Genomic DNA, 233,348 nt, shown 5'->3' with positions numbered 1-233,348 from the left:
CTCACATCTTACCAGCCTGGCCAACATGGCAAAACCCTGTCTCCACTAAAATTACAAAAATTAGCTGGGCATGGTGGTGTGTGCCTGTAATCCCAGCTACCCAAGAGGCGGCTGGGGCAGGAGAATTGCTGGAACCCAGGAGGCAGAGGCTGCAGTGAGCCGAGATCACTCCAGCCTGGGCGACAGAGTAAGACTCTGCCTCAAAAAAAAAAAATGTTTTTTTTAAATTTTTCAGGCATGGTGGCACATGTCTGTAGTCCCAGGTACTCAGGAGGCTAAGGTGGGCAGATCACTTGAGCTTGGGAGGTCGAGGCTGCAGCGAGCTGTGATCATGCCACTGCACTCCAGCCTGGGTGACAGAGCAAGACCCTGTCTCAAAAAAATAAATAAATAAAATAAATAAGGTAGACACAATGGAATGAACACTGGGGACGGAGTCAGGAGACCCCGGCTCAAATCACTTTTAGGTTTTTTGGCCTTGGGTAGGTCCTTCACCCGCTCTGAACCTCAGTATCCCCACCTGTAAAACAAAAGAACTGGACATGTCACTGTAGTTTTCAAACTATGCTTGATAGCAGTTCCTTAGCGAAGAGCTTCCCAGCTGGTGTGCCTTGGCATGCTGACCTCATTAGCCCTCCCAGACAAGGCCTGTGGTGGGTGAGCCCCCAGGAGCGGTTCCATTCACATTTCCTCTCCTTACCTTTGCCTTAAAAATGGCATCATTCATCTGGGTGTGGTGGCTCATGCCTGTAATCCCAGAACTTTGGGAGGCCGAAGCTGGTGGATCACAAGGTCAGGAGTTCGAGACCAGCCTGGCCAACATGGTGAAACCCCCATCTCTACTAAAAATACAAAAATTAGCCGGGCATGGTGGAGCACATCTGTAATCCCAGCTACTCCGGAGGCTGAGGCAGGAGAATTCGCTTGAACCCAGGAGGCAGAGGTTGCGGTGCGCCGAGATCGCGCCACTGCACTCCAGCCTAGGCAACAGAGGAAGACTCTATCTGAAAAAGAAAAGAGAAAAAAAAAGGCATCATTTTCTAGGTACCGTGACAGGGAATAGGTTGGGAAGCAATGACTTCAGGACGGGGGGATGTTGAGTGAATGGGGCTCAGCCCTGTAGCCAGTCAACATACAGAGGCCTAAAGCAAATTTCCAAAAGGCATCCCTTTTCCTTCAAGATACTACCATCCTCTATTGGACAACTGCCCTGTTAATAACTGTACAAATCTATGAGTGTTACAGCTCTTTTAGAGTTTGTCTAGCAGGTTTTCCAATCTTCACTGGAAAGCTTTAAAAAATAAAGTAAAATTATGATGGAGGTCATGGTACCTCCCAGAGTTGTGCAGCTCATGTTTTGCACAACCATTTAGGGGTTCTAATGGAGCTCTGGGATCCTCTCTGCCACAGCCTTTTTGTTTTATGTGCTGTATGATATATTATGGTTCCATGTAAGATTATGTATGGAAAAGTTCATCTGTCAAAAACAAAATGAAAAATCACTGGATGAGATGATCTATAATTTCTCTTCCACTTTGGATTTGTATGACTTCATAGAAAATACCTCTTAGGCTGGGCATGATGGCTCACGCCTGTAACCCTAGCACTTTGGGAGGCCAAGGCGGAAGGATTGCTTGAGCTCAGGAGTTCAAGAGCAGCCTGGGCAACATACTGAGACCCCCATCTCTATTATAAATTTTTAAAATTTTAAATAAATAAATTAAAAAGAAAATTTATGAAATACCTCTTACGATTTTTGAATTATTTGAATATTCTTCCTCTAGTGGTTAGTGGTCTTGCATATGTCATTTGATGCTGGTATTCCTAATGGATTTCAATGGTAAACCAAGAAAGGAGAGCACTGGGAGTCCAGGTTTTTGATACTGACGGATAGAGATAATGATTACTAGATGAGAGATGCAGCTCCTGATGGAAAGTAGCATCAGACTCCTTACAGCAGAATACTAAGGACTGCCTTCGGCTTTAATTCAAATACTCACTTGTCTCCTTTCTTGCTTTCAAACTTGACCTCATTTATCAGGCTGAGGATCCATGTTTTTGTCACATTATTGTCCTGCTAAAGCAAATTCGATGATAAATTAAAAATTCCAAGAGGACAGAAACTCTACACCTCCCTTACATAGAAGAATAGATTTCTGAGGATTTCCCACCCATGTGCTAGGAGCTTTCCCCCTACTTCTCCAGCTTTCTATGATGATAGCAGTGACAAAATTAGGCTTGGACATCTTCTATCTCAGTGTCAGGAAAACCAAAAGCTCCACTAAGAGCCACAGAGCTTCTTACAAGTGCCTGTGTCACACCTGGTAATCCCCTTCACTTTTCTTCATCCTGCCTAATGAATTCCTGACATTAGATTTCCTGTGGACCTACAGAGAGTAGATTAAGCCAGGTGCAGTGGTTCACACCTGCAGTCCCAGCGACTTGGGAGGCCAAGGCAGGAAGATTACTTGAGCCCAGGAGTTTGAGACCAGCCTGGGCAATACAGTGAGACCCCATCTCTTAAAAAAAAAAAAAAAAACAGCCGGCCGGGTGCGGTGGCTCACGCCTGTAATCCCAGCACTTTGGGAGGCCGAGGCGGGTGGATCACGAGGTCAGGAGATCCAGACCATCCTGGCTAACACGGTGAAACTCCATGTCTACTAAAAATACAAAAAAATTAGCCGGGCGTGGCAGCGTGCGCCTGTAGTTCCAGCTGCTGGGGAGGCTGAGGCAGGAGAATGGCGTGAACCTGGGAGGCGGAGCTTGCAGTGAGCCGAGATCACGCCACTGCACTCCAGCCTGGGTGACAGAGCCAGACTCTGTCTCAAAAAACAAAAAACAAACAAACAAACAAAAAACAAGTCACACGCCTGTAGTCCCAGCCACTTGAAAGGCTGAGGCAGGAGGATTGCTTGAGCCCAGGAGGTTAAGTCTGCAATGAGCCATCATTGTACCACTGTACTTCAGCCTGGGCAACAGAGTGAGACGCTATCTCTAGGGGGAAAAAAAGCAGATTAGAACTATAGTCTTCCTGGCTATGTGATGCATTTACAAAAACACCCATTATAAAGGGATTTATCCTTTCATTTAAAGCCAGCCTCCATTTAAGAAAGTATCAGTTTTTTCCAGATGGATGTATTCAAGAACTTTTTTTTTCTTTTAGTTCTTTCAGGATATTTATACTCAGTGCAGCATGTGATCCTAGATTGGAACCTGCACCAAAAATAAAGATATTTCTGTGGGTGTGTTTTTTGCTATAAAGGACATTGGAACAATTGGTAAAACTTGAATAAGGCCTGTATATTAGATAACAGTACTGTGTCAACATGCATCTCTTGACTTTGATCATTGTACTGTGGTTATGAAAATGAATGTTCTTATTCTTGGAAAATATACATTGAGGTAAGTGGGCATGATGTCTGCAACTTATTTTATTTATTTTTTTGAAACAGAGTCTAGCTCTGTCGCCCAGGCTAGAGTGCAGTAGTGCGATCTCGCTCCGTGCAACCCCTGCCTCCCGGGTTCAAGCGATTCTCCTGCCTCAGCCTCCTGAGTAGCTGGGATTACAGGCACCCACCACCACACCTAGCTAATTTTTGTATTTTTAGTAGAGATGGGGTTCCGCCATGTTGGCCAGGCTGGTCTTGAACTCCTGACTTCAGGTGATCTGCCCACCTCGGCCTCCCAGAGTGCTGGGATTACAGGCATGAGCCACCACACCCGGCCTGCAACTTATTTTCAAATGATTGGGGGGAGGGGATATATATGTGTATACATATATATGTATACACGTGTGTATGTCAATGTATATGTATACAGCTGTTATGTGTGCCTATATATGTAAACATAGAATAATAAAGCAAATGTGGTCAAAGGTTAACAAATGGGGGAATCTGGGTGAAGGGTATATGGGATTTCTTCCCCGTATTCTTGTAACTTTCCTGTAAATTGGAAACTATTTCAAAATTAACAGATACCTCTCTTTTCACCCTGCAAAAAAACATGCTTACAATTCTGATGAGGTGACAAAATCAACCTCTGGAACCTACAACCCTGAAAACAGGACCCTGGTGACTAAGGTTACCTTGAAGCCATCAACCTGTAGCAAGGATGGAATGTTGACTCTAAACATGTTTTCAAGATAGGTGACTTGAAGGTAGAATTTTAATTCAATCGAGAATGCGATTTAAGCACCTGGAGCACTTGATGGGTTGAGCTAAAAGTTACAGGAGCACAGAGGATAGACTTATTTCATCTAGTCTAAGTCCAAAGGCCTGACAGCCAGTCAGCTGATGGTTTAAATCCCAGAGTGCTTTTCTGCAGGGTTCAAAAAAAGGGCTTGGCAGTCAAATAAATTTGGCAAATAATTTTTTTTTTTTTTTTTGAGACGGAGTCTCGCTCTGTCGCCAGGCTGTAGCGCAGTGGCGCGATCTCGGCTCACTGCAACCTCCACCTCCCAGGTTCAAGCGATCCTCCTGCCTCAGCCTCCCAAGTAGCTGGGACTACAGATGCACGCCACCACACCCAGCTAATTTTTGTATTTTTAGTAGAGACGGGGTTTCACCATGTTGGCCAGGATGGTCTACATCTCTTGACCTCGTGATCTGCCCACCTCGGCCTCCCAAAGTACTGGGATTACAGGTGTGAGCCACTGCGCCCGGCCTGAAAATACTATGTTAAAGGTGAAGTAATCAATGATTACTTACCTACTTGGCAGAATGGGCCAGGTGTGGTGGCTCATGCCTGTAATCCCAGCACTTTGGGAGGCCGAGGCGGGCAGATCACCTGCAGTCAGGAGCTCAAGACCAGCCTGGCCAACATGGTGAAACCCTGTCTCTACTAAAAATACACAAAAATTAGCTGGGTGTGGTGGCAGATGCTTGTAATCCCAGCTATTCGGGAGGCTGAGGCAGGAGAATCACTTGAACCCAGGAGGCGGAGTTTGCAGTGAGCTGAGATCATGCCATTGCACTCCAGCTTGGGCAACAAGAGCGAGACTCAGTCTCAAAAAAACAAACAAGAACGGCAGAATGTTGATAACTGTTGGAGCTGGGTGACAGGCCTATGGAAGTTCACTGTATTAGGGTCCCCAGAGAAACAGACCAATAGGAGACGGATGGATGGACAGGGATATGATGAGATTTAATTACGAGGAATTTATTCATGAGATTATGGAGACTGAGAAGTCCCACAATCTGCCATCTGCAAGCTGGAAACCCAGGAAAGCTGGGGTTGAAATTCTAGTCTAGAGACGAGGTTTCACCATGTTGGTCAGGCTGGTCTCGAACTCCTGACCTCAGGTGATCCACCCTCCTTGGCATCCCAAAGTGCTGGGATTACAGGCGTGAGCCACTGCGCCCAGCCTATAAATCTTACTTAAATGGACTGAGTACCATTCATGTAACCTAAAATTCAGTAACACTTCAAATATTTTCTCAAGTCAATAAGTATTATATCATGAATATAGTCTTGAATTTATGAATCGTAATTAATCATTTTTCACTTGGTGACTAGGTTATGCCTAATATTTTTTTAAAATTATTAACATTCTTTTTTTTTTTTTTTTTTTGAGACAGGGTCTCACTCTATTGCCTGAGCTGGAATGCAGTGGCACAGTCATGGCTCACTGCAGCCTTGACCTCCCGTGCTTAGGTGATCCTCCCACAGCCTCCTGAGTAGCTGGAACTACAGGCGCAAGCCACCACATCTGGCTAATTTTTGCATTTTTTTGTAGAGATGGGGTTTTGCCATGGTGCCCAGGCTGGTCGTAAACTCCTGGGCTCAAGTGATCTGCCTGCCTCAGCCTCCTAAAGTGCTGGGATTGCAGGTGTGAGCCACCACGCCCGTCCTGAATGAAAATGCATCTTGTCCTGCTTAAGGCAGATTTCTAGATGTAACTAACATTGCTGGGTCAAATGGCATGCAAATTTTATATTTTGATCCACATTGCCAACTGCTCTTCCAGAAAGGTTCTACTTACATATACTCAAAATGGGTAAGATTTTCAGGCAGAAAGGAGGCATGAGTGTTGGGAAAGGATGTTCTAATTGGAGGAAAAAATTGTTCACAAAAGCATGGAGTTGGAGAAATAACATGTTTTGGAAAGAGGCTAACCTCAGACCAGTAGAGCAGAACTGTAGGGAATGATGCTGTGAAAAGGTAAATTGGAACAAGATTGTGGAGGCTGCAAAGTTCGGCCTATTCCGTAGGCAATGGGAAACAACTGAAACTTGTTGAGAAGGTTTGACGTGATTTGTGAAACTAACTGTAGTAGTGGGTTCAAGGTAAGCAGGAGGGACACGGACTGACCAGGCCTAGCAGGCAGCCCTGCAAGGGAACAGATGTGAAATGATGGGAGCCAGATTACGAGGTCGGATTAGGGGAGGGGAGGGAGGAGTTTACATCTCTGCTGTCACCTGGAGTCTTAAAACCTTGGTAAGGCCACACTCCCAGAGCCTATCAGGCTGCTTCTCTAATGTGGTGCTTGATTTTAGAAGCAGTGGCTTGTATTTTGCTTTATCTTTTGATTGTAGTACAATAGATAGAACATAAAAAGTTTAACCTTTTTTTTTTTTTTTTTTGAGACAGAGTCTCAATCTGTTGCCCAGTCTGGAGTGCAATGGCGCCATCTTGGCTCACTGCAACCTCCGCCTCCCGGGTTCAAGCGATTCTCCTGCCTCAGCCTCCCGAGTAGCTGGGATTACAGGTGTGCACCACCACACCCGATTAATTTTTGTATTTTTAGTAGAGGCAGGGTTTCACCATGTTGGCCAGGATGGTCTCAAGCTCCTGACCTCAACTGATCCACCCGCCTCAGCCTCCCAAAGTGCTGGGATTACAGGCATGAGCCACCAAGCCCTGCCTAACCATTTTTAAGTGTACAGTTCTGTGGCATTATGTACAGTCACAGTGTTGTGCAACCATCACCACCATCCTCTCCAGAACTCTCTTTCACCATCCCAGATGGAAACTTTCCCACTAAACAATAATAACCCATTCCTCCCTCCCCTCAGACCCTGGTAACAACAGTTTTTTCTGTCTCTATGAATCTGACAATTTTAGGGATCTCATATAAGTGGAATTGTCATACAGTATTCGTCCTTATGTGTCTGGCATATTTCACTTAGCATAAAGCCTTCAAGGTTCATCCAGGCACTGTGATTTGAAGAGCTGTGTTATTTCTTGCCAGCTCTGACACTGCAAAATGTCATATGGGAAGTGCAGTCCACTTGCCAGCATGACTCTTCCCAATCAGCTCCCTTCTAGGGAAGAAAAATAGTGGAAGTGCTTGCCTGTTATCTTTGCAGGGGGTGAGACAGGGTGTGGAGGGGAGGGGAGGGGAAGGGCTCTCTCCCAGGGAGAGTGGGCAAGTGACTTTCCCTGGCTGGAACATATGGACACATCACTACAATTAGTGTGTTTTCCAACAGTTGACCTTTTCAACAACCTGAAAAAGTATTGGGACTATCTAGACGCTTAAGCTTAGGGTGCCTATCAAACCTTCTGAGGATTGCTGAAACTAGAAAAAGGAGTTGAGAATTCAGTCCAACCCTCTGCTTTTTAGGAGGCCAGGAGAGGTGTGACTGAGAACATGGAGTTGATTGGTTACAAAGTCGTTAGACTGTCCTGTGCTTTTCTGTTGTTGTTGTTTTTTCCCCCAACTTTCCACACCTACTAGGGTGTTAGGCATGTGGTGAAACTGGTGGGAGGTGAGGTAGGCAGACAACAGAACAGTGAAGAATGGCTTTTTAAAATGGCTGGTTTCAAGTGCCAAGTGCAGAGAAGGCAGGGTGAGTGGGTGGGAGGTGGAGAGCGCTGGGGATACTGTTTCTTGGCCATGTCTCAGATCACACAAAGAATCAAGTAAGATTTTAGTTTATCAATACAGAGCTCTCTCTTAGGTCTCCATTTTGCATCCAGCAAAAGCAGCAAAACCCCCAGTTCACTATGGGGCCAGGGTGATTTCATAGAAAAACCCTCCCTTTTGAACAGCTCCTGCCCCTCAGTCCCAAGGTGCTTTCTTTGCTGGAGCAGAAGGTCTTGGAAATTTTAGGGAGCTACAATTGTGTTAGCCATTTTGTACCCAGAGCTGAATATCTGATCAAACATTTTACTGCAACCTGCTGGAGAAGAGGCCACGGATACCATCAGCTGTTCTCAGAAATGCACACTCCAGGGAGGAGTTGCTCAGCGCTGTTTTCTCTACATAGAAGATTGCAGGAAATGCCTCTCAGCTCCTACGTTTCTCCTACACAGATTCTCTGAAGCAGCTTCTGGGGTGTGGTCACTCCTTTTCTCTCCACTCCAATGGAGTGAGTGGGTAGGGAAATTTTTCCTCAGTATCATGGCTACAGCCAGGACAGCTTAGAAACCGTATTGCGGGTCCCAGGCACGGGGAAAGAAGCCAAACTGCAGAGGGCCAGGAAGCTCAGGGCCAGGTCTGGGCCCAGATTCTGGTGCAGTGCCCAATGACTTTATATTTATTTAAAGAGGAGAGCTGCTTGGTAACCAGGAGGCTGAAGCCTTCCTAAGCTGCAGAGCTCCCTGTCTGCCTGACTGCACAGGAATGATCTGGGTGTTACTCCCAATGGCTGCGGCCCAGCTGTCACTGGAATGGGGATAGGAAAGGGCTTCCTAATCCAGGGCTTCTGGCTACGGAGTTTAGAGCCAGGCCCTTAAACTGCTAGGACTTTAAGTATCAGAAATTCTGAGAATCTTATTTTTCTCTTTCTGCACCCCAGCAGCCACCCGCATCAAAATGCCTCCCTTTCCTATTTGAAGGCAATACACATACGGTTGCAAAGGGAAGGTTCTGACTGCTGAGATGTAAATCCTAGCTCTTCCAATTGGTAGCTGCCTGACCTGGGCCAAGAGACTTAGCCTACATGAGCATTATGTAAGAGTGCCCATTTGTAAAATGGGAAAACATCTCATAAAATTATTGCAAAGATTAAGAAATGAAAAGGTAACACGAAATACTTAGCATAGTGCCTAGTACACAAGGAAAGTTCGATTAATTGTGCCAGAAAGAACCTTAATGTCTTGTTTATGAAATAGGATGAATGTAGCCTATTCCACTGGCGACCTGTGAGAAAGCTTTTGTTGCAGGAATATAAGAAATTATTATTTTGCCGCTGCCGTTTCCCTCCCCCATAATCTCCAAGAACATAAGAAATTAACTCTCCAAATCCCAGAATGACAGCTTTATGCCCCAAATTAGTCGACTTAATTTTTTTTCTGATTCGGATTTGGCCTTTTCCTCTCACCACCTCCTCAAACCCGGGGCCCCAAATCATCCGCGTCTTCTTGACCCCAGCCCCCACCGAATTAGGCTGACTTGGGACCCCAGCGCCAGCCTCCTCCTCGGGAAAGTGAGCAGGAAGAGACGCACTCGGGTGATCTCACCCTTTGGGACTGGGCGTTTTTCCGGCCGGGGCGCGCAGCATCCCCAGCCAGACTGCAGCGATACCCCCGCCCCGCCCTTCTCCGCAGTCCTGGAAGAGCTCCCAGGGCGGAGTGGTGCGATGCAGACGACTGTCCGCAGGGCGGGCGGTGGCGGGGCGCAAGCTGCGGGGAGGGAGGTGAGGCGGGAGCGTCTCTACCGCCAGGGCGTAGGCAGTGACCTCACTGCACCATCACCCCTCACCCCTTGCGCGCGCCCCATTTCCCCATCCTCCCGCGGCCCGCCCCTCGCTCACCTCTTCCCCCGCATCGTCGCTTCGGCTCCTTCCGGGATCGCTCGGCCCTTTCCGCCGGGCGGTCGGGCGGCGAGCCGGCGGGAGCACCGCCCCCTTTGCTCCGCCGGCGCGCTCCCCTGCCCCTCGCGCAGCGCCGGGGCGCTTCCCCCGGCGCTCGCGCCCGCCCGCCGCGGGAGCGCGCGTAGCCGCTTATAAAAGAGGCGGGGCGCGCGCGTCGCCGCCACTACCCGCTGCGGAGTGAAAGGCGCGGAGCGGAGGCCGCGGAGGCTCCTCGGTCCTTCAGCACCCCTCGGCCCGACGCACCCACGCCCCTCACCCCCCGAGAGCCGGTGAGAGGGGCAGCCGGGGAGCTCCGGGAGGGAGCGGGGCCCCGGGCAGCCGACCCCCGGGTGGGAGCTGGGCAGCTCTTCAGGCGGGGCGGGGCCGGCGCGCGGACAGGTGAGCCGGGCGGGCCGCGGGGCTGCCTCCATTCGGCTGAGTGGGGGAAGCCGCTGCCGCTGCTTTTGTGGCGCGTGGGCTGCGGAGGAGCAGCCGGGCAGAGGCTCGGCGCCGCCGCTGGAATGTCACTGACGGGGGGAGGGGGCGCGAGGCCGCCGGGTCCCTCCCAACCACCCCCAAGCCTGGCTGCGGCGCGGCCCTGCCCTGCCCCATCCGGCTGCGGCAGGTGGGTGGGGGCTCCCTCGTCGGGATCTTCGCCAGCCGCCTCCCTGCAGAACGCTCCCCGCACCGCCCCCGGTCCCTTCCCTCGGCCGGGAGCGACTTCTGCAGCTCGTTCTTCCGAATCGCACCAGCAATGCCGGCCAGCCGTAGAGGGAGGAAGAGCCCGGGGAGCCCGAGCATAGCGTAAACGGCTCTCTGACCTTAATTTCATCCTGCATGGCGAATCTCTGCCGTCTCTCTGAACGCAGAAGGGTCTGAGACTGGCCGTCTCCTTTTCTTTCCTTGTAATAAACATTTTTCTTTCTTCCCAGTTATGATTTGCTTGTAAATAATAGGTAAATGCAGTGCTTGCATGGTATGTGGCTCAAATCAAATAACTTAATAGCTTAGCGTTCTTGTTTGTGTATGTGTTTCCTGGGACTGGGTCTTTCGAGTCGAGATACAGTGTCAAAAATTCTACCATACCACTGTTGAATGATAGAACAGTCTTTTGTTTGAAAGCTGTCCCTGAGAATTTGATTAGACGCTTCCCCTAGAACATCGCTTTCAAAAGTCTCTTTGATGTACTGGAGTAAAATATATTTTAAATAAGCGCCTTGTTAAGAGTTGAATATGTTTTAAATGAAAAGCCTGAATAGCTCAGAAAGCTGGGTTGAGATGATGCTTGAACTGTTCCAACATCTAATCAGATCTCTTTTATATAATAGATCCTAAAATATTTAAGCCCTTTGTTCTGTCTTCATCATGTTATTTTAGAAAAACTTACCATCATGGCTGTTCGGGAAGAACAGGAGAGAGGCCATATGAAGTATTTTCATAATGTGTTGAGAAATTGCGTCGTCATAGCAATTGGCCTTAAGTAAAACAGAATGTATCAAAGATGGAAGGGTGGGGGTGTCTTGGAGCCAGGAAACAGAAAATCTTGGAAATAGCAGCAGGAACACTCAGCTATATGAAGCCATTGAGTCAAGGTTCCGACTCCTTAACTAGTCGTTTATTTTCCCTTTCATTGCAGCTAACTAATGTCTTAGATTTTGAAAGGTCAAATTGAATGTGCTGCGGAGGAAAAAAAAGTGCTGCAGTAAAGGCCTCTGTGCAGGAAATTAACAATAAGCCTTTTTTAGTAACTGGGCCAATAATTACTCAAAGGGACCCTCAAAGTGTGTTAACTGTTATCCAGGGACCTTGATGGAGAGACTGGAAAGGAGGATTTTTGCTTCATCCTGGACAAGTGTGAAGCAGTTCTTATGGCAAACCATCAGCCTAGTAACTGATTCTCTGATATGCTTTGGTCTTGGCAGTGTGTTTTGTAGTCATCTAATAATTGGAGAAATCTGATATGTCACAGGCTGCAGTGTAAGCCTGTCAAGCAATGTGATGAAGAGGTGCACATGGGGAGAGCTGTTTTAAGTATGTCTTTTGGTTCCCTGGGTTAGAATTTTTTCTGCTTTTTCTTACCTGCCTTCATCCAAAGTGGGGGGTCAACTGCAGATCCTGAAAAGTGGATCTCAGGAATAGTCCCCCATGTCCTGTCACTGCTGAATCTACACTAAGAATGGACAAGTGTGTTCAAGGCTGGCCTGCCTTTGTAATCAGTCCTCCGTGGGCTATGCAGGGGTCCCACTAGTTACGCACTCAGGTCTGTTGCGGCATATCAGCTGCGGCTGTACTGTAGAAGAATGCAACGCCCTAGTGGCAAATGCTGACTCCAGGAATGCGGAGGAGGAGGAGGACTGCATAGCTCATCACTGGGGGCCACTTGACTGGAGCAGCTGTGCTGCGAACCATCACCTGTCTTCCACCTTTTTTGCATATTCCTCTTGTACCAATTTTGAACAGGAAATAGTATTTTGTAAAGTAAGTGTACTGGCAAACTAGGCCCAAGTCAGATCTTTGTGGCTTGAGTTCTACTTTGTGGCAGTTTCATGAAGTCATGCTCTTTTATTGCTGACTGGAAGGGGATTTAGGAATCATCTTGTCCTGGGATCCTCAGGAGGAAGGCATGTTTAGTTTGAAAAAGTATATTCAGTATTATTACTTTAACAAGTGGGGAAACTGAGGCCCAAAGGAGAATGAGACTTGACCAGGGCAGCATATCTAGAAAGTAACTGCCAAGACCTGGGAACCTTGGTTCTCCTTCCACATTTTAAATCCCTTGTGGGATTTAGACACTATACAGAATGTCAGAGAGAAGACACTGAAAAAATATCTGAAATTGGATTTTTAATCTGTATTCATATTTTTTAAATAATCTGTTTTCTTCATGATTTTGTTCCGTTTGCCCTTAGAAGCTTGTTATCTTGCTCTTCCCCCTCCCTCTTTAGACTCCACATTCCTCCATCATGTTGTCATCGTTTCGTAAACGCAGAGTCCAGGTATTTGACGAGCATGCAGAAAACGGGTTGCCTTTTTGGTTTTGCCTGGCTTGCAGTGAAGGCATATTCGTGTCAAAGAGGTTGAATGATCCAAAGAAAGGGGGAAAAAAACCCTGCCTGCATGATGTTTCTGTTAAACAAATTGGTTAGGATTTGTTTGGGGTTTTTTGGTGTTAAATTATCAGAAGTATTAGTAAATTTACTTGAAAATTTGCAAAGCCTTCCTTTTTTTTTTTTTTTTTTTTTTAACCTCCCTCTCTTTCTCTTTAAGGCATGAATATATTAATTTCTTACCACCATTCTGGTGTTTGCATGTAGTGTTTGCTGACTTTTTATTGGTGGCTACTTGGTTTTTAAGAACCAAGGGACTAAACATATTATCCTAGATATTTGGAAAAAATAATCTGAAAATACATAGTAAAAATTGTGTTTTTAAAATTTGACAAATATTGTAAACTTGGGTTTGTTTCCTGTTGCATTGACTTCTTCCACCACAATTTCTATAATAGAGCTTACCTTTTCATGTTTAAAAAATAGCTCTCGGGCTGGGTGCGGTGGCTCATGCCTGTAATCCCAGCGCTTTGGGAGGCTAAGGTGGGTGGATCACTTGGTCAGGAGTTCAAGACCAGCCTGGCCAACATAGTGAAACCCCATCTCTACTAAAAATACAAAAAATTAGCCGGGTGTTGTGGTGGGCCCCTGTAATCCCAGCTACTTGGGAAGCTGAGGCGGGAGAATCGCTTTAACCCAGGAGTTGGAGGTTGCAATGAGCCGAGATTGCACCATTGCACTCCAGCCCAGGTGACAGTGCGAGACTCTGTCTCAAAAAAAAAAAATTAAAAAACAGCTCTCTTTATATGTTTTCTTTGTGTACAGTCTTTGTTTTCTAAGTCGGACCTTTTTCAAAAAAAAAAAATTAGTATCTTGATATCCCAAAATAAGAAATATAAACATTGGAAATTTCTAGTGTTTATAGGTGATAAATCCAAGGCAGGCCTTTTTATAAATCAGATGAGTTATTTACTTAAATGAGGTTTATAAAAATGGGCCACATTATAACCATTTCCTGTTTTGAGTCATAGTAACAATAAGGAACTTAAATACCTCTCATCTGAATTTTGCAGGTTAAAAGGTAAGTAGCAGCAAGATAGTATTTGGGAAGCAATCAGAAGTAAGTTTTCTCAATATTGCTCTGCATTTCTGGATTTTGATGCAATGCAGTATGAATCTTTTGCTTTCTTAAAGCTAAGTCCCTGCTCACCTCTGCAAAATTGCGCTAACAAGTTGAAATGAATTAATCAGTTTGAAGGCTGACATGCTGATCCACAATCCTGATTGGAATGTGGTTTAAGCAAAAATACTTGTTTTTATTTATGGTGTTCAGTCATCCTTTATGTATTATTGACCTCTCTGCTTACCATCAAATCTGCCACTAAAATCTGCAGCTAAGCTGGTTTTGAGTTAATTTTGTTTGATCTGAGAATCAACTGGTATACAATTTTATGAGTGCTAATCAATTCTTTGGTGGTTTGTTCTTAGGGAAGCCCTTCCACATCCATGGATATAGTTCTCTTGCTTTGCAAATCTGAAATTTGGTAATAGGCTGGCATCCTAAGCCACGGAAAAAAGACATTGTTGGTTCTGCACATTTGGGTTCTGACTAAGCAACAAAAGCAACTGATGAATGGTTTCTATGATCTTTTGCTTTGGGTGATGTTTATGAATTTTTCCATAACCAAATGACCAAACGACCGTTCATCCTGTTAGTCCCTAAAAATCCCTTTCTTGCAAAATTGTATGTCTAGTGGTGTCCTGCCTGAGAATCAGAATTCATTTTGTAGTATTCCAAATGTCTCTTACATCCAGTACATTCAACTTGCTGAAAGAATGGCAATCCCAATGCTTTGTTTTTAATAGAGACTCCTTTCAGCTTCACTATAATTTTTTTCTCTCTTTTGGGATTCCATAGAGAAACTGACTGCACTCACTGCAGGTGCCAGGTTTACAGAGTCCAGAGCATTTGACCTTTGGTTCGAAAATGTTTGTATCTGCAGTCTTTTGTGTTGCTTAACGCAGTGGGATTCCCACCCACTGCCTCTGCCTGTACAAGAAGATAGAGCTATATATCCCATAAATACCCCCCAATTTTTTTTATTTTTATACTCCCAAATTTTATGCCCCCAAATACCCCCAAATTTTTATCTGGGGAATGAAAATTCCCCAAATACCAAGAACTGCCTCAAACAGCTGTCTGTTGGCATTCATCAATAAGACAAAGATATTCATGTCTAATCTATTTTGTAGGAATCCATTTTCAGTTGATACTGTGTATAAGTTTGTGTTTGATATCATGGATCATTCTGAAGCATGCTGTATCTTTGGATTAAATTAGAAATTTCTTTTTTTTTTTTTTTTTTTGAGACAGAGTCTCGCTCTGTCGCCCAGGCTGGAGTGCAGTGGCGCGATCTTGGCTCACTGCAAGCTCCGCCTCCCAGGTTCACGCCATTCTCCTGCCTCAGCCTCCCGAATAGCTGGGACTACAGGTGCCCACCACCACGCCCGGCTAATTTTTTTGTATTTTTAGTAGAGACGGGGTTTCACCGTGTTAGCCAGGATGGTCTCAATCTCCTGACCTCGTGATCCATCTGCCTCAGCCTCCCAAAGTGCTGGGATTACAGGCGTGAGCCACCGCGCCCAGCTGTATATTAGAAATTTCTAGCCAAGATTCATATCTTCAGACCCCACTCTTCTTCCGAGATCTGGTAGTATTGTAAGAATGCTGACAAGTTCATTTTATTCATTTTATTTATTACAATAGAGGACATAGTTGTAATTCCTGCTTTATCCCCATGAGATTCGCATTACTTGCTGAATGATGCAGCTAACGTTTGACTGCTGCATTGCAGCATTTATAAACAGCCTACGTCTTCAGTCTCCTCTAATAATATTTTGCAAATATATACCTTTTAAGTTACCTTAAATGGGAAGTTGTCCTTAAACATATAGAGAATATACTTAGCACTTCATTTCCCCTCCTTCAGTCTCTATGTGAACAGACTTGATTGGCAAAATCAGAGACAGTTGGCTCCTTTGAGATAAGCAGTCAGTTGATTGCATTCCTAGGAAGTCGTCTCTGTTGTGGTTTTTAGGCAGTTAGTGGAACTGATAGATAGGCTGGTAAGATTGGAGTTTGTTTTTTAATGGCATGTTTCCCAGATTTTTCCTTTCTGGTGCTCTCAAAAGGCGTTAATCCCATATGGCTGGGAACAGCCTGGAACGTTCTCTGTGAAGTCGGCCTTATCAGTCTGCTGCATATGCCAGGGAAGGGGTGGGGTGCTTGCAGCATGCAGCCTCGGTTGTGGAAGGAATGTGGCACGCCCAGGCCGAGCTGACATTTCAGTAACTGACAGTTTCGGGTGAGAGGCTGTAGCACCTTTGGATGGCAGGAATTCTTAATGATATTTATGAGAATTTTCCTGTGTTTAATGTAGTCTGCAGAAATGACCCTTTTAGGAGCAAAAAGAAACTGGAACTCGTGTAGATAAACAAGAGACAGCTCCCTATCAGGTTAAGAGGGGGGAAACTCTCACTAACCCATAATGTTTTTTGGTGTCTCCTGTAATTGCACAAATGAAAATTCTGAATGCTGACTGCAGTGGGAGCACATTGGTGACTTTCAGATACCCAGCTCCCCAGAGACAGCCTGTTGTGGCTTGGCAGACCTCCCACCTACTGACGTCAGCTGATCTACTGCAGGAAAGAAAAGTCCATTATTGCCTGACCAAAGCACTTGGTATAGAATTGACTCGTTCTACTTCACTGGGGTGACAAAGAGGGCCTTTTAGGTTGGTTAATTTCAGCAGGGCCTTGCTGAACTGTCTCTCTGGATTGGCAGGATCAAATCAGCAAGCTGGGCCCAAGCAGGGGGACTTGCTCAGATGGAACCTTTGCGATATTATGATGGAGATTTTCTTATCATAAAGGGCTGCTCCCAAATGTGATTTAATTTCCGTAGCAGGTAAAGGATTTTAGAAATGCAGTGACTCCTGTGATAGGAGGCAGAACAGCACCATACGCTCGAATCCTGGAGACTGCCATCTCTTTCAGGAGCTCGTGTGCAGTGTCGTTATTGTTCCATGTGTAACTATACCTTCCTTGGAAAATTTCTTTACAAGAAAATTTTGGAAGCAAACAAATTAGATGCATAATTTCTCAATGTTTTTCCATCTTAACTGTTTCCTGAGGGTTGAGAACAAAGGAAATATATAAATAAATAAGTCTAACCCTAATTGTTTACCAAGACTCAATCTTAAATAATTTTGATTTTTTTTTTTTTTTTTTTTTTTTTGAGACGGACTCTTGCTTTTTCGTCGCCCAGGCTAGAGTGCAGTGGTGCGATCTTGGCTCACTGCAACCTCCGCCTCCCGGGTTCAAGCGATTCTCCTGTCTCAGCCTCCCAGGTAGCTGGGACTACAGGCATGCGCCACTATGCTTGGCTACTTTTTGTATTGTTAGTAGAGATGGGGTTTCACCATGTTGGCCAGGCTGGTTTCAAACTCCTGACCTCAGGTGATCCACCCGCCTTGGCCTCCCAAAGTGCTGGGATTACAGGTGTGAGCCACTGTGCCTGGCCGATAATTTTGATTTTTAAGAAATGATTAATACATCCACATCCACCTCACCTTTTTTTTTTTTTTTTTAAAGAGACAGAGTCTCGCTCTGTCGCCCGGGCTGGAGTGCAAAGGCGTGATCTTGGCTCACTGCAACCTCGGCCTCCCGGGTTCTAGCAATTCTCCTGCCTCAGCCTCCCAAGTAGCTGGGATTACAGGCGCACGCCACCACACCTGGCTAATTTTTTGTATTTTAATAGAGACGGGGTTCCACCATGTTGCCCAGGCTGGTCTCGAACTCCTGAGCTAAGGCAATCCACCCCCTTCAGCCTTCCAAAATGCTAGGATTACAGGTGTAAGCCACCGTGCCTGCCTTTTTTTTTTTTTTTTTTGACACAGAGTCTAGCTCTGTCACCCAGGCTGGAGTGCAGGGGCTTGATCTCGGCTCACTGCAAACTCCGCCTCCCAGGCTCAAGGGATTCTCCAGCCCCAGCCTCCTGAGTAGATGGGACTACAGGCATGTGCCACCACACCCAGCTAATTTTGGTATTTTTAGTAGAGACAGAATTTTACCACGTTGGCCAGGCTGGTCTCAAACTCCTGACCTCAGGTGATCTGCCCACCTCGGCCTCCCAAAGTATTGGGATTACAGATGTGAGCCACTGTGTCTGCCTCACTGTTTTTTCACTCCAAAATGCAGATGTGAAAAGGAACTAATAAAGAGGGAGTGAAGGCCGGGCGCTGTGGCTCACGTCTGTAATCCCAGCACTTTGGGAGGCTGAGGTGGGTGGATCACCTGAGGTCAGTTCGAGACCAGTCTGGCCAATATGGTGAAACCCAATCTCTACAAAAGTACAAAAATTAGTCGCATGTGGTGGTGAGTGCCTGTAATCCCAGCTACTGGGGAGGCTGAGGCAGGAGAGTCACTTGAACCTGGGAGGCGGATGTTGCTGTGAACCCAGATAGCATCACTGCACTCCAGCCTGGGCAACAGAGCAAGACCCCATCTCAAAAAAAAAAAAAAAAGAGAGAGTGAAAGGAACTAATAAATAACCAAACAGCCATCAATAAATAATATGTCGGCCGGGCACTGTAGTTCACGCCTGTAATCCCAGCACTTTGGGAGGCCAAGGCGGGCGGACCACAAGGTCGAGATCAAGATCATCATGGCCAACATAGTGAAAGCCTGTCTCTTAAAAAGAAGAGAAATACAAAAATTAGCTGGGCGTGGTGGTTTGTGATTGTAGTCCCAGCTACTCGGGAGGCTGAGGCAGGAGAATTGCTTGACGCTGGAGGCGGAGGTTGCAGTGAGTCAAGATCGCACCACTGCAATCCAGCCTGGCGACAGAGCAAGACTCCATCTCAAAAAAAAAAAAAAAGGCCAGGCGCGGTGGCTCACGCCTGTAATCCCAGCTCTTTTGGAGGCCGAGGCAGGCAGATCACAAGGTCAAGAGATCGAGACCATCCTGGCTAATACAGTGAAACCCCATCTCTGCTAAAAATACAAAAAATTAGCCGGGCGAGGTGGTGGATGCTTGTAGTCCCAGCTAGTCGGGAGGCTGAGGCAGGAGAATGGCATGAACCTGGGAGGCGGAGCTTGCAGTGAGCCGAAATTGCGCCACTGCACTCCAGCCTGGGCAACAGAGCGAGACTCCGTCTCAAAAAAAAAAAAAAAGAATATGTCAATATGTCAACTCTAATCATGTTAAGAATCACTGGGTCTAGTGTGCCATATTCTGGGAACCGGAGGATCCCAGGTCATCCTGGCCTTTGCAACTTGCTTACTAAATTACCTGTCTCCCAACTACTTAATTATAAAACGATGGCAGTTTCTTTATTTCCAAGCTCTGAATATAATTGGAACTATAATATGTGCCAAGTCCTGAGTTCTGTGCCCAGAGAGTAAGAGTAAAATATGGTCTTCTTTATAGTTCCTTAAAGGACTTATGAATGTGGTAGGGAGAACACAATAATTTCATGGCAGAATGTGGCAGTGTTATAAGATGAATGATAGGGGTGGGTGGTCAGGGAGTGGAGACTTCTGATTCAGAAAGACTTCATAGAGGACGAGGCATTTGCTTTGGACTCAGAGATCTGTATGATTTGTTTTTTATATTTTTTATTTTTTTGACAGGCTGGAGTGCAGTGATGCGATCTGGGCTCATCACAACCTCCGCCTCTCAGGTTCAAGCGATTCTTCTGCCTCAGCCTCCCGAGTAGCTGGGGCTACAGGCGCGTGCCACCACACCTGGCTAATTTTTGTATTTTTAGTAGAGATGTGGTTTCACCATGTTGGCCAGGCTGGTCTGGAGCTCCTAACCTTGTGATCCACCTGCCTTGGCTTCCCAAAGTGCTGGGATTACAGGCGTGAGCCACCACGCCCAGCCGAGATCTGTATGATATTAGATGGTAGGGTTGGGAGTGGGAGAGGAGAGTGCACTCCTGGGAAAGGGAACTTTTTGAACTTTCAAATGGACCCTGTCCAGGACCTGTAATTGGTGTTGGTGAGGGAGCTTGACATGAGATAATGGCTGGAGGAGACAACTGGAAGGTGACTGAGTGAAGTCTTGTTTACCTTCTAGTAAGTGTGATGATAGTGATCCTTGTCAGGGTCCTCATCAGAAATCAGCCTTCTCCAAAATAGGCTGACAGACTTAGGGCAGTAGTGTAAACTATGACTGCCTGTTATCATTAAATATTATTACAAAACTTTGGGAGGCCAAGGTGGGCGGATCACGAGGTCAGGAGATCGAGACCATCCTGGCTAGCACGGTGAAACCCCGTCTCTACTAAAAAATAGAAAAAATTAGCCGGGCGTGATGGCAGGCGCCTGTGGTCCCAGCTACTCAGGAGGCTGAGGCAGGAGAATGGCGTGAACCCAGGATGTGGAGCTTGCAGTGAGCCGAGATCACGCCACTGCACTCCAGCCTGGGCGACAGAGCGAGACTCCGTCTAAAAAAAAAAAATATATATATATATATATATATATATTTTATTACAAAAACTGTTCTGAGCAGACATTAAGCTTTTCAAGGTCACTCCCAGTTTTTGGTTTTAAGGACTTGACGTCTGTTTTAAGAATAGAAAATAGGCCAGTGCAGTGGCTTATGCCTGTAATCCCAGCACTTTGGGAGACTGAGGCATGTGTATCACTTGAGTCCAGGAGTTCGAGACTAGCCTGGGCAACATGGTGAAACCACACCTGTACAAAAAATATAAAAATTATCCAGGTGTGCTGGCACCTGCCTGTACTCCTAGCTACTCAGGAGGCTGAGGTGGGAGGATCGCTGGAGCCCAGGAGGCAAGGTTGCAGTGAGTTGAGATCGTATCACTGCACTCTAGCCTGGGCAACAGAGTGAGACCCTGCCAAAAAAAAACAAAAAACAAAAAAACGCCACTTTCTCAGAGTATACTGCCATGTGGTCAATCCAAGATTGGTAATTCAGATTTAGTCATTAGGTTGATACCTAGTTGTGTAGCTTTAGTCAGCACATTCTTTATTTGCCATTCTTGTCATCAATCTAGCACTTAACTGGATAGAATTCCAATTTTACAATATGCAAACTGAAAGATTCGTTATGGAGCTCTCTCCCTACCCCTTACAAATGAATTCAGGTCTGCTGCACAGCAGCTGCAACACTCAGCGTGGACTTGATCATTTATTCAACCAACATTTCTTTTTTTTTTTTTTTTTTGAGACAGGGTCTCATTGTGTCACCCAGGCTGGAGTACAGTAGTGTGACTACGGGCGCATGCCACCATGCCTGGATAATTTTTTTTTTAGAGCCAGGGTTTAGCCATATTACCTAGGCTGTTCTCGAACTTCTGGGCTCAAGCAATCCGCCCACCTCAGCCTCCCAAAGTGCTGGGATTGCAGATGTGAGCCATGGCGCCCGGCCTATTCAACCAACATTTCTTAATGACCTCTGTATGCTAGAAATCAGGGATACAGGACCGGACATGGTGGCTTACACCTGTAATCTTAGCACTTTGGAAGACCCGAGGTGGGAGGATCATTTGAGCCCAGGAGTTCAAGACCAGCCTAGGCAACCTAGCAAAACCCTGTCTCTACAAAAAAAATTTAAAAATTAGCCAGTCATGGCTGTGCGTGGTGACTCATGCCTGTAATCTTAGCACTTTGGGAGGCCAAGGCGGGTGGATCACGAGGTCAGGAGTTCAAGACCAGCCTGGCCAACATGGTGAAACCCCGTCTCTACTAAAAATACAAAAATTAGCTAGGCACCATGATGGGCGCCTGTAATCCCAGCTACTTGGGAGGCTGAGGCAGGAGAATTGCTTGAACCCGGGATGCGGAGGTTTCAGTGAGCCAAGATCATGCCACTGCACTCTAGCCTGGGTGACAGAGCGAGAGTCCATCTCAAAAAAAAAAAAAAATTAGCCAGTCATGGTGGTGTGCACCCATAGTCACAGCAAGTGGGAGGCTGAGGTGGAAGGATCACTTGAACCAGGGAGGTCGAGGTTGCAGTGAGCCGTGACTGCACTCCAGCCTGGGCAGCAAAATAAGGTCCTGTCTCAAAAACAAATAAATAAATAAATAAAAATCTGGTATACAAAGATTAGGTTGCTCGGTGTAATCATACCTTAGGATGTATGTACAAGTGCTTTGCAAATCTAAAGAGAAGTGTGATTACGTCTGAGAAGGAGGGAAGGAAGGAACATTGGGTACAGTTTAGTAAAGAGTCAGGATCCTGCAGTTTACCCATTTCAGCTGGGTGTTGAGATATAAATAAATAAGCGCTATCTAGGCAAAGAAGAGTCATAGGACATTCTAAACAAAGGAAGCATGTGCACATGGCTTGGAGTTTTAAAGGGAATTACACATTTTAGAGCAGAAAGAATACTTTTATCCGCCACAAGGGTAGGGGTCACGGGTGAGAGATAATACCAGGCAGGCATGTTGGGCCAGATTGTGAAGGTCCTGCTCAAGAGGTGGGTTCTTTCTTCTGTCTGAAGGAAGCCATAGGTCGGGGGCAGTGGCTCACGCCTGTAATTCCAGCCCTTTGGGAGGCTGAGGCAGGCAGATCACGAGGTCAAGAGATCGAGACCATCCTGGCCAACATGGTGAAACCCCATCTCTACTAAAAATACAAAAATTAGCTGGGCATGGTGGTGCAGGCCTGTAGTCCCCGCTACTCGGGAGGCTGAGGCAGGAGAATCACTTGAACCCTGAAGGCAGAGGGCAGTGAGCCGAGATCATGCCATTGCACTCCAGCCTGGTGACTGAGCGAGACTCCGTTTCAAACAAAAAACAAAAAAAAGCCATAAAAGATTTGGGAGTGGCATGGCGAAGGATGTTTCCTTTTATAGTATAAAACATTTTGGACTGTGGAAAAACAATAATACAACAAAAATACATGGTTGATATGTGGAGAATAAAGGAATGGTGATATGACTAAAATCAGCTCATCTACACTTCTCCAGGAAGATGGTCTCTTAGAAAGGCAATCTTCAGATCTGATCAGGCACAGACAGTGCCTTCCTACCACCAATGAGAACTGCTTGAATCCCTACAGAGCTGGGGCACTAGCTAGAAACTCTGACATCAGTCATCTCCTTCTGTTTACCTGCTAGGTGGATGTGGGGCAGCACTCTTGACAGGTTTCATTCCTAACTCTTAGCCTACTCACCCTTTTCTTTCTGTCTTGGGATAGGCGACAGGATAAAGGAAAGAACTCCCAGATGTTTCCAGGGTAACACAATTTTATACCTTTTATTATACATTGTAGAACAATAGCTGGAAGGGACCAGCAGGCTTATCTGTTCTGCTTCCTTAGTGAACTCAAAAACCTCTCTATAGGCTGTAATTTTGAAGTTCGAAGAGACTTGAGAGCACGTCGTTTTTCCTGACATTTTTAGTCACTTTAGGAAATTGAGGCATGGAGAGGGAAGGTGGCTAGTGTGAGGTCACGTGTTGCTGACAAATTCAGAAGCTTTTTGGCATTAATCCGTATCTGTTTCCTTCTGTGTTCCTTAATTAGTTAGAGGATAAAATGGCATATTCTTTGTTTTTGGTTTTTGTTTTGTTTTGTCACCCAGGGCGGAGTGCAGTGGTGCAATGATGGCTCACTGCAGTCTTGAACTCCTGGGCTCAGGTGATCCTCCTGCCTTAGCCTCCTGAGTAGCTGGTACCATAGGCACACACCACCATGCCCAGCTATTTTTTTGTATTTTTAGTAGAGACAGTGTTTCACCTTGCTGCCCAGCTATTTTTTTGTATTTTTAGTAGAGACGGTGTTTCACCTTGTTGCCCAGCTGCTCTCAAACTCCTGGAGTCAAGCAGTCTGCCACTTTGGCCTCCCAAAGTGTTGGGATTACAAGCGTGCGCCACCGCACCCCCTGCTTGAAAGGACTTCTGAATGGACTTAGCAATGATTATTTGAATACCACAGTTGCTGTTTCCTCTGAATCCTTGAAGCCTTTGTAGAATTGACAGTACAAACCATAGTTCTCCCATTCACAGTTTTCATTTGGTTTCCTTGCCGTGTGTGGGTTAGGCATCTTCTGAGGGCCCTATGTAGGTAGGTGTTGCAGGGGAATGGATGGCCGTTTTTAATAGAGAAATAGGATCTGGGCTCCATTGTTCGTAAGAAGGGGTTGTCTTCTCAATTCATTTGTCTGCTGGGTTTATCTGATAATTATTTCTTTCCTTCAGAGAGGCTAATTACTTTTCATCTATTTTGGTGCCTATTGGTACTTATCTCAGCGCATTTTGTCATTTCAGAAAATGGACCCAAGTGGGGTCAAAGTGCTGGAAACAGCAGAGGACATCCAGGAGAGGCGGCAGCAGGTCCTAGACCGATACCACCGCTTCAAGGAACTCTCAACCCTTAGGCGTCAGAAGCTGGAAGATTCCTATCGATTCCAGTTCTTTCAAAGAGATGCTGAAGAGCTGGAGAAATGGATACAGGAAAAACTTCAGATTGCATCTGATGAGAATTATAAAGACCCAACCAACTTGCAGGTACGTCTGATCTCCTGGGATTCCTGCCAAAATTCAAGAGCCCAAATGTTCTTACCCAAAAATCAGACGAGGAAAGTTACTTAATTATGACCTTGAGAGATTGGACAAGAAGAATATAATAAGGAAGGACAAACTCATTGTTTTCCCATATTAGTGAGGGTGAATGTGGAATCTTAGAGGTATTAATTGTCTTTTCTGGATGCTTTAAACTGATGGTTCTCAAACCTCTGCCTTGATACTACTGGTGAGCTTTAAACATTTTTCAGGGAAGTTCTGGGTTAATCTCTTGGAATGAGGTTTTTTGTTTTGTTTTGTTTTGTTTTTGTTTTTTGAGACAGAGTTTCGCTCATGTCGCCCAGGCTGGAGTGCAATGGTGTGATCTTGGCTCACTGCAACCTCCACCTCCCAGGTTCGAGTGATTCTCCAGCCTCAGCCTCCCAGGTTGCTGGGATTACAGGCGCCTGCCACTGTGCCCAGCTAATTTTTGTATTTTTAGTAGAGATAGGGTTTTGCCATGTTAGCCAGGCTGGTCTTGAACTGACCTCAGGTGATCCACCCACCTTGGCCTCCCAAAGTGCTCAGATTACAGGCGTGAGCCACCACACCTGGCCTGGAATGAGTTTTTGAGGAAGGCATAATAGTGTTGTTGCTGGCAAAAATTTATAGTTATTCTGGAGTCAGATATCAAAGAATAAGTACTTAAAGTTATTGAGTCCCTTTCAGAGACTTGGTAAATCTTATCAAAAGCAAAGCCTGAATCTTATGGTACGTAAATTATATATTTAAAACTTTTTTTTTTTTTTTGAGACGGAGTTTTGCTCTTATTGCCCAAGTTGGAGTGCAATGGTGCAATCTCAGCTCACTGCAACCTCTGCCTCCCAGATTCAAGTGATTCTCCTGCCTCAGCCTCCCGAGTAGCTGGGATTGTAGGCACGCGACACCACGCCCAGCTAATTTTTTGTATCTTTAGTAGAAACAGGATTTCATCATGTTTACCAGGCTGGTCTCGAACTCCTGACCTCAGGTGATCTGCCTGCCTCAGCCTCCCAAAGTGCTGGCATTACAGGCGTGAGCCACTGCACCCGGCCAAAACTTTTTTATAAAAAGGGAAAGCCTTTCTTCTCACTTTCAGTGAAAGATTTTTAAAGAAAATTGTTTCGGTAGCAAGTGGAACAGTAGTTGGGCCCATGGATTTTTTAACTATAAAAAATTGACTACAGTAACCTAAGAAGAGAATGAAGAACACTGCTTTAGGTACAATCCCTGCCTGGCAGGCCCCTTCCCATCTTAGTTTTTGATGAAAAAGAGGTATTGAGAAATGGAGTGTAGGCAGGGTCAAAGAGTCTGGCCTCTAAAGCAAGTGAAAGAAAGTCTCATGTGTCAGTGAATATGGATGGATTTTTCAAGAGTAAGCACTGAATGTTGAGAAAACTGTTGGTATGGTTCTGTATTTCTAGAAGGGACTGGATGTTCACATAAAGGCTAATTTTCTGATAGCAAAAAAAAAATTATTAATAGGATATTTTGTAGCATCTTCCATTGACAATGTTAGTTCTCAGTGGTGAGTGAGGACCATTGATGGCCCTCGCTGGCCAGGCTTTCAGAGGACCAGGAGAAATGCAGTCAGAGTATTTGAGGAACTGAGCAGGTAAGAGAATGGGCAAGGTGCCAAATGATGTATCCCTAACTAGAGGGAGCAGGATTGAGGAGGAGAGGAACACGGGGAACAGGGGGGACAAAATGCTGATGCTGTGTGGTTGCATCTGAGGCTCACTTCAAGGTCCGCCAACAGGGAAAGCTTCAGAAGCATCAAGCATTTGAAGCTGAAGTGCAGGCCAACTCAGGAGCCATTGTTAAGCTGGATGAAACTGGAAACCTGATGATCTCAGAAGGGCATTTTGCATCTGAAACCATACGGGTGAGTATGAGTAGCTCGTGGCGTGGATGGCTTCATCTGGGTGGAGCATTGTAGATTCATGCATACATGTCAGTTTGGGTTCCCAAAAAGATAGACTTTTCCAGCTTTTAAAAGAATTTATGAAGTCTCCTTAAGAAGTTACCCGAATCCTGCCTTTGTAATATGACAGCATGAATGTAAGCAAGTGTTTGTATACTCAGTGAGGAAATTAATGTTCCTTTTGCAGAGCAAATTAGAATGTGATTATACTTTAAAGAAAACTGTGAATTTAACATTTATAAATGGCAGTGAGATGGCAGAGCATATTAGTGAAATTGGCAAATTTAAGGACTCAGATGCAAAGATAAATAGAAACAAGCACAGACACTATAAAGAAGGTTATCTGTGGGAAAGCTTGCTGTCTTGAATCTTGGCTTGCCCTGGGAGGGGTTTACTGAGGTCTAGGCAGCAAGCCTGTTAAAGCTCCAGCTCTAAGGAATGATGTGTGGCACCTATTGGTCAATGACCATGGTGATGGGACTGACTTTGAGGCAGGAGTCCTGGAACTCTTTGGTCTGGCTGATTTTAGTGCGAGTTTATTGGAGCTGAGGTAGTAATTGATCTTTCTCTGCTTCATTTCACATATCTAGTATGAAGATATTAAGGGAAAACAAACCTCTTGACAGTGAGGTGTGCACATTGAGTTTCTTATAACTGGATGTACTTATCTATCTTTGATACACATCATGTCTAGCTGTGTGTTCTCTTTGGTTCTTTGTCATCCAAAGCCACATTGCATTGAGGCCCAGCCTTTTCTAGTCTTTTACCTGTCAAAGCAGTCCTGAAGATTTAAATGAAAGCTGCACCCTTAAGCCCCAGCTAGAACTGTTTTGTCCCCTACTCTTCCTTGATAACTGTGTGGAGGTTTCGTTCACTGAGGATCCAGTCTAGTCATTTTCAACAATAAATGTTTGTTTCCTCACGTTTGCTTGGCAATACTCTGCAGTCTCATATTAAGGACTTACAATCAGCCCTAAGATGTATGATGAATAATTATTAACTATTACTAATAATGATGATTGTAAATAGGAAATAAAAGTGAATTCCAAATGTCATATGACTAATAACATTTAACCCATTTGGGCAATGTAATATGTGTTTGCAATTAAATACAGATATTTATCTTCCCATCTTCACACTATTTTATATACAGTCTTAGAGTAAATGAAATCAGTCTGCGTTATTATTTCCTTGATAGAAGTTGTTTTCCCAGAGTGAATGAGGCACCTCTGTAGTAGAATATGTAACCAGCTTACAGATGGGGAACATTAGACAGAGATCAAGTGTTTGGCTTCAGTAATTAAGGCGGAAGGGAGGAGGACCTAAAGCTGACTTTATTCATGTCTATTAGTACCCTCTGCCCTGTTTAGACAGCTTATTTATTTATTTTTATATATGTGTATATATATATATATATATATATATATTTTTTTTTTTTTTTTTTTTTTAGATGAAGTTTTGCTCTTGTTGCCCAAGCTGGAGCAGAATGGCAAGATCTCGGCTCACTGCAACCTCCACCTCCTGGGTTCAAGCGATTCTCCTGCTTCAGCCTTCTAACTAGCTGGGATTACAGGTGCCCACCACCATGCCCGGCTAATTTTTGTATATTTAGTAGAGATGGGGTTTCATCATGTTGACCAGGCTGGTCTTGAACTTCTGACCTCAGGTGATCCACCTGCCTCAGCCTCCCGAAGTGCTGGGATTACAGGCTTGAGCCACCGTGCCCAGCCCAGATGGCTTATTTATTTATTTATTTATTTATTTTTGAGATGGAGTTTTGCTCTTGTTGCCCCGGCTGGAGTGGAATGGCACGATCCCGGCTCACTGCAACCTCCACCTCCCAATTTCAAGTGATTCTCCTGCCTCAGCCTCCCGAGTAGCTAGGATTACAGGCATGCGCTGTGCCACCACAGCCAGCTAATTTTGTATTTTTAGTAGAGACAGGGTTTCTCCATGTTAGTCAAGCTGGTCTCAAAACTCCCAACCTCAGGTGATCTGCCCGCCTTGGCCTCCCAAAGTGCTGGGATTACAGGCATGAGCCGCCGCTCCTGGCCTAGATAGCTTATTAAAGCAACATTAACAATACTGTTAACTGGCCAGGCATGGTGGCTCACACTTGTAATCCCAGAACTTTGGGAGGCCAAGGCTGAGGCAAGAGGATCACTTGAGCTCAGGAGTTCAAAACCAGCCTGGGCAACATAGTGAGACCTCGTCTCTACAAAAAAATTTAAAAATTAGTGGGGCGTGGTGGTGCACACCTGTAGCCCCAGCTACTGGGGAGGCTGAGGTGGGAGGATTGCTTGATCCTGGGAGGTCAAGGCTGCAGTGAGCCATGATTGCACCCCTGGAGTCCAGCCTAGGCAACAGAGCAAGACTGTCTGGGAAAAATAAAAAAAAAAAAAAAAAGGCCAGGCACAGTGGCTCATGCCTGTAATCCTAGCACTTTGGGAGGCTGAGATGGGCGGATCATCTGAGGTCAGGAGTTCAAGACCAGTCTGGCTAACATGGTAAAACCCCGTTTCTACCAAAAAATTAGCCAAGCATGGTGTTGCGTGCCTGTAATCCCAGCTAGTTGGGAGGCTGAAGCAGGAGAATCGCTTGAACTCAGGAGGCGGAGGTTGAAGTGAGCCGAGATCCTGCCATTGCACTCTGGCTTGGGCAACAAGAGCGAAACTCTGTCTGAAAATAAAATTTAAAAAACCTATTAAATATAGTTTGTTGAGTAGGTATTAGGAGCTATTTATGTACAGTTACTTTGCTAACCTCTGATCTTCACAGTAAGTGTGCAAGGTGGCCATTATTTCCCTATTATGTGAGAGTAGAAACTGAGTCTCAGAGAATTTGAGTAACTTGCCCAAAGTCACACAGTTGATAGATGACTGAACTGGAATTTCCTCTATCCCCTTCTTTGTCTAGTCACCACTATTTGTTTTATTTTAATTTATTATTATTTTTGAGACAGGGTCTTGCTCTGTCACCCATGCTGGAGTGCAGTGGCACAATCTCAGCTAGCTGCAACCTCCTTCCACCAGGCTCAAGTGGTTCACCCACCTCAGCCTCCCGAGTAGCCGGCACCACAGGAACGCACAAGCACACTGAGCTATTTTTTTGTATTTTTAGTAGAGATAGGGATCTTGCCATGTTGCCCAGGCTGGTCTTGAACTCCGGAGCTCAAGCAATCCGCCTGCCTCGGCCTCCCAAAGTGCTGGGATTACAGGCGTGAGCCACTGCACCCAGCCTGTGTGCTTTGTTTTTCCAACCTGTACTTCATTCCTGTCTTCTTTGCTTAATGTTTCCACCATCTGCTTCTATGAAGGCTCCTGTTGCTTGCTTATGTCCCTATTGAGAAATCCACCTGAGTAAGAACCAGGCTTGCTTGTCCACCCCGTCAGCTTTCCACATGTTTATGAAGCGCACCTGCCTCCCTGCCCACTCGCGCTCTCAAATAATAGTAAGCCTGTGAAGCCAGACTCTCTCTAACCTGCAGTATTTACAAGATCAGACACATCAGCAATGGGAAAATGGTTCCAGTACTGGGACAGGCCTTGCCCTAGTTCTTTCCTTGAGGGTGTAAAAATGAAATATGTGAGATGGACAATTGACTTGAATGTGAGAGGATTTTCTCTAGTCTTCTGTGGCCTCATTTTTAATTTGAGCAGGAGCTCTCATTTAATCTTTTACTTTCATGCTCACAGTTACTATGGTGATCTTGGCTTGGTCATTTATTTGGTCCCCTAACTCAGTACCTTAGTTTGGCAGAAAGTGGTAGCAGAGGAAGGTGGGTGGCATGTGAGGGCATGTCTGTGTCCTGGATAACCTGTCTGTCACTGGTTTAGACTTTCACACCATACCGGACAGCGTGGCGCCCCATAGTCACCGCCACCCACATCGGGTCCTACATCCGAGTAGGTGGAGTATTGACTTGCTGTCGGTTGCCTTTTCCCGCTTGCTTTGGAGTGCCTTTCACTTCTTTCTCAGTGGTGGGGTCACAGTTTTGCCAACAGTGGTGGAAGTGAATTATGTGAGCATGTATTCCTCTGCTGCTTTCTCCTTTCAAGTAAAACATCCACACTTGTTTCTAAGAGAATCCACCCATGTTGACTGTCACGTGGTTTTCAGGTTTTCATTTTGCTAGGAGTGACATCTCAATCATGGGTGGATCCCAGACTTCTTTTCTGTTAGTGTTTAAACCTCTTTGTTTGTTTTACTTATGTCTGTCAGTGTTGTACAGAAACTCCCAGTATCTTGGGTAGGCATAATCAAGGCATTGAGGTTGGATTGGAATACCAGAATGCATCATTTAAGCTTGAATTGATTACCAATTTCCTCCAATTCTTGATAAGTCCTTACTGGGCTTGTGTTATGAGAACCCAAAGATGCTGGGAAGTGAATACGTTTGACCCTGCCACTTGGGTGAAGTTTGAAATAAACCTCACTTGAGATGTACCACAAACTGTCTTTTCACTGAAGGTCCAAAGTTTTTTCTGTCAGGGATCCTTTTTGATAGCTGATGACTTTTCAGGACCCCATCTTTTCTACTTTTTTATTTTTCCCGAGATGGATTCTTGTTCTTTTGCCCAAAGCTGGAGTTCAATGGCACAATCTTGGCTCACTGCAACCTCCACCTCCCAGGTTCAAGCAATTCTCCTGCCTCAGCCTCCCGAGTAGCTGGGATTACAGGTGTGTGCCACCACGCCCGGCTAATTTGTGTATTTTTAGTAGAGACGGGTTTCACCATGTTGGCCAGGCTGGTCTCGAACTCCTGACCTCATGATCTGCCCACCTCAGCCTTCCAAAGTGCTGGGATTACAGGAGTGAGCCACTGCGCCCAGCCCTTTTCTACTTTTTTTTTGAGACGGAGTCTCGCTCTGTCGCCCAGACTGAAGCACAGTGGCACAATCATGGCTCACTGCAAGCTCCACCTCCCTGGGGTCAAGTGATTCTCCTGCCTCAGCCTTCCGAGTAGCTGGGATTACAGGTGTGCGCCACCATACCCGGCTCATTTTTGTACTTTTAGTAGAGATGGGGTTTCACCATGCTGGCCAGGCTGGTCTTGAACTCCTGACCTCGTGATCCGCCTGCCTCGGCCTCCCAAAGTGCTGGGATTACAGGCGTGAGCCACTGCACCCAGCCTCCCCTTTTCTACTTTTATACCAAGATTTTCCTGTTGTGCCTCATGATTTTTACATTGATGATGCCTATAAGACCTCTTCTTTTGTTTTGTTTTTTTCCCTTTATCTCCATGAATTTGGAATACATCCTTCAGTAATTTCAGCTCAGTTTACACATTAATTCCTCATTTTTCCTTTCCCAGTAGTCTTCTGGATTAGGAATTCCACTCTAATAATTTAATAATAATTAATAGTATTGACTGTGTACCTATTATTATATAATACTAAAATATATAACTATACAATATATCATAAATATAATTATAAATGAAATATAAAGATATTATTAATAATATAAATGATAATGATTTTCCTGATGTAAACTAGAGTAAATCTACCTGTGAAAGAACTAGAGTAGATCTACCTACTTGTAACTTGAAGACCACCAAGAAACCACTGTGAACTGTGGACTTTTCCCTACTCCCAGTTAAATTTACTATTTCCTCTCAGTTTAGGGATTATCTTTTAAAAATATTTTTATTCAGAGCTCCATAAGGTCTCTAACTTGTCTAAACTCTATGGAAGAGCCAGATCCCACAGAGCCAGTTGTGATCTGATTAAAACTCTGATTTGAAACTTTCAGACCCGTTTGATGGAGCTGCACCGCCAGTGGGAATTACTTTTGGAGAAGATGCGAGAAAAAGGAATCAAACTGCTGCAGGCCCAGAAGTTGGTGCAGTACTTACGAGAATGTGAGGACGTGATGGACTGGATCAATGACAAGGCACGTTTTGGGAAGAAGGGTTTGCTAAGCTTTACTCAAAGAAAAGGGAAGAGACTCCTCTGTGATCTGTAGTGAGACCCAGTGTTAGCACAGATACGGCCATTTTAAGTGAAAGGGTGGAAGTGGGGTTGCTGTCTTTCCAGCTGCTCTCTAGGTGTATGTGCTATTCTGTAACTCTGAAGCCTGGAGTCGCTGAGACAGAAATGCTGTGAACTCAACCTCTTAACTTTCTGTGGGAGGAACTAAAATCACAAACCACAGACAAAACTGTATCCATGAAAGCTAACATGGCTCCATCCCTAATGTGTCTGTTTGATGTTTCTGGAAGCCATTGTTAACAAATGTTGGTTGGTGACTCTGGCTCTCTTATGGTCCCTGAATAGGAAGCAATTGTTACTTCTGAAGAGCTGGGCCAGGATCTGGAGCATGTAGAGGTTTTACAGAAGAAATTTGAAGAGTTTCAAACAGATATGGCTGCTCATGAAGAAAGAGTTAATGAAGTGAACCAATTTGCTGCCAAACTCATACAGGTAAATAGCAAAGTGCTGTATGCTTCTCACAACATTATTATGTTAACTTTTTAGTATATTCAGGATAAAATTTTGATGATTGGTCCCCTAATTTCTGAGTGAGCAAGTTTTTGTAAGCATGTCTGAGAGTTTTGTTTAGATGTGAGGCACAATACTGATTACTCCTAAATTGGAAAATGCTTTTCAATGTGTTGCCTTGGGCAGGAAGGGCAGAGTTCATTTGATCTGTTTCCTCTACCCACTTTTGGGTAGGGCTGGGTGAAGCTTTTATTGGACTGCTGAAGCTAGGTCTCAGGGTTTCTCAGACGAGGGTGTGGTGGTGAATGCTAAGTTAGTATTGGCAGATGTCCACCAATGCATTAGGGCTCTTGCCTTCCTTTTTTATTTGAAGCTTCCCTGGGCTGTCTTGGGAGCCTGGGAGAACCTTGTCGTGAATAGGCTCTCCACTCTGGCGCTGGAGCCCATTAAGAGGGAATGACAACCCTTCCCCAGTGCCCACGTGTACAATCTTGTAAGCTGCTTCCACTACGAGTCCAAAGGGTTCCAAAGACATCAAGTACTCGGAACCAGAGAGTTTTTACTTTTAGGGAAATTTGATTTGGGGGGTACAAATTTTAAGTGTATAAATCTGCTTATAGGCTGGTACTTGTTTCCTTTTTCTGGTCAGTGATTAAGAGAAAGATACCCGGCATTCCTCAGAAATATCTCACCCTTCCACAGTGACAGATGTGTTGCTTTTCCAAACCCTAAGCTTTCCTGCGGTTGAGCTTGAGAAAAGTAGTCAGGCCAAACCCATGGTATCCCAAATGGATTCAAGAACCCTGAAATGCTTCATTTTATTACTTTATATCATATTTTTTAAAACACCAAAATGTGGTTGGTAGGGAAGGATACTTTTAAAGAAATGTCTCTAAGCTTGATGCAGTGGCACCTGCCTATAGACCCAGCTACTCTACTCAGACTCAGGCTGACAAGGCAGGATCACTTGAGACCAGCCTGGGTAACATAGCAAGACCCTGTCTCAAAAAAGAAAAAAAGAAATGTCATCAGTCTAAAGCCAGGGACAAACTCTTGAGCCCCGAAAATTATGTTTATGTGCAAGAATGCTTAACAGCCTCAAGAACATCTGAAATACCAAATTTTCAAGCAGTTAGGGTAGATGAGTACATTGATAAAGTTACCACAAAGTTGCTGCCAAACTATTTATTAACATAAAGGTTTTTGGCACTTTTGCACATAACCACCTTATAGACTAACCACACTACTCCAAAAGATAGAGAATGGCTCTCCCCTTTTTACATAAGAAATAGAAACTCTTTGGAGTTGTAGTTCACTTATCATGTTGACCATTATTTCTTGTGATTCTCTTCAGAGTGGTGATTTGCTGAGATGCTTCAAGGAACCAACCCCAGGGTAACTAGTTGGAGGAGCCAGAAGTTGTGTACAAATCCAGTCTCTTCTCTTCCTTGTTTAGGAGCAGCACCCTGAGGAGGAACTGATCAAGACTAAGCAGGATGAAGTCAATGCAGCCTGGCAGCGGCTGAAGGGCCTGGCTCTGCAGAGGCAGGGGAAGCTCTTTGGGGCAGCAGAAGTTCAGCGCTTTAACAGGTGTCAAGCCAGAGTGGGCTTTGGGGAATGGGTCTCAACCCGGAGGGGAGTTGTGAAGCACAGGGCATGTGCTGGTGAGCTGTCGGGGCTGACTAGGCCTTGGTCCCATGGGGTGTTCCTAGTTCTAGGGAGTCGTCATTGCTGTGGATTAACTGGTGCCTTTGTTCTGTAGGGATGTGGATGAGACTATCAGTTGGATTAAGGAAAAGGAGCAGTTAATGGCCTCTGATGATTTTGGCCGAGACCTGGCAAGTGTTCAGGCTCTGCTTCGGAAGCACGAGGGTCTGGAGAGAGATCTTGCTGCTCTAGAAGACAAGGTGGGTTTTACAAGCAGCTGATTCTGTAAATAAGTTACCAAGGGTCAGGAGAATAGTTCTGACGGAGTTCATTTCTAGGTCAAAGCCCTGTGTGCTGAGGCTGACCGCCTGCAACAGTCCCACCCTCTGAGTGCAACACAGATTCAAGTGAAGCGAGAGGAACTGATTACAAACTGGGAGCAGATCCGCACCTTGGCGGCAGAGAGACATGCACGGCTCAATGATTCATACAGGTGCAAATAATGCTCCAGGTTTTAACCAGTATCATTTGGCTTCTTTTTTGGAAGCAGGAATAGCAGAGTTAAGGGTCTGTTCTGTGTTCTGTGAAAGTGTCAGGTATCACCTACAAATGCAAATCACTTCTTACCTATGTTCTCTCTGTTTGGAGACTGGCAACTGTATCATGTGTAGTATATGTATGGTATTTACAACTTCATAAATTCTTCTATTCTGCATCACTGCATTATGATTGATAGAATGGGAATGTCCCTTTAAGTATCTGAGTATCACATGAAATATCTTATTAAAACCAGGATTAGAAAGGAAAAGAATCCTTGCTAGCCAAGGGTTGAACCTGGGAATAACAAGGAAGTTGAAAATGTGGGACAGGATTGGGGCATTATAGTGATGGAGAGAACCTAAGTTTTAAAGGGTTGATTTCAGCCTTCTCTTGCTTTCCTTCACAGTCTAGATTGGGAAATTTTCATATTTCCCAGAATTAGAATTTATATAGTTTGTTAGACATTTGAGAACGTAGAATTCAGAGCTTTAGGGAGGCCATTTTCCACCCTGGAACCTCCGCTGGAAACATAATGTCTTCCTTTGGTTTTCCCTAGGCTTCAACGCTTCCTTGCTGACTTCCGTGACCTCACCAGCTGGGTGACTGAGATGAAAGCCCTCATCAATGCAGATGAGCTTGCCAATGATGTGGCTGGGGCTGAAGCCCTGCTAGATAGACACCAAGAACACAAGGTAATGGTATCTCTAGAATCTTCCAGAAGTGAAGATTTTAGCTTATAAAGCACCAGTTTATCAGTGTTGGGTGAGGCCTATAGTCGGCGTTGGTACCATATTATTCACAGGTGTCTCTCATCATGAGGATTATGGTTGGTTTTGCCTTTGGAGACCTGGTCTACCTGCTTCTGATAGAGGCTTAACTGGGTTCAGTGTCAAGAGGTTCACTGTGGTCCATAAAAGCAAACAGACAAGCTCTGGCGAGATAGAAGTGCTACTACTTGGCACATTGATCCTTTGTGATGTAAAAAGTATTTGTTGGGCCAGGCACGGTGGCTCATGTCTGTAATCCCAGCACTTTGGAAGGCCGAGGCGGGTGGATCATGAGGTCAAGAGATCAAGACCATCCATGCCAACATGGTGAAACCCCATCTCTACTAAAAATACAACAATTAGCTAGGCATGGTGGCACGCGCCTGTAGTCCCAGCTATTCAGGAGTCTGAGGCAGGAGAATCGCTTGAACCTGGGAGGCAGAGGTTGCAGTGAGCCAAGATCACACCATTCCACTCCCGTCCGGACAACAAGAGTGTTTCACTCTGTCTCAAAAAAAAAAAAAAAAAAAAAAAAAAACTTCTGAGAGGTTTTAATGTGTTAGATACAAAATCAATATACTGAAAGTCAAACATGTTTCTCTACACTAGCAACAGAAACATAATTTTTAAAAATGCTACTTATTAGAGCAGAAAATATAAAGTACTTAGGAATAAGTCTAACAAAAGAGTGTAAGACATTTCTGGAGAAAACTATAAAACTTTGTTAAAAGGCATTAAATAAAAACTGAATAGATAGAATGATTTATCTAGTACACAGATGGAACGATCTTTTGTGAAGGTGTAAATTCCCACCAGGATATATACCGTTAATGCAGTTTCAGTCAAGTGCTCAACAGGTATATGTGTATGTGTGTGTTTCTTTTTGCAATGAGATAAGCTGATTCCAAAACTGATTTGGAAGAAAAAAATTCAAAAAAAGCTGAGACAATGTTGAAGATCATAATGGGGCCAGGGAGGGACTCGCCCTACCAGGTTCTATAAAATCATAGTAAGCAAGTCCATTTGGCACAAAGAAGACAGAACCCTGGAACGAAAGAGAGCTCAGACCCATATGAATGTGTGGAACCTTGACAAATGACAGGTGACCTGAAAAGCCATTTGGAAAGGACTTCATCAGTGAATGATACTCTCACATTTGATGACCTAGACTGATTATGTATTAGGAAATCTGGCCTAATCTTTCATTTTGTTTCTCATTTTAGATGTCATAGTCTGGCTTATAATGCTTATGTAAAATTCAGCACCTTGTTTTTATTTTGTAAGATGCTGGGCATAAATCATGGCTTTGTTTTTTTCTCCTGTAGGGTGAAATTGATGCCCATGAAGACAGCTTCAAATCTGCAGATGAATCTGGACAGGCACTGCTTGCTGCTGGTCACTATGCCTCAGATGAAGTGAGGGAGAAGGTAAGAGAAGAGAAATGGAGCTTTTGAGGAGCAAATTACATCTTTCACTAAGTCTCTGAAAGCTATTATTCATCCTTAAATATCCAGACAACGCATTCACCATGATATGTGAGAAACTTTCCTTTCTCTGCAGAGGTTTAAAAAGAAGGTATATGTATAGTGTGCTGATTTCCTGAGAGACAGTCCTCCTTATTTGGGGCATGTGTGGCATGTTTCCTACTTACAGGGACTTTCTGTAGGGAGCTGAGTCTTGCATTAGGAGTTGGAGCAAAGAGGAAACAAATTTTTATAAAATGATACATAGGCCGGGTGTGGTGTGACCCCAGCACTTTCAGAGGCCAAGGCAGGAGGATTGCTTGAGGCCAGGAATGGGAGACCATCCTGAACAACATAGTGAGACCCCCATCTCGACAAAAAATTAATAAATTAGCCAGACATGGTGGCACATTCCTATAGTCCGAGCTACTTGAGTTCAAGGTTATAATGAGTTATGATTTGCACCACTGCACTCTGGCTTGAGTGACAGAGTGAGACTCTGTCTCTAAAAAAATAAATAAATAAATAAAAGTAAAATAAAATATGTATATATACATATTTTATTTTACTTTTTTTATATGTGTATATATATACACATATGTATGTAAGTTTTGAAGTATCTTGGAGTATAAAATTGCCTAGGAACATTAGATAAATAATGATTTATATGATTTATATGTTTTTTAGTGTTACATAGAGTAAAGACATTTCAAAGACTTGTCATTAGTAGCTTCGGAGCCTAAAGTCTAGGGGGTTTCTGAATTTATTTTCCATATGTTATGGAGCATCCACTCAGTTGACATTTCTTGGTGGAGAGTCCCTACTCCATTTATACTCCATTAAACTCCATTTATACTGCCTCACTTTTAAATGGATGCCCTATTTCTTCTACCTGGGAGTTTACTTACTGTTTTTACCTAAAGTCATTTGTGATCATGTGGCAATAAATTAATTCTAGATTAATTAAAACAGGCCATCCCTTTTATATTGAACATGCACATACAAGTGAATGTTGTTTTTCCCCTTTTGCAAATCGGAAAAAAGGCCTGAAGATTAGCACTAGGATTAGGAATTCCAGGGTAGCTGTTCTGTCTGCCTCGGAGGCATTGGGGCTGACCTCATCTCCCTGACCATGTCTCCTATGCCCCCAAGCTGACCGTCCTTTCCGAGGAGAGAGCGGCGCTGCTGGAGCTGTGGGAGCTGCGCAGGCAGCAGTACGAGCAGTGCATGGACCTGCAGCTCTTCTACCGGGACACTGAGCAGGTGGACAACTGGATGAGCAAGCAGGAGGTAATCTGTGAGCAAAGCCTTGCCAGTGGTGGGAGAAGAAGGGCCTGTGTTTTGCCTCCTCGGGTAGTGTGCTTGTTTTGTTTTAGGACATCAGTACCATGTTGGTTCTGAATCCATTGAAGAGGGGGAATTGAGCAAGCTTCTCTCAGCTCTGCCAGCATCTCTCCCTGCTGAGATTGCAAGGCCTTCAGAAAAGGCCCCAGCTTTTCAGATTAGTGTGATGTAAAATGTTTTATTAAAGAGATTTTTTTCTTAGAACTTAGCATTGCTGGATGCAGTGGCTCTCTCCTGTAATCCCAGCACTTTGGGAGGCTGAGATGGGAGTATCCCTTGAGCCCAGGAGCTCAAGGCTGCAGCAAGCTATGATCGTACCACCGCACTCTAGCCTGTGCAACACACCGAGATCCTGTCTCATAAAAACAAACAAACAAACAAACAAAACTTAGCATTATGTAACATCTGAATCTAATAGAAGCAACAAAAACTATGTAAGAGAAGTTTCAATCGAATGTGGAATAGGATTTCATGATATGGCTGGATTGATTTTAAGAAAATCCAGAAAGACTTTAGACTTCCTAGAAGAGATCTTAGAAGTTTAGCAGCCATAAAATCTCTTTCCTTCTTTTTATATTTTGGCCAAAATACCCTTTGCTTCACAGACTTAGAAGATCAAAGGAATAGGACATTATTCTGAACACTTTGTTTCCTTTGGCAAGGCGTTCCTGTTGAATGAAGACTTGGGAGATTCCTTGGATAGTGTGGAAGCGCTTCTTAAGAAGCACGAAGACTTTGAGAAATCCCTTAGTGCCCAGGAGGAAAAGATTACAGTAAGACCCCTTCTTGTCAGTGCTTTCAAATGACCCTTATAGTAAGCCAGAGTCTTTTTCCCTGGAAGGATTCCAAACAGATTTGATGAAAGATTCATATGCAGAGTACTCCTGTGGGTGCTTAAACTTTCACAAGGATGACATGCTATCTCGTTGAAGACATAATACAACTTTATGGAAAAATGATTTACTTAATGGAAACCTCCAAACTTCTTTAAGTTTGTACCCTTCATTAAAAGTAGGTCAGGGTTAATATTAAGAGGTACTCTTCCCATTGAAAATACATCTTAGAAATAAGAATTTGGAAAGCTGTTAACCTGTGTTTGACCCCTGCCAGGAGATCGTGCCACAACTAATGTCTCCAGTCTTGAATGGAGGTAGTACAGTCTTATGATATCTGACTGGTAACATCAAGCAAAATCTCAAAAGTTATGAGAAAAATGTCATCACCAACCTTTGGGTGAAAACCTTGACCTATGTTAAAGTTTGGTGTGTTTTATGATCTGTTCAGCAGTTACTTTTCTCTAGAGGCCAAACTAGGGACTAGTGTGCTTACCAGTGAAGAACTCTTATCTTCCTTCCTAGGCATTAGATGAATTTGCAACCAAGCTAATTCAGAACAACCACTATGCAATGGAAGATGTGGCCACTCGCCGAGATGCTGTAAGTTTGTAGGTTCTTCATGCTCCTCCTTTTTGGTACATGAATGTCTCTTCTAAGATGTTCCAGTTAAGTCTCTTCAACTGGACATCCCTTTGGGAGTGAACACTAGAGACTCACAGGGGATCCTTGTCTTTCAGCTGTTGAGCCGCCGCAATGCCCTTCACGAGAGAGCCATGCGTCGCCGGGCCCAGCTAGCCGATTCTTTCCATCTGCAGCAGTTTTTCCGTGATTCTGATGAGCTCAAGAGTTGGGTCAATGAGAAGATGAAAACTGCCACAGATGAAGCTTATAAAGTAATGTACTGTTAGTGTTGCCATGTAGCACTCGATTAGTAAGCTGAACACAGCTCTCACAAATAAATTGTAGCTAAAGGACGAAATAAGGGATTCCAGAAACCCCACTACTTAATGTAAGCCAACTGTTTTATACATTCCTCCATAAAGATAAGTATGAAGGTAGTGCAAGGGAACTTGACATTCTCAGGTTCAAGATAGAAAGAACCCCCTTCTTTTATTCACAGGATCCATCCAACCTACAAGGAAAAGTACAGAAGCATCAGGCTTTTGAGGCTGAGCTCTCAGCAAACCAGAGCCGAATTGATGCCTTGGAGAAAGCTGGCCAAAAGCTGATTGATGTCAACCACTATGCCAAGGATGAAGTGGCAGCTCGTATGAATGAGGTGATCAGTTTGTGGAAGAAACTGCTAGAGGCCACTGAACTGAAAGGTAAGAGATGTTCCATTGGATTGTGACATGCATGTTTGGGGAACTAAATACCCCTTTCTATTAAGTATTTTAGGGACATATACCCCCCAAGAAAGGTGAGGTGGATGACTTTGGCGTTAGGGATAATTTCCTGTGTAGGAATTACTTGGCTTAAGTTCTTGATAATAATTTGGTAAATGTGGTTGAGCATACTGGTTGGTGAGGGAGTCTGAGTGAGAAGGAACTGAATTGGGCCTCATTGCTGAAAATCAAAGTTCAGCTGAGAGCCAAGGGCATTTAGTAATTCTCCAGTGTCCTTATATCTCAAGGGGGTTAGAATGCTTCCAGTTCAACCTTGAGAAGGTAGAGCAGAGGCTGCAATTGATATTTTCTTTCCCTTTGTGACATAAGAGAAGGAATAAAATTCTGACCTGTATAGTCCTTCACTAAGATACTACTGTTCATGGGCAGTGTTGGCAAAAGGGTAATGCTAAGCAGTACAAAATTAAACTTGTTTCCTTCCATAGGAATAAAGCTTCGTGAAGCCAACCAGCAACAGCAATTTAATCGCAATGTTGAGGATATTGAATTGTGGCTATATGAAGTAGAAGGTCACTTGGCTTCGGATGATTACGGCAAAGATCTTACCAATGTGCAGAACCTCCAGAAGAAACATGCCCTGCTAGAGGCAGATGTGGCTGCTCATCAGGTAGTGTGAACTGGGGGCTGTGGTTGGGCAAGTGAATGCAGAAACTATAGGAGGGAGGAAAAGCTAATTTGAGACTAAATGAGTTTTGGGAGGGATGAAATGTGTTGATTTTCTTAGATCGCTCTGTGCTGCATGTGCTTCTGCTCAAATTAAATATCATCCCTTAGAGCTTTCTAGGAGCCCCAGATGAAGGAAGGAGATAGCAGAAAGAATCCTCTCAGGAGTGGGAAAAAGACCTTATCAATTTTTCTCTGTATACGATAAAACCACACCCAAAGTCAAGTCTGCTCTGTCCTTTCGCATTCCCAGGACCGAATTGATGGCATTACCATTCAGGCCCGCCAGTTCCAAGATGCTGGCCATTTTGATGCAGAAAACATCAAGAAGAAACAGGAAGCCCTCGTGGCTCGCTATGAGGCACTCAAGGAGCCCATGGTTGCCCGGAAGCAGAAGCTGGCCGATTCTCTGCGGTTGCAGCAGCTCTTCCGGGATATTGAGGATGAGGAGACGTGGATTCGAGAGAAGGAGCCCATTGCCGCATCTACCAACAGAGGTCAGTCTGCTTCCCTCAGGTAGGAATCAACTTGGGAAAGGCTGTGCTATTGTAGCATAAAGGGGATGCATGTCAGGATGGGCAGGGTCGAATTTAAATTATTGAACTGGAACCATGGTGGTAGCTAAGAATGACAAATCAGTGCTGACTTTTCTCTTCATGGTTGGATAACTGGGGACTGGTGTCTGCTTTCAGGTAAGGATTTAATTGGGGTCCAGAATCTGCTAAAGAAACATCAAGCCTTACAAGCAGAAATTGCTGGACATGAACCACGCATCAAAGCAGTTACACAGAAGGGGAATGCCATGGTGGAGGAAGGTGAGTGATTGGTATCAGTGACATGGCTTGGCGCTGCTCCTCGTGTCTCCTCTTCTTGCCGAGGGCATGGCCACGTGGGCATCACAAACCAGGCTCTGGGGCCGAATACCATCCCCATTCTTTCCTAACTGTATCACCTGACCAGACCTTACCCTTTCTGAGCCTGAATTTCTTTTTTTTTTTTTTTTTTTTGAGACGGGGTCTCACTCTTGTCACCCAGGGTGGAGTGCAGTGGCGCAGTCTCAGCTCACTGGAACCTCTGCTTCCCTAGTTCAAGCAGTTCTCCTGTCTCAGCCTCCCAAGTAGCTGGGACTACAGGCACACACCACCATACCCAGCTAATTTTTGTATTTTTATTTTTGTATTTTTAATAGAGACGGGGTTTCACCATATTGGTCAGGCTGGTCTTGAACTCCTGACCTCACGTGATCCACCTACCTCGGCCTCCCAAAGTGCTGGGATTACAGCCATGAGCCACCGCGCCTGGCTCCGAGCCTGAATTTCTTATCTGTGAAACGGGGATGACAGCACCTCTCCTGACACTGTAGTGGGGAGTAAGTGAAACCAAGCAGGGAAAGAGCTGATAGAGTGCCTGCACGTGCCAGTCTCAGTAACTGAGCGCTACAGTGGTACTGTTACTAGTCTTTATGATACTATCACTAATGCCAACTTGCGATATCTGCTTCTTAGAGTCTAGATAGAGGTCATGGTTTGAGGGGGCAAAAAATGAAACAGTCCATTAGAGGGTTAGAACCTGAGCCTCTCAAAAAAAATGGAATTATGGGCCGGGCGCGGTGGCTCACGCCTGTAATCCCAGCACTTTGGGAGGCCGAGGCGGGCGGATCACGAGGTCAGGAGATCGAGACCATCCTGGCTAACACGGTGAAACCCCGTCTCTACTAAAAATACAAAAAATTAACCGGGCGTGGTAGCGGGCGCCTGTAGTCCCAGCTACTCGGGAGGCTGAGGCAGGAGAATGGCGTGAACCCGGGAGGCGGAGCTTGCAGTGAGACGAGATCGCGCCACTGCACTCCAGCCTGGGCGACAGAGCGAGACTCCGTCTCAAAAAAAAAAAAAAAAAAAAATGGAATTATGAAAGGGCACAGCTCACCAAAACATAGTAATGAAAGTGCCGTGAACACACAGAGAAAACTTATTTTTGTCCTTCTGTGATGTGTCAACATAGTTTTTGTTATCCTCTTTCCCTACCCACCTTCCAGGCCATTTTGCTGCAGAGGATGTGAAGGCCAAGCTTCACGAGCTGAACCAAAAGTGGGAGGCACTGAAAGCCAAAGCTTCCCAGCGTCGGCAGGACCTGGAGGACTCTCTGCAGGCCCAGCAGTACTTTGCTGATGCTAACGAGGCTGAATCCTGGATGCGGGAGAAGGAACCCATTGTGGGCAGCACTGACTATGGCAAGGACGAAGACTCTGCTGAGGTAACCAGGCTTGGGAAGCGTCTCACCTGCCAGGGAAGTGGAACAGGGCTTGTACTGAGAAGGAACTTAGGAGAAGTAGTGATGCGCGGGAGGTGTGCATTACAGTGATTGTTTTTTAAAATGTTTTGGAATCCATTTTTTACTTTGTGTTTTTTTTTTTTTTTTTTGAGACAGAGTCTCACTCTTGCCCAGTCTGGACTGCAATGTTACAATTGTGGCTCACTGCAGCCTCAAACTCCTGGGCTCAAGCGATCCTCCTGCCTCAGCCTCCCAAGTAGTTGAAACTATAGGCAGGTACCACTACCTGCCTAGCTACGCTTTTTAATTTTAATTTTATTTTTAGTAGAGACAGGGTCTCACTATGTTGTCCCATCTGGTTTCAAACTCCTGGCCTCAAACAATCCTCCTGCCAAAGCCTCCCAAAATGCTGGGATGATAGGAATGAACCACCCCTCCTGGCCCATTTTTCACTTTTTATTATGAAAATTTAATCATACCTAAAGGAGAGAGAAGATGACTTCTCACTCACCTTCAACCGTTAACATTTGTCACTCTTGTTTCATCTATGTGAAACCATATGTGTGCTTACATACATACTAACATACCAACATGCACACATACATACATACATACCTGCAAACATACCAGCATACACATGTACATACCAGTGTGCACATATACCCACATACCAACATGCACACATACATACATAGATGTACTTGGTTTTTTACTGGTTATCTGTTTTTTGACTAAAATTCTCAAATTTTATTCATAAAGGTCTAGGTATAGTTCCTGTACCTAGCTCTTACCAGTCTTCACAAAAACTAGAATGAGTTGAATTTTTCCTTTTTTTTTTTTTTTTTCTGAAACAGAGTCTCACTCTGTCATCCAGGTTGGAGTGCAGTGGCACGATCTTGGATAACTGCAACCTCCACCTCCTGGGTTCAAGCGATTCTTCTGCCTTGGCCTCCTAAGTAGCTGGGATTACAGGCGCCTGCCACCATGCCCAGCTAACTTTTTTTGTATTTTTAGGAGAGATGGGGTTTCAACACATTGGCCAGTTTGGTCTCGAACTCCTGACCTCAAGTGATCTGCCTGCCTCAGCCTCGCAAAGTCCTGGGATTACAGGCGTGAGGCACCGCGCTCGTTCTGTCGCTAGGGCTGGAGTACAGTGACGCAATCACGACTCCCTACAACCTTGACCTCCTGTGCTCAGCAGTCTTCCCGCCTCAGTCCCCTGAGTAGCTTGGTCTACAGGCACGCACCATCACATCTGGCTAATTTTTGTATTTTCTGTAGAGATGAGGTTTCAGTATGTTGCCCAGGCTGGTCTTGAACTCCTGGGCTCAAGCTATCTGCCTGCCTCAGCCTCCCAAAGTGCTGGGATTACAGGCATAAGCCTCTGTGCCTAGACCAGGATGAGTAAGCTATAATCATAATATATATGATTGTCCCAAAAGATGGGAATCCTGAAAAACTTTGAAAATGATATTAGCACTGTAAGAAGGGCAGGAGGTGATTACATCATTGTGCAACTGAGAAAGGCTGTTGAGGCAGGATGGCAGGTTGGCGAGGCAGTGGAGGATGGGAGGCTTCAGCCCCTGCACAGTGCTCCATGTGTGGTTTTGGTTTCAGGCTCTACTGAAGAAACACGAAGCTTTGATGTCAGATCTCAGTGCCTACGGCAGCAGCATCCAGGCTTTGCGAGAACAAGCACAGTCCTGCCGGGTAAACTTGTAACAGTTTATGGGTTACTGGAGGGAGGCCTTGAAGGACTCAGATACTGTCAGCAGGTGTTTCTATCATAGGCCCCATTTGACTCTGCTATTAACTCTTGTGACACAAAGATTTACAGAGTTTAAAATAAGATTTATTTATTTATTTATTTATTTAGAGACAGAGTCTCACTCCGTCGCCTAGGCTGGAGTGCAGTGGCACGACCTCGGCTCACTGCAATCTCCGCCTCCTGGGTTCAAGCGATTCTCCTGACTCAGCCTCCTGAGTAGGTGGGATTACAGGTGTTCACCACCATGCCCAGCTAAATTTTTTTTTTTTTTGAGATGGAGTCTTGCTAGAGTGCAGTGGCACTATCTTGGCTCACTGCAACCTCTGCCTCCCAGGTTGAAGCAATTACCCTGCCTCAGCCTCCTGAGTAGCTGGGATTACTGGCGCCCGCCACCACGCCCAGCTAATTTTTGTATTTTTAGTAGAGATGGGGTTTCACTATGTTGGCCAGGCTGGTCTTGAATTCCTGACCTCATGATCTGCCTGCCTTGGCCTCCCAAAGTGCTGGGATTATAGGCATGAGCACCGCGCCCGGCCCTACTTTAAAATGAGATTTTTTTTTTTTTTTTTTTTTTTTTTTTGAGATGGAGTTTCACTCTTGTTGCCCAGGTTGAAGTGCATTGGCCTGATCTTGGCTCACCGCGACCTCCGCCTCCCAGGTTCAAGTGATTCTCCTGACTCATCCTCCCGAGTAGCTGGGATTACAGGCACGCACCACCACGCCTGGCTAGTTTTGTATTTTTAGTAGAGATGGGGTTTCTCCATGTTGGTCAGGCTGGTCTCGAACCCCCGACCTCAGGTGATCTGCCTGCCTTGGCCTCCCAAAGTGCTGGGATTACAGGTATGAGCCACCGTGCCCAGACAAAATGAGATTTTTTTTTTAAAGATACCAAAAATTTAAAGTTCTTGGATCAGATTTTATTGGTAGCTTCAGTGAAGAATTCTCATGAGTGTATATTTGGTACATTTGGTACAGCTGGTGGCATTTGAATCTGCTCTGTACTTAGATGACTCAGCGCGGACATGTTTTTACCATGTTTGCCCTTCCTTTGGATTTTTAGCAACAAGTGGCCCCCATGGATGATGAGACTGGGAAGGAGCTGGTCTTGGCTCTCTACGACTATCAGGAGAAGAGTCCCCGAGAGGTCACCATGAAGAAGGGAGATATCCTTACCTTACTCAACAGCACCAACAAGGCAAGGCACAGAGAGTGGCTGTGTGTTTGTTCCACGCTGGCACCTCCACGTATGCTCAGTTGGGTTTCTGTGGGTTGCATGTCTCCCTGAAATGAGAAGGCTTAGAATTCAAAGAGATGAGTTTCCTCACCAATCCCCCACGTGACATACATTTATGCAGTACTGTGTATGACCAAGAAGTTAATCTGTCTTCTTGAATACCTGCAAGAAGCATAGATAATCACACTCAGAAGGATAGCTTATTTTCACCATTGAGTGTCTCTAGGTGGAATTTTTGTCCTGTCAAGCCAAAGTTTGCTTTCTGTATAACTTGGACCTGTTGGTTCTTTTTTTTTTCTTTTTCTTTTCTTTTTTTTTTTTTTTGAGACAGAGTCTCGCTCTGTCACCCAGGCTGGAGTGCAGTGGCACGATTTCAGCTCACTGCAAGCTCCGCCTCCTGTGTTCACCCCATTCTCCTGCCTCAGCCTCCCGAGTAGCTGGGACTACAGGTGCCCACCACTGCACCTGGCTAATTTTTTGTATTTTTAGTAGAGATGGGGTTTCACCGTGGTCTCTATCTCCTGACCTCGTGATCCACCCGCCTCAGCCTCCCAAAGTGCTGGGATTACAGGCATGAGCCACCGCGCCTGGCCGACCTGTTGGTTCTTACTCCAGACTACAAGCTACATCTCAGCCCAGCAGATCATTGAAGACAACTGTGACCTCACCCCACAGGCTTTGTCTTCTTTAGGCTAAATAATGACAATAATAAATCCATCCTGGTCTACCAGCCTTTCTTCCCTAACACACTCTGAATTGACAGTGGCCTTGAAGCATGCACAGATTGACTGATCCTGAAAGAGGCCTGCCTTCTGTTTTAGTTAAGGCTGGAGAAATGTCCTTGGCCATTTTTAAGAGCAAGTTTATTCCCATTCCCACACCTTATATATCCTTGTCATGATAATTTGAGGAAACCTGTGATTCTTATCTTTCTATTGAGTCTAATTTAAACCTAAACCAACTTGTGGTCTAACTTTGGTTTATTCAAGAGCAGCATTGCCCAGTAGAACTTTCTGTGATGGTGGAAATGTAAGTGTCTGTGCTGCTTCTGCAGTAACTACTAGCTACGTGTGATAGTAAGCCCTTAAAATATGGCTAGTACAACTGGGTGTTTTATTTAATTAAATTATAACTCGATGAAGCCAGGCATGGTGGCTCACGCCTGTAGTCCCAGCACTTTGGGAGGCCTAGACAGGAGGATCGCTTGAGCCCAGGAGTTCGAGACCAACCTGGGGCACATAGCGAGACCTCATCTCTATTTATATTAAAAAAAAAAAAAAAAAAAAGGGCCAGGCATGGTGGTTCACGCCTATAATCTCAGCGCTTTGGGAGGCTGAGGTGGGTGGATCATGTGGTCAGGAGATCGAGACCATCCTGGCCAACATGGTGAAACCCTGTCTCTACTAAAATACAAAAAAATTAGCTGCGCGTGGTGGCGGGCACCTGTAGTCCCAGCTACTTGGGAGGCTGAGGGAGGGAATCGCTTAAACCCAGGAGGCAGAGGTTGCAATGAGCCAAGATCGCACCACTGCACTCCAGCCTGGCAACAGAGCAAGACTCTGTCTCCAATAAAAAAGAGTTCTAACTCAATGAAAGTTAAGTGGGCACATGTGACTAGTGGCTACAGTGTTAGCACAGCTCTGGAGCATCTAAGCAGAGAGAAGGCTGGCCTTGGTGGCAGGCGGCATTGCTCTTCTGCCTGTGACCCTCTGCAGGTATGGCAGGTGAGGAAGGGACTGAATTATCAGACCTTATGTAAAGTGATTTTAATATCATTTTGGACCTTTTTTTTTATGAGACAGAGTCTCGCTCTGACGCCCAGGCTGGAGTGCAGTGGCGCAATCTCAGCTCACTGCAAGCTCTGCCTCCTGGGTTCACGCCATTCTCCTGCATCAGCCTCCCGAGTAGCTGGGACTACAGGCGCCCGCCACCATGCCCAGCTAATGTTTTTTGTATCTGTTTTAGTAGAGACAGGGTTTCACTGTGTTGGCCAGGATGGTCTCGATTTCCTGACCTCGTAATCCACCCGCCTCGGTCTCCCAAAGTGCTGGGATTATAGGCGTGAGCCACTGCGGCCGGCCGTTTTGGATCTCTTAAAACAACGCTCTCGTGTGTGTGTACACACATGACCTCCTTGGATTCTCCCTCTCAGAGAAGGAATTTACTTTCAGTTCTCCCTCTTTTTTCCTTAGGATTGGTGGAAAGTGGAAGTGAACGATCGTCAGGGTTTTGTGCCAGCTGCTTACGTGAAGAAATTGGACCCCGCCCAGTCAGCCTCCCGGGAGAATCTCCTGGAGGAGCAAGGCAGCATAGCACTGCGGCAGGAGCAGATTGACAATCAGTAAGGATAACACTGGGGGCCGCAAGGGCTAGGCGTCCCATAGGCATACTCTGTTCCACATGGGCCGAAGCTTAGGCGTGTCCTGAGGCTCCTGGAGCCCACCTGCACGCCTCCTGCTGTCTCCACTCCACTTTGAGCCCACAGACCTCCCTGTGTGGGTCTCAAACCCCTGACTGATGACTTATATTGCTTTGTTTTTTTTCCACCAGTGTTCATGAGTTTTTCCTAACCAGAATTTTTCTAATCATTGCCATTTGCCTTTTGGTTCGAGATGCTTTTTGAAATTGGATTTTCAGATACTCTACGCCCCTACAGCTCTGTCCACTTTGAAAAGCTGCTTTCAGAGCTTCTCTTTCTGCCATAGCTTTGAGTTCTGAGAATGGAATTTTGTAATGAAATGGCTCTGTCCTCTTTCCTCTAGCTGAGCCCCCATATTGCCCTGTGTCCCTCCTTTAGGGTATTTCTGACTCCACTAGTGGAATCAGCAGTTTTGGACACTTGGGAAATATCCAGGAAATACATTCCCACTAGAGTTTGGGTAGAATAGTGAAATTTTTGGGCTCCAGTGATCCTCAGTAAGATCAGTTATTTGTCCACTTTATAGATTCTGTTACTATAGAGATAAGAATGGGAGGTTTTGGTTTGTGTTCTTTTTTTTTGAGACAGATTCTCACTCTGTCATCCAGACTGGAGTGCAGTGGTGTGATCTTGGCTTACTGCAACCTCTGCCTCCTGGGTTCAAGTGATTCTCCTGTCTCAGCCTCCCAAGTAGCTGGGACTGCTGGCACATGCCACCATGCCCAGCTAATTTTTGTATTTTTAGTAGAGATGGGGTTTCACTGTGTTGGCCAGGCTGGTCTCAAACTCCTGACCTCATGATCCGCCCGCCTTGGCCTCCCAGAGTGCTGGGATTACAGGCGTGAGCCACCACGCCTGGCCTTGGTTTGTATTCTTACCAGTAGTCTGGGTCATAAATATAAGAGGAAAAAGATCAAATACGTGGCTAAATTGCCTGTTAGCACTCAGTAAAATTTCTTTCTAAGGGTAGTCCAGTCTGTTCCCTGACCTTGCTCTGTGAAGTTACCAGTGTTTTCAGCACAGGAAAATCTGCCTTAAGCATGGCAGACCCGCCAGGAAAATGAAGGTGAACTAACCCTCTAATTTTCCTGCTATTTCTTTACTGTCATGTCACTCATGACTTAGACTGCTCCTTAGACCTGTTGAATAACTCCATAGTTTCCCAACATTAAGCATCCACCATCATGGCACCAGTCGGAGCTGCTGCCTTTCATCCCTGTGGATTAACCCCACTAATTCGTGCATGCTTTTGCTGTGCCCCCTCTGTGCAGGACACGCATAACTAAGGAGGCCGGCAGTGTATCTCTGCGTATGAAGCAGGTGGAAGAACTGTGAGTAGGCTGAGAGTCTTGCAGAGCACCAATGTCCACTGCTACCCTATCCATTCTCCCTCTGCCGCTTCTCTTGAAGGCCTTTGTCCATCCAGAAAGATGAGGTGGTGGGAGGAACTGCCTGTCCGTGCAGCAGCTTTGGCTCACAAGGGAAGAGGTCGCGGTGCAGCTGTGTCGGTCGATGACTGCTTATCTCATTGGTTGCTTCCATGTGCAGCTGTGTGTTCAGAGTGGTGTTGGTTCTCCCTCCTGTTGGTTTTTGTGGTGGACCAGCCACTATCAGCAGCAAACCTGAAGGCCTGCTCTATAGTTTTCCTTAGTAGGAAGGAAATCATATGCTTCTCTTAAAGTGCTCTGATTCTTGGTAACTCATTGCTTTTTTATTTCACTTTGGGACACTTAGATTTGATGATGATTCTAGTTTTTTTTAACTTTTAGTTTTTTATGGTTTGTTGTTTTCGTGTTCAAAGATAATATTTCAGCCTTTTGTATTTTAGTTCCCGAGGGTTAGAATATTCTTTGATTCTTAAGAAATCTTTCAAGTAACAGAATGGCACAGATACTCAGTACTGTGCCTGATTTTCCTTCTGAACTTGCCAAAACTTTCTGAGAGCTGAATGTATCATTTTAGAAATGTCCTACTAATATGGAGATAAAACATCCTATATGAGGATATTTTAAAGCTCAGCGTACCCTCCCCCACCTCACCCCAGCCTGGGGGCTCTTCAGAGAATTATAAAAGAAAAACCCTCTGTATACATTCTGCCCAGCAAGTTCATCTCATCTCTCCACTGTAGTTGCATGAGCCCTGTGTTACTGTGCTAAGCGCTTGGTTTCAGTCCCTTGTGGTTGTGTTGTTCTAAGTGCAGAATCGGCCTGGGGATAAGTGTGCCTGGCTGTTCTAGCCACCTGGTTGTGAACAGTACAGTGTGCGCGTATCTCTCAGGCTGTGGCTTGGGTACTTGGGATCCTCGTCTTCATCCGATAACTCTGTTACTAGGGCATCATCATTACAAACTCGTAGCCTGGAATCCACATCTTGGAGACACCTCGTGGTTTGCCTTTATGTTAGCATCTACAGCTAACTGCCTTCCTTGTCCCTCTTGTCACCCTCTTGAATTCCATCAGATATCATTCTCTGCTGGAACTGGGTGAGAAGCGTAAAGGCATGTTGGAGAAGAGTTGCAAGAAGTTTATGTTGTTCCGTGAAGCGAATGAACTACAGCAATGGATCAATGAGAAGGAAGCCGCTCTGACAAGTGAGGAGGTCGGAGCAGACTTGGAGCAGGTTGAGGTGCTCCAGAAGAAGTTTGATGACTTCCAGAAGGTATGGGCAGTCTTCAGGGTCAGCTGAAAATTTGTTTAAAGATTTGAGTCTCTTGATTTTTTTTTTTTTTTTTTTTTTTGAGATGGATTCTCACTGTCATCCAAGCTGGAGTGCAGTGGTATGACTTCGGCTCACTGCAACCTCTGCCTCCCGGGTTCAAGTGATTCTCCTGCCTCAGCATCCTGAGTTGCTGGGATTGTAGATGTGAGTCACCACGCCCTGCTAATTTTTGTATTTTTTGGTAGAGACAGGTTTTCACCATGTTGGCCAGACTGGTCTCAAACTCCTGACCTCAGGTGATCCACCCGCCTCAGCCTCCCAAAGTACTGGGATTATAGGCATGAGCTTCTGCGCCTGGCCCAGAGTCTCTTGATTTCTGACTGCAAATTACTGGAATGCAAATTACATAGATTATATTCCATCATGTATGTAGCTTTTTTTTTTTTTTTTCAATTTTTTTTTTTTTTTTCCTTTTGAGACAGAGTCTCTCTTTTGTCGCCCAGGCTGGAGTGCAATGGTGCGATCTTGGCTCACTGCAACTCCTCCTCCCAGGTTCAAGCAGTTCTGTCTCAGCCTCCCGAGTAGCTCATCACCACGCCCGGCTAGTTTTTGTATTTTTAGTAGAGATGAGGTTTCACCATATTGGTCAGGCTGGTCTCAAACTGCTGACCTCAGGTGATCCGCCTGCCTCGGCCTCCCAAAGTACTGGGATTACAGGCGTAAGCCACCGTGCCCGGCCTCAGTTTTTTTTTTTGTTCAAGACAGAGTCTCACTCTATCGCCCAGGCTAGAGTACAGTGGCTCGATCTCAGCTCACTGCAACTTCTGCCTCCCAGGCTCAAGTGATTCTCATGCCTCAGCCACCCGAGTAGCTGGGATTACAGGTACGCATGACCACATCTGGCAAATTTTTGTATTTTTAGTACAACCGGGATTTTGCCATGTTGGCCAGCCTGGTCTTGAACTCCTGGCCTCAAGTGATCTGCCCACCTCAGCTTCCCAAAGTGCTGGGATTACAGGCATGAGCTACCACGCCTGGCCTGTGTAGCTATTTTTAAAAGACTTTAATTGAAACCTTTTTGGACAAGTTTAGTTTTAAGGAAAGATATGCTATGTTCTCTGCATGTTGTTATAAGAACTTTTCTAAGCCTAAACTACAATAGATGTGAAAGTACTCTTTTTTTTTTTTAACTGGGGTAAATTCACAAAGCTAGCCATTTTAAACTGTACAATTCAGTGGTATTTAGTACATTCACAATGTTGTGCAACCACCACCTCTAGTTCCGAAACATTTGTGTCACTTCAGAAGAAAACCACATATGCGTCAAGCATTCATTTGCCATTCTCCCTAACCCCAGCGGCCCACGCAGCCACTCATCTGCTGCTTGCCTCCAGATTTACCTATTCTGGACATTTATATAAATGGAATCACGTTATGTGACTTTTTGTGACTGGCTTCTTTTGTTTAGGTTTTCTTTCTTTTATTTATTTATTTTTTGAGACAAGGTATCATTCTGTTGCCCAGGCTGGAGTGCAGTGGCCCAGTCTCGGCTTACTGCAGCCTCTGCTTCCTGGGCTCAAGTGATCCTCCTGCCTCAGCCTCCTGAGTAGCTGGGATTATAGATATGCACCACTATGCTCAGCTAATTTTTGTATTTTTTGTAGAGACAAGGTTTTGCCATGTTGCCCAGTCTGGTCTCAAACTCCTGAGCTCAGGCCATCTGCCCAGCTTGCCCTCCCAAAGTGCTGGGATTACAGGTGTGAGCCCCCGCACCCGGCCCATAATGTTTTCCAGGTTCATCCTTTTTGTAGCACATACCAGTACTCCATTCCTTTTTATTGCTGAATAATATTTCACTGTTTGATACACTACACGTTGTTTTTGGGTTTTTTTGTTTTGTTTTGTTCGTTTTTTTTTTTTTCGAGACAGAGTCTCTCTCTGTCGCCCAGGCTGGAGTGCAGTGGCGCAATCTCGGCTCACTGCAACCTCCACCTCCCAGGTTCACGCCATTCTCCTGCCTCAGCCTCCCACGTAGCTGGGACTACAGGCACCCGCCACCACGCCCGGCTAATTTTTTGTATTTTTAGTAGAGATGGGGTTTCACCGTGTTAGCCAGGATGGTCTTGATCTCCTGACCTCGTGATCCACCCGCCTCGGCCTCCCAAAGTGCTGGGATTACAGGCGTGAGCCACCGCGCCCGGCCTGATATACTACACATTGTTTATCCATTCCACCACTTAAAAGGATTCTTACAACAAATTGAAATGAGGAGGGAGAACTTATTTCTCCTATAGTAACTGTGCATTAAAATTTCATCTCGTTTTTATTTATTTTTTAGAGATAGGGTCTCACTCTCTCACACAGGGTAGAGTGCAGTGGGATGATCATAGCTCACTGTAACCTCGAACTCCTGTGCCCAAGTGATCCTCCCACCTCAGCCACCCGAGTGGCTGGGACTATGCACATAGGCTACCACATCCATTATTATAATTGAAAATTTTTCTAGCCGGGCCCAGTGGCACATGCCTGTAATCCCAGCACTTTGGGAGGCTGAGTCAGGCAGATCACCTAAGGTCAGGAGTTCGAGACTAGCCTGACCAACATGGCAAAACCCCATCTCTGCTGAAAATACAAAAATTAGCTGGGCGTGGTAGCGCCTGCCTGTAGACCCAGCTACTCGGTACGCTGAGGCATGAAGATCGCTTGAACCCGGGAGGCGGAGGTTGCAGTGAGCCGTGATCACGCCACTGCACTCCAGTCTGGGCAACAGAGTGAGACTGAGTCTCATTAGAGAAAAAAAAGAAAAAAAATTTTCTGTAGAGATAGGGGTCCGGTTATGTTGCCCTAAGCTGGTCTTGAACTTAAGCAATCCTCCTGCTTTGGCCTCCCATAGTCCTGGGATTAAAGGTGTGAGCCACCACACCTGGCCTCATCACATTTTTAAAACATTGTTTTAAAACCAAAAAGAGGTTTTAAAAAAGTCTCTATTTGATAAAATTATTTGCTGGGCATAGTGGTGTGTGCCTATAGTCCAAGCTACTCAGAAGATTGAGGTAGGAAGATTGCTTGAGCCTGGGAGGTAGAGGCTGCAGTGATCCATGATTGTAATACTCCACTCCAGCGTGGGTGACAGTGAGACCCCGTCTCCAAAAAAGACAAAAAACTACAGTTAATGAAGTAAATTTGAGTCCAATAATTATCTGAGGACTGGGAAAACTAATCCATAGGGATACCTGTTGAACAGATCCTTATAGCTTTTTTCGTTTGTTTTGTTTTGTTTTGAGACAGAGTCTTGCTCTGTTGCCCAGGATGGAGTGCAGTGGCGCGATTTTGGCTCACTGTAACCTCTGCCCCACCCCGGTTCAAGTGATTTTCCTGCCTCAACCTCCCGAATAGCTGGGATTACAGGCGCCTGCCACCGCGCCTAGCTAATTTTTGTATTTTTAGTAGAGACGGGGTTTCACCATATTGGCCCGGCTGGTCTTGGACTCCTGACCTCGTGATCCACCCACCTCGGCCTCCCAAAGTGTTGGGATTACAGGCGTGAGCCACCGCACCCGGCCTGTTTTGTTTTGTTTTTGAGATGGGAGTTTCGCTCTTGTTGCACAGGCTGGAGTGCAGTGGCGCAATCTCAGCTCACTGCAACCTCTGCCTACGGGGTTCAAGCGATTCTCCTGCCTCAGCCTCCTGAGTAGCTGGGATTACAGGCATGGGCCCCCACACCCAGCTAATTTTGTATTTTTAGTAGGGACAGGGTTTCTCCATGTTGGTTAGTTTGGTCTCGAACTCCCGACCTCAGGTGATCCGCCCACTTCGGCCTCCCAAAGTGCTGGGATTACAGGCGTGAGCCACCATGCCCCCAGCCATAGCTTATTTTTTTAATCCCCCCCCTTTTTTTTTTTTTTTTTTGGTAGGCCTCTGTAGAAGAATCCTTATAGTTTCAAGCCATAGTTTGTGACTATGTCTCCTTTGACTTTGGCTTGCTATTTTGGGTTTTAGTTATTATGGCTTTTGCTTTAAAGGACCTGAAGGCCAATGAGTCACGGTTGAAGGACATTAACAAGGTAGCTGAAGACCTGGAGTCTGAAGGTCTCATGGCAGAGGAGGTGCAGGCTGTGCAACAACAGGTAGGTGTCTCCATCTTGGAGTGAGGCTCTGTTGCTGTAAGGATGCAGCTTTGTTCCTCCTATGTCTGTCATAGCCCAACAAGCAGTGTTTCATAACACAGAACTGTGGCTTGGCTGTAGGTCAGGTCCTCTATGTGACCAAAACCATTTTGATTAACTTCTTTATACCCATATCCCTCACTTTCACTTGGTTTGGGGGGGGCTCCTGTCTTCTCCATAAGCTCATTAAATATTTAATGTTTATATAGCCATTAACTAATGGTAATTTCATAAGTTCCTCAAAGAAAAAGTTTATGTATAAATACTTGAAGCTCTGCTGGACGTGTGGACTGGCATTTCCATTTGTCTTTTTGGAATTATCTCCTGTGTTTCCACGTTTGGCCATAATAAGTATTCTTGAGAGATGTGTATTTCTTCTAATAATAAAACTGGTTTCTCTCTCTCCTTGTAGGAAGTGTATGGCATGATGCCCAGGGTAAGTTTCGGGTGCTGCATGTGGATCTTGAACATGAGAAGGACTTAAATCTTGGGAAGAATACCAAGCTAAGAACTTCTTCATCAGAATTGCTGTTCCTGAACCTCAGATGCCTTTTGTGTGTAAAGATTTGTGGAAAACACCAAAAATTGATTTCTTTTTTTTTTTGAGACGGAGTCTCACTCTGTCAACCAGGCTGGAGTGCAGTGGTGTGATCTTGGCTCACTGCAACCTCCACCTCCCAGGTTCAAGCGATTCTCCCATCTCAGCTTCCTGAGTAGCTGGAATTCCACGCATGTGGCACCACACCCAGCTAATTTTTGTATTTTTAGTAGAGATGGGGTTTCACCATGTTGTCCAGGCTGGTCTCGAACTCCCAACCTCAGGTGATCTGCCCACCTCAGCTTCCCAGAGTGCTGGGATTACAGACGTGAGCCACCACGCCCGGCCCAGAAATTGATTTCTATTTGCCATTCTCCAAAAGACAAAAAAAGTTGGTGGTTTTTTTTTTTGGTCTTTTTTTTGTTTGTCTTTTAAGAGACAGGGTCTTGCTTTGTTGCCCAGACTGGAGGTCAGTGGCTTTTCACAGCTGCAGTTATAGCCTACTGCAGCCTCGAACTCCTGGCCTCAAGCAATCCTCCCACCTCAGCCTCCCAGGTATCTAGGACAACAGGCATGCAACACAAAGCACAGCTCTAAAAAAAAAAAAAAAAAAAAAAAAGTCTTCTGTCTCTTCAGTTTTCTAAAACTTTTTCTATAGCTATCTTTAGGTTCATTTATTACCCCTTTGCAGACAATCTTATGAGTACAACATAAAAGTTGGTGGTTTTCTTATTAAATTTCTTTATTCTCTCCATTTCTTCTACTGGATAAAAAAATGGAATTTTTCTCTCCCCTGTTTGTTGGCTTAATTTTTCTTAACCAGCCTTGTAGTTTGTTACCAGCCAAACTATGGAGGGAAAATGCTGTTTTGGTTAATGTATTAGTATCTGGGATCTCCCCTGGGGGAAACTAGAGTCATTCGCTGGAAAGGCCAGGTGCTTTGTTTCATGGTCAATTGCTTGGCTGCCTAAATTCCTTTTTCTTTGAATAGGATGAAACTGATTCCAAGACAGCCTCCCCGTGGAAGGTAAGAACTCCTTTGCAAATTATCGTTTTCAAGAGTTTTGCGAGATCATGAAATACGTCCCTTTCTGGTGTGCCTTTCTCTGAATATTCAGCTTGTCTTAAGTCTTTAGTCATTTCTGGACTTGTTTGGGCTAGTTTCTTTCTGAATCTGTTAACTCTAAAATGTGATGCTTAATATACAAAAGCAGAGTGTCTGTCAAATGCTCAGTACAGTTAGGTTGCATTGATTACCCATGTTGGTGCAGGATATGCTGCAGCAGGGAGCACTGTCGTTGGCAGGGTCCCACCAGTAAGAGGCGGTCCAAAGGGAAATGATGTGAACACGAGAACAACTACACATGTAAAGGAGGGCAGGCCTTCATTCACCATCTGTCTGGCCTCTTTATCCTGTGGCCTAAGAAAGGCTTCAGAGATGCCCAATACAGAGATGTAAAGGGAGGAATGAGATGTTTCCCCACTACAGTAGACATTTTTCTGGACAAATCTGGGTGTGAATATGGCTTAACCAGAATGGGCCATCCCTGACCAAGAATACAGGGAGAAGGTGTGTTTTTTTGTTTGGTTTGGTTTTGAGATGGAGTATTGCCCTGTCACCCAGGCTGGAGTGCAGTGGCGCAATCTCGGCTCACTGCAACCTCTGCCTCCCCAGTTCAAGCAATTCTCCTGCCTCAGCCTCCCAAGTAGCTGGGACTACAGGCATGTGCCACTATGCCTGGCTAATTTTTGTATTTTTAGTAGAGACAGGGTTTCGCCATGTTGGCCAGGGTGGTCTTTAACTCCTGACCTCAGGTGATCCGCCTGCCTCAGCCTTCCAAAGTGTTGGGATTACAGGCCTGAGTCACAGCACACAGCCAGGGAGAAGGTCTTTTTTTTTTTTTCTTTTTGAGACGGAGTCTCGCTCTGTTGCCCAGGCTGGAGTGCAGTGGCGCGATCTCAGCTCACTGCAAGCTCTGCTTCCCAGATTCAAGCGATCCTCCTTCCTCAGCTCCCCTAGTAGCTGGAATTACAGGCATGCACCACCATGCCTCCTAATTTTTGTATGTTCAGAAGAGATAGGGTTTCCCTGTGTTGGCCAGGCTGGTCTCAAACTCCTGACCTCGGGTGATCCACCTGCCTCGGCCTCCCAAAGTGTTGGGATTACTGGCCCGGCTGAGGTTTTTTATGTGATACATTTATAACTGTGATTGTGTAACTGGTTGCCTGTGTAACTAGTTGCCTGTGTCTCAGTTCTAGCATCTTCCCTCCTGACCCAGCTCTTCAGGAATACATCACTTGAGTTACAGGCAAGTTAGAGAGCAGATTCTGACTTTATAAAAGTAGATCTTTTGGCTAGGTGTTGTGGCTCACACCTGTAATCCCAGCATTGTGGGAGGCTGCCACAGGTGGATGAGCCCAGGAATTGGAGACCAGCCTGGGCAACATGGCAAAACCCCGGCTCTACAAATAAAAATAAAAATGTTTTAAAAAGAAGAAGAAAAAAAGTAGTCCTTCTCCTCATTAGTACAGTGGTGAGTTGACAAGCAAATAAAAAACAAAAAGTAAAAAGAAATTTTAAAAGTGTGTCCCCAGAAATATGAAGAAAGCATGAAAACCTAAAAACAAAAAGCCTCCCCCCAACAATCCTTCCGTGTCCACCTTTGAACCCGCTCAGTCACCTTGTCTGACCTCTCCTGAGGACCTAGGCTGAGAGGGGTCTGTGTCTTGTGGCCTCCTTCCCCCACTGGCTCTGACTGTTCTCCTCATTAAGTAGATTTCTAACTGGGCCAGGCATGGGTATACACCTTTCCTTCTATTCAACTTTCTCTCCTTTTCTCACTCTTCCCTTTTCTTACGTAGCAAAACTTGGTCATTGATTATATGAATGGGCAACAGCCTTACCCCCTCAACAGAATGTTTCTGATAACATAAGTATTCTTTCAGAAATTTATTTTAAATACCTTTATAAATCCCAATACCTCTTATTGGAGACAGTGGGTCCACCTTCTGACTCATAAACACACAGGTTGAAAATGTCACCTAGGGATGCCATGAGGACATCTGCATCCAAGCTCAGCCCTCCTGCCCTCCTGTTCTTTTTTTTTTTTTTTTTTTTTTTTTTTTTTGAGACAGAGTCTTGCTCTTTCGCCCAGGCTGGAGTGCAGTAACGTGATCTCAGCTCACTGCAACCTCTGCCTCCTGGGTTCAAGCAATTCTCCCACTTCAGCCTCCCGTGTAGCTAGGATTACAGGCACCCGCCACCATGCCTGGCTGATTTTTATATTTTTAGTAGAGACGGGGTTTCGCCAAGTTGGCCAGGCTGGTATTGATCTCCTAACCTCACGTGATCCACCCGCCTTGGCCTCCCAAAGTGCTGGGATTACAGGCGTGAGCCATCATGCCCTTCCTCTTGTTCTTTACTCAAAGGGTTGTGAGCATTATAACCTGGGCCAATTAGAGTTTCTTTCCAATGAATTGGGTGGGCTGTAAGATCCTAAGGGACTTTATTTATTTGTTTTTATTTGTATTTTATTTATTTATTTTTGAGACGGAATCTTGCTCCATTGCCCAGGCTGGAGTGCAGTGGCGCAATCTCAGCTCACTGCAACCTCTGCCTCCCAGGTTCAAGCGATTCTCATGCCTCAGCCTCCCAAGTAGCTGGGATTACAGGCTCACACCACCGTGCCCAGCTAATTTTTGTATTTTTAGTGGAGACTGGGTTTCACCATGTTGGTCAGGCTGGTCTCAAACTCCTGACCTCAGGTGATCCACCCACTTTGGCCCCCCAAAGTGCTGGGATTACAGGCATGAGCCACCATGCCTAGCCCTAAGGGACTTTAGGTTTTTAGAAGTAGCTACATTGTTGAAAGCTATGTTGTTGAAATGTACATTGTTGAAAGCTACGTTGTTGAAATGTACATTGTTGAAAGCTACGTTGTTGAAATGTACATTGTTGAAAGCTAATTCACTGCTTTATTTTTTCCCTCTGGTAAAGCCGTTGCCCTTCAACGGGGATACTATTAAAAAGAACAGCAACTCAGTAACTATAATTGGAGATGAAAGTGATTATTAGAGCTCCTGGCTGTTAAACAGTCTCAGCTGCCAGCATTTGTTAAATTTAGGGGTTTTTTTTTTTTTCCGGAATGTTCTCCTGTAGTATAGACAAGAAAATGACACTAATCATTAGTCTTTTAGGTATTTTTCTGTCCAACTAGCTGCTAGAATTGTGGTTTTTACCATTCTTTTTTCACTCTTCGTCAGATAAAATTAATTACTCAGTTGAGTCTAATTGTGCACTTTGGGTATTTTCATGACATTCCAGTACTTGACACTTCTACTGATATCTCTGTTAAGAATGTTGACAGTATCCCTTTAAGGTAATTTGGGTTGATCACAGGGACCTAGTCAATGACACTTGCAGCTCAGATCTCTAATTGCCAGACACTTGATTAGTTTTGCCTTCTGCTTTCCTCCCTACCTAGTCTGCTCGTCTGATGGTTCACACCGTGGCCACCTTTAATTCCATCAAGGTAAGAAGCAGTGACCAGGTCCTCTGATCTCCCCTGGTTTTCTCCACTATCTTCCTTCCCTGTCTACAGCAGAGCTCTTGTTCTTGTCAACCGGGTGACCTGTGACATATCTCACTCTGCTGGGTCCAAGCATGTCCTAAGTAAACATCAGCACACTCATGGCCGCTGGGTAGCTTGGTGGCTTTCCTGGTCAAGAGCCCGCCAGTTCTCAACAGTGGAGCAAGCCTTCCCTCTGATTTCCAGTAGGGCAGGGAGCTGTAAGGAGCACAGTCTCAGTAATGCAGTGAGCGGCTTCCTTGCTGCCTGCAGTGCGAGGTCCTGTGGCGTGTCGGCTCTTCCCAGGCCTGCTCTGGCCTGAGAGTCTGCTGATTGGGTGTTGGGAGGCAGCAGACTCGCTGGGATTTCTCTATGCAACTGTGACTTAGGAAGCAGTTGCTACCTGCCAGGCCCCAGGCTAGGAGGTGAGAGTAAGGAAAAGTCAGCTGTGTCTCTCCTGCTGCCTCAGAGAGGATGCCTAGGTCAGGTGTTAGTGGGTGTTGAAGCTGTCAAGCACAGCTAATTTTGGCTTGGCTCTTACTGGAATATTGTATACTAATTTATTCAGCGAGGAAGGTTGGAAACAGGAAATTATATGTGCCCTAGCATCTCCTTCAAACAAAGTCATTTTCCCAAAGTCTGACTGGGGGCATGACAGGAGAGGGAGTGCAGTGGAGCTGATGTTTTGCTGTCCTACAGGAGCTGAATGAGCGCTGGCGGTCCCTACAGCAGCTGGCCGAGGAACGGAGCCAGCTCTTGGGCAGCGCCCATGAAGTACAGAGGTTCCACAGGTGAGGGGTCAGCCCTGGGCTGGGAGAGGGAGAAACAGGTGACTGCTGGTTTCCTGACAGCCCCCAAGCTTGCTGACTGAGATCCTAGAGCAACTGCTGGCTCTTACTGATGTTTATATGTGACACAGGGTGGGTGCTCAGTAAATCCTGCTAAGTGAATTCTTTGGCTTTTTAGAGTTATTGGTGGTAGCCACAGACAAATATACAAATGTCAGCTAAATAAATTTTTTTAGGCTGGGCGTGGTGGCTCATGCCTGTAATCCCAGCACTTTGGGAGGCCAAGGCAGGCAGATTACCTGAGGTCAGGAGTTCGAGACCAGCCTGGGGAAACCCACCTCTCCTAAAAATAAAAAAATTAGCTGGGCATGGTGGTGGGCGCCTGTAATCCTAGCTACTTGGGAGGTTGAGGCAGGAGAATCACTTGAACTCGGTGGGGGCGGAGGTTGCAGTGAGCCGAGATTGTGCATTGTGCTCCAGCCTGGGTGACAAGAACGAAACTCCGTCTCAGTAAATAAATAAATTAAATAAATAAATAATTTTTTTTTAGTGTCTGTCCTGTAATCAAGGCAGTTGTACTCGGCATTTCTTAACCTGAATGTGTCTTGCCTTTAGAGATGCTGATGAAACCAAAGAATGGATTGAAGAGAAGAATCAGGCTCTAAACACAGACAATTATGGACATGATCTTGCCAGTGTCCAGGCCCTGCAACGCAAGCATGAGGGCTTCGAGAGGGACCTTGCGGCTCTCGGTGACAAGGTGAGAGGACCCAAAGTCATCTTCTGTCTGGCATTTTTGCCCCAGAAAGAGCAGAGTCTTCTGTTCTGCAGAGCATACCCCCTTACTGCAAGCTCATTCACCACTTTCTTCCCATAGGTAAACTCCCTTGGTGAAACAGCAGAGCGCCTGATCCAATCCCATCCCGAGTCAGCAGAAGACCTGCAGGAAAAGTGCACAGAGTTAAACCAGGCCTGGAGCAGCCTGGGGAAACGTGCAGATCAGCGCAAGGCAAAGTTGGGTGACTCCCACGACCTGCAGCGCTTCCTTAGCGATTTCCGGTACGGAGCCATATTCACTCAGACTTCTGGAACACAGAGCCTTCTTTGTAGGGGTCATTTTTATTGTGAAAATAGTACATGCTCAGCAGGGTACAATGGCTCACACCTATAATCCAAGCACTTTGGGGGGCCGAGGCAAGCGAATCGCTTGAACTCAGGAGCCGGAGACCAGCCTGGGCTACATGGCGAAACCCTATTTCTATTATAAAATTTTAATTTAAAAATCAAAAACGGCCGGGCGCAGTGGCTCACGCCTATAACCCCAGCACTTTGGTAGGCCAAGGCGGGCAGATCACCTGAGGTCAAGAGTTCAAGACCAGCCTGGCCAACATGGCGAAATGCCGTCTCTACCAAAAGTACAAAAATTAGCCAGGCGTGGTGGCAGGCATCTGTAATCCCAGCTACTCAGGAGGCTGAGGCAGGAGAATCGCTTGAACCTGAGAGGCGGAGGTTGCAGTGAGCCAAGATCGTGCCACTGCACTCCAGCCCGGGCAACAAGAGTGAAACTCCATCTCAAAAAAAAAAAAAATTAAAAACAGAAAAAAGTAGTACATAATCAATGTAAAATAGTCAAACTGCTGAATGCCATATTGTTAAAAATAAGTCTCTGCAGCCGGGCACGGTGGCTCACGCCTGTAATCCCAGCACTTTGGGAAGTCAAGGCAGGTGGATCACGAGGTCAGGAATTCAAGACCAGCCTGGCCAATATGGTGAAACCCCATCTCTACTAAAAATACAAACCAGCTGGGCGTGGTGGCACACTGGCACACACCTGTAATTCCAGCTACTTGGGAGGCTAAGGCAGGAGAATCATTTGAACCTGGAGGCAGAGGTTGCAGTGAGCCGAGATCGCACCACCGTACTCCAGCCTGGGCGATGGAGCAAGACTCTGCCTCAAAAAAAAAAAAAAAACAAGTCTCTACTTTCCTATCCAAGTATGGGCGTACCCCCTCTCATCCCCTTGCCATATGACATTATATTTTTCCCTAGACATACATATATATATATATATATATACATATATATATATATATTTTTTTTTTTTTTTTTTTTGAAACGGAGTTTCACTCTTGTTGCCCAGGCTGGAGTGCAATGGTGCAATCTCGGCTTACCGCAACCTCCGCCTCCTGGGTTCAAGCGATTCTCCTGCCTCAGCCTCCCGAGTAGCTGGGATCACAGGCATGCACCACCAAGCCCGGCTAATTTTGTATTTTTTTTAAATAGAGATGGGGTTTCTCCATGTTGGTCAGGCTGGTCCCAAACTCCTGACCTCAGGTGATCCACCCACCTCGGCCTCCCAAAGTGCTGGGATTACAGGCGTGAGCCACTGTGCCTGGTCGTCTTTTTCTTCTTTTTATTGAGGTAAAGGCCACATAACATACAATTAACTACTTTAAAATGTGCAATCCAGTGACATTTAATGTATTCACGGTGTTGTGCAGCCACCTTTCTCTAGTTTTGGAACATTTTCATTGCCCTAGAATAACATTCCTTAACTAATCACCCCCTCTTCTCTCTTCCCCACCCACTAGGAATCCTTTATCTGCTTTCTATGTCTATGGATTTGCCTCTTCTGGACATGTCATATAAAAGGAATCATACCATATCTGACCTTACACACTCAGTTTTGTGCCCTTGTGGTTGTACAGCTGTGAGAAACTGGATCAAATGCATGCCCAGGCCTAGGGCTTCAAGGGTTAATCCTAAAGAAAGGCTTTTTCTTTTTTTTCTCTTTTTTTAGAGACAGGGTTGCACCACATTGCCCAAGCTGATCTTGAATTCCTGAGCTCAAGCGATCCTCCTGCCTCAGCCTCCCAAAGTGCTGGGATTACAGGCATGAGCCACCACGCCTGGCCAACAAAAGCTTTTTCATTTGAAGCTATCAAAGACTTAATTGTAGCTAGAACTTGTTATTCTGGAGGGTGAAAAGATCTTAATTATAAACCTAGTGACTTTTCCTCTGAGAAATTTGGACTTTTAAAAAAATAACAAGAAGTTTTTTAACACTTTGCCCAAAGACCTAGCCTCATTCAGTAGATCAGATTAACCCAAGATAACTTTCTGAGGCAAGAATTATGTCATTCTCTGTTTTCCTGGGCAGAAGATCTCCTTACCAGGTAATATAATAGCTATTTTTCTGGGGTGCTGGTTTCCAGGGACCTCATGTCTTGGATCAATGGAATACGGGGGTTGGTGTCCTCAGATGAGCTAGCCAAGGATGTCACCGGAGCTGAGGCGTTGCTGGAGCGACACCAGGTGGGTGGACCTGCCTGCTGAGTAGCAAAGACGTGGCTGCTCTGCAGGGCCCTAGAGGCCTCATTCCCACCCTTTGTGGTGAGTCGGTGGTTGACGTCAGAGTGGGCATCTGCTGCCAGTTTACCTAATCCCTTCCCTCCTTTTGGCAGGAACACCGGACAGAAATCGATGCCAGGGCTGGCACTTTCCAGGCATTTGAGCAGTTTGGACAGCAGCTGTTGGCTCACGGACACTATGCCAGCCCTGAGATCAAGCAGAAACTTGATATTCTTGACCAGGAGCGTGCAGACCTGGAGAAGGCCTGGGTTCAGCGCAGGATGATGCTGGATCAGTGCCTTGAACTGCAGGTATGTGTGCTCCTGGTTTCTGACCAAGTGTTTCCTTGCTGAAGGGCCTCATTTTCTCACCTGCCTCTTGCCGTCTTTAGCTGTTCCATCGGGACTGTGAGCAAGCTGAGAACTGGATGGCTGCCCGGGAGGCCTTCTTGAATACCGAAGACAAAGGAGACTCACTGGACAGCGTAGAGGCTCTGATCAAAAAACATGAAGACTTTGACAAAGCGATTAACGTCCAGGTGAGGCCTCTGGACCATGGAGTTGGAGTCTGGATTTTTCCTGATTGACATCTGTTTCTTGGCTTATATAGTCACTGTTATATCTCCAAGGAATACCTGCGTTGTTTAAGAAAAATATGTACATAAATAATCTTTTAAACTTTGTAGATTCTGGTATTTCTGAGATTTTAATAATGGGGGGTGCCACAGGAAAAAAAAATATTATCAAAGGGATGGAAAACAAATGTGTGGGTAGTTAAGGGAATAATGAACAAACAACAAGGAAGATGTAAAACTGTTTGATTTATATGTCACTTTGCTGTAAATCTGACAGCATTTTCCTATTATCAGGCTTAATTTTGTTCTGTTCTGATATTCTAACACCTGCCCCACCTGAGTGACCTGGAGACTTCTTGAGTTAAACTCTACTCTAGTAATGAATGAAATCAAGCTTTCTTTTGGCGTTTTACACTCTTGCTTCTAAAGTGTCAGTGTATTCTGATCCTGCCACCAGCTAGTTCTCAGTCACCCAAAATAACTATCCTTTTCTCAAGACCGGCAGTCCAGGCAGGGCCCAGCCGCAGGCCCACCTTGACCTCACGCCTTTGTTTTCTGACAGGAAGAGAAGATTGCTGCTCTGCAGGCCTTTGCCGACCAGCTCATCGCTGCCGGCCATTATGCCAAGGGAGACATTTCTAGCCGGCGCAATGAGGTCTTGGACAGGTGGGTGTCCTGTGGCACTGACATAGTCAGCAGCCCTGAGAGGATGCATCCCCTCATACGAAGGCCCAGGCCTGTTCTGTCTCCCCACTTCCTTCTCCACGGTAAGATATGTTCATGTTGGATCTCATGGTTTCACTCTTTCAGGTGGCGACGTCTGAAAGCCCAAATGATTGAGAAAAGGTCAAAGCTAGGAGAATCTCAAACCCTCCAACAGTTCAGCCGGGATGTGGATGAGATTGAGGCTTGGATCAGTGAAAAATTGCAAACGGCAAGTGATGAGTCATACAAGGATCCCACCAACATCCAGGTAAGCTGAAGTGACTGGGTGTTGGTCTTGATGTAGCCTTATGTTATTGAGTAGATTTTGTTAAATAAAGCATTTATAAAACAATCTCCTTGCACCCATGGGAAGTCAGTGAAAAATATTTTAGTAAGCCCAGCCAGTGGGAAAGCCCTAGTCAAGTTTCAGAGCCATTTAAAAGTTGCCTTCCTCATTTGTCTCCATTAAAACTATTTCTGCTGTAATAAAAGTCTATAGAATCCCCCTTCTATTACTGTTCCCAAATGCTGAGCTTCCTGGGGGAAGTATGACAAAATGAGCTTCTATTTAATAGCTGATATGTGTGTCCACATCAGTGTACTGAACTCTTGTTCTTTTAATCTGTTTTTGTAGCTTTCCAAGCTGCTGGTAAGTTTTTAATTTTTTTAAGAGTTGTAGTTAAATGAGCTCCAGTATTTGTGTTACTCTGCGTAGATTATTGTTATTATTGTGGTCACACGGTTTGCTGGTGTCTCTTCATCCATCCTTTTCATTTCTAATCATCCATTACACTCCATTCAAGTGTCCCTGTGGGATGTGGCTTTCTCTGTTGTAATTAGCCTGCAACGCCTTACTCCCCCTTCTCTCCCCCAGTTTATCACTTAGGCAAATTCTGTACAGTGTTTGATTTGCGGGGCAGTAATTGACCATTTTCTTTCAAGGAGTGCTTCCTTTTGAAGATGGAACATCAGCTTCAGCTTTTTCTGTGTAGACATTGGCTCAGACTTGCTATGAGCTCATGGTGTTCGGTGGCCTGGGCGGGGGAGGCCAGTCTGGTGTGAGGGTTTTAATGCATACCCACTCTGGCATCCAGAGGTGCCAGTCAGGAGAGGAACAGCTAGAGAACTGTAGAGAGACGGATGATCTATTAATACCTCCAAATCTTCAAGGAACACAAATGAGAAGTTAAGATAAAAGCAGACATCACTCAACAGGTAGTGAAAGGAGACTTCAGTCAACATGTAGCTCAAAGTTGCTTAAGCGGGTGGAAGAAATGAAGATAGAGAAGAGAGTAAATGGGATTTGAACCAAAGGGTGATCAGAACAAGGAACAGAAGAAGAGGGTAATGGGACTTTTGTCAGGACAGCTGAGTGTTTGAGACCCTTTTTCTTCTTGCCTTTGGGATCAGGCGGTGGGAGAACGTAACAAGGGCGTTTCATGTTAGTGCTGAATTGAGCCAGATGCTCCATCCTTTGACAGTTGCTGCCTCTGAAATGAAACATTTGATGCAGAATTCCCCAACACTACTGCCTTTTAGTTGTTTTTTTCCCCCCCAAATAACACTCCCCTGAGACCCTGCATTTCTTACCCAGCCAATTGTTTTTCCCAGAATTGTGGCACAGCTGCTATGTCCTTGCAATTGTCTCTTGTAGCATTTCAGTACCTTCTGTTTCTCTATGGATTCATAAAAACCATATCAGGCGCCCAGGATCAGGAGCCCATCCTTCTCCTAGCCCTTTCGTTTCCCAGTAAAATAAATTCCTTCCTGCAGTCAAGCCTGGGTTCTGACAGTATCCCAGTGTTTTGATTAATGACAGCTACCTAAAGATAAATCAACAAAGCCAATGTCTGTAGTAGCTGTAGATTTCTCCTCTGTCAACAGAGGGAAAAGACTGACCATCAAATATTATTTTGCTGGTTATTACAATTTATGTTATGAATTTTGCTTAATGGTGATTTCTGCTTTAGATAATGAAATGTCCATATGTATCTCATTCATTGCAGCCTGTCTCCAATAAGGAGAAAGCCATGGATGGAAATTGATGTACAAGCAGATTCAAAACTGAAGTTGGCCATTGCCATCTTCTGGAAAGTGTTAGGAAGTGTGTAATTCTAGGGCTTCACTCCCAAATAGCTAGCATAGCTACTGCAAGAATTGATTTTTTGGCCAGGCTTGGTGGCTCATGCTTGTAATCCCAGAACTTTGGGAGGCCAACGCGGCTCGATTGCTTGAGCTCGGGAGTTCAAGACCAGCCTGGGCAACATGGCGAAACCCCATCTCTACAAAAAATAGAAAAATTAGCCGGGTGTGATGTCATGCACCCATGGTCCCAGCTATTCGGGAGGCTGAGGTAGGAGGATTGCTTGAGCTGAAGAGGTTGAGGCTGCAGTGAGCTGAGATTACGCCACTGCACTCCAGCCTGGGCAACTGAGCAAGACCCTGTCTCAAAAAAAAGGACTTCCAGTTCATCTACTCCTGAGCTAGTACATTTCCTTCTTCCTTTGCTAACTCCCCAAGAGATGAACCCTAAAATATTTCATACAAACTCCAATTGCCTTCTGTTAAAAACGTTGGCATTTACCCCAGTTCTTTATGTTTGCTGCCACTCCCTCCCTCTGAGAACCCCTTCCCCCTGAAAAGACATAACCTAGCAGGAACTGGTTTGGAAAAAATTTTTTTGGTATTTTTAGAGCAAGCACCAGAAGCACCAGGCTTTTGAAGCAGAGCTGCATGCCAACGCTGACCGGATCCGTGGGGTTATCGACATGGGCAACTCCCTCATTGAACGTGGAGCCTGTGCCGGCAGTGAGGATGCTGTCAAGGTATGGCCCACCAGCTCCCGGTGCCCGGGGAGGAAGATGAGCACCGTCACTGTCAACCTGATATAATAACTTGGACATACAGTCTTAAGACACTAAGTGGATTATAGAAGACTAGGCTGAATTACAGATGGGGAATGCTAGTGAGAATGGCTGCTATGAGTGTTTTCCATTCTCTTCTCTTAGAAGTTCTCAAATTGAGCTTTAGGAGAGGGACGATTCTTCATAGATTTCATCTCTTTTTGGCTCCCTTGTGTTCCCCAGGCCCGCCTGGCTGCCTTAGCTGACCAGTGGCAATTCTTGGTGCAAAAGTCAGCGGAAAAGAGCCAGAAACTGAAAGAAGCCAACAAGCAGCAGAACTTCAACACAGGGATCAAGGACTTTGACTTCTGGCTGTCTGAGGTAACACTGAATGGTTCCTCTTCCCACCAGTGGGGGATTTCTAGTCATTTGGCACAGTGGGTCCATCAGTGCCCAAAACCACGAAAAGGCAGGGCTCACCAGACACCCCTTTTGACAGAAACCTTTATTATATATGAGTTGCATGCTGTAAGGGATTTATGAGCAAAGGGAGTGAATGTTAAGAGAGCTGACTTGTAGTGGCACTTGGACTACAGGTCACTCACGTCCATAGGGAAGGCAAATAGGAAGAGATTATGGGTAGTTATATGGCATGCAGCTCTAACAAGCCTATGCCAGGTTAGAAACCAAGATAGTAGCATCTGGGAAGCCAGAGTCAGTCATGTATTCTCCATGGAGAATGTTTGGAAAGCACAGACTATAAAAACATAGAGGTTTTGGCCAGGTGCAGTGGCTCATGCCTGTAATCCCAACACTTTGGGAGGCCGAGGCAGGCGGATCACTTGAGGTCAGGAGTTCGAGACCAGCCTGACCAACACAGTGAAATCCTGTCTCTACTAAAAATACAAAAATTAGCCAGGCGTGGTGGCACGCTCCTGTAATCCCAGCTACTCAGGAGGCTGAGCAGGAGAATCGCTTGAACCTGGGAGGTGGAGGTTGCAGTGAGCTGGGATCACACCATTGCACTCCAGCCTGGGCAACAGAGCGAGACTTCATCTCAAAAAAAAAAAAATTTTTTTTTTTTAATAATTGCGTAAGTTTATCATAGAGCCATGCCATAATGTAACCATTCCCATATTGTTGGACATTGGGGTGTTCCCAGCCTTTTGGTGTATATATTTTGTTGTAGTGAATATCTTTGAATATTAATCTTTGCCCACACTGCTGATTCTTTCCTAGGGGGGTTTCCTTGAACTAGGATTGCTGTGCATTTTGCCTTTAGCTGTAGTAATTACTATGAATAGACTCTGGAGTCTAGGTTTGACTGACCGAGTGGAGAGAGTGTCTCAGGCCGGGCAGGCTGATTGGGGTGGCTAGGAATCACAGTAACACATTGTGATGGAGAAGTATTCAACTGTCCAAGCAAGGCCCTGGAATAGCCACTGGGCAACCTGAATTTTCCAGAATGCTGAGTATACACCACACAGTAGCCTTTGCTTTTTGTGTTTTCACTGCCAGGTGGAGGCCCTGCTGGCATCCGAAGATTATGGCAAAGACCTGGCTTCTGTGAACAACCTGCTGAAAAAGCATCAACTGCTGGAAGCAGATATATCTGCCCATGAGGTAAGCAAAGGGAGGCGGGCCAGGCCCGAGTGCCTGGGACGCAGCTCTGCCTGACTCCTAAGGAAAACAAGCGTGTTTGAGAAGAGAGTGACTTCTTTCACTTAAAGCAGCCATTCTCAAAGGTTGTGGCCTCGGGATCATTATACACTTGACAGTTACTGAGGGCTCTTGAGAGATGTTTATTATGTAGGTTTTATCAATGTTCACCATTATTAAAAATTACATAAACTTTAAGGCCAGGTGCAGTGGCTTACGGCTGTAATCCCAGCACTTTGGGAGGCCCAGACAGGCAGATCTCCTGAGGTCAGGAGTTGGAGACCACTCCAGCCAACGTGGTGAGACCCGCGTCTCTACTAAAAATACAAAAATTAGCCGGGCGTGGTGGCGGCTGCCTGTAATCCCAGGTACTCAGGCGGCTGAGGTGGGAGAATCACTTGAGCCCAGGAGGCGGAGGTTGCAGTAAGCCAAGATCGTGCCACGGCACTCCAGCCTAGGCAACAGAGCAAGACTCCATCTCAAAAAAAAAAAAAAAATGCTGAATTCAGGTTGTGGTGTTTTGTATTGGATGAAAATTCAGTTTTACACAGGTAGGTAGGTAGAAAAGGGAGGAATATTTTGATTCGGGTAAGTGTGAATAATTTTCTTTGATACTATACCAAAGTCATAGTTTCTTAAAGCTTAGCTGTGGTCAGGTACAGCGGCTCACACCTGTAATCCCAGCACTTTGGGAGGCCGAGGCAGGCAGATCATGTGAGCCCAGGAGTTCAAGACCAGCCTGGGCAACATGATGAGACTCTGTCTGTACAAAAAAATACAAAAATTAGGCTGGGCATGGTGAGTCATGCCTGTAATCGTAGCACTTTGGGAGGCCAAGGCGGGTGGATCGCCTGAGCTCAGGAGTTCGAGACCAGCTTGGGTAACACAGTGAAACCCCATTTCTACTGAAATACAAAAAATTAGCAGGGCGTGGCATGTGCCTATAAATCCCGGCTACTTGGGAGGCTGAGGCAGGAGAATTGCTTGAGCCCGGGAGGCAGAGGTTGCAGTGAGCCGAGATTGTGTAACTGTATTCCAGCCTGGGCGACAGAATGAGACTACGTCTCAAAAAAAAAAAAAAAAAAAAAAAAAAAAACCACAAAAATTAATTAGCCAGACGTTGGGGTATGCACCTATAGTCCCAGTTACTTGGAGGCCGAGGCGGGAGGTTCACTTGAGCCCAGGCAGGAGGTCGAGGCTGCAGTGTGTCATGATCACACCACCGCACTCTTGGATGACAGAGCAAGAAAAAAAAAGTTGTTGGGGGGTTAGTTGCAAAGTGGCCCCTGAAACCTTGTCAGTAAACTTTTTATACTGGATTATATTAAAACCTACTGGTCCATCTTGGGCTTTGAATGTAGCTCTTACCTGTGCATGATTTTGTAACATCATGCATGGCTCATTTGGTAAATATTGCTTAACTGAGTTATGCCTGTTCTATATGTTGACACGTGATTATATGATATCAAAACATTGCAGTTAATACCACCACCAATTTCATTAGAAAAATCTTCACATATTAGGAAGCCCTCAGGCTCCTGGTGGTGGGTGTAAGTTTTCTAAAATTCTTACTTTCTCATAAAAGTTTGAATTTTATCATTAGTAACAAACTGTCAGTATTCTTTGAAGTGACAGGCTCACTTTATTTATTCTGGACCGAGTATCTGTGAGATACCAAGTCTGAATGACCATAGTTTGTTCGGTGGTTGTTCTTTCAAGTACAAAAGAATGGCTACTCAGTAAAATTAACTTTCACTGCCTTTTTAAGGACATTTTTAAGTGAAACAGCATGTTTTTTTCACTGTGAGTGGGTGGCAGTGAAGAATCCACTTCTGCTAGTAGTTTGCCACTGCCTTGATTTGAGCTAAAGCTCCAGCATGTCCCCTCCTTCTCCATTGCTTTTGTACTATCAGTGCAAATGTCCACACAGTAAAAAATAATAATGTCTTATAATGTTATGAAAATAGTGTGAGTTCATAGAATGCCAGAGGTCCACATAACAGACTTTGAGAATATCAACACTCCACATCTCAGTAAGGAATTCCTGACTTCTTATGTTCAAGCAGATAGTTGTGGGAGACCCAGTTTCTGACCCTCTTATGTCCCCTGCCCCAGGATCGCCTGAAGGACCTGAACAGCCAGGCAGACAGCCTGATGACCAGCAGTGCCTTCGACACCTCCCAAGTAAAGGACAAGAGGGACACCATCAACGGGCGCTTCCAGAAGATCAAGAGCATGGCGGCCTCCCGGCGAGCCAAGCTGAATGAATCCCATCGCCTGCACCAGTTCTTCCGGGACATGGATGACGAGGAGTCCTGGATCAAGTATGTCTTCTCAGCCCTCTAGAAGGCCCCTTAACGCCTGTAATAGTGGGCAGCAGGAACCACAGGCTGACTGTTGAGTGGTGAGGCTGGAAACCCTGCTGGACTGGGATCCCAGCTTGGGCACACAGTCGTGGGATGCCTCAGTGTCTTCTGCTTTCCGGGTTTACAGTGATGATAATTGGCGGTGGTGGTGATCCATGCTGGCTACATAGGCCCTGTCTAGACCCTGCCTTTTAGATTCCCGTGAAAGTTAGTGAGTTTGTTTCTGAGCTTCTGGAGAAGATCACTTCTCCAAGGAAAGAGTTGCTTTTTTTCTTATTCTCTATCTGTCCCCGAAAATGTCAGTCTACTGATTCCAGTTGATGTGGCAGGTAAACAAACATTTTTTTTTCTGAGATGGAGTCTCGCTCTGTCACCAGGCTAGAATGCCACCATGCCTGGCTAATTTTTGTATTTTTAGTAGAGACAGGGTTTCACTATGTTGGCCAGGCTAGTCTCGAGCTGACCTCACCTGACCTCAAGTGATCCACCCACGTGGGCCTCCCAAAGTGCTGTGATCACAGGCATGAGCCACTGCGCCTGGTCAGAAGGCTTTAAGGAAGTAAGGAATTAAGAGAGAGGATTTTGTTCTTAAAAGACGTTTGTGGCCGGGCGCAGTGGCTCACGCCTGTGATCACAGCACTTTGGGAGGCTGAGGCGGGCAGATCACTTGAGGTCAGGAGTTCGAGACCAGCCTGGCCAACATGGTGAAACCCTGTCTCTACTAAATACACAAAAATTAGCCAGGTGTGGTAGCAGGCGCCTGTGGTCCCAGCTGCTTGTGAGGCTGAGGCAGGATAATCGCTTGAACCAGGGAGGCGGAGGTTGCAATGAGCCAAGATCGCACCACTGTACTCCAGAGCAAGACTCCGTCTCAAAAAAATAAAAAATAAAAATATAAAAATTAGCCGGGCATGGTGGCACCTGCCTGTAATCCCAGCTACTCAGGAGGCTGAGGCAGGAGAATGATTTGAACCTGGGAAGTGGAGGTTTCAGTGAGCCAAGATTGTGCCCCACTGCACTCCATCCTAGGTGACAGAGCAAGACTTTGTCTCAAAAAATATATATATTACTTATATAGCTGGGTGTGGTGGCTCACGCCTATAATCCCAACACTTTGGGAGACCGAGGTGGGCAGATCACTTGAATCCAAGAGTTTGAGACCAGCCTGGGCAACATGGTGAAAACTCATCTCTACCAAAAATAGAAAAAATTAGCCAGGCATAGTGGCGCACACCTGTGGTCCCAGCTACTCCGGAGGCTGAGGTGGGAGGATCACTTGAACCGGAGTGGCGGAGGTTGCAGTAAGCAGAGATCATGCCATTGCACTTTAGCCTGGGCAACAGAATGAGACTCTGTCTCAAAAAAAAAAAGTGTGTATATATGTATATATATAAATATCTTCATATATTTACAGACATATATTGATATATTAATACATATTTAGTATACATGATTGATATATATTGATATAATTTGATAGGGCTCCTCAGGGCAGCACTAGTGATGCCTCCCATCCTCCAGTGCATCCCCAACCCTCCAGAATCTGGACACACAGCAGGGCTCATAGATGCATAGATGGACAGAGGTTCTTGGTCACTACTCATTTGGGAAGTAGAGGCTTTTGTTGTTCAGAAAACTGGCAAGGATTTTCCCAGAAAGATTAGTAGATGTCTGTGAGGTCCACAGTTGACCTGATGTCCCCACTTGAAAGCAGGGAGGTGCAGAGACCGACTGTGCTGTTTCCCATCTCTCATTCAGGGAGAAGAAGCTGCTGGTGGGCTCGGAGGACTACGGCCGGGACCTAACCGGCGTGCAGAACCTGAGGAAGAAGCACAAGCGCCTGGAAGCAGAACTGGCTGCGCATGAGCCGGCTATTCAGGTAAGGAGGCCGCCTTCTGGCCAAGAGGGCAGAGGTGTTTGAGTGCGCCCCAGGGGACAGACAAACCCCTTGCGCTTATTTCACTGAGGTCCCTAAAGTGTTCATGACCCCTCAGTCCAAACCTGGAGAAGTCCCAAACTTGATGTTGAGGCCTTTTCCTGGGAGCTTCGAGACAGAGGCACCAGCAGAGCTACCTGCTGTTAACCTCCTCGTCCTTGCCTGTCAGGGTGTCCTGGACACTGGCAAGAAGCTGTCCGATGATAACACCATCGGGAAAGAGGAGATCCAGCAGCGGCTGGCGCAGTTTGTGGAGCACTGGAAAGAGCTGAAGCAGCTGGCAGCTGCCCGGTGAGTAGTCAGAGGCAGGAGCTCCCGGGAACAAGTGGAAGGCCAGCACCCAAGGGCAGACTCTGAGCTGTGGGGGTCCACTGGGCCCTCCTACTGTCTCCTGGACCTTTGGCCTCACATGTGCCATAGTCGGTTTGCTCCAGAGCCACCTCCTACAGGCCATGCTGAGGTGGTCTCATTCTGTTCATCTGGACCCACTGTATGAGTCCAGAATCACACATGAATCACACTTGATTCTCCAGAAATCAAGACATGAGAGTCTGGAATCACAGAGTGGGTGATTCATGATGTTCCATGGACGGCCTGACTGACTGTGAGGGCTCACCGTTTTTGTGAATGTTTTTGTTTTTGTTTTTGAGACGGGGTCTTGCTGTCACCCAGGCTGGAGTGCAGTGGCGCAATCTCGGCTCACTGCAAGCTCCGCCTCCCAGGTTCACGCCATTCTCCTGCCTCAGCCTCCCGAGTAGCTGGGACTACAGGCACCCGCCACCAAGCCCAGCTAATTTTTTGTATTTTTAGTAGAGACGGGGTTTCACCGTCTTAGCCAGGATGGTCTCGATCTCCTGACCTCGTGATCTGCCCGCCTCGGCCTCCCAAAGTGCTGGGATTGCAGGCATGAGCCACCATGCCCAGCTTTTGTGACTGTTTTTAAGCATATGTTATCTATCACAATCAAAGCTGGAGGAGATTATGGCTAATTTTCTTCCTGTCTCCTGTAATTAGGGGTCAGCGGCTGGAAGAGTCCTTGGAATATCAGCAGTTTGTAGCCAATGTGGAAGAGGAGGAAGCCTGGATCAATGAGAAAATGACCCTGGTGGCCAGCGAAGATTATGGCGACACTCTTGCTGCCATCCAGGTGAGACAGAAACCAAAGGTGTCACCTGCTTTCTCTCTTGGCAACTGCCTGCTGGTCATCATTTCCCTGTTGGTTTGTTAGAGGGCCCTGCTCTTACTAGGAGAGCACACAGGGCCAGCAGCCAAGGCCTCAGTAGTTGGTTTTAGCCCTCAAGATCTCACACTAGGGGACATCGCCCTTCAGTAAACAAAACTGGTATGGCTTTGTCAGTCTCAGTTCACGGGCCCTGTCATTCACCAGGCAGCGCTGTGGGCTTGAGTCTTCATATCAGTTTCCTGGGGCTGCCATAAATAAGTACCACAAACGGAGTGGCACGAACGGAGTACCACAGACAGAGTGGCACAGATGGAGTGGCTGAGGACAACAGAGATTTATTGCTTCTCAGTTCTGGAGGCCAGAAGTCTGAAATCAAGATGCAGGCAGGACCATGTTCTGCAAACCTGTAGGGGAGGATCTTTCCTTGCCTCTTCCAGTTTTTGCTGGCGCCAGGCACCCTTGGCATGTGGCAGCATCACTCCAGTCTCTGCCTGTCTTCACGTGGCCATCTTCCCTCTGAGTCTGTCTTCACTTGGCATCACTCTGTGTGTCTATTCACATTTCTGTGTTCTGTTGTAGGGACATCAGGTGTATTGGATTAGGGTCCACCCTAATGACCTCATCTTACCTTTGCAGAGTACATTTGCAAAGATCTTGTTTCCACATTCATGGGTACCAGAAGTTAGGACTTCACCATCTCTTGATGGGGACACAGTTCAGCCCATCACATACTCCCTAAATTGGTTAACTGTTGCTACATAACAACCCGCCTAAATGTAGTGGTTGAAAGCAGCACCCATTTCTTACTTCCCATGGATCTGTGGATCAGCGGCATCTGCAGCTGTCACTGGAGGTCCCTCACGCTCCTGCATTCAGGCAGAGTGTGGCTGGGCTAAGAGATCCGTCACACACTGGCAGCTGAGCCTGATTGTCATCCAGCCTGGACATCTCTGTTCCCCTCCACATGGCCTGTTGTCCTCCAGCTGGCTAGACCAACCTCCTTCAGCAGCATTCAGACAGGCAAAGGCAGGAGCTGCAAGGTGTCTGCGGCCTCACACATCATCCTCACTGCCTTCTGGCCAAAGCAAGTCCCAAGGCAGCCCAGAGGCATAGGTGGATAGATTCCCCTCTGGAAAGGAGATGCTGCAAAGTATCATGGTCAGATATGACTAAATTCCTGCCCCCAGATGTGGAAGCAGGAGTGTGCACTCCCAGGAATCGAGTTAGCTTTGAGCCACCTTCCTCACCATGGGAAGCATCCTCCCGCTGGTCAGGGTGATTCAGGTAAAATTTAGATGGTCAGTCATTTCCCATCCTCTGCATAGTTGAGTTCCCTGGAAGCAACCAAAAAGGCATGGTTTGCAGTGCTTAAATTGTACTAAGGAAAAGACCTGGGGCCAGGCGCGGTGGCTCACACCTGTAATCCCAGCACTTTGGGAGGCCAAGGTGGGCAGATCACATGAGGTCAGGAGTCCGAGACCAACCTGGCCAACATGGTGAAACCCCGTCTGTACTAAAAACTACAAAAATTAGCTGGGTGTGGTGGTGCACACCTGTAATCCCAGCTACTTGGGAGGCTGAGGCAGGAGAATCGCTTGAACCTGGGAGGCAGAGATTGCAGTGAGCCGAGATCACGCCGCTGCACTCCAGCCTGGGCAATAGAGCAAGACTCCGTCTCAAAAAAAAAAAAAGACATGACTTGGAAGGCCTTTTCTGAGATGTGTTCAAGTTAAACCTTAAAAATGTATCGTTTTTGTTTGGGTGTATATCTTCAGCTTGCTTTGTGTCATTCTTGTGGTCCTCTTGGGGGAGAGACCATAAGTCACTGTTGATGGATGACAAAGGGTTTGACCCTTCCCAAAGGTCCAAAGACTGTCCCTGCTGAAGCCTGTCCCACCACTGCTGGTTACTCTCACTGCCTCACTGCCTCCTGTTTTCCTTCCTTTTATGATTCTCTATTTATTAATGTTCCTCTTTATTATCCTCTTCCCCAGCTAGACTGTAATGTGTGCATGGACAGGGACCATAGCAGTTTTGTCACTCTGTCCCCGGGGCCTAGCCCACAACACATAGCAGGCTCTCAATAGTGTGCCTTGGCTGCTTCTACTCCAGGGCTTACTGAAGAAACATGAAGCTTTTGAGACAGACTTCACCGTCCACAAGGATCGCGTGAATGACGTCTGCACCAATGGACAAGACCTCATTAAGAAGGTGAGTCCAGCCCATTGGTAAGACCTCCATCGCCCACTGGGACACCCACGTGTTGGTACCACAGAGGTCCCCCAAAGTTCACTTCCCGGGATGTTCACCAAACCAAGGTCTGCGTGGAAACCAGTAGCAATTCCATTCCTGTGTTTCATGACAAGTTGGATATTTCCCCCTTTTTGAAGCCAGTAAAGTTATTCTGCAGTGCTTATTTTTTCTGCATTAAGCAACAGAGACACTGGCACTCCCAAATGCTGCTCTTAGTTTATTTCTCAAGCAATACAGTCTCTTTATAGGGACAGTAGAAAATGCAAATAAGCAAAACATAAAATAAAAATTACCCATAAAGCCCCACCCTGACACCACACATTAGATCTTTGTGTCTGACCTGCCAGACCTTTCTTTTCTCTCCACAGGTTTAGAGCTACCAGCTAGATCAAACAGCCGCAGATTCCCATTTAATAGGATCATATCACTCCATAAATTATCAAAAACCTTGAGGCTGTACAGGGCATTTTAGAAATGAATCTACTTCATTCGCAGCCCTTTTGGGAGAAAAAATAAAGGGGCTTGGTGCTTTCTCAGCAGCAGCGAAGCCACATCCCTCCCACACAGAAGCTCTAGACTGAAGGCAGTGCGTCCATGGGTCGGGAATTCACCAGCAATCACTCAGGTGCAGTGACGCACCTGGAGTGCCTCAGGACAGAGGTTTTAACAGCTATGGTTTCCTGTCACACACACATCATGAGTAAGATTTCTCATCACAGAGGTTGCACTCAGCAGTCATGGCCTTCAGACTAGGGTTTGATCCATAGGCAGCAACAATGTAGCTAAAATCCACTTCACTGGAGAGCTTTTCTTCCTTGCTCTGATCTGCAAATAAACTCGCATGAAACTAATTTCAGCTACAGCCACGTATAGATGTAGATGTGGCTCCTGCACACTTAACCCCCCGACACACACCCAGACAACATTCTCTGTTCTTCACGCCAGGAGATCACCGGTGTGAGTGTCCTTCAGCCTCCTGGCAACGAGCCAGCTGCTTTTTTTTTTTTTTTTTTTTGAGACGGAGTTTCGCTCTTGTTGCCCAGGCTGGAGTGCAGTGGTGCGATCTCGGCTCACCGCAACCTCCACCTCCCAGGTTGAAACGATGCTTCTGCCTCAGCCTCCCTAGTAGCTGGGATTACAGGCATGTGCCACTATGCCTGGCTAATTTTGTATTGTTAGTAGAGATGGGGTTTCTCCATGTTGGTCAGGCTGGTCTCGAACTCCTGACCTCAGGTGATCCGCCCTCCTCGGCCTCCCAAAGTGCTGGGATCACAGGCATGAGCCACCACCCCCGGCCAGCGAGCCGGCTGCTTTGTCCTCAGCGACAGCCTGTTTCCTCTTTGAATTTATCTTTCAATTCTTTTTTCTTTTTATTTTCCCCCTTTTCACAGGTGTTAAAGAATTTCTCTTTAAATTCAATGTGACTTGTAGTATGGTTTGTTTATTTATTTATTTTTTAGATGGAGTCTCACTCTGTGGCCCAGGCTGGAGTGCACTGGCGCAATCTTGCCTCACTGCCACTGCCACCTCCTGGGTTCAAGTGACTCTCCTGCCTCAGCCTCCTGAGTAGCTGGGGTTACAGGCGCCTGCCACCACGCCCAGCTAATTTTTGTATTTTTATTAGAGATGGGGTTTCACCATGTTGGTTAGGCTGGTCTCAAACTCCTGACCTCATGATCCGCCTGCCTCGGCCTCCCAAAGTGCTGGGATTACAGGCGTGAGCTACTGTACCCAGCCAATTTTTTTATTTTTATTTTTTGAGATGGAGTCTTGCTCTTGTCGCCCAGGCTGGAGTGTAGTGGCACGATCTCGGCTCACTGTAGCCTCTGCCTCCCGGGTTTCAGCAGTTCTCCCACCTGAGCTTCCCTAGCTAGCTGGGACCACAGGTGGGTGTCAACACACCTGGCTAATTTCTTTCTTTCTTTTTTTCTTTTTTTTTTTAAGAGATGGGGTCTCACTATGTTGTTATGTTGCCCAGGCTGGTCTCCAACTCCTGGGCTCAAGTGATTCTCTCGCCTTGTGCTGAAATTACAGGAGTGAGCCACTGCACCCAGCCCTGTATGTGTAGTATTTTAAGTGATATGATTCAGTTTTTTTCTATCAAAAATAATACTAGTGAATATATCATCTTAACTTCAAATTTCAGCCCATTCGTTTTTTTTGTTTGAGACAGAGTCTTGCTGTGTTGCCCAGGCTGGGGTGCAGTGGCATGATCTCGGCTCACTGCAGCCTCCACCTCCCAGGTTCAAGCAGTTCTCATCCCTCAGCCTCCTGGGTCACTGGGATTACAGATGAGTGCCACCAAACCTGGCTAATTTTTTTTTTTTTTTTTTTTTTTTTTTTGTATTTTTTAGAAGAGACAGGGTTTCACCATATTAGCCAAGCTGGTCTTGAACCCCTGGCCTCAAGTGATCTGCCCACCTCCGCCTCCCAGAGTGCTAGGATTACAGGCGTTAGCCACTGCGCCTGGCCCATATTTCTTTAGAATTAATTCCTTGGACCGGCTGGGCACTGTGGCTCACACCTGTAATCCCAGCACTTTGGGAAGCCGAGGCGAGCAAATCACCTGAGGTCAGGAGTTCGAGACCAGACTGACCAACATGGTGAAACCCCATCTCTACTAAAAATAATTAGCTGTGCATGGTGGTGTTCGCCTGTAGTCCCAGCTACTCGGGAGGCTGAGGCAGGAGAATCTCTTGAACCCGGGAGGTGGAGGTTGCAGTGAGCCGAGATCACGCCACTGCATTCCAGCCTGGGCGACGGAGTGAAATTCACTCCATCTCAAAAAAAAAAAAGAATTCCTAAAAGTAGAATTGTCAGTACGGTGTATTTGTGTGAAGCCTTTGACCGCATTGCTCTTACAAAAGCCTTACCCTATCATTGTTTACCCAGCAGTGGACAGGGGAACAAGTGGCCCATTTTATAGAAGTTTAGAGCCTTTCCAGGGAGGGCATAGTCAGGTAACCACAGCAGGTAAGGCTGACCAGTGTGTGCCTCTCTCCATGGCCTAGAACAATCACCATGAGGAGAACATCTCTTCAAAGATGAAGGGCCTGAACGGGAAAGTGTCAGACCTGGAGAAAGCTGCAGCCCAGAGAAAGGCGAAGCTGGATGAGAACTCGGCCTTCCTTCAGTTCAACTGGAAGGCGGACGTGGTGGAGTCCTGGATCGGTGAGCACTGTCAGCAAGGCCCGGAAGAGCCTTCCCAGAGCTGCTCTTTGTCTCCTTCCGTGTCATTGGTTTTCTTCTGCAGAGAAGAAACTGATCAATTGTGGGCATGGCAGAGAACCTACTACCAGGGCAGACCACTGACTGCCAGCTAGGAGGAGACAGTGTCCTGAGGCCAGAGCTGCCACCCGGAACTGGGCTGGCACCAGGGTTAATAAACAAAAGCCTGTAAACGCTGCTGCACGCAGAGATGGCATAATGTGACGTCATGGCATGAACAAAGTTGGCACAGCAAAGGCACCACTAGCTGCCCTGGTCAGGGGCGCCACCCAGCTCCTGGATGAGGGAAAACTGGGTCCGGATATCGGGGTCCACGTGTCCTGGGTAGTAGTAATAGCAACTGAACTAGAAGACAGGCTGCAAGGAGCTCGTCATGGCACAGATGGAGGCCAGGCCTGGGTGCAGGGAGGGGCCTGCTAATGTGGGTTCCGAGGCTTTAGTTAGGAAGATGGGGATTTATCTGTACACAAAAAATGGATTGTCTGGGTTTTGGTGTTTTTCCTTTCTAATCCATCTCCACTGAGGAGGGCAGTATATTTTCCACACTTCGTTTTCTAGGTGAAAAGGAGAACAGCTTGAAGACAGATGATTATGGCCGAGACCTGTCTTCTGTGCAGACGCTCCTCACCAAACAGGTCTGCCCTGGCCCCTTCACTGGTTGAAATGTATGCAGATAACATCTCCTGTGAGATGACTGGTGGCGTCTTTCACTGAGGCATTTATCTTCTGTTAGCCCCTGGGGATCAGCAGGAAAAAGATCCTGCCCTGGTCCTCAGGGAGCTTCCAGACTAACTGGGGAAGCAGACACAGAACCAGGCATCTCTGCAGCAGCCTGCTGGGTGCTGATGGGACTGGGCACTGCAGGGGCACTCACTCAGTTTTCAGCAGGCGAGGGTTGAAGGGGCAAGTTCTCCTAAGCGAAATCATGAGGGGTGAATGAAAATGGTCAGGGAGAGAGGCAGGGCGAGTGTTCTGGGCAGAGCTGGCAGGGATCCCTGGGGCGGGAGAGCGGGAGGCTGGGGTCGGGGAGGTGGGAGGAGGCTGCCGCAGTGATCTGCGGTCTGAAGGAGAGCAGGAAAGGGGGCATGTGTGACTGAGTCTCAGCAGTGTCCAGGTGGACAGTTTGGCTTGGGCATCTGGGGGACATGCTGGTGCCATCTGAGCCTAGGAAGAGCAAGTTCCAGTCCTGTGGAGTCACCACAAATTGGCTTGTCACTCCTTGTTCAGGAAACTTTTGACGCTGGGCTGCAGGCCTTCCAGCAGGAAGGCATTGCCAACATCACTGCCCTCAAAGATCAGCTTCTCGCCGCCAAACACGTTCAGTCCAAGGCCATCGAGGCCCGGCACGCCTCCCTCATGAAGAGGTGGAGCCAGCTTCTGGCCAACTCAGCCGCCCGCAAGAAGAAGCTTCTGGAGGCGCAGAGTCACTTCCGCAAGGTGAGGATGGGGCCACGTGAAGCTTAGCTGGCCCACAGCTCAAGGAAGGACGCCCACCTTCTGTCTGCCCAGCTCTGCCACTCCCCCTTGAGGAAGCTGTGAGCTCAGCGCAGAGCTTTCAAACATGGGTGTGGCTGGCATCAATTAAAACCAGGGCAAATGAGAGGGCCCTGTGAGATCGCCATTCAGAAGCACGCAGGACAGACTAGAGACAAGGGCAAAGGGTAGAAAGGGGAAAAAAAGGCTGGTGAAGACTTGAAGGGGGAGCAGGAGACAGGAGCAGAGTGGAGCTAAGCTCCCAGCAGGCTGTGTGCGCCTCTGATTCCCAGGAACCACCCCGCACCCCACCTCCTGCACTGGGTCGGCACGTCCAGCCCTGGCGACTCCGCTAACTCAGTCTCTTCTGCTTCCAGGTGGAGGACCTCTTCCTGACCTTTGCCAAAAAGGCTTCTGCCTTCAACAGCTGGTTTGAAAATGCAGAGGAGGACTTAACAGACCCCGTGCGCTGCAACTCCTTGGAAGAAATCAAAGCTTTGCGCGAGGCCCACGACGCCTTCCGCTCCTCCCTCAGCTCTGCCCAGGCTGACTTCAACCAGCTGGCCGAGCTGGACCGCCAGATCAAGAGCTTCCGCGTAGCCTCCAACCCCTACACCTGGTTTACCATGGAGGCCCTGGAGGAGACCTGGAGGAACCTACAGAAAATCATCAAGGTACACCTCCCGCTGCCCTCAGGAGCTGCTCGGCCTCCCAGAGCCTTCTCTGGGCCCTGCTCAGAGCCCACACTTAACTGAGTCACGACAAGACAGGAGCAGGATGGAGGAGCATGGTTTCATCAGAAGTTTCCATTTCTTTTTGTTTTCTTGAGACAGGGTCTCTGTCACCCAGGCTTCAGTGCAGTGGTGCTAACATGGCTCCCTGTAGCCTCAACCTCCCAGGCTCAAGTGATCCTCTTGCCTGAGCCTCTTGAATAACTGGGACTACAAGCACGTGCCACCACGCCTGGCTAATTATTTTAATTTTTGTAGACAGGGTGTTGCTATGTTGCCCAGGCTGGTCTTCAACTCCTGGCCTCAAGCAATCCTCCTGCCCAGGCCTCCCAAAGTGGTGGGATTACAGGTGTGAGCCACTGTACCCAGCCAGAAGTTTCCATTTCTGACAGTCCAGCAACTCCCTGCTTGACTGACCAGTCGCTTCCCTCCAGGTCCGCCTCTTCCTGAAGCCCCTGGGGGGTGGGAACAGAGAAAGAACTACCAAGTGCTCTGAGCCGGCCTCATGTCTCCCAGCCTCCTTCTCTCATCTTTGGGGAGGTTCCTTGTGGGGAGGCCACCACCACCCTGAGCCCATCTGTGAAGGAGGGGCTGGTGTCACTGCCACAGCAGCGCACAGCATCTGCCCCCCTTTGGCCCTCAGGAGAGGGAGCTGGAGCTGCAGAAGGAACAGCGGCGGCAGGAGGAGAACGACAAGCTGCGCCAGGAGTTTGCCCAGCACGCCAACGCCTTCCACCAGTGGATCCAAGAGACCAGGTGCCAGCCCGCTGGGGCCGGGGAGCAGCAGCATGTCCCTGCTGTACTTAAGCCCTGGGGAGCTTCCAGCCCCAAGGAGGTGGTGGTGCTTTGTGTAAAACCAGAGGCAGCCTGGGAATAAAGCTGGGCTGGCAACGCCTGGTCGGGCTCTGGAGCCGGGAGTGGGGGCATAGGTGGAGCAGCCTCTCAGTGCTGCATGTCCCAGACATCAAGTTGTTAGAGATCCCGGATTGAGTGGGACCATGCAAGGCGCGTGGTCAGCCCCAGCCGTGACTTGGTGACAGACGATGCAGGGTCTATGCATTGGGTACTGATGTTCTTGCTTTTGTTTTCCTTTCTTTCTTGTGTCTTCTCTCTGTCCCCCCCGATTGCTGCTGTTGTCCGGACACCACCTTGTCTCCCGGCTGCTTGGATCTGCTCTCCACAGGACATACCTCCTCGATGGGTTAATATTGTTTTCTTCCTTCTCTGGGCTTGTCGTGTGGGGGTCTCGTGCGCTTGCCCCTCGTGGCCTGGCTTGTGGAGGATCCCGGGATGGGCCTTCCTGCCCAGGGCGGGCTGCACTTCCCCTCCCACCCTTCCCGTCACCTGACGAGGAGTGTGTGCCTTGCCCCATAGCCCATGGTCCCTGGTCCCCGATAGAGCCTTCAAGCCAGGGGGAGCCGTCCTTGCCTCACTGGGCGATTCCAAGGGCTCACTTTGGGTAGGGAAGGTGATGAAGCACGAAGGCCAGAGCTGGAGTCCAGAGGCCCTATGAACCCCCGTGCCTGTCCAGCCACCAGGCTCTGTTGGGCTCTCACCTCTGCTTCCCCAGTGTGTCCAACAGTGGTCAGTGGGCATGAAGCAGATGGCAGTGCTGGGGGCTCAGGCAGGGTACAGTAAGTCCACAGCTGAGAAGGGCTGGGCACTGACACCCCCTAAGTAGCTGAGGCTGCCACTTTACTTTCCTGGGGTCAGGGAGGGTAACAAGACTGTCCGCCCTAATAGAAGGCAAAAATGCACCCATTATGTGATAGACAGGACGTGGGAGGAGCCCCAGGGAGGAGCAGGGCTGGGCTGTCCCGCCCAGTCCCGGCAGGGACTTCTCTGCTTGGCCTGGGGCCTCTGCCTGGCCGGGTCACCTTTGTAATCTGCCAAGCCTGCTGTGAAAGCCAGGGCTGCTGGGACTGGAGTGGCTTGGCCTGCACTCCTGAGGCTCTGCACCCAGGCACATCAAGCCTGTATAGGCGGCCAGGGGAGAAATAGACCCATCCAGCCGGGCCACACATTCTGATGGCAGAGCAGCTGGGGACGTAGGGATCGCAGTTTCCGGCCTGTGCCCGTAGGACACCCTGGCCACCTGACTCCCCTCCCTGCCCCATGGCTGTGTCTGCTGGTCTTGCTCTTGTCTCCGTGAGGTGCCACGCTCCCCTCACCTTATGGCTCCTCCCAAGCCCTGCCCGTCTTGCCCATTCCTAGTGTGAGCTGCCTGGGGTGAACCATTGGGTCTGCTGCCTCCAGGTACCTGCCGGGCACCAGGTTGCCCTTGCCTGCGCCCTGCCAGCTTGGGCCTTGTGTGTGTCTGTTGCAGTGTGCTCTTGCCTCCCCTCCCTTTGGTGTATTCATTTGGTTTCTTTTCTTTGAATAGCATAGCATATCGTCGGGTCATTCGTGTCTATCAGTATGAAGTTGGGGATGATCTGTCTGGAAGGTTTTTCTCCTTATTTCTCTTCTTACCTCACTGTGGCTTTACTGATGCACTCTTGACATCCCCAGGCGGCTCCACCCTGACTAACCTGCCGCCCTCGGCCGCTTGGGAAGGAGGGGTCTGTCCTCCCACTGCACCGGCACCCAGCCTCCTGCCCCCAGGTCCTGGGGGGCATTTTCCCCGGGGGGACATGGCGTGACTGTGAGTCTGACCTGCTGGGGTAGGAGGAAGCCTGGTGCCTTGCCTTGCTAGAGCACTTTGAACCTGGGGAGATTGCAGAGCTAACCCTGGCTCGCCGGGTTTTAAAAGGGTAGGTTGGGGCGAATGTGGGTACAGGGGAGCCTGGGCTAAAACCCCACCAAGGCCACACGCACCGTGTGATTCGTCCCTGCACGTAACCCTAACTCGTTTGTTGTCTTTGTTTACTGGTAGCCTCTGTGACCTGGCACCGTGTTCTCTTGGGAAGGAGGCTCCCCAGAGCCCATCTGCTCTCAGAACTTGGTCCTAGAGAGGAGGCTCCCTCCCTGGCTGTGTCTAGAGGATGGAACCGGGATCTGGGGCTTAGTCACAGCCATCTCCCTCCTTTTGGCACAGTTGGTCGTGATCTCCCAGCACTCCACTTGTGTCCTTTGTCTGCAGGGTCGTGCTCTCATTCCCCCTAGAATGGGGCTCCCTCCTCAGGAACTTTGCCGGGACACTCCAGGGTTTCTGTGGGGAGGCTGTCAGGTTCTCAGCCTCCCCTCTGCCCTGAGGTCTCCTGTCTGTCAGGTGTCAGGGTGTGCCATCCCCCACATGGCTGCAGAGAGGATGCTCAGACAGGCCTGCAGCCGCCCTGCACCCATGGGGGAATTTAAACTCCATTCCTGAGTCATCCTGGCCTTGGGAGCAAGACAAGTGGGCTCAGCCCTGGCCCACACCAAGGCAGCAGCTTCCCATCTCTAAAACGGGAGAAATGCTCCCTGCCCTCCCTGGATCCCTGAGGCCCATTAGGTAAAGATGGCCAATTGCAGTTAGGTTTGGTTTCCTTAAAAGGAATGTGAGGTTGCCAGGCATTGCTCTCTCTGAGAGAAGGTTCATTCTGAGCTCTCGGCCAGCTGGGAGCAGGCCCCTTTCCTCACTGTCCTTCCATGTTTAGGTCCTGTATGGTGGAAGAGTCGGGGACCCTCGAATCCCAGCTTGAAGCTACCAAAGTAAGTGCCCGTGGGGCTCTGGCCCAGCAGAGACCCTTCACCCAGCCACCCCCCAGGGTACCCCTTCCCTTCCTGGCTTAAAGTCAGGAACCAGATGTGCTATTATTGTACCCTTTTCCCTTGGCCTAAAGCAGTCTAGGGCTCTTCACTATCTCTCTCTCTTTTCTTTCTTTCTTCATGGAATCTCTCTCTCGCCCAGGCTGGAGTGCAGTGGTGCGATATTGGCTCACTGCAACCTCCACCTCCCAGGTTCAAGCAATTCTCCTGCCTCAGCCTCCCAAATAGCTGGACTACAGATGTGTGCCACCACATTTGGCTAATTTTTGTTTATTTTTAATTATCTTTTGAGATGGAGTTTCACTCTTGTTGCCCAGGCTGGAGTGCAATGGACGTGGTCTCGGCTCACTGCAACCTCCACCTCCTGGGTTCAAGTGATCCTCCTGCCCCAACCTCCTAAGTAGCTGGGATTACAGGCGCCCACGACCACACCTGGGTAATTTTTGTATTTTTAGTAGAGACAGGGTTTCACCATGTTGGCCAGGCAGGCTGGTCTCGAACTCCTGACCTCGGCTGATCTGCCCGCCTCGGCCTCCCAAAGTGCTGGGATTACAAGCGTGAGCCACCACATCTGGCCTAGTTTTTATATTTTTAGTAGAGACAGTGTTTTGCCTTGTTGGCCAGGCCAGTCTGAAACTCCTGATCTCCAGTGATCTGTCCACCTCAGCCTCCCAAAGTGCTGGGATTACAAGCATGAGCCACCGCGCCCGGCCGAGGGCTCTTCACTTTAAAGTCTTTGGGGCTGGGTGTGGTGGCTCACGCCTGTAATCCCAGCACTTTGGGAGGCCGAGGTGGGTGGATCACCTGAAGTCAGGAGTTCGAGACCAGCCTGGCCAACATGGGGAAACCCCGTCTCTACTAAAAATACAAAATATTAGCTGGGTGTGGTGGCAGGCACCTGTAATCCCAGCTACTCAGGAGGCTGAGGCAGGAGAATCACTTGATTCTGGGATGCGGAGGTTGCAGTGACCCGAGATCAGGCCATTGCACTCCAGCCTGGGTGACAAGAGCAAAACTCCCTCTGAAAAAAATTATTTGGGCATGGTGGCCTACACCTGCTCAAAGTCCAGCATGGGCAATATATAGCAAGACCTCGTCTTAAAAATAAGGCTGGCTGCAGTGGCTCATGCCTATAATCCCAGAACTTTGGGAGGCCAAGACAGGCAGATCACTTGAGCCTAGGAATTCAAGACCAGCCTGGTCAATGCAGTGAAACTTTGCCTCTACTAAAAATACAAAAATTAGGCAGGTGTGGTGATGGGCACCTGTTAATTCCAGCTACTCAGGAGATTGAGGCAGGAGAATCACTTGAACCCGGGAGGTTGCAGTGAGCGTGATTGCGCCACTGCACTCTAGCCTAGGCGACAGTGAGACTCCATCTCAAAAAAATTTAAAAATAAAAACCTTCGGCCACTGCTTCCTGGAGTCCTCGCCATACTTGTCCTTGGCGTGCACTGCCCTCTGGCAGGTCTACCAGCTGCTGTGGAACCCTCACATTGAAAGTCTCTCCCTCTATTGAGGTGGTTGGGATTTCTTCAGCTTCACCCCATCCCACTATTCCTATTCTAGAATGTTCTTGTTTTACGAGGTCTCAGGCCAGGCCTGGAGCAGGAACCAGAGGGCAGTAAGTGGCTCCTGGGCTGGTGACTGAGCTGAGGTCTGTGCTCCCCACCCCTGCAGCGCAAGCACCAGGAAATCCGAGCCATGAGAAGTCAGCTCAAAAAGATCGAGGACCTGGGGGCCGCCATGGAGGAGGCCCTCATCCTGGACAACAAGTACACGGAGCACAGCACCGTGGGCCTCGCCCAGCAGTGGGACCAGCTGGACCAGCTGGGCATGCGCATGCAGCACAACCTGGAGCAGCAGATCCAGGCCAGGTACCCGGGAGGGCTGTGGGCCAGGCTCAGCCCAGAGCAGGGGGAGGAAAAGACACGGTCACCTGCTGTGCGGAGGGTCTGTTCCCTAATTTCTGCTTTTCTTCCAGGAACACAACAGGTGTGACTGAGGAGGCCCTCAAAGAATTCAGCATGATGTTTAAGTGAGTTCAGCCTTACTCGCCCTGGCTGGGTGGGGGGTGTTCGGCAGCAGGGCTGCGTGCTGAGCCGCCCTCGGCTTTGTGCTGCAGACACTTTGACAAGGACAAGTCTGGCAGGCTGAACCATCAGGAGTTCAAATCTTGCCTGCGCTCCCTGGGCTATGACCTGCCCATGGTGGAGGAAGGGGAACCTGACCCTGAGTTCGAGGCAATCCTGGACACGGTGGATCCGAACAGGTAAATTAATTAAGGCCAGGTGCTGTGAGCCTCTGCCCTGGGCACCCACCTGCCCTCCCTGCTCAGGCTCTTGCTTCTCCCCCTCCTAGAGATGGCCATGTCTCCCTGCAAGAATACATGGCTTTCATGATCAGCCGCGAAACTGAGAACGTCAAGTCCAGCGAGGAGATTGAGAGCGCCTTCCGGGCCCTCAGCTCAGAGGGAAAGCCTTACGTGACCAAGGAGGAGCTCTACCAGGTATGGGCCTCAGGAGGTGGGTGAAGAGGTGTCCTTTGGAAAACTAAAGCCAAATTTGTGGCAGAGCTGAGTCTGGGGTAACAGGCCCTGCGCTGGGTATTCTCCCCATTTACAAATCAAACTCAGTATGGACAGAAGTCCCGGATCTGCTTGTAGAAGCAGCTCCGAGCCCCCAGCATCCTGAGACCTGGGAGGTCGGGTTTGAAGTGGGTGCAGCTGGCTCAGGCACCAGGTGCCATCTCTTACCCCACAGAACCTGACCCGGGAACAAGCCGACTACTGCGTCTCCCACATGAAGCCCTACGTGGACGGCAAGGGCCGCGAGCTCCCCACCGCGTTCGACTACGTGGAGTTCACCCGCTCGCTTTTCGTGAACTGAGCCACTCCCTGGGTCACCCACCCCTCGCTGCTTGCCCTGCGTCGCCTTGCTGCATGTCCGCTCCTCTGTGTGCTCTCACTTTCCACTGTAACCTTAAGCCTGCTTAGCTTGGAATAAGACTTAGGAGAAAATGGTGCTTCACTAACCCGCTTCCGGTCCAGTCACAATCATCACGTCACTGTGGGGACCCAGATCTGTGTCTTGAAGCAGCTGCCCTCATTCCGACTTCAGAAAATCGAAGCAGCTGGCTCCTCCCCTTGTTCTCTCTCCCACCCTCCCGCAAATCTGTTTTCATGTAAAAGACAAATAAATGATGACTTCCCCCAAAGCTTTGCTTTTCTTCATTGGGCTTGCGTCAGAAACACAAGGCTCGGCACAGCGAAGGCTTGCACCCGCCTCCCGGGACCCCTCAGGTCGCCACCTCTGCTGCCAGGCAGTCCAGGTCCTCAGCTTCCCGGGGCCCTTGTTCCGTGAACTCTGTGCTCAGCTGCCACACCTTCACTGTGCCCTGGGCATCACCCGCAGCCAAGAGCTGAGTCTGCTGGCTGTTGAACTCCAGACAGTAGACAGGGCTTTCATCCTGGGTTTGCTTGATCAAAACTGTGGGTTTCTGGGAGCTTTTCTGGAGATCAAACAGCTGCACGTCACCTGCAAAGAGAGACAGATACGTGGAGTAAGAGAAACTCTAGAGACCAACCACATGGCAGGAGGAGGCTAACGCCCGGGTTCAATCCTGTCGTGTGCAGCCACAGTGGCTTTGAGTTGGGTTGCTGGAGGGAAGCCGTCCTTACCCCCATGTGTGGTCTCTTCCCCAACCCAGAACCCCAGGTGCAAGCAGGGCCCAGACCACCCACCCCTTAAAGAGATCCAGGCCTAGCGGCCCCTTCCTACCTTTCCCAGAGGCAGCTGCAAAAACCAAGGGCCGCACTGGGGACCAGCGCACAGCAAACAGATACTTGAGGGAGAGCTGCAGCGAAGTCAAGGGAGGGGCCTGCAGCATGGAGTACAGGTGGACATGCCCGTCAGTCCCAGCGCTCAGGAAGAGATTCCTAGACGGGATGCAGGGGGCCAGGCAAGGGAATCAGTGCTGGGGTCTGCGTGGTGCTGGCCCCCAACACCAGACCCCTCCTGGGCTGCCAGGCTCGTGAAGAGCCTCCCGGGTCCCTCAGCCTGGAGTTGGTCCTCTCATTAGAGAAGGGACGATGCCTGGGCCAACCACCAAAGACCTGAACACGGGTCTCAGAGTGGGCAGAAGGCAAGCACTTGAAGCAGTTTGTCATGAGGCTTGGCAGGCTAGAGACCCGCAGGGCAGGGACACCCTGGCCCCACTGTGCCCCAGGCCTGCCCTACGTACCTGTGGAAGGGGGAACAGCTCACAGAGTAGATGGGACCGCCGTGGGGGGAGAAGGTAAACTGTGCTGGGGCCCGCAGGGGCACGGAGCTGGGCATCCGCGTGAGGGCTGCCTCTCCAGCTGCCAGGGAACACTTGAGCGGGAAGCCACCTTCCGTGCCCAGAATGAACAGCCTAGGGTCAAAGCTGGAGAAGGCCACTGCCGTGGCGCCCACCTCGGTCTCCCCGCGGGGATGCTGTGGAGAAATGGCAGCAGCAGGGTCAGAGCCAAGGGCATCAGATGGCACTGTCCCAACAGAGCCAGAGAACAGGAGGGGAGATCACAGCAAGTCAGGCCCACTGCCACACCTTCCCACCCCCAAGGCTCACCGGCGCAGGCCAGGGCAGTTTCCGGGTGCCCACGTACCTTCTTGAGCTTGGTGCTCCGTGGCAGCTGCTGCATGACCAGGGCGAAGCCCTCTGTGAGCTGCAGCTGGCCTGCCCCAATGCCCTGCCAGAGTAGCACCTTCCCGTCGGTGGCCACACTCAGCACCTGGAAGCGGTGGCTGTGCCCAGGCTCGGGCAGCCACACCACCTGAGTTAACAGCATGCAGGGCCAGGATGGAGACAAGGGACACCTGCCCAGGTGTCACGCCCCACCCCCACCCTCCCTCTCTTCCAGGAAAAAAAAAAATCTTCCGGGAGGCCCCAGAGCCAGGCTCACCCACCAGGGGGCAGGCCTGGAGGGTTCCCAGGGCCCTCTCCAGTCCCAGAATCCCAGCGCTGCTCACTCGGTGCCTGCAGAGGAGGCTGGGAATGGCCACAGGGCCCTGGGAGTGGCTCCTGAGGGGGGTGACTCATGCTGCGGGAGCTCCGAGAATGCAGGAGGCAGCTGTCCAACTGCCAACGCCCGGGTGACCTTCCTAGGAGAGTGGGCGCCCTCTCCCCAGCTCTGCCTCAGGGCCCACCCCGCCCGGCAGCCCCTGCCCTGACCTGGGACACAGGGTCTGTGTGGGTGTCATCCGTCAGGCCTGTGCGCCACAGCAGCGGGTCCTCAAGACGGCTCAGGTCCCACACCAACACCTCACCACTGTACAGCCCTCCTGCAGGGACAGTGGACCTGGGCAGAGGCTCAGCCCCACCCCCAGCCTGACTTCCTGGCCAAACACCCGCCCCAGCTCACCTACAGGGCCAGGGCCAGGCGGCAGAGCCACTTGGCTGGAAGTCATCCCCACAGAGGGAGAGTCCTAGCCCCCAGCTCCCCTGCTGTACCCCAGGGAGCTTTGCCGGACACCCCTGCCCTGCACCTGGCAGCTCCCTCCAGCGTTGCCTGCCCCCTACCACTGACGGCTTCCCAAGGGCACCTGCCTCTTCTGGCCTCTCCACAGCCCCCAGTCCTGGCCCCGACCCTGGCCCCCTTCCAGACTCCTCCCCCGAGTTCCACCCCTCAGGGCTCACTGCAGACCTTCACCTGGGCTCCAGACTGAGAGGGTCAGGGCCCGCCTTCCTGTCTCCGGGCCAAAGGGCCCATGGAAAGCTCCCTTGTGCCCTCTGCAGGGCGGGAAGCTGAGTCCTGAGAGGAGAGGAGGCAGACGCAGCAGGCAGCTCACCTGCGACGTGGGAGGGCTGCATGGGGTGGAAGGCCAGACACAGGACAGCGCTGGGGACCTCCACCACGGCCGACGGCTGCTGGGGATGCAGGTCTCGCCGGTCCAGGTTCCAGGCACACACAAAGGACTTAAGCGTGCTCCAGTCCCCATGGTCCAGCCTGTGCAGGGACAGGCTTGAGCCGGCTGTGCCCCTGGGTGGGGCTCCTATCACCCACCCCACCTCTCTCCCCACTAGCCCCGGACACACTCTCTGTGTCCTTGTCACCACCAGACACTACTCTGGGTATTGAAGTGGCCCACGCTCCACTCTAGCACCCCAAGGGTGTGTCATTCTCTGGAAAACGGTCCCCAGGCACCAAGGACAGTCCATGCCATGCAGGATGGGGAAGCAGCTGGTGGGGCGGGTGAGGCAGGCAGGCCCAGGGCCGCCAGGCAGCGAGGAGGGTGATCCTGGCACTCAGCCCCACTGCCTGCTCTTCTGCCACTTGTTGTCAACCCGGCCCAGGAAGGCTTGAGAAGAGACTCCCAGGATGGCCAAGCTCTTAGAACCAACCCTTCCCTGTGCAGCTACAGAGACAAGGCCCAAGGAGGGTCCTGGGGTGGCGCGCTGCCCCTCACCTGCCCCGCTGCCACTCACCGGCCGTAGGCACAGGCCACCACAGAGCCAGTGGAGTTCCAGGAGATGCTGGTCACATGCAGACCCTGCGCTTGGGCTGGCGGGTAGCCCAGGGTATACAGACAAGACACCTGCGGAGACGTCCCCAACCCTGAGTCCAAAGCCACCAGCAGGGGCCTCATGACTGCCTAACCAAACCCCACCTAGGCCAGGCCACCCTTAGCCCTAGAGGCCCTCAAGTCCATCAGCCAGGCCTAGAGGAAAATGTGGCACGTTCATCCCCACATCTGCCCCAGCAGGATGCTTCCAGAAGCCCAGAAGGCATGGCCTGAGAAGCAAGGCCGACCAGGCTCCCGCCCAGAGCGGTGGCTGCCCTCACAGGCACACTCCACAGTTTCCAAGCCTCAGGGGCTGCAGCAGGAAGGTGGGGATGGTTGCCCAGCAGCATAAAAGTGCCCAACGCGGCCAAGTACAAGGGGTCAAGCGAACCACCCGACGTCACGTTGTGCTACACGCACATGATTTTTTGTTCTTTGTGGTGGTTGGTTGGTTGGTTTTCTTTTTGAGACAGAGTCTCACTCTGTGGCCCAGGCTGGAGTGCAATGGTGCAATCTCCACTCACTGCAACTGCCACCTCCTGGGTTCAAGTGATTCTCATGCCTCAGCCTCCCAAGTAGCTGGGATTACAGGCGCGTGCCACCAAACCTGGCTAATTTTTGTATTTTTATCAGAGATGGGGTTTCACCATGTTGCCCAGGCTAGTCTCGAACTCCTGACCTCAGGTGATCCGCCTGCCTCAGTCTCCCAAAGTGCTGAGATGACAGGCATGAGCTGCTGTGCCTGGCTGCACACGATTTTTTGTCAAGCTCTGGCATCTTGCTTTCAGCCCCGCAGCCGGCCACAGCTGCATGTGAGGAGGCTGACGACCAGCCTAGCCAGGGGTAGGCACCAGCTGCCCAGGAAGTGGTGTGTGCCAGGAATCCAAACAGCCTCTCAGATCCTCTGACGTTTCAGATCTGTTGACCTCATGATTCTACATAAAGAAACTATCAACTGAGGGCCAGGCAAGATGGCTCACGCCTGTAATCTCGGCACTTTGGGAGGCTGAGGCAGGAGGATAGCTTAAGCTCAGGAGTTCAAGATCAGTGTAGGCAAGATGGTGAAACCCCATCTCTACCAAAAATACAAAAATTAGCTGGGCATGGGGGTCAGAGCCTGTAATCCCAGCTACTCAGGAAGTTGAGGTGGGAGGATCACTTGAACCCAGGAGACAGAGGTTGCACTGCTGCTCTCCAGCCTAAGCAACAGAGCAAGACCCTGTCTCAAAAAAAAAAAAAAAAAAAAAAAAAAGGCCAGGCCTGGTGGCTCATGCCTGTAATCCCAGCACTTTGGGAGGCGGAGGCGGGCGGATCACAAGGTCTGGAGTTCAAGACCATCCTGGCCAACATGGTGAAACCCATCTCTACTAAAAATACAAAAAATGAGCTGGGTTTGGTGGCACGTGCCTGTGGTCCCAGCTACTCAGGAGGCTGAGGCAGCAGAATAGCTTGAACCCAGGAGGCAGAGGTTGCAGTGAGCCCAGATCACGCCATTGCACTCCAGCCTGGCGACAGAGCGAGACTCCATCTCAAAAAAAAAAAATGCATTTTGTAAAAAAATAAAAAAGAAACTATCCACTGGAAAGACTCCACACTCCACAAAGAGCTCCACAGCCACAACCCGCGCACTGCTGCAGCATGTGCAAGAGGTGCCTCTGCTGTGGAGAACAAGCTGCAGGAGACCAGGACCAGCAACTCCACTCCCAGGTTTAGACCCTAGAGAAATGAAAACTCATGTCCACATGGACACCTGTACACCAATGTCCACAAGAGCATGACTCACTATAGCCAAAAAGGGGAACAGCCCAAATGTCCATCAGCTGATGAGTGGCTAAATGAATGTGGTCTGTCCATGCAACACCATGCAGCTGTAAAAAGGAACGCAGCACCAACCCAAGCCACAACACGCATGAACCTATTATTTTCAAACAAAGCTATACAGTGGGCTAGGAGGTGGAAGGAAGCTTTTACAGGCCTTGTAATGTTCACTTTCTTGATCTGGGTTTTGGTTCAAGAAATGTTTATACTTTGTAAAAAATCATCTCAGGAGGCTGAGGCAGGAGCATCTCTTGAGCCCATCTGAACTACAGCCTGGGCAACATAGGAAGACCCTAACTCTAAAAAAATTTTTTTGGCCAGGCGAGGTGGCTCACGCCTGTAATCACAGCACTTTGGGAGGCCAAGGCAGGCAGATCACCTGAGGTCAGGAATTCGAGACCAACCTGACCAACATGGTGAAATCCATCTCTACCAAAAATACAAAATTAGCCGGGCGTGGTGGCGGGTGCCTGTAATCCCAGCTGCTCAGGAGGCTGAGACAGGAGAATTGCTTGGACCCGGGAGGCAGAGGTTGCAGTGAGCCAAGATCGTGCCACTGCACTCCATCCTGGGTGACAGAGCGAGACTGTCTCAAAAAAATAAAAAAAAAGAAAAAGACAAAAGCTCCCTCATCTCAAACCCAATGCTGTCTGCCCAACTGCCCATCAGCATTTACAGGGTCATAACTCTGGACTGTACTTGGAGGGCAGATGACCCAGAGCATGGCAGTGAAACCAGAGAGACTGGGGTTCAAGTTCTGGAGCTGTGTGTGTGGACCTGGACAAGTCACTTAGCCTCTCAGCTTCATCTATAAACTGAAGATTATAATAGCACTACCTCATACAGTTGTTTTTTTTTTGTTTTTTTGTCTTTTTTTGAGATGGAGTCTTGCTCTGTCACTCAGGCAGGAGTGCAGTGGCGCAGTCTCAGCTCACTGCAAGCTCCGTCTCCCGGGTTAAAGCAATTCTCCTGCCTCAGCCTCCCGAGTAGCTGGAACTACAGGCGTGCACCACCACGCCTGGCTAATTTTTGTATTTTTAGTAGAGAGGAGGTTTCACTATGTTGGCCAGGCTGGTCAACTGCCGACCTCAGGTGATCCGCCCACCTTGGCCTCCCAAAGTGCTGGGATTACAGGCGTGAGCCACTGTGCCCAGCCTCATACAGTTGTTTTGAGGAGTGAAGAAGATACCACAGGAGACATTCTTTTTTTTTTTTTTTTTTTTGAGACAGAGTCTCGCTCTGTTGCCCAGGCTGGAGTGCAGTGGCGCGACCTCAGCTCACTGCAAGCTCCACCTCCCGGGCTCACGCCATTCTCCTGCCTCAGCCTCCCGAGTAGCTAGGACTATAGGCATCTGCCACTACGCCCGGCTAATTTTTTTTTGTATTTTTAGTAGAGACGGGGTTTCACCGTGTTAGCCAGGATGGTCTCCATCTCCTGACATCGTGATCCGCCCGCCTCGGCCTCCCAAAGTGCTGGGATTACAGGCGTGAGCCACCGCACCTGGCCAAGGAGACATTCTTAAACTGTGCCTGGCCCAAAGAAGGCCCTCACTGCACCGTACATGGGGAGGCAGGGCAGCCGGGCCACCCAGACTCTAGCCTGCCTCCACTGCTCAGCCGCTCAGTTTCACTCTGGACGTTACTTCCACATAGGGTGTCCATCTCCCTAACTGTAAAGTGGACAGAACAATACCGACCTCAAGGTCAGCAGTGAAGGCTCACTGACTTATTCTTAGGGAACCTAGCACAGTACCAGGCAGGACATTAGAGCCTGGTGATTGCTGGCCGTGATGATGACTGGCATGGCTGTTATTTGTGAGAAGGAAAACAAGGGGAGACAGAAGTGGGGCAGGGGCTCGACCCGAGGCTGCACCAGCCCATCCCCTACCATCTGCTGCTGCTCGGTCCAGTTCACCTCGAAGCCATCAAACGCGTGGCTCTGCCAATTCTTGTTCAGCTCTCGGATGACCATGGCCTCCACTCTCCGAAGAAAGGCTGCGAGCTGGGGTATGTCGTACTGGGACGGGGGCTGCACGCTGACAGGCACGGGGGCCTCCGTCTGCACCTGGGCGTCCACATGATTCCTGGCCTGGGCAGATGCGTTGGCAGTGGCAATGCTGGCCGTCTGGCAACTTTTCTGGGGGGAGGGTGAAAACAAGTGTCACCACCCAGCTGTCCTCGCACAGCCCCCACCCAGCCCCCTGCCTGCCCCTCCTGCTTGACCCCCTCCTTGCTGCTGTGGGTCTCAGGCTAGGGCCTCTCTCAGTGAGGTCTTGGTTGGAGATGGCCCCTTGATTCTCCTATGTCCCACAACCAATCAGTGCCAGCCAATCAGAGCACTGTGTCCCTACCTCAGCCACAGTGACCAATTCAGGGCTGGCCAAGTGACCAACACAGGCCAGTGAGACCCTGCCCCAAGACTTTTGGTGCAACAATTCGGAGGAGTCAGAGGGCTCCCTTTCTGAAGATGCGGAACGCAGGCAGAACCACATCGGCTCACAGCAGCACCCTGGCAGACACATGGTCTGATGCCCATGAACACCCCAGCTTCACACCACCAGGCCCTCCCTCAACGGGCAGCCCTCCCAGCACCCGGGTGAGCAACAGCAGCTTCAGCATCCACTATGAGCTGCTAGGTGGGAGGCAGAGCACCGCCCCCAGAGGCCTTGCTCTCCACCCTGCCACCACGCCTACTATTCCTGGTCCCCTGCTTAGCTGTACCTGGCACAGGTACAAACATCAGAACAGGGCAGGAGAGGCCGGCCTCCCTTTCTTACAGACATGCCCAATCTTCACCAAACCAAGGCTCTCTGGGCGGAAGCAATCATGGTGATTGCTGCTATCTGTGAGGGGCTCTCCTCGGGTGGCTGCTCAAGGGACAATGACAAGGCCCTGGACTGCCACACTCCCTCCTTCCCATCTCATGCGGGATTCGAGCTGGGCCAGGAGGCAAGCCCGGAGGAAGAGGGCCGGACTCACCAGGACAGTTCTCTTCTGAACACACAGGCCTCAGCACTGGTACCCACCCTCACCTCCACAGGCCACTCAGTTCTCTCTGCTTGTCTGTGTCCTACTGAACCGCCAGCCCCCCAGCATAAGACTCTGTCTGATCTTTGTATCCCCAGCACTTTGCATGGTATTTGGCACAAAGCAGATGTTCATTTATACACACACACACACACACACACACACACACACACACAAATGCCGGGCACGGTGGCTCACGCCTGTAATCCCAGAATTTTGGGAGGCCGAGGCGGGCGGATCACAAGATCAGGAGATCAAAACCATCCTGGCTAACACGGTGAAACCCAATCTGTACTAAAAATACAAAAAATTAGCTGGGCATAGTGGCAAGCATCTGTAGTCCCAGCTACTCGGGAGGCTGAGGTAGGAGAATGGCGTGAACCCAGGACGCGGAGCTTGCAGTGAGCCAAGATCGTGCCACTACACTCCAGCCTGAGCGACAGAGCAAGACTCCGTCTCAAAAAAAAAAAAAAAAATTAGCCAGGTGTGGTGGTGCGTGCCTGTAATCCTAGCTACTCAGAAGGCTGAGGCAGGAGAACTGCTTGAACCCAGGAGGCGGAGGTTGCACTGAGCCGAGATCATGCCACTGCACTCCAGCCTGGCCTATGGTAGGAGACTGTCTCAAAAAAAAAAAAAAAAAAAAAACTACTTATTGAGGCCGGGCGCAGTGGCTCACGCCTGTAATCCCAGCACTTTGGGAGGCCGAGGCGGGCGGATCACGAAGTCAGGAGATCGAGACCATCTTGGCTAATACGGTGAAACCCCGTCTCTACTAAAAATACAAAAAAATTAGCCGGGCATGGTCGTGGGTGCCTGTAGTCCCAGCTACTCGGGAAGGCGTGAACCTGGGAGGCAGAGCTTACAGTGAGCCGAGATCGTGCCACTGCACTCCAGCCTGGGTGACAGAGCGAGACTCCATTAAAAAAAAAAATTACTTATTGAGCATCTACTTGCCAGGCATTGTCTGGGTAATGAGGACACAGCAGAAAAGAAAATGTGCAAGATTCTTGCGCCCCAGGCGCTTACATAGGGGTGGGGAGAGATGAATAAACAAGAAAAAAACACCAAATCCACACAGCACTGAGCACATGCAGAGGCACGAGAAAGGAAGGAAACAGCAAGGGAGGCTGTCTGGATGGGATGGTGAGGGTGGCCTCTTAGGGAGATGGCATTTGAGCTGAGATGTGAAGGACATGAAGGAGCCGGCCAAGTGGAAAGCTTCAGGAAGGAGTGTAGTGGGCCAGAATAAAATGTCGTGGAGGAAAATCCCCTGAGCGCAGTGGCTCACGCCTGTCATTCCAGCACTTTGGGAGGCTGAAGCAAGAGGATCACTTGAGTCTAGGAGTTTGAGACCAGCCTGGGCAACAGAGAGAAACTCTGTACCTACAAAACAATTAAAAATTTGCCAGAAGCCAGGCGCAGTGGCTCATGCCTGTAATCCCAGCACTCTGGGAGGTTGAGGCGGGTCGATCACGAGGTCAGGAGTTCAAGACCAGCCTGGCCAAGATGGTGAAACCCCGTCTCTACTAAAAATACAAAAATATTAGCCAGGTGCAGTGGCAGGCGCCTGTAATCCCAATTGCTCAGGAGGCTGAGGCAGGAGAATCGCTTGAACTTGGGGGGCGGAGGTTGCAGTGAGCCGAGATCGTGCCACTGCACTCCAGCCTGGGTGACAGAGTGAGACTCCATCTCAAAAAAAAAAAAAAAAAAAAATTGCCAGGCATGACGGCGCATCCTGTAGTCCCCAGCTACTCAGAAGGCTAAAGTGTGAAGATTGCTTGAGTCCAGGAAGTGGAGGCTGCAGTGAGCAGTTGATTGTGCCACTGCACTCCAGCCTGGGCAACAGAGCAAGTAAAGCCCAAGACGACGTGCTGGACTCTGGGAATCGTGGAAAGAAGGGAATCCAAGGTGACCCTGGGATCTGCACTGAGAACCTGTGGACGGGGTGTCCCCAGATGTGAGGTCACACTCAGGCAGAGAACACAGGGCAGTTCTGTGGGGCCTGCTTTGGACTCAGATGCCTCAGCCACCCACGGGGAGGCACCAAGTATTCCCGGGGGAGGTCACAAAGCTCTGGAGAGTTTCTGACCAGACATGTGACTTGAAGCCACAGAGCTGGAGGAGGCTGCTGAGGGACTACACACACCAAGGAATGAATGAATGGGCCAGGGGATCAGAAAGTGCATGTGCCGAGCCAAGATGCAAGGGGACTAAGGCAGAATCTCAAACTCCATGGAAGCCACAATTCTGATGACAGTGCCAGTTGGTAAGAGCTCACTTCCAGGCACTGTGCCAAGAACTTCACCCACATCACCTTTCTTCCTCACAACCACCCTATGAAGTAAATCCTATCTTCATATTAATGTTGGCACTGAGGCACAGAGAAACTGAGTAACTCACCCAAGGTCACACAGCAAAAGGTGATCGACTTGAACCCAGGCAGCCTTTTTTTTTTTTTTTTTTTTTTTTTTTTTTTTTTTTTTTTGAGACAGGGTCTCACTCTGTTGCCCAGGCTGGAGTACAATGGAGTGGTCATAGCTCATTGCAATCTAGCTCTGCCTCTTGGGCTCAGGCAATCCTCCCACCTCAGCCTCCCAAGTAGCTGGGACTACAGGTACACAACCACACCTGGCTGATTTTTTAAAAGAATTTTTTCATAGAGACAGGGTCTCACTATTATTATCTAGGCTTGTCTCCAACTCCTGGGCTCCAGTGATCCTCCCTCCTCGGCCTCCCAAAGTCCTGGAATTACAGGCGTGAGCCACCACACCTGTCCAACCTGACTTGCCACTAGATTGTCTGACCTCACAACAGTAAACTGCATCTCAGCCACGGTGCCCTCCCGAACACGTGCGAAGCTGGGCCACACCACGTGTCACTGCGCTCTGCTTCATACGCTTTGCAGATTCAGCACTTTTCACAAACTGAAGGATCACGGCGCCCCTGCACTGCACAAGCCTATCGGGCCATTTTCCCTACAGCATGTGCTTAGTTGATGCCTCTGCCACATTTTGGCAATTCTCACACTATTTCAAATTTATTCATTCTTATTATATCTGCTACACTGATTTGTGATCAGTGATCTTTTATGTTACTACAGTAATTGTTTTGCAGCACCACAAATTGTGCCTACGTGAGATGGTGAACTTCATCGATAAATGTTGCGTGTGATTTGACTGCTCCACTGACCAGCTGTTCCCCGTCTCTCTCTCTCTCCTTGGGCCTCCCTATTCTGAGACAAGACAATATTGAAAGTAAGCCAATTAGGCCAGGCGCAGTGGCTCATGCCTGTAATCCCAGCACTTTGGGAGGCCGAGGCAGGCAGATAACCTGAGCTCAGGAGTTCAAGACCAGCCTGCCCAATGTGGTGAAACCCCATCTCTACTAAAAAAAAAAATAATAATACAAAAATTGGCCGGGCATAGTGGCTCATGCCAGTAATCCCAGCACTTTGGGAGGCCAAGGCGGGCGGATCACCTGAGGTCAGGAGTTCGAGACCAGCCTGGCCAACACAGCAAAACTCCATCTCTACTAAAAATACATAAATTAGCTGGGCATGGTGGTGTGCACCTGTAACCCCAGCTACTCAGGAGGCTGAGGCAGGAGAATCACTTGAACCAAGCCTGGGCAACAAGAGTGAAACTCTGTCTCAAAAAAAAAAAAAAAAAAACCCAGGCATGGTGGCGGGCGCCTGTAGTCCCAACTACTTGGGAGGCTGAGGCAGGAGAATCACTTGAACCCAAAAAGCAGAGGTTGCAATGAGCCGAGATCGTACCACTGCACTCCAGCCTGGGCAAGACAGTGAGACTCCATCTCAAAAAAAAAAAAAAAAAAAAACTGGGCCAGGTGCAGTGGCTCACACCTGTAATCCCAGCACTTTGGGAGGCTGAGGTGGGCGGATCATGAGGTCAGGAGTTAAAGACCAGCCTGACCAACATGGTGAAACCCCATCTCTACTAAAAATACAAAAATTAGCTGGGCATGGTGGTGCGTGCCTGTAGTCTCAGCTACTAAGGAGGCTGAGGCAGGAGAATCGCTTGAACCCGGGAGGCAGAGGTTGCAGTGAGCTGAGATCGCGCCATTGCACTCCAGCCTGAGTGGCAGAGCAAGACTCTAAAATATAAATAAATAAATGAAAATTTTTAAAAAAAACTACTTGAAAGCAGCTGGATTAAACTAGTGGTTCTAGTGGTTCTCAAACTTTGCTAAGCATTAGAATCATTTAGGGAGATATTATGAAACCAGATCCCCAGGTCATACCACATCCAAAGTAAGCCACAGTAACTGCAAGTAGAACCCAGGAGTCCACATTTTTCAACACTTTCCAGGGCATTCCAGTGTTGACTACCTTTGAGAAGAGGAATGAGGAGGCCCCCCTCAGCTGAGACAGCAGGGCCGGTCACTGACACTCAGAAACTCCACGTGAACAGCACTGGCTTTCACTTGGCTTTCTGGTCAACAGTCCCATTCAACCCCATAAGAAGTATCCTAACAATCGCACTTCACAGAAGAGAGACTGCGTTACTAGTCCAGGGCCAAGCCACTGATAAAAAGGATCTGCACCCTCAAACTCAGATCGAAAATAAGGTCCAGGACACTGTCCCTCTAAACAGATAGGGATGTGGCAAGAAAAGTCAAGTCAGGCCAAAGACTATATATATATACACATATATATACACATATATATATATACATATATATACACACATATATATACACATATATATACACATATATATACATATACATATATACACATATATATACACATATATATACACATATATATATACACATATATATATACACATATATATACACATATATATATACACATATATATACATATACATATATATATATGCCACCACACCCGGCTAATTTTGTATTTTTAGTAGAGACAGGGTTTCTCCATGTCGGTCAGGCTGGTCTTCAACTCCCAGTCGACCTCAGTTGATCTGCCCAGCTCAGCCTCCCAAAGTGCTGGAATTACAGGCATGAACCATCACGCCCAGCCCCATTTTTGTATTTTTAGAGATGGGGTTTCACCATGTTGGCCAGGCTGGTCTTGAACTCCTGACCTCAGGTGATCCACCCACCTCAGCCTCCCAAAGTGCTGGAATTACAGGCGTGAGCCACCACGCCGGCCCATAGATTACTTGTATAACAAACAAAAAGTTAACTCAAAAAGCACCAGGCAGCAGTGGCGCAGTAGTCACCATGACGGCTAAGGGGCTGGGTGCGGTTCTGCCAGGCTAGGAGCACAACCGGCACCCAGAATCTGTCGCCGCTGCTTGAACACAGCCTGCACCATGGCCACCTCTGCCCCCTCCTCGGAGCATGTCGGGAAGCGGCATGAGATCTTTCACTGTCTCTATGAAGGCCTACAAGGAGTGCCCAAGCGCCTGCTGGGTGCAGTGGGGACCAAAGAGAAGTTGATCAGAGATTTTGATGAAAAGCAACAGGAAGGAAACAAAAAGCTGGCAGAGATGGAGGAGGAACTACATTATGCACCTCTATCTTTCCGTAACCCCATGATGTCTAAGCTTCAAAACTACCAGAAGGGCCGGGGGTAGTAGCTCATACCTGTAATCCTAGCACTTTAGGAGGTCGAGGTGGGCAGATCACTTGAGGTCAGGAGTTCAAGACCAGCCTGACCAACATGGTGAAACCCCATCTCTACTAATAATACAAACATTAACGGGCCGTGGTGGCGCACGGCTGTAATCCCAGCTTCTCGGGAGGCTGACGCAGGAGAATCGCTTAAACCCAGGAGGCAGAGGTCGCAGTGAGCCAAGATCGTACCACTGCACTCAAGCCTGAGCAACAGATCGAGACTGTCTCAAAAAACACTACTGGAAGGACCTTGCCAAACTATCAGGAGATGAGAAGCACACCTTGGAGAGCCACAACTGGAGGCCTAGGAGACATGAAATATGGCACACAGCCAGGCACGGTGGCTCACGCCTGTAATCCCAGAACTTTGGGAGGCCGAGGCGGGCAGATCACCCAAGGTCAGGAGTTTTGAGACCAGCCTGGCCAACACAGTGAAACCCCATTTCTACTAAAAATATAAACAATTAGCTGAGTATGGTGGCAGGCGCCTGTAATCCCAGCTACTCAGGAGGCTGAGGCAGGAGAATTGCTTGAATCCAGGAGGCAGAGGTTGCAGTGAGCTGAGATAGCACCACTGCACTCCAGCCTGGGTGACTGAGTAAAACTTCATCTCAGAAAAAAAAAAAAAAAGAAAGAAAGAAATATAGCACATGTGCTGCAGAGAATGATGCACATGGACTGGCTACAATCTCAAAGGGCAATGCTTCTACAAGGCACTGGAAGCCTGATCCAGGTGACCCGAAGTACTGAACATTCTCATCAGACTGGCACAGAAACTAACCAGATTGGCTCAGAAATCACAGAAGAACCAGAGGAACAAGACAGACCAATTAGAAAGCACCAAGAATCGGGCCAGGTGCGGTGGCTCACGCCTGTAATCGCAGCACTTTGGGAGGCCAAGGTGGGCAGATCACCTGAGGTCAGGAGTTTGAGACCAGCCTGGCCAACATGGTGAAACTTCGTCTCTACTAAAAATACAAAAATTAGCTGGGCATGGTGGCAGGCACTTGTAATCCCAGCTACTCAGAAGGCTGAGGCAGGAGAATCGCTTGAACCCGGGAGGCAGAGGTTGCACTGAGCTGAGATCATGCCATTGCACGCCAGCCTGGAGGACAAGAGCGAAACTTCATCTCAAAAAAAAAAAAAAAAAAAAAAAAGAAAGTACCAAGAGTTGGCCAGGTGCTGTGGTACACACCTGTACTCCCAGGTACTCAGGAGGCTGACGGAGGAAAATCGCTTGAACCCGGGAGGTGTAGGTAGGTTGCAGTGACCCAAGATTGTGCCATTGCACTCTAGCCTGGGCAACAAGAATGAAATTCCGTCTCAAAAAAAAAAAAAAAAAAAAAAAAACCAGGCCGGGCGCAGTGGCTCACTCCTGTAATCCCAGCACTTTGGGAGGCCCAGGCAAGTGGATCACCTGAGGTCGGGAGTTCGAAACCAGCCTGACCAACATGGAGAAACTCCCTCACTACTAAAAATACTAAATTAGCCAGGCATGGTGGCACATGCCTGTAATTCCAGCTACTCAGGAGCTGAGGCAGGAGAATCACTTGAACCCGGGAGGCGGAGGTTGCAGTGAGCCAAGATCATGCCATTGCACTCCAGCTTGGGCAACAAAAGCGAAACTCCGTCTCAAAAAAAAAAAAGAAAGTACCAAGAGTGCCAGGCACGGTGGCTCACACCTGTAATCCCCAAGCAGTTTGGGAGGCTGAGGCGGGTGGATCACCTAAGGTCAGGAGTTCAAGACCAGCCTGGCCAGCATGGTGAAACCCTGTCTCTACTAAAAACACAAAAATTAGCCCAATGTGGTGGCATGCACCTGTTATCCCAGCTACTCAGGAAGCTGAGTCAGGAGGATCACCTGAAACCAGGAGGCGGAGGTTGCAGTGAGCTGAGATCACACCACTGCACTTCAGCCTGGGCAACAGAGCGAGACTCCGTCTCACACACAAAAAAGAAAGTACCAAGAGTAGACCAGGTGAGGTGGCTCAGGCTTGTAATATCTATACCTTGGGAGGCCGAGGCAGGCAGATGACTTGAGGCCAGGAGTTTGAGACCAGCCTGGCCAACATGGTGAAAGGTCGGGAGTTCAAAACCAACCTGGCCAATATGGCGAAACCCCGTCACTACTAAAAATAAAAAAAACTGGGCCGGACACGGTGGCTCACACCTGTAATCCCAGCACTTTGGGTGGCCGAGGCAGGCGGATCACGAGGTCAGGAGATAAAGACTATCCTGGCTAACACAGAGAAACCCCACCTCTACTAAAAAAAAAAAAAAAAAATTAGCCAGGCGTGCTGGCATGCACCTGTAGTCCCAGCTACTTGGGAAGCTGAGGCAGGAGAATCGCTTGAAGCCGGGAGGCGGAAGTTGCAGTGAGCTGAGATCACGCCATTGCACTCCAGCCTAGGCCACAGAGCGAGACTCTGTCTCCAAAAAAAAAACCCAAGCCGGGCGCGGTGGCTCACGCCTGTAATCCCAGCAATTTGGGAGGCCAAGGCAGGCGGATCACGAGGTCACGAGATCGAGACCATCCTGGCCAACACGGTGAAACCCCATCTCTGCTAAAAATACAAAAAATTAGCCGTGGTGATGGGCACCTGTAGTCCCAGCTACTCAGGAGGCTGAGGCAGGAGAATGGTGTGAACCCGGGAGGCGGAGCTTGCAGTGAGCCGAGATCGCGCCACTATAATAAATAAATAAAAATAAAATAAGACAGCTTTGTCAGGCCAGGCATGGTGGCCTGCGCCTGTAATCCCAGTACTTTAGGAGGCCGAGGCAGGTGGATCACAAGGTCAGGAGTTCAAGACCCACCTGGCCAACATAGTGAAACTCTGTCTCTACTAAAAATACAAAAATTAGCCGGGTATGGTGGCACGTGCCTGTAGTCTCAGCTACACAGGAGGTTGAGGCAAAAGAATCACTTGAACCCGGGCGGCGGAGGTTGTGGGGAGCCGAGATCATGCCACTGCACTCCAGTCTGGGCAACAGAGCAAGACTCCGTCTCAAAAAATATATATACAAAAATCAGCTGGGCGTGGTGGGATGTGCCTGTAGTCCCAGCTACTCAGGAGGCTGAAGCAGGAGAATAGCTTGAACCCAGGAGGTGGAGGCTGCAGTGAGCCGAGATGGCACCACTGCACTCCAGCCTGGCAACAGGCTCCGTCTCACAAAAAAAAAAAAAAAAAAAAAAATTTAAAAATCAGTTGGGCACAGTGGTATGTGTCTGTAATCCCTGCTACACAGAAGGCTGAGGCAAGAGGATGGCTTGAGCCTGGAAGTTGGAGGTCGCAGTGAGCCAAGATGGCACTACTGCACTCCTACCTGGGAGACAGAGCAAGACCCTGTGGAAAGAAGGAAGGAAGGGAGCGAGGGAAGGGAAGAGTGGGAAGGGGACAAAAGAAAGGGAAGGGATGAAAGAAGTAACTTACCACCTTCTTCTCACCCTTGAAACATTCTTACAACATAAAAGAATCTCCTTAGGTAAGAGAGCTGGCTGTGTTTCCATTGAACCATCCTCACACATGAAAGCCTTCGCACCCAAGTGTTAGAATCATTTTCTTGGGATTCTACAGGTTAAAGCTATCAACAAGAAAATTAGCCAGACTCAATCTCATTCTCTGTATCAGAAAAAAAAGTATTAAACTGAATCAATGATTCCTAACCTAGAGTCTTTTTTATTTTTATTATTATTTTTTATATACAGAGTCTCATTGTCACCCAGGCTGGAGTACAGTAGCACAATCTCGGCTCACTGCAACTTCGCCTCCCAGGTTCAAGCGGTTCTCCCACCTCAGCCTCCAGAGTAGCTGGGATTACAGGCGTGCACCACCACACCTGGCTAATTTTTGGTATTTTTAGTAGAGATGGGGTTTCACCATATTGGCCAAGCTGGTCTCAAACTCCTGACTTCAGGTGACCCACCAGTCTCAGCCTCCCAAAGTGCTGGGATTACAGGTGTGAACCACTACACCTAGCCCCAACCTAGAGTCTTCTAAAAATGTTCAGCAAGGCCAGGCGTGGTGGCTCACGCCTGTAATCCCAGCACTTTCAGAGGCCGTGATGGGCGGATCACGAGGTCAGGAGATGGAGACCATCCTGGCCAACACAGTGAAACCCCATCTCTACTAAAAATACAAAAAATTGACCAGGCGCGGTGGCGGGCGCCTGTAGTCCCAGCTACTGGGGAGGCTGAGGCAGGAGAATGGCGTGAACCCAGGAGACAGAGCTTGCAGCGAGCCGAGATTGCGCCACTGCACTCCAGCCTGGGTGGCAAAGCCAGACTCCATCTCAAAAGAAAACAAAAAACAAAAACAAAATGTTCAGCAAGAGCTATTTTGAGTATTGCTTAAAAGCCAGTGCATCTGAATCATCAATTGACCTGCAATAAGGATGGACAGTTAACTAAACCACCTAGTGCCCTGGCTTTCCCTGCGAACCGTTCCCATACAGCACAGCAAAGTGGGAAGTGCGTGCAAGCCACATCAGATCCTGGCTTCAGCTGTGCAGACTTCTAGGCCTGAGGTAATAAATCTGTCCTCAAGAGTAAGATTTCATGGAAACCTCACTGGCCTTGGGGAGGATTTGGGCTCTCTGCAGGTTCATGCAGCAAGCTAAGCCTCAGTATTCTCTTCTGGGACGTGTGCAGCACCCAATGCTGCTCATTTTCAGAGGAAAAACATAAGTCCTTACAATATTCTGACAGCCCCCACCTGACCTGCCTTTCCTTTCCTTACCCTCTCTGACCTCACCTGGGACCACTCTTCCCCACCCCTCACTCCTCTCCAGCCCCACCTGCCTCCTCAAACAGACAGATTTGCCCTAGGGCCTTTGCACTGACTTTTTTTTCCCCCTGTAAAGTTAGGGTCTCACTCTGTTACCCAAACTGGAACACAGTGGTGCAATCATAGCTCACTGCAGCCTCCAACTCCTGGGCTCAAGGGATCCTCCTGCCTCAGCTGCTCAAGTAGCTGGAAATACAGGCACAATGCCAGGGCACCCTACTTTGCACTTGACTTTTCATCTCCTTAGATGACTCTACCCCAGGTATCCACTTAGCCCATGCTCACTCCTCCAAATCTTTGCTAAAATGTCACCCTCACTGTAGCCCACCTGGCAAACCACCCTCTCAATCCCCAACCCAGTCCTTCCAATCTCTCAGCTTTCTCTTTTGTCCACGGCACTATTCACCTTCTAACACACTGCATAATTTACTTATTAAATATACTGTTAATGTTGCAGCCGTTGCCACTGCCCCATGTAAGCTCGAGGAGGGAGAGATGTCCGTCTTCTTTTCTGATGAGTCCCCAACCCTTGAACCGCTCCTAGCACACAGCAGGTGCTCAAGCTGAAAGTCCGCACAGACCCCTTGGGAGAGGCCTTGAGCACGCAGCAGCCCCGCCCCTCACCTCATCAGAGCATCTCCTTTCGTGTGCGTTTGATTAAACACCTGGAAAACTGGCTTATCTAGAATTTACGATGCAGTTTGGTCATTTAAAAGTTAGCCTGGGCCGGCGCGGTGGCTCACACCTGTACTCCCAGCACTTTGGGAGGCCGAGGCGGGTGGATCACAATGTCAGGAGATCGAGACCATCCTGGCTAACACGGTGAAACCCCGTCTCTACTTAAAAAAAAAAAAAAAAATTAGCCGGGCGTGGTGGCGGGCGCCTGTAGTCCCAGCTACTAGGGAGGCTGAGGCAGGAGAATGGCATAAACCCGGGAGGCGGAGCTTGCAGTGAGCAGAGAGCGCGCCATTGCACTCCAGCCCGGGCGACAAAGCGAGACTCCGTCTCCAAAAAAAAAAAAAAGAGAAAGAAACCAAGTAGCGCCGAAACCAAGTAGCTGGCCCTACTACACTCCAGCCTGGGCGACAGAGTGAGACTCTGTCTCAAAAAAAAAAAAAGAAAAAAAAGAAGGCCGGGCGCAGTGGCTCACGCCTGTAATCCCAGCACTTTGGGAGGCCGAGGAGGGCGGATCACGAGGTCAGGAGATGGAAACCATTCTGGCTAACACTGTGAAACCCCGTCTCTACTAAAAAATACAAAAAAATTAGCCAGGCGTGCTGGCGGCCGCCTGTAGTCCCAGCTACTGGGGAGGCTGGGGCAGGAGAATGGCGTGAACCCGGGAGGCGGAGTTTGCAGTGAGCCGAGTTCGCCCCACTGCACTCCAGCCTGGGCGACAGAGCGAGACTGTCTCAAAAAAAAAAAGCCTGAACGCAGTGGCTCACACCTGTAATCCCAGCACTTTGGGAGGCCGAGGAAGGAGGACAGCTTAAGCCCAGGAGTTGGAGACCAGCCAGGGCAACACATGGAGACCCCATCTCTACAAGATAATAAATAAATAGCCAGCCAGCGTGGTGGCCCGCGCCTGAGGTCCCAGATACTCTGGATGCGCAGGTGGGAGGATCGCTCAGCACCGGGGGCTGAGGCTGCAGTGAGCCAAGATCACACCACTGCACTCCAGCCTGGGCGACAGAGCGAGACCCTGTTCAAAAAAAAAAACACGAAACAAAACCAAAAAAAGTTGTTTGAAATGCTTAAAAACTACAGTTCACACAAAATCCTTCAAAACGTGGGATCCTTGGAGGTGTTTTGTTTTTCCACTTTTTGTTGTTAAAAAATGGGCCGAAAGTATCCTCTGGGTCAGTTTCTGTGGAATAAACTGTAAAGGCAAACGGTGGGACGCCCGAACCCGCCCGGCGGCCGCGCTGCGCCCCCGCCTTCCCGCCCGCGTCGCTCCGCGCGGGGCCCGCGCCCTCACCGTCTCCCCGCGGATGCCCTGGACGGCCCTCCACTGCGAGGGCACGGACGCCACACCCAGGGTCTCGTCCTGCAGCGGCCCTGGCCGCCCCGGCCCCGGGCCGCTCGCAACCCCGACTGTCGCCAGCGCTGCAACACCAGCGCTTCCCGCCTGGCTGCGTGGCCCCGGCTGCGCGCGGGTTGCCATGGAGACGGTTCCGCCCTCTCGTGCGGACGCACCCAGGCGCGACCTCCGCCCCTACGCCGCCATGAGCGGAAAACGGGGAGCGTGAGGCTGACAGCGCCATGTTTGAATTGGTCGCAGCGCCTCCTGCAAGACCTGGAAGAAATAAAAGTAACGATTCTTCTCGGCCAGAGAGAGAAGCATGACCGGTTTTGCATACCCTGTCCCCAGAAAAAGCACTCTAAGGGTAGGCGCGCTACTCCTGGGCGAGGAAACTGCGGAAGTGAGGCATTGGTGCCAGGTTCAAAGATGGCGCTGAGCAGCCAAGCGCAGAAGCGAAGAGAGGGCGGCAGCCTGCGGCCGTGGCCGGCCCGCGAGGTCTGGGCCTGGGAGCGCAGATCTGGCTGAGCAGCTGATTCTTCCAGCAGATCCGAGAACCGCGCCACTCGAACAGGCTGTCACCTCGAAGCCAAGTGATCTCCCTTTAATCCTCAGTCTCTGTCTCAATAGAATGATGATGAAAAATATTCCTACGGAGATTCTAAATGTGGTTAAAAAGCTGGGAGGCCCAAATGAGGTCTTCTACAGAAACATGCTTATTAAATCGAAATTAAAAGCAAATAACTAAATAATGTGCCTACTGTGTGTCAGGCAAAGAGCCCAGAACGTCTCTTTCTTACTAAGTTCTCACCCTGAGGAAAGAATTGCTTTTTATACTATATTATGTCGTTCTGCCATTCCGCGCGCCCCACCGGAATTAAAAAACACTGGAGATTCTGACCTGAGGACTAAAAAATAAAAATAAAGAATAAACAAATAGGCCAGGTGCGGTGGCTCACACCTGTAATCCCGGTACTTTGAGAGGCCAAGGCAGGAGGATCGCTTGAAGCCAGGAGTTCGAAACCAGCCTGAGTAACATAGTGAGAGCCCCGTCTCTACAAAAAAAAAAATGTTTTAAAACTTAGCTGGGCATGGTGGCACGTGCCTGTAGTCCCACCTACTCGGCAGGCTGAGTGTAAAGATCCCTTGAGTCCAGTAGTTTGAGGCTGCAGTGAGCTATGATTACACCACTACACTACAGCCTGAGTGATAGAGCAAGACCCTATCTCTAAAAAAATAATAGGCCAGACGAGATGGCCAGCACTTTGGAAGGCCAAGGCAAGAGGATCACTTGAGCCCAGGAGTTTGAGACCTGCCTGGGCAACACAGCAAGACTCCCTCTCTACAAAAAAAAATTTTTTAATTGGCCAGGCATAGTGGCACACACCTGTAGTCCCAGCTGCTCCGGAGGCCAAGGTGAGAGGATCCCTGGAGTCAGGGAAATTGAGGCTGCAGAGAGCCCTGATTGAACCACGCTGTGCTTTAGCCTGGACAAGAGAGTGAGACCCTGTCTCAAAATAATAATAATAATAATAACAAAATAATAAAAAAAATTCTAAAAAATGATCTGGGAAGGATAGATGCCACTTTTTTTTTTTTTTTTTAAGACAGAGTCTCACTCTGTCGCCCAAGGTGGAGTGCAGTGGCGTGATCTCGGCTCACAGCAACCTCCACCTCCCCAGTTCAAGCGATTCTCATGCCTCAGCCTCCCAAGTAGCTGGGATTACAGGCACATGCCACCACACTGGGCTAATTTTTGTATTTTTAGTAGAGAAGGGTTTCACCATGTTGGCCAAGCTGGTCTGGAACTCCTGACCTCAAATGATCTGCCCGCCTCAGCCTGCCAAAGTGCTGGGATTACAAGCGTGGGCCACTGCGCCCAGCCTGTTTGTTTTTTTTTGAGACAGAGTCTCGCTTTGTTGTCCAGGCTGGCGTGCAGTGGCACTATCTTGGCTCACTACGACCTCCACCTCCCAGGCTCAAGTGATTCTCCTGCCTCAGCCTCTCGAGTAGCTGGGATTACAGGCAACTGCCACCACGCCTGGCCAATTTTTTGTATTTTTAGTAGAGATGGGGTTTCACCGTGTTGGCCATGCTGCTTTGAAACTCCTGACCTCAGGTGAGCCACCTCACCTGACCTAATTTTTTTTTTTTTTTTTTTTTTTTTTGAGACAGGGTCTGGCTGTGTCACCAGGCTGGAGTAGTGGTATGATCATGGCTCACTGCAGCCTCAACCTCTCCAGGCTCAGGCCATCCAACCACCTCAGCCTCCTAAGCAGCTGGGACTACAGGCATGCACTACCATCCCCAGCTAATTTTTGTGTTTTTGTAGAGATGGGGGCAGGGGTCTCCCCGTGTTGCCCAGGCTGGTCTCGAACTCCTGGGTTCAAGTGAACTGCTCACTTCTACCTCCGAAAGTGCTGGGAATACAGGCTAAGCCACTCCCCAGGCCAAAGCAGATGGTATTTGAAAACACAATTCAATCCCTTCAGGGCCCAAAATTCCGTCCCTGTTCCCACCCTCTCTCCACCCCATGGCCTCTGCTTCCACCTGCTTCAAGCACACCTCTCAGGCCTCAGTTTACCACCACCTAGAAAGGCCCTTCCTCAAATGTAGACTGAAGAAAAAGGGACTTTTTAAAAACTCATTAAGGGGCCGGGCGCGGTGGCTCACAACTGGGAGGCCGAGGCGGGCGGATCACGAGGTCAGGAGATCGAGACCATCCTGGCTAACATGATGAAACCCCATCTCTACTAAAAAATTCAAAAATTAGCCGGGCGTGGTGGCGGGCGCCTGTAGTCCCAACTACTCGGGAGGCTGAGCCAGGAGAATGGCATGAACCTGGGAGGTGGAGCTTGCAGTGAGCAGAGATCGCACCACTGCACTCCAGTCTGGGCGACAGAGGGAGGCTCCGTCTCAAAAAAAAAAAACACACACACACACAAACTCACTAAGGTCTGGTGTGGTGGCTCATGGCTAAGAGTTCGAGATCAGCCTGGGAAACATAGGGACACCTCGTCTCTAAGACAAAATCTATTTAAAAAATTAGGGCTGGGCGCAGTAGCTCACACCTGTAATCCCAGCACTTTTGGAGGCCGAGGCGGGTGGATCACCTGAGGTCAGGAGTTCGAGACCAGCCTGACCAACATGGTGAAACCCTGTCTCTACTAAAAATACAAAATTAGCGAGGCGTGGTGGCACATGCCTATAATTCCAGCTACTCCGGAGGCTGAGGCAGGAGAATCACTTGAACCTGGGAGGTGGAAGTGGCAGTGAGGCAAGATGGCGCCATTGCACTCCAGCCTGGGCAACAAGAGCAAGACTCTGTCTCAAAAAAAAAAAGTTAGCCAGGTGTAGTGGCATGCATCTATGGCACAGTTACTCTGGAGGCTTAGTTGGGAGGATCGCTTGGGCCTGTGAGGTCAAGTGCAGTGAGCCATGATTGCGCCACTGTCTTCCAGCACGGGTGACAGAGTGAGACCCTGTCAAAAAAAAAAAAAAACCCTCAAAACTCATTATTATTATTATTATTATTATTTTATTTTATTTTTGAGACAGAGTCTCGCTCTGTCGCCCAGGCTGGAGTGCAGTGGCACGATCTCGGCTCACTGCAACCTCCGCCTCCCGGGTTCATGCCGTTCTCCTGCCTCGGCCTCCCAAGTAGCTGGGACTACAGGCGCCCGCCACCACCCCCAGCTACGTTTTTTTGTATTTTTAGTGGAGACAAGGTTTCACCGTGTTAGCCAGAATGGTCCCGATCTCCTGACCTTGTGATCTGCCCACCTCGGCCTCCCAAAGTGCTGGGATTACAGGCATGAGCCACTGTGCCCTGCCTATTATTTCTTTTTTTTTTTAAACAGTCTTGTTCTGTTGCCCAGAGTGGACTGCAGTGGTGTGATCTTGGCTCACTGCAACTGCTGCCTCCCGGGTTCAAGCGATTCTCCTGCCTCAGCCTTCAGTGTAGCGCGTGCCACCACGCTCAACTAATTTTTTGTATGTTCAGTAGAGACAGGGTTTCACCATGTTAGCCAGGATGGCCTCGAGTTCCTGACCTCATGATCCGCCCACCTCAGCCTCCCAAAGTACTGGGATTACAGGCATGGGCCACCATGCCTGGCCTGACAAAGCTGTCTAATTTTATTTTTATTTTTTATTTATTTATTTATGTTTTTGAGATGGTGTCACGCTCTGTCGCCCAGGCTCAAGTGTAGTGGCACAATCTCGGCTCATTGCAACCTTCACCTCTTGAATTCAAGTGATTCTCTTGCCTCAGCCTCCCAAGTAGCTGGGACTACAGGCATGCACCACCACGCCCGGCTAATTTTTGTATTTTTAGTAGAGACGGGGTTTCACCATATTGGCCAGGCTGGTCTCGAACTCCTGACCTCAGGATCTGCGCACCTCAGCCTCCCAAAGTGCTGGAATTACAGGCAAAAGCCACTGCGCCAGGTCAAAGCTGTTTTAATAATGAGGTTGTTGTGTTGAGCCGGCCGCAATGTTTCACGCCTGTAATCCCAGCAATTTGGGAGGCCAAGGCAGGTGGATCACCTGAGGTCAGGAGTTCTAGACCAGCCCAATGAACATGGTGAAACCCTGTCTCTACTAAAAATACAAAAATTAGCCAGACATGGTGGTGCATGCCTGTAATCCCAGCTACTCCGGAGACCGAGGCAGGAGAATTGCTACCCCACTGCACTCCAGTCTGGGTAACAGAGCGAGACTCCTTCTCAAAAAAAAAAAAACCAGCCTGGCGTGGTGGCTCACACCTGTAATCCAGCAATTTGGGAGGCCGAGGTGGGCAGATCACCTGAGGTCAGGAGTTCAAGACCAGCCTGGCCAACATGGTGAAACCTTGTCTCTACAAAAATACAAAAATTATACGGGTGACATAGCGGGTGCCTGTTATCTCAGCTACTCGGGAGTCTGAGGCAGGAGAATCGCTTGAACCCAGGAAGTGGAGGTTGGAGTGAGCCGAGATTGAGCCATTGCACTCCAGCCTGGGCAATAAGAGTGAAACTCCGTCTCAAAAAAAGACAAACCAAAAAATTAGCTGGGCGTGGTGTCAGGCACCTGTATTCCCAGCTACTTTGGAGGCTCCCATGCATCAGGTCCTAATAACAATCACACTTACTTGATCCTCAGGGGATGAATGTCTGAAAAAAAGCCTGCCGGGCGTGGTGGCTCATGCCTGTAATCCCAGCATTTTGGGAGGCCGAGGTAGGCGGATCACCTGAGGTCAGGAGTTGGAGACCAGCCTAGCCAACATGGTGAAACCCCGTCTCTACTAAAAATAGAAAAATTAGCTGGGCGTGGTGGCGGGCGCCTGTAATCCCAGCTACTAGGGAGGCAGAGGCAGAAGAATCGCTTGGACCTGGGAGGTGGAGGTTGCTGTGAGCCGAGATTGCACCCCTGCAATCCAGCCTGGTGACAGAGCGAGACTCCATCTCAAAAAAAAAAAAAAAAAAAAGAAACCCCATCTCTACTAAACATACAAAAAATTAGCTGGGCATGGTTGCATGTGCCTGTAGTCCCAGCTACTTTGGAGGCTGAGGCAGGAGAATCACTTGAACCTGGGAGGCGGAGGTTGCAGTGAGCCGAGATTGCGCCATTGCACTCCAGCCTGGGCAACAGAGCGAGACTCCGTCTTGGGGAAAAAAAAAAAAGAGCCTGAAACCTGAAGGGGGCTCAATCAATGGTGGCCATAATGAAAGCGCCATCTGCCCATGCTCTTTGTGTTGAGAGGCTGGTGTGCCCTACAGATGGATACTGGACGTAAAGCAGCAGGATATTCATAATTCCAAAACACAAGTGTTACAGTCTTGGGTGTTTTGTTTTGTTTTATTTGAGATGGAGTTTTGCTCTTGTTGCCCAGGCTGGAGTGCAATGGCGCGATCTCGGCTCACTGCAACCTACTTCTTGGGTTCAAGCAATTCTCCCTGCCTCAGCCTCCCAAGTAGCTGGGATTACAGGCACCCGCCACCATTCATGGCTAATTTATTTATTTATTTATTTTTTGCAGGCAGAGTCTCACTCTATCCCCCAGGCTGGAGTGTAGTGGCACGATCTTGGCTCACTGCAACCTTCACCTCCTAGGTTCAAGTGATCCTCCTGCGTCAGCCTACAGAGTAGCTGGGATTACAGACAACTGCCACCATGCTGGGCTAATTTTTGTAGGTTTCACCATGTTAGCCAGGCTGGTCTCGAGCTCCTGACCTCGGGTGATCCACCTGCCTTGGCCTCCCAAAGTGCTGGGACTACAGGAGTGAGCCACTGCACCCAGCCTTTTTTTTCTTTTGAGACAGAGTCTCTGCCTCACAGGTTCAAGCATTTCTCATGTCTCAGTCTCCTGAGTAGCTGGGACTACAGGCGTGGGCCACCACACCTGGCTAATTTTTGTATATTTAGTAGAGATGGGGTTTGGCCAGGCTGGTCTCAAACTCCTGACCTCAGGTGATCCGCCTGCCTCAGCCTCCCAAAGTGCTAGGATTACAGGCGTGAGCCACCGCGCCCGGCCCCAATTCATTCTTAATGATCCAGATTAAACCTCTCTGATCTCTGCCAGTGGATTATTTATTTATCTATCATTTTTTTTTTCATTCTAGTAACTACAAATAGGAAACCAGAGGGGGAGCCCCAGGCTGGGACAAACAATGGCCACCCCCTCCTTGACATTACAGTGGAACAACGTGGCCCCTACATCCTTTATGGTCAATTCAGGTCCCACTCCTTCCTTTTCTTCTGCTGCAGTGTAGGGACCTCAAACTCCTCCTGCTTTGTTTCCTGTACCCCAAAGGGGATTGTCTGACCTAGTGCAGGGACTAGGGAAGGAGAGGAAGGAAGAAAAGTGAGTGTGAGCTCCATGGAGTGACAAAGACACAGGCTGGCTGGGGACATTTTTGAGGATAAGCACCCCCGCAGATGGCCATACCTGCTACTGCCAGGACAGTGGAGTAGGGTGTGCTAGGATGAGATGGGGCTTGGGCTCCTTTTAATCTGCAAGTAGATGTATTTGTTCCATTTTCTCTAGCCCAATTAGGTTTTGTTCATATCTATTATAGTTTTTTTCTTTTTTCTTTTTTTTTTTTTTGAGACAGGGTATCACTCTTGTCACCCAAGCTGGAATGCAGTGGCACCATCATGGCACACTGCAGCCTCAACATCCAGTGCTCAAGTGATCTCCCAGCTCAGTCTCCCTAGTAGCTGGGACTACAGGTACACGCCATCATGCCCAGTTAATTTTTTGTATTTTTTGTAGAGAGTGGGTTTCACCCTGTGGCCAAGGCTGTCTTGACCTCCTGGGCTCAAGCGATTCGTCTGCCTCAGCCTTTCAAAAACCTGGAATTACAAGTGTGAGCTACTGCACCCAGGCTTTTTTTTTTTTTTTTTTGAGACGGAGTTTTGCTCTTCTTGCCCAGGCTGGAGTGCAATGGCGTGGTCTTGGCTCACTGCAAACTTCACCTCCCCGGTACAAGCGATTCTCCTGCCTCAGCCTCCCGAATAGCTGGGATTACAGGTGCCCGCCACCACACCTGGCTAATTTTTTTTGTATTTTTAGTAAAAACAGGGTTTCACCATGTTAGCTAGGTTTGTCTTGAACCTCTAACCTCAGGTGATCAGCCTTCCAAAGTGCTGGGATTACAGGCATGAGCCACCACGCCCAGCCTGTTTAGCATATTCTTCCCCTGATGGTCACAATGCCTCCTCCCCACGTCCTTGATGTCTCTGTTCAAAAGCCAACTCATTAGGGAAATATTACCTTATTTTGTGTATTTTGTTCAAAGCACTGATTACAATCACTGCTGCCTCACATATATTAGACACTCTATAAGTATTGTTTAAATGAATGAATATGGTTCTGTGTAGGCAATTGTTCTAAATATGTCAATACCAGTATTTCATTTTTCTTTTTTTTTTTAGACAGAGTCTTGCTCTGTCACCCACACTGGGGTGAAATGTCACAATCCTGGCTCACTTCAACTTCTGCCTTGTGGGTTCAAGCAATTCTCCAGTCTCAGCCTCCCAAGTAGCTTGCTTTACAGGTGCCTGCCACCACGCCCAACTAATTTTTGTACTATTAGTAGAGACAGGGTTTCACCATGTTGGCCAGGCTGGTCACGAACTCCTGACCTCAGGTGATCCACCCGCCTCAGCCTCCCAAAGTGCTGGGATTACAGGCGTGAGCCACCGCGCCCCACCAGTATTTTGTTTTTCAACATTATACATGCAGCACCAATTCTGTTGAAAAAAACGTTGGCCAGGTGAAGTAGCTCACACCTGTAATCCCAGCACTTTGGAAGGCCTAAGGGTGGAGGAGCACTTGAGCTCAGTAGTTCAAGACCAGCCTGGGCAACATAGCAAGATCCCATCTCTTTTTTAACAAAAATAAAAATAAAAACAAGAAAAATATAACACATAAACAGTTATTTGGGTAAAATTATAACTGTGAATTTTTTTTCTTTTTCTTTTTCTTTTTTTTGAGATAGAGTCTCGCTCTGTCACCCAGTCTGGAGTACATTGGCGCAATCTCGGCTAACTGAAAGCTCCACCTCCCGGGTTCAAACAATTCTCCTGCCTCAGCCTCCTGAGTAGCTGGGATTACAGGCGCCCGCCACCACGACCAGCTAATTTTTGAATTTTTAGTAGAGACAGGATTTCACCATGTTGGTCGGGCTGGTCTCAAACTCCTGACCTCGTGTTCCACCCTCCTCGGCCTCTCAAAGTGCTGGGAATACAGGCGTGAGCCACCGTGCCTGGCCAAATCTGTGAATTTCAAAGTTACTCAGCCAGAGATGGGTCATGTTAGTCTCACCGTTATATTTGCCATGACCTTAAATTAGGGCTTTCTCATAAAAAGTACTTAATTAACACGTATTGAATAAAACAAATGTGTTGGGACCAGGCGCGGTGGTTCACACCTGTAATTCCAGTACATTAAGAGGCTGAGGCAGGTGGATCACCGGAGGTCAGGAGATCAAGAACAACCTGACCAATATGGTGAAACGCTGTCCCTACTAAAAATACAAATATTAGCTAGGCATGATGGCACATGCCCGTAATCCCACCTACTTGGGAGGCTAAGGCAGGAAAATCGCTTGAACTCGGGAGGCAGAGGTTGCAGTGAGCCAAGATTGCACCACTATACTCCAGCCTGGGCGACAGAGTGAGACTCTGTGTCAAAAAAAAAAAAAAAAAAAAAGTCGGGCCCAGTGGCTCACGCCTGTAATTCCAACCCTTTGGGAGGCCGAGGCAGGCAACTCATGAGGTCAGGAGTTCAACACCACCCTGACCAACATGGTGAAATCCCATCTCTACTAAAAAAAAAAAAAAATTAGCCGGGCATGGTGGCGGGCGCCTGTAGTCCCAGCTACTCGGGAGGCTGAGGCAGGAGAATCGCTTGAACCCAGGAGGCAGTGGTTGTAGTGAGCCTAGATGGCACCACTGCACTCCAGCCTGGGAGACAGAGCAAGACTCCGTCTCAAAAAAATAGAAAAAAAATGTGTTGGATCAATTGACAAATATTTTGGAAAAATAACTTTGGGAGCCTAAGGCGGGCAGATCACTTGAGGTCAGCAGTTCGAGACCTGCCTGGCCAACATGGAGAAAACCCATCTCTACTAAAAATACAAAAGTTAGCCGGGTGTGGGCATGGTGGTGGGCACCTGTAATTCCATCTATTTGGGAGGCTGAGGCATGAGAATTGCTTGAACCTGGGAGGTGGAGGTTGCAGTGAACCAAGATCGTGCCACTGCTCTCCAGCCTTGGTGACAGAGTGAGACCCTGTCTCAGAAAAAAAAAAAAAAAAAAAGCCAAAATACATCCACACATCATACTACAAAATTAATTCAGGTTGGTTATAAGCTGGAATGTTAAAAATGAAGACAATGCCGGGCATAGTGGCCCACGCCTGTAATCCCAGCAGTTTGGGAGGCTGAGGTGGGCGGATCACTTGAGGTCAAGAGTTCAAGACTAGCCTGACCAACATGATGAAACCCCATCTCTACTAAAAACACAATAATTAGCTGGGCGTGGTCAGTGCCTATAATCCCAGCTACTCCGGAGGCTGAGGCAGGAGAATCCCTTGAACCCAGGAGGCAGAGGTTTCAGTGACCTGAGATTGTGCCACTGCATTCCAACCTGGGTGACAGAGCAAGACTCCATCTCAAAAAAAAAAAAAAGAAGATAAGGCTTGGCATGGTGACTCATGCCTGTTGTAATCCCAGCACTTTCAGAAGCTAAGGTGGATGGATCACTTGAGCCCAGAAGTTCAAGACCAGCCTGAGCAAAATGGCAAAACCCTGTTGCTACAAAATACAAAAATTAGGCCAGGCGCGGTGGCTCACTCCTGTAATTCCAGCACTTTGGGAAGCAGAGGGGGGTGGATCACGAGGTCAGGAATTCAAGACCAGCCTGGCCAACATGGTGAAACCCCATCTCTATGAAAAATACAAAAATTGGCCAGGTGTGGTGGTGGGCACCTGTAATCCCAGCTACTCAGGAGGTTGAGGCAGGAGAATCGCTTGAACCCGGGAGGCAGAGGTTGCAGTGAGCCGAAATCACGCCATTGCACTCCAGCCTGGGCAACAGAGCAAAACTCCATCTCAAAAATAATAATAATAATAATTAGGAGTGGTGATATGTGCCTTTAGTGCCAGCTACTAGGCTAAGGTGAGAGGATAACCTGAGCCCTAGGAGGCTGAGGTTGCAGTAAACTGTGATTATTTATTCTTATTTTTTTATTGAGATGGAGTCTCACACTGTCGCCCAGGATGGTGTGCAGTGGCACAATCTCAGCTTGCTGCAACCTCCGCCTCCCTGGTTCAAGCGATTCTCCTGCCTCAGCCTCCCGAGTAGCTGGGACTACAGGCGCCCGCGACCACGCCCGGCTAATTTTTGTATTTTTAGTAGAGATGGGGTTTCATTATGTTGGCCAGGCTGGTCTCACCTTGTGATCCGCCCGCCTCGTCCTGTATTTTTTTCTTTTTTGAGACACAGCCTCGCTCTGACACCAGGCTGGAGTGCAGTGGCTCCATCTCAGCTCACTGCAACCTCCACCTCCCTGGTTCAAGTGATTCTCCTGCCTCAGCTTCACGAGTTGCTGGGATTACAGGCATTCGCCACCACGCCCAGCTAATTTTTTTTTTTTTTTGAGAGGGAGTCTCACCCTGTTGCCAGGCTGGAGTGCAGTGGCGCAATCTTGGTTCACTGCAACCTCTGCCTCCTGGGTTCAAGCGATTCTCCTGCCTCAGCCTCCCGAGTAGCTGGGACTACAGGTGCGTGCCATCATGCCCAGCCAATTTTTGTATTTGTAGTAGAGATGGGGTTTCACCATGTTGGCCAGGATGGTCTCGATCTCTTTCTTTTTTTTTTTTTTTGAGATGGAGTCCCGCTCTGTCACCAGGCTGGAGCGCAGTGGCACAATCCCGGCTCACTGCAACCTCTGCCTCCTGGGTTCAAGTGATTCTCCTGCCTCAGCCTCCCGAGTAGCTGGGATTACAGGCGTGAGCCACTACGCCCAGCTAATTTTTGTACTTTTAATAGAGACGGGGTTTCATCATGTTGGCCAGGATGGTCTTGATCTCTTGACCTTGTGATCCACCCACCTCGGCCTCCCAAAGTGCTGGGATTACAGGCGTGAGCCACCACGCCCGGCCGGTCTCGATCTCTTGACCTTGTAATCTGCCCGCCTCCGCCTCCCAGAGTTCTGGGATTACAGGCATGAGCCACTGCGTCTGGCCACAACACCCAGCTAATTTTTGTATTTTTAGTAGAGACGGGTTTCACAATGTTGGCCAGGATGGTCTCCATCTCCTGACCTTGTGATCTGCCCGCCTTGGCGTGAGCCACTGCATTGGGTTGTAAATCACGATTGTGTCATCACACTCCAGCGCCAGCTTGGGTAACAGAGTGAGACCATTCTAAAAAAAAAAGGCTGGGCGCAGTGGCTCACACCTGTTATCCCAGCATTTTGGGAGGCTGAGATGGGCGGATCACAAGGTCAGGAGTTTGAGACCAGCCTGGCCAACATGGGGAAATCCCATCTCTACTAAAAATACAAAAATTAGCAGGGATGGTGGCATGCACCTGTAATCCCAGCTACTGGGGAGGCTGAGGCATGAGAATCGCTTGATCCCAGGAGGTGGAAGTTGCAGTGAGCTGAGATCATGCCACTGCACCCCTGGAAAACAGAGCGAGACTCAGTCTAAAAAGAAGAAAAAAAAAAAAAAAGAAAAGGAAAGATCAAGTGCCTTGAATACATAGAAATAAAATACTTACCGGGACAGTGTATATGGAGGTCAAAATATGCTAAGGAGTGTATAACAACTAACCTGCCATATGGCCAGGTGCAGTGGCTCACACCTGTAATCCCAGCACTTTGAGAGACCGAGGCCGGTGGATCACCTGAGGTCAGGAGTTTGAGACCAGCCTGACCAACATGGCAAAACCCCATCTCTACTAAAAATATATAATTGGGCCGGGTGTGGTGGCTCACACCTGTAATCCCAGCACTTTGGGAGGCCGAGGCGGGCGGATCACGAGGTCAGGAGATGAAGACCATCCTGGCTAACACGGTGAAACTCCGTCTCTACTAAAAATACAAAAAATTAGCCAGGCGTGGTGGCATGCGCCTGTAGTCCCAGCTACTCGGGAGGCTGAGGCAGGAGAACGGCGTGAACCTGGGAAGTGTAGCTTGCAGTGAGCCGAGATTGCGCCACTGCACTCCAGCCTGGGCGACAGAGCGAGACTCTGTCTCAAAAAAATTTAAAAAATTAAAAAAAAATTTTAAAATTAAAATTAAAAAGAAGGCCCAGCGCAGTGGCTCACACTTGTAGTCCCAGCACTTCAGGAGGCTGAGGCGGTCAGATCACCTGAGGTCAGGAGTTCAAGACCAGCATGAGCAACATGGAGAAACCCTGTCTCTACTAAAAATACAAAATTAGCCGGGCGTAGTGGCACATGCCTCTAATCCCAGCTACTTGGGAGGTTGAGGTAGGAGAATCGCTTGAACCTAGGAGGCATAGGTTGCGGTGAGCCGACATCGCACTATTGCACGCCATCCTGGGCAACAAGAGCGTAACTTTGTTTGAGATGGAGTCTTGCTCTGTTGCCTAGGCTGGTGATGAGTGGCACAAACTTGGCTCATTGCAACCTCTGCCCCCCAGGTTCAAGGGATTCTCCTGCCTCAGCCTCCCTAAGTAGCTGCGATTACAGGTGTGTGCCACAATGCACGCTTATATTTTTTGTATTTTTAGTAAAGACGGGGTTTCACTATGTTACTGAGCCAGGTCTTGAAATCCTGAGCTTGTGATCCGCCAGTCTCGGCCTCCCACAGTGCTGAAATTTCAGGCATGAGCCACTGCACCTGGCCTAAAAATACAAAAATTGACTGGGCATGGTGGTGGACACCTGTAATCCCAGCTACTTGAGTCTGAGGCATGAAAATTGCTTTGACTGATGAGGCAGAGATTGCACTAAGTCAAGATCTTGCCACTGTACTCCAGCATGGGTTACAGAGTGAGACTCTGTCTCAAAGGAAAAAAAAAAAAGGCTGGACACCGCCGGTGGGTCACACCTGTAATCCCAGCACTTTGGGAGCCCAAGGGGCAGATCACCGGAAGTCAGGAGTTTGGGACCAGCTTGGCCAACATGGTGAAACTCCGTCTCTACTAAAAATACAAAAAAATAGCTGGGCGTCGTGGTGGGTGCCTGTAATCCCAGCTACTCGGGAGGCTAAGGCAGGAGAATCGCTTGAACCTGGGAGGCAGAGGTTGCAGTGAGCTGAGATTGTGCCATATCACCCCAGCCTGGGCGACAAGAGTGAAATTCCATCTCAGAAAAAAAAAGAGAGGCCAAACACAGTGGCTTACACCTATAATCCCAGCACTTTGGGAGGCTGAGGCGGGCAGATCATGAGGTCAAGAGATCGAGACCACCCTGGCCAACATGGTGAAACTCCATCTCTACTAAAAATACAAAAATTAGCTGGGTGTGGTGGCCCACACCTGTAGTCCCAGCTATTCGGGAAGTTGAAGCAGGAGAATTGCTTGAACCTGGGAGGAGGAGGTTGTAGTGAGCCGAGATCACACCACTGCACTTCAGCCTGGCAAGAGTGAGACTCCATCTCAAACAACAACAACAAAAGAAAAAAAAAAAAGAGAGAGAGAGAAACGTGGTGGGGTGTGGTGGCTCAGGCCTGTAATCCCAGCACTTTGGGAGGCTGAGGCAGTGGATCACCTGAGGTCAGGAGTTGGAGACCAGCCACCCTGACCAACATGGTGAAACCCCGTCTCTACTAAAAATACAAAATCAGCCAGGAGTGGTGGCACGTGCCTGTAATCCCAGCTACTTGGGAGGCTGAGGCAGGAGAATCGCTTGAACCTGGGAGGCAGAAGTTGCAGTGAGCCCAGATTGCACCATTGCACTCCAGCCTGGGCAACAAAAGCGAAACTCCGTCTCAAAAAAAAAAAAAAAAAAGAAACACCCAAGAATGGGCAGTTTAGAAAAGCAGTAGCATCATCAGTCAAGAAACACATGAAGAACTTTGGCTGGGCACAGTGATGAGCACCTGTCCCAGCTACCAGAGAGGCTGAGGTGGGAGGGTCACTTGAGCCCAGGAGTTCAAGACTACAGGGAGCTGTGATCCTGCTTCTGTGCACTCCAGCCTGGGCAATAGAGTGGGACCCTGTCTCTCTTTTTTTTTTTTTTGAGATGGAGTCTTGCTCTGTCACCCAGGCTGGAGTGAAGTGACTTGATTTCAGTTCACTGCAAACTCCGCCTCCTGGGTTCAAGCAATTCTCCTGCCTCAGCCCCCCAAGTAGTTAGGATTACAGGCGCATGCACCAGGCCTGGCTAATTGTTTTTTTTTTTTTTTTGAGACGGAGTCTCGCTCTGTCTCCAGGCTGGAGGGCAGTGGCCGATCTCGATTCAATGTAACCTCTGCCTCCCGGGTTGAAGTGATTCTCCTGCCTCAGCTTCCAGAGTAGCTGGGACTACAGGTGCGTGCCACCACGTCCAGCTAATTTTTGTTATTTTTTTTTTATTTTTTGAGACGGAGTCTTGCTCTGTTGCCCAGGCTGGACTGCAGCGGCTCGATCTCGGCTCACTGCAAGCTCTGCCTCCTGGGTTCAAGCCATTCTCCTGCCTCAGCCTCCCGAGTAGCTGGGACTACGGGTGCCCGCCACCATGCCCGGCTAATTTTTTTTGTATTTTTAGTAGAGACGGGGTTTCACCGTGTTAGCCAGGATGGTCTCGATCTCTTGACCTCATGATCCGCCTGCCTCGGCCTCCCAAAGTGCTGGAATTACAGGCTTGAGCCACCGCGCCCGGCCTAATTTTTGTATTTTTATTTATTTATTTATTTATTGAGACAGAGTCTCGCTCTGTTGCCCAGGCTGGAGTGCAGTGGCGCAATCTCAGCTCACTGCAACCTCCACCTCCTGGGTTCACACCATTCTCCTGCCTCAGCCTCCCGAGTAGCTGGGACTACAGGCGCCCACCAGCATGCTTGGCTAAATTTTTGTATTTTTAGTAGACGGGGTTTCACCGTTTAGCCAGGATGGTCTTGATCTCCTGAACTCGTGATCCGCCCGTCTCAGCCTCCCAAAGTGCTAGGATTACAGGTGTGAGCCACCGCGCCCGGCCAATTTTTGTATTTTTAGTAGAGACAGGGTTTCACCTTGTTGGCCAGGATGGTCTGGATGTCTTGACCTCGTGATCCACCAGGCCTGGCTAATTTTTATAGTTTCAGTAGAAACGGGGTTTCCCCATGTTGGCCAGGCTAGTCTCAAACTCCTGACCTCAGGTGATGTGCCCGCCTCAACCTCCCAAAATGCTGAGATTACAGTTGTGAGCCACTACACTGACCCTGTCTCTAAAAAAAAAAAAAAAAACAGTTTAATCTCATTAATAATACCAGCTGTGAGATAAAATTTTCCAACTACCAAGAAGTGTCTATTCAGGGCAACTTAAATCTATGCTTCTGGGGAGGAAAAAAAAAGGGAAAAAAATTTCCACCTGCCAAAATGGAAAGAAGCCAGATTCAATGAAATGTACTGAAATATACACAGACACTACAGAAGAGCAACTGGACAATTTGGGAACATGTTAAAAACCCTTTTTATTGGCCGGGCGCGGTGGCTCACGCCTATAATCCCAGCATTTTGGGAGGCCGAGGCAGGCGGATCACAAGGTCAGATGGAGACCATCCTGGCTAACATCGTGAAACCCCGTGTCTCCTAAAAATACAAAAAACTGGCGGGGCGTGGTGGCGGGCACTTGTAGTCCTAGCTACTAGGGAGGCTGAGGCAGGAGAATGGTGTGAACCCGGGAGGCGGAGCTTGCAGTGAGCCGAGATTGGGCCACTGCACTCCAGCCTGGGCGACAGAGTGAGACTCAGTCTCAAAAAAAAAAAAAAAAAAACCCTTTTTATTTTACATACTTTTTCACTTAACAATTGTAGTTCTAACAACATACTCTAAGGAAACAATCATGTATATGTGCCAGGACTTAGCTGCTCAGATGTTTATCACAGAGTTGCTTATAATGATCAAACAGTAGTAGCAGCTTAAATTTTCACCTTTGAGGCTTAAATAAAGTATAGCACATTTACCCAACAAAAATAATGCAAGATTAAAAAATGCTGTCAATAATAAAATGTTCTTATTTATACATAATGGCAAAAAGTTGTCAAAAACATTTGTTAATGGTTAAAAAATACAGTAGCAAACAGTTGTTTTGTTTGTTTGTTTTCAAGGAGTCTCACTCTGTCACCCAGTCTGGAGTGCAGTGGTGCAATCTGGGCTTACTGCAACTTCCGCCTCCAGGGCTCAAGGGCTCCTCCCTGCTCAGCTTCCTGAATAGTTGGGACCACAGGCGCAGACCACCTCACTGGCTTTTTTTTTTTTTTTTTTTTTCTGAGACGGAGTCTAGCTCTGTCACCCAGGCTGGAGTGCAGTGGTGCAATCTCGGCTCACTGCAAGCTCCACCTCCTGGGTTCATGCCATTCTCCTGCCTCAGCCTCCCGAGTAGCTGGAACTACAGGCACCAGCCACCAAGCCCGACTAATGTTTTTGTATTTTTAGTAGAGATGGGGTTTCACCGTGTTAGCAAGGATGGTCTTGATCTCCTGACCTCGTGATCCGCCCCCCTAGGCCTCCCAAAGTGCTAGGATTACAGGCGTGAGCTACCGCACCCAGCTATTTTTTTTTTTTTTTTGAGATGAAGTTTCACTCTTGTTGCCCAGGCTGGAGTGCAATGGCTCAATCTTGGCTCACCGCAACCTCAGCCTCCCAGGTTCAAGCAATTCTCCTGCCTCAGCCTCCCGAGTAACTGGGATTACAGGATGCGCCACCACACCTGGCTAATTTTTGTATTTTGAGTAGAGACTGGGTTTCTTCATGTTGGTCAGGCTGGTCTCTAACTCCCAACCTCAGGTGATCCACCCACCTCACCCTCCCAAAGTGCTGGGATTACAGGCACGAGCCACCACACCTGATCATCGCTAGCTAATTTTTTTTTGTTTTGTGTGTGTGTGTGTTGTTTTTGAGATGGAGTCTCGCTCTGTTGCCCAGGCTGGAGTGCAGTGGCGTGATCTCGGCTCACTGAAAGCTCCAACTCCTGGGTTTATACCATCTACTGTCTCAGCCTCCCGAGTCACTGGGACTACAGGCGCCCGCCACCACACCCGGCTAATTTTTTGTATTTTTAGTAGAGATGGGGTTTCACCGTGTTAGCCAGGATGGTCTCAATTTCCTGACCTCGTGATCCGCCTGCCTTGGCTTCTCAAAGTGCTGGGATTACAGGCATGAGCCACCACGCCTGGCCGTCTCTAGCTAATTTAAAAAAATTTTTGGCCTGGCGTGGTGGCTCACGCCTGTAATCCCAGCACTTTGGGAGGCCAAGGACGGTGGATCACAAGGTAAGGAGTTCGAGACCAGCCTGGCCAATATGGTGACACCCTTGTCTGTACTAAAAATACAAAAATTAGCTGGGCATGGTGGCACGCACCTGTAGTCTCAGCTACTTGGGAGGCTGAGGCAGGAGAATCGCGTGAACCCAGGAGATGGAGGTTGCAGTGAGCAGAGATTGCACCACTGCACTCCAGCCTGAGAGAGAGATCGAGACTCCATCTCAAAAAAAATAAAAAATGTCTAGACATGGAGTTTAGCCATGTCGTGCGGCTGGTCTCAAACTCCTGGACTCAAGTGATCTTCCCGTCTCAGCCTCCTAACGTGCTGGGATTCAGGCGTGAGCCACCACGCCCAGCCAATGATAACTTTTTAAGGAATACTCAGGAGCCAGAGCTCAGTGTGAGGGGCAAGGAAAGAGAAATGTCTGTGGCAGAGAAACTCTACCGGGAGATTCCTGAGGCCCTGTCAGAGCTGATCTCCCGGGGGTCTCAGAGACCAGCCTTGCTTCACTGTCAGCCTTCCTGAGCGGTCTGTTTTCATTACACTAAGGCTATGTTGGTATAGGGGAGCCAGAAAGACAGGGGTTGGAATCTTGACTCCTCTACTCCTTGCCCTTTGATTTTAGGGCAAGTTATGTCTTTGAGTCTTTATTTATTTTAGAGGCAGGGTATTGCTGTGTCAACCCAGGGTAGAGTGCAGTGGCGCGATCTCAGCTCATTGCAACCTCCGCCTCCTGGGTTCCAGCAGTTCTCCTGCCGCAGCCTCCCAAGTAGCTGGGATTACAGGCATGCACCACCATGCCCAGCCAATTTTGTATTTTTAGTAGAGATGAGGTTTCACCATGTTGGCCAGGCTAGTCTAGTCTAACTCCTGACCTCAGGTGATCTGCCCACCTCAGCTTCCCAAAGTGCTGGGATTATAGGCATGAGCCACCGAGCCTGGCGGAGCCTTGATTCTTCATTTGGTTTGGTTCTCCCAACTGTAAAATAAGGGCATAATACTATCCTATAAAGATGGATGGGAGGATTCAAAAGGGTAATGCTTAGTCAGCGCCACATGTAGGTCCAGCTGATGCTCAATAAATGGTAGCTATCTACAGCCATCCCAAGCGGACAGGTGAACAGATAAAGAAACAATACAATGTTTTGGAAACTTCTGGTTCCCAGAGGGAGCCTGGCCTCGGGGTTATGGAACATCTGGTACTCCCTGAGCCTGTCAACTTTTGGGTGGAGTGGAGGGACACCTTTTGCTTTGCCCCCAGCTGCCCTGTAGCTCCATTCTAGAACTGGGAAGAGTTGCCACAGTTGCCTAGTAACGCCCCTGGGAGTCCAGGAAACTCAAATTTTAGAAGCTGGAGAGGAAAGGAAAGGTCGGCCAGGTCCAGCTACCCTGGAGGCTGAAGCAGGAGGATCACTTGAGTCTAGGAGTTCAAGACCAGCATGGGTAATATAGCAAGACCCTGTCTCTACAAAAAATACAAAAATTAGCTGATTTGCTGGGGCACGCCTGTCGTCCTAGCTACTCAGGAGGCTGAGGAGGGAGGATCACTTAGAGCCTGGGAGGTGGAGGCTGCAGTAAGCTATGATCACACCACTGCATTCCAGCCTGGATGATAAACCAAGACCCTGTCTCAATTTAAAAATAAAGAAAAAATATTAAAAAACACACAAACAGGCCAGGCACAGTGGCTCACGCCTGTAATTCCAGCACTTGGGAGGCCAAGGTGGGTGGATCACCTGTGGTCAGGAGTTCAAGATCAACCTGGCCAACATGATGAAACCCCATCTCTACTAAAAATACAAAAAGTAGCCGGGCATGATAGTGGGTACCTGTAATCTCAGCTACTCGGGAGGCTGAGGCAGGAGAATCACTTGAACCCAGGAGGTGGAGGTTGCAGTGAGCCTAGATCCTGCCATTACACTCCAGCCTGGGTGACAGAGAGAGACTCAGTCCAAACAAACAAACAAACAAACAAACAGGAAAAGTTAGGTCTTATGTGTTTGAATTTTTTTTTTTTTTTGAGGCGGAGTCTTGCTCTGTCGCCCAGGCTGGAGTACGGTGGTGTGATCTCAGCTCACTGCTACCTCCGCCTCCTGGGTTCAAGTGACTCTCCTACCCTAGCCTCCAGAGTAGCTGGAACTACAGGCACCTGTCACCACGCCAGGCTAATTTTTGTATTTTTTAGTAGAGACATGGTTTTGCCATGTTGGCCAGGCTGGTCTCAAACTCCTGACTTCAAGTGATGTGCCTGCCTCAGCCTCCCCAAGTGTGGGGATTACAGGCCTCAGCCACTATGGTTGGCCCCAGCTGTTTTTTCGTTTTTTTTGTTTTTTGTTTTTTTTTTTTGAGACGGAGTCTCGCTCTGTTGCTCAGGCTAGAATGCAGTGGCGAGATCTCTGCTCACTGCAAGCTCCACCTCCTGGGTTCAGGCCATTCTCCTGCCTCAGCCTCCTAAGTAGCTGGGACTACAGGCGCCTGCCACCACGGCCGGCTAATTTTTTGTATTTTTGGTACAGATGGGGTTTCACCGTGTTTGCCAGGATGGTCTTGATCTCCTGACCTCGTGATCCACCTGCCTCAGCCTCCCAAAGTGCTGGGTTTACAGGCGTGAGCCACCATGCCCAGCCAGTTTTATTTTTAATGTAATATGTTCACAAAGGGCCAGGTGCCATAGCTCACTCCTATAACTCTGTCTCAAAAAAAAAAAAAGAAAAAAAAAAGTTCACAAGCCTCCAAACTCAAAATGCAGAGCAGAATTCGAGACTAGCCTATCCAACATAGTGAAACTCCATCTCTACTAAAAATACAATAAACTAGCCAGGCATGGTGGCTTATGCCTATATTCCCAGCTACTTGGGAGGCTGAGACACGAGAATTGCTTGAACCCAGGAGGCAGATGTTGTAGTGAGCTGAAATCGCTCCACTGCACTCTAACCTGGGTGACAGAGTGAGACTCCATCTCAAAAGCAAAAACAAGAAAACAAAATGCACAGGCTAGGCACAGTGGCTCATGCCTATAATCCCAGCACTTTGCGTCGGCTGAGGTGGGTGGATCACCTGAGGTCAGGAGTTCAAAACCAGCCTGGCCAATGTGGCGAAACCCTGTCTCTACTAAAAAAAAAAAAAAAAAAAAAAAAAAAAATTAGCTCAGCGTGCTGGCAGGCACCTGTAATTCCAGCTACTCGCAAGGCTGAGACAGGAGAATCGGTTGAACCCAGGAGGCAGAAGGTTGCAGTGAGCCAAGATCGCGCCACTGCACTCCAGGCTGGGCTACAAGAGGGAAACTCCATCTGAAAAACAACAACAACAAAAAACACGGCAGGGTAGAGTAACACTGCTACCACCTATCCTTGTCCTCTCACCTCTGATCACCCAGTCCTTTCTCTGGGGACAGCCATGTGATTCGTTTATTGGGAATCCTTCAACAGCTGTGTTAGAGGTACTGGCAAAGTGTTTTTATCTACCCCTCTTTTACACAAATGGCAACATACTAACCACGTGGGTTTGGACTTTGCTTTTTTCCCTTCGACTTAGCTGCAGTTTTCTTTTCTTTTTTTTTTTTTTTTGGGACAGAGTTTCGCTTTCGTTGCCCAGGCTGGCGTGCAATGGTGCAATCTTGGCTCACCGCAACCTCTGCCTCCCGCATTCAAGCGTTTCTCCTGCCTCAGCCTCCCGAGTAGCTAGGATTACAGGCATGTGCACCACGCCCAGGTGATTTTGTATTTTTAGTAGAGATGGGGTTTCTCCATGTTGGTCAGGCTGGTCTCGAACTCCTGACCTCAGGTGATCTGCCCACCTCGGCATCCCAAAGTGCTGGGATTACAGGTGTGAGCCACCATGCCCAGCCTAATTTTTTTTTTAAAAGAGGCCAGGTGCAAAAAAAATTAATTTTTCATTTTCAATGTTCATGTGTAGAGACCACAGGTAATTTTTTTTTTTTTTTTTTTTTTTTGAGACAGAGTCTTGCTCTTGTTGCCCAGGCTGGAGTGCAGTGGTGCAATCTTGGCTCATTGCAGCCTCCACCTCCCAGGTTCAAGCGATTCTCCTGCCTCAGCTTCCTGAGTAGCTGGAATGACGAGTACCCACCACCACGCCCGCTTAATTTTTGTATTTTTAGTAGAGATGGGGTTTCACCATGTGGGCCAGGCTGGCTTTGAACTCCTGATCTCAAGTGATCCACCTGCCTCAGCCTCCCAGAGTGCTGGGATTACAGGTGTGAGCTACCGAGCCCGGCCAGGTAATCTTATAATAAAACAAAGAGGGCCAGGCGTGGTGGCTCACACCTGTAATCCCAGCACTTTGGGAGGTCGAGGCGGGCAGATCATGAGGTCAGGAGATGGAGAGCATCCTGGCTAACATGGTGAAACTCTGTCTCTACTAAAAATACAAAAAATTAGCCGGGCGTGGTGGTGGGCGCCTGTAGTCCCAGCCACTTGTAAGGCTGAGCCAGGAGAATGGCGTGAACCTGGGAAGCGGAGGTTGCAGTGAGCCAAGATTGCGTCACTGCACTCCAGCCTGGGGTACAGAGCAAGACTCCGTCACAAAATAGATAAATAACTAAATAAAACAAAGAGGCAGGTATTATCATCCATTTTACAGATATATACACTGAGACTTAGGCTTGTTAGCAAGCACATCTCTGTGATGAGGTGATCCTCAAATCCATTTCTCATTAGAACGTGGTTATTCTCTTCATGATCTTAGGCAAATCCCTTCTGTCAGGCTCAGCTTGCCCTTTGTAAAATCAAGACACCTGTGACTTTCAAAATGCATTAGAAGGAGCCCAGAGTCTCAGCAGCTCAAAAAGAAGAAAGGGAATCGATGAGGGACATGGGTGATGGTGGCACGTCCTCCACCTTTTCTTCCACCAGAGAAAGCTCAGCTTTTTATCAGTATTGAGGTCATTGACTTATGACTAAGATTTAGTTAAAGTAATTAATTAATTAATTACTTTTTGAGGCAGGGTCTTGCTCTGTTGACCCAGTTGGAGTGCAGTGGAGCAATCATAGCTCACTGTAGCCTATACCTCCCGGGCTCAAGCCATCCTCCTGCCTCAGCCTCCTGAGTGGCTGGGACTAAAGTCACATGCCTTTGTGTTTGGCTAACTTTTGTTTTTTTGTTTGTTTGTTTGTTTGTTTTTTGAGATGGAGTCTTGCTCTGTCGCCCAGGCTGGAGTGCAGTGGCGCGATCTCAGCTCACTGAGGCCTCTGCCTCCTGGTTTCCAGTGATTCTCCTGTCTCAGCCTAAGTAGTATTTAAGGCTGCAGTGAGCCATGATTGCGCCACTGCATTCCAGCCTGGGCAACAGGGAGGGAGACCCTATCTCAAAAAATAGATACACAGACACACATATATAAAATCTGGCAAACCTAAGATTCATGAATGAAATACACTGATATAGCAATCCCCATCCAGAAACTGAGCATCACCAGGACCCTAGAGTCCCCTAATGTCTCTTCCACATACCCTTATACCACAAGACTCTGGACTTCTAATAGTACATGCTAATTTTGCCTGTTTTAGTACTTTCTTTCTTTCTCTTTTCTTTTTTTTTGAGACGGAGTTTTGCTCTTGTTGCCCAGGCTGGAGTGCAATGGTGCCACCTCAGCTCACCACAACCTCTGCCTCTCGGGTTCAAGCGATTTTCGTGCCTCAGCCTCCCAAGTAGCTGGGATTACAGGCATGTGCCACCACACCCGGCTAATTTTTGTATTTTTAATAGAGACGGGGTTTTGCCATGTTGGCCTAGCTGGTCTCAAACTCCTGGCCTCACGTGATCCTCCAGCCTCGGCCTCCCAAAGTGCTGGGATTACAGGCATGAGCCACCATACCCGGTCAATTATTATTATTATTATTATTATATTTTTTTGAGACGGAGTCTTGTTCTGTCGCCCAGGCTGGAGTGCAGTGGCGCGATCTCGGCTCACTGAAAGCTCCGCCTCCTGGATTCACGCCATTCTCCTGCCTCAGCCTCCAGAGTAGCTGGGACTACAGGCGCCCGTCACCATGCTTGGCTAATTTTTTGTATTTTTAGTAGAGACGGGGTTTCACCGTGTTAGCCTGGATGGTCTCGATCTCCTGACCTCGTGATCTGCCTGCCTCAGCCTCCCAAAGTGCTGGGATTACAGGCGTGAGCCACTGTGCCCAGTCTATTATTATTATTTTTGAGACAGGGTCTCACTCTGTCACCCAGTCTGGAGTGCAGTGGCGTGATCTCGGTTCACTGCAACCTCCACCTTCTGGGTTCAAGCAATTCTCCTGCCTCAGCCTCCTGGGTAGCTGGGATTACAGGCGTGTGCCACCAAGCCCAGCTAATTTTTGTATTTTTTAGTACAGACTGGGTTTCATCATGTTGGCTGGGTTGGTCTCAAACTCCTGACCTCAAGTGATTTGCCCACCTTGGCCTCCCAAAGTGCTGGGATTACAGGTGTGAGCCGCCACACCTAGCTTGTTTTTGTACTTTATACAAAAGAAATCACACGGTGTATACTATTTTGTGTCTTTGTCTTTCACTCAACATTATATTTGTAGGCTGCATTCACATCATTCCGAGTACCAGTCATTCATTTCTTTTCTTTTTTAGAGACGGAGTCTCACTCTGTCGCCCGGGCTGGAGTGCAGTGGCGCAGTCTCGGCTCACTGCAACTTCAGCCTCCCGGGTTCAAGTGATTCTCCTGCCTCAGCCTCCCGAGTAGCTGGGACTACAGGTGCATGCCACCACTCCCGGTTAATTTTTGTATTTTTAGTAGAGACAGGGTTTCACCATGTTGGCCAGGCTGGTCTTAAACTCCTGACCTCAGGTGATCCACCTGCCTTGGCCTCCCAAAGTGCTGGGATTACAGGTGTGAGCCACCTCGTCTGGCCCATTTATTTTCATTGCTTTGTAACTTTCCTTTCCTTGAATATCTCACAATGTATTCATTCTACCTTGGACAGACATTTGCATTGTTTCCAGTTTGTCTATTATGAATCTTGCTGCTGTGAACATTCTTGTCTATTATGAATCTTGCTGCTGTGAACATTGGTGCACGTTATGCATATCTGTTGGAGATGTAGGGAGGAGTACCATTGCTCGGTCACAAAGCATGAACACATTCAGCTTGGGTAGTCTTGGCATGCAGTTTTCCACCTTAGTTGTACCAATCTACCTTCTATTAGCTGTTGTGCTTTTGTTTTTTGCCTTACTCATTTTTATGCCCTAACAGACCCCCAATAACAGTGGCCTTTGTGACCCCCAGACAAGCGGCTTTCTAAAAATTCTTCTAGGTTGGGCGCGGTGGCTCACACCTGTAATCCCAGCACTTTGGAGGCTGAAGCAGGAGGATCACTTAAGGTCAGGAGTTCAAGACCAGCCTGGCCAACATGGTGAAAACCCATCTCTACTTAAAATACAAAAATTAGTCACGTGTAGTGGCGGTGCCTGTAACCCCAGCTACTCAGGAGGCTGAGACAGGAGAATTGCTTGAAACTGGGAGGTGGAGGTTGCAGTGAGCCAAAGATTATGCCACAGCACTCCAGCCTGGATGACAGAGTGAGACTCTTTTTTTTTTTTTTGACAGTCTCGCTCTGTCGCTCAGGCTGGAGTGCAGTGGCGCGATCTCCACTCACTGCGAGCTCCGCCTCCTGGGTTCTGGCCATTCTCCTGCCTCAGCCTCCCGAGTAGTTGGGAGTACAGGTGCCTGCAACCACGCCCGGCTAATTTTTTGTATTTTTAGTAGAGGCGGGGCTTCACCGTGTTAGCCAGGACGATCTCGATCTCCTGACCTCGTGATCCACCCGCATCAGCCTCCCAAAGTGCTGGGATTACAGGCGTGAGCCACTGCACCTGGCCCAGAGTGAGACTCTTTCTATAAATAAATAAATAGTAAAAATTCTTCTGGTCTGGTGTGGTGGCTTATGCCTGTAATACTAGCACTTTGGGAGGCTGAGGTGGGCGGTTGGCTTGGGACCAGGAGTTGGAGACCGGCCTGGGCAACATGGCCAAACCCTGTGCCTACTAAAAATACAAAAAATTAGCCAGGCATGGTGGCGACGTCTGTAGTCCCAGCTACTCAGGAGGCTGAGGTGGGAGGATCACCTGAGCCTGGGAAGTTGAGGCTGCAGTGAGCCATGATCACTAATGTACTTGAGCCTCAGAGACAGGATGGGACCTTGTCTTTTTTTTTTTTTTTTTTTTGAGACGGAGCCTCGCTCTGTCGCCCAGGCTGGAGTGCAGTGTTGCGATCTCAGCTCACTGCAAGCTCCGCCTCCCGGGTTCACACCATTCTCCTGCCTCAGCCTCGTGAGTAGCTGGGACTACAGGTGCCCACCTCCACGCTTGGCTAATTTTTTTGTATTTTTAGTAGAGACGGGGTTTCACCATGTTAGCCAGGATGGTCTCGATTTCCTGACCTCGTGATCCGCCTGCCTCAGCCTCCCAAAGTGCTGGGATTACAGGCTTGAGCCACTGCGCCCGGCTGGGACCTTGTCTTAAAAAAAAAAAAAAAGTCTTTTTTTGAGACAGGGTCCCGCTCTGTTGCCTAGGCTGGAGTGCAGTGTCACGATCTCAGCTCACTGCAACCTCCACCTCCCAGGTTCAAGCGATTCTCCTGCCTCAGCCTCCTAAGTAGCTGGGATTACAGGTGCCCACCACCATGCCCAGCTAAAATAAACCCTCTTCTCTTAACTTGTATCCCTTTCTGAAATAAGTGAAGAATGAATAAATACTCCAGGTCTCCAAAGGTTCCTGCTTTTCCCTTTTTCTTTGTAATTCTTTATTTCTTTTTTTTTTTTTTTAACGCAGGCATCTAATTCCTTTGTAATTCTTGATTGGGAAATCTTTTTTTCAACATTAATCTATCCCTTCAAGCAGAGACAGGGGAGGTCAGGAAGGAGTTAGCGAAACCGGGCAGTGGGGGTGTGGTTTACTGAGGAATGTTCCAAGCTTAGGTGAGGCAACAGCACGTGTTTAAATCTTTTGGAGGCCAAAGGAAAAAAAAAGAGGATAAGTTCTCAGTAGGGGCAGGCCTGTCTACCTGGGGGTTTGGGAACGAACTGGGGGATAGGCTGCGGGGGTTTCACGTGAAACCAGGAGGTCTAGAAAGCACAGGGATCCTCTCCTCAAGGAAGAACTTGCCCCCTCCCCCAAAGCCAAGAGTGCCCCTGCAGAGCGAGGCAGAGAGCAACTAAAAGAAATTTCTCCTGATTGGAGGGTGGGTGGGATGAGGCTGGGGGAGGGGGCCGGGGTGTGTGTCCCACTGTCATGTAAATATCCCTTCCAGGCAGGGCGGCTCCAGTGCAGATTTAAGCCGCTGGCACCTGGGGCAGTCTCAGTGTTCAGCCTGCTTCCGGACGGGTGAGGAGACTCGTGGTCTGGTTCTGGGACTTCCCTAACAGCATGGCCCCTAAACGCCAGTCTCCACTCCCGCCTCAAAAGAAGAAACCAAGACCACCTCCTGCTCTGGGACCGGAGGAGACATCGGCCTCTGCAGGCTTGCCGAAGAAGGGAGGTACGTTTCTGCGCTAAGTTTTATTGGAGATTTAAGGGATTTGCAAGGATTGACTCTCTGATTTTTACCCCCCAATCCCTCTTGAGATGTGACCCGTAAGCACCCCCAAAGGGTTTTAAACCTGGGATGGTGGATTAAGTTTGCGTGAAGAACCAGAAGGGACTAGACTGGGAGAACGGGAGTGCACGGGAGCTCATCCCTGCCCCCAACTCAACACTGACCCCTGAGCTTGTCTCCCCAGCCCCCAAACTTCCTCCTCTGGGGCTCCCTTTCTTGGCAAGGGGCACTGCCAGCCAGCCTGAGGCCCCTCCTTCACCCCTCCACATCCAGCCAAATCCCCGATTCCTGGTGGTTCTACCTCAGTATCTCTCAGATCTGTCCACCTCTCTCTCTGTTCTTGCTGCTGACGGCGGCCCACAACTCTGGCCTGAATCTCTGCCACCTCCTCATCTTGGCTTCCAGCTTCCTCCTCCTCCCCTTCAGCCTGAGCATAGCCAATCACGTGGCCCACTCCCTGGCTTAAACCCCTCCCTTGCCTCCCCGTGTCCTCCAGGTGCTCAGAAACTTCTCTGGCCCGCCCACCCGGTCCCCGCCAACCTCTCCTGGTTCACACTTCTGAGACTCCCCACCTGGAGGCCTCCCTCAAGGTGGTACCCTTCACCTTGACCTCTTGGGACTCTACCCTCTGATCTCGGGGCCTAGGCACCCACTTGCCCTTTCCTCTCCTTACCTGTGCACCACCTCCAGCTCTCTGCTGGAAAGTCACTTCCTGTGGGCAATCTGTGAGCCCCAACACTTGGGAGTTAGGAGTCCCAGAGTCATGCTGCCTCACCCTCTTGTCATTACATTGTAACCAGCAGTTTCATGCCTGCCCTTCCCCCCATTAAACTTAGAGGTGAGGGCTGCATTTTGGGAGACGTAGCTGGAGCTGGATAGAGAGTTGACTGTTCTGGTGAATAGGTCTGGCTCATAGGGGAGGGTTGTGGTGGAGCCTTCCTGGGCTGGGTGTGGATAGGCCCAGGGCCTGCAAGGAAACGGGAAGCTTTGATTGGCTGAGGGCAGGCAACTCTTACGGAAGCAGCACTGAGGAGGAGTCCTACCTCAGGGCTCAGTGTGGACCTGTTGGCACTTTTACTGCGTCTCAGTCCCTTTTCCTCCACATGGGATGCAGAGACCTCCTGCCCAGCTTGAAACCTACCTTGCTGGGTGAGCCACATAAAACAACTTGTGCTTGTTTTCTCTTCTGTAAAATGGGATCCACAGTACTGATCTCCAGGCTTGCTGTGAGTCTGAAATCTAAGGGAAGCACTAGACAGCACCTAGCACATCATCAGTGCTCTAGAGTGCATTTGTGCGCAGCAAAATGTGGGTGAGTCTTCCTAGTTTCCTTCCAGTGAGCTTCCTGGGAGTATTAACAGGACTGGAAGGGATGGAAAGGTGTGAGGGGGTTCATCTAAACCCAAAGAACAGCTCCTGCTGCTTAGTAGGCACTGATGGCATGCCAGAAGCTGTGCCAAGCACTTCTCTATCCTCACAGCCGTATGCTGTGGACATCCCAATTTTACAGATCAGAACAGGAGGCTCAAAGAGATGTGTATGTGTCTGTGGCGGGGGAGATGGTCCAGGCTCGAGATTTTTTGGTCTGTGCTTGGGACACTGCAGCACTGTGGGGGAATGCCAGCCTCTCTCTGTTCCAGTCTTTCTGGCGGTGGGGTTCTGTCCTCTTCAAAGGGAGCCGGGGGCCGGGCGCGGTGGCTGACGCCTGTAATCCCAGCACTTTGGGAGGCCGAGGTGGGCAGATCACCTGAGGTCAGAAGTTCAAGACCAGCCTGGCCAACATGGCTAAACCCCATCTCTACCAAAGACAGTTAGCCAGGCGTGATGGTGCACGCCTATAATCCCAGCTACTTGGGGGGCTAAGGCAGGAGAATTGCTTGAACTCCGGAGGCGGAGGTTGCAATGAGCCGAGTTCGTGCCATTGCACTCCAGCCTGGGCGACAAGAACAACAACAACAACAACAACAACAAAAACAACCAGAGGGGCCAGGAGGAGAGGAGAGAGGCAAGGGAGGATTTCTGAGTGAGGGGAGAGGCCAAGAAGAGAGAATGCAGAGCTTCTGGTGTTGGAGACGGGGAGAGAGCAGAGTCCTAAGAGTGGGTGAATAACCTCAGTGTGCCCCTGGCTCGCCTGTGTTTACTCACACCCCTGGCCCTTTTGCTTTCTCTTTCTCTTCAACTTCCTAGTGTGCTCATATTTATCTTGAGAAGTACTGTGTGGGGAAGGGCAGGAAAAGAGGGGCAGGGAGGTGGCAGGGAGGGTTGGGAGGCCAGAAAGGGAACCTGTAAGCCCACTCCCCCATCAGAAGGCATTACAGGGTTCCCTGGGACCCCTGCAGGTGCTTGGGAAACAGGCAGATAAGGCACTTAGGAGACATTGTGGGTCAGGAGTGACCCTATGGGTCAGGCTTTGAGGATGGAAGCAGCCAGCCCTTGGCATAGTGTTCTCAGACAGACTCAGCCCAGGAGCGGGTCGTGAAATCAATTTGGTGGGGTGTGACCTGCATTTTAAATAGGAAATTAGAATCACATCACCCTTGGTAAGGGTAAGTTTTGGTTTGTGTGTGCTAGGTCATGATGTCAAAAGTACTTCTGACTGTTGGTCACATTAAAAAAACTGAGGCAGGGTGCGATGGCTAACTCTTGTAATCCCAGAGCTCTGGAAGGCTGAGGCTGAAGGATGGTTTGAGCTCAGGAGTTTGAGACCAGCCTGGGCAACATGGTGATACCTCCTCTCTACAAAAGATAAAAACAAAATTAGCCAGGCAAGGTGGCAGTGGTGCTTGCCTGTGGTCCCAGCTACTCAGAAGGCTGAGGTGTAAGGATCCCTAGAGCCCAGGAGGTCAAGGCTGCAGTGAGCCATGGTTCTGGGCGACAGAGAGAGACCCTGTCTCATAATAATAATAACAATAAAATAAAAATAGAAAAACTGTTTTAAGGTAAGGGCTTTGTCAATTGCTACTTGGTTTAGAATCTTGGTTCTGTCACTTGCAACAAAGTTTAGTTTATGCTAGGCACAGTGGGTGGCTCATGCCTGTAGTCCCAGCACTTTGGGAGGCCGAGGTGGGCAGATCACCTGAGGTCGGGAGTTTGAGACCAGCCTGGCCAACATGGTGAAACCCCGTCTCTACTAAAAAATACAAAAATTAGCTTGGCATGGTAGTGGGCGCCTGTAATCCCAGATACTCGGGAGGCTAAGACACTCACCATGCACTGTCTTGAACATGAAAGATGCTGCTTGAGCTTTAAGAGCTGATAGTGGGCCGAGCTCAGTGGCTCATGCCTGTAATCTCAGCACTTTGGGAGGCAGAGGCAGGCGGATCACCTGAGGTCAGGAGTTTGAGACCAGTCTGGCCAACATGGTGAAAACCTGTCTCTACCAAAAAATACAAAAATTAGCAGGGCGTGGTGACTCACATCTGTAATCCCAGCAACTCAGGATGCTGAGGCAGGAGAATCACTTGAACCCGGGAGGCGGAGGTTGCAGTGAGCTGAGATGGCACCACTGCACTCCAGCCTGGAAGACAGAATGAGACTTGGTCCCCTCCCCCAACAACAACAACAAAAAAGAGCCAATGGTAAAGTGTGAGTTCTGGAAGGCAGAATTCCAACCCCAAGTTCTGGTTAAAAAATGTCCAAAGAGAGATTTCAGGTATTTTTTTGTTTTTGTTTTAGAGATAGGGTCTTGCTCTGTCACTCAGGCTTCAGTGCAGTGGCTGCATTGGGGCTCACTGAAGCCTGGAATTCCTGGGCCCAAGCGATCCTCCTGCCTTGGCCTCCCAAAGTGTTGGGATAACAGGAGTGAGCTATTGCATGGCCAGGATTTGAAATTGGCCAGCGTATCACTAAAATCAACAAATGGTACTGGCCGGGCGCAGTGGCTCCCGCCTGTAATCCCAGCACTTTGGGAGGACGAGGTGAGTGGATCACCCCAGGTCAGTAGACCAGCCTGGCTAAGGTGGTGAAACTCCATCTCTACTAAAAATACAAAAATTAGTCGGGCATGGTGGCATGTGCCTGTAGCCCCAGCTACTCGGGAGGCCGAGGCAGGAGAATTGCTTGAACCCGAGAGGCAGAGCTTGCAGTGAGCCAAGATTGCGCCACTGCACTCCAGCCTGGGGGACAGAGCAAGACTCCCGTCTCAAAACAAACAAACAAATGCTACTAATCAGGGTTTTTCAGGCTTTTTATGGTTCATGTCTTGGGGTGCTGGAGGGACAGAATGTGGGGCATCCGCATTACTTGAAAAGTATTATTTAAACAAAATGCTTTGGCCCTCCTTAGTGGTTCAGAACTTTGCCTCTCAAGTAGAACTTGTTGGCCCCTTTCATCTCTATGAACAGAACACCGCCTATCGCATGGGGCTGTTGTGAGGCCTCGGTGAGATAACCGTGCCATGCGCTGCTGAAACTGGCACTTAACGCTCAGTATGATTCTTGCGGGCGCTGGGCACCGCGGACTAATGTGGTACCTCCCTGCCTTCACAGGACTTCGAGTTTAATGTGGCTTCAGTGTCGTAACGTTTATCATTTCATAACAGAAACGGGTTCAGAGAGGAAGGGTGACTTGCTCAAGGGTACAAGCTTGCTGGGCAGGGCTTGGACTAAAACCCAGGAATGGCCCTGCGCGCGGATTACACAGCCTGGGGCTTCGCACACGAGCCCGAGTTTGAGTCCGATCGGCAGTTCCCCATCTGGCATCCAGAATGGGGTGCCCCCTGCTTTCTCCACGAAGTGGAAGGCGCCGAAAGGCCGGGCGGAATTCGGGGCCCCCATACGAGGCCGGGCCTGCACTTTCGGGGTGGTGGGCGCCCCGCTCCCGGTGCCCCGCGGAGCAGGGAAGCCGCTCGCTCACCACGTGACGCGCCGGCCGGGGGCACCCGCGCCTCCGTGCGACGCCCCGCCCACCGGCCTGCCGCGCGCCAGTGTCCTGGGTCGGGCCGGAGAGGGGAGAGCGGGGGAAGGGACGCGGCGCGGAGGGCGGCCGTGCGTCGCCGCGCGCCTTCCTCCCGCCTCTCGCCGGGCCCTGTGTCTCCGCGCCGCGACTCCGCCCCCTCATCCCGCCGCCCAGGCCAATGGCGCCGCGGCGCGAGCCTCCCCGGCCGGAGGCGGAGCATCCGCGCGGGGCCTGGCGCGCCTGCGCCCTGCGCCCGCCCCTCGCCGTAGGAGGAGGTGGAGGAGGAGGCGGCTCGGGAGAGCGAGCAGCGAGCTGGCTGGATCGCCGAGCGCGAGTGAGGGAGCCGAGCCGCCCGCCGCCGCCTCCGCCTCCCCTCCGCGAACAGGAGCCCGGGCCGGGGCCCGGCACGCCGCCCCAGCCCGTCCCTCGGCGTCAGGCCGCGAGGGCAGCGCGCGCGAGCGAGCGAGGGGGAGGGAGAGCGAGCGAGCGCCGGGAGGAGGCGGCCGGACCGAGCGGGCGCCCGCGCGTGTGGCGTGAGGGGAAGCCGCCTGCCCGCCCCCTTCGCCTTCCCTTCTCTCCCCCTCCCCGCTCCCCCCCCGACCGCGGAGCAGCACCATGTCGGCGCCGGCGGCCAAAGTCAGTAAAAAGGAGCTCAACTCCAACCACGACGGGGCCGACGAGACCTCAGGTGAGAGCAGCGAGCCCGGGGGCCGGCCCGCGCCGCCATCTTCGCCGCCCGCCCCGGCCCGCAGGCCGCCGGCGGGGCCCGGGGCGCGCGCGGGGGGCGCCGGGCGGGGGGGCGCGGCGCGGCCGGGCGGGGGCCCGCGGACTCGGCGCCCTTTTTTGTGCGCGACTGGGCTGGGGGCCTGGGTGGCGCCGCGGCGGCGGCCGGCGCTGCGAGGCGGGGGCGCTGCGGCCTGCTCGGCGCGGGCGGAGGAGACCCCCCCTTCCTCTCCCCCCTCCCTCGCTCTCCTCCCCCTCCCTCCCTCCCGAGAAGCCTCTCTTTATTGTGCTCCGCCATGATGCCTCGCTCCCATCAGCCGCCGCCGCCGCCACATGGTGCGGCCGGACGCGGCCCCGCGCCCGACCTCCCGCGCGGTTCCGCTTCGCGCCCGGCCCGCGGCGGCGCCCCCGGCACCCCCGCCCAGAGGCTGGCCCCGGCGGGGCTTCTGCCTGGAGCTCGGGTGGGGTGGGGGCGCGGGGAACACGCGGGCGGCCGCGCGCTGGGCCTTGGCCGGCCGGGAGGATGCTGTGGCCAGCCCGGGCGCACTCCCCACGTGGGGCGGCCGCCCCGTCGCGCCAGCGTGCGGAGACACCTGGCGCCGCGACCAGTGTATCGGGGGTCTTGGAAATGGCTAAGAAAGCTGGCCTCTGCCTAGGAGGCTCTCGGCAGGGGTCTGCCAATCCCGGGATGGTTACCGGAAATGAACCGCGCGATCTGGCCCCTTCACACCCACTTAGCTTTGTAGGGGGTTTGTAGTCTTTACAGGACAAAAGGGCACCTATTCCAGAGCACACCCCCTTTTCTTCCTCTCCCTTCTGTGCCTCACTGCTTTCCGATCTAATAATTGCTCCCAGTAAGTGCTCCAAAGTCGTGTGGGGCCGCATCTGAGGTCTGCCCGCCTGAATTGGGTTGGAGGGGTTCATGTTCTGAGAAGGCGAAGGCCAGGGTGTAGGATGGTGCCCCGTGCCTTTCCAGTCTTTGTAGGCGTGCCTGGTATCTTCATCGTAATAGCAGAGTCGTCAACTTTCTATGAAAGGTGGTTTTACCTTGATAGGTGGTAGTGGTGGCCTAATTTGTATCATTGTCATGGGTTTAGTTTCCATATTCTAGTTAGCAGCTGCTACTGTTCTCTTGCAAGTGTATAATGTGGAATAATAAACGTGAAGACTTCTGAATAAGGTTATTCTGTATCTTTCATAGTAGAAACCTTAATGATCGGTCTGTTGTAGTGAAACTCTTTAAAAAGGCGCTATAGAAAACCAATTTCTGAGTAAACCAGCAGACAGCATGACTTGTAAATGGTCTTTTAATTAATTAAAAAGAAATTTGTCAGCTACAAGCATGAACATGTGGAACGCTTACCTTTGTACTAGGCGTTTTTGTTTTTGTTTTAATGGCTTTTGGAATATTATAGTATTAACATCTGGAAAACTAGGTAAATTTATCTTAGAATTAAGTTTTTTGCTCCTTTTTTGCAGAAAAAGAACAGCAAGAAGCGATTGAACACATTGATGAAGTACAAAATGAAATAGACAGGTAACATTTTTCTTAATATACTTCGGAGAAATTTTCTGAGATGTGTCTAATAGCCCGGTAATTATCGAAGCTATGGTCAAATCTATCCACTGTCAAAGGGGAAATGATTCTAACTTGGTTGGAAATACTTATGTAGATTCAGTGTTTTTTGGTGAAGTGATTGTACAGAAGTTTTTGAAAGTGCATTGACCTTACAAGGTTTGGGTTTGCTTTCAAAGACTGAAAATTGTCTGAATTGCAGTGTAGGTCTTATGATGGTTTAGCAGTGTGGCATCAGTGGTTGCTCTAACTTGCCTTACAACTTTGTTATGGAATTAGCCACTTTATTTAGAAATCGTGCTTGAGGGAAACAATTGAAATTGGACTGGAAATGGAATGGGCGAAGTAAATACACACGTTACCAGAGTGTTGAGTTTGGGCACTCTTAACAGTCATTATTACTCAGTGTTTATTGATAAATCAGACAAAATTGCCATCTTAGTTTTGAGTGTCTAAATTAGGTGATAATGGTTATTATAATTTGGTTATTTTGCATGACTCAAGCTAGTAAGTAAATACACTCTGTAATCTCTACCAATTTTTTAATTTGTTAAATACTATCATTGTCAACATCTCTTTTCATTTGCTTCAGACTTAATGAACAAGCCAGTGAGGAGATTTTGAAAGTAGAACAGAAATATAACAAACTCCGCCAACCATTTTTTCAGAAGAGGTCAGAATTGATCGCCAAAATCCCGAATTTTTGGGTAACAACATTTGTCAACCATCCACAAGGTACGTTTTGGACAGGGCATTGTTAAAGGATAAACAGTGTTTGTTAGAATGGAGGAAGCTTGGTGAAGACTTAGTCCAGCATGCTGGGTTGCGTGCAGCAAAGACAGGCTGGGTGCGGTGGCGCACCTGTAATCCCAGCACTTTGGGAGGCTGAGGTGGGTGGATCACTTGAGGTCAGGGGTTCGAAACCGGCTTGGCCAACAGGTTGAAACCCCGTCTGTACTAAAAATACAAAAAAAATTAGCTGGGCGTGGTGGCGCGCGCTTGTAATCCCAGCTACTCGCTACTTGGGAGGCTGAGGCAGGAGAATCGCTTGAACCCAGGAGGGGGAGGTTGCAGTGAGCCGAGATTGTGAGCTTTTGCATTCCAGCCTGGGCGACAAGAGTGAGGCTGTCTCAAAGAAAAAAAAAAAAAAAACCTCAAAGACGGGAAAAGATATACAGCTACTGCTTTCTATTCTGTTTAGGAGAAGCTATATTCTAATTGCTTGATGAAAGATAGTGACAGTCTGACATTGAGCAATTGCCTTTAGTTAATAATGGGTTTATAAAACCAAAGATGCTCACTAAGTTCGGAAAAATTTTAAAGGGATCACTTAAATTGTTGTTAGTGTGTGCCTGTTGAAAATTCAGCTGACCTGTAATTTTCTGGCCTAGTGTCTGCACTGCTTGGGGAGGAAGACGAAGAGGCACTGCATTATTTGACCAGAGTTGAAGTGACAGAATTTGAAGATATTAAATCAGGTTACAGAATAGATTTTGTAAGTATCTCTAACTTAATCTTGTTTGCCACTGTGGAAATTAATGTGAGCTTTCGTTGGAAGACCTGTTCATATTTCTAATCTTTCAATTATTTATTACAGTATTTTGATGAAAATCCTTACTTTGAAAATAAAGTTCTCTCCAAAGAATTTCATCTGAATGAGAGTGGTGATCCATCTTCGAAGTCCACCGAAATCAAATGGAAATCTGGAAAGGTATGTTTTGAGGAATTATTTGACAAAAATAGCATTTTGCCTATTTCAGTTTAGTTTTAACCACTTACAAGTGCTTGATACTTTGGTCATGTGGCTAAATACAAAACCTTAAAATATAAAACGTTCCAGTGTGCTGAAGCCAAGTATTACAGTAGTTTAGGGTTCTCATTAGCTACTACAGATGTAGGCAGGAAGATCTCTTGAGCCTAGGAGTTTACCCTGGGCAACATAGACCCTTACCTTCCAAAAAACAACAAAAAAAGAGAAAAATCTAGCCCAAGTTTAAGAATTGAGAACTGGACTAAATTTTTTGTTACTGTTGTTTTCTGCAGTGGTGACTGAGCTCTTCAAATGGCTTGCCATTTCTCAAAATCATTTACATCCGTATTTAGGTAGTAAGACATAGTTTAGATATTTATACTGTGTTGTGCTAGTGGCTGTTAACAGCGGAACTAATTTTATGGAAAACCAAATGTAGTTGATACTACCTCTACCTGCTGTACAGTTTTATAATTGCTGTTAGGTAATAATGGTAGCTTTTGGGGAAAATCTTATTTTTTAAATTATAGGGAGTTTGGGTGTTATGGAGAGATTGTATCAAAAGCTCTTCCGGTATTCATTTAGGATTTGACGAAACGTTCGAGTCAAACGCAGAATAAAGCCAGCAGGAAGAGGCAGCATGAGGAACCAGAGAGCTTCTTTACCTGGTTTACTGACCATTCTGATGCAGGTGCTGATGAGTTAGGAGAGGTCATCAAAGATGATATTTGGCCAAACCCATTACAGTACTACTTGGTGAGTTCTAATACTCATTTATTCAAGGTTGGACTTGTCTTGGTTGTTTAAAAATGAGTCCTTATATTGTGCTTTTTTTTTTTTTTTTAAGGTTCCCGATATGGATGATGAAGAAGGAGAAGGAGAAGAAGATGATGATGATGATGAAGAGGAGGAAGGATTAGAAGATATTGACGAAGAAGGGGATGAGGATGAAGGTGAAGAAGATGAAGATGATGATGAAGGGGAGGAAGGAGAGGTAAAAGAAAATTTGGCTAAACCCACAAAGATAACTTTTAAAGAATTCACCATGTTATTTTGGGGATATATATATATATATATATATAGTGGTAGAATTGACCAGAACTGATTGTGGAAAAAAAGTAAGCCATTTTGTTGTTCAAGAATTAAGGAAATGTTTGATAAGCACATGGTACTAATGTTTAACTAGGTTTTTTTTTGGGTTTTTTTGGTTAGTCTTATCACCACCCAAGCTTGTTTTTCCCTAGCCAGTACTTAGGCAATATAGGCAGTGTAGCTGGTCAAATTCTGACATCTCTGAAATAACAAAGTTTCATGTATTTTCGACAAACTGCACAATTTCTGAATAGTCAAATTAGGATAGGTTGGTTTTATTTCGGATTATTTGATCTGAAATATACCTGATTTGGTTAGAACTGAAAAGTTACTAATTAATCTGAAGCAACATCATCACGGGTGTTTCCTTCGATGCAGCTGACTTACAGGTTTAGAAACTGGAGTGCCCCCAGGGGCACTCGTGGGGTCCATTGTGGTCCATATGAAAGCAAGTCTCAGCATTAATCCTGAAGATTAACTGCCCACTTTTTCTTTCAGGAGGATGAAGGAGAAGATGACTAAATAGAACACTGATGGATTCCAACCTTCCTTTTTTTAAATTTTCTCCAGTCCCTGGGAGCAAGTTGCAGTCTTTTTTTTTTTTTTTTTTTTTTTTTTCCCCCTCTTGTGCTCAGTCGCCCTGTTCTTGAGGTCTCTTTTCTCTACTCCATGGTTCTCAACTTATTTGGGGGGAAATACCTTGAGCAGAATACGATGGGAAAAGAGTCTCTACCCCTTTCTGTTCGAAGTTCATTTTTATCCCTTCCTGTCTGAACAAAAACTGTATGGAATCAACACCACCGAGCTCTGTGGGAAAAAAGAAAAACCTGCTCCCTTCGCTCTGCTGGAAGCTGGAGGGTGCTAGGCCCCTGTGTAGTAGTGCATAGAATTCTAGCTTTTTTCCTCCTTTCTCTGTATATTGGGCTCAGAGAGTACACTGTGTCTCTATGTGAATATGGACAGTTAGCATTTACCAACATGTATCTGTCTACTTTCTCTTGTTTAAAAAAAGAAAAAAAAACTTAAAAAAATGGGGTTATAGAAGGTCAGCAAAGGGTGGGTTTGAGATGTTTGGGTGGGTTAAGTGGGCATTTTGACAACATGGCTTCTCCTTTGGCATGTTTAATTGTGATATTTGACAGACATCCTTGCAGTTTAAGATGACACTTTTAAAATAAATTCTCTCCTAATGATGACTTGAGCCCTGCCACTCAATGGGAGAATCAGCAGAACCTGTAGGATCTTATTTGGAATTGACATTCTCTATTGTAATTTTGTTCCTGTTTATTTTTAAATTTTCTTTTTGTTTCACTGGAAAGGAAAGATGATGCTCAGTTTTAAACGTTAAAAGTGTACAAGTTGCTTTGTTACAATAAAACTAAATGTGTACACAAAGGATTTGATGCTTTTCTCTCAGCATAGGTATGCTTACTATGACCTTCCAAGTTTGACTTGTATAACATCACTGTCAAACTTTGTCACCCTAACTTCGTATTTTTTGATACGCACTTTGCAGGATGACCTCAGGGCTATGTGGATTGAGTAATGGGATTTGAATCAATGTATTAATATCTCCATAGCTGGGAAACGTGGGTTCAATTTGCCATTGGTTTCTGAAAGTATTCACATCATTTGGGATACCAGATAGCTCAATACTCTCTGAGTACATTGTGCCCTTGATTTTTATCTCCAAGTGGCAGTTTTTAAAATTGGCCTTTTACCTGGATATAAATTAATTGTGCCTGCCACCACCATCCAACAGACCTGGTGCTCTAATGCCAAGTTATACACGGGACAGTTGCTGGCATGTCTTCATTGGCTATATAAAATGTGGCCAAGAAGATAGGCTCTCAGTAAGAAGTCTGTGATGGTTAGCAGTAACTGTCCCTGCTTTCTGGTATAAAGCTCTCAAATGTGACTATGTGAATCTGGGTGGGATAATGGACTCAGCTCTGTCTGCTCAATGCCATTGTGCAGAGAAGCACCCTAATGCATAAGCTTTTTAATGCTGTAAAATATAGTCGCTGAAATTAAATGCCACTTTTTCAGAGGTGAATTAATGGACAGTCTGGTGAACTTCAAAAGCTTTTTGATGTATAAAACTTGATAAATGGAACTATTCCATCAATAGGCAAAAGTGTAACAACCTATCTAGATGGATAGTATGTAATTTCTGCACAGGTCTCTGTTTAGTAAATACATCACTGTATACCGATCAGGAATCTTGCTCCAATAAAGGAACATAAAGATTTTTTTTGGACTGGGGTCATTCTCCTTGTTTTGTAGAGAAATGTTACTTGCTATTGGATCCAGAAATTGTTCTAGTTTTTTGTCTTCACATCGTTAGTGACTGGGGAAGCGTGGGTTAGCGCTAATGGTATAACATTGGTTTAGAAAGCTTTGAGCTGGTCGGTGTACAAGTAAAGGACAAATTCAAATATCTTACTTGGATACAGTTTCTGAGTAAACAGTTTCTGAGAGGGTGAGTATAGCATTTTCATTTTGAAGTCTCAAAAGGACTTTTCACTAGGAAGAAAATTGAGTACAGTGGGTCGTGTTATCTGCAGCTTCAGCTACATGTGGTCAACTACAGTTCAGATACTTTGAGACTACATTCACACCTATACTGTATGTTAAATGTGTGAATGTATACAGTTACAGTATACAATAGTCAAAATTGTCCTATACCGTTAATCTCTTACTGTGCTTAATTTGGAAATTAAGTTTTATAGGCAGGTACAGGAAAAATTGTATGGGACTTGTTGATACTCCTGTGGTTTCAGGCAGCCACTGGGGCATCTTAGAATGTATCTCCTTTGGATAAGTGGGGCTACTGTAGTCATTTGAATCAATATCCACAAGCCTGTGATACTTTTTCACAAACTTAACAGTGAAACAGCGCAACTAGTGGTTTTACATGCTGGTGAGCGTCTAGGGCTGTCAGGTTATAGGTCACAACGTTTATTTTCGGGAATGTAAAAAATTGGGAGCCCTTTAAGGTAGTAGTAGTTCACTCAACTATTGTGATCTGAGGTGCCACTAATATCTGCAAATCTTGTAAGAGAACTAGGCTGTGAGAAAGCAAAATGGCAACCTTAATGTACCAAAAAATTTCCATACACAGTAGCCAGCATGCCTTGTGTCCAATTGCAAGACAAGTTCTTGGGCTGGTCTTTAGTGTGTATTGGAATGGGCTCAGCTCCTTTTCTCAAGGACATTTGAAAATAGAAGTTGGGCACAGTGGCGCATGCCTGTAATCGCAGTACTTTGGGAGGCCCAGGCTGAAGGATCGTGTAAGTCCAGGAGCTCTAGGCCAACCTGGATGACAGGGACATCCCAACACTACCATTAAAAAACAAAACAAACAAAAAAAAAAAACAGGTGTGGTGGCGCTAGGCTAATTCTAGCTACTTGAGAGGCTGGGGCAGGATTGCCTTAGCCCAGGAGTTTTGAGGCTGCACTGAGCTATGATTTTGCCACAAGACAAGAGTAATAATGGCTGTTTAGGAAGGGGCTGTGTTCCCAAGCTGTGCTGTATTTGGCTTATGAGGGGTATTTAATAACTGCATGAATTAGGATGGAGGGCAGTAGCTTGCAAGATGTCCTTACATCTAGTTTCAAAACCTTAAGGAATATTCTGCTTTAGACCATCTCGGTTTTTGTTTCTCCAGTGATTTCATTTTATTTATTTTTGAGACAGAGGTCTCACTCTGTCGCCTAGGCTGGAGTGCAGTGGCACGATCTCAGCTCACTGCAACTTCCACTTAGCAGGTTCAAGCCATTCTTCTGCCTCAGCCTCCCGAATAGCTGGGATTACAGGCACGTATCACCATACCCAGCTAGTTTTCATACTTTAGTAGAGATAGGGTTTCACCGTGTTGGTCAGGCGGGTCTCAAACTCGCGATCTCACGTGATCTGCCCTCCTGGGCCTCCCAAAGTGCTGGGATTACAGGCGTGAGTCAAAGCGCCCGGCCAGTCACAAGTTTACTACTTTTTTTTTTTTTTTTTTTTGAGACGGAGTCTCGCTCCGTCACCCAGGCTGGAGTGCAGTGGCATGATCTCTGCTCACTGCAAGCTCCACCTCCCGGGTTCACACCATTCTCCTGCCTCAGCCTCCCGAGTAGCTGGGACGACATGCACCCGCCACCACACTCGGCTAATTTTTTGTATTTTTAGTAGAGACGGGGTTTCACCGTGTTAACCAGGATGGTCTCAATCTCCTGACCTCATGATCCACCCACCTTGGCCTCCCAAAGTGCTGGGATTACAGGCATGAGCCACCGCGCCCAGCACAAGTTTACTTTTTAATAGGCCTGAGGCAAAGGGCTGCAGAATAGCAAGGACTTTTAGAGTGGAGGGTATAGACCAACTGTAGTTGGTGACATTGTGTGCTCAGATTCTACCCGGAGACAAACCGAAATAAAAATGGACTGGTTGTAGGGCCAGGCACGGTGGCTCATGCCTGTAATCCCAGCACTTTGGGAGGCTGAGTGAGTGTTCACAAAGTCAGGAGTTCGAGACCAGCCAGTTCGAGACCAGCCTGGCCAACATGGGGAAACCCCATCTCTACGAAAAATACAAAAATTAGCCAGGCATGGTGGCACGCGCCTGTAATCCCAGCTACTTGGGAGACTGAGGCAGGAGAATTGTTTGAACCCAGGAGGCGGAGGTTGCAGTGAGCCGAGATCGTGCCACTACACTCCAGCCTGGGCGACAGAGTGTGATGGCGTCTCAGAAAAAACAAAAATTGGTTGCAACACCAAGAAGGAAAAAATTGTATTCATGGAAGGGGGAAAATGTTTCCTCATGCAGCCTGTTGACAAGTTTTAGGTTCCTTTCAGTTGAGTTATAGTCTTTTTTTTTTTTTTTTTTGAGATAGAGTCCTGCTCTTTTTACCCAGGCTGTAGTGCAATGGTGCAATCTCGGCTCACCGCAATCTCCACCTCCCGGTTTCAAGCGATTCTCCTGCCTCAGTCTCCTGAGTAGCTGGGATTACAGGCATGCGCCACCACCCCGGCTAATTTTGTATTTTTAGTAGAGACGGGCTTTGTCCATGTTGGTCAGGCTGGTCTTGAACTCCCGACCTTACGTGATCCGCCCGCCTCGGCCTCTCAAAGTGTTGGGATTATAGGCGTGAGCCGCCATGCCCAGTGAGTTATAGTCTTTTAAAGGCCAACTGGCTAGAGAGTTGGTTTGCACTATTCACGGTCCACTAAATGCTGAACACGAATTTCCTAAGAATTCCAGTCTTATGAAGTATTATCACTATCAGAAGTAAGGTGCAACTACCTGGTCAGACTCATCCAGCAGTCCAGGACTTGGCTTCCCTGTGTAAGGTGGTGAAAACACTCCCCAGGTCGGGCGCGGCAGCCACACCTGTAATCCCAGCACTTTGGTAGGCTGAGGCAGGTGCATCACGTGAGGTCAGGAGTTCGAGACTGGCCTGGCCAACATGGCGAAACCCCATGTCTACTAAAAATATAAAAAATTAGCCAGGTGTGCCGAGCGCGGTGGCTCCCGCCTGTTATCCCAGCACTTTGAGAGGCCGAGGCGAGCGGATCACAAGGTCAGAAGATCGAGACCGTCTTGGCTAACACAGTGAAACCCCGTCTCTACTAAAAATACAAAAATTAGCCGGGCGTGGTGGTGGGCGCCTGTAGTCCCAGCTACTCAGGAGGCTGAGGCAGGAGAATGGCGTGAACTCTGGAGGCGGAGCTTGCAGTGAGCCGAGATCAGCCACTACACTCTAGCCTGGGCGAAAGTGCGAGACTCCGTCTCAAAAAAAAAAAAAAAAAAAAAAAAAAAATTAGCCAGGTGTGGTGGCATGTGCCTGTAGTCCCAGCTACTCAGGAGGCTGAGGCATGAGAATCACTTGGACCCGGGAGGTGGAGGTTGCAGTGAGCCAAAATTGAGCCACTGCACTCCAGCCTGGGTGACAGAGCAAGACTCTCTCAAAAAAACAAAAAACAAAGCCACTTTCCAACCAAACTTGGAAAACCATCGAATTCAGCTTCCTGCCTGCAGTGAGTGGATAAATGAGCCAGGAGTTGAGATGTGAGCACCCTCCTATGGAGAGTTATCTCAGATTACTCTTGGCTTCCAGAAGTAACATTTAGCCATCAAGGCAAATACACATTTTAAAGTGTTAATTAGCTGGCTGGACTGATTGCACCACTGGAGAATTCCTAAAAGGTGGGGAAGGCTTGTTAGTTTGATTCCTGGGTTTTTGATGAGCTGCAGTGAGAAGCTGAGGACTTTTTTACTTCTTTATTTTACTTTTTTAAGAGATGGTGTCTCACTATGTTGGCCAGGTTGGTCTTGAACTCTTAGGCCTCAAGCAATCCTCCTGCCTCATCAGCCTCCCAGAGTTCTAGGATTACAGGCATGAGCCATTGGGCTTGGTCAGCCTTTTTGCTTCTAAATGATGGATAATAACATTCATTTAACCTCCATTTTATTTTATTTTTATTTATTTATTTTTCTTGAGACAGAATCTTGCTCTGTTGCCCAGGCTGGAGTGTAGTGGCGTGATCTTAGCTCGCTGCAACCTCTGCCTCCCAGGTTCAGGTGATTTGCCTGCCTCAGCCTCCCGAGTAGCTGGGACTACAGGCGTGCGCTACCACGCCCTGCTAGTTTTTGTAATTTTTTATTTTATTTATTTTTTTGAGATGGAGTTTTGCTCTTGTCATCCAGGCTGGAGTGTAGTGGCGAGATTGGCTTACTGCAACCTCCACTTCCCAGGTTCAAGTGATTCTCCAGCCTCAGCCTCCCTAGTAGCTGGGATTACAGGCACCCACCACCATGCCCAGCTAATATTTTTTTTTGTAGTTTTAGTAGAGACAGGGTTTCACCATGTTGGCCAGGCTGGTCTTGAACTCCTGACCTTGTGATCTGCCTGCCTCGGCCTCCCAAAGTGCTAGGATTACAGGCGTGAGCCACCGCGCCCAGCTGCCTTTTTAATTTTTTTTTAGCAGAGACGGGATTTCACCATGTTGGCCAGGCTGGTCTTGAACTCCTGACCTTAAGTGATCTGCCCTCCTCGGCCTCCCAAAGTGCTGGGATTACAGGCATGAGCCACCATGCCCAGCCAACCCCCATGTCAAAGAACCTACTATGTGCCAGGTGCTTGTGCTAATGTCTAGACCTCAACAACTCTAATGTGTAAATGTCACATTTCGCCTCTGATTATGAAATCTGGGCATGTTTCACACAGCCAAGTTGCCTTTGCTTATATGTCAATGCCACTTGGGTGATTTCCCATAGCAGGACAACCCAGTGTTGTCCATGGCTCACCAATTTCACTTTTTTCCAGTCCATTATGAAGGAAGTGATTAGTGCAAAGCACAACATGTGGCTTCCTTCAGTAAGAGCACCAGAGCCTGTCTGTTCCAAGTCACTGTCGGTATTTGACCCTTCATCACCTTCTCACCTCCTGGAGGACGCTCCTCCACGAAGTCCTGACACAACCTCCTGTAAACGCAGGATGTCAGGACGGGCTGAATGGCCCGCCATAGACTAGGCAGTGACCAGCACACCTCCCTTGGGCTGAAATAGTGGCGGCTATTTCACCAGGTGTAAATGGCTTTTCTCCCGTGTGGATGGATGGGCTTTTTAGGGTAAAGCCCTAAAAAGTGGCACGGGCTGAACCAGCAAGCTCAGTCTGAGTAAGAGATGGGCCGGAGAGAGGTCTGGTTCATTCATCTGTAATTTGTAATTTATCATAATTTTGGGTGAGGATTTACTTTTCCACAAGTATACGTTCTTTTTTTTTTTTTTTTTTGAGATGGAGTCTCGCTCTGTCACCCAGGCTGGAGGGCAGTGGCAGGATCTCGGCCCACTGCAACCTCCGCCTACCGGGTACAAGTGATTCTCCCACCTCAGCCTCCTGAGTAGCTGGGATTACAGGCGCCCGCCACCACGACCGGCTAATTTTTGTATTTTTAGTAGAGACGGGGTTTCACCATGTTGGCCAGGCTGGTCTCGAACTCCTGACCTCGTGATCCGTCCACCTCTGCCTCCCAAACTGCTGGGATTACAGGCGTGAGCCACCGCGCCTGGCCTAGTATACATTCTTGTAGTGACTAATATCTAGTCTGGGCCAACCACTCCGAGGAGAGAGACAATTTTGGATTAGCCCACATTACACCAACAACGTGCGAGACAAAGAGAGACTTGAGGGGCTTGGTCGAGGAGGCCCAGCGCGTTAGAGGCGGGAGCCAGGTTGTAGAGGGGCTCAAAGTTAAGAGGAGGCGGCCAGCTCCACCGGCTGCACCCGGCTGGGCGACCCGGCAACCTTCAGGGGGCGCTGTTTCCCCCATCCCTGTCCCTAACTGGCCGGCTCCTGCGGGCGCGCGGCGGGGAAGGCCAGAGGACCTGGGCGCGGGCGATGTGCCTCCTGAGCGTCCAAACCGGGGGTGCGGCGCGGTCACGCCCAGCGGGAACCGCAGGCGCCGAAGCCCGGGTGCTGGGCCCAGAATCCCGCGGAATTTTGGATCCGAGGAAGGCGCTGGGACGCGGGACCTCGGGCGTGGGGTCCCGGGCGCTGGATCGGCGCGGACGGGAGGCGGCGCTGGTCCCGCGGGCCAGCGGGTCTCGGGAGGGGGCGCCCGATCCCGCGTCTCCGGCGCCGCTTCCCGGGAAGTTTCAAGTTTGAAAGTCCTGGCGGAGGGTCTGCGGCTTCCGGGACCGGAGTAGCTGAGAGGAGGGCCCCAAGCGGCCGGAGCGGCGCCATGGAGGAGGGGGCGCCGCGGCAGGTGAACGGCGTGGGAGGGGCGCGCGGGCCCGGGGGGTGCGAGAAAGCCTCAGTCATCGCCCCGGAGCCCCGAACCGCGGCCGCTTCCCCCGATCCTCCCCTCACCCGCGCCCCTTCCCTGCCCCTGCCCTGGCCCCGGCCCCGCGACGCCCTCGCAGAGCAGACCTGATCTCCGGGTTCGGTGGTTCCTGGACCTTGCAGAGTCTCCAAATCAGTCCCCGGCTGACCCGGAGACTGAACCCCAACCAGCCCGTGAGCGAGGACGGCTGAGTCCGCAGTGTGCGCCACCAGGGTGGTCCGCAGAGTGTCCTTAAGTCGGTTCTCCTCGGTGGGGCTCCAAGGCCGACGGGAATTAGCCGGGATAGAAAGGCGGGCCCAGGGGCCTGGGGGGATTAGAATGTGCGCGCAGCGCGGGGCGCAGTCTGTGCGCGCTTGGCAGTGGCAGGAGTCCTTCCCGGAGCACAGGAGGCACGAGGGGAGCGTGGATGAGAGGGGAGCGGCCTCCCCCGCCCCAGGGCGGGAACCTTTGGGTACATAGCGGGTTCTAGAATGCGGAGGGGGCTGGGTTTCCTGCCAGAGCTGGCAGTAGGTGTGCGTGGGCCCGGAGGACCGAGGCCATGTCTATCTGCTCCTGAGGAGGGAGAGGTGGTGTCCTGTCCCGGAGCGAGTGGTTGGGAGGGGGGCATTTGCGGACAGGAGTGGGTCCCCGCAAAGAGCGGAAAGGAGGTGGTGTGTGTGTCCATGTTGGAGTCCCAACCCAGGGCAGACGGGACCATGGGGGTGTTGGGGGATGCGTGTAGACTCCTTGAGCGCCCAAGCCAGTCGTTTAGGCCGCCTTCAGGGCTGGGGCTCGGTCTGCCCCCTCCCACCCCCTTCCTCTGGAGGTCCCTCCGCCTGTTCCAGACGTAGCTTGTACACATTTTCCGATTTCCTGCGGGGCTCCGCCCTGCAGCGGCAGCTGGGTGACTCAGGACCCCGGTGGCCGGGCCCCCAGCTCCATGGGACCTTTGTTTGCTCCGGTCTTTGGCTCTGGCCCTGTGGCCTAGGGCGGTCAGAGGATTTCCTGAGCCTCGCCCTTGCCCTCTGACAGCTGGGCCAGCAGGCCCCGCTGAGGTCTGGGGCGGGGGGGTCCCTGAGTCTGGGGTTGCGGCCCCTTCCACTGGGCTCAGGAGAAGATGGAACACAGAGAGGTAAGATGGGGTCCCTGCAACAGCCCGTGTTGCGGGGCATCGTGGGTTACCCGGCCTGAGGTCACCTTTGGCACCGGTTGGTTTGAAATGCTGGCGGCTGGAAAGGAGGTGTTCCTGTTCCTGGCTCCAACCTGGGTGAAGCCGTGAGACAGCCTTCTACTTCCTCCCGGGAGCCGAGCAGGGAGTGGGCACCCGGAGACCTCCCCAGTTCCTCTCTGTGCCTCTGCTTTGCTACCTGTGGCATTGGGACATCACCTTCTACTTCCTCCCGGGAGCCGAGCAGGGAGTGGGCACCCGGAGACCTCCCCAGTTCCTCTCTGTGCCTCTGCTTTGCTACCTGTGGCATTGGGACATCAGGGGAACAAGCCCTGGCTCCCAGGCCCCTGGCTGCCTTCTCATGTGGCTTCATGTGAACCCCTATTCGGCGTAGCTTTTGTGGCTCCTGGACTCTACTTTGGGTCCCAGATGTAGAGAGAGCAGCCTGATTACCCAGGGCTGCCAGGGACAGCTGGGGCCCGAGAGATGGTGGCCCCTCCTCTGTGTCTTGACTGTGGGCAAGTTACTTCACCTCTCTGGGCCTCAGTTTCCTCACTAGAAAATAGGGGTAATAGTCCAGGTGTGTTGGCTCACACCTGTAATCCCAGCACTTTGGGAGGCCAAGGCAGGTGGATCACCTGAGGTCAGGATTCAAGACCAGCCTGACCAACATGGAGAAACCCCGTCCCTACTAAAAATACAAAATTAGCCGGGCTTAGTGGCGTGTGCCCGTAATCCCAGCTACTCAGGAGGCTGGGGCAGGAGAATCGCTTGAACCCGGGAGGCAGAGGTTGTGGTGAACCGAGATCGTGCCATGTCACTCCAGCCTGGGCAACAAGAGCAAAACTGTCTCAAAAAAAAAAAAAGAAAAAGAAAAAAGAAAATGGGGGTAATGACCACCGCTACCGGGTGGGGTGGCTGGGGGGAGTGATGTGGTAATATATGCAAAGCACTTAGAATAGAACCTGGCACCCGTTTACCGTGTGAACTGTCCCCCCCGCCCCATCCTTCTCTAACGGGCGGAGGACAGGAGCCTGGACTAGATGAGTGGCCTCGGAGTTTCCATCTGGCTCAGGCCTGAGCTCTAAGGGGAGAGAGGCTTCCCAAACCCTGTGCGAGTCAGTCCTGGGTGCCGTCCCTTCCTCCGCCTCCATCTGCAGTGAGCAAAGGCTGCTGGTGGCCGCTGCACCCCATGGCTGTTCTCCACCCTCTGCTTTCCACCGGCACTGCAGCCTGGGCCGAGCCAGTGGCCCCCAGAGGATGAGAAGGAGGTGATCCGCCGGGCCATCCAGAAAGAGCTGAAGATCAAGGAGGGGGTGGAGAACCTGCGGCGCGTGGCCACAGACCGCCGCCACTTGGGCCATGTGCAGCAGCTGCTGCGGTCCTCCAACCGCCGCCTGGAGCAGCTGCATGGCGAGCTGCGGGAGCTGCACGCCCGAATCCTGCTGCCCGGCCCTGGGCCTGGCCCAGCTGGTGAGTGAGGAGCTGAGACCCCCTCAGGACAGAAGGCTCTAGGCCCATCTGGCCCCTGGCCTTGGCCCTGGCCACTGTGGCGAGACCACCTCATTTCCTGCCTATAGATCAGTAGGGGAAGGAGGAAAGGCCACAGTGGGGGTCTCGGCTCTGGGTGAGGGACTCCTGTGCTCGATACCCCCGTGCACAGAGCCTGTGGCCTCAGGACCCCGGCCGTGGGCAGAGCAGCTCAGGGCTCGGCACCTAGAGGCTCTCCGGAGGCAGCTGCATGTGGAGCTGAAGGTGAAGCAGGGGGCTGAGAACATGACCCACACGTGCGCCAGTGGCACCCCCAAGGTAAGGCCCCACAGTCTGATGGCAGGAGCACCCTGGCCCCTGGTCTGACAGGGAAATGCACCTCAGCCATTGGGCTCATAAGGAGACACCATCCCAGCCTGCCGCCTGATGGGGAAAATACAGCCCCAAACCCCAGCTGGGTGAGGAAGGCATGGCTGTAGTCTCTAGTGTGACAGAGAAGGCCTTGCCCTGGTCTAATGGGATCCTAGCCCAGCCCCAGTCCCAACTCCCAGCAAGATGTCCAGAACTGGGCCTCAGTCCTTGTCTGACAAGAAGACTTGGCTGTGGCCCTGATATGATGACGGAGGCAGGACCTTAGCCTTGATCTAATGGGGGAGGCTTAGCTTAGCCCCTGCCCTGATCTGATGGGGGAGGCTTAGCTTAGCCCCTGCCCTGATCTAATGGGGGAGGCTTAGCCCCAGCCCTGATCTGATGGGAGAGGCTTAGCTTAGCCCCTGCCCTGATCTAATGGGGGAGGCTTAGCCCCAGCCCTGATCTGATGGGAGAGGCTTAGCTTAGCCCCTGCCCTGATCTAATGGGGGAGGCTTAGCTTAGCCCCTGCCCTGATCTAATGGGGGAGGCTTAGCTTAGCCCCTGCCCTGATCTGATGGGGGAAGCATCAACCCTGCTCTGATGGGGGAGGCATGACCACAGCCCTGATCTGATGGGGGAGAGTTAGCCCCAGCCCTGATCTGATGGGAGAGGCATGACCCCAGCCGTGATATGAAAGAGGAAATTTGACCCCAGCCCTTGTTGGTCAGATGGAAAAGGCTCCCCTGACCCACCAACTAGTCCAACAAGGGAGGCTTGACTTTAGTGTTTGGCCTAGAGGTTTCACTTTAACCCTGTTTTGATGGGGGAGACCCGGCTCCAGTTCCTGGTCTGATGGGGGAAGCTGTGGCCCAGGCCTGGTCTGATGGGCCTGTGCTACGGCTCCATAGGAGAGGAAGCTCCTGGCAGCTGCCCAGCAGATGCTGCGGGACAGCCAGCTGAAGGTGGCCCTGCTGCGGATGAAGATCAGCAGCCTGGAGGCCAGTGGGTCCCCGGAGCCAGGTGAGGCCTTGAGACACAGGGGGTGTGGAGCAGTGAAGAGCAGGGCCTGAGAGCCGCCGTCCTTCCCACAGGGCCTGAGCTGCTGGCGGAGGAGCTACAGCATCGACTGCACGTTGAGGCAGCTGTGGCTGAGGGCGCCAAGAACGTGGTGAAACTGCTTAGTAGCCGGAGAACACAGGACCGCAAGGCACTGGCTGAGGTCAGGCCCCAGCCCTGGCCCTCTCCTAAGGCTGGCTTGTTCCCATACCACCCTCAGCAGGGGTGTGAAGGGAGGGTGGCCGTGTAAAAGCAGGACTTCTCTGTTGAGACTTCATGGGGAAGGTGGCTCCGGGTGACCTGGGCTGCTGCCCCCTGCCATATACCCCACGAACCTGGCTCTACGTTGTCCCCTCTGCAGGCCCAGGCCCAGCTACAGGAGTCCTCCCAGAAACTGGACCTTCTGCGCCTGGCCTTGGAGCAGCTGCTGGAGCAACTGCCTCCTGCCCACCCTTTGCGCAGCAGAGTGACCCGAGAGTTGCGGACTGCAGTGCCTGGATACCCCCAGCCTTCAGGGACACCCGTGAAGCCCACCGCCCTAACAGGTAGCCAGAAGTTCCTCCCCCTTCAAAGCTCTCCTTCTTTTTGGGGGGAGACCGGAAGCACAAACAACTCTGATGAAGAGTTCAAGAGTTCCAGTCCTGCCCCAGCACCCACTAGCAGCGTGACCTTGGGAAACTGACATTCCTTCTTCAAACCTCAGTTTATCCATCTGTAAAATGTGGATGATATAGCACCTACCTCATAGGGTTGCTGTGTTGCACGTGATGTGCTAAGCACAGTGCCTAGCACAGTCAGCACTTGGACAGCGTAGCTTGTATTTACATAAATAACCAGAATAATGCTTAAAGCACTGGTGTTAGGAAGCTCGCAGCCCTGTAAAGCTTGATACCCAGCACTGGGCAGCTTGGACTGTTAGAAAGTTTTCTAGGCTGGGCGTGGTGGCTCACGCTGGTAATTCCAGCACTTTGGGAGGCTGAGGTGGGTGGATCATGAGGTCAGGAGTTCCAAGACCAGCCTGGCCAAGATGGTGAAACCCTGTCTCTACTACAAATACAAAAATTAGCCGGGCGCGGTGGCGGGTGCCTGTAATCCTGGTTGCTCAGGAAGCTGAGGCAGAGAATTGCTTGAACCCCGGAGGCGGAGGTTGCAGTGAGCCGAGATCACGCCACTGCACTCCACCCTGGGCGACAGGGCAAGACGCCGTCTCAAAAAAAAAAAAAAGGTTTTCTTGGGCCAGGCATGGTGGCTCACGCCTGTAATCCCAGCACTTTGGAAGACTGAGGTGGGCGGATCACCTGAGGTCAGGAGTTCAAGACCAACCTGGCCAACATGGTGAAATCCTGTCTCTACTAAAAATACAAAAAAGTAGCTGGATGTGGTGGCACATGCCTGTAGTCCCAGCCACTCGGGAGGCTAAGGCGGGAGAATTGCTTGAACCCAGGAGGTGAGGTTGCAGTGAGCTGAGATTGCGCCGCTGCACTTCAGCCTAGGTAACAGGGCAAGACTCCATCTCAAAAAATAATAATAATAATTTCCTTGGAAAAAAAATAATAAAATTAAACTAAAATTGCTGGGTGCAGTGGCTCACACCTATAATCCTGGCACTTTGAGAGGCTGAGGTGGGAGGATTGCTTGAGCTCAGGAGTTTTTTTGAGACCCAGTCTCAAAAAAAAAAGAAAAAAAGAAAGTTTTCTTGGCTGGGCACAGTGGCTCAAGCCTGTAATTCCAGCACTTTGGGAGGCTGAGGTGGACGAATCACTTGAGCCCAGGATTTCTAGACGAGCCTGGGCAACATAGTGAAACCTCATCTTTAGAAACAAAAAAAATTAGCCGGGCGTGGTGGCGCATGCCTGTAATCCCATCTACTGGGGAGGCTGTGGCAAGAGAATTGCTTGAACCTGGGAGGCAGAGGTTGCAGTAAGCCAAGATCGCACCGTTGCACTCCAGCGTGGTGACACAGCAAAACTCTTTCAAGAAAAAAAAAAAAAGAAAGAGTTTTCTGGTCTGGCGCAGTGGCTCATGTTTATAATCCTAGCACTTTAGGAGGGTGAGGCATGTGGATCACTTGAGTCCAGGAGTTTGAAACCAGCCTGGGCAACATGACAAAACTCCATCTCTACAAAAAACACAAAAATTGCCGGGTGCGGTGGCTCACGCCTGTAATCCCAGCACTTTGGGAGGCCGAGGCAGGCGGATCACGAGGTCAGGAGATCAAGACCATCCTGGCTAACACGGTGAAACCCTGTCTCCACTAAAAATACAAAAAATTAACCGGGCGAGGTGGCAGGCGCCTGTAGTCCCAGCTACTCGGGAGGCTGAGGCAGGAGAATGGCGTGAACCCTGGGGGGCGGAGCCTACAGTGAGCCGAGATCGCACCACTGCACTCCAGCCTGGGCCACAGCGAGACTCTGTCTCAAAAAAAAATACAAAAATTAGCCAGGTATGATGGTACGTACCTGTAGTCTCAGCTACTTGGGAGGCTGAGGTGGGAGGATTGCTTGAGCCGAGGGAGGTTGAGGGTACAATGAGCCATGATCGCGCCACTGCACTCCAGCCTGGGCAACAGAGAGCCCGTCTCAAAAAAAAAAAAAAAATTAGGCTGGGCACGGCAGCTCATGCCTGTAATCTCAGCACTTTGGGAGGCCGAGGTGGGTGGATCACCTGAGGTCGGGAGTTCGAGAGCAGCCTGACCAAAATGGAGAAACCGCGTGTCTACTAAAAAATACAAAATTAGCCGGGCCTGGTGGTGCATGCCTATAATCCCAGCTACTCAGGAGGCTAAAGCAGGAGAATTGCTTGAACCCGGGAGGTGGAGGTTGCAGTGAGCCAAGATGGCACCATTGGAATCCAGCCTGGGCAACAAGAGCAAAACTCTGTCTCAAAAAAAAAAAAATTTGCAAAAATTAGCTGGGTGTGGTGGCGGGCGCCTGTAGTCCCAGCTACTCGGGAGGCTGAGGTGGGAGAATGGCGTGAACCTGGGAGGCGGAGCTTGCAGTGAGCTGAGATTGTGCCACTGCACTCCAGCCTGGGTGACAGAGTGAGACTCCAAACAGAGTGAGACTCCGAGCAGAGTGAGACTCTGAGCTCTGTCACCCAGGCTGGAGTGCAGTGGCGCGATCTCGGCTCACTGCAAGCTCCTCTTCCTGGATTCACGCCATTCTCCTGTCTCAGCCTCCCGAGTAGCTGGGACTACAGGTGCCCGCCACCACACCTGGCTAATTTTTTGTTTTTGTATTTTTAGTAGAGACAAGGTTTCACCGTGTTAGCCAGGATGGTCTCGATCGCCTGACCTTGTGATCTGCCGGCCTAGGCCTCCCAAAGTGCTGGGACAGGTGTGAGCCACCGCGCCCGGCCAAAAAAGTTAATTTTCTTATCTTGCACTGAGATCTGTCTCCTTGTAGCAGCAGCCAAATCATCATCAACAAATAATCTGAGAGCATGGGCTTTGAAGCTGTATCCCACCGAGATACAGTGAGAGCTGGAAAGGCCAGTGCCTGTCTCCACAGAGCACTGCTACAGGGCCGACTGACCCCATTCCATTGTGAGCAGAGCTGAGAAGAGGAAATGCAGGCTCTGGATGGAGCCCTCTCACCTGGCCTTGGGGAATCGAGGAATATTTTCTTTTTTTTTTGAGATGGAGTCTCGCACTGTCGCCCAGACTGGAGTGCAGTGGTGCGATATCAGCTCACTGCAACCTCCGCCTCCTGGGTTCAAGCAATTCTCCTGCCTCAGCTTCCCGAGTAGCTGGGATTACAGGCCTGCACCACCATGCCTGGCTAATTTTTGTATTATTAGTAGAGACAGAGTTTCGCCATGTTGGCCAGGCTGGCCTCAAACTCCTGACCTCAGGTGATCCATCTGCCTTGGCCTCCCAAAGTGCTGGGATTACAGGCGTAAGCCAACCATGCCCGGCCCAAGGAATGTTTTCTAGAGGAGGTGGTGTCTTGGCCTTGAAGGACTTACACGGGAGTACTTATGGCCAAGTAGACAAGTTGAGGAACGCAGAAGAAACAGCTTGTTAAAAGGCCTAGAATTCAACTACTCAAGGCCACCCCATATCCTGTCCCCTGGCTAAACACCCCAGATACTTGAGTTGTCCTTTTTTTTTTTTGAGACGGAGTTTTGCTCTTATTGCCCAGGCTGGAGTGCAGTGACACGATCTTATTGCCCAGACTGGAGTGCAGTGGCGCAATCTCGGCTCACCGCAACCTCCGCCTCCCGGGTTCAAGCGATTCTCCTGCCTCAGCCTCTTGAATAGCTGGGATTACAGGCATGTACCACCACACCTGGCGAATTTTTATATTTTCAGTAGAGATGGGATTTCTCCATGTTGGTCAGGCTGGTCTCGAACTTCCGACCTCAGGTGATTTGCCCGCCTTGGCCTCCCAAAGTGCTGGGATTACAGGCGTGAGCCACCTCGCCCCACCTCTTTTTTTTTTTGTTTGGAGACAGAGTCTTGCTCTGTCACCCAGGCCGGATTGCAGTGGTGTGCTTTCGGCTCACTGCAAGCTCCGCCTCCCGGGTTCATGCCATTCTTCTGCCTCAGCCTCTCGAGTAGCTGGGACTAACTACAGGCGCCCGCCACTGTGCCCGGCTAATTTTTTGTATTTTTATTAGAGACGAGGTTTCACCATGGTCTCGATCTCCTGACCTCGTGATCTGCCCACCTCGGCCTCCCAAAGTGCTGGGATTACAGGTGTGAGCCACCACGCCCGGCCTTTTTTTTGGGGGGGGTGGGGGACAGAGTCTTGCTTTGTCGCCCAGGCTGGAGTGCAGTGGCATAATCTTGACTCACTGCAACCTCCGCCTCCCAGGTTCAAGCGATTCTCCTGCCTCAGCCTCCCAAGTAGTTGGGATTACAGGCGCCCACCACCATGCCCGGCTAATATTTGTATTTTTAGTAGAGACAGAGTTTCACCATGTTGGCCAGGCTGGTCTCGAACTCCCGACCTCAGGTGATCCACCTGCCTCAGCCTACCAAAGTGCTGGGATTACAGGTGTGAGCCACCACGCCCGGCCTCAAGTTTTTGTTTTGTTTGTTTTTTTTGAGCTGGAGTCTTGCTCTGTCGCCCAGGCTGGAGTGCAATGGCACAATATTGGCTCACTGCAACCTCTGCCTCCCGGGTTCAAGTGATTCTCCTGCCTCAGCCTTCCGAGTAGCTGGGATTACAGGTGCCCACCATCATGCCCGGCTGGTTTTTGTATTTTTAGTTGGGATGGGGTTTCGCCATGTTGGTCAGGCTAGGCTTGAACTCCTGACCTCAGGTGATCTGCCTGCCTTGGTCTCCCAAAGTGTTGGGATTACAGGCATGAGCCACTGCGCCCGGCCGAGCTGTTCTTTCTAAGCTTCTCTTTCTACCCTGGACCCCTGCCTTTGTTTACAAGTTCTCTCTGTGTGTAACCCCCAGGCCCAGAATCTCCCTAAATGATACTCTTGGGCCTACTTCGTGTCCTCAAAAGCTGCTAGATCCCCACTGCTTTCTCTACCCTTTGAGGGACAAACCTCTAGTGACGTGACACATGAACTTACTCCGTTGACAAAACACGTTTCATATCCATTGGGAGAGGTGGGGCAGAGCTGGGACTCACCTCCACTGTTCAGATGGGGAAACTGAGGCCCAGGGAGCAGGTGGGTCCGGACAGGAAGCCAGGCTTCCTGCTCCCTGTCCCAAGCTCTTATCCTTGCCACAGTGCTCTCTAGGCCCCAGTTCTAGGCAGCATCTCGTCATGTGCTGTGGCTCTGTGCAGCCTGGCTGAGGTCTGAGGTCTGAGCCTATGTCCCTGCCGCTCCAGCATGTGGAGGGGAGAGCCAGTTGCTCTGCCCTGGAAAGAGGTGGCTGCCACAGAGAAGTGTGCAGTCTGGGACAACGTGGCTCCTCACCTGGGAGTGTCCAGGTCGGAGGCCTCCTAGGGTGTCATCGGGGTCCAAGGGTACCCTTTGGGGGGCTCGTGGTGCTTGGGAGCTGCAGGACAGTCAGCAGGCTCCTGTCCAGGCACTCTAGGCCACCACACTGAGTGAGGTTCCTCAGGTAACTGCCCTGGCCTCAGGTGGGTACGGTCTGGGTTCAGCCACCTCCTGGAGAGGGTGGCCTTCCTGGGGTCCCAGGACACCTTGGTGGTAGCAGTGGGAAGATGGCATCTGACAACGCCCCCCGCTCACTCTCCCCACAGGGACACTGCAGGTCCGCCTGCTGGGCTGTGAACAGTTGCTGACAGCCGTGCCTGGGCGCTCCCCAGCGGCCGCACTGGCCAGCAGCCCCTCCGAGGGCTGGCTTCGGACCAAGGCCAAGCACCAGCGTGGCCGAGGCGAGCTTGCCAGTGAGTAGGGAAGGAGCTTCAGGGGGAGCAGGAGACCCCTGCTTCAGGCCTGCCCTGAGTCCCGGCTCTGGCCCTGCAGGCGAGGTGCTGGCTGTGCTAAAGGTGGACAACCGTGTTGTGGGGCAGACGGGCTGGGGGCAGGTGGCCGAACAGTCCTGGGACCAGACCTTTGTCATCCCACTGGAGCGAGTAAGGCTGGCCTTTGTGTGGTCAGGGGTGACCTTGGGCTGCGGGGTGGAAGGCTGCCCAGGTTGGGGCTCGTTCTGCACCCCACCCTTCAGCCTGGCCTCCCCAATACAGGCCCGTGAGCTGGAGATTGGGGTACACTGGCGGGACTGGCGGCAGCTATGTGGCGTGGCCTTCCTGAGACTTGAGGACTTCCTGGACAATGCCTGTCACCAACTTTCCCTCAGCCTGGTACCGCAGGGACTGCTTTTTGCCCAGGTGCTCACCACCTCCGCCCTCTGACTTGGCGGGACCCTGGGGCATCAGGGCCAGGAAGGCCTTCAAGACCGATGCACTGCGTGTAGGTGCAGAGACTGACGACCAGAGAGGAGGGCTCCAGGAATAAGGGCTCCTAGCCGCTCTCTCAGGGCTGCATCTGGAGGCCTGGGTCCTTGTCCTGACTGCCCTGCCTCAGGTGTGACCCTGGAAAAGTGCCTCTCCTCCCTGGGCCTCTGTTTCTCCACTAGTATCAATGAGGACATTGAATCTGTTTCTCTGGGTCCTTCTGGCTCTTGCATCTGTTGACCCTGGGGGCTTGGGCTGTAATCCCAGGGGCAGAGGAGGTGCCATGGCAGATGAGATGGGAGGTGACTGGTCCACAACCCTGCCCCTACCCCTGCAGGTGACCTTCTGCGATCCTGTCATTGAGAGGCGGCCCCGGCTGCAGAGGCAGGAACGCATCTTCTCTAAACGCAGAGGTGTGGAGGGAATGGGGGCTATGTGTGAGGGAGCAGGGCTGGGGTCCCGGGACTAAGCTCCCCCTTTTCTCCCAGGCCAGGACTTCCTGAGGGCTTCGCAGATGAACCTTGGCATGGCGGCCTGGGGGCGCCTCGTCATGAACCTGCTGCCCCCCTGCAGCTCCCCGAGCACAATCAGCCCCCCTAAAGGATGCCCTCGGACCCCAACAACACTGCGAGAGGCCTCTGACCCTGCCACTCCCAGGTGAGGAGCTCCCTTGCCCTAGACTGCATGCTCCTCTGTGGCGGCTTCCTGACTCCAGATCCAGTCGGTATCTGTCTGTCTGTCTGCATTGCTCAGCCCGCTAACCCTCTGTCCATCTCACTTTGGGTTGGTGTGTCCATCCTGCCAGCTCTTGCATCTGCCTGTGCTGGGCACTGTGTCTACTTTCTCCTTACAGTAATTTCCTGCCCAAGAAGACCCCCTTGGGTGAAGAGATGACACCCCCACCCAAGCCCCCACGCCTCTACCTCCCCCAGGAGCCAACATCCGAGGAGACTCCGGTGAGGGGCTGGAGGGACTAGTGGCTCCTAGGGCCGGCTGGGGCTGGCAGGGCCACCCAGCTGTGGGGTGGCAGGCCTGAAGGGAAAGAGAGAAGGAAGCCCAGCCCTGCCCTGAGCTCCTCTATACTCACAGCGCACCAAACGTCCCCATATGGAGCCTAGGACTCGACGTGGGCCATCTCCACCAGCCTCCCCCACCAGGTACCCCATCCTGCGCACCTTCATGTTTGAGACGTTCGTCTGCTTGCTTGAACATTTGTGTATCCATTCATACATTACTCCCTGGCTCCCTGGCGGGTGCGCTGACTGGCTCTCGGGGTCTGATTTGCTAAACCCACATTATTGAGCTCCAGCTCTATGCCGGCTTCTAGGAGTCCTTACTGCAGGGCTTTTTCGAGCCCATAGGTCCAGACAGCCCAGGACTGGGCATGGGAGGCTTGGAGTGGCTCTGGGTAGGGACCCAGCCAGTGCCCTAGGGGACTTCATATACCCTCTCTTCCTTTGCAGGAAACCCCCTCGGCTTCAGGACTTCCGCTGCTTAGCTGTGCTGGGCCGGGGACACTTTGGGAAGGTAGTGGGCTGAAGAGGGTGGTATGGGACAGGATTGGGGGCCTCATCACATGAGCCAGGAGGACCTGATCTGTGGGGGCGGTAAAGGCTCCCTGGTCTGGCCCACCTGGAGCACAACCTCTCTCTGGCCCCAGGTCCTCCTGGTCCAGTTCAAGGGGACAGGGAAATACTACGCCATCAAAGCACTGAAGAAGCAGGAGGTGCTCAGCCGGGACGAGATAGAGAGGTGTGTGGGGGTGCCGCAGGGCACCCAGGATGGCTGGCCTGGGCTGTGGCATCCAGAGGGCCGTTGAAGGTTCCTGGGGCTTTGGAGAGGTGACCCCGTGGGGCCAGCCAGCCTGCATTCTCTTTTGCCACCTGCAGTTGTTAACTGTGTTTCCTTGGGCAGGTCCCCTCTTCTCTCTGTCAGTTTGCTCTACTGTAAAATGGGGGCATTGGTGGCTGTGCACGTTCAGAGCTCCTTGTGAGCCCCTGACATATAGAAACCATCACTCTATGGCCAGGCGTGGTAACTCATGCATGTAACCCCAGCACTTTGGGAGGCCAAGGCAGGCGGATCACTTGAGTCCAGGAGTTCATGACCAATCTGAATCACATGGTGAAACCCCATCTATAAAAAATAGCCAGACATGGTGGCATGTGCCTTTAGTCCCAGCTACTTGGGAGGGTGAGGTGAGAGGATTGCTTAAGCCCAGGAGGTAGAGGTTGTAGTTAGCAGAGATCTCCAGCCTGGGCAACAGAATGAGACCTCATCTAAAAAAACTAATTAAAGAAAAAAAAAGGGGGAGGCTGGGCACGGTGGCTCATGCCTGTAATCCCAGCACTTCAGGAGGCCAAGGTGGGAGGATTGCTTGAGCCCAGGAGTTGGAGGCCAGCCTGGACAACATGGTGAAACCCGCCTCTACAAAAAATACAAAAATTAGCTGGGCGTGGTGGTGCACACCCAGCTACTCGTGAAGCTGTGGTGGGAGGATCACTTGAACCTCAGTGGCGGAGGCTGCAGTGAGCCGAGATCGCACCACATCACTCCAGCCTGGGCAAGAAAGTGAGACCCTGTCTCAAAAAAAAAAAAAAAAAAAAGGCTGGGCGCACTGGCTCACACTTGTAATCCCAGCATTCTGGAAGGCCGAAGCAGGTGGATAACTTGAGGCCAAGAGTTCGAGACAAGCCTGGGCAACACAGCGAAACCCCGCGTCTACTAAAAATACAAAAATTAGCTGGGTGTGGTGACGCACTCCTATAATCCCAGCTACTCGGGAGGCTGAGGCACAAAAATCTCTTGAACCTGGGAGGCGGAGGTTGCAATGAGCTGAGATCACACCACAGCACTCCAGCCCAGGCGACAGAGCAAGACTGTGTCTCAAAAAAAAAAACAAAAAAAACGAAAAGAAACCATCAGTCTACTTGCCTGGCACTTTGGCTGAGGGCCCAGTGAGCCAGGGGTGTTGTGCAGGGCACAGGGCACAGCCCAGGGAAAGTTTTCCTTCCCTCTAATACTCTTGCTCTCTCCTGCAGCCTGTACTGCGAGAAGCGGATCCTGGAGGCTGTGGGCCGCACAGGGCACCCTTTCCTGCTCTCCCTCCTTGCCTGCTTCCAGACCTCCAGCCATGCCTGCTTTGTGACTGAGTTTGTGCCTGGTGGCGACCTCATGATGCAGATCCACGAGGATGTCTTCCCCGAGCCCCAGGCCCGGTGGGTTCCATCCCTCCTGCCTGCCTCTTCCAGCAAACTTTGCCTGGTTCCCTACACCCACTCTCTACATACTGCTCTCTCCAAGTGCCCAACAGCAGAGGAGCAGGAGTCAGAGGCCTTGGTTTACATCCTGGCACCAACTGACAGCATTTGTGATCCTGGGTATCAGCTTATGAAGCTGTGCATTAGGTTTCTTTTTTTTTTTTCTTTTTTTTTTTTTTGTGAGACGGAGTCTGGCTCTTATTGCCCAGGCTGGAGTGCAATGGCATGATCTCGGCTCACCACAACCTCCGCCTCCCTGGTTCAAGCCATGCTCCTGCCTCAGCCTCCTGAGTAGCTGGGATTACAGGCATGCACCACCACTCCTGTCTAATTTTGTATTTTTAGTAGAGACGAGGTTTCTCCATGTTGGTCAGGTTGGTCTCTAACTCCTGACCTCAAGTGATCCGCCCACCTCGGCCTTCCAAAGTGCTGAGATTACAGGCGTGAGCCACCACACCTGGTGAGTCTCAGATCTTTATTTGAAAAATAGGCATGATTGGCCGGGCACCTGTAATCCCAGCACTTTGGAGGCTGAGGCGGGTGGATCACCTGAGGTCAGGAGTTCGTGAGCTGGCCAACATGGTAAAATCTTGTCTCTACTAAAAATACAAAAATTAGCTAGGCATGGTGGCACACGCCTGTAATCCTAGCTACTTGAGAGGCTGAGGCAGGAGAATCGCTTGAACCCAGGAGGCGGAGGTTGCAGTGAGCCGAGATCCCACCACTTCGGTCTGGCGACAGAGCGAGACTCCATCTAAAAAAAAAAAAAAAAAAGGCCGGGCACGTTGGTTCATGCCTGTAATCCCCACACTTTGGGAGGCTGAGGCGAGTGGATCATGAGGTCAAGAGATCAAGACCATCCTGGCCAACATGGTGAAACCCTATCTCTATAAAAACTAAAAAAAAAAAAAAAAAAAAAAAAAATTAGCTGGGCGTGGTGGCGCATGCCTGTAGTCTCAGCTACTTGGGAGGCTGAGGCAGGAGAATTGCTTGAACCCGGGAGGTGGAGGTTGCAGTGAGCCGAGATCGCACCGCTGCACTGCAGCCTGGGTGACAGAGCGAGACTCCGTCTCAAAAAAAAAAAAAAAAAAATAGGCATAATGAATATCCACTGCAGGGACCAACACTTGGTCCCTGGCACCATTTAAGGGCCCATGAAGGGTGAGCTGGAAATGCATGCAAACTTGGGGCGACCTTGGGACTGTTGGAGCACCCCCACCCTCAGCATGATGCTTGTCTCAGTCTCACTCATCTCTGACTCTGGCCGGGACATCCGGGATCCCCCCGCTATGGCCATCCTGGTGCCTCCCTGCCCTGCCTCCCTGGTGTGTGTCTTGGGCCTGAGTTCTCCCATAACCACCCCTGCAGCTTCTACGTGGCTTGTGTTGTCCTGGGGCTGCAGTTCTTACACGAGAAGAAGATCATTTACAGGTGACTTTTGTCCCAGGGATGCACGGGGGTAGGGGTGGGGGTGGGGGTGGAGTGGGTAAGGACAGACGCTGCCTCCGCCTGCCTGGGCTGCTCCAGGGGCCGTTATTGTTCCCTGGGTCTGAGCCCCGCTCAGTGCCTTTGATCTGCACCCTTGCCCTCAGGGACCTGAAGTTGGACAACCTTCTGCTGGATGCCCAGGGATTCCTGAAGATCGCAGACTTTGGACTCTGCAAGGAAGGTGGGGGCCGCCCATTGGGATCCATATCTCCAGCCTTGTTTACCCAGCCTGGCCAATAGGATGATGGGCACATGGCATGTCCCAGGAAATCTCCTCACCTGCGGATGCCCTGGTTCCACCACCCCAGACCTCATTCCAGGGGACAGCTGGGCACACTGGCCCTTTCTTCCTAGTCCTAGAGGCTCGTAGCCCCAGCCTGCACCTGGCCCAAGGGAGAGCCTGTGGTCAGGGATGGGAGAGGAGACTGAGTTCTGCCTTATGTTTTTTTTTTTTTTTTTTTTTTGAGACGGAGTCTTGCTGTGCCGCCCAGGATGCAATGCAGTGGTGCAGTCTCGGCTCACTGCAGCCTCCACCTACTGGGTTCAAGCGATTCTCTTGCGTCAGCCTCCCAAGTAGCTGGGACTACAAGCGAGCGCCACCACACCTGGCTAATTTTTGTATTTTTTTAGTAGAGACGGGGTTTCACTGTGTTAGCGAGGATGGTCTCGATCTCCTGACCTCATGATCCACTCACCTGGGCCGCCCAAAGTGCTGGGATTACAGGCGTGAGCCACTGCGCCCGGCTTCTTTTTTTTTTGAGATGGAGTCTTGCCCTGTTGCCCAGGCTGGAGTGCAATGGCGCAATCTCGGCTCACTGCAACCTCTGCCTCCGAGGTTCAAGAGATTCTCCTGCCTCAGCCTCCCGAGTACCTGCGATTACAGGCACATGCCACCACACCCAGCTTATTTTTTGTATTTTTAGTAGAGACGGGGTTTCACCATGTTGGCCAGGCTGGTCTCGAACTCCTGACCTCATGATCTGCCCACCTCGGCCTCCCAAAGTGCTGGGATTACAGGTGTGAGCCACCGCACCCAGCCGAGTTCTGCCTTCTGTGACCTTAGCCTGTGAGCTTGGCTCTGCATGCAGTCAAATGGCGTCATAACCATTCCCACTTCCTTGGGTACAGGGCAGGGCTTGGCACAGGCTCAGCTCCCTGGCATCATAAGGCTTGGCTGTTGAGGTTATTGTGAATAGGCCACACCAAGCAGCTATTGGTGTGCCTGTTGGTTTGCAGGGATCGGCTTCGGGGACCGGACTAGCACCTTCTGTGGCACCCCGGAGTTCCTGGCTCCCGAGGTGCTGACCCAGGAGGCATACACACGGGCTGTGGACTGGTGGGGGCTGGGTGTGCTGCTCTACGAGATGCTGGTGGGTGAGGTGAGTGCTGGAGCCTGTTTCCTGGGCCTCTGGGTTGGGGTGGGGTGGCCTGTGCATCCTGCTGAGCCCCCATCTCCACAGTGCCCGTTCCCAGGGGACACAGAGGAAGAGGTGTTTGACTGCATTGTTAACATGGACGCCCCCTACCCCGGCTTTCTGTCGGTGCAAGGGCTTGAGCTCATTCAGAAGGTAAGCACTGCAGGGTCTGGGGCTGGGCTGGATGGCCGCTCAAGGCCCATGTGCCCTCTGCCGTGGGACAGCAGACCCCCTGCCACCCATCCTTAGAGCGCTCTGGGCCAGCGTGCTTGGGGCCTGTGGATGATGGCAGTGCCTGGGGCTGAATGCCCTAAGTGAGCGCCTGTCTGCCCAGCTCCTCCAGAAGTGCCCGGAGAAGCGCCTCGGGGCAGGTGAGCAGGATGCCGAGGAGATCAAGGTCCAGCCATTCTTCAGGGTGAGCGGCTGGGGTGGCGGTGGTCCCCTGTGCCTGGCAGGGTAGGTGGCATGGAGTGACTCCTGGAGCTGCTGTTCCTGCCGTCTCAGGCGCCTCTCCTTTGCCCTCAGACCACCAACTGGCAAGCCCTGCTCGCCCGCACCATCCAGCCCCCCTTCGTGCCTACCCTGTGTGGCCCTGCGGACCTGCGCTACTTTGAGGGCGAGTTCACAGGGCTGCCGCCTGCCCTGACCCCACCTGCACCCCACAGCCTCCTCACTGCCCGCCAACAGGCCGCCTTCCGGGACTTCGACTTTGTGTCAGAGCGATTCCTGGAACCCTGAGGGCATCTCCTGGCACCTCTGTCCCCTTCCCCCACAGACTGTTAGAGCCTCTGCTCGTTCACCCGTGCGCCCTGCCTGGAGGTCCAGGCCTTGCTGGGTACTTATGAGCCCTTGGGATTCAAGGTGGCAGCCATGGGGCCACTGTTGTGGGCTTTGCTCAGTGTCACTGGGCAAAGTGTGTCCCTTCCCCCTCCAGCTCGCCCTCCTCTACCTCCCAGCGAGACCTGGCCCAGAAAGGGTGCCGCAGCAAGGAGTGATATGGTTTGTCTTTTTAAGACTGGACTTGCTTTATATTAAATTTGTAAAAGTGTGCACTGGCAGCAGCCTGGGCGGGGCTGGGGTGGAGCCCGGGGTCTGCTTGGGCCTGAGCCGCCCACAGGTCCTTTTCTTCCCCTTCTTCCTTGGAAGGCAGAACTGCCCACCAAGGCAGGGATCTGTCTGACTTGAAGCTCCGTTCTGGGGCCTGGGAGGCGTGGGCAGGAGTGAGGGCCCCAGGCCCTCTGAGTGCTCACCCCAGCTGGGAACAGGCCCCGTGGTTTTCAGGCACAAGACGGTAGCCCGGCCTCCAGCAACCCTAAACAGCTGGGCTGCTGCCCTCTTCCTCCTCCTCAGCCCAGAGCGTCTCCCAGGACCCTGAGGGCCATCCACAGAAGAAGTGGGCCAGGTTGCGGGTCAGGCCTCGGTCGAAGGGGTTGCTGGGGCGCTGGCGGAGATAGGCGATGCGGTGTGAGGAGATGAATTCCCAGGTGGTGGTGTTGCTGGCCACCAGGTAGAGGTGCGAGGCGAGGAGCAGGCTGGCCACCAACGAGAAGAAGGACAGCAGCAGGAAGGTGGCGAACAGGAGCCCGCTGGACCGCAACCACAGACCCCAGGGCTGGAAGAACCGGAGGCCTGACCTGCGGTGCAGGGGACAGGGGCCTGGTGCTGGGGGAGGGCAGGGGAGCCCTTCCCTCCCCGTGCCGGGTCCCTGGGAGTCCTGGCTCTGTCCACCCCTGTGGGAGCATTCATCCCACCCTCCCCCTACACCCGGGCAGCAGCACCCACCATGCCAGGTACAGGCCCCACAGAAGCACCACCAGCTGCAGCGCCAGGTAGACCACAAAGAGTGGGTGGTTGCGCTCTCCCACACAGTTCTCCATCCAGGGACAGTGGTGGTCGTAGCGGCGGACGCAACGGCGGCACTCACGGCAGTGCCGAGCCCTCAGGGGCTGCTGTGGGCATGGAGGAGAGTGGAGGCTCAGTGCCAGCCCTGCTGTGGGCCCACCACTGAGGGAAGGAATCAGGGCCTGATTCTGGAAGGCCTTCTTGGAGGAGGGGTGAGGCCCAGGCAGTGGGGCAGGAGGAGGTCGAGGAGTCTCAGCTTTGGCCCAACCTCTCCCACGGGTGTCCGTGCATCACTCACCAGCACCAGGCAGTATCTGCAGCGCCGAAGAGGGATGGCTGGAGGAACCATGGCTGTTTGCTCCTCTTTGAGCTCCTCCTGGAATGAGGGGTGGGGTGTAAGACAGGGTCCCCTTGGGAGACAGATGGCATTGGCGGGCAGCTCCCCTAGGGGCCGGCTTAGCTCTGGGTATGGAGTTTGGGACCCATCCCATGCAGAATGGAGGTGTGGGGTGTGGCGGAGCACCCTGGACTGAGGGCGGCTGTGTGATGTTTGCAAGTCTCTTCCTTCTCTGGGGCCCAGCAGTTTCCTCACTACTGTAGATGGGGCTCTAGGGGTGGCAAGAGGAGTCACTGAACTGCTCCCACAAGAGCCTGCAGCACAGAGCCTGGCATGGAGACTGGTGCTGGTTGTTAGGTCCCTGTTGGTGAGAGTAGGGGCCCCTGGTTACCTGAGGCTGGGGCTGCACATTCACGTAGCCAGGGTCCATGAGTGACACAGCGAAGTAGAGCAGCAGGGAGCCCAGCACCAGGAGCAGGAAGGTGAGGGGCAGGAGCAGCTCCCCCTGCTCCTCCCATTGCCGCAGCTCTGGAGAGGCCGGAGAGCACAGTGAGGCTGGGCCGGGTAGAACAGGAGTGGGTGGGGTTGGGGTGCAGTTGGAGGTGGGGAAGTGTGTTCCTGGCTGAGCAAAGGCCTGGAGATGTTGGTTCCATGAGTGGCTGTGTGTGGCCAGCAGTTCATCTGCACTTTATCTGGAGGGTCAGAGGGAACCATGGAAGGTTATAGAGCCAGATCTGTTTTGGAAAACCTCATTGCTAAAGAAATGGATCAGGGGAAGCCTGAGGGCAGAGCATCTGGCCAGGAGGAAGAAGAGAGTCGCTACAAAGGCCTGGCAGGAAGTGAGGGAGGAAGGAATGGACAGGGGGCTGCTGGGTGAAGGGAGCCAGACCTGACTGGATGTGGGAGAGAGGGAGGAGGGGTCCAGCGTCTCTGGCTCTGCAATGGTGAGAGACTGGTTAGGTCTGAAATGCCTGAGAGAGATACAGTGGGAAGGGTGCAGCTGGCAGGCTCAGATGCTGCAGAGGGGCATAAGGAAGGGTCCAGCAGGCTTCAGCCCAGGGAGGTGACAGGATTTTGGGGAGGTAGGGTGCAGGGCAAGGAGTGAGGGGGCATGAGACCACCAGACAGCAGAGTGTAGACAAATCCCGTGTCCCTTGGTTGTAAGGGGGAGCAGAGAAGAAAGGGTGGGTTTTGAGGGGGGTTTTCTGATACGGAGACCTGAGCAAGTTTTTAGGCTAAAGGGTGAAGGTGGTGGAGGAGGTCTGTCTTGGGAGGAAAGCCAGAAGGGGCCCCAGTCCAGAAACTGAGGCTGGACTGCCATGGAAGGAGGGCTGGGGTCTGCTGTGGGGGACAGTGGGGGAGGCTGCCTGTGGCAGGTGAGGCGCTGGGTAGGGGGCTACTAAGAGGAATGAGGGAAATGGAGGTGGGTGGGTGGGTGAATCTGTGGGAAGATGGGAGACAGGCCGCACCCCATGGGGTGTTCTCTGGCCTGAGGGTTTGCCTGGACTTGGGCAGCTAGTGGCCATGGGGGTGTGGAGGGTGTGGGTGTGGGCAGAATGCCAATCTTTGCATCTAGTTGAGCCTCCTAATCGTATGGATAGGAAGATTTGGGGTCAGTTCCTGGGAAGGATCATGTGGGTCCCAGGATCAGGGGACATGGGGCTCAAGTCGGTCCTTGGATCTGGTGGGCACCGGCTGGGTCCTGGGATGGACAGGGCATTTGGCAATGATCAGGAAGATGCTGGGATTAATTAGGGATCAACGGGGTATCAGGCAGAGAGCAGGTGGCTCTTGGAATGATAGATGGGGAGAGGGCTTCAGGAGCTGGCGGAGATCGGGCCAATCCCAGGATCTCCAGGGATTAGGCGGGAGACCCAGTGAGACCAGAACGTCTGGGGAAGTACGCGGGATCGGGTGGGTCCGGGGTCGCTCGGGGTCCGGCTCACCGGTATCGTGCAGGAAGAGCACCAGCGTGATTCCCCAGGTCAGCACGGTGTGCCCGGTCCGCACCAGGACCCCAGGGCTGAGGAGCGCCCAGGGCGCCATCGCCTCGGCCCGGGGCCCCACCCGGAAGAAGCGCCCAGAGGGGCGGGCCCTCCGAGGGAGGGGAACGCGGCCGCCCGGGGACTGGTGGATCTAGGCGTTGGGCGGGGCCGGACTGGGTCAGGGAGGCTGCCTATTGGATGGCATCTGCGGCCGAGTCGACCCTCAAGCCAACAGGTGCCTGAAGAGGCTGAGGGTGGGGCCGGCGCGCGCGCAGCTGGTAACTCCCTCAACTCCAGCCCCACCCGCCAGGTAACTTTTGAAAGCGCCGGAGCGCGCGCGCACCTCCCCCGCGCTCCCCTGTGCCCTCCCCCGCGTTCCCCTGTGCCCGCCCCCGCAGCCTCGCGCATGCGCGTAGCTCCCTGGGCGCTTCGAAGATCCAGCGGCTTGCCGTGAGTCCGGGAGGCAAAATTGTACCCATTTCAAAGATGTGATGACTAAAGTCTCGAGAGGGCCAAGGCTCGCCCAAGGTTGCTCTGTGGTGACAGCTTTACCTCCTTGCTATGTATTCTCAGATATTGCAAACGGACGAGAGAAAAGTCGAGGTACGTGGTGCACATTCTGACTATGGGTGATCCAACTTAGGCGGGAGTCAGAAATCCCAGCACTGCCCCTTCCTACCTGTGTGACCCTGGGCGAGTTACTGAGCCCCTCTGAGCTGTTTTCTGTCTCTATAAGGGGGATTACAATAGTGTCTTCCTTCTAAGGTGTTTGGGAGGATTAAATAATGGAAGCGCCTTGTCTAGCACGGGACTGTCTTGCCTCTCCTGCTGTGAGCCACCACCTACAGGCGGACTTTCCTCACCGGAGGCTGCAGGCTGTCCTCCTTCCCTGTGTCCCCAGGGCCTTCTCCACTCAGCCCTGCCTTTCCACAGCACCTCCCACTGATACCAGCATCCTCCTCCGCCTCCCTCTGATTGGCCCCATCCCAGCTTCTCCGGGATACTCCTCTGACATCTGTTGTTTTTCTCAGCTCAACATCCTTTTTTTGGTTGGGGAATCGACTTCCCATCCCATGTGATTGGAGGGACTGCCCCTCACCCCATAGGATGGCGAGCGGCAGGCTGTGGGCTTTCGACTCTGCAGAACCAATCACAGGCCTTCCATGAGATTACTGTCTAGATGCTGAGAGGAAGGAGCATTCTTTTGGATCTCAAGCCTAAGGAATGGGATATAAGGCAACTGGGAGCCATCTTTACGCTGGGTGGAGAGGGCTTACCCTGTCTGTGGCTGGAGAAAATGAGACCAACTTATAAAGACACATAGAGATGGATAAGCAGCACTAAAGGAGGGAGCAAGAGATGGTCTGAACAACATTGTCTGAGCCCTCTAGATCCGGCTGTCCCTGAAGCTGATACTGACTCTGCATCCCCTGGTTGCAAGAGTCAATGAATTCCCACCTTTTTTTTTTTTTTTTTTTTTTTTTTTTTTTTTTTTTTTTGAGACAGAGCCTCACTCTGTTGCCTAGGCTGGAGTGCAGTGGCGCGATCTGGGCTCACTGCAACCTCCACCTCCCAAGTTCAAGCGATTCTCCTGCCTCAGCCTCCCAAGTAGCTGGGGCTACAGGCACATGCCACCACGCCCAGCTAATTTTTGTATTTTTAGTAGAGACAGGGTTTCACCATGTTGTCCAGGCTGGTCTCGAATTCCTGACTGCAAGTGATCTGCCTAACTCAGCCTCCCAAAGTGCTGGGATTACAGGTGTGAGCCACCATGCCTGGCCCCAATTCCTACCTTTGACTAGCCTGAGTAGATGTTTGAGTTGGGTGTCTGTCATTTGCAGCTCAGTCTTGACTACTGCACTGGGTGCAGGATCTGATGTGCTCAGTGGGGACATCCAGCACATTATCCACTCAGCACATAATTCTGAAGCTTCCGTGGGTTAGGCACTGTGCTAGTTAGTATCAAACATCCCAACACTAGTTCAAATAGTAAGGCCAGATTTTAATTAACAATATACTACTGATAGGGCGGAGAGCCCAGTGTGAACCAACTGAAACTTCTGTTTGTGCAGAGGTGACTGATGTTTTTTGTGGTTTTGGTTTTCTGCTTTCTTGAGATGGGGTCTCGCTATGGCCTCAAACTCCTGACCTGAGGCAATCTTCCCCCTCAGCCTCCAGAGTAGCTGGGACTGCAGGCGTGCTCCACCATGTCTGGCTTAAAGGGAGAATGAGGGAGTGGAGGGAAACGGTGAGGGCTTCAGCAGAATAAGGGAAATAAAAAATTCCAAAGGGTTGGTCATGGTAAATGTGATTAGGCAGCTCCGTGTGCTCGCTGGCAATGGTGAAAGTTAGGACTCTGTTCTCCTGCAGAGACTGGGAGACAGAGGCTCTGTCCTTCCTGATATTACATTTCAATAGAATGGCCTTCAGGTCCTTGAAAAAGACACTTCTGAGTTGTAGGAGATACACACTCATCTCAAATGGACAGAGGAAGGATCACAATTGTAAGTTCCCATCCCACCACATTTTTTTTTTTTTTTGAGACGGAGTTTCGCTCTTGTTGCCCAGGCTGGAATGCAATGGCGGGATCTCGGCTCACTGCAACCTCTGCCTCCCAGGTTCAAGCGATTCTCCTGCCTCAGCCTCCCAAGTAGCTGGGATTACAGGCACCCGCCACCATGCCCAGCGAATTTTGTATTTTTAGTAGAGATGGGGATTCTCCATGTTGGTCAGGCTGGTCTCAAACTCCCGACCTCAGATGACCCGCCCGCCTTGGCCTCCCAGAGTGCTGGGATTACAGGCGTGAGCCACTGCGCCCAGCACTTTTTTTTTTTTTTTGAGAGGGAGTTTCATACTGTTTCCCTGGTGTGATCTGAGGCTCACTGCAACCTCCGCCTCCTGGGTTCAAGCAATTCTCCTGCCTTAGCTTCCAAAGTAGCTGGGATTACAGGCACGTGCCACCACGCCTGGCTAATTTTTTAAAAATTCTTAGTAGACACAGGATTTCACCATGTTGGCCAGGGTGGCCTTGAACTTCTTACCTTGTGATCCGCCTGCCTCGGCCTCCCAAAGTGCTGGGATTACAGGCGTGAACCACTGTGCCCGGCCAGACGTCACATTTCTTAGGGAGACTCAGTAAAATGGCTTTATGGTTTAGACATCAGTCTACTTTTGGAGAGGTAGGTCATGTTTGAAGGTGCTGAGCGGCAAAATTAGTTTCTTTTTTTTTTTCTCTCCAACTTTTATTTTAAGTTCAGGGGTACATGTGTAGGATGTGCAGGTTTGTTACATAGGTAAACATGTGCCACTGTGGTTTGCTGCACAGCTCATCCCGTCACCTAGGTTTTTGTTTTTGTTCGTTTGTTTTTGAGATGGAGTCTTGCTCTGTTGCCTGGGCTGGACTGCAATAGCACGATCTCAGCTCACTGTGACCTCTGCCTCCTGGGTTCAAGTGATTCTCCTGCTGCAGCCTCCCGAGTAGCTGGGATTACAGGCGTGCGCCACCACACCCAGCTAATTTTTGTATTTTTAGTAGAGATGGGGTTTCACCATTTTGGCCAGATGGTCTCAAACTCCTGACCTCAAGGGATCCGCCCGCCCTGGCCTCCCAAAGTCCTGAGATTACAGGCTGAGCCACTGTACCCAGCCTGGCCACAGGTTTTTAAAAGGAGAGCCCTCCATGTGCCAGGTTTTGTGCTGGGCTACAGCAGAGCCTTGATGTGGCTTGTTGCTCACAGTCCAGTGGGGGAGACGAGACAAAGCAATTTCAGCCCCATGAGATAAGTAGGTGCTGTGATGGGATGAGCAGGAACTAGAGTGTTCCTGACACAGGAAATGGCAAGTATCAGGCCAGCGAGCTAGAGGAGGAGCACCTGGCACATCTGAGGATCTTGTTTTCCCTCCTTTACTGTGGCAACCTTGAGGTAATAAGTCATTTCAGGCCAGGTATGGTGGCATATGCCTGTAATCTCAACACTGTGGGTGGCTGGAGTGGGAGGATTGCTTGAGCCCAGGAATTTGAGACCAACCTGGGCAACACAGTGAGACCCCATTTCTACAAAAAAACAAAAATTAGATGTGCATGGAGGTGCACGTTTGTTGTCCCAGCTACTTGGGAGGCTGAGGTACAAGGATTGCTTGAGCCCAGGAGGTCGAAGCTGCAATGAGCTGTGATCGTGCCATTGCACTCAGCCTGGGCAACAGTGAGACCTTGTCTGAAAAAAATAAAAAGTAAAGTCACTTCACCTCTCTGAGCCTCAGTGTCCTTGTCTGTGAAATGGATTATTGCCAGGGTTCTGAGGAAGCGGAAGGTACATGAAGCACTTAGCCCGGGGCCTGGGACACAGAATAAGGTTCAGCAGTGTTGGCTGCTGCTGGCAGGCACTGCCCTCATTCCCTCCGAGGCACAGACGACCCACCAGGGTTCTGAGGCAAACCACTTGATGCCCTTCCTGCCCGGGTCCTGTGGGTGGCCAGTGGCAGGGGGCTCTCAGCCAGGGGAGAGAGAGGCCAGGTCCAGGCCCTGCAGGGGGTGGAGAAGAGGGGACCTCGGCTTCACAGAGGTTGTGGGAGGAGTCAGTGTTCAGCTTCCAGAAATGCTTAATTGGGTCCTGATGCCCAGGCTTAAAACCTCACATAAAGGGTAAAATCCACACACTCAAGGTGGCCTATAAAGGGTGTGACCGTATCATTTCTTTTTTGTTTTTTGAGACGGAGTCTCGCTCTGTCACCCAGGCTGGAGTGCAGTGGCACCATCTGTGCTCACTGCAAGCTCTGCCTCCTGGGTTCACACCATTCTCCTGCCTCAGCCTCTCAAGTAGCTAGGACTACCGGTGCCGGCCGCCTAGCGCGGCTAATTTTTTTGTATCTTTTAGTAGAGACGGGGTTTCACCATGTTAGCCAGGATGGTCTTGATCGCCTGACCTCGTGATCCACCTCGGCCTCCCAAAGTGCTGGGATTACAGGCGTGAGCCACCGCACCCAGCCCACCATATCATTTCTTATTCCAACCAGGCAGCTCTTAAGGATGACCAGGCACTGTTGATAGACGTGCGGGGACCACAGGTGTCAGCCAGGACGGCCCTGGGCCATGCTAGAGTCTGGGCACCTCACAATTTGGCACCAGCGACTTCTTGGTCCCCTCCCACTCTACCCTTGTTCCTCACGCTGCCAGGGCCACATGGGGCTGCTTCTCTGTCCACCCTGGCGGGACCCTCTGCTGAGGATGCACTTTTCCTCAGCCCCTTGGGCCAGGCCTGGGCAGCCTCCTTCTTTTCCCTGGGTTTGGCGCCACTCTGTCCTCTTGTAAGAAGCCTCCCAGACACATGGGGACATCGTGCTGGCTCCTCCCCCTCTCCCCAAAGCACTGTGGCCCAGCGGACTCCAAGCTTCCCTGACCCGCCTGCCCACTCCCATCCACTGGCAGGAGGCACCTCCTCCGCTGCCTTCTCCCTGATGGTGGCACAGAGTTGTAATCTTCTATTTGCCATCTGTCTCCCCCATCAGGCTGAGCCATCTTAGGCAGGCACCCTGTTGGTCTGGTTGCCAGCTGTGTCCTCAGTGGGCACAGGGATGTGAAGAGAACACATAGGAAACAGGTACTCCAGCTCAGTCCCCTGCCACCTGTCCCCAGCCTGCAGCTCTTTAACCCACCAAACGCACCCCTCCCTACCACAGAACTACCTACACTGCAGACCCCCTGCCAGGTGTGGCTCAAGCCCTGCTCCAGAGCCTGGAAGCCAGGCTAGCAATCCCCTCCACAAAAAAAGACGCTCTGTTTTCCATTTTGCACAAAAATGTATTTCTGTGACATCCCAAAGTACAGACATTTCCCCAGGCCCCAGGGGGTAAAGCAATGAGGTGTGAAGTCTGCCAGGGTCTGGCCGGGGCCGCTGAGCGTGGGAAGGAAGGGAGCGCCGCATGCAGCCCATCTGCCAAGCTGGGGGAACACAGGGCTGCGCCCACTTCCCAGGGCTGGGAGGGAGAGGCTCCAGGAGAAAAAGGCCAGGTGTCTCTCCCAAAGCTGCTCACCCCTGCCGTCCTGCCTGGAGGCAGAAATGCTAGGAACACCTGAAAACAGGCCCGCGGGAGGAAAAGGGAAGAAAAAGCCATCACCCAAAGGCTGCCTCCAGGGTTAGCGCTGCTCCCCAGGCCCCTGCGCTCCACAAGTGTCCGATGAGAAGCAATGCAGTGTCCATCGATGGAGGAGCGCAAGAGAGCCGGCGCCTCTCAGGCTTCCAAGGTAAAGCCTAGGGCAGGGCGGGACCGCCAGGGAGGCCCAAGCGGCCACTGCAGGGCAGTCTGAGTGCTGGTCTGGAGGCGGCTGTGTGGCCGCTGTGGGTCGAAGGCTGGCATGGGACCTCTGCCTCTGAGAGGTGTGGGGTCCTCTGGGCAGCGGGGCAGGCTGGGATGAGGAGGCAGGCTCAGTTCTGCTGGTGGGAGCGCCTGGGCAGTTGAGGGCTGTGGAGCGAGGAAGCAAGCCCCTGGCCCCAGAAGATGCTAGCTTCCAGGGCTGAGGGCAGGTTCTGGATGTGTTTGGCAGAAGGGGCAGTGGAATCTGCCCCCGAGTTCTGACCATCCCTGGGCTGGGGCTTTCCACAGCCTGGGACCTGGTGGGAGACTAGGAGGCAGCCTCCATAGCAGCGTGGCCTCAGGCAGGCCTGGCCGGACAGCAGCAGGGCCACTGGGTGCCCTGCTCCTAGAGGGTCTTCAGGGGCAGGGCTGCCTGGACCTCAGCCTAGGAATGGCTCACTTTCCTGCCCCAGATGGCCCACAGCCGGGAGCACCAAGGCTTTTGGGAGACCCAGTGGGGTAAGTTCTAATCCCCAAACCCCATCAGCTGTGCCCGGGAGCCGAGATGGCGTTCTCAGGCAGGGGCAGTGGGTCAGGATGCTCGATACGCTGTCCAAGGCCTGCTCCTCTCATGAAAGGAAGCCAGGCCGGGATCTGAGTTTCCTGGACAAGGACTGGACACTCACAGCGTTATAGGCATTTAGTCTGGTTGGGGTAGGAGTGTGTGTGTCAGCGATGAAGGCTGAGTGGGTTTGAGAATGGCCAAGGAAGCTGCAAGGACTCAGGAGTGTTGCTTTTGTTTTTGCACAGAAATCATACACACAAAACTTCACACTTCCTAACCAAAAAAAAATATATATATATAATATATATATATCTCACTAACATTAAGGAAAAGCGTCGGTTGTGCAAAAGTCCCCCATGTCTCTTCACTCCGTGGGAGGCTCCCTCGGAAGGGGCCCGCCCGCTGGGCTGCTCGAGCACGCTTCCTCCCCGCCTGTGGTCCAGAGCGGTGGCGGCCATGGGGGCGGAGGCCTCTATCTAGACGTGTCCATGTTCTCCTCTTTAAAGTTACTGCAGTGCTCAATCACCTTGCTGGAGACAATGGGGGAGACAGGATTGGAGGGTGGGCTTGGGTGGGGGTGAGCCCAGCCCCTCCGAGATCATTAGGCAGCTGGGTAAACACGTGTTCATAGTGATGGTGATGCTGACCGAATGATGTGGACAGAGGGGTTGGCAGAGTGGCTGGCATGTGCAGGGGAGTCAGGGAATGGCACCTGTGGCCGTGAATGCCATCACCAGCCATCCTCCGCTTCCTTCCTTTCCATGCCCCTCTTCTCCCACCCCCAGTCCCAGGGCATCTGTGGATAGGGGGTCCCCAAATCAGCTCAGGCCTGACCTCCAAAACCCTTTGGAAGTTTCTTTAGCGACCTCTTCTTCATTTTCCCTGCACACTAGACCCTTCTCTTTCCAGAAGTCCACCAGTGGTCCCCAAACTGACTGCACATCAGATTCCCCCAGAGGCCCGGATCCAGTGGCAGGTCCAGGGTCGGGCAGGGGCAGCTGTGCTCGCACAAGGGCCCCCACTACCCTGTGGCAGCCAGGGCTCAGCACTCCAGCTCAGATTTCGAGTCTCGCCCGCCCCAGCCTGACCCCTTCCACCCATCACTGTTGGTTGTCACCTTGGACCCCGGACAGCTTGCCCATTCAACACCAAGCCTGTGGTTTGGGGGCTTCACTGCAGCCTCTGTGTGTTAAAGGGATGCCCCAATACCTTTTGGGAAGCAAATACCCAGAGTGGGAGAGAGGTCAGTGGACAGGCCGAGGGCCTTCTCCTAAGCATTGTCCAGGGTCATTTACTCCTTGCTGTCAGACAGGCCAGTGCCTCAGATTCCCATCACAGGCCTTGGAGAAATGTTCAAAGTGACTGTGGTAGGTAACTGGTCAGTCTTACCCAGTGCTTCTCAAATTTCCCGGGAATCCTTGTTAACCATGAAAATTCCAGGGCCACCTCCCACCTCCCGGATGTACTGGAAAAGAAAACCTAGGGGTGGCCCCGTCCATTTATTTTTAAATTTTATTTTTTTGAGACAGAGTCTCGCTCTGTTGACCAGGCTGGAGTGCAGTGGCACCATCTCGGCTCACTGCAACCTCTGCCTCCTGGATTCAAGTGGTTCTCCTGCCTCAGCCTCCCAAGTGGCTGGGATTACAGGCACGTACCACCACGCCGAGCTAATTTTTGTATTTTTAGTAGAGACGGGGTTTTACCATGTTAGCCAGGTCTCGAACTCCTGACCTCAAGTGATGCACCCACCTCAGCCTCCCAAAGTGCTAGGATTACAGGTGTGAGCCACTTCGCCTGGCCAGTAGCGCCTTTGGCCAGATATAATAGCAGAACCAGCTGACACTTCCCTCCCCTGGCCCAGGAAGTGGCTGGCTGAGCAGCCTCTGAGTTTCAGGCCCCTCCTCCATGTGAACTTTTGCTCTATACAGAGCCATGAAAAAGTGTGCTCGGGTCAGCTTGACTGTTCTCCCTTCTAGAATGAATCCTGGAGAAAACAAGGTCGTTCGACGATTTCGACACGTCGCATCCCTGAGAGTCTCTCGTGTCCTGATCAACTCGAGAACTGGAGGCAGTGACATTTTAGATGCTGCAGTGAAAGCCACAGAGCCACGGAAGGCCGAGACTCTACCATGTTTGTGATCTTCACATTCAGCAAACTCACTCGCACTCTGCCTCATCTTATCTCTAGAATGTATTTTACCACACTGTGTCCCTTCTTTAGTGGGAATGTCTTTGGCCAAAAATAATGAATAGTTCTGACCTGACTTGCTAATACCCAGTGATAAAAGGATGGAATTTGTTGGGAATAAAAGAAAACTAACCTTACAAACGAGGGCCCTGATGCTCCGTTCCGAGCTTGGTCATCTAATTTCCAGCCACAAGTGGTCGAGATGACATTTGGAGAGGCCCCAGGTGGACATCAATACACTGTCAACCTCCATACTCAACTCTAAGCTGTCCCTGGGAATTTCAGCCATTCCTAACCTCCAGAGGGCGCCCGCTATGCCCTTACTCCCCTAAATCAAGGTTCCAGGCAGAAACACACTGCTAGTCTCTTACCGGGCCATTTCCTTGGTCTCCTGCCGTGCGGTCGCCATCTTAATTATGTCCCTCAGAAGGGGCATCCCCCCTTCTTTGATCAGCAGAGGGCAGTACTTGTCCGCTGTGGGATAGGAGCAGACAGCAGAGGATCAGGATGGGTCTTCTTATCAGCCCGAGGCCCAGAAACCCACCCTGTCTCTGAGGACTATCCTGGTGTCGGGGGTGTGAAGGCACAGCCCTTGGTGGGGGCAGTGCTAGAAATGGGGGCAAGACGTGTGCCCAGCCCCATGGGTGGGAGTTCTGCGTCCATGTAGGGGAAGCAAGAGGTGACTCCTTGGTTTGAAGTTGCTGCATTTATTTCCAGAGCTCATTCTTTTAAAAAAAAAAAAAATTATATATATATATATAAAATATATAATCTTAAAATATATATATATAAAATCTTAAAATATATATATATATATAATAGATATAATTTTTTTTTTTTTTTGAGACAGAGTCTCACTCTGTCACCCAGGCTGGAGTGCAGTGGCACGATCTGAGCTCACTGCAACCTCTGCCTCCTGGGTTCAAACGATTCTCTTGTCTCAGCCTCCCTAGTAGCTGGGACTACAGGCACGTGCCATCAAGCCCAGCTAATTTTTGTATTTTTAGTAGAGACGGGGTTTCACTATGTTGGCCAGGGTGGTCTCAAACTCTTGGCCTCAAATGATCTGCCCGTCTCAGCCTCCCAATGTGCTAGGATTACAGGCATGAGCCACTGCACCCGGACTAATTTTTTTTTTTTTTAAGTAGAGACAGGGTTGCGCTGTGTTGCCTGTGCTGGTCTCAACCTCTTGGGCTCAAGCAATCCTCCCACCTCAGCCTCCCTAAGTGCTGGGATTACAGGCGTGAGCCACTATGCCTGGCCTCCAGCGCTCATTCTATGGAAGATGTCACCCAAACCAGTGAAACCAGTGGCTCCTAAAGATGGTGATCCTTTGAGGAATTTCTGTAAAAATATAGATTTCTAAGCCCTGTCTCTGGATATTCTTTTTCAACAAATCCAAGGACTAAGATTTATCTGTATTTTTACCAGGTGATTCTGGTGACCTGCCAGGTTGGAACCAGCTGATGGTATGTTTTTTTTTTTTTTCATGCAGACAGCATGGAGACTTTTATTTTACTTCTGGAGATGGCGGTCTCACTATGTTGCTCAGGCCGGAGTGCAATGGCTATTCACAGGCATGATCATAGGTCATTGCAGCTGGAAACTCCAGACCTCAGGCAATTCTCCTGTCTCGGCCTCCTGAATAGCTGGTGTGCACCACTGAGCCCAGCAGGCATGGAGATTTTGGACTGTTCCTGCACATGGAAGCGGGAAGCATTAAGAAAGCTGTCTAGGAACTCTGCACAGGTATTTCGCCTGCCAGGCCTGCTTCTGGTGATGAGGCAGGAGTGAGCCCTTAAGCTGGGTGTCCCACAAACGCTGGAAAGTGGAGGGTTCTGCTCTGAGGCACAAAAGCTGGCAGCAGCAATTAATGCCCCCCTCCTGGACTACAAACTCCCTGAGGGCACATCTGCTTTCAGCTGGATGAGTGTCTGAACCCAGGACAAGTTGGCACTCACGGTAGACAGACACGAGGTTATACAGGGCCCAGGTTGCCCAGTGCTGGCTGACAGGAGAGATTCCCTGGGGAAGGAGGCGGAGAATTGGTTCAAATGACCTGCAGGAAAAGAAATCAAGGTCACTGTGGATGCTGAGGGTGGGGAGTGTGTCTTTTCTTGTCTGAGGTTTCCTCCCACTGGAGAATCGTAGTGACCAATGATGATAGGCTGGCAGGATGCCAGGGGGAAGGGACAGCTGGCCCTGCATCCCACTGGCAGGCTGCACAACAAGGTTCCCTTGGAGAGGATAAAGGCACAAGCACATGAGGGAGGCACAAGGGACCCAGATTAGGAGGAGCAGAAAGCTGGAGACCTCAGCAAGGAGCAGAGACCCAGCCTGTGGGGAAGAGGGGAGAGGCACCCTGGGAACAGAAGCACGTGTGACTTGTTTTTGTTTTTTTTGTGTGTGTGTGTGTGTGAGACGGAGTTTCGCTCTGTTGCCCAGGCTGGGGTGCACTGGTGCAATCTCCACTCACTGCAACCTCTGCCTCCTGGGTTCAAGCAATTCTCCTGCCTCAGCCTCCTGAGTAACTGAGACTACAGGGGTGTGCCACCACACCCAGCTAATTTTTGCATTTTTTTTTCTTTTGAGACAGAGTCTTGCTCTGTCGCCCAGGCTGGAGTGCAGTGGCATGATCTCGGCTCACTGCAAGCTCCGCCTCCCTGGTTCACGCCATTCTCCTGCCTCAGCCTCCCGAGTAGCTGGGACTACAGGCGCCCACCACCAAACCCGGCTAATTTTTTTGTATTTTTTAGTAGAGACGGGGTTTCACCGTGTTAGCCAGGATGGTCTCGATCTCCTGACCTCGTGATCCACCCACCTCAGCCTCCCAGAGTGCTGGGATTACAGGCGTGAGCCACCGCGCCCGGCCTAAATTTTGTATTTTTGGTAGAGACAGGGTTTCACTATGTTGGCCAGGTTGGTTTCGAACTCCTGACCTCAAGTGATCCACCTGCCTTGGCCTCCCAAAGTGCTGGGATTATAGGCGTGAACCACCATGTCCAGCCCTTTTTTCTTTGTTTTTTTTTTTTTGAGACGGAGTCTCACTCTGTCGCCCAGGCTGGAGTTCAGTGGTGCAATCTCGGCTCACTGCAACCTCTGCCTCCTGGGTTCACGTGATTCTCCTGCCTCAGCCTCCCGAGTAGCTGGGACTACAGGTGCATGCCACCATGCCCAGCTAATTTTTGGTTAGAGCATCATTTTGCTGTTGGCCAGGCTGGTCTTGAACTCCTGACCACCCGCCTTGGCCTCCCAAAGTGCTAGGATTACAGGCGTGAGCCACCATGCCTGGCCTTTTTTTTTTTTTTTTTTTTTTTGGAGAAAGGGTCTCGCTCTGCTGCCCAGGCTGGAGTGCAGTGGCATGATCACAGCTCACTGCAGCCTTGACCTTCCAGGCCATGCAAGTGTTCCTCCCACCTCAGCCTCCTGAGGAGCTGGGACTATAGGTGTGAGCCACCATGCCTGGCTAATTAAAAAAAAATTTTTTTTGGCCAGGTGCAATGACTCACGCCTGTAATCCTAGCACTTTGGGAGGCTGAGGGGGGTGGCGTGGATTGCCTGAGCTCAGGAGTTTGAGACCAACCTGGGCAACACAGTGAAACCCCGTCTCCACTAAAGTACAAAAAATTAGTTGAGCATGGTAACGTGCACCTGTAATCCCAGCTACTCGGGAGGCTGAGACAGGAGAATCCCTTGAACCTGGGAGACGGGGGTTGCAGTGAGCCAAGATCACACCATTGCACTCCAGCCTGGGTGACAGTGCGAGACTCCGTCTCAAAAGAAAAATTTTTTTTTTGTAGAGGTGAGGGCTCACTATATTGCCCAGGCTGGTTGCAAACTCCTGAGCTCAAGTGATCTTCCTGCCTCGGCCTCCCAAAGTGGCTGGGATTCTAGGTGTGAGCCACCGCATCTGGCCTGTGACTGCTCTTCTGACGAGGGCCTTCTGTGGGCCAGCCTGGAGTCATGGTCCAAAAGCCTGAAACACGTGTGTGCAAAACTCCTGGGCCAGCGATTCTGCTTCCTTTCTCCCCAAGAACTATAGTACTTGGCACACTGGCAACGCTACCAATGTCAGCCCGTTCCTCCCAGTATGGGTTTTCAACTGAAATGTCCATCTGTACAGGATGGCACAAAGAAAGTGACTCCGTCCTAAAATGACGAGGGAGATCCATGCCTGGTGATTGGCCAGTCAGTCATAAAACAGTAGGAATTGATGCCAGCTTGACTTAAAGTAATGAAATCTGTGCATAGAAACACTGCTGGAAGGAGACACACCAAAATGTCAACAGGGGTTCTCTTTCAGGGAGTGAGATTATGAACGATTCTTGTTTTCTTCTTCTTCTTTTTTTTTTTTGAGATGGAGTATCACTCTGTTGCCCAGGCTGGAGTGCAGTGGCGAGTTCTTGGCTCACTGCAACCTCTGCCTTCCAGGTTCAAGTGATTCTCCTGCCTCAGCCTCCCAAGTAGCTGGGATTACAGGTGCCCACCACCATGCCTGGCTAATTTTTGTATTTTTAGCAGAGATGGGGTTTCACTGTGTTGGCCAGGCTGGTTTCGAACTCCTGACCTCAGGTGATCCGCCTGCCTCAGCCTCCCAAAGTGCTGGGATTACAGGTGTGAGCCACTGTGCCCGGCCCTGTTTTGTTTTCTTGTTTTTATTTATTTTTATTTTTATTTTTATTTATTTATTTTTGAGACAGAGTCTCGCTCTGTCGCCCAGGCTGGAGTGCAGTGGCGCGATCTCGGCTAACTGCAAGCTCCGCCTCCCAGGTTCACGCCATTCTCCTGCCTCAGCCTCCCGAGTAGTTGGGACTACAGGCGCACGCTACCACACCCGGCTAATTTTTTGTATTTTTAGTAGAGGCGGGGTTTCACTGCGTTAGCCAAGATGGTCTCGATTTCCTGACCTCATGATCTGCCCGCCTCTGCCTCCCAAAGTGCTGGGATTACAGGTGTGAGCCACCGCGCCTGACCTTCTTGTTTTTTTTAAAGAAATGGTCTCATTCTGTCCCCTAGGCTGGAGTGCAGTAGCGTGATGTTGGCTCACTACAGCCTCGACCTCCTGGGCTCAAGTGACCCTCCTGCCTCAGCCTCCCCAGTAGGTGGGACTACAGGTGTGCACCATCACACCCAGCTCATTTTTTTTTTTTTTTCTTTTTTGAGATGGAGTCTTGGTCTGTTGCCCAGGCTGGAATGCAGTGGCGCCATCTCGGTTCACTGCAACCTCTGCCTCCTGGGTTCAAGCGATTCTCCTGCCTCAGCCTCCTGAGTAGCTGGGATTACAGGTATGTGCCACCATGCCAGGTTAATTTTTGTATTTTTAGTAGAGACGGGGTTTCACCATGTTGGGCAGGCTGGTCTCGAACTCCTGACCTCGTGATCTGCCCGCCTCAGCCTCCTAAAGTGCTATGATTACAGGCGTGAACCACTGCACCCGGCCTGATTTTTTAAATTTTTAGTAAAGAGGAAGTCTCACTATGTTGCCCAAGCTGGTCTTGAAATCTTGGGCTCGGCTGGACGCGGTGGCTCATGCATGTAATCCCAGCACTTTGGGAGGCCGACGTGGGCGGATCACGAGGTCAGGAGATCAAAACCATCCTGGCTAACACGGTGAAAACTCGTCTCTACTAAAAATACAAAAAAATTAACCGGGCGTGGTGGCGGGTGCCTGTAATCCCAGCTACTCTGAGGCTGAGGCAGGAAAATGGCGTGAACCCAGGAGGCAGAGCTTGCAGTCAGCTGAGATTGCACCACTGCACTCCAGCCTGGGCGACAGAGCAAGACTCTGTCTCAAAAAAAAAAAAAAAAGAAAAGAAAGGAAATCTTGGGCTCAAGTGATCCTCCTGTCTCGGCTTCCCAAAGTGCTGGGATTATCGGCAAGAGCTATTGTGCCCGGCCCACCTGTATGGTTTTCCGTTGTGTGTCTATTTTCTCCCCACCCCTCCCCACAAATCAGTAGGTATTAGTGGTTTGCAAAGAGCAGGCTTTGGGTACATGCAGATGTTGACATGTATGACAAATGCTCCAGGCTGCACGGATGAGATCGTGCCCTTATGTATGCTCTGTGCTGTGTGCGGCTACGTATCAGTGAGTGAAAGCAGAACCCTACAGAAGACCAGAAGGAAGGTGGGAGCTCTGAGCAGACCTTAATGGTATGAGCATCCTGCCCAGCACTTACCCCATATTCCACACCGCATCCCCGCTCCCTGCCCTGCCCACACCTGTAATTGATGTTTCTCCGAGAGTTTATGTCCCAGCTCTGGATGGCAGCCCACATGCGTTCCTCCACCTCCTCACGCTGGGGCTCACAGACGCCCCAGGCCTCGGGTCCATCAAACATGATGTGGGAGAGGACGCCGCAGGCATTGTAGGAAACCTCGATCCCATCGGCCTTGCTCTCCAACAGGTTGCTGCCAGGAGAAAGACAGAAAAATGGAGTCCCACTCCCCCAGTTTCTCTTCAGATACCAGCTGCAGGACCCCAACTTAAAACCAGAAGCAAGAGGTGCTACTTATTTCTTTATCCCATATTGTCTGTATACCCAGACTACTTCTAAAGGGATTTGAGGTCATTTAAGATATAATTACAGGCTGGGCGCAGTGGCTCACGCCTGTAATCCCAGCACTTTGGGAGGCCAAGGCAGGTGGATCACGAGGTCCGGAGATCGAGACCATCCTGGCTAACATGGTGAAACCCCATCTCTACTAAAAATACAAAAAAATTAGCTGGGCGTGGTGGCAGGCGCCTGTAGTCCCAGCTACTCGGGAGGCTGAGGCAGGAGAATGGCGTGAACCTGGGAGGCAGAGCTTGCAGTGAGCCTAGATTGTGCCACTGCACTTCAGCCTGGGTGACAGAGCAAGACTCCATCTCAAAAAAAAAAAAAGATATAATTACAAAAGGACCACTTACGAAGGATTGAATGAATAAGAAACCACATTATCGAGGGAAAATGACATTTATAGCAAACCTAGGCTAAGAGCAGTTGTGCAACTGAGCAAACGCTAGAGCTCTGAGCATTGTGGCAGCTAAGGCAAAAAGGGAAAGGATTAAAAATACCAACCTGAAGACGCTGATGAACTGGGAAGTCATTAGTTGAGGCCGCAGCTCCTTCACTTCTGCCACATTCCCCAAAAGTCCTAGCATATTCCTATGCAGTTCCTGCTTCTCTGGGAATTCCTGGGAAAAGGAGAGCCAATGGGCCGCATCAATTAGTACTTAATGACTTAGTATCTGGTATTGTTAACCAAAAAGCTTCATGGGCATCTGGCCATGCCAACTAGACAAAGAGGGGGCATATATGCTGCCCTCCTACCCTCCAATGCTCCTAGGTCAGTGCTGGGTACACACACTAAGGAATTAAAGGGGTGGGATTGCTTGCCACAAAGACAAAGGTTGATTAGAGATCTGACCTATGGGACAGACGTGGTTCTGTTCACCAAAGCTCAAAATACTAGTTTAAGGGACCCTCCTAGAAATTAAAGCAGGAAAACAGAGCATGTGTTTAAGGATGAACAGACCCGCTGTCCAGCTCGTAGCGTAGTGGGCTCTGGCCAGCTGTGGGCAGCCTGAGAACAACGGCCGAGGAGACAGGGAGGGGCTTTCCCTGGGAGTGGGGGCTCTCAGGAGGCCCCACCAGGCCATCCGGGTCTGGAGCTTCTGTCAGCAGCAAATCCTGGGTGGGTGGGCCTGAGTCTGTCCCCACTGCCCTTCTCCGGGAAGCATGGGTGAGGGGTGCTGCGGATTTGGTTGGTGGGGAGCCTAGGGACAGAAGAGGGGCCATGTGGGCAGCTGAGGCAGCTGCTGCTGCAGGAGGTGGACACTACCTTCAGGCAGTCCAGGAAGAGCTTCATGCCGTTGAAATTGAGGAACATCTCGCAGTTGTCAGGAGTTTCATCTGTGATGTTCCACAGGGCACTCCAGGAGAACTCCATGACCTGGTCACACTGTGAGGGCAGGGCAGGGCTCAGCCAAGGCTCCTGGTACCCGGGGAGGGGGGCCCCTGACAAAACACAGACCTCCCCCAGGGGCAGCCCAGGCCCCTTGCGAGGTGGGGAAAGGGTAGAGTGGCTTCGTGAAGACTTGACTTACTATCTTGTCCAGCAGCTTCTTCTGAATCAGCTTCAGCATGGTCTGCAGGCAGGGACAAGAGTCTGCTAGAGTGCTGGGGCTCAAGAACTCCCACCCCCACGAACCCAAGATGGAGGGGAGGCTCAGCAACGCCATGGCTAGTTCAGGAGTCTTGACGAGATCAAGTCTCCGTATATTTGGGGGAGGCTATTTGAAGGCATCCACGCCTCAGTCCCTTGGTATTGGCATTAGCAGGCCCGGGTGCCGTTCCTGGCCCTTGGGTGACTCCCCTGTGACTTTGGGCACAGCCCTTCCCGCTGGGGCTTGAGCTTCGCTAGCCATCAAATGAGACCAGAAGCTCTTGAGCTCCTTTGTCATTCTTTCCTTCCTTTCACCAGTGATATTTATCATCTCCCCACTGGCCTCCAGGGCCCATGCCAAGAAGTGCTGGGGACACAATGACGGAAGGACAGCATGGCATCTTTCCCTACAGAGCTTATGAAAGCAGGATGAGCGCAGGGACTGGGACAGGATGACAGCATGCTCCAGGTGGAAGAAATCTATGAGGGCATCAGCAACATTCAGCATTAAGAAATTCTTCCTTTGGTCTAGACTAAATCCCTCATGCTTCAGCACACTCTCCCTCTCCGACTCCCAGCCCCAGGCCCTGCTCTGAGACTCTCGCTCAGGGTAGAGGGGTGGGGGAGAGCAGTGAGGCTCAGGAGGAAGGGGGCAGCGCCCCCCACACGTACCACGACAAAGCCCATCTTGCCCACGGCCTCCTTGTGGTCGTTGTCCACCTGGCAGACCAGGGCATTGCACAGGTGCACGGCGATCCGCTGGATAGACTCGTCCTGCCGCGTGGGGTTGAGGATGCTGAGCAGGAGCTCGTTGACCCGGCGGTACTGGAATTCCAGCTCCTCAGGGATGCTGAAGTTGCAGAGCGTCAGGCAGCAGTTCCGCTGCACCTGGGCCGGGACAGGACACAAGTGGGGCACATTCAGGGTCAGACTCAGGAGCGGGGCACATTCAGGGTCAGACTCAGGAGCAGGGCTCTAGGAACTCTCTAGAGGTATGAGATCATCCAGAGTTGTGGCAGTCCAGCCCGGTTTTCTGGAAGAGGAGGCTATACAAGTCTTCTCTAAAAAATGTTTTTTAAAAATGTGAAATATTGATACAGAAGAATGCATAAAACACAAATGTATAGTTTTATAAATAACATAAAGTGAACTCAATGTAACCACCACCTGGGTCAAGAAACAGAACACTGTCAGCACCCCGAAGTCCCCACTGTCCCTTCCTGATCATAAGCCCCTTAGCCCTTCGACCCCCCTAGAGAGAACCACTACAATATCTCTGCTTTTCTTTTTCTTTTTCTTTCTTTTTTTTTTGAGATGGAGTGTTGCTCTGTCGCCCAGGCTGGAGTGCAGTGGACCTATCTCGGCTCACTGCAACCTTCACCTCCCTGGTTCAAACAATTCTCCTGCCTCAGCCTCCTGAGTAGCTGGGATTACAGGCGTGCCACCGTGCCCGGCTAATTTTTGTATTTTTAGTAGAGATGGGGTTTCCCCATGTTGGCCAGGCTGGTCTTATACTCCTAGCCTCAAGTGATCTGCCTGCCTTGGCCTCCCAGTGTTGGGATTACAGGTGTGAGCCACTGCGCCCAGCCTTCTTTTATTTATTTTTTTTGAGACAGGGTCTTGCTCTGCTACTCAGGCTGGAGCACAGTGGCACCATCATGGCTCACTGCAGCATCAACCTCTGGGGCTCAAGTGATCCTCCCTCCTCAGCATCCTGAGTAGCTGGTACTACAGCTGTGTGCCACCATGCGCAGCTATTTTGTTTTTTGTAGAGATGGGGTCTCACTATGTTGTCCAGGCTGGCCTCTACTTCCTGGGCTCAAGAGATCCTCCTACCTCAGCCTCCCAGAGTTCTGGGATTCTAGGCATGAGCAACTGCACCTGGCCCCTGCTTTCTTTAATTTTATTTAGTTTTTGAGACAGGGTCTCACTCTGTCACCCAGGCTGGAGTGTGGAGGCACAATGTCAGCTCACTGCAACCTCCCCCTCCCGGGCTCAAGTGATCCTCCCACCTCAGCCTCCCTAGTAGCTGGGATTACAGGCGCCTCCAATGGCCCCTGCTTTTTTTTTATTTTTTTTATTTTTTATTTTTTTTGAGATGGAGTCTCACTCTGTCGCCCAGGGTGGAGTGCAGTGGCGTGATCTCAGCTCACTGCAACCCCTGCCTGTGGCGTTCAAGCAATTTTCTACCTCAGCCTCCTGAGTAGCTAGGATTACAGGCACCTGCCACCACGCCCGGCTAATTTTTTGTATTTTTAGTAGAGATGGGGTTTCACCGTCTTGGCCAGGATGGTCTTGAACTTCTGACCTCGTGATCCACCCACCTCGGCCTCCCAAAGTGCTGGGATTACAGGCATGAGCCACTGTGCCCAGCATTTTGTTTTGAGACGGAGTCTCGCTCTGTTGCCAAGCTGGAGTCCAGTGGTGCAATCTTGCAGTGGCTCACTGCAACCTCTGCCTCGCGGGTCCAAGCGATTCTCCTGCCTCAGCCTCCCAAGTAGCTGGGATTATAGGTGCATGCTACCATGCCCAGCTAATTTTTTTGTATTTTTAGTAGAGACAGGGTTTTACCATGTTGGCCAAGATGGTCTTGATCTCATGATCCACCAGCCTCAGCCTCCCAAAGTGCTGGGATTACAGATGTGAGCCACTGTGCAGGGCCTTTTTTTTTTTTTGGATGGAGTTTCACTCTTGTTGCCAAGGCTGGAATGCAATGGCGTGATCTCAGCTCACTGCAACCTCTGCCTCCCAGGTTCAAGTGATTCTTCTGCCTCAGCCTCCCAAGTAGCTGTGATTACAGGCTCCAGCCACCATGCCCGGCTAATTTTTGTATTTTTAGTAGAGACGGGGTTTCGTCATGTTGGCCAGGCTGGTCTGGAACTCCTGACCTCAGGTGATCCACCTGCCTCAGCCTCCCAAAGTGCTGGGATTACAGGTGTGAGCCACCATGCCTGGCTGGCCCCCGCTTTTTATAGAGATATTCTATAGGTTTGCAAGATTAACTGTTGTTATACATAGCTGAAATGCATTCATTTTTCATTACAGTATAGTATTCCATCATGACACCCCAATTTATTCATCCATTCTACTGCTGATGGATGTCTGGGTGACTCTAAGAGTTGGCTACTGTGAGCCATGTATTATACCTGCATCCTGGCGACCATAAGCATGGGTTTCTTTAGGGCACACATGCCTGGTATGACTTCTGGGTCACAAGATGTGCATGTCTTCAACCTTTTTAGGTAACACTAGACTGTTTTCCGCAGTGGCTTTAGCAGTTTACACTCCTACCAGCAGTGTAGGAGCTCTCCAGTTGCTCTACATCCTCAGTTTTCTTTGTACTGTCTGCAGGTTTATTTGCTTATTGATTTGTTTGGGTTGTTTTTTTTTTTTTTTTGAGACAGTGTCTCATTCTGTTGCCCAGGCTGGACCATAGCTCACTGCAGCCTCAAAATCCTGGGCTGAAGCAATCCTCCTACTTCAGCCTCCTGAGTAGCTGGGACTACAGGCGCACATCACCACATCTGGCCAATTAAAAAAAAAATTTTTTTTTGAGATGGAGTCTCATTTACTCTTATCGCCCAGGCTGGAGTGCAGTGGCATGATCCTGGCTCACTGCAACCACCTTCCAGTGCAAGCAATTCTCCCGTCTCAGCCTCCCAAGTAGCTGGGATTACAGGCACCCACCATCATGCCTGGCTAATTTTTGTATTTTAGTAGAGACAGGGTTTCACCATGTTGGCCAGGCTGGTCTTGAACTCCTGACCTCAGATGATCCACCCGCCTCAGCCTCCCAAAGTGCTGGGATTATAGGTGTGAGCCACCTTGCCTGGCCTTATTTATTTATTTTTAAGACGCGGTCTCTCTGTTGCCCAGCCTGGAGTACAGTGGTGCCATCATAGCTCACTGCAGCCTCGAACTCCCGGGCTCAAGAAATTTTTCACACCTCAGCTTCCAAGGTGGCTGGGATTTCTGGGTATGTGCCATCACACCCCACCTTTTTTTTAGTTTAAATTTTATTTTATTTATTTATTTTTTTGAGACAGAGTCTCACTCTGTCACCCAGGCTGGAGTGCACTGACACCATCTTGGTTCACTGCAACCTCCACCTTCTGGGTTCAAGCAATCCTCCTGCCTCAGCCTCCCTAGTAGCTGGGATTACAGGCACGCACCACCATGCCCGGCTAATTTTTGTATTTTTGGTAGAGATGGAGTTTCGCCATGTTGGCCAGGATGGTCCAGAACTCCTTGCCTCAAGTGATCCATCTGCCTCAGCCTCCCAAAGTGTGAGGATTACAGGCATGAGCCACTGTGCCCGGCCTTTTTCAAAAAAATTTTACAAGTGAGGATATATCTTTTTCCTCTAAGAACAGTTCTAATTGCAGAATGGCTAGGTCAAAAGATAGATGCATTTAGAATTTTGGCAGGTTCTGCTGGTTGCCCTTCACAAAGGTTGCACGACTCATGCCTTACCAGTAGACAGGGTGTGAGGGTGCTCTTCCCTATCTTTGCAACATTGGGTATCACCAAGCTCTTGAGATGAAATGTGACTTCCTCTTATTTTGATTTCCATTTCTGTGACAGATTTATTAATTCATTTGGGAGTCTCCAACTAGTCTTCTTTTTCTCTCTTCTTTTCCTTTTTTTTTTTTTTTTTTTTAAGACAGGGTCTCCTCTGTTGCCCAGGCTAGAGTGCAGTGGTAGAATCATAGTTCACTGACTGCAGCCTCCACTTCCCAGGCTCAAGCAATCATTCCACCTCGGCCTCCGAGTAGCTGGGGCTATAGACGCATAGCACCACACCCAGCTAATTAAAAAAAAAATTTTTTTTTTTTGAGACAGAGTTTCACTCTCGTCACCCAGGTTGGAGTGCAATGGTACCATCTCGGCTCACTGCAACCTCTGCCTCCTGGGTTCAAGAGATTCTCCTGCCTCAGCCTCCTGAGTAGCTGGGATTACAGGTGCCCACCGGCACACTCAGCTAATTTTTGTATTTTAAGTAGAGACCGGGTTTCACCATGTTGGCCAGGCTGGTCTTGAATTCCTGACCTCAGGTGATCCACCCACCTTGGTCTCCCAAAGTGCTGGGATTATAGGCATGAGCCACTGCGCCGGCCTAAAAAATTTTTTTTGTAGAGAAGGGGCAGGTGGGCAGGTCACTTGAGGCTAGGAGGAGTTCCAGACCAGCCTGGCCAACATGGTGAAATCTTGTCTCTATTAAAAATACAAAAATTAGCCAGGCGTGGTGGCATGCTCCTGTAGTCCCAGCTACTCAGGACACTGAGGCAGGAGAATCGCTTGAACCTGGGAGGTAGAGGTTGTAGTGAGCCGAGATCACACCACTACACTCCAGCCTGAGCAACAGAGACTCTGTCTCAAAAAAAAAGAAAAGAAAAAATATACACACACACATATTGCCCCTGAAATTCTACAACTCTACTTACAGAAATGTATTATAAGGATAACTAATTAAGTATAATTAACAAAGCATTGCTTGAGAGAGCAAAAGATGAAACAGCAACCTAAATTATTTGGCCCTGGGGGCTGTTTCACACACTGGGCAGAGCCTTGACCTTGGCCACTCCCTCCAAGCTCCAGCAGAGTCCTCCACATAGTGGCCTCTCCCTGGATGAGGACACTGAACATATGCTGGTGTCAGCAGTCATGAAAGTGAGCCTTAACACCAGCTGCATCTAGAGGAGGAGAGGTGAGATTGTGAGTGGCTTTCGCTCTATTTAATACATTCTTGTATCACTTGAATTTTTTCATCTTTTAAGCATTTAGGTATCTTTTTTTTGTTTTTGGTTTTGTTTTGACACAGAGTCTTGCTTCGTCACCCAGACTGGAGTGCAGTGGCACGATCTCAGCTCACTGAAATCTCCACCTCCCGGGTTTAAGCAATTCTCCTGCCTTAGCCTCCGGAGTAGCTGGGACTACAGGCACCCGCCAGTATGCCCGGCTAATTTTTGTAGTTTTAGTAGAGATAGGGTTTCACCATGTTGGCCAGGCTGGTCTGGAACTCCTGATCTTAAGTGATCTGCCTTCCTCGGCCCTCCAAAGTGCTGAGATTACAGGTGAGGGCCACCACACCTGGCTTAAGCATTAGATATCTTTTGTAATCAGAAAAGAAACATTATTAAACAATTTTTGGGCCTAGTGCAATGGCTCATGCTTATAATCCCAGCACTTTGGGAAACCAAGGCAGGAGGATCACTTGAGCTAGGGGATAGCAAGGGCAACACAGCGAGACCCCGTCACCACATACGCACACACACACACACACAAATACAAATTAGCTGGCTGTGGGCCGGGCATGGTGGCTCATGCCTATAATCCCAGCACTTTGGGAGGCCGACGCAGGCGGATCATGAGGTCAGGAGATTGAGACCATCCTGGCTAACACAGTGAAACCCCGTCTCCACTAAAAATACAAAAACTTAGCATGGCAGGGTGGTGGGCGCCTGTAGTCCCAGCTACTCGGGAGGCTGAGGCAGAATCGCGTGAACCTGGGAGGTGGAGCTTGCAGTGAGCCGAGATCGTGCCACTGCACTCCAGCCTGGGTGACAGAGCGAGACTCTGTCTCAAAAAAAAAAAAAAAAAAAAAATAGTTGGGTGTGGTGGTACATGCCTTGTTGTCCCAGCTACTGGGGAGGCTGAGGTGGGAGGCTTGCTTGAGCCTGAGAGGTGGAGGCCACAGTGAGCTGTGATCATGCCGCTATACTCCAGCCTTGGCAACAAAGTGAGACCCTGTGTTTTTGTTTTTGTTTTTCTTTGTGACAGAGTCTCGCTCTGTCACCCAGGCTGGAGTTCGGTGGCTTGATCTCGGCTCACTGCAACCTCTACCTCCTGGGTTCCAGCAATTCTCCTGCCTCAGCCTCCCAAGTAGCTGGGACTACAGGCGCCTGCCACCATGCCCAGCTAATTTGTGTATTTTTAGTAGAGACAGGGTTTCACCATGTTGGCCAGGCTGGTCTCGAACTCCTGACTTCAGGTGATCCGCCTGCCTCAGCCTCCCAAAGTGCTGGGATTACAGGTGTGAGCCACTGCGGCCAGCTAATTTTTGTATTTTTTAGTAGAGATGGGGTTTCGCCATGTTGGCCAGGCTGGTCTCAAACTCCTGACCTCATGATCTGTCTGCCTCAGCCTCCCAAAGTGCTGGGATTACAGGCGGGAGCCACCACGCCCAGCCTGAGACCCTGTCTTAATTAAAAAAAATATATATATATATAGTGGCTGAGCACGGTGGCTCACGCCTGTAATCCCAGCACTTTGGGAGGCCGAGGCAGGTGGATCACCTGAGCTCAGGAGTTCGAGACCAGCCTGGCCAACATGGCGAAACCCTGTCTCTACTAAAAATACAAATATTAGCCTGGCATGGTGGCACATGCCTGTAGTCCCAGCCACTAGGGGGGCTGAGGCAGGAGGATCACTTGAACTCAGGAGGCAGAGATTGCAGTGAGCCAAGATTGTGCACTGCACTCCAGCCTGGGCGACAGAGTAAGACTCCATCTCGAAAAAATAAATAAATAAAAATTATTGTTTGATCCTTTCGTAGTTTATAAGAGTGATGATTAGGTCTTCATGCTCATGTGTGAAATGTGCCTCCCTCAAACCATGTTAGGACGTTGGCATATTGCCCATCTGAAATGAAAAAAAGTTTTTGTTATATAAATATGTTGGCTGGGTGTGGTGGCACATGCTTGTAATCCCAGCACTTTGGGAGGCTGAGGCAGGTGGATCACCTGAGGTCAGGAGTTCAACACCAGACTGACCAACATGGCAAAACCCTGTCTCTACTAAAAATACATAAATTAGCCAGGTGTGGTGGAATGCACCTGTAGTCCCAGCTACTTGGGAGGCTGAGGCAGGAGAATCACTTGAACCCGCCACTGCTCTCCAGCTTGGGCGACAGAGCAAGACTCCGTCTGAAAAAAAAATTTGTTGGCTGGCCAGGCGCAGTGGCTCACATCTGTAATCCCAGCACTTTGGGAGGCTGAGGCAGGTGGATCACCTGAGGTCAGGAGTTCGAGACCAGCCTGACCAATATGGTAAAATCCCATCTTTACTAAAAATACAAAATTAGCCGGGCGTGGTGGCGCATGCCTGTAATCCCAGCTACTCGGGAGGCTGAGACAGGAGAATCACTTGAACCCGGGAGGTGGAAGTTGCAGTGACCCGAGATTGTGCCATTGCACTCCAGCCTGGGCAATAAGAGTGAAACTCCATCTCAAAAAGGAAAAAAATTGTTGGCGGATAAGGGAGATGTTCATGTTCATGTGACAACACAGTTGAAGTAAAAATCCACCATATACAAACAGTACGCAGTTTGTGTATCCCATTTACAAAATGTGTGTGCATAGGCTAAAATTCACAATTGATATCCCATGTTAATGGTGCCTGTCTCTGGGTAGTGGGTTTATGGGTGATTTTTATTTTCTGTATATCTGTGATTATAACTTTTCTATAATAAAAGCTTTTATTACTTTTATATTAAAAGCAGCTGTTGGTAAGAAATCCCCCAGCAGAGTGTATGGGCAGAAGGGCTGAGGAGACGGCACAGGCAGGGAGAAGGGCAGGGTCCCTGGGCCCCCACCCCCACATGGGGCAGGGAGGAGGATGGAGGGCAGCCAGGAGTGATGGACTGTGGGAAGGGCCAGGTCCCAAGAGTCAGGGAGTGCTGCTGTGGGAAAGGGAGCTGGGACAGATGCAGCCCAGAGCCGGAGGAGCCCTAGCGGGACGCAAGAAGCAGGAAAGGGGTGGCTGGGCCAGAGCATGCGGGGCCGTGGCGGGTGGGGGCTCACCGTCACCTCCTGGTAGGATTCCATGCCATTCAGCACCACCTGGATAACCTGCCGGCGCAGCTTCACACTCTGCTCTGAGCGGTACTCGGAATTTGTCAGGTAGAAGAGGGCGGCGCTGCCTGTCACTTGAATGTTCCTGTCGTATTTGTGGCACTTGAGGGCCGTGATGACCAGCTGTATGAAGACAAGGGGGACCTGGGCTGGCAAGTGCAGGGAGAGGCCTGGGCTCTGCAAGGGGCTGGAACAGGCTCTCTGGGGCAAGGTTTAGCCTGGTCTTGCTCTCTAAAGGCAGAAGTGGGGCCTGGGGAGCAGACACCAGGGTGGGGACCAAACAAGTCCAGTGCTGAAGCAAGTCAAGTGCTGTGAGGCCCAGGCTGGGGTTCGGGTCCTGGGGCCCTGGGGACAGGGTGCAGAAGGACACAGGCTCTGGGGACACGGCTCAGCCAAGCCCGGCACCCTCCAGGTGGGGAGGGACAGGAGGCCAAGGCCCCAGGCTTAGAGCTGACCTTCAGGGCCCGCAGCAGCTGGTTGCAACGCTCGATGCGGGCGATGTCAAAAAGCAAGTTGATGGCCCGCGAGGTGATCTCAGGCCGGTGCTCCGTGTAGGCCTCGATGGCATTCAGCACCTGCTCTTCATTTTTGTCACCACTTACCTGCGGGTGGGACACGCTCAGAACAACCCAGCAGAGGCCAAGGGCTGGGATGCCAGATCCCAGCTCAGTCTCCAGCCCCAGAATCCAGCTCCTTCTCTCTCCCAAGGCTCCCTGGCCCAGACCCATCCCACTTCCACTGCTCACTTTGTAGGCTGGAATGTGCGTGAGGCGGCACAGAGAGTTCTCAAAGAGCCCGAGGAACTGCAGCGGCCTCTTCAGAGCCCGGAAAGGTATGATGCTGCTCTTGGAAGGCTCAATGCTGGGGAAAGAGGGTGCTGGTGTCAGTGGCTTGGGACCCAGGCCTGAGCTGGGCCTCCCCACTGGGGGTGGTGAGGCATTTCCTTGCTTTCTCTTCTAGGCCCTCCAACCTCATCCCCTACTCCTTTTGTTTTTAATGGTAGGGGACATAGGCACCACCTCCTGATGGAAGCAGGGCAAAGCCACATAGTAGGGGAACACATAGGATGGGCAGTGCAGCCACCTTTAGAAACCACCTGCCATTCTAGTAAGGACATGGCACCTTTAGGTCTCACCAACAATCACAAAGGGACAAGCTCAACTGAACACCATTAAAGCAGGCTGGGGCCAGGGCTTATGGGTGGCCAGTTACAGCTGGTAGGGTTTGGTCAAACTTCTCAACCAACCAACCCAAGAACCGACCTATGTCCAGCAATACTCCATAGGTGGCAGACACTGCCAGCCTTGCCTCTTCCCCCCATGGCACTGTGCTCTGGTCAGGCTGAGCGTTGGGTAGTTCCCCTGTCGCTCCTCATGCTCTCACCTACTGGCCTTTGCAGGTGCTGTTCCCTCTGCTAGAACACGCTTCCTCTGGCAGAGGCAGAATGAGCTTTCAGGACAGCCAGGATGCGTCCCTCCTCCTCCTTCCTTCCTGATCCTCAGGCCACACCTGGGCCCTGGATTGCCCCTACCATAGCCCTTGTAATGACTTGATTGTCCCCGCCAGCTCACACAGCCTCCAAGAGGGCAGGACCTGATTTGTTTCTTTATCTCTAGCACCCAGCACAGCACTTGGCAGAGGGGTACTTGGCAAATACTTTCTTTTTTTTTTTTTTTGAGACAAAGTCCCACTTTGTTGCCTAGGCTGGAGTGCAGTGGCGCGATCTCAGCTCACTGCAGGCTCCGCCTCCCGGCTTCAATTCTCATACCTTAGCCTCCCGAGTAGCTGGGACTACAGGTGTCTGCCACCATGTCCAGCTAATTTTTGTATTTTTAGTAGAAATGGGGTTTCACCATGTTGGCCAGGCTGGTCTCTAACTCCTGGCCTCAAGTGATCCGCCCATCTTGGCTTCCCAAAGTGCTGGGATCACAGGCGTGAGCCACTGCGCCAGCCTAAATGCCTGTTGAATGACACCCTACCAGTAGCCATGGAGGCTGGGGCCCCACCTGGTCTGCCCCGCTTCCTCTTCCATCTTGGAGATGCTGCAGTTCTCTAGGATCATGTGGCCAGAGATGTCCAGGGACATTAGGTTCCCCAGCTTCTGCACAAAGAGGCTCAGCACCTCCCGAGTCAGCTTGAACTTGTAGTAGCTGGAGAGGCGGTCTCGGGAGATGTCCAGGTGTCTGAAGATTGGGGTAGGGGGTGCAGGTTAGGAGCTGGGTACAGGGTGGGGCTGCCTTGCAGACCCCAGCTCCTTTAGTCTGTAGCAGGGGAGGGCCCATTCCTGCCACAACTTCCCCAGGGCATTCTGGGAAGAAACCCTAAACAGCCCCAATCCAGCTGAAACGCTGGGTTTAAGGAATGGGACTGTGTCTTCATCCCCACCCTCTGCCTAGCCAAGCGCTCCTGAACCCTGAGGGCGTGACAACACCCACCTCTACTCCTCCCCACCTGCCCCCCAAACCCCACCCTGGTGAGCTCTGGGCCAGGAGCTCACCGCAGCTTGTGCAGCTGCACGATGACCCGGATGTGGTCGTCGGACAGGTCCATGTTGTAGAGGACGAGGGACACCAGGCTGTCTTTCCACTGGGTGAGGAAGGCGGCGTCGCTCGTCTGAATGCCTGAGAGGTCCAAGGCAGCCAGGGAGTTAAGCGGCCGCAGCAGGGACTCCACAGGGACCCAATCAATCATGCGGCCCAAGTTGAGGAAGCGGAGGCGGCTGAAGCCCTCGAAGGTGAAATCCTTAACCAGCACCTGGCAGGTGGGGTTGACGAGGTACTCATCTTCACAGCCCCCTGGGTTCTCCTCCTCATAGAAAATGTTTGTACAGCCGAAGAGGCTCAAGGACACCAGGGTGTGGCTGAAGCTCCTCAGTGTCTGCAGGCTCTTGGCGGACAGCTTCTCGCAGTTAGTCAGGTACAGCTCCACCAGGTCCTGGGAGTGGGCACAGCTCCATCATCATCACCACCCTTGCCCCTTCCCCCAGTCCCAGGCCTTGCCCTGGGCTACAGGTGGGTTGGAAAGGGGGATGTGCACAGTCACGGCGCACACTGGCTGGGCTGGGGATGGCTGGGCTGGAGGCGAGCAGCCTGGCCCCTGCTTGGTGTGGGCCCTCCTGGCGCTGTGGCGGGGCAGGTCTCACCTGCTTGCGGATGGCCTCCAGGTCCTGGTCCTGCACCAGGTCCTCACGGAGGTGGATCCGTGTGAGGCGGGTGCTGCGGGGGTCCGAAAAGAGGCTGAAGAAGCTCTCGTGTGGCTCGAAGTTACAGGCAGCGTTCACCAGCTCCACATACCTGGGAGAGAAAAAAGCCTGGCTCAGGAGAGGGCCACAGGGACTCTCATCCTCGCTTCAAAGCCAAGCCCTCCTCCCCCTGAAGCTTTCTTGGATCACCCCAAGTAGCAACCTCCTTCTCCTAAGAGTATCTGGTCAGATCCTGACTAAACTACCAGTAAGATTAAGGGTGCCCAGGAACCAGGAATCTAAAGGCAGCTCTCTGGGAGACCTTCTAGGTGATGCAGGCGCCATCTCTCCCAGTGCACATGCCTGTCACACAGCCTCCACGCACGCACACTGCAGGGGCAGCAGCCCCACTGGCATGGCCACTCTCGTCACCTTCTTTAAGCCCCTCCTGCGACCCTTTTAAACAGGCAAACTAAGCCAAGTAGTTCAGAGTTCCCAGCTGGGTACAGGACAAGCCCTTAATGAAGCCCTGTTGAGACATCAGCTCATGCAAGAATCCTGGTCTGCTGGGAAATGCTTTGGATTCAAACGCTTTGGACTCTAAATCTTGTCTTGGCTGCTTCCTACCTGGGCAACTTCACACAAGTAAATGAACTTTCCCAGACCTCAGTTTCTTCATCTGTAAAGTGGATATAACTATGGCCTGCAAAGTGTCCAACCTAGAGACTGACCCACAGTAAATGCTCAGGACGTTATTATAGGTCCACCTCTGTCCTCAGGCCCACAAAGGTTTCTAGTTTCCTATGCAGCTGTCTAATAATTTCCCTTCTGGGAATCTTTTTATTTTTTATTTTTTGGTAGAGACAAGGTCTCGCTATGTCACCCAGGCTGATCTTGAATTTCTGGTCTCAAGTGATCCTCCTGTCTTGGCTTCCCAAAATGCTGGAATTACACGTGTGAGCCACCATGCCTGGCCACCATCTGGGCCTGTAGATTGAACTCCCAGCATTCAGTGACTGCATAGCATGCTTCTAGGAGCCCCTAGGAGTGGGGAGGCCCTCGGAGGGCCATTCAGATTTTCTGGATGATTCACTCCCTGATCATGGATCCGTTATTCTGGCACCGGCATGTACATGCATATGTGGCCATGCTCACTGAATTCACAAGCACAGGTATGTGCATCTGAATGTACATACACATGTGGGGCAACACTTAATTCCTTCATTTATATGCAGATTTTGACACAATCACATCTCTAAATGCACACATGCAGTTTCACAGTCAGAAATAACCTGTGCTGCATAAGCTTACATGTGTACACACACCCATGCCTTCACGTGCACACCCCTCCACACACACACCAACACACACACATATACACCTTTACGGTTATGGATACACCACTATTCTCTTGCAGCCATGAACATCCATGTGCACACACACACACCCTCACACATTCATCTCCATAGCTACTCCCCACATAGTGCACACACGGTCCCAATCTCTCTATACACATTCATGGTAAGACCCCTGCCCCTCCTCAGCCCTGGGTCTGCTCACTCATTGACGAGCCGGTCACAGATCTCGCTGGGCAAGAAGATGTCCGGATGTAGCCGCAGGGTCTCCTTGTCCAGCAGGTAGCCCAGGGTGCCATCCAGGTTGCGCAAGCAGAAGTCAGTACAGAGGGCCATCAGCGACTCGGGAGTGTCGGACGCCATGCTGGGGGCAAGCAGGTGGGCCACTCCAGGACAAGGATCCCCAGGGGCAACAGTGATTCTTGAACACTCACAGGATCATTGGCAGAGCCACTGCCTGGGGAGTGGACAAGATGCCAAGTGAGCCACACACAAGGGCTAGAACCATCAGTGGTCCCATGTCCACGCTCTGAGTAGGGAAACTGAGACCACACTCCAATTAGCAGCTTAGCAGGGCCAGGCCCAGGTCTCCTGACTCCTTCTTTCACCCGCCTCTGCTGTGCCACTATCTGTGCACAATTTGACCTGCAAAGAACATGGAGCCTTGTCCAAGCACTTATTTGCCTGTGAGCAGACGTGTGTGCTGGGGACCCAGTGCTTGGGTGGGGATAATAGAGATTTTCACTCTTCAGCTTCCCACAGTCTGAAGAGCTACACTGGGGTGTTCCATGCTGTGCAGTACTTCCTAACCTGTATACAGCTATGATTGATTGAGCACTTAGGCTGTGCCAGGGCTTAATAGACATATAGACATGATATCACTGAATCTCATGGTGTCTGATTAAAAATGAAGGCTCCTTACAAGAGCAATGAAAACATATGTCCACATAGAAACTCAGACGTGGCCGAGCACGGTGGCTCACGCCTGTAATCCCAGAACTTTGAGAGGCCAAGGTGGGCGGATCACAAGGTCAGGAGATGGAGACCATCCTGGCTAACACGGTGAAACCCTGTCTCTACTAAAAATACACAAATTAGCCGGGCGTGGTGGCGGGTGCCTGTAGTCCCAGCTACTCGGGAGGCTGAGGCAGGAGAATGGCGGAGTGCGGTGAGCCGACACCCTGCCACTGCACTCCAGCCTGGGCGACAGAGTGAGACTCCATCTCAAAAAAAGAAACTCAGATGTGACCATTCATAGCAACATTATTTGTAAGAGCCAAAAAGTGGAAACAACCCAAATGTCCTTCAACTGATGAACGGATCAACAAAATGTTACATATTCATACAGTGGAATATTATTCAGTCATAAAAAGTAGTGATCCATGCTATAATGTTGGACCTTGAAAACATTATGTTGAGTGAAAGAAATCAGTTTAAAAAAAAAAGTCATATACTGTATGATTCCTCTGATAGAAATGTCCAGTGACGATAGGCAAATCTATAGAGACAGAAGTAGGTTTGTGGTTGGGAAAAAGGAGAGTAACTGCCAGTGTGTATGGAGTTTCTTTTTGGGGTGATGAAAATGGTCTAAAATTGACAGTGGTCATGGGTGCACTCTATGAATATACTAAAAATCATGGAATTATATACTTTATATGGATGAATTGTGTGACATGTGAATTATATATATCTCAGTAAAACTGTTATTTAAAAAAGTGAAGTCTCCTACTAGCTTCATGACTTTAGCACAGCTAAAGATTTCCTAACTAGGACTCAAGAGGTGCTAACCAGGAGGTAGAAAATCATAAACTTATCTACACCAAAGCAAAGAAACTTCTGTTCATGCATACACAAAAATTAATTTGAGATAGATGATAGATATAAATGTGAAAGTTAAAACAATAAGGTTTCTAGAAGAAAACACAGGAGTATATCTTTATGACTTTAGTCAATGATTTCACATGAAGAGAAAAAAATTGATAAATTGGACTGCCTCAAAATTAAAAACTCTGTTCATCAAAAGTTACCACACAGAGCCTGGGTGCAGTGGCTCACGCCTGTAATCCCAGCACTTTGGGAGCCAGAGGTGGGCAAATTGCTTGAGCCCAGGAGTTCAAGACCAGCCTGGGCAACATGGCGAAACCCTGTCTCTACAAAAAATACAAAAAAAATTAGCTGGGCACGGTGCCATGTGCCTGTAGTCCCAGCTACTTGGGAGGCTGAGGTGGGAGGATCACCTGAGCCCAAGAGGTTGAGGCTGCAGTGAGCTGTGATTGCACCACCGCGCTCTAGCCTGGGCAACAAAGCCAGACCCGGTCTCAAAAAAAAAAAGAGTGAAAGATTTGAACAGGCATTTCATGAAGGAAGATAGTGAAACAGACAACAAACATGTGAAAAGTACTCAGCTTCTTTACTATTAGGGAAGTGCACAGTAAAGCCACAATGAGATGCCATTTTCCACACGCCCACTGGCTCAACTGAACGCAACTGCAGCAACAACAACATGGGCAATACCTGGCATTGGGGAAGACGGGGAACAGTGGGAAATCTCCCACAGGGCTGGCGGCAGGGCAAATTGGTGTGAACTGGGAATACAATGGGAACAGTGTTTAACACTATTCACTATTTACTAAAGCTGAACGTACATACGTTCAACACTTAGCAACTTGACTCCTAGGTATATACCCAACAGAAATGCATAAGTAAATGTGCACCAAAAGATCTACACTAGAATGTTCACAGCAGCACTATTTGTAATGGCCAAAACCAGAAAAGAACCTACATGTCCACTGGCATTGGAATGGATAATTATGGTATATTCATCTACTAAATACTGCATGGCAATGAGAAGGCACAAACTCCTGTTAACAGCTTGGATAATGCTTACAATGTTTTTTTTTTTTAATTTTTAGTTTAGGTTTTTTTTTTTTTTTTTTTTTTGAGATAGAGTCTTGCTCTGTTGCTCAGGCTGGAGTGCAGTGGCATGATCTTGGCTCACTGCAACCTCCGCCCCTGGGTTCAAGTGATTCTCCTGCCTCAGCCTCCCGAATACCTGGGATTACAAGCGTGCGCCATCATGCCGGGCTAATTTTTGTATTTTTTTCTTTTAGTAGAGACAGGGTTACCCATGTTGGCCAGGGTGGTCTTGAACTCCTGACCTCAGGTGATCTGCTCACCTCGGCCTCCCAAAGTGCTGGGATTACAGGTGTGAGCCACTGTGCCTGGCCTTAATTTTTAATTTTTGAGATAGAATCTCATTACCCGGGCTGGAGTGCAGTGGTGTGATCTTGGCTCACTGCACCCTCTATTTCCCAGGCTCAAGCGATCCTCCCACCTTAGCCTCCTGAGTACCTGAGACTACAGGCATGCATTACCACACCCGGCTAATCTTTCTGGTTTTTTTGTTTTTGTTTTTTGTTTTGTAGAGACAAGATCTTGCTATGTTATTCAGGCTGGTCTCAAACTCTTGTGCTCAAGCAATCTGCTTACCCCTGCCTCCCAAAGTGCTGGGATTACAGGCATGAGCCACTGCACCTGGCCAACCCTTACTGCATTTAATGAGAGGAGTCAGACACAAAAGGATCTACACTGTGTCACTCCACTAAGTTCAAAATCAGGGGAATCTCATCTGTGGTGGGAGAAGTGAGGACTGTGGTTACCCGGGGAGGTGATTGGAAGGGAGTTTCTGGGTGCTGAGGAGCTTCTAGTCTCCTTGATCAGAGTACTGGGTATCCAGGCTCGCTCACTGTGTGAATCTTCACCGACCTGTGTATCATGATGTGTGTACTTTTTCAAGTGAATTTTTTTTTTTTTTTTTTAGACTGAGTCTTGCTCTGTCACCAGGCTGGAGTGCAGTGGCGCGATCTCGGCTCACTGCAACCTCCACCTCCCGGGTTCAAGTCATTCTCCTGCCTCAGCCTCCCGAGTAGCTGGGATTACAGGCATGGGCCACCGCGCCCAGCCAGTGAATATTGTTTTTTTTTTTTTTTTTTGAGACGGAGTCTAACCCTGTCATCTAGGCTGGGGTGCAGTGGCACGATCTCAGCTCACTGCAACCTCCGCCTCTCAGGTTCAAGCGGTTCTCCTGCCTCAGCCTCTGGAGTAACTGGGATTACAGGTGCCTGCCACCACAACCAGCTAATTTTTTTTTTTTTTTTTGGTAGAGATGGGGTTTCATCATGTTGCTCAGGCTGGTCTCGAACTCCTTACCTCAGGTGATCCGCCTATCTCTGCCTCCCAAAGTGCTGGGATTACAGATGTGAGCCACCGTGCCTGGCCCGAATATTGTAATTGAATAGAAAGTTAAGAAAATGGCGGCCGGGCATGGTGGCTCACGCCTGTAATCCCAGCACTTTGGGAGGCCAAGGCAGGTGGATCATGAGGTCAGGAGATTGAGACCATCCTGGCTAACACAGTAAAACCCTGTCTCTACTAAAAATAGAAAAAATTAGCCGGGCGTGGTGGCACGCACCTGTAGTCCCAGCTACTTGGGAGACTGAGGCAGGAGAATGGCGTGAACCCAGCAGGTGGAGCTTGCAGTGAGCTGAGATTGTGCCACTGCACTCCAGCCTGGGCGACAGAGTGAGACTCCGTTTAAAAACAAAACAAAACAAAACAAAACAAAAATTAGCCGGGCGTGGTGGCAGGCGCCTGTAGTCCCAGCTACTCGGGAGGCTGAGGCAGGAGAATGGCGTGAAACCAGGAGGCGGAGCTTGCAGTGACCCAAGATGGCACCACTGCACTCCAGTCTGGGCAACAGAGCGAGACTCCGTCTCAAAAAAAAAAAAAAAAATTAATCAGACTCTATACTCATATTTTGTGCATCTTTCCTTATGTATGTATTTTTTTGTTTGTTTGGTTGGTTGGTTGTTTTTTTCCGAGACAGAGTCTCATACTGTTGCCCAGGCTGGAGTGTGGTGTTATGATCACGGCTCACCGCAGCCTTGACCTCCTGGGCTCAAGCGATCCTCCCACCTCCGCCTGTTGAGTAGCTGGGACCACAGGCATGTGCCACCACGCCCAGTAAATTTTTTAATTTTTAGTAAAGACAGAGTCTTTCTGTGTTGCCCAGGTTGGTCTCGAACTCCTGGGCTCAAGCGATCCTCCCATCTTGGCCTCCCAAAATGCTGGGATTGCAGGCGTGAGCCACTGTGCCTGGTCTCTCATGTATGTTATACTTCATAAAAGTTTTTTCTTTTTTTTGAGACGGAGTCTTGTTCTGTCACCCAGGCTGGAGTGCAGTGGGGCGATCTCAGCTCACTGCAACCTCTGCCTCCCAGGTTCAAGCGATTCTCCTGCCCCAGCCTCCCGAGTAGCTGAGACTACAGGCGTGTGCCACCACGCCCGGCTAATATTTTGTATTTTTGGTAGAGATGGGGTTTAACCGTGTTAGCCAGGATGGTCTCAATCTCCTGACCTTGTGATCCGCCTGCCTCGGCCTCCCAAAGTGCTGGGATTACAGGCGTGAGCCACCGCACCCAGCCCCAAAAGTTTTCTTTTAAGTGCAGGCTCTGTGGTCAGACAGATCTATGTTTTGACCCAGTTATACAATTCACTGTAAAATTACTTAACCTCTCCATTGAGGCCAACATAGTGAAACCCCGTCTCTACCAAAATACAAAAAAAATAGCTGGGTGTTGTGGTGCACACCTGTAATCCCAGCTACTAAAGAGGCTGAGGGAGGAGAATCACTTGAACCTGGGAGGCGGAGGTTGCAGCGAGCCAAGATTGCGCCACTGCACTCCAGCCTGGTGACACTGCACTCCAGCCTGGCGACACAGCGAGACTCCGTTTAAAAAAAAAAAAAAGTTACTTAACCTCTCCAGACCTCAGTTTCCTCATCTGAAAAATGGGGATAATAGGCCAGGCGCGGTGGCTCACGCCTGTAATCCCAGCACTTTGGGAGGCCGAGGCAGGTGAATCATGAGGTCAGGAGATCAAGACCATCCTGGCTAACACAGTGAAACCTGTCTCTACTAAAAATACAAAAAAATAGCTGGGCTTGGTGGTGGGCACCTATAGTCCCAGCTACTCGGGAGGCTGAGGTAGAAGAATGGTGTGAACCCGGGGGGGCGGAGCTTGCAGTGAGCCGAGATCGCGCCACTGCACTCCAGCCTGGGCGACAGAGCCAGACTCTGTCTCAAAAAAAAAAAAGGCGGGGGGGAGGGATAATAATCTCTACTTCACAGGGCTGTGGTACTAAATGAGATAATGTTGAAGAAATGCTTAGTCCCAGCCCAACAGACTAAGTACACAACATGGTGGTTATGACCCCACCTTTTTTTTCTTTTTTCAGAGTCTTGCTCTGTCACCCAGGCTGGAGTGCAGTGGCACCATCTCAGCTCACTGCAACCTCTGCTTTCCAGGTTCAAGTTATTCTCCTGCCTCAGCTTCCTGAGTACCTGGGACTACAGGCGCCTGCCCCTACACCCGGCTAATTTTTGTATTTTTAGTAGAGACGGGGTTTTGCTATGTTAGCCAGGCTGGTCTCGAACTCCTGAGCTCAGGTGATCCACCTGCCTCGGCCTCCCAAAATGGTGGAACTACAGTCATGAGCCACCGTGTCCAGCCCTATGACCCCATAATTTTTTTTTTTTTTTTTTTGAGACAGAGTCTCGCTCTGTCACCCAGGCTGGAATACAGTGGTAGGATCTCGGCTCACTGCAAGCTCCGCCTCCCGGGTTCACGCCATTCTCCTGCCTCAGCCTCCCAAGTAGCTGGGACTACAGGCGCCTGCGACCACGTTCGGCTAATTTTTTGTATTTTTAGTAGAGATGGGGTTTCACCATGTTAGCCAGGATGGTCTCGAACTCCTGACCTTGTGATCCGCCCGCCTCAGCCTCCCAAAATGTTGGGATTACAGGCGTGAGCCACCGCGCCCGGCTGACCCCATCTTATAGAGGAGGAAACTCAAGGTCAAACAGAGGGAGCTGTGTAAACTAGGACTGGAACCTGGTCTTGTGGAATCCCTCACAACATCTCTTAGAGCAAGCTTGTCCAACCTGTGGTCCATGGGCTGCATGTGGCCCAGGACAGCTTTGAATGCAGCCCAACACAAATTTGTAAACTTTCTTAAAACATTATGACATTTATGGACTTTTTTTTTTTTAGCTCATCTGCTATTGTTAGTGTTGGTGTATTTTACGTGTGGCCCAAGACAGTTCTTTTTCCGGTGTGGCCCAGGGAAGCTAAAAGATTGGACACCCCTGACTTAGAGGGTTCTGGAGTTCTGGGGCCCAGCATTGTCCCAGCTTCTGGGAGCCTCCCTCTGTGCCCATTTGTAAACCTTCCAGACTGCTCAGGAAATCCAGCAGGAAGCCACAGGGCACATTGGGCTTTGGAATCAGCCAGTTCTGAGTTCAACTGTGGCACCACTGTCTACTGGGGACTGTGTGTGGATGGGCTGTGGATTCAGGCAGGCATAGCTCACATTTCAGCCTTGCTGCTCACGAGGAGACAAACTTGGGCAAGTGTCTCCACCTCTCTGTGCCTCAGTCACTTTTCCTCTAAAATAGAAGCAGCACAATACCTCATCCCCAGCACGGTGTGAAGATTCCATGGAATAATATCAAAAGGGCTTAGAACGGTGTCTGGCATGTAGTCATTGCTCAATAAAGACAACCGTTATTATGTTGTTGTTATAATCATTACCTTCTCCTACCTCATCTGCCCTGGCTCCCAGCTCCGGGCCTGTGCTCCCCGGCCTGGGTCTCCCACAACAAGGCTCATTGTGTCAGCTGTCCCACTGGCAGCATGGCACCCTCGAGGGAAGGCACAAAAGCCAGGATGCCTGGGCCCTGGGCATGGCCTTCCTTTGCCTTCATTTGCTTCAAGATCTTTAAGAGCCCAGCAGCCTCTCTTGCCTGGGAAACTGGAACCAGAGGGAGCACTGCTGGCAGAGAGTCCCCACTCTTGGAAAGCAACTCTTTTCAAGCCCACCGGAATTACAGCCAGCTTTCTGGCCTACTTGGTCCCCACTGCCCCCCTACTCCAGCCAGCCTGGCCTCATCATTCACTGTCCTGGCAAAAGGCCCTCGGCACAGGTCACCTTCAGACCTTTGCCCAGTCTGTTCTCTTTCAACCAGGACCATCCCAACTGAACTAATTACTGCACTTTCTAATTTAAATACTGCCTTCTCCCCTCCCCTACCCAAATACACTCCATGTCCTTCCTCCAGGAAGTATCTCCTGGCCACTCCAGCCCACATGATCTTTGAACTCTCCTTTCACGTAGCTGATACCTATGGTCCCAGTGTCAAAGTTACTTCCTCTGGGAAGCCATGCTTAACCCACCAGGGTGTGCCTGCTGAGTCCCCCCACAGGCCCGATCTACCACAGCAACGAACACTTGGTACGATGTGGCTTTGATGATTCAGCATCCTTGATGGATGGCCAGGTCCATGAGGGCAAAACCAGGCTGTCTTTTTTGGTATCACATCCCTGGACCTGCTCACTCAGTCCCTGCTGAGCACTGGGGGTCCTTGGTGAGCGAGCCGGACAAGGTCCTTGACCACATGGAGCGTACTGGCTCCGGAGGGAGACAGATCCACCTACAGGGCCCATAAGCGCCTGTCGCGTAACTGGGACCAGTGTCTTGCAGGAGAAGGGGCCTGGGGCTCTGGGTGCCCAATCAGGGGACTTGCCCTGGACTGGGGAGTCAGAGCAGGTATCCTTAGAAGTGACATTTCAGGCCAGGTGCGGTGGCTCACACCTGTAATCCCAAAACTTTGGGAGACTGAGGTAGGTGGATCACCTGAGGTCAGGAGTTTGAGACCAGCCTGGCCAACATGGTGAAACTCCGTCTCTACTAAAAATACAAAAATAAGCTGGGCGTGGTGGCGCACACCTGTAATCCCAGCTACTCGGGAGGCTGAGGCAGGAGAATTGCTTGAACCCGGGAGGCGGAGGTTGCAGTGAGCCAAGATCACACCATTGCACTCTAGCCTGGGCAATAAGAGCAAAACTCCATAAAAAAAAAAAAAAAGAAGTGACATTTCAGCTGGGACCCAAAAGATGAGTCCTAGTTAACTCTGGTGGAGGGGAGAGAAGGGGAAGGCGCTTTGGGAGGAAGCAAAGAAGTACCTAAGCTGCAAGGAGAGGGGGTGCATGGGACGTTGGCACTACGGGCCCAGGTCCATGACTATTTGCTAAATGAACAAAGGAAGCACTGAACACTCAATGTGGGGCCTGCCACAAGGTGAGGTTTCAACAAAGGCCTGTGGAAGGAATGACAAAGTACTCGCCAGCAGAGGTCTGCACAAGGCCTGGGAGGTATAGTACACTCTCGCATTCTCCCTGCTTGCTGCGCTCAGGACACTGCCGGGCGCCCAGTGGCTGCAAATGATGCCTCTCGGCTCAGAGGCTCTGAATGAGGGAGAGCCACTGGGGTTTTGCCTTTTCTGCAGGTCTGAGCCCAGTTACCTAGGCAGCTGCTCTGCCCTTACCATGCTCCCCAAGTGGAAGAAACACCACCACGTCAGTTGTCACGGTCACCAAAAGCCCCCAAAACATAAGCCAGGTAGATGGCGCCATCTGCTAGCCTCCCCTTAGCAGTGTTGACCTTGCCACTCAGGGCTGGAATGAGCTGGAAGAGGAAGCAGCCATCTTACATCCTGGCACAGAGACTGAAGGGCCCCGGGGCTACCATGCCCTGAGACCCATCCAGCTGCGGGCCTGGCACCTGCCAGAGGCAGCCATCTCTACCTACTCCACTCTACCTACTGCATTCCTTAGGGATTGTCATTCTCAGGGCAGTCACACGCCATCTGGAATTCCAGCAACTGAGGACAGAGGGAGCTCTGGTTATGACCAACCACCACACTGGGAGAACCCTGTGTCTTTCTCCATCCCTTTTCTTGCATGTTCTCTAATACTAGGTCTATCATGAACATTCGACACCCTGGGGAATGAGGGAAGTGGGAGAGAAGAGAGAGAAAAACAGCACCAGCAGCAGCAGCAGCAGAAGGCACCGCCACACCACGTCCATGTTGGCTGCTTCCAGATGTGGTCCTAAGCTCCTTACAGGCTTTACTCCCTCGAGTATCTTACTTAACCGACAAAACATTTCCTAGTACCCTGTACTTGCAACTAATTAATCATTTACATAACAATTTGTCAACTGACATCCTCCTACTGCCTGTGAGCTCTGGGAGGACAGAAGCTGTATGCTTGCTTGCATGCCAGCATCCATGCACATGTACACACACACACACACACACACACGCGCGCAAGCGCGCACGCACCTGTATCCTTGGTGTCTGACTTCGGTGCCCAATTTATGCCTGGCGTTTAACAGAACAAAGGTTTGCTGTGGCTGGAATTACCTTACTCTAGTACTACAAGATAGAGATTATTACCCCATTTTCTGATGAAGATACTGACGCATACACAACTAAGCAGAAGCTTGCCTGAGATCACAAAACTGATGAGTGGGATGCAAACCTAAAGCAGACCCCCGCTTCTCACCAAATATTTGGTCTTCAGTCCATCCATCCAAACAATGGGAGGGAAAGAGAAACTGAAGTCTGGAGGTGGGAGCATGGGATCCCACCAGTGTCCTGATACCCAGAGGACAGAGAGGTTGGGGGAGCCAGAAGCTCTGAGCCTTGGAGCAGTACTCACCCTGTGAAATATTAACCTAGGAGCTGGGGGGAAAACCCAAACAAATGCCCTATTTACAGAGGCTAGACGCTTTCCAGGAGGCAGCAGATCAAGGGCCAGAGACTGGGGGTGTGAGGGGAGTCACAGCAAGTGTGGGGATCTCCAGGTGGTCGGGAAACAGGTGAAAACCAGACGCCACCTGGCTCTGAAAAGTCTGTAGAGATTAAATCTATGAGTTGGGTTATGTCAGAAAGATGCAAACACACAATGATTGGGGAGTGTGCCTCACAGCTAGGTGGCTGCTCATGATGCTGGAGACAGAGAGGCCTTGAGGAGGCTGCATTCGGCTAGTAATCAGACTGGTTGGGTTCTATTCTTGTAACCAAATGTATTAATGATCCTACCCATACTGAATACCAAGTATATACCAAGAATTCTGGCTGGGCGTGGAGGCTCACGCCTCTAATCCCAGCACTTTGGGAGGCCAAGGCGGGCGGATCACGAGGTGAAGAGATTGAGACCATCCTGGCCAACATGGTGAAACCCTGTCTCTACTAAAAATACAAAAATTAGCAGGGCGTGGTGGCGGGCGCCTATAGTCCCAGCTACTCAGGAGGCTGAGGCAGGAGAATTGCTTGAACCCGGGAGGTGGAGGTTCCAGTGAGCCAAGATTGCACCACTGTACTCCAGCCTGGCAACAGAGCAAGATTCCATCTCAAAAAAAAAAAAAAAAAAAAAAAAAAAGAACTCTGTTAAGTATTTTATATGTGTTAATTAATTGAATTCTCTCAACACCCAACAAGGCAGGAGTTACCATCTACAACTTACAGAAAAGGCAGCTGGAAGGAAGGGGCTATGGCTATGCAATTTGCCAGAGACTATGGATCTGAACAGACAGATATGTACACAGGTAGTTCATTAGTTCAAGACGCAGTGTGTCAGGCTGGGCACAGTGGCCTACGCCTGTAATCCCAGCACTTTGGGAGGCCAAGGCAGGTGGATCACCTGAGGTCAGGAGTTCGAGCCCAGCCTGGCCAACATGGTGAAACTCCATCTCTATTAAAAATACAAAAATTAGCCAGGCATGGTGGCGGATGCCTGTAATCCCAGCTACTTAGGAGGCTGAAGCAGGAGAATCGCTTGAACCTAGGAGGCAGAGGTTGCAGTGAGCCGAGATTGCACCACTGCACTCCTGCCTGGGTGACAGAGCGAGATTCCGTCTCAAAAAAAAAAAAAAAAAAAAGACCCAGTGTGTCCAGCTTTCCAAGCAGTTCGCATCAAAGTCACAGATAACTTATTTATTTATTTATTTATTTTTCTTTCTTTTTTTTTTTGAGATGGAATTTTGCTCTTGTTGCCCAAGCTGGAGTGCAATGGCACAATCTCGGCTCACTGCAGCCTCTGCCTCCTGGGTTCAAGCAATTCTCCTGCCTCAGCCAACCAAGTAGCTGGGAATACAGGTGCCCGCCACCATGCCAGGCGAATTTTTGTATTTTTAGTAGAGACAGGGTTTTGCCATGTTGGCCAGGCTGGTCTCGAACTCCTGACCTCAGGTGATCCACCTGCCTCGGCCTCCCAAAGTGCTGGGATTACAGGTGTGAGCCACTGCGGTCGGCCTATTTATTTATTTTTCTTTTAAGAGACAGGGTCTCACTCTATCACCCAGGCTGGAGTGCAGTGGTACGATCTCAGCTCGCTGCAACCTCCACCTCTCACGTTCAAGCAATCTCCCACCTCAGCCTCTGGAGTAGCTGTGACTACAGATGTATACCAACAGACCTGGCTAATTTTTTTATTTTTTGTAGCGATGAGGGCTCACCATGTTGCCCAGGCTTGTCTCAAACTCCTGGGCTCAAGCGATACGCCCACCTCAGCCTCCCAAAGTGCTGGATTACAGGTGTGAGCCACCACACCCAGCTGCCACAGATAACATTTTATCAATATGATAACACATTATCATTTTGTTTCCCAGATAAGGAAACAATGGTTGAAAGATGAGCAATGAGTTCGTCCTCCGGTAAGTGTGTGACCCTAAAGTTCGAGCCCCTTGCCATTATGCTATGGGGAGGGACCATTTCTCCAACCTCAGCTTTCCCTTCTGTTCCACGAGCCTCCGCTGCTTCCTTACAACTCAGGCACTGAGCTCACATGATCCAGTACTGCTGGTAACCACTCCGTGGCATGTCATTTTTTGGCCACAGCATTGAAAGCTTCCTGAGGGCAGGGACCCTATGTGATTTCTGGGGTCTCCATTACAGAGTATGTGAGTGGCTCAATGCCAGTGACAGAGCCTCGGCTCCACAAGATCCCCAGCCAATGTTTTCCAGCCTCAATATTTATCAAGGTCCTTACCTGTCAGCATGTTGTGAGTGGCACACCCTGTGTTGCGCGTGTTGTGAACAGGGTTGTTGAGGAGATGCCATGAAAGAATGGCAGGAAGGTGGTAACCAATAATTATGAAGAGTGATGTTCCTGAGAATAATGCTTCAAGAGACCCTTCTGCATCTCTGAAGCTGGAAAATCAGTTTCAGCGATTGCGCCAGATATAAGACAGTGGTCCACAAATAGATAACCAGACAGGGGTCTCTGCACTCACCTCTCAGGACTCCAGAACAGATGAGGTACTGAAGCCAAGCAAAAAAACCAGAGTGCCAAGAGCAGTCTTCCAGCTAGTGGGCCCCCAAAACGTGTCTGCATAATCCTGGTGGTACTAATGATAATACCTTTGTAGAGAGCTTCAAAACACACCTAATTCTTTCACAAGCTGTGTCTCATTTCATCCTCCCAACAGCCTTTAGAGTTAGTCGGAGGCAAGGGAAGGCCATTATTCTTAATCTACAGATAGGAAAACTGAGGCCCAGAGAGGAGATGGAACCTGCCTAACTCACACAGCAAGCCAACAGCAGAGCCAGGATTTGAACCAGGTCCGCAGGTCACCAGCCTGGGGTTCTACCCACAACAGCCTACCCCAACATGCTGGCTCTCAGCTCCTAAGTGCTCTGACCTTTCATTTTCAAATCCTCTGGCCCAGTTGCCCTGCTCAGCCTGTGTCCCAGGCCTGAGGATATAGTCCGGGCTTGGGGTGTAAGGAGGGAGATCAACTGTGGTTCTGCTTCTTATAATGCAGGCTGGAAAGTCTCAGCCTCTGCCGGGCACTTCCGGATCACCAGCCTCTACCCGTAGATCAGCCACGCACACTCCAACCACATATCTAGGCCCAGCATACACTGCCCCTCCCCACCTGTCTCCAAGTCACATTCATTTCAACACCCTCATTTTGCCTATTTTACATGGTAGAATGGAAATTTGCTGGGCTCATTTTAATTCTTTTTTTTTAGAGATAGGGTTTCCCTATGTTCTCCAGACTGGTCTCAAACTCCTGGCCTCAAGTGATCCTCCCAAAGCGCTGGAAGTGCTGGGCTCTTTTTTAAAAGTCCCCATCACCCTCTGCTGCTGTCAGAAAAGCCAGGACCAAGCTAACGTCTTCCCTGCAGAATATTAACCCAGTTACCTCTGACGGGTGTCAAGAAGTTTCTGTCTTGCTTTCCCCAATATTTCCTCAAATCCTACTAGTTGATGGAGGCAGCTAGAGCTGGTGACACCACCAGCTAGTGCTAAAACGAACGGCTCTGAGGCAGACATACATGCCCACATTCCTCATCATCACATCATCCTCATCAGCGTGACCGTTATGTATTGAGCACTTTGTGTGAAATACTGCATTAAGCACTTCAGCCCATGATTTTATCTAATCCAACAGCCCTATTTTCTTTTCTTTCTTTCTTTTTTTTTTTTTTTTTGAGATGGAGTTTCGCTCCTGTCGCCCAGGCTGGAGTGCTGCAGTGGCGTGATCTCAGCTCACTTCAACCTCCACCTCCCAGGTTCAAGCGATTCTCCTGCCTCAGCCTCTCCAGTAGCTGGGATTACAGGCATGCGTCACCACACCTGGCTAATTTTTGTATTTTTAGTAGAGATGGGGTTTCACCATGTTGGCCAGGCTGGTCTCGAACTCCTGACCTCAGGTGATCCACCTGCCTCCCAAAGTGCTGGGATTACAGGTGTGAGCCACCACACCCAGCCTGCTGTATTTTCCAGATGAGAAGATTGAGGTGGAAAAAGGTCCCGTGCCCACATTCTCACAACCAGGAAGCAGCGGCATAACTTAACTTGATTTAATCGCAGTTCTCTGTGACCATGATTCTTTGTATTTGTTCCATCAATGGTCATTACAAAGATGGAAGAAGGGTACTTACAACCGAAGCCCCAAGCACAATGGCCATTTGTCATCTAAAACAAATCTGTATTTTCTCCAACCACCAGACACTTCAACAAGTACGGTTCTGAAAGGGTGTCCCATTAGACACCCTGTGACCCTGTATCACAAGGACAGCCCCTGATGTCTTCCCCACCTTTTTCTGGTCCCCACTGTTCTCTGACTTTCTTGCCAACCACTCTTCCCTTTCTTCAACCTGCTCCAGTCCCCCATCCTCCCACTGTTTCTTTCTTTTTTTTGAGACAGAGTCTCACTCTTGTCACCCAGGCTGGAATGCAATGGGCACAATCTCGGCTCACTGCAACCTCCACCTCTCAGGTTCAAATGATTCTCCTGCCTCAGCCTCCTGAGTAACTTGGATTACAGACATGAGCCACCACGGCCAGCTAATTTTTTTTTTGGTACTTTTAGTAGAGATGGGGTTTCACCATGTCGGCCAGGCTGGTCTTGAACTCCTGACCTCAGGTGATCCGGCTGCCTCAGCCTCCCAAAGTGCTGGGATTACAAGCGTGAGCCCTTGTGCTGTTTCTTCAAATCACCAGGCATATGACCACAGGACCTTTGCATTTGCTGCGGAATGCTCTGCCACAAGAGAACTACCTGGCTTGCTCCCTCACTTATCTCTGCTCAAAGGTCACCTTACTAGAGACCTTCCCTGAACACCCTCTATAAAATGACAACTCCCAACTCCTTCCCCATGGTCCTTCCTTCTCTATTTTTCTCCAAACCACTTATTACCTCCTTACATATCATGTTTATTATTTGCTGAATGAACAAATGAACCAAAGTAGCGAGGCCCTTCACCCCTGGCCACCACTTTCTGCTCTAAGTATAGCCTCCCGTGACCCTTTTCAAAGCTATGCTTTTATGCTCATCCTAACCAGTTTGAAGTCTGAAGAGAAACATTCTGTGAAAGATCATATATGGAAGGATTTTCCCAAGACATCAGACATTCCATTCCCCTCCCCCTTAAAAATCAAATGCACTAGCTGAGCGCGGTGGCTCATGCCTGTATTTCCAGCACTTTTGGAGGCTGGAGCAGGCGGATCACTTCAGCCCAGGAGTTCGAGACCAGCTTGGGTAACATAGTGAGACCCCATCTCTATTTAAAGAAAAACAAAACAAAACAAAACGAATGGACTGACAAACACAGGCAAAGACTGGAAATCTTGGGCTCTTTCGGTCAAAGAGCAGCCAAGACAAGTTCCACCCAGAGAGCTATAGTGGCCAGCACAGTCAGTTTCACTATCAACTCACCTGTCGGGCTCCCTTGGCCCTCCGGTTGCAACCTCACCCTGTTGGATTTCCCTATACTTTGTGTCATCCCTTTTGGGAGCTGATCCAGAATCCACGTCGTCCTTGAGCTTCTAAGCACTTCTCTGGGGGAACTTAAGCTCATCCAACAGGTAGGAGGGGCAGAGGGTGGCCCTTTCAGCCCTACACCGATCCCCCATCTTGTAGGGGCAAACGACAGAGCGTCATTTTCTTTCTGGAGGAAGGGAGCTCAGTTTTAAAGACACGATTCTCAGACCTGGCGGCAGGGATAGAGAAAGGAACCCTCCCACCACTGGCGGAGATGGACCTCAGAGAGTGGTTGCAGCGGCGATGCTTAGGCCCCGTAGGCAGGAGGCGAAGGAGGAGGACGCAGGTACGTCCCTTGGCCCGGGGTCCGGGACCTACCCTGGACGGGGCTGCCCTCAGCGTCGGGAAGCGGACGTGATGCTTCGCAGGCGAGGAGGAGCAGAGAATGCAGCCCGGGAGAATCCGGGGCCAGAGCACCTCAGGAGGTTGGGGATCTCGTCAGGCTAGAGCCGGGGTCCAGGGGAGACGGGGGTCGGCGGGGCGGAGCTTGGGATCCCGGGGACGGGAGCTCCGGGAGGGAGGGGGTCGCGACGGGGACCCCGTGGCGGTTACCTTGCCCTTAGGGCTGCCGGCGGGGCTGAGGCTCCTGGGCCCGGCCCCTCCCCCGATCCGGCTCCTACGGCTCGGAGCCTGCAGCCGCCGCCGCCTCCGCTGTCAACAAACCCGGGGCGCGTCACTTCCGGGGCCGCCCCTTAGCAACAGCGATCGGGTTCCCCCGACCCGTCCCGCGGCTAACGCGGGCGGCGGCGGCAGAAGGTTCCGGGGACCGGCGGGCGGCTCCTTTCCCGGGCCCGGCACGTTACGCCGGTGGAGGAAGCCGCGGGATGCCCCCCGAGGCCACCCGAGAGAACGCGTCATTCAGGGCTCTCCCTGGCCTCCGAGGGGCCTGTTCGTGGGACCCTAGGATCGGTGCCCGCCCTGGCGCTGCGGTTCACCTGAGCCCAACACTGCTGAAGGGCAGGACTGACTCTGGGCGCCAGCCCCCTCCATCCAGCGCCCTGTTGAACATGTCTTGCGTTCTCCACGGGTGGCTCACACTCGCGTGTCAACCCGCAGTCATCACCGTCCCCCAAAAGGTGCTCCTAACCTCCATCTAGGGCATGCGCCACCAGGCAACCGAGCTTCCAAATGGGAAATTGGGCGGCGACTTCGGCCCCTACATTTTCCTGGGCCCCTCGTCCAGTCTCCAAGTCCTAAGGATCCTGTCAAACCAGTTCCTTCTGGCCGAGCGCAGTGGCTCACGCCTGTAATCCCAGCACTTTGGGAGGCCGAGGCACGCGGATCACCTGAGGTCAAGAGTTCGAGACCAGCCTGGCCAACATGGTGAAACGCCGTCTTTACTAAAAATACAAAAATTAGCCGAGCGTGGTGGTGCACGCCTCTAATCCCAGCTACTCAGGAGACTGAAGCAGGAGAATCGTTTGAACCCAGGAGGCAGAGCTTGCAGTAAGCTGAGATCGCACCACTGCACTCCAGCCTGGGCGACAGAGGAAGACTCCATCTCAAAACACCATCATTTCTTCTCTGGATTTCTCTTTTTCTTTTTTTTTTTTTTTTTTTTGAGAGACAGAGTTTCTCTCTCTTGTTGCCCAGGCTGGAGGGCAATGGCCCTCAGCTCACTGCAGACTCCCCGGGTTCAAGCAATTCTCCTGCCTCAGCCTCCAAGTAGCTGGGATTACAGGTGCCTACTATCACGTCTGGCTAATTTTTGTATTTTTAGTAGAGATGGGGTTTCGCCATGTTGGGCAGGCTGGTCTCAAACTCTTGACCTCAGGTGATGCGCCCACCTCAGCCTCCCAAAGTGCTGGGATTACAGGCGTGAGCTACCACACCCTAGCTAGATGCTCCTTTCTTGAGGAACCCTTTCTTGACAGGTGCCTCAGTTCCATTCCAAGAACTAATTTTGTGGATTTCTTTTTTCTTGCATAGCACCTTTTAATCTTTGACCAGCTACAACTATGTTCGTACAGTCTTGAATCCTTAAAAAAGCTGTTGGGCTTGGCACAGTGACTCACAACCTATAATCTCAGCAGATGGGGTTGTCGAGGCTGAGGCTTGAGCCCAGGAATTGGAGATAGCCTGGGCAACATAGGGAGACCCCATTTCTACAAAAATTAGCAGGGCATGGTGGTGCGCATCTGTAGTCCCAGCTACCCGGGAGGCTGAAGTTGGAGGATTGCTTGAGCCCAGGAGGTGGAGGTACGGTTTTATGCTCCTTAAGATGGACATCATCAGAGAGACAATAACAAATGTTGACGAGGATATGGCTAGATGGGAACTCTCATATTAATACGTTGCTTGGGCCAGGCGTCGTGGCTCAAGCCTGTTATATCAGCACTTTGGAAGGCCAAGGCAGGCAGATCACGAGGTCAAGAGTTTGAGACCAGCCTGGCCAACATGGTGAAACCCCGTCTCTACTAAAAATACAAAAATTAGCTGGGCATAGTGGCGCACGCCTGTAATCCCAGCTACTTGGGAACTTGGGAGACTGAGGCGGGAGAATCGCTTGAACCTGGGAGGCAGAGTTTGCAGTGAGCCAAGATTGTGCCATTGCACTCCAGCCAGGGCAACAGGAGTGAAACTCTGTTTCACAAGAAAAAAAAAAAAGCCCGGTTTGGTGGCTCACGCCTGTAATCCCAGCACTTTGGGAGGCTGAGGTGGCCTGATTGCCTGAGCTCAGCAGTTCGAGAACAGCCTGGGCAACACGGTGAAACCCTGTCTTTACTAAAATAAAAAATTTAAAAAAATTATCCAGGTGTGGCAGCATGTGCCTATAGTCCCAGCCACTCTGGAGGCTGAGGCAGGAGAATTGCTTAAACCCCGGGGGCGGAGGTTGCAGTGAACGGAGATCACGCCGCTGCACGCCAGCCTGGGCAACACTGTGAGACTCTGTCTCAAACAAAAGAAAAAGAAAGAAAACAGAAAACAAATAGGAAATAAGAAACAAATAACAGGCCGGGCGCGGTGGCTCATGCCTGTAATCCCAGCACTTTGGGAGGCCGAGGCGGGCAGATCACGAGGTCAGGAGACCGAGACCATCCTGGCTAACATGGTGAAACCCGGTCTCTACTAAAAATACAAAAAAATTAGCCGGGCGTGGTGGCGGGCGCCTGTAGTCCCAGCTACTCGGGAGGCTGAGGCAGGAGAATGGTGTGAACCTGGGAGGCGGAGCTTGCAGGGGGCCGAGATGGCGCCACTACACTCCAGCCTGGGCAACAGAGCGAGACTCCGTCTCAAAAAAAAAAAAAAAAGAAAAGAAACAAGTAGCAAAATGGGCTTAGATTAAACCAGGAAAATAATCATAGTGAATGTAAGGGTCTAAACACTTTAAGTAAAAGGCAGAGTTTGTCACATTGCATAGAAAAGCAAGCCCCAGGCTCATGCCTGTAATCCCAGCACTTTGGGAGGCTCAGGTGGGCGGATCACTTGAGGCCAGGAGTTTGAGACAAGATGGACAACATAGTGAAACACTGTCTCTACTAAAAATACAAAAAAAAAAAAAAAAAAAAAAAAAAAATTAGCCAGGCGTAGTGGCATTTGCCTGTAGTCCCAGCTACTTGGGAGGCTGAGGCCAGACTGGGTGACAGAGCAAGACTCTGTCTCAAAAAAAAAAAAAAAAAAAAGAAAGTAGGAAGGAAGGAAAGAGAGAGAGAGAGAAAGAGGGAAAGAGAGAAAGACAAGAAAGGAAAAAAGAGAGAGAAAGAAAGAAAGAAGGGAAGGAAGGAAAGAGGGAAAGAGAGAAGGAAAGAAAAAGAAAGAAAGAAAGAGAAACAAAGAAAGGAGGAGAAGAAGAAGAGAGAGAGGGAGGGAGGAAGGAAGGAAGGGAAAGAAGGAAGGAGAGAGAGAGAGGAAAAGAGAGAAAGAAAAGAAAAAGGAAGGAAGAGAGAGAGAAAGAAAAAAGAGAGAGAGAGAAAGAAAGAAAAAAGAAAAGAGCGAGCTGGGCAGAGCAGCTCACACTTGTAATCCCAGCACTTTGGGAGGCTGAGGCAGGCAGATCACCTGAGGTCAGGAGTTCACGACCGTCCTGACCAACATGGAGAAAACCCATCTCTACTAAAAATACAAAATTAGCCGGGCGTGGCGGCGCATGCCTGTAATCCCAGCTACTCAGGAGGCTGAGGTAGGAGAATTTCTTGAACCCAGGAAGCGGAGGTTGCAGTGTGCTGAGATGGCATCATTGCATTCCAGCCTGGGCAACAAGAACGAAATTCCATCTCAAAAAAAAAAAAATGGCTGGGCACAGTGGCTCATGCCTTCATGCCTGTAATCCCAGCACTTTGGGAGGCCGAGGCTGGTGGATCACGAGGTCAAGAGATCAAGACCATCCCTGGCCAATGTGGTGATACCCCGTCTCTACTAAACATACAAAAATTAGCTGGGTGTGGTGGTGCATGCCTGTAGTTCTAGCTACTTGGGAGGCTGAGGCAGGAGAATCACTTGAACCCAGAAGGCAGAGTTTGTGGTTAGCCAAGATGGCGCCAATGCACTTCAGCCTGGGCAACATGAGCGAAACTCCATCTCAAAAAAAAAAAAAAAAAAAAGAGAAAGAAAAGAAAGAAAGAAAGACAAGCTCTCACTTTGGGAGGCTAAAGTGGGAGGGTCACTTGAATCCAGGAGTTTGAGATGAGCAAGGGAAATATAGTGAGATCCTGTCTCCACAAAAAATTTAAAAATTAGTGAGATATGGTGGCATATGCCTGTAGTCCCAGCTACTCAGGAGGATCTCTTGAACCCAGAGGGTTGAGGCTTTAGTAAGTCATGATGGTGCACTGCACTCCAGCCTGGGTGACAGAAGGAGACCCTGCCTCTAAAATTTTTACTTTTAAAAAAGCAAGCCCCAACAAAATGCTGCCTATAATAAGCACACTTTAAATGTAAAGACAGAAATAGGTTCAAAGTAAGAGGCTGAAAAAAGATATAGTTTTGATATAGCAAGCCAAATTCAGCAGCATATTAAAATAGCAATATACTATGACCAAGTGAGATGTGGGAATGGGATTTATTGTTGGAATTCAAGGATGGTTCAACGTATGAAAATCAAGCACTGTAGGCTGGGCTCAGTGGCTTACGCCTGTAATCCCAGCAATTTGGGAGCCTGAGGCGGGCAGATCACCTGAGGTCAGGAATTTGAGACTAGCCTGGTCAATATGGTGAAACCCCGTCTCTACTAAAAATACAAAAATTAGCCAAGCATGGTGGCAGGTGGCTGTAGTCCCAGCTACTCAGGAGGCCCACGCAGAAGAATCGCTTGAACCTGGGAGGTGGAGGTTGCAGTGTGCTGAGATCGAGCCACTGCACTCCAGCCTGGGTGACAGAGCAAGACTCCATCTCAAAAAAAAAAAAAAAAAAATTCAGCCAGGCACCGTGGCTCATGCCTGTAATCCCAGCACTTTGGGAGGCCGAGGCAGGTGGATCACCAAGTCAGGAGTTCGAGACCAGCCTGACCAAGATGGCGAAACCGTCTCTACTAAAAATACAAAAATTAGCCGGGCATGGTGGCGGGTGTCTCTAATCCCAGCTACTTGGGAGGCTGAGGCAGGAGAATCGCTTGCACCTGGGAGGCAGAGGTTGCAGTGAGCCGAAATCAGGCCACCGCACTCTAGCCTGGGCAACAGAGCAAGACTCTGTCTCAAAAAAAAAAAAAAGAGAAAAGAAAACCTTAAATAATGCACAAAAATTTATTAAAGCCAATAAATGAATTTAGCAGAGTTGCAAGATACAAAAGCAACACACAAAAATCAGTTGCATTTCCATATACTTTAAAAAAACCATCTGAAAAAGAATTTAATAAAACCAATTCCATTTGCAAGAGCATCAAAAAGAATAAAATAGAATAAATTTAACCAAGGATGTAAAAGACTTGTACACTGAAAACCACAAAACATTGCTAAACAAAATTAAAGAATACCTAACTAGGCTGGGTGCAGTGGCTCACACCTGTAATCCCAGCACTTTGGGAGGCCGAGGGTGGCAGATCAACTGAGGTCAGGAATTCAAGACCAGCCTGGCCAACATGGTGAAACCCCATCTCTACTAAAAATACAAAAATTAGCCAGGCATAGTGGCAGACGCCTTTAATCCCAGCTACTCGGGAGGCTGAGGCAGGAGAATCACTTGAACCCAGGGGGCAGAGGTTGCAGTGAGCCAAGATTGTACCACTGCACCCCAGCCTGGGCAACAGAGCAAGACTCTGTCTCAAAAAAAAAAAAAATCCCTGCTGGGCGTGGTAGCTCACATCTGTAATCCCAGCATTTTGGGAGGCCGAGGTGGACAGATCATGAAGTCAGGAGTTCGAGACCAGCCTGGCCAACATGGTGAAACCCATTCTCTACTAAAAATACAAAAATTAGCTGGGCGTGGTGGCACACCTGTAGTCCCAGCTACTCGGGAGGCTGAGGCAGGAGAATCGCTTGAACCCGGGATGCAGAGGTTGCAGTGAGCCAAGATCACGCCATTGCACTCCAGCCTGGGAGACAGGGCAAGAGTCTGTCTCAAAACAAACAAACAAACAAACAAACCCAATGGTGGTTTTTGAAATACAGAAAAATTCATTCTCATATTCAGATGGAATCTCAAGGAACCCTTAATAGCTGAAACAAACTTGAAAAAGAACAAAGTTAGAGAACTCACATGCAAATCAAAACCACAGTGAGAGGTCACTTCTCACCTACTAGGATGAGTATCATTTAAAAAAAGAGAGCTGGCGTGATGGCTCACACCTGTAATCCCAGCACTTTGGGAGGCTGAGGTGGGTGGATCACCTGAGATTGGGGGTTCGAGACCAGCCTGACCAATGTGGAGAAACCCCGTCTCTACTAAAAATACAAAATTAGGCCGGGTGTGGTGGCTCACGCCTGTAATCCCAGCACTTTGGGAGGCTGAGGCAGGTGGATCACGAGGTCAGGAGATCGAGACCATCCTGGCTAGCACGGTGAAACCCCATCTCTACTAAATATACAAAAAATTAGCTGGGTGAGGTGGCGGGCGCCTGTAGTCCCAGCTACTTGGGAGGCTGAGGCAGGAGAATGGCGTGAACCCGGGAGGCAGAGCTTGCAGTGAGCCGAGATCACGCCACTGCACTCCAACCTGGTCGACACAGCAACACTCCGTCTCAAAAAAAAAAAATTAGCCAGGCATGGTGGCGCATGCCGTAATCCCCACTACTCGGGAGGTTGAGGCAGGAGAATCGTTTGAACCCAGGAGGCGGAGATTGCAGTGAGCAGAGAATGCACCATTGCACTCCAGTCTGGGCAACAAAAGCGAAACTTCGTCTCAAAATAAAATTTAAAAAGGAGTCATGGTGGCTCATGGCTGTAATCCCAGCACTTTGGGAGGCCAAGGCAGGCAGATAACATGAGCTGAGGAGTTCAAGACCAGCCTAGGCAACATGGTAAAAACGCATCCCTACAAAAAATA

General features: G+C 50.0%; 6 protein-coding genes, 1 long non-coding RNA gene and 2 other non-coding genes across 48 annotated transcripts; 6 read left to right on the top strand and 3 right to left on the bottom strand.

Annotated features, from left to right (window-relative positions):
• Positions 1-1,234: 1,234 nt before the first annotated feature.
• On the top strand, positions 1,235-1,296 carry LOC112204453 (U7 small nuclear RNA). Its single transcript, XR_002938098.1, has one exon. It is a non-coding gene; the product is annotated as a U7 small nuclear RNA (small nuclear RNA).
• Positions 1,297-9,917: 8,621 nt separating this feature from the next.
• Positions 9,918-91,009, top strand: SPTAN1 (spectrin alpha, non-erythrocytic 1). Of its 24 annotated transcripts, none has more exons than XM_063788195.1 (58): positions 9,934-10,027; positions 24,086-24,325; positions 26,118-26,243; positions 32,037-32,177; positions 32,561-32,707; positions 34,182-34,315; positions 34,488-34,632; positions 34,711-34,865; positions 35,469-35,604; positions 37,005-37,106; positions 38,295-38,432; positions 39,149-39,259; positions 39,845-39,922; positions 40,060-40,215; positions 40,443-40,647; positions 41,154-41,335; positions 41,645-41,888; positions 42,084-42,206; positions 43,427-43,644; positions 45,280-45,372; positions 46,491-46,625; positions 48,857-49,005; positions 50,355-50,414; positions 51,543-51,741; positions 55,764-55,868; positions 56,320-56,343; positions 57,437-57,472; positions 60,930-60,977; positions 61,713-61,804; positions 62,417-62,561; positions 62,679-62,860; positions 65,017-65,116; positions 65,266-65,463; positions 65,544-65,690; positions 66,289-66,392; positions 66,537-66,699; positions 67,066-67,080; positions 69,125-69,256; positions 69,518-69,655; positions 70,793-70,897; positions 73,049-73,257; positions 75,058-75,178; positions 75,405-75,526; positions 76,250-76,382; positions 78,531-78,629; positions 81,683-81,842; positions 82,458-82,534; positions 83,127-83,336; positions 83,750-84,046; positions 84,747-84,859; positions 85,287-85,304; positions 86,487-86,549; positions 87,682-87,736; positions 89,474-89,670; positions 89,778-89,831; positions 89,919-90,065; positions 90,155-90,302; positions 90,556-91,009. In XM_063788195.1, exons 2-58 carry the CDS (start codon positions 24,089-24,091, stop codon positions 90,679-90,681), a joined length of 7,497 nt encoding a protein of 2,498 aa, XP_063644265.1. In that variant the 5' UTR covers positions 9,934-10,027; positions 24,086-24,088; the 3' UTR covers positions 90,682-91,009. The 24 variants fall into 24 exon arrangements, with proteins under 24 accessions (XP_063644275.1, XP_063644284.1, XP_063644265.1 ...); XM_063788193.1 differs by lacking the exon at positions 9,934-10,027 and adding an exon at positions 12,682-12,733; XM_063788205.1 differs by lacking the exon at positions 86,487-86,549 and having other exon boundaries at positions 9,918-10,642.
• Positions 91,007-139,476, bottom strand: DYNC2I2 (dynein 2 intermediate chain 2). Of its 2 annotated transcripts, XM_063788218.1 has the most exons (11): positions 139,349-139,476; positions 112,559-112,652; positions 111,556-111,873; positions 98,042-98,290; positions 94,259-94,368; positions 93,622-93,779; positions 93,005-93,114; positions 92,439-92,606; positions 92,036-92,268; positions 91,573-91,730; positions 91,007-91,329 (listed from the first exon to the last, which is right to left on the bottom strand). In XM_063788218.1, the coding sequence occupies exons 3-11, from the start codon at positions 111,739-111,741 to the stop codon at positions 91,091-91,093; spliced, it is 1,611 nt and encodes a 536-aa protein (XP_063644288.1). In that variant the 5' UTR covers positions 111,742-111,873; positions 112,559-112,652; positions 139,349-139,476; the 3' UTR covers positions 91,007-91,090. The 2 variants fall into 2 exon arrangements, with proteins under 2 accessions (XP_063644288.1, XP_001160437.1); XM_001160437.7 differs by lacking the exons at positions 112,559-112,652; positions 139,349-139,476 and having other exon boundaries at positions 111,556-111,994.
• On the top strand, positions 130,826-151,336 carry SET (SET nuclear proto-oncogene). Of its 5 annotated transcripts, none has more exons than XM_054659181.2 (9): positions 130,826-130,946; positions 138,763-138,990; positions 146,146-146,203; positions 146,835-146,977; positions 147,634-147,737; positions 147,840-147,953; positions 148,578-148,748; positions 148,840-148,986; positions 149,583-151,336. In XM_054659181.2, exons 2-9 carry the CDS (start codon positions 138,879-138,881, stop codon positions 149,604-149,606), a joined length of 873 nt encoding a protein of 290 aa, XP_054515156.1. In that variant the 5' UTR covers positions 130,826-130,946; positions 138,763-138,878; the 3' UTR covers positions 149,607-151,336. The 5 variants fall into 5 exon arrangements, with proteins under 5 accessions (XP_054515156.1, XP_063644289.1, XP_063644290.1 ...); XM_063788219.1 differs by lacking the exon at positions 130,826-130,946 and adding an exon at positions 138,392-138,430; XM_063788220.1 differs by lacking the exon at positions 130,826-130,946 and adding an exon at positions 138,433-138,496.
• A 6,049-nt stretch (positions 151,337-157,385) lies between these two features.
• Positions 157,386-176,003, top strand: PKN3 (protein kinase N3). 4 transcript variants are annotated; one of them, XM_001159776.8, is made up of 22 exons: positions 157,386-157,838; positions 160,296-160,536; positions 160,727-160,872; positions 161,814-161,925; positions 161,997-162,124; positions 162,323-162,506; positions 168,136-168,282; positions 168,362-168,471; positions 168,583-168,726; positions 169,130-169,205; positions 169,281-169,449; positions 169,646-169,748; positions 169,882-169,949; positions 170,256-170,319; positions 170,453-170,544; positions 171,834-172,010; positions 173,421-173,483; positions 173,645-173,721; positions 174,777-174,919; positions 175,001-175,108; positions 175,290-175,370; positions 175,481-176,003. In XM_001159776.8, exons 1-22 carry the CDS (start codon positions 157,815-157,817, stop codon positions 175,691-175,693), a joined length of 2,670 nt encoding a protein of 889 aa, XP_001159776.3. In that variant the 5' UTR covers positions 157,386-157,814; the 3' UTR covers positions 175,694-176,003. The 4 variants fall into 4 exon arrangements, with proteins under 4 accessions (XP_001159776.3, XP_016817293.1, XP_063644287.1 ...); XM_016961804.4 differs by having other exon boundaries at positions 175,290-175,326; positions 175,481-175,716; XM_063788217.1 differs by having other exon boundaries at positions 157,408-157,838; positions 160,094-160,536.
• On the bottom strand, positions 175,956-179,424 carry ZDHHC12 (zinc finger DHHC-type palmitoyltransferase 12). Of its 3 annotated transcripts, none has more exons than XM_520297.8 (5): positions 179,081-179,424; positions 177,526-177,662; positions 177,096-177,173; positions 176,738-176,904; positions 175,956-176,589 (listed from the first exon to the last, which is right to left on the bottom strand). In XM_520297.8, the coding sequence occupies exons 1-5, from the start codon at positions 179,178-179,180 to the stop codon at positions 176,268-176,270; spliced, it is 804 nt and encodes a 267-aa protein (XP_520297.4). In that variant the 5' UTR covers positions 179,181-179,424; the 3' UTR covers positions 175,956-176,267. The 3 variants fall into 3 exon arrangements, with proteins under 3 accessions (XP_520297.4, XP_009455706.3, XP_016817296.2); XM_009457431.4 differs by having other exon boundaries at positions 175,956-176,567; positions 179,081-179,414; XM_016961807.3 differs by having other exon boundaries at positions 175,993-176,617; positions 179,081-179,414.
• An 86-nt stretch (positions 179,425-179,510) lies between these two features.
• On the top strand, positions 179,511-188,304 carry LOC104008025 (uncharacterized). The gene is made up of 2 exons (XR_682449.5): positions 179,511-179,722; positions 187,952-188,304. It is a non-coding gene; the product is annotated as an uncharacterized LOC104008025 (long non-coding RNA).
• On the bottom strand, positions 184,896-227,154 carry ZER1 (zyg-11 related cell cycle regulator). Of its 7 annotated transcripts, none has more exons than XM_016961805.4 (16): positions 227,020-227,154; positions 209,904-210,155; positions 208,305-208,455; positions 207,660-208,096; positions 207,169-207,345; positions 205,909-206,023; positions 205,618-205,764; positions 205,112-205,285; positions 196,983-197,198; positions 196,252-196,293; positions 195,987-196,106; positions 195,224-195,339; positions 194,385-194,573; positions 190,125-190,222; positions 188,535-188,637; positions 184,896-186,505 (listed from the first exon to the last, which is right to left on the bottom strand). In XM_016961805.4, exons 2-16 carry the CDS (start codon positions 210,059-210,061, stop codon positions 186,448-186,450), a joined length of 2,301 nt encoding a protein of 766 aa, XP_016817294.1. In that variant the 5' UTR covers positions 210,062-210,155; positions 227,020-227,154; the 3' UTR covers positions 184,896-186,447. The 7 variants fall into 7 exon arrangements, with proteins under 7 accessions (XP_016817294.1, XP_001159968.1, XP_054515154.1 ...); XM_001159968.6 differs by lacking the exon at positions 227,020-227,154 and adding an exon at positions 226,485-226,598; XM_054659179.2 differs by lacking the exon at positions 227,020-227,154 and adding an exon at positions 226,485-226,598 and having other exon boundaries at positions 205,118-205,285.
• Positions 203,854-203,957, top strand: LOC112204483 (small nucleolar RNA U13). Its single transcript, XR_002938125.1, has one exon. It is a non-coding gene; the product is annotated as a small nucleolar RNA U13 (small nucleolar RNA).
• Positions 227,155-233,348: the final 6,194 nt, after the last annotated feature.

The sequence above is a fragment of the Pan troglodytes genome, chromosome 11 (assembly GCF_028858775.2).
Source record: "Pan troglodytes isolate AG18354 chromosome 11, NHGRI_mPanTro3-v2.0_pri, whole genome shotgun sequence".
Classification (NCBI taxonomy): Eukaryota; Metazoa; Chordata; class Mammalia; order Primates; family Hominidae; genus Pan; species Pan troglodytes.
Note: the sequence above shows the minus strand (reverse complement) of the source record. Positions and strands in the feature narration are given on the sequence as shown.

What these genes read in the sequence shown, in the direction of transcription:
- SET (XM_054659181.2), top strand. Translation starts at nt 138,879, where the DNA reads ATGGCCCCTAAACGCCAGTCTCCACTCCCGCCTCAAAAGAAGAAACCA. An exon ending in AGGCTTGCCGAAGAAGGGAG is followed by an intron (nt 138,991 to 146,145) that starts GTACGTTTCTGC and finishes CCTTTTTTGCAG; the next exon opens with AAAAAGAACAGCAAGAAGCG. An exon ending in CAGGTTACAGAATAGATTTT is followed by an intron (nt 147,738 to 147,839) that starts GTAAGTATCTCT and finishes TATTTATTACAG; the next exon opens with TATTTTGATGAAAATCCTTA.
- ZER1 (XM_016961805.4), bottom strand. Translation starts at nt 210,061, where the DNA reads ATGGCGTCCGACACTCCCGAGTCGCTGATGGCCCTCTGTACTGACTTC. An exon ending in CGCACATTCCAGCCTACAAA is followed by an intron (nt 205,765 to 205,908) that starts GTGAGCAGTGGA and finishes TCCCACCCGCAG; the next exon opens with GTAAGTGGTGACAAAAATGA. An exon ending in AGCTGCTGCGGGCCCTGAAG is followed by an intron (nt 205,286 to 205,617) that starts GTCAGCTCTAAG and finishes GTCTTCATACAG; the next exon opens with CTGGTCATCACGGCCCTCAA.
- PKN3 (XM_001159776.8), top strand. Translation starts at nt 157,815, where the DNA reads ATGGAGGAGGGGGCGCCGCGGCAG. An exon ending in GCCGGGGACACTTTGGGAAG is followed by an intron (nt 170,320 to 170,452) that starts GTAGTGGGCTGA and finishes CTCTGGCCCCAG; the next exon opens with GTCCTCCTGGTCCAGTTCAA. An exon ending in GAGAAGAAGATCATTTACAG is followed by an intron (nt 173,484 to 173,644) that starts GTGACTTTTGTC and finishes CCTTGCCCTCAG; the next exon opens with GGACCTGAAGTTGGACAACC.
- ZDHHC12 (XM_520297.8), bottom strand. Translation starts at nt 179,180, where the DNA reads ATGGCGCCCTGGGCGCTCCTCAGCCCTGGGGTCCTGGTGCGGACCGGG. An exon ending in ATGTGCAGCCCCAGCCTCAG is followed by an intron (nt 177,174 to 177,525) that starts GTAACCAGGGGC and finishes CCCTCATTCCAG; the next exon opens with GAGGAGCTCAAAGAGGAGCA. An exon ending in TGGGGCCTGTACCTGGCATG is followed by an intron (nt 176,590 to 176,737) that starts GTGGGTGCTGCT and finishes CCTGCACCGCAG; the next exon opens with GTCAGGCCTCCGGTTCTTCC.
- SPTAN1 (XM_063788193.1), top strand. Translation starts at nt 12,701, where the DNA reads ATGTTGTCATCGTTTCGTAAACGCAGAGTCCAG. An exon ending in TGCCGCATCTACCAACAGAG is followed by an intron (nt 41,889 to 42,083) that starts GTCAGTCTGCTT and finishes GTCTGCTTTCAG; the next exon opens with GTAAGGATTTAATTGGGGTC. An exon ending in AGGACGAAGACTCTGCTGAG is followed by an intron (nt 43,645 to 45,279) that starts GTAACCAGGCTT and finishes TTTTGGTTTCAG; the next exon opens with GCTCTACTGAAGAAACACGA.
- DYNC2I2 (XM_063788218.1), bottom strand. Translation starts at nt 111,741, where the DNA reads ATGGCAACCCGCGCGCAGCCGGGGCCACGCAGCCAGGCGGGAAGCGCT. An exon ending in GGACCGAGCAGCAGCAGATG is followed by an intron (nt 94,369 to 98,041) that starts GTAGGGGATGGG and finishes ACGTCTCCGCAG; the next exon opens with GTGTCTTGTCTGTATACCCT. An exon ending in GGAGCACCAAGCTCAAGAAG is followed by an intron (nt 92,269 to 92,438) that starts GTACGTGGGCAC and finishes ATTTCTCCACAG; the next exon opens with CATCCCCGCGGGGAGACCGA.